The 288,358-nt window shown below is 39.7% G+C and overlaps 4 protein-coding genes and 1 long non-coding RNA gene across 10 annotated transcripts; 1 reads left to right on the top strand and 4 right to left on the bottom strand.

Moving 5' to 3' along the window:
• Positions 1-8,315: 8,315 nt before the first annotated feature.
• LOC127531316 (sterile alpha motif domain-containing protein 3-like) lies at positions 8,316-11,049 on the bottom strand. The gene is made up of 4 exons (XM_051940361.1): positions 10,404-11,049; positions 10,152-10,307; positions 9,550-9,639; positions 8,316-8,723 (listed from the first exon to the last, which is right to left on the bottom strand). Exons 1-4 carry the CDS (start codon positions 10,980-10,982, stop codon positions 8,433-8,435), a joined length of 1,116 nt encoding a protein of 371 aa, XP_051796321.1. The 5' UTR covers positions 10,983-11,049; the 3' UTR covers positions 8,316-8,432.
• Positions 11,050-11,126: 77 nt separating this feature from the next.
• On the bottom strand, positions 11,127-15,121 carry LOC127531317 (uncharacterized). Its single transcript, XR_007938386.1, has 4 exons — positions 15,052-15,121; positions 13,845-13,901; positions 12,823-12,915; positions 11,127-11,479 (listed from the first exon to the last, which is right to left on the bottom strand). It is a non-coding gene; the product is annotated as an uncharacterized LOC127531317 (long non-coding RNA).
• Positions 15,122-16,150: 1,029 nt separating this feature from the next.
• On the bottom strand, positions 16,151-23,469 carry LOC110965781 (carbonic anhydrase 1). Its single transcript, XM_022214935.2, has 7 exons — positions 23,223-23,469; positions 22,749-22,946; positions 21,156-21,274; positions 20,281-20,373; positions 20,135-20,197; positions 19,889-20,044; positions 16,151-17,731 (listed from the first exon to the last, which is right to left on the bottom strand). Exons 1-7 carry the CDS (start codon positions 23,254-23,256, stop codon positions 17,612-17,614), a joined length of 783 nt encoding a protein of 260 aa, XP_022070627.1. The 5' UTR covers positions 23,257-23,469; the 3' UTR covers positions 16,151-17,611.
• A 2,167-nt stretch (positions 23,470-25,636) lies between these two features.
• Positions 25,637-30,607, top strand: rbis (ribosomal biogenesis factor). Its single transcript, XM_022214943.2, has 5 exons — positions 25,637-25,717; positions 27,942-28,306; positions 29,627-29,742; positions 29,858-29,974; positions 30,071-30,607. The coding sequence occupies exons 2-5, from the start codon at positions 27,964-27,966 to the stop codon at positions 30,137-30,139; spliced, it is 645 nt and encodes a 214-aa protein (XP_022070635.1). The 5' UTR covers positions 25,637-25,717; positions 27,942-27,963; the 3' UTR covers positions 30,140-30,607.
• A 40,485-nt stretch (positions 30,608-71,092) lies between these two features.
• Positions 71,093-185,331, bottom strand: LOC110965782 (RNA-binding Raly-like protein). 6 transcript variants are annotated; one of them, XM_051940193.1, is made up of 10 exons: positions 184,317-185,330; positions 184,120-184,222; positions 136,646-136,919; positions 91,038-91,113; positions 89,864-89,911; positions 86,493-86,674; positions 80,448-80,564; positions 79,664-79,833; positions 77,873-77,911; positions 71,093-74,595 (listed from the first exon to the last, which is right to left on the bottom strand). In XM_051940193.1, the coding sequence occupies exons 3-9, from the start codon at positions 136,899-136,901 to the stop codon at positions 77,879-77,881; spliced, it is 882 nt and encodes a 293-aa protein (XP_051796153.1). In that variant the 5' UTR covers positions 136,902-136,919; positions 184,120-184,222; positions 184,317-185,330; the 3' UTR covers positions 71,093-74,595; positions 77,873-77,878. The 6 variants fall into 6 exon arrangements, with proteins under 6 accessions (XP_051796153.1, XP_051796154.1, XP_051796151.1 ...); XM_051940194.1 differs by lacking the exon at positions 184,120-184,222 and having other exon boundaries at positions 184,317-185,331; XM_051940191.1 differs by having other exon boundaries at positions 184,120-185,330.
• Positions 185,332-288,358: the final 103,027 nt, after the last annotated feature.

Raw genomic sequence — 288,358 nt, 5'->3', positions numbered from 1 at the left:
ATAATGCACACACCAGTCAGGATCGAGCTCTTTCTGTCTTTCTGTTACACAACTGTGAGGACCAGATGGTAGTGAAGAAATGTGTCAAAGATTATTTTGGCAATGCAGATTTCTTTATAGCTCAATTCAAGGATAGCGTCCATTGGAAGCCAACAGGAACAGTTCTGGGCTTCTGCATTCAAGCCAAGAACTCATAAATCACTCACAGAATATGATTGATTCAGTCCATCTGCATTGGAAAATGAAACAGAGTTGTTTGATTTTCAGAGTATAAAAAAGAGGGCTGGAACACACTGATGAATTCACAGACTCCGATGAAGGCACATAGTAGAGCTGAAACATCAGTCTGTCTGTACTATAAAGGCTGTGAGTTAAGCAGTGTGCTCCAGCCAATCATTTTTGTACTCTGAAAAGTTGCTGTTCTTGAGCTCAGAAGCACCTGCTTCTGCTGCAGTTTGCTAAAAGATGCACAAAGAACCCTGCCTCTACTAGAACTGCATGATTATTTCATTATATCACATTAATTCTTGCAGGGAGCCAATAGGAACTGAGCTAGCTGGGCCAATGGAAGACTAAGTTGCAGATCCACTCCACCAGCTCGAGTAAGTAGAAGGCTTAAGCGGTACAAATCACGTAAGCATGCATGACATCCGAGTAGCTCATGGAGGAACTTTGGTGGCTCATTCTTTCAAAGACACCATCTTGTAGTCTGGTTTCCAGTTCTCCTTAATCAGTTCTTACTCTGTTGTTGCATGTTCACTTCCCTGTTTGTAGGAAGTAGTGTAAACAAAGACAAAATTAGCAATATTCAAAATAGCAGCCCAACTGATTGCACTGCTTTACAAAAACAAGATAAGACAAGGAATTGTGTTCAAGCTGCAAAATATGAGCACATTTTTATAAAGCCGAAGTAAACGATCATTTGGTTTCATCTGTCTCTTCTTTGTGTTTGCTGCATCATTTTTGCTTGTTTACAGCATCAGTACGGCGACTCTTATCCAGACACACTATGAGTCATGTGGGGCATCACTGCCACAAACTTGAGTGTCTGAGGAAGTTGAGTTTTTCTTCTCAGACATGTGGGCACAGTGGGTTTCACACTGAATGTGCGAATGGAGATAACTTTCTTGTTAAATGGCATTTGCCCTCATTCTCACGGTTTATGGGGAAGATGGAAAGACTAAAGTGAATTCTGCATTTGAATCTCATCATTGTCGCTCTAATTATTAGCTAGCTACTAAATCTGGCAGTTTTGCTTATGTATTTTGAGAATACAATTGTGCTTGTTAATTGCATCTTAATGAAAAAGAAAGTTCAGATCAGCTATACCATCTGATAGATTGTGCTTGTAAGCCATAAAATTACTGCTATGTTCATATGTCACTGAAAACTCACTGCTTCTGTGTGGTCATGTTATGGTTAATGGTTCACCAGGTTCTGACAGAAAGTTAATAAGTAAAACTTTTACAGCCTATAGGCTCCGCTTCATATGCTGAATAATTTCGAAATAAGCACCCTTGAGATTCTTTCCCAAGCTGTGTACAGGCCGAATGAGAAATACATCATATCTGATGCTGCAGGGGGTGTGGCTGTCTTTGGCTCCATCCAGACGTCTGGCACCATATGTTGGTTCCCTGATAACATGTGACTACTGATAACATACTGTATGCTCCTTCTGAGGAAACTACAAGAGGGCAAAATGAATGTTTAAGACTGCAAGAAAGTGCTGAATGTGTTTCCTGTTGCTTAAATTTATTCATTTACTTGCATTATCGTGATGCGTATCTGGCTTTTTAACTATTCTGTGTCGTTGGATACCATAAATACAAATTAATCATCGAAGAAACAGCTGTCAGAATATTCTGCCCACATGGTCCATTCAGGAGCTCATCTGGAGATTTCTTCCAAAACTTCATCTCCAGATGGAGTTTTTTCTTTCACACAGCTTAAGGCAGAATGGACCCGACGTCCTTGAGGTCTTCTGAGAATTGGAAGTTTGAACATCGATGCAATTCTGTCTGACCAAACTCCATTTACAGAGGAAGTTCATGTGATACAATCAAGAGCTCTAAAGAGAAAATGTGGTGAAATCAATAAAATGAGATCTCAAATATTTTTCATTTGTATGATAAATTTCATTTGCGTCATTCCATTTCAAATCACTACATTTTTAGAACAGTTTTTGTCTGTAACTCGCCAGCAATTTGTCAACAAGCTGGACTGTATATTTACAGTAACTGCCAGAGAGTTTACATTCAGTCATCTCTTCCAATCAGTATAATAGATGAGGTAATTGTTCCAAAAACATGCCCATATTAAAAAAGCATTATGTTCTTCCTTCCAGCAATATTTTAGTTTTATGGTACAACTTGTCATACCTGCTCAGTTAGTTTTGCAAGCTCACTAAAAATACCTTTTTTGTTTAAATTTCTGTGACCACATACATTATGTTTAAAGGTATTCTATATTGTTGCTGCGTGCCTTCTTGTTTTGTGCTGGATCCTTTGTGGAATCTTATGGGGAGACGATTTGTGCTGACAGATCCCAATCCAGCCAAGCATTTGAGGGATGCTTAGGAACGAGTTTGATACATGGAGGCCCCGCCCTGAATCCCATAGGATCCACTCCCTGTGCTCCAGCACAAGACACAACAAGACGCCCCTGAGAGCCCTATGTTTGTGGCCTGATGGCTCAGAGCTGCTTGGGCGGCACAAAGAGGAGCAAGACAATATCAGGCAGGTGGATTTAATGTTGAGGCTGATGTGTGTTCCTGTAGGTGGTGCATGTTTTCATCAAGGTACTGCAGCTAAGTCAGTGATGGAACCATGATAGCAACATGTGTTTCATATTATCAATATGACCCCTCTACACAATCAAAGCAAATATTTATATTCTGCTATGCTTCAGAGCTGCCGCCTTGCACTGGTTGTAAAACAGGTTAGATAATCTGCAGCAGATCCGTGCAGTCGAGCAAAAACTAAACGCCATCCTCCACATCCCCCTCCGCCTGCAGGCCTGCCGGATGTACGAGAGAATACGAAACGACAGCCTCATTGTAGATCTGACAAAACGCCGACACGAGCAAGACCTCCAGGCTGCGAGTCTGCGGGATGTTGATGCAGGCGTGTTTGTCTGTATGTGTGTGTGAATGAGAGAAGGAGCCGGGGGGGCGGTCAGACGCTGAGATGGACAAACAAATCAGCTCTCAAAGTATTCATGGACACCTTCCAAAGTGAGTGCTGTTGAGCTGCCACTACAGCTGTCTCACCAGATGGATGTAACCCTCGCTGCCTCTCCTGGGCAGGTGTTTAGTTAAATTCATCCTCTCAGAGTCTCCAAAGAAAGGAGGCAGCAGCTCAGACAGTTCAGCAGAAAATCCCAGATTTTATTTCCCCCATGTGGCTGTTGGTCATAGCTGAGTCACTAACTGATACAAGGATTGTAGAATTGTTTGTTTTTTAACAGAATGTTGATCATGTGGACTGTTTATTTTCAGCAACATTGTAAATTAGACAAGTAGAATAAAAGAATTTTGATGAAATATCACATTTTAAGCTTCGACTTAGTTAAGTTTTCCAGTAAAACAGCACATCAGAGATTCAACGGCTGTTGGAAAGTGGAATACTTGCAACACTTTCTGTTTTTACAGTTTCTTTTGTAATTTGGGTGATTTTCTTGCAAGATAACATGCTCCTCAAATAAACCAGCGGGTTTTAGGATTCAGAAAGTGAAGCTAAGGCATAAAAAGAGGTGTGTGTAAAGCTTTATTTATGCTTCTGTATTAATGACTCAGACTGCAGCTTCACTTCTATTAACGCTTCCTTAAAAAATATTACTACATAGTAAGGCTGCCGTGACCACAGAGGAACTGATTCCTTCTGGCATCATTCTTTTCCTGCTTATTTCACACACATTTCATCTCCGTCTGACTTCATGTCACTGTGCCACACAGAAGCTCACTTGGGCATAAAGCAAGAAGGCAAGCGAGGAAAATGGCATCACCAAAAGTTATGTAACAGCAGGACTATGTGCTTCCCCTCTGCTGCTTGATGATTTCGTCTGATCTGTTTGTTTGTTTTTTTTAGCAGATAACAGTGATTGCAGTTAATTAACATGCTGCAATACACAGAGGCCTCAGGAAGCTGGTTGGGCTGGTGTTGTTTTCTATCACTGTGTCCCATGTGAGATGTTGAGCCTGCTGACCTGAATTCAGTGTTATTTTAAACTATTTTTATGCTGCTTGGGGTCGTCGTGACAAAAAAGCTCTAACTTCTTTCAGAATAGTGCTTGATTTTGTGAAAAAAGTGCAATATAATGTGTTTCTTATCATCACTAATGGAAACCAGTCTCGTTTCACTTGACATTTCCCTGACCTGCTGCCCTCCACAACAGTTGTCTTATCTGCCCAGGCTCCAAAACCACATACTGACTGTGTCCCAGTGTTGGCAAAGCAAAACACAATGCCTCAGTCATTTGAAGTAAAAACAGACAGAGTAATAGACAGATGATTGCCATCGCACTTCCTCCCCTGTGAGCTCCGGGGCGAGCAGGAGGAGGACTCTTATGCAACCAGACAATCTGTCTGGCACCCACATATCAACACAAACTGATGTACAAATACGCACGAGGTGAGGGAGCAGGTTGAGCAGGTAGAAAAAAGAGGTGTTCATGGATAATGATCACACAAATATTTGTTTCTACAACAGAGTTTATGGGTCATGGGATGCAGAGACATTTACCGTGTGACACAAGAGACCGCATCCGTTTTCTATTTTCATTCCCTGATTAGTGGAATGTGTAAAACAGACGTGGCATGTAAGTAAAGAAGCCCTTTAATAACTGAAAATGGGTGTTTTCAGCTGAACCCGTGCAGAATTTTTAATTTTTGTTGCTGTTTTGCAGCAAAAGATAGAAAAATTTAGTTGTAATCTCTAAAAATACGACGATATTCTCTTTCCATGTTGGCTGTAATCTAAATTAAGATGAAGTGTAGTCAAGCATTGTTTCCTACAAGCATGTCAATAATGGTACGTAAACATAATAAACATCCAGTAAATAAGGGAAACTTGCTCTTACCCTAACGAACCCAGTGCATGTTTGAGAAGCTAATATTTTGGATCACAACAAACCTCTGTTTTCAGCTTGACATTGATTACAGCAGCCTGTTTCCTTCTAATGCTCAGAATGTTCCTTGAGCTGATTACAAATGAACAAAGGTCTGCATTTATGACCGATTAAGCAGCTTTAATTGTGTTAATTCTGAGGTGATTTTCACCTCACTCACGCTGCAGACTAAGTGATCGGATCGTGTGTTATGGTCTCATCAGTTTATGAAGGCATGTGTTGAAGGAGGCCAAACATTCAAATCAGCTCGGCCACATCTGTGCTGCATGATGGCACCCAGCAGGACCTTTCCTCTCGCCCAGCTGTCACAACACTGAAAAAGATGAAAAGATGCGACACCAAAGGCAGCGCTGGTCGGGAAACAAGGAAACAGGAAGCTGTACTGAAATGGCAATGGATGAAAGAGATCAATGCCAGTTATTTAAATAATCCAGCCACAAGGATGGTGAAATGTGTCGCTCTATATATTTAGTTCAGTTAATTTGTGCAGCGAATGCAATCCGAAACATCTGACCCTGTGATTTTAACTTGGCATCCTAAAAGGGAAAGTTACAAGTCTGCTGGTGCTGACACAGATGTTTGTTCTGGGCTTTCTTAAGCCAAATACCACAGGGGCAAAAATGTAAGGCATGGATGAAACAGTGTGTTTTCTTGGTCTGATGTTGGCTGCAATTGTTAGCATGTGTGGTCAGCTAGCGCTCTACCTAAAATAACCTTTGTGCCCTAAGGCCACCGAGTTCATCACTCAGTATGTACAAATCAGCCACAACATTGAAACTAGTGGTGAAGTCGATAACATTGATCATCTCATTAAAATGTTCTGCTGGGGAACCTTGGATTCGCTGTCAACATCCCAATGCCAGACACAACGGGACAACCCAAGAGATCCTATGTCCATGTACCAACGATTAAGAGCTATTTTGGTGGCAAAAGGGGTCCTAAACAATATTTGGAAGGTGTTAAAAGTTGTGGCTGATGAGTGGATTATCCCACTGCATGGAAGCTGTAACTAAATGCAATTATAGAGTTTTGGCCAAAATTAACAGAACTGTCTCGCCTTTTATTCCACTTAGAAAAGTTTCCACTGCCGGAAAACCAGCTGCCATCCAGAAATGATACAGTCTCCCCTTGTGTAAGTTCTCCCTATTACATGTACTGCAAGTCCTCATGCTTCTTAAACCTGGCAAACAAATGAGACTGTTGTTCACTGCTTCACGGATTTGAAACCGTTTTCCCAGCAAATGAAAGAATCCAGGCATCAGTGGTTCAAGCTGTAACATCCATCTGCCATCAGAATGTTTGACCTTGGGACTGCTGGTTATGAAACCTTTCACAGTAACAAAGTAAACAAGCTTTTCCATTCAGGTTTGTGCCAAAGATTTTTTTTCTCTCATTACTATCCAATTTGTAATTGATTCTGACCAGCTGAGTGAGACAAACACTACAGCCGTCGATAGCTCGTATTTGTATCGATATTTTGGAGGACACATGCTACATTGGAGTGGCTGAGGGCCGGCTGGGGACAAGTCCAGCTCTATTCTGAGCCCTGTGCAGTCAAACCAACTTTTCCTGTAAACGACAGACGCACACTCAGTCTTCCACAGAACTCAAGACCAGCTAAAAAAAACCCCAAACTGACAGAGAAGCTTTGCCGATTGAGATCTATTGCATCTTCCTGTCGAGGTGGGTGTGAGGAAGGTGAGAAGTGTTGCTCTCATTTCCAAAGAGGGTGAGATGTCATTGCTGATTAAAATCTTCAGTACACTGAGGTGCTGGCAGCTAGCAGTGGCCCGCACATAGATGATAGATCATCACCCACCATCTCATAGGTGTTTGTGGTCATAATTCTTTATCATTTATTTCAGAAGCTGATGTAGCCTACTGGGGATTTCTGCAGTTTTTTTCCACTTTACTATCTCTAAGTGTGCTCTTAAAATATTTTGCACATTTATCAGTTAGGTAGCAGCTCTAGATCAACAGAAAAATACATTTCCCTCAATATAGAAGATATATTTCTATTTTTTAATAGGACTCTACTACATTTGATTGCTGCTTTGCTGGAAGAAACAGAAATGCTGTTTGCAGCACTTTAACTTGCAATGGAGCAGCTGAAGGGAGGAGCTCAGCATGTTGGAAATAATTTTTTTTATTATTCGACAATATTTCTTACAATTAAATGAGAAGATCAATACCACTCTCATGTGTATGTGAATATGCAATGGTTAGCATAGCTTAGCATAAAGAGTGAGCGCAGCAAAACCACTTTCACAATTTCTAGTCATTTTTTTTCGCTTTGGTTACTTTGCATCTTGAAGTCCCTTAATCTCGATTCAACCCCTAAAAATTCACCACTATATATCAAAAATCACGTTTCGATGTTTTTGTCCCATGAAATGTCTCGTTTAGAATGTGTGGAATCACAAATCCCCCACATTTCTGCACCCTAAAAAATGATGTGCTGGCTCAACATAAAAAAATTGATGTAACTATTTGCATCAATTTTTTTAAGTTGTTTCAACTTAGTCATTAATGTAAATGCCACAAGACTACTCTAGTTAGGCACTCTATTTCTTTAGTACAAACAACATAATTTGCTTTACACCCTAAAACTTTAATTAGGTTGAGCCAACTTAATTTTAATTGTGCAAAAACTACTCCAGCTAGTTATTCTAACTTATTTCTTTACTTTCATTCTATTCAAAAAAGTCAAAGTCATGCAAATTGTTACCTTAATTTTTTTAGTACTACTAACTTATTTTTCTATGTTGGAATAAATAACACATTACAATTCCAGTTATATAATCAATATGTTTATTGAAAAATAACACATAACACATATAACACATATTTCTGTGTGTAATACACTCATTTTGAAAATGTCATACAACCCAAATAAAAAACAAAACAAAATAAATTATAACAAAGTTACTTGCATTTTTGTGCCAAACTTGCAATATGTTTATTGAAAAATAACACATAAAAAAGTGTAAAAAAAAAAAACTCAAAAAGACTTTTGCTTCTGCTTCTCCATAGGTGAAGCGAGCTGAACACTGTTTTCTGTGTGTACTACACTCATTTTGAAAATGTCATATAACCCAAATTTTAAAAAAAACAAAATAAATTATAACAAAGTCACTTGCATTTTTGTGCCAAACTTGCAAAAAGTGCACTATTTTAAGCTACATGCATTTTAAGCTCAATGAACTTAGCTTTACTCCTTCTGTAGGGTATGTAACACAAGGTACTGTAAACAACATTCAACTTTGCAAATAACTCTTTGATGGATAACTTCACCCTTCACATTTATTTTAGAACAGCAGTTTACTTTTCAGTGACATTACCTTTGGGCTTGCTTTGAGATCATCCAGCTCGAGGAATATCTTTTGAAACACTTCAAAGGTATTTTTCAGTTCTTTTGGGTAGCTGAGATTAAGAGCGTATATCAGCCCCATGAGCAAGGCACAGGCCCTGGGTACATCCAGGTCCGCCAGGACTTCTGTTCCCTCAAGAATTATTGTTGCGGTGGCTGGATTAGACACCATGGCACCTCTGGTTACCACAATCTTCATTACATCGTTTGTAATGTCCTCGTCACCATCCTGGTAGGTCAGAACCAAGAAAAATGTTTTAAGTAATCATACTTAAACATGAGACTAACAAAGTAGGGCAGCAATTTAGGATTAATTTCATGATCAATTAATCCAGTGGTTCTCCACCCTGTTCCTCAGGACCCCATGTCCTGCATGTTTTAGATGCTTCCCTGCTCCAACACACCTGATTCAAATGATCAGCTCGTCATCAAGCCTCTGCAGAAGCCTGATAATGAGCTGATCATTTGAATCAGGTGTGTTGGAGCAGGGAAGCATCTAAAACATGCAGGACATGGGGTCCTGAGGAACAGGGTTGAGAACCACTGCTCTAAATGAACAGCAGCTGCATCAAATACTGCAGTCCAGGAGAAAAAAGTGACTCAATTAATCAAATTCTGAACTCAAACTGACAAAGATAAAGCTCTGAACATTTCCAAAATGTATTATTATCATTAAAAAAATACATCTATGGGTCACCTTAAACTTGTACCAAAAATAATAAAAATATTAACTCTGATGGACCTCTCTTTGGCCCATAAAATGTCAGAAAATGTTGAAAAATGTCAATGTTTCTCAGAGTTAAAGATGACATCATCGAATGTCTTGTTTTGTCCACAAACCAAAGATATTCAGTACCGTCATAGAGAATCAAGAAAAACTGAAAATATTTATATTTATGAAGCTGAAATCGGAGAATTTTGACCTTTTTCTAAATGACTACTTAAACCAATTGATTTATCAAAACAACTGACAAGTAATATAGTTATCATTTGATAATTGATTAGTTGATTAACTGTTGCAGTTATAACACAAAGTTCAGTAGTGTCTGATTTACCTGTTCTCTGAAGAGATCCTCCTCCTTTTCCCTAAGGTACACCACCACACCATGGATAGCAGCCTCTCTCCTTGTCTCCACAGACTCATCCTATGAATTAAAAAAAAAAAATGTACAAGTGCTCTTTCAGGAGGATTGGTTTTTGATAATTACACCCAAAAAAGAAAATGACAGAAGGATGAGGTTTATGAAGCCTGAACTGAACCAATTCCAGTGATAATCAAAATAAATACATCATTTCAAAGAGGGGCAATATCTTGAAAAATCAAAGTGGGAAAAAAAACACTGCCTTGTCTCTGTTTTGTTATTCCATATTCATAGTTTCAATATATATTATACTAAGCCCTAAAAAATAATCCGACACATTATTCTCTTAATCTAATGCTGTAAACAGCTACCATGTACAACATCAAAGAGACAATGAACAATCTTTGTGAAATTGCATTTTTAGCAACCTGTAAAATTTAGGTCCATCATTCACTCAAGTTACACCAAACAGCAAAGGACTATGGATAGCCTGAGAAGTAAAAGTTTTGATTAAATAAATATTACTTTTTGAAAAAAAAAGAAGAAGAAATGAAGTACATTTTATTCATTCACACCTCTAGCAGCATGTTACGGATGCGCTGAATCTTCGTTTTTGCAGTCCCCCCCCTTGAGAACAGCAAGGACATCAATTTCGGAGAGTAATGGTCCAGCTTTGCCATAAATGTGGTTTCCAGGGCAACAGTGGTGATCCTTCTGAATTCTTGGTTTATCTGTAAAGAAAAAGGCATAAATAGACACAACATGTTAATGTTTTCAACACTTCAAAAGAATGCTTACTGCAAATTATCTTATGGAAAAATATTGACCTGAGCTGTGTCAAAAAGAGCAGGCCATCTTTCTTTCATGTCATTGACTGCTGGTGCTTGGTTGACAACTTCCTGCCTTCGACTGGAGAATGTCTTTGCCATTTTTTCGCTGATGATCTGGCTGTTGTCCCTCTTCTTTACTTCATTGAGGAGCTCTACTCTTTCACATTCCAAACTTTCTTCTGTTTCTCCGTGCGGGTGAGGGGGTAAATAGTTCACTTCTGACTTTTTTGGCTTTTTAACATTCTTCGCAGGTGCTTTCTCATGTGATCGCTTCTTTCTGAGAGAGTTCACATCAAGTTCAGGGCATCCAAGCCCTCTCAACTTGGTTCTATAGTTTGCCATTTTATATTTTAATCTCTGTTGCCATCCATAGCATCCGTTATATGATCCCGGTTCTCTAAGGCAAGGATGCTTCTGGATTAGTGCCTCAGCAACCTTTGAAATCTGTGCGCTTGTTGGGTAAGCAACATACTGAAAGACACTTTCTGCCAGCCTCTCAAGGATGTCTGGAAGAATTGAGGTAAAGTTGAGTGGAATTCCATTCTTGTTGAATGCTTCATTTCCTGAGGCAAGCATAAGCTCTGTGTCATAGGCAAAGTGAGGTACAGGAAATTCAGTCGGCCACCGCTGTGAACGCTGAACCCCTTCTTCAGGTGATGATAGAATCAGTGTGTCCTGGGACTCAGACGAGCAACTGCTTTGGGAAGGACAGACGGCAGTCACTGCAGCTCTAGTAGAGGTTGCTGAGCTATGAATGGAGGTTTCTGATAGACTATCAAAGGAACTGTCCACTTCAGTTAATTTCAGGGTAAATGCAGGAGGTTCAGCAATGTTAACCACTTTTATTGTGTCCTTGTCCTTGATGTCACTTGTTGAGGTAAGACTGAAATATTCTTCTCCAAAATCAGCATCTCTATAATGCAAATTAAAGTTCCCTTGAAGCCCAAATGTCTCTCTTACAATGGACTCTAGTTCACCCACAGTCCCAGGGAGGCCATCAGGTAAGTCAAGTTTGCGGATATCATGGTCATGAAGAATTATTCGAAGTTTGGCTTGCTGAGACATTGGATCATCTGTAAGAGAAACCACATAATTTTTCTTCATAGAAATATATCATTTCTAACAGGATGGTAGATTTTAGATTATGCATTTTATTTCAGAATTGCCTGGTGGGTAAAGTCAAACAAGTGAAAGGTATTAATGATGACTACACATCAACATTAATGTAACGCTTCTGGGTAACAATACGCTTCCCTGCAACATTGTATGCTGCCATTGGGAAGATGTCTGACAACTCACTTGGCTCAATCACCTTAACACTTCTTGTGCTCTCGAGTTCATAGCTTCTGAGATGTTCAATATACCATGCATTTAAACATTTCACGATGAAGCAAACCTTCCCATTTACAACAGCTATCTGAATCAACTCCACAAAATCTGGAAGACAACCTGTTGCACCATGTGCCAAGATCATTCCAGTGGAGTAACTGGTGCCTCTGCAACACACCGTGGTTGCCATCTGGACGAACGACTCACTGGGAAATTTTATTTGCAGTGCTTTTTTTATGTCTTCCCTCAGCACAGATAAATCCACCACTGACAGTTTTGTTGCCTGGACAGGCTGTGGAACAACTGCACCACCATGTAAATGGTGGGCAACCATTAACTGATGCTTCACTGCAAGAGACAACAGGATGTTTCGGAAACTGTGGGTATGCCTGACCACACGCTTGAAAAAGCTGTGTTTAGCTTCAAAGCGCATAGTCCAAAGAGATACAAGAGGACCAAAAGCCTTTGTTAGCTGTGGGTAGTGCTCTAGAAAATGATGCTTAGGAATAAGCCTTTCCTCTGGAAAAGTATCCAGGAATCTGTGTCGATGCTCAGAAATCTTGCTTTCAAGGAAACAAATAGTCAAGTCTGTGTGCACAGGAGAAAGGACAAGCTCAACTATGTCCTTAAGGTCCAGAAGGACCAGCCACGTTGGTTCACTCTCTGGTATTCTTTCTCCAACTATCAGGGGAAGGAGGCGAAGTAAAGCCCAATTTTCATGAGCATTTCCACCCACAGTTTTTCTTGCAGCAAAAGTCAATGGAACTGCTTGTGGTGCATCAGATTTATCTGCCCATCTGTATGGGAACTCTTTGATCAGTTTATTTAGTTCATCAAGTGTGAAATATTTCTTTTTGATCAAGGCATTGAGGCACAGTGCTAACTCGAAAGGAACAATACCTTCAAAGAGGTCGTGGAGCAAATCAGGTGGGTAGCCAGATAACACGTCAAAATGTTTGAGTCTTTCAGTCAGCGGGCACTGTCTCTTTACCCCATAACAATGACCATGTCCCTCTGCTGTCTGAACATGAGTCTTGTGCTCTTGTACTGTCCTAGGATTAAATGCTCCAGTTTTAACTTCACTTACTTGAAACTGGGATCTTTCTCCAAGACAGAACCTGCACCTGTGTACTTGAGAAGCTCTCCACAAATCCTCCGATAGAGTGGGCACCAAGGTTATCTGCAACAACACAATAAACAGTACCTTTGACTTGAATGCCTAATGAAGGAATGTAAAGTCCTTCTTCTTCAAGACTGGCAAGATCTTTTAGCAATGGCTCAAACACAGCACTATAGCCAAACTTTTTGATATCATCAGCCTTGCAGAGAATGGCAAGGTATATTGATGTTAGTGATGATCTGAGCAATGTTGGCACATTTGCTAAAACCCAATACACAGCAGTAATTTTGTGCTTTTTTCTTGAAGTGCCGAGCGGGTTACACACTTCAAAGTCATCCACATACAGAATGAGAGAAAGAGCTGGATTATTTTCTGATAGCAATGTGTTGTTTTTGAAATGTGTGCCATCCTGAAATGATCTGTACTGACTTACAGAACTGCTGTCAGCTTCACAGCTGTGTGTGAGAAAATCCTGAATTTCTTTTTTCTTCAAAACCTCATGCAAGGACTTTAAAATAGGAACATATTGGAAACTTCTATGCTCCCTGGCACTGAGCATGTACTCTATTGGTTCCACCATAGAAAAATGGTCCTTGAAATATTCTCTTCGTTTGTAAGAGGTGGAAAGAGGGCCATTATGCCCAAGGGCTAACGTAACTGGGTTGCACTGACATAAGTCTGTTACCATCTCTGAGACGATTGAATCGTCAACCTCACAGTTATGCTTTTTTAAACATGACTGCAAAATGTTTTTTAAAATAGGACCTGAAGCTGATGAGGAAATAAAGTGTAGTTCTTCAACTAACTCATCAATACACCGTTGTGGCACATTGAATATGCTTTCCAACTTAAGCAACAGGTGTGCAACATGTTTTTCTATCAAATTAGGCAATTCTCTCATTTCATTATCTTCATGATCTTCACTCGCTGTCCCTTCAGAGTCATTCTCATCCATGGTACTGTCCCCTGCATTTAGAGGATTGACATACCTTTGCACAAGCTCAGGTTTGAAGTCATCAAGAGTGTGAGGAGTGTGTTTCCGGCTCCTATGAGAAGCAAATGTTCCATAAATGTTTGTTTTGAAAGGACAATTTTCAAAAACACAAGTCACAGTCTCCTGTTTCTTTAAATGGCGGCCAATGTGTTCAAAGTACTCTCTTTCTGTGGAAATAGTGTTTAAAGAGCAACATGGACACTTGAATGACAGTACTGTGCACAGTCTTACTGACTCCTGGATCGAGTGACTTCTTGACACATGGGTTCGCAGGCTGCCCCATGTTTTAAATGAGCAATCACAGTCCGAATAAACACAAGGGAGAAATTCTCCCCCGTGGCCATGTCTTAGTCTATAATGCCTCAAGAGACCTGTCTTTGTTGGTGTTTCAAATTTGCAAATTTTACAGCTCCACTTCATTTTAAAAACTAACAAAGGTTCTGCTCAAATTACTTAGACTTAGGTGACAGAGGTGGCTGTAGTACTTAAAACCTATGCCACATGAGCATTACTGTAAACTTTTACTGTTTTTAACTGTGAAAAAATGCTTTCAAAGTGCTGTAAGAACTGGGCAAACAATGAAATATTTTAAGGTTTTTAACTATAGTCTTATCAAAAACTGATGTGATCTTTATGAAATCAAAAGTCAAAAATATGTGTAGGTTTTATTAGTAGTCTTAACTTATCTTAACAAACGCTGAATGAAAAAGACCTTTTTACTCATTGCTATCTAAAAATGATTTTCAAATCAAAGATATTTTCCCAAAGTGACTGTGCTGTTTGTAATTAACACCCAAAATGGCAAAAAATATTTTACATGCCAATGCACCCTTAATGACCATGTCATTAAAAAAGCTTTGCACACGATGACGTTCGCTTCCACTCCCGCATTCTTTGACTGCACTTTGACACAGACTGTTCATGGATCAAGTAACGAACCTAAAACTCACATGAAAATAATTCGAGCTCTGTAACATCAAAAGACGTTGACTTTAAACAACACGGTAAACTACATTCATTTAGACGTCATGTAAAACGGCCCAGCGATGCAGCTTCTGCCGCGGTTAAATTTTCATCACATCAACTCACATCAACGTGTCTTCTGTCTTTGCAGGGCTAAAACAACTGCTACTGAAATTCTATGCAAATTAACAACAATTAACGCGACCCTGCTGCTGTAAAACAAGCAAAATTGTACTTACCAAGCCTTAAAGTTTCACAATTTTACGAACGACGTTTCTTTCTGCTCCTCTGCGTGTCGAGTCTGGTGTGGTCGAAAAACAAAACATGCCCAGGCATGTCATCCCTTGTACCCAGCTTTTTAAGGAAGACTACAAAATTTTTAAGCTGTGCTAACTGATTACACTTCTATGTTAAACTAAGGCAGAAATGTCTGTTCAAAATCAATATATTATTTAGTTAAGACAGTTTCTTGTATTTTCATTTAGAGCAACTTATTAAAATAAGTTATCAACTAATTATAATGTGTTTATGTAGCAAACTTAATTTCTTATGCAGAAAAAGCTGTTAATTTTAAGCTCTACCTACTAACCCCATGAATCATTTCTTAGAGTGTCATTTATTAGTGAGCGTCAAATCTTCCAGTCTTTATCCTAAGCTAAGCTAGCAGACAAACTTAGCGTGTTATTGACCTTTTGACCTGACTCGTCTCAAGAAAAGGACTTTGAATAACACTTAAAACTGCCCCTTCAACAACGGATCACAGTACTCCATCCAGTCCTGCATATTTCACACTCACACCATCTGACTCCACTGTGGCTATTATCACTCATAAATATGTGCTAAGGTGCAGAGGACATTTGATAAAAATCCTTTTTTTGCTGATAATGACATTAGTGACGTTTCAAGCATGTGCATAAGTAGAGTTAGAGCTTTAATCTACCTTTGGGTTAAAGATACAGTCCCCTACCCTTGATATTAACTGTAATCTCACCAGCCTACAGTTCAACTCCATGCAGACTTATGATGGAATACAGTAGTAAAATTAAGTTTCACGATCTGTAAACTAAGGAAATACATGTTAGACTGAAAATATTCTGAAAGAGTATACATAATTCAGTTGTTAGCAGATTAGTTTTTGCATTTCAAATGTGATTGTGTAACAGTGATTCTGGTTGGAGTCACTCAGAGGAATTTACCAGAACAGCTGACTGCCTGCATGCCAGAAATGACTTTAGCCTGACAGACTTACAAAATATATAGAGCTCAGAACAGCAATTATGACAGTAACACATCATAACAGACTGATTTGTATCAAACAAACACAGACAACAAGAGGCATATTTTAGTCATAAAATAGATTTATTTAACTAGTAAAACGTCCACTTCCAAAATAGAATGACAACAACACATGTTCCTGGGACGGCCCTAACAATGATTGGCATAAGGCGATTTTTTTCTTCTTTATTCTGAATTACAATCTGTCTGGAAACATCTCTTTAGTCAGAAATGCATACAGAGGCCTTAAGGACCTCACATGGTCTTCTGTTAATTATTCACCCATGCAGGGTCTGACACCACAATAGCACTATAATCTTGTCTGTTGGCAGGTTTCTTTTTCTTCCACTGGCTTCCCTGGCAGGGTCTGTTTCTTCCTTGGCTTTGTGCATTAGCCACAATGGCATCACTCACAAAAATGACTGTGCGTTTTTAAGCATTAGCACTCGACACACTGAAGTTAAAAAAAAAAAAAAAAAAAGCACATAAAGGGCTTTTTCTCAATTCAAGAAAGGAGGATGATTCTTCTCTATTGCTATAACATCAGGGCTTCAAGAGCAGGAAGAGGTTTTGGTTAGAAAAGCACAATTTAGGAATCACTTAAGACTTATTTTTGCATAAGCTTTCAGGCTAAAAAAAGACAAAATCCATAATATTAATAATAGTCGTAATAATAATTAAAACACGACTTGGGATGACAAACACAATGAAAAACTTGAGAGAATAAGCCACTGTAATGGTGTTCAGCAGCTAGCATTAGCAGTCTGTCATCAGGCATTTTGTTGTTGTACAACTCAGATCAATAAGCAGGTCAGTGCCTATAGGCATCGTCTCTGTATGCTACCGAGTGTGCAATGCCGTGCATGTGTGTGAGCCAGAGGGGGATTTTCTGAGTCAATCGCTTGTGATGGAGGCGGCTGCAGCGTTTCATTAAGCTGCTGTGATGCAGAAGCTGGCAGTCGGTCAGAGATTACAGACAGACTGGCAGCGTGAGTGTCTCTCTGTGTGTCTTTTATTTGCACCTTGCCCTCCTCACAGATGGTGATAGAGTTGCCTCCTGCAAATCACTCGTGCATCCTGCTTCCTGCTAGCTCGAGAGCACCATTTTGACTATAATTCGTCTTCATTTTTCATCCTTGTGGTGGGCGACACACACACGAAAGATAAAAACACACTGGTTTCGAAGAACACTGATAGCAGAGGCAGAATCCTGGTAAATGTGTCGCAGCCACCGTGATGTGTTTGTCTTTTAAAAATAAATTACAACAGGGGTATCTTTGCTGGCTTGTTACACACACAGAAACAGAGACCCAAGCGCTGCTCCGTCTCACGGTTCGACAGCCCAGCACTGAAAAAAGCAATGGGCCATGGGAATTGAATTTCTTCTACAAACTGGACGGAGAGAGATATGTGTGCTTTGTGGCTCACTGCAAGAGAGGTAACTCTGGGTGTCACACTATTGGGAGGGGGGATGGGAGGGAGAGGGCAACAGGGCAGAAAGGGCAATAGAAGGGGGAAGGGTTATTACTTGAAGGAAGCACGGACAGCACGACCCTTGAGCGCCTGGGGAGGGCGGTAGTTGTCCACCATGCAGCATTCAGGTTCGCCGTCAGCGGAGAACAGCAGGCTGCGGAATTTGGCCATCTGTGAAAAGGGAGAAGAAGACGGCGGTGTTAGTCATTCCTGCTGACCTCCTGTGACTGTCACTCACAAAACACATCACTAGGCCCACCGCTGAGTCACTGCTTTGAGTTCAGAGCCTTCCCCTGGGAAATATATCTGCTTTATTGTTACATTTTTTATATAGCACCATGCATGCTCAGTGTGCTTTACATAGCAAGACTAAAACAGCAATAAAATGTTGAAAAAGGGTTAAAAATACTAAAAAAAAAAAAAGAGGGGCAATAATGATTAAAAGTAAGATTTAATCCCCACTGCTTAGTATGTTGCATGTAAACGTGAAATTTGACTTTTTGTAAAGTGCATATTTGCTATGTGAAAGATTGTAGTTACAGCTATCAGCCGTTAGGTTAGCTTAGCATCAAGAGTGGAAACCAAAGGACACATGTTAATTCCCATTGTTGTCATTTGACTATTTGTTAATGGTTACTTGTGCTCATGCAAGAGTTACATTTAAGTATCAATATCTTTATCATGTTGGTATGGAAAATAAGAAGCTACAGAAAGAAGTCATTTAACTTAGCTTAGCATCAAAAGTGGAAACCAAAGGAAGTAGCTAGCTTGGCTGTGTCCAAGGTTAGTTCCCACAGTTGTTGCTTAAAGAGCAAACTGTTTGTAAATGCTTTTTGTTTTCATGCAAAGAATTACATGAAGAGACGAAAACACTATAATGTAGCTACAGCTAGTAGTAGTTAGCTTAGCATCCAGTGTGGAAACCAAAGGAAATAGCTGGCTTGGTTGTATTCAAGGTTAATTCCCATTATTGTTGTTTGACTGAGACATGTAACTTTTGTAAATGCTTATTTGCTTTCTTGCAGAGCCTTACATGAAAAGACAATAGCACTGCAATGTAGCAACAGCTAGCTTAGCTTCACATTCAAAGTGGAAACCAAGAAAAATAGTTAGCTTGGTTGTGCTAACACTTATAAGTCTCAGTAATTAACATTGCATATGTTGTTTTTGTAGAAAAAACTACAAATTATGGGTATTCACTGCCATCTGTCTTTATGCTAAGCTTAAGCTAGCCCCTCTCGGATACAGCTTCATGTTTAGCTTACAGTCATTAGTGTGATATCACTCTTCTTGCTTTGTCCAAAACATATAAGCTGGTTGGAGCTAATCTACCAGCCCCCTTATCTCCATTCTTCACACTAAGCTAAGCTAAGCTAACAGGCTATTGGCAATAGCATCCATTTACCACACAGACAGAGTGGTTTGAATAAGCTCATCTTTTGGTGAGAAAGTGAAGCAACTTTATTTCCCAAAGTGCAAAACTACTCCATTAGGTCATAAAGGCCATGACCAACAGGTCAGTGAGCAGAGGACAGTGTCGTATTCTCAGGATTTCTCATTAACTCTTGCTAACGAGTCAGTTCACAGTAGTTACACTGCTCCGGTCAAATGAGTGCATTGTATTATTGGGTGGAAATAATTCAGCTGGTAGGTTTCACAATTAGCTAAAAAATAATCGTTACCTCATATATCACCAAGTCTAAAGGTTATGTCCACACGTCACATGTTTACCCTTGAGATACCTGCTCACCACCATGAAATAAACATTCGACCAAGCAGTGTTAATTTTCACATGGCATGAACGCTGCAGCCACAAGGACAACCCCAACTGGAGGCTGGTAGTTAAGATTAATGGGTGGTTAGAGGTTGAATATCCATTTCAGTGGTAGCATTAAGTGTCATTGTAGGAGTAAATACAAATACAAGGAGGATTTTACTGCATTTGCTTAATTAAGTGGTTAAAAACGCACACTCACTGCAGCTACATCTCTTCACTTGTGGGTTGAATATTTCCTGTCAACTCTCACACACTCACTGAAACACTGTGGTAAGATGACCTGTATTTGAATGAACTCTTGCTTTCACTCATCCTCATGGTTTGCTAGGTGACTTTCTTTTTTTTTGCATTTTGAAAGTGAAACACCTCGATTGTATTGCGTTTCCTTCACCACAAAGGGTTCTTCTTCTCGTTTCAGCCGCGCACTTAATCTGAACAAATAAGCCCTTGATTCAGACAGAGAGGATTTGCAGATAGGGCTATTCTAGACTGCGGGCATAATGCCAGTCCTTCTGCTGCTGCGACTGAATGGACTCTGTTTGCAGACGCACCTGCGCAGAGCTGACGCTGATTGGCTCCTTGCAGACGATCCAGGTGACGCTCTCCAGCAGAGGGGGTGTGGTCAGAGAGCCATCGTATGTCCAGTAGTCGAGGCAGCCCGGGAGCAGGGTGGCGGGGTCGAAGTTAGCAAAAGAGGTCTGCTTGCCCTGGAAATAACACAAAAAAATTAAAAACAGGCTAATAAAACATCTTGTCATAGGAGAATGGAATAAAATATGGGTGGCACAGAAACATACTTTGGCCCTGATGCTGTCGAAGGCATCAATAACCTTCTGGAGCTTGGCATTTTCATCACCAATCTGACAAACAATAAGAGGCCATGTTAATTTTTAAGTAATGCTTTGATTCATATTGAATATATGCTCCATTTCTAACTGCTCACCTTCAGGAAAACTCCAACAACAGCGAGCCCGTCAGGCTGGCTAGCAGCTTCACCGAAGCTAGGGTATTTGGTGTTCCAGTGCACCAGATGGAGCTAGAAATAAAAAATAGGAACAAATTTGCTATGATTTACTTCCAAAATTATGGAAATCTTGTCATTTCAGGCCCTGCAATGGACTATCAACCTGTCCAGAGTGTCAGCTGGGATAGACTCCAACCTCCTGTGACCCTAATGAGGATTAAGCGGTGTATAGCTAATGGATGGATGGATAGAATTTCTGGATTTTTAGTTCAATTATTTCTATTCAACAATAATATAAAGCAAGCGATAAAGTCATTTGAAATGGTTTTGTTTGAGAAATACAATGTTTTGCTTCATGAAAATAAGAACTAAAAACATAATACTGCACAGTATTGACTTGATGCAACATTTTTTTTAAATAAAAGGCATCGTAAAAATTAGATTCAGGGAAAATCAGCACATATTTACCCTCGTTTCTACTTCTCTACATTACATAGCCTTATTGGCTGAGACAGAATTAAATCAAAAATGCTCCTTTTCTGGCAAAACAACAAATAGCAAGCACAAAAAGACAAAAATGTTCTTATTTTTTGTCAGTTAGTAAGCTGGCAACCCTAATAGGAAACAAAACTAGTTCTGTAACTGGTCCCATCTTTACTCTGATAATCATAGAAGCCATTTTCTGCAGCCATTATGGTTCAACCCAGCCATTCAGATTTTGATTTTGTTTAACAACCCGCGGTTTCAGTCTTATTAAAAACTCTAATTTGCCTTTTCCCTCTTCATTACTGTATGTCAACCTCATTCTGTCCTAAACTGTAGCGGTCTGAGTTTATATAATGACCCATCCCTACCTCTGCAGGGTATTTTTTCCCGGCCACAGTGTGCTCAGAGCCCTTATCATCAGAAGCTCCCCAGTGGAAATGGAACTGCTTGAGCCTGTAGATCCCAGAGATCGGTCCATCTGTCAGAGCTGCAGAACAAAAACAACACACATCCCATCAGGTCTGCGGCCAGACATTTGATTATTCCTTTGGCTGTGTCCTACTTGCAGGAAAATCTATAAAAAAAAAAATCTTCCTGAGCAAAAACCACAAAGAACTGGCCAACAGGAAGATGAAGATGCGGTACACTAATGTCACCGTGGCACACACTGACTTCCTACTACATGGAAGCAGACTCAGTTCCTGTTGTGTAAGCTTTGGCCAGACTGGGTTGCATTCAGTCCGAATAATGTTCAGGTATTGTTAACATCAAACCTCCTTTCAATCTTACATAATGTGTCTATTTGCAGCTTACAAAGTAGCAGATAATCCTGTATGTTGTTCTATTTCTGGTGCAATACTGACACACATACACCGGCCTCTTAAAAGCAGGATATTTGTCTCTCAGTCGTCTGCCTCAAATGATAACAAGGAACGTGAGGTTGTGTGCACCTTAAAGGGATTGTTTTACATCACTAAAAAGGAAGCATTGACATTTTCCACAGCCCACACATGATGTTTGACATGTCCTTCTTTATTTAGAAGGCCAGGGTGGAAAAACAGTGGAAGGAAGAAAACTCATCTAGCTCTGAGCGAAGATGCTTTTGTGTTTTTTTCATTTTGGTGTGTCCACTAGAAAAATAATCCCGGTGAACGTGTCGATTACGTAACCGCATTCTTCATTATCCTATGTGGGAATGAGCTAGGGGACAACCAATCACTATATAGTCCAAAATCCACAAAATCCTTCAGCATAAAAGCAGAATAAATATCCTTTTCGTGTCTTTTTTGGTATTAAAACCTAATCTGAACAGAAATACAAATGAACAAAACAGAGATTTAGTACAAAGGAATCAAATAAGTGTTTTTTTTCAACGGGGCACATGAATAGTGAAGCAATGTATTTGCAGAGTAACCTTTGTCTTTTGTGCTTTTGACCTCGCTGCCAGCAGAAAAAAAAGAGCTGGCGTGGGAAAGGTTTACCAGGGGTTACATTACCAATTCACTTACGATCTTTGTGCTTTTGGGCTGAATGGCACTCCTGCAGCCTACTGATTTTAAAAAAACAACACTATTTACTGAAAAATCTAATAAAAATCTGTGCATCACTAAAGCTCTATAGGCGTCAATGCAACTGGGGCACATGACTCATGCATCTCTATTAATGTAAGCACAATATTAATGTGCTGTAGTCTTAAGCTGGTGATGCATTAAAGCTGAATGCAGCATTTTGGAGCTTACTGCGTCCTGTCAGTCGTCATCAGCACCTCTTTGTTTGGGAATCCAAGAATCTTAAAACTGTATTTTGCAGCTGTAATTAATAATCTAGGAAAATAATATGACCCCCCCCCTACATTAAGATAAAATATATATAAAAAAAACACATCTCCAGTCAGATTCTGGTGCAACCTGAAGCTCTATACAAGCAGCAATGTATGAATACAGTATTAATATCACACTGACTTGAGCTGTTGGTGTCATCTACGAAGGTCACTTGGAAGGAATGTCCGTTGTTGAGGATCTCCAGGCAGGTGGAGGGGTCGTACTTCAGCTTGAGCGGCTTCAGCCCCCCGTCGAAGGATGCATCTCCAGGTACGATGTCAATGGGAGACTGACGGGGTCCATTGGCATTGGGAAAGTTGTCACACCATTTGTCGGGTCCTGGAAATTAATCAGTGATAAGATGGTGATTAGTAGAATATTAGGTCATGTTAATGTTTCATAGCGCATTTTGGGCATGTATGTGTTATTAATAAAACGCGCGTAAAAAAACACCCGAATGCGCAGGATAATCCTAATAAATAAAAAATCTCTGCAGTGACCAGAGGGTGCATTGTCCTTCCATTCATCCAGCACATCTCCCTGCTGTTTTTTTTCTCCCTCTCTTTTTTTTTTAAATGTCACCCACATAACCGTGTGTGCAAATGAGCGCCTCACCGTTGTTCGCTCCGTATCCCCAACCGTGAGACATTGCTACAGTTTGGATCTATGAGTATGCCGAGCTGCAAAAAAAAATCGCCTAAAGCGAGTCGTTTCCCCCCTAGTGCAGAGAAGCCAGTGTCCTCCACCTGACAGCTGCAGAGCTTATATAGGCTCCCCTGTGTGCGGTGCGCCTGTCAGGCTGGTGTTGGCCACATTATGTCCGCGCAGTGACCGGGAGGAGTTTAGATGCGCCGCAACGCTGCAACACTGTGGATCAATGAGGAGCGCTCTCTCTCTCTTTCTCACTCTCACTCACTCCCTATGTCTCTCTCTCTCTCTCTCTGAAGTCTCCATTGACAAGCAGTAAGACGCTGCGTATTCCTCGATCAACGTGATGATGAGCGCGTTTTCATTTAAAGTGTCAGGAAACCCAGTATCAGACTGAAAGCTGCTACATTATACACACATCCGCCTTGTTAATGTGTAATATATTCATGCAAAAGCTGAAAAAAACCCATGCACACAGAGTTATTGCATAACATCACTTGGCACCAGTGTTTCAAGCTGATGAAGGTGTTAGGTTCATTCCAACAGGGGCATTAAATAATTCACTGGATTTTTAGTGTAACAAATCGAACTGTGCACAACAATAGATATCTGTCTTCAATATTTTAGCTCATGGATGTGTCCTCTTCTTCTTGCAAGATTGGAGCCAACAAACAACAGAATCTATTTCATGGAAAGCATGTACATGTAACACACAACAGGGCGGGAGAGTTATCTGACTGCACAGCTCAGCAAGGCAGATGAAAAAACTGAAGGTCTCTTTTGTGCACTATTTTCTGTCAGTGATGCTCACACATGCAGGCAAGGAAATTAAACTGAAAAGGTCCAAATATCTTACATATTCCAGACACAAAGCATATTATAATACGCTTAAATGTGCAAAACTGGCATGAAAAATATTTAAAAGACACTTAAGTCAAAAAATATATATCATGAGTGTGCTTCAAAATGTGGTAAGACAGAAAAAATAGTGGATTCAAAGCATTTCAGACTGAAATAACTAAATGCATTGGTGGATAATGGTTCCATTCTCCCATTTATGATTACAATCAGAATCCCATGTCTTTCACTACAGCAACTGTTGGATTGCATCCTAGTGGCAGCTCCAGCTCACTGAACAATGACATATTGAGGTTATTTAGTAAATCCTAGTCGGTAGTGAACACAGCTGCAGTGGTGTTCTGGTGCCACCTGCTGTCCTTCAGTGAGATTACAAGGCTGATTAAAGAACATGATAATTCCTCCCTATGCAGCTTTAATGTGCAAACAAATTTGCCCAACATTCAGAAACCAAATTAAATAAAATCAGAATACAGTTAGGTGAATATTGCATAGAGAGAATCTCAGCCATTTTCAGATGGTGGACGTTTCCCTAGAGTTAAATTTCAGTAGTACATTGTATGAAAGTATTAAACATTTTCTGACTGTAATTTATTGAACAATTAACTATTATTTTACAAATTTCTCTCCTTTGGGGAATTACAGTTAATCACTTGTGAAATCACAGAGAGAGAAAAACAAACAAAAAATGTGCATGTCATCTGTTAAACAGACCAAAACTGTAAATAACATCTACATTAAAAACCGATTTCATAACAAATGGCAACATTAAAAAAGACAGCGAAATTGCATTATTTTAACTGCATTTAAAAAAATAAACAATTTTCAGATGTCTGCTGTAGTTTGAAAGAAAAATAGGTAAATCATTTCCTAAAGCGTTATTTAACAGATTTTTTTCCCATTTTAAATTTTTTTTTACAGATATCTAGTAAAATGACAGAAAAAAGTAATAACTTACATATTGACAATAAAAACAAAAAACAAGCCCATAAATTGTGTTTTTTCTTTGACAGTATGTGAGCATAAAATGACACTGACTTATTTAAATCAGTGAAAAAATTACAGATATTTATCATTATTTTCTTTTTTCTTACATTTTTATTATTTTTGTTTTTTTTATTTATTTTAAATCTTATTTCAGTACTGCTGCCTGACTTTCACTTAATTGCCATTTTTGCAGTGTAGGCACTACACTTGTTGCCAATATGTGTGACCTTTGCATTTATTACGTCAGTATTTACAAAACTATCCTAACTGTTGTCTTTAGCAGCCCTTTCTGTTGTTGTTTCTACATGTATGTAAGTTTTACAATTGTACTCTAATGCTTCTAAAAGCCTCTAAAACGCCGTAACGTTTCCCTGTACAGGTGTCAGTTTATTCCAGTGTGACCTCTAGCTTCTATTTTTGACAGGGGTAAAAGGTACCAGACAGAGACAACGTGTACACATTGTGTTTTTAAAATATTTGTTACCAGCTGAGACCTTTCACGTTGCCGCTCCGCAGACAAGTGGAAGTCAGCGGCTGTCGCATGCGAATGACGTCACGAATAGAGCACGTTTGTTGTCGCACAGGAGCATTTTTAACGCCGCTCTTCAGATAAAAAGGTCTGCAAATATTTTATTTCTTGTCTTTGAGCTGTACTACTGTTTGTCTGTTTTGTGTAAACTAACACCACTAAGTATAAATATTGAATTTAATTCGAAAATGACAGCTTTGTGAAGCAGGAAGAAAGGTAACTCACAACAACATGCCGATGTTCGTGAGTTGTTTTATCTAATGTTTACCCACAGGAATGCGGGGAGCATTTTGAAAGTCATTTAAACTGTTTTTGATATTTATTCACTGTTAAACCTAGATGCCTTGTTGGAAAACTGGGGCTGTTATGCCAAAAACTGATTCTAGCTGCTAATAAAGCTATATTGTCCCGTTAATTTAGCTGCTTCTGTCAGTCACAATGATTGAGCTATGTTGCAGGTTTCCTCATGGCTCTGCATTGTTTTACCTGCTCTGTGCTCTGGATTGTAACAAATTCAGTCATTTGTACCAGCTGAAATAACTAATTCTATGTCAAATCACCATTAGCCTTCTGCTCCACAATCTCTGATTTGCTTGAATTTCTTTCTGTCATAGACTGCCGATATTGAAAATGGTGTCTGTGGAAGTTTAGATTAATAAATCAATTACTTTCTCTGTTTGAAAATGAACTTTCTCAGTTATATTTTGAGATTTTGTGGCCAACCCCGGTCAAATCTGCTTAACTGGTTATTAAAGTTAAACAGAAATATTTATATTCCCATTTTTGTGACTGAGTATTTCATAATTGATATGTGTTTACAGATGGGACATTTTATGATGGCTTCAACTTTTTCATTCATATTTCAACTCACCCATAAGCAATGATTATTTAATCTGCTTGTCCAGTATTGCAGATTCTGAATCAATGGCAGGATGAGGAATTACGTTAAAAACATATCTTTTGTCTTTAGTAGTTCCTGAGATATTGTCATTCACACATAGCCTCAAATCTCAATGTCCAACAAAAACCTGCTCAAAGTGGGCCAGACATTTTTTATTCAAGAGTTTATCTAGAATTGCACACATCAAGCAAAATTTTAAAAGAGATCTTTATAAAAATGCATGTTTTATGCTATAAATATTTCTGTTAAATCTGGTCTGCAGAAATGAGTGAAGGGATGACCCTTTTAAAGGAACAATTCAGCCCTCGTAATGTAGTTATCCACCTGATAAAAAGTGATTGCAGCCCTTACAACGTAAATGAAATGTTAATAGTGTATTCAAAATATGTGATTTCCTTTGTAAGGGTTATATTTAGGATCATTGCCATATGGTGACTGAAAAAGTGATGATATTTTTATTTTACATATATAAAATCCTTCTATTAGTTATGATTTAAGAGTATTTTCCACCTGTGAACAAGAATATTAGACATACCAAACACAGTCTAAACTTATTTAACATGTCTAATAATGCTATAAACTGCAAACATTTCTGTAGTCATAATTATTTGGCGACAAAACAATTCAATGAGACATATCTTTGCTATCAAAGACATAAAGTTATGTGTATTGCGCATTGTGCAAAATAAAAAAGCAACTGCTGATTTACTTTTTCAAAAAAAAAGAAGAAATCATTTAAAATCCATCCCTCTTAGATTGTCTTATTGCTGTCCTCATCCTTGAATGCAGCATACTGGAAACAACAAATAACTTATTTTCATCTGTGTTTTTATAGATATAGGCTAGCAATTTTCTTTCAAGTAAAACACACAACATTAACTCTTGCATGTATAAATTCTTGTCACTGCAGTAACTCTTTTTTCATTATGTTCATTTTGCCAGGGGTTTATCTGAAGAGGAATCTATAACAGTTTAAGTTTCAGGCAGTTATTCTGCAATCAGCATTGCAAGGAGTTTCCCATCACTCATCACTATTATCATTAGGAGAACTAGTAATAGTGCCAGTTTTATTGGTACCACACTGGTGGAAAAGAACATAAAAAATGTGAAGAAAAACCTTTGGGATTGGCTACAGAAGTGAATCTGTATCCAAAAAGACTGCCATCGGCTTCTCACAGCAAAAACTGAAAGGCACTGCTACATCTACAAAACAAGTTAATTAATACAGTGACCCTTTAGGCTCATTACATGTAGAACGAACTGTTTCAAGCATTTTTTTGTTTACATTTTATAATTATGGCCTACAGCTCAAAAGTTTTTTTTTTTATAGAACGTGTCAAGGTATGGGAGTATTTAAATTTGAGTAAATTACTGTTTAAACAGTGTAAATTCCGTGTATCTCTCGGTCTAGTTCAGCACACGCCACTGCCATCATGGGGAGAGCTGCTGACTTGACAGCCGAGCAGAAGAAGATCATCGAGACTCTCCACAAGGAGGGTCAGCCACACAAGGTCATCTCTAAAAAGGCCGGATGTTCACAGAGCTCCGTGTCGAAGCACATTAATGGAAAGCTGAGTGGACGAGACAAGTGTGGCAGGAAAAGATGCACGACCAACAGGGATGACCGCAGCCTCGAGAGGATTTTAAAGGAATGTCCGTTCAAGAACTTGGAAGAGCTGCACAAAGAGTGGACAGAGACTGGTGTCACTGCGTCAAGAGCCACAGCGCACAGACGGATTCAGGAGAAGGGCTACTACTGCCACTTTCGTAGTACAGGTGCATCTCAGAAAACCAGAATTTCATGGAAAAAGTTCATTTTTCCCTGTAATTTAATTTGAAAAGGTTGCAGTGCATCTCAGAAAATTAAAATATTGTGAAAAAGTTCAATATTTTTCTTCAGGGTTTTGAGAATGTGAATATATTCTAGACTCACTACACGTAAAATCAAATATTTCAAGCATTTTTATTTTTGGTAATCATTGCCCAGAGCTCAACTTTTTTAAAGAGGTGTTGGAATACAGAAATACTGTGTTTACCTTGGTCTAGATTAGTACACATAGGTATCAAGACAGTTGAATTAATAGTTGTACAGAAGAAATAAACCTAAAAGTGTGGTAGGAAAAGATGCACAAACAACAAGGACTGTCGAGAAAAGTCCATTCAAAACTCAGGAAAGCTTCACGAAAAGTGGACTGAGCCTGGTTTCAGTACGGCAAGACAAACCAAACAAAGATGTCTTCAAGAAAAGGGCTACAGCTGTTGCATTCCTCATATCAAGACACTCCGGATCTGGCTCAGAAAGAACCGCACTGTTGCTTAGTGGTCCAAAGTCGTCGTTTCAGATGAAAGTAAAGATTGCATTTTATTTGGGAGTCAAGGTCCACAAAAAAAGAGCGGAGAGGCACAGAATCCAAGGTGTTTGAAGCCCAGTGTGTCATGTCAACTGACGGCGATGGCCTGCACCGTCTTATTAAGTCCATAATCAATGTAATTTTAGAGCGCTTCATGCTTGCATCTGCTATGAAGCTTTATGGAGATGCCTCTTTCCTTTTCTAGCGAGGTTTAGTGCCTGCCAAAGTGCCAAAGCTACCAGCAAATGCTATGCTGCCCATGGTATTACTGTGCTGGATTGGCCAGCTGAGTCATCTGACCTGAACCCATCCAACGACTCAAGAACACCGACTCAAGAGCACAGACAAGCTAAAGGCTACTATCAAAGACACCTGGGCTTCAATCTCACCTCGACCGCGCCACAGACTGATCGGCTCCACGCCACAACGCACTGATGGAGTATTTCAAAGAGCCCCAACCAAGTATCGAGTGTATAAACAAACAGATTTTTGAGAAGCTGGACATTTGGGTTGATTTTACTTGAGTTCAAATTTTAATGAGCTATAAGCCATATTTAACAAAATTATAACAAAAAAAGGCTTGAAATATTTCACTGTATGTGTAGTGACTATAGGGCAGATGAAATATATTTCCATCTTTTAAATTAAATTATGAAATGAACTAACTTTGCCACTATTTTTTTATGTGTTTAGTTTTTTTAGGTGTTGCTAATCACGTCTCTGCTTCTTGGTGTTCTCTCCCCAGGTGACATGGCGAAGAATAAACAAAAAGCAAAAAAACAGAAGAGCGTCTTTCAAGTGGCAAGCAAGCACTCGAAGAGCAAGAACAAAGCGAAGCCCGTCACAACGGCGCTCAAACACGTAAGATCTCTTTTCGTCTCTTTCTCCCCTCCGAACTTTTGCACATGCATTATGCATTCCTGCCTTATATGCAGCGCCTGTTGCACCCGCTATAGCATAATTTATGGCTTCACAGATCAAGGCAGGGAAAAAGGAGAAGGTGGAGAGCCTGAATCAAATCTTCACCGAAGTCCAGAGGGATGTTACGAGCGTTTCCAAGTCTGTTGCTCCCAAACCAAAGAAACAAACACAGGTAGAGAAGGAAATGGTGAACATTTATGACTCTTTTCATCATTTAACATTTAGCTTTCTTGATGTAATTAATAATATGTATATTTTGGCTTGATAGGTTGCCAAAGAGCCACCAAAGGAAGCTGTAAATGTAGATAACGCTGCTCAACTCTTCTCTCAGCTATAATGGACCACCAACAAGGACCATCATGAACACTTACTCCTCACATCTGTCATCATTTCATGTCAAAATGGAAGCCGCAAAAATCACAAGAAGCTGCAGTGTAATAGCATGATGGTAAAACCCAATGTGTACCTCAGAATTTCTGTATAGTCTGTGCAGAAAAAAAATCTAATAATTGACAGTTGCACTGTCAGTTGTGATATTGTCTCAGAAAAGATAGAATATTTAGTATTTTTATTGATGGATATTCTGTTGTGTAAAAATGTGTGCTCCAACTAATTATTGTTTTCATCACTGATTAATCTGCTTCTTATTTTCTTTATCAATAGAGATTTTTTTTCTTTATAAAATGTGAAACGATTTGGAAAAATGGATGAAATCTTTTTTTTTTTTGGTCTTTAAATCCAAATCTGTCACAAAAGATGAACTAAAATATGCAGGAATGATTAAACAGTGAACAAATCAAAACTCGACAGTCTGATGTGTTTTCCTTTCATTATTAAATCTGATATGAGGGCCTTCTTCATAATTCTGAAACTGCGACATTTTCAAACGAATTACACAATCAGGTCGTGCCCTCTTTGAATTTTGTTTTGGATGCCAGTTCAAGGTTTTCACACCTTTCTTCATGCCTTTGATGCGTCTGATTTAGTGCAAATGAATCCACAAAGGAGAACATCGTGACTGTTGTTCGTAAAGATGAAGGAGTTTTGGTACCTATGGTCCTCATTTGAAACATGAAAAAGTAGCAGTTTCCTTTGTTAAATGCTGATATTTCTGTAGAAATAGTGTTAGAACAGACAAACACCCGGTCAAACATACAACATGTAAGGGAAACGGGGTTTATTTTCTGTAGCATGCAGCTCATATGAGTGTATTTTGTGCCGTTGGACTGCATTATGTTGTCAGGTGTTCTTGATCTTTCATCTTCCCCGTGTATGAACAAGCTCTGTTTCAGGGCGTCACGCTGTCATTTCTATGAGAAGGGCACCTGAAGATGAAGTATAGATTTTTTGGGCTCCATCTGGGAGCTGTTATCGGTATTCTGCTGCCGCTGCATCCCGCTGGACGGGCTTGACATCAGAGGTCACGGGTGTACCAGTGTCCGGCTGATTGCTTGTCTCCGTGGCGACCTCTGACAGAGTTAGTTGGTCAATAAATCCGGAGCAAGGTGAAAAGCACGAGTGAGACTGGTAAACAGCGCTGACATAAATAAGCCAACAGATGAGGCTGTCGAGGTGGAGATGACTTGACAGAAATGTTTGCCTGACTGATGGCTTTAATCCACTGCAGTGAAGACGGATCATGTTAAGCAGAGCAGGTGGAAGGAGACGCTTAAAGCTGCAGTAACAATGCTTTGGGCACATGGGGGCAGCAGAAACAACACTGATGTATGAACACTTTAAAAGCTGGTATGATGAGGGTTGTTAGCAGTTGTTTATTTGCACATCAGACAGACACACAGCAACATTATAATTCATTTTGATTCATGTTTGTGTCCTTTTAATGAATGCAAGTCCAATATTTACTCTTTTTATGTCTGTTTTTGGTCTTTCAGTACTTTTTTTGTCTCAGTTCTACAACAAAGCATTGGATTGGATTGCACTGATCAAGGTTTAAATGTTTCAAAATGGCCAAATTTCAATTATCAGTGGTCTAAATAGGACTTCAAGACAACTTGTAATGCAAAGAACAACATGGAATGAGGTCACTCCAAGTATTTTTATTTGAGCATAAAGGAAACGGGACATGACAACAATACAAATATCAATTCCATTTTTAATTTCTTTTAAACTGTCTGATCCATATCAAATAAATACCAACAAAATATTCACAATATGCATTTTCACCATATTTAAAGTAATAAAAAAAGGACTAAATCTCCAATAGTTAACAAAATAAAAGCACTGTTCATTAGTGCATAGACCAACGTATTAAACTCTGCTTATAAGAGGCATAATAGCACAATCCTGTATGATAATTTGTTATTAATAGAAAATGATGAATGTCATTTTAACATATATTTCTGTTTGACATTTATAGCTTTTTCTATAAGAGGTAGCCCATCATCTACCCTATCTTACTTGATCAATCTGACAGGAAAACAAGTTCAAAATGTACATAGACGTATACACTACCGTTCAAAAGTTTGATGTCACCCAGGCAATTTCATGTTTCCCAGGAAAAGTCACACTTTTATTCATGTGCTAACATAATTGGACAAGAGTTTTCTAATCATCAGTGAGCCTTTCAACACCATTAGCTAACACAATGTAGCATTAGAACACAGGAGTGATGGTTGCTGGAAATGTTCCTCTGTACCCCTATGGAGATATTCTATTAAAAATCAGCCGTTTCCGGCTAGAATAGTCATTTACCACATTAACAATGTCTACACTACACTTCTGATTAATTTAATGTTATCTTCATTGGGAAATAAAGCTTCTCTTTCAAAAATAACATTTTTGAACAGTAATGTATGCATCACGTGATAGAAATGTTGTGTTGTTTGACCAGTTTCAGAGTTTTATTCCAATTTGCTCTTGAAATCCACATTTCCGCTGGGATCAGAATAATCCAGATTCCTCTGGATCACAGGTATCCCAATCCTGCTAAAAAGGCTTTGAAGGACACATTCTGAAGGTGTGATCCAGATCAAAAGCAAGACAGGATAACATGAGCTGATCTGATTTCAGGATGCAGATTTTTCTTTGATCCAATCCCCAAATCTGATCAAATTACCTCCTAACAACCGAGTACGGAGGGAAGTGTCTGTTTAGCTGCTCTATGCCAGACTATGTCCTCAGTTCTAGCTGGTTTTAGGGGCTTTTTGCTAAAAATAGCTGCCTGCCTCTTCTCAACAATAAAGCTAGTGAGACTAAAACATCAAAGTTGCAAGTGAGGAAACCAAAACAATCAAGTGAAAGATGTTAAATCTCCACATAAACCTGAGACACAGTAGAGTTGACGATAGTGGCTATGATAAACCCATTTCATACAGTATTCTAATCCTATTGGCTGTAAAAGAGCAGATATGCTGAGAACTTCCTTTTTAGCACATTCGCAAAAAAAATGACAGCGGGATCTCGGGAAAACTCGGCAAACAACAAACAGATAACGTTTGCTCTGAAATCCATTCAATTGATGCCTTCGGGGCAGCGAAACATTTATTTCCAATACAGAGGAAAGGCTTTTCGGTTGGAGACGACTGGCGAGGAGAGCGTGGCAGATGCAGTGTTAAGGTGTCAGCCTGCGAGCAGGTGCTTCCCACTGCGATCCAGATGGCTGCACCAGAGCACAGTCGATGGGGTTGCACCACCACACACCCTGGGGACACAAATATCACGCCGGCACATGCACACATTGGATTTTTAATGTAATCTGCATGAGCTGGCGGGGGGTGGTTGGATCTGTGGGTGAGAGGACGAAGGCGTGTTATTGTGTTTGTGATGTTTTCTTGCTGCTAGTCATGCACAAAAATAACACAGAGTTCTCAAACTTACTCTCTTGGTCCAACTTAAACACCATCAAGTATATATATCTGTCTCACTAAGCCTCACGCCAAGGAGATCTAGACAGACGGTGCTAATGATGCTATATTTTATGGTTAAAAGTAAGTAAGAGGATTGCTTTGCACATTTATTGTGTCGGGAAAAACTCCCAGAGATGTTTGATTGAGGCCCATTAGTCGGCTGCTTAATTGAAAGTAATAAAAGGCGACGTTTCAGACAAGCGCCAGAGCTGGAAATGTCCACAAGATGGTGCTCTGGATGGGCTTATCAATATGCATGGTGACAAGTGGGGGAAGTGGATCTGTAGGTGTGTGTCTGAGTGTGAGTTGGGGACACTGAGAAAGAGAAAGAGAGAAGTGTTGGGCCTGCTGAATGCCAATAAGAAGCTGAAGGCCTATTTGCAGTATGTCATTCTCGCCACACAGCTGGGTTTTTCACCCTGACAGGACGAGAAGCAAAAGGTTACAGCACCTGCACTTCTCCCTGTGACAGAAATAAGAATCGCCGTGTTTGTCTGTGCAGAAGAAAGGCAGACATACACACAATATGCGAGTGTGTGTCTTGCTTGCGTTTGCTTATGCGGATTCGCTTTTTTCACAGCCATTTCTGGGCGGCTGTCGCAAGTGTTTCAAAAGCAGCGATGGAGATGCTTTCTGCTCTTGATTTCTTATGATTCCTCTTTTTAAAAAATAAAAAATAATAAAAATGGACGCTGTTGGTGTCGAGGACATGCGGAACATCATTAGCGTCTAAATGTCCAAATGAAATATGCTTTTAAATCATTTGTCAAAGGAGAACGGTGAGCTATTCAAGGGAAAACACTCTTGACTTTGACTAAAAGCCATGCGAATATAAATTTGCTAGAATTATGGCAATTGAAAGGTCAAAATGCCATTCAAATTAAAGCATCCGTCATGAAAATAAATCTAAAATACATCTCTACGTGGGCATGAAGAAGTTTAATGGGGTAAAAATCTCCAGACTCAGCTTGAAATACGAAGACATTAGTGTGCATTTACTGTCTTTTGAAGCACATTTTGACTTGTCAGTGATAAACAGCCCTCCCTTTGCTTGGTTGTTCGAACCGCCCTTAATGTCTTTTAAGGCATTTTGCCAGCAAGTTAGACAGCCAAGATTCAAATTATGATTAAAGTTTGCTCTTCAGACCAAGGTTTCTTCAAAGAAACCAAAAAAATTCTCCTCACGCTCTCATGCCTGCAGACTTATCTCATGTGAAACTGTATATTTAGCTTCAATCTTCAGCGTTGAAGTTGGGGATTTTTTTTGGCGGCGATTGTGCCCTCGGTGTGATTTGCCGTTTGATCGAGAGTCAGCGCCTCCAAAGGTAAGATAAAAGCCATGCCCCAGCTATGATAAGGCTACCAAAGAGCCAGAATTGTAATTTTATTCATGTTGTATCTTCGCTTGATCAGGAGAGAAGAAACGAACAGATAGATTTACTGATATATGGTGTGATTTCCCAGATTCTGACCCCAATCCTCAGCCAGATCCCGCCTTTGAAATGGAACATCTGGCCAACATCGCCTTGCTTATATCTGCAGGAGTAGTTCTTGTATTCTAGTTTTGCAAGGAATGTATGAGGCTTTTGAAAATCAGTTTGGAACAGTTGAGCTCTAATTTTAATTGAAGCATTCACTTGTGTTATTTGGGACACCTGGGGTACATTTGAAAAGTCTTGATTAAGAGGCCTCCACCGCTGAGTTAATCAAAGTATTTAAGTAGTGGCTTTGATTAAGATGGTCCGAGCACTCATAAAAGACAGATTATTTACTGCTAAGTCCTCCCTCATGCTTAGAAACAGAAAAATCTATTGGAATTCTGCAAATCCCTTCCTCCAGAAATATATAAAGAACAAAGTCTTTGCATCAAGGTCAGGGAAGAAAGGGAATTTTTAAGACTTTACAGATCCAACCCCAATGCCTGGCTGGTCTTTGAGTGCAAAAACGTCAACCTTAGAAATGTTCTTTGCCAAAATAAACAAACTAAACAAATATGTCGAGATTTACTGCTTTAAGTTTGTTGATGCTGAATTGGATGTAGTTTGCATGCGAGAATATATCGACGTGTTTATACCTGGGGCTAAACTGTTGAAAAGAATCTGCTCTGTGCTGAAATACAGTCATTTTAAAACATTGATAAGACTTTATGTTACACTCAAAGTAAAGTGTAAGCTTTATACAGGTTCACCTTCATAAATTTAGACCTGGATTACGACTGATCAAATTCTCTTTCATTCCTGCTTTTCTGTTCTCGTGCAACTGTAAATCTTGCTACATGCTTGAATGATTGATTGGACGACCACTCATTTAATGTGGTCTTGATCTCAGACCGAAATGAGAAAACAAGTTGTTTCTTGGAGGCAGACACTTTATTATACTATATTTGCACTTTCATTCATCTGTATTTATGCACATTTTCAATTTGCACATAAAAATGAGACTGAAAATGCTTAAAGTGTTGCAAAAAAAAACAAGTTGTGATTGCGTTACATTTCAGAGGTATAGCAGACAAAAACTGGAATATTCCTGGATGAAACGAATAGAAATGACACTTTCCATCATGTTTTGTGCATTTATTTCCATTTTTGACATTTGTCTGGCAATTCGATAACTTAATCTGCTACAGTTTATTGGCACCCAGCTGGAGAATTAGAGCCACCAGATGCTTCTGCCGATGGGTTTAAGTGGATGGAACTGCATCATTTGATTTAAATTTCTGCTACAAGGAACCTTGACTTGAGTTCTGTTAAAAAACAGAAAAAAATGTTAATGCATGCTGAGTGAGTCATGTGGCTCATGTTTCTATATATACACATTATAGAAAAAAAATGACCCTTTGACGTGCTGTAGAAACAACATTTGTAAGTTTTCTTCTTTTAAAGCTGTTCAGCAATGGGTCACGGTCAGTTTAATTAGCCTTCTTTTCATAAGACTTTACACACAAAAGATTATTTCATATCCAAGTAACAACACATTTCCACAAAGTAATGACAAAGAACACTCAAGGCAAATCAGTGAAAATGTTATAGAAAAACATAAGTCAGTGGATGGATACAAGAAAATTTCCTCATCACAGAATATCCCTTAGAGGACAGTTAAATGCATCGTTAGAAAGTGGAAGTAATATGGCACATGGTAAATTCACCTAGAGGAAGCCGTCCTTATAAATGCTGTGACTTCAAGAAAGAGACTAGTGAAGGAGGCCACCAAGACACCAATGACTCCTCTGATGGAGTTACAAGCTTAAGCAACTGTTGTCTGTTCTTCACAAGTCAGAGTAAGAAAGAGAAAGCCAATGTTGACAAAAGCACATCTTAAAATTTGAAGAAATTTGACTGGCCACAAGACTAGATACTACATTAGGCAGAAATCAAACACTCCACATCATCACAAACTCATCATCCCCAACGTGAAGCACGGTGGTGGCAGCATCATGAAGCATGGTGGTGGCAGCATCATGAAGCATGGTGGTGGCAGCATTATAAGTGAAGCATGGTGGTGGCAGCATCATGAAGCATGGTGGTGGCAGCATCATGGTGTGAAGCATGGTGGTGGCAGCATCATGATGTGAAGCACGGTGGTGGCAGCATCATGAAGCATGGTGGTGGCAGCATCATGAAGCATGGTGGTGGCAGCATCATGATGCGAAGCATGGTGGTGGCAGCATCATGATGTGAAGCATGGTGGTGGCAGCATCATGAAGCATGGTGGTGGCAGTATCATAATTTGTGGATGCTTTAGCAGGCCCTGGAACGCTTGTTGAGGCTGACTATAAAATGAATGCAGCGAAGTATGGGAAAATCCTGAAGCACAGCCTGATGCGGTTTGCAAGAGAACTGTGACTTGGGAGAAGATTTGTCATGATGACCCAAAGCACACAACCAAAACTGCACAGAGATGGTTTAAAAAAAAAACAACACCAAAGTGAATGTTCTTATTTTACATTTTATATTTGTAATCCATTGACATTACGCTGCAGAAATCTGTTCACATTTTGACTTAAGAGTTTTTGTTTTTGGCAAATCCTTGTCATAAAAAGCCTAATTAAATTGACCCTGATTAAATGTTGGAAAGCAATAAAATGAAAAACTGCCAATGCAACACTGCATATGTAAAACGAATCAATATGCAGCCACGCTAGGCACCTAAACACCTGTAAATCACCGAGGCTTAATGAGAAATTACTCCCAAATGATACAAATGTTTAAAAAAATGTGCACCGGGCATTCAAAAATCCCAAACTTGAAAGTAGGTTTTTGCCACTACCTGAGAGACCGACCACTAGAAGCTTAAGTACATACCTTGGCTGTGTCCGAAATGGCATACTAACGTACTACTCATACTAAGTGTGACGTCAAAATAAGTATGTAGTGCGTTCACATTAGATAGTATGAAAAGACTGAGTACGCGAGGAATACCCGGATGTATACTATATCCGGAAAATTTTTAAGTATGCGCGGTGACCACACTAGTCATACTCAACCGCCCCATAATGCTTTGCGAGCTATCCAGCGAAATGCAAGCCTCCGCGGGATATGTGGCCGGACCGAGGCGATTATTATTTTATTTTATGTGGTTAAGTAGTTATCCTAATCACCCCACAGATTTGAGAAATAGGCGTTTTCTGACCAACGTTTTAAATTTGTCAGACGCCTCACAACGCGCTACTGAATGCTAGCAGCTAGTTGCAGCAGCTCGCTTTGCATACAGAACAAGTAGCAGCTACCTCCAGTAGCCTGCAGCTACAATTGAAACGATTCGCATAATCTGGCTAATAACTGCATAAGGAGTGCCAGCTTGAAATTGCCACATTAATTATGCGACTGTTTGTTAGCGTAAAATCGACCTGAAGCCGGCATTCAGCCGAGATATTTGATAGCCGTACTTCCGGTTTTTGTCGTCGGAGGTTTGAAATGCATTATGGGAAATGTAGTAGTATACTACAGTGTGAAGGTTGGCATTCTAATCATACTTATAGTACGTAGTATACAGTATATACTCATTGAGAATGTAGTACGTTAGTATGCGATTTTGGACACAGCCCTTGATTCTCTGCCAAGTCAACTCCATGCCACAAGACTGTATCTCGATCACAACCAAATGCCAAAACAAACAAACCCGAGCCACTGCAGCTCTATTTTCCATCTGCAACAAACCACCAGAGCGTCAAGCGACTGCAAGCTGTTTGGCTCATAGGGAATGAAATAGGCTTTACACTTGAGAGAACACGGCACACAGAGTTGCTTTTTTAATAGGATCCCGGGCACGTCGCTGGAGTCGCCAGCGAGGTCCCACCTGCAGCCACCGTAAGGCCGGTTGGTGGCTGACGAGAGGGAGGATGAGGGGAACACGGCTCAGAGGAGATCTCGAGAAAGAAGTGCCTGCTTTGCTTGTCAGTGGAGTGGAGAGGGGAGAGAGCTTTCTGGTACACCTGTCAGACGCATGAACAAAGTACATCTGTTCATCCCCTCCTCCTTCGTCAGATGTCACCGTCTAAAAACACTGCACACTTATTTCTGGCTGCCTCTGTCACGCCGTCTCTTTGTTTTATGCACGCACAAGAGCACACACGCTCATGCATATACAGACAAAGTGATGCAAAATGCGTTCGGAGCAGAAAAATACCACAATGCAAGCACAGTCTGTAAAATACAATTATAGAGTTTGGCCAGCCGTCAAAAGGCTCCAGTTGAAAACACAATCGTAAAAACGGGGATAGAGGGAGGAGACACAGGCAGCATATTGTATACACACTCTGAAAATCAAGCTTTAGTTTGCCCATTTAACATACATACATACACTCAACAAAAATATAAACGCAACACTTTTGTTTTTGCTCCCATTTTTTATGAGATGAACTCAAAGATCTAAAACTTTTTCCACATACACAATATCACCATTTCTCTCAAATATTGTTCACAAATCTGTCTAAATCTGTGATAGTGAGCACTTCTTTGCTGAGATAATCCATCCCACCTCACAGGTGTGCCATATCAAGATGCTGATTAGACACCACGATTAGTGCACAGGTGTGCCTTAGACTGCCTGCTCTGAAAGGTGCAGTTTTGTTTATATTTTTGTTGAGTGTACATGCTAGAAGTCTCACATGTCCCCAGAATATACATCTTTGAATGATTCATCTCCAAAATACAGTAAAGATGGTTTATTTCACACTGACTATGTAAGCCCTGGTTTTATTTTTGTTCTAAACAGGCTTTAATAACGTGTAACACACACTTTTATTCATGTACGAACATAATTGCACAACAGTTTTCTAATCATCAGTTAGCTTTTCAACACCATTAGCTAACTCAATGTAGCATTAGGAGTGATGGTTGCTGGAAATGTTCCTCTGTACCCCTATGGAGATATTCTATTAAAAATCAGCCGTTTCCATCTAGAATAGTCATTTACCACATTAACAATGTCTCGACTGCATTTCTGATTCATTTATTTGTTCTCTTCATTGAAAAAAAACTACTTTCCTTTCAAAAATAAGGACATTTCTAAGTCACCTCAAACTTCTGAACAGCAGTGTATTAGCATGAAGGAAGCAGAAATGTTTCAAAAACACACTTTCAGGAACCAGTTCTGTCATCTTCCCTTTTGTAGCTTTCATTGTCTTCATAATCAATTCCCAGCTCGAACATATACAGCTAAATTACTCCAATATTACAACTTGCCCTTTTGTAGTGCAGTTTTACATTGTCTGAGTCGAGTCATAGATGAGCTGATGTGGCATTTTAAGACAGCAAGGGATCACTTCCATTTATAAAGCTTTTAAATGTCTGACTTTGATGTACAGAAATCTGTGTTTAGGGGTTAAATCATCATTCAGAGACGCTTTAAAGATGATAAATACAAACGCTATGCCTGTGTCATATCTAGCCAAAAGGGTAAGAATGCTTTTCATACATGTGATATTTTCCCTAATCACTGTAAAAGTCAAATCAAAATGTTTCTTTTTGTGTAGTTGGATCATTTTTGTCGGTCTCTAACAGCTTTGATCTACAGAAAGGTCAAGAAAACACATTTTACTGATATATCAAGGGCAGAATTCTGAAAGAAGCTATAACACACTGATTCAAAGCAGTATTTTTTTTTTTTTTTAAATGAAGGACTATTTCGCATGATTGCTCCAAGAATAAAAGGTGATCCAGGTTGTTTTACTTTTATCTGCTAAAAAACATTAGACAACCAGTATATTGACACTGATTTGCAAAACAGTGAGCCAACTTTTCTTCAGCAGTTGTGTTCAGCTGTATTGGCCCTCAGAATAATCAGGCATATAATCACTGACCCTGAAGGTGGGTTTGTGCTAGAAATCTTTTTAGGAGACTATTATCAGACAATAGATGAGGGCTGGGATTCAGGTTTGCACTCAAGGGCTCAGGGACACTGCAGTCTGGATTTTACTGGCTCTACATACAGAGGATTGGATTAATCAAAAGAGCAGACCCCAAGTATGTCTTTGTCCAAATCATTGTCTGTTTTTCTAAAGTAAAACGTAGATAGGTTTTGAGTTATGGGGAGGAGCACTTCTGTTCTAATGTTTGGGAGTGCAAATCCTTGTATCGTTTCCTCGCCAGCTGCTGGCTGATGCAGACAGATTGGCCGCTTCTTGGCTGCAAAAGTGGATTCAGTTCCTCCAACTCCTACAAGGTTAGGTCTTCAAAGACAACTCAGAGACAACTGATTTATTGGACACTCCTGGTCCATTGTTTCACAGTCCAATTTCTCTCAATTAGTTCCTGATAAAATGGATTATTCCTTCCATTTAGTGAAGTTACTTAAAGGTCCCTTTTTAAATTGTTGAAAGTCTCACACATCCCCAGAATGTATCTTTCAATTATCCAGCTCAAAATACTGCAAAATGGTCCATTCCACCGCGATAGTATAACCCCTGGGTTTAGCCTTCTTTTAAACCAGGTCGTCCTGTGTTTGCAGCTTTAAATACAGCTGAGCTTCTACTGGCCACACCCACTTCAGGAAGAAGACTCTCTCTGTATTTGGCATTGACAGCTTAGGGAAATATTGTATGTTTTTCTCCGAGAAACCATTTTACATTGGAATTCCGCAAAATTCAGAGCACAGCAGTTGATTTCAGCTCATGTATCTGGTGAGCTTCTTCAATGAAATTGGAGTTTTAAAATCAATATTAAAGTGATACAGAGCAACATCCTGAGAAAATGTTCTAGTATGACTGCTGGTTAACATGTATTTTCAAAGGGCTGTGTTTTAGTCACTACTGTATGCTCATTCCACTGACAACAGAAACAAGAAAGTATGTAAATGAAAACAGCTTTAAAGGGGATCTGGATGTGCTAAAATGCAATAGATTAGCACAAAGAGAGCAGAAGAGAGCAGAAGAGAAGCAATCTGACGTACACCGACTCAGTTTGGGTTTCACTGAAGCACAACAGGACACTTAAAAACTCAACAACTCATCAATTCTGTCTTATTCTTTGAAATCTGATTTAAAGTTTCCCCCATCTTTTAATGTTTCTCAGCTTTACAGTTTCCACAGAGCTCTGACCTGTGGACATATGATTACAGCTAAAGGTAACATAAGCCACTTTAGCTATTGAAGCTCTAGGCCTTTCTTTGTTCTTTCGGGTGCTGTATGATCTCACTTGAAATCTGGTTTTGGCCTGGTTTGCAGCAGATGAATGTGTTTCTGTCTGGTGGATTATGAAAGCTGGCTAGCCTGCTAACCCAGTTTGGCTAATGATCGGCTTGTAAAAGTAGGCTTGGACTGAAAATTTTCTCATTGTTGTGGTGACATTGCAATCAAAAATTAAAACAGCCCACTGAGTGTTCTGTTTCTTAGATGCAGTGAGTGCATAAAGACTGTCGTGTTCACTCTTTCAACCGACGGCACAACATTCGCTTTGCTTTGCTTGTGCAAATGTGAGACACAAGCACTTTTTACATGAAAGTAAACTTTGCAGGCTGCCAGGTAGCTCCCCAGTGGGCAGTGAGAGAACAAGAATATGCCAAGCTTTAGTTCAAACTATCAGTTCCTCAGTTGGAACATAGCAGCTCAGTGAAATTAGTCCTGGCTTGTAAAGCTGGGAGGCTATCTAGTTGTGGAAGGGGACTTAGGAAATGGCAGGAGTAAATGTCTTCTTATCCCAACAGCTTTTACTTTGCACTATAACTGCCTAATGCAATAAAAATGGATTTTCACTGCATGAAACCTTTAAAAACAACCCAGGCCACACTGCAACTCTCTACCACAAGTGCTTATATTCTTTGGAAAAAGCAGCACTCTTAAAAAGGACCAGCTTCATGTAGATCAAGCTCTCCCTTGTGCCTGTTGTTCTGGCTGCCTTTAGAGAGGAGGGCACCAACGAGTTCATCTCAGTAATTGAGTCCAAATAGCTGGCAGCTGGGCAGGAAGGCTGATTTCCACTCCCACATCTCACCTGGGCATGCTTTATGTTTCCTGCATGCACACATAGCTGGCCTCCTAATAAAGACAAATGCATGCAATATTAAAAAGGGAAACAAAAATAAAACCAAACCCAGTTCCCTTGATCCTCCGCGTGCCATATTTCACAACAATTGCATATGCAGCTGTGTGAATCTCGCAGCTTATGAGGTGTCGTGCCAGCATATTACAGGACCTCAGAGAGCGTAATGGTTTTAGCTGTGCTTGTGTGGAGAAAAGGTGCATGTACGAGGTGGTGCAAGTGCACACCTCACGCAGGTTTTAGACAGACGTGCGCTGCTTTTAAACTCCAAAGAAAACAGATCTCCTGACAAAACTGTAGTATGGAGTCTTAAAAAGCTAATTAAATGACCCTGAAAACCTACTTAGTCAGGAAGTTTCCGAGTGGTGAAGTTCTCCATGAAAACATTATTTTCTACTGCTGTTGCATTTTTGTTTCTGTGCTTTGGAATGAGTGCGGTTCAGCTGCTTCTACCCTCTGCTGAATTATTTTCAGCTGCGTACGAACCAAAACTGATCGCAGTTTTTTTGCTCGTGTTGGCGCCACTGTCAGTTCAATCTGATCAAACCAAGCCTGATTAAGCAGAATAACTCAAAAATTAAGAGTGTTTTGCCCCCAGACTGTAACTTTAATTGTTGCTCATCAACTTTAAAGCAACACATTTTTGAAAAATTATAAACACGGGTGTATTTTTTTTTTTTAATGGGAAAAACAACATCTTAAGGCTAAATACACGTGAGACTAACTCGACAGTGAAATGTTATTGGTGTTTGTTTCCTCACACAGCTCTCATGATACACCAGGGAACGTCGTTTCATCGCTTGAATTTCAAAGTCGGTTGCAGCGTGCACTTAGACTAAGTGGCATGCCAGAAATCTTTTATTTCAAATGGAATCCTCTTCACTAGCTGTGCCGCAAAACTGCTGTGCTCCATTTAGGGTTTAATTTAGTTTTAACAGTTTTCAGGTTGCTGAAGAACTTCTGGTCAGCGTGTTGAATTCCAAGCTGATCTGCAAAAAAAACCCTACAGGCGTAAAACAAAGTAGCGCTGCTGCTTTTCCTTTGAACGAATGCCATCGAGTTTCCTCCGAGCACAGCGAGTCCCAGCTGTTGGAGCTTTTTCTCTTGCAGACGCCGAGTAGCTATAGCAGTATGCACAAATGTAAATAAGCATGTGAATGTGGAGGCGCTGAATAGCAGTGTATTTGCTTAGAAAACCTCCCTGAATGTACGGAGAAAAGAAATTCTTTATCTCTTCACCGCTCTCCTCCAGGTTTGTGTTTACACTGATATGAAGTCAACAGAAAAGTCTCTCTTGTGTTGCTCCACTCAGCCTCTCTTTTTACTGATTAAGTCTGACTTCAAATCACCCCCAACTGGTCAGCAGCGCTTAGGTAGAAATTGAAAACCAACCTCTTTAAATTTACATTTTAAGCAGCCGACGGTGCCAAATTTACAAGCAAACCAGCAGTTAGGGGGATGATAGAGAAGTTGTACAGAAGACAAGGACAAGTGAAATGTTATTCCTACATTTCCATAACAAGGCAGGAACATTTTCTGTGTGAGCAGAGGAGGGCAATAAGGGAGCTACTTCTGTGAATCCGGAGAGAAAAGGACGAACGTGGCGAGCTTGTTGATGGGAGGAAATGTCAGTGGTAAGAAAAGGGGATTCCGCCATCCAGACCGAGGTGAGCAGGTCAGTAGACCGTGGGGTTTTAAGGAGGTGGAGGAGCTGAGGCTCTTCGGGAGCTGTGAGGAAAATTGCCCAAAGAAGAGGGAGCACGAATAGACAGTAGCCTGGAGGTGAGGCAGTACAGCTCCAGGCTTGTTATTCTCTTCGTCGTATTTTGTCTCAGTGTCTTGAAACAGAAATTCGATCATTACCAATGCAAAAATAGAAGTGGAAAGATGAAAATGCAAGAATTTGGAGGCAGTGTTGCTCCTTTCCCTTCCTACAAATGGTTAATTCAACATGGATGATGAATAAATTAGAATTTTCTTACCCTGTTGTCTGTGGTAGCTGCTGCTGTGGAGCTAAGAAATGTCTGCTCTTACTATTTGTGGTCCGTAGCATTAGACAGAGATGAACCACAAAACACAGTTTTTAAATGGGGTCGTTTCGTGTCAAATCAGTGAAGGCGGTTCCTCGACCATCTCAGAATCTCTTGAAAATTTGGAGGAATGATCTTTGGCATCTGGAACTGACATCTGTCCATTTTTAGGTTGAAATTCCAACATTTTCATAATTTGAAATACCTCAGGAGTTGGAACTTGAATGAGATGCCACATTCAGATGTCCATATCTCAGTCTTCAGATGCTGGCAAACAAGCTTCAGTTTTGTGCTTAAAACCTCTCAGATTCATGATTTGTTCAAAAATAAAGTGGATTTTCAAAAAAAAAGAAAAAAATCTAGTACATAGGATCTATTCTATCAATGTTACTGTGGGAATACCCTCTGAATGACATGACCAATGCTTAGAAAGCTTTCATATTATCGTAGAAATGGGAACTATGGCCAGAAAAAAATGTCATTAATTTCCCAATGGCCAGATGAACATCTTAAATCATGGTTAGGATGATGAAATTTAGGATAGTAAGAGATGGAAATAATCTACTTGTGTGCAACGTTTCAATGCCCTTCCATGCGCAAATATTAGCAGGAAGATCCAATGATGATTTACTGAAAACCTGTATCACCCCTGTTAAAAAAGTAATTGCCCCATAAGTCCAGTAATTGGTTTTCCACCGTTGGCAGCAACAACTGCAGTTAAACATTTGTGATCAGGCTTTCACATCACCACTGAAGAATTTCGATCCACTCTTCCCTGCAGGATAGTTTAAATTCATACATTAGATGGTTTTTGAACAAGAACTGATTTTTTTAGGGTCTTACCACAGCATCCCAATGTAAAAACAGTATTTTGTGATTTCCAGGGTTACGTTTGTCTTATATTAAATTAATTTGATGATCTGCAACATTCAATTCTGACAAATTCTAGAAAATATAAGATTTGTGTTGCAGTAATTTGCCTGTGTGCATTTTTAGTTAGTATGCACAAAGACTATTTTTTTAGGCAATGACAAAATGCTGGTCCAGATGAAGATAGTTTTCCTTTTTTAATGATCCATATGTGTGTGGATGCAGCCTTACAGGTGGATGCTGGTCAGTCTATATGCAACTACAGCAGCACAGAAACACATGCTTGTATCCTGTGCACACAAACACATCCAGTTTCTGAGCTCTAATTCCACCTCTCGCTAACTTTTGGAACAAAGAAATACTTTTCTTTCTCTTCCCTGAATTTAAATGAAACTTACTGGCTCAGTAGGTTCAAACTGTGTTTGACAGATAGACGCTGTAGCTTCATATCTGTAGCTCCTGTAATTGGTTTTTATTGGTTATTATAACATTGTACTATTTAAAATAATTGCTTGGATCGCAGTGCAAACAACAGTGCAACAGTCCAGAAAATGCTGCTACAATCACGAACACTTGATGTTTTAGTCAAAAGAAAGAGACAAACAATGACACTATTCATTAAAATGTTCATAGTGTTTTGAGTTGTTTTTTTGCTATTATTTGAAGGTGAACAGAAGTGACAGAAAATGAGCAGAGAGAGGGGTAACAAAGGTCCTCAGTTGGTATCACACCAGGGATGTTTTGATCACAGTATGCATTCTTAAAAGATTCATTCTTAGGCCATTTTTTCCCTTTATTTATAACAGCAGCTGAAGAGATGGGAAAGCAGGTGATGACATGCAGCAAAGGCCCACAAGCTGGAACCAAGCCCGGGCTGCTGCAGTAGGGACTGAAGCTCTGGTACAATCCACCAACTGCATTTTAAGTACAAACTGTCTATAAAGATGGATGAACCAGCTGTGACATCAGCCATAGGTTTTAGGAAAAACTCTTTTGAAGCTCAGTGTGGTGGCTCTGACTGTTGCCCTCTTAGCAGTACCTGACTCCTCCTGACTCTAATCCAAAAATGATGAACTAGAGTGGAGCTGAGGAGGGACATGGACTGTCCTTGAGACTGACTTATCAATCAAAACAGCCACGTCCTAAATCCTGCATAATTTTAAGCCTTGATATAATTTAAATTGATCTCTTATATAAAAATTCATCCCTTGTACAGCTGCCATGAATGAGGAAATTAGCTATAAAGACAAATCCATTTTTGTACCTGGCTGTACATTTGTTTATTTCTGCTTCAAGTTGCTTATTTTAACATGGGGATCTATGGGAATTGCCTTCGCCCGAGTCAGCTGGGATAGGCTCCAGCACCCCCCGCGACCCTAATGAGGATAAAGCTGTGCATAGATAATGGATGGATGGATGGATGGATGGTCTATGGGAATTGGCTCACTTTTAGAACCAGCCTCAAGTGGTCAAACGAGGAACTGCAGGCCCGGAGGTTGGTCCTTGTTATTAGGCCACAATGGCACCCCAGTTCCATGTTCTAGTAAAACTGTAGCTAATCTGATGAATCTCTGTTTGCTTACAGCTTCTCTAATTCTTTACCGCCTGTCTAGTCTGACACACCAGATACAGACTTTAGACAGAATTCTGCTATTTCCACTGCACATTTCATCCAGCTCTCTGCATGTTTCCATTTTCATAAACCCCATTTGCTTTGGGAAGCAACAACAATATCTGAGGGGCAATCTACACAGTGAAACTGGTAAGTTTTACATTTGGGTCGTGCATATGACAGGCCTGTTTGGTTCCTTTGGTGAATTAGAAATTTTATTATTAAAGCTGGAATCCCTGAGTGCAAAACTCTGCATCACCATTTTTGCAGGGGCACCATCACTCTGTCTTGAGCCAAGCACCAGCCAAGACAATTGGGATTGTTTTAAAGAAATACAAACAACCCAGAACATTTTCCTACTAAACCAGAATGGTAATGAGGTGCAACCAGACCATTCTCCAGCTGTTGTGGAGATAACTCTGACTAAGTAAGACCCCAGACCTATATTTAGTGACTATACAGTGTTCAGAATAGTCACAAATGCTCTGATTAGTGGGACTAACCAATAAGTAGCACTACAAAGATAATACCCGGTTTGTTATAGTACAAACTCAGGAGTTCCATTTATTCCAGTGGCTGCAAAGATGTTGGAATGGAATGGCTTTTTCTTTCACTTTTTAAAAAATTCCACACGTTCCATAAGAAAATAAGAAGTTGTCAAGAGGGCAGAGGAAAGAAAGAAGTCTCTGTGAAGAGACTGCATGTTTGTGCAGCATCTCTGGTTACCCAAGCTCCAAGTGAATTACTAATGCACCAAATAAACACTGCCACTGTAAACTATTCTCACTTTATTTCTGAAATAACGATCCATTACATTTTATATCAATGCGTTTCTGGACAGTATCTGCCTGCTATAGGCGGCGTGTGAAAGTGTTTATATTTACTGCTGGGTAGGTCTGTTCGCTTAAAAAAACTTCTGGTACACTGGATGAGTTTCTTTTTATGTTATCAGAAGCTGCAGCATTGTTTGTATGGAATAAATAGAAGAGGAGCAGATATATAAAACGGCAAAAAGTCTGCTTTCATCGATAGAAAAACAGAGGGAAGATTGCACAATATTGCGCAGCATTTGATTGACAGGCAATACCTGGAAAAAGGATTGCTTTGGAACCAAGTTGTCACCAAAATAACATTCTAAAATAGGAATCTTGCTTCTTAAAGGGTTTACGGCTTAAAGCTGAAATGATTTTTTAGCACATATGCTGCTACCACCGTTTTACAGAAGTGCCAGATCAAGTCTGACACTCGTACACTGAGTGGTAAATCTGTGTTGGATGAATGCCTCGATGAGTGAGATTTTAAATCCTGTCTTTCTGCGTGGTGTTTAGGCCCCTTCAGACCTTGCAGATAAGAGGGGGAAGTTTTCAAGCGCATTGCAAGCAGATAGAAGATGATGACAGCAGGGCTCACCTCACCCCAGGGAGGCGAGTAGCCCAGAGGTGTTGTGAAGAAATGGATTTCTGGAACGTGGCTGTGCACCGAGAGAGACCAAAATGGAGGAAAGTGCAGGCACACAGTGATAAACATCACACGGCAAAATGGGGGGCACGGGTGAAAGTCTGAAGGGAGGGAGGAGATAAGGTTGGAGAAAGTTTCAGATCAATACTTGCTATCAACACTGAGAAAAAGAAGGAGTTCTACACCAGGAAAGATAAAACATTCATACACATTTACGCTGCATGAACCAAATGTATAAACAATATGCACACGTCAGGGATGTAAGACATTACAGATCCCTTAGTCTACAACAGTTATCTAATTCATCTTCATGTTATCAGGGCTGCCAACTTATGACCAGACCTTAGAGTAAGATTTGGTTTGTTTGGGATGCTTACGGGGCTCTGGGCTCTCCACCAGAAAATTTTGAAAATTACTGATCCTATTTTCTGCATTCTGGTGTAATTTAAGAGCATTTTGCCTGTTAAAATCTTATTATAGAGATAACTTTAAGGGATAGTAAATAAACAAACAAACATTGAGCTTAAACAAAATCAGAAAAAACAGAGCAAGGGCAGGCAGTATTGAAAATGGTTCTTCATGTAAAATATGGTTGAAAGTTCTGTGGCTGGATGAGCACAACACATTTCAGTATTTTCCATAAATATCTGCAGAACTGAAATAACTCCAGCAACCACTTTGTAACATTTGTCTTGGAGGATTTTAATGCACACTTAACAGCTTCAAGTTGACCACATCAGCCAACTAAACAAAAAAAAGTGAAACATCTTCAAAGCTTCTTCAAATCCAAATGAATTACAATCAAAAGATCAAACTAACGTCATTGCTGCATTCAGGTGCAGTCGGACAACGAAGCTGTGTTCAGGAGCATCGGAAATAGGAGTATCAGTTGTGTAAATTCCCAATGAAAATTGTGTGTGTGTGTGGGGGGGGCACGGGGTGGCCAATCAGATAACGGGGACCACTGCCCCCCCACTCCCCGGGAAGATCTTCCACTGCCCGGGCAGCTTTCAAACACTGTCTCACACTCAGAGACAGCCAGCCTGACAGCTGCACAATGACTGGGCAGCATGTAGGACGGAAAATGCGAACTGGATTTCCCCAAAGGTTACATATTCCCATAACAGCAAAGTGGCATTTTTTTTATTTTTTATGTGATATTTGGAGTGTGGCGTGAGAGCGTGTGAAGGGACTGAGTTGCCTCTGTCTCACGGCCAAAGCGTGAGAGTTGGCAGCCCCGTGTTATAAAGAGCTTCTGCCAGTCTGTGGAATAAATTTAGCCTTCTCAATTACATTTGGAGGAAACATATTTTCTGCTTTGTTAGATTTGCTTGTGACAAATCACAAATACTTTTCAAATCAACATATCTTAGATTAACCAAGCGTATCTTGCATGTGATGGGGCTCTGCTAGAAAAATGGAAGAGTTGCCTCAAGTATGTTGTGAAAAAGTCAGATTTTAACCCAAACCATGCTATTTTCCTCATTATTGACCACATATTTGGTGCCTAAACCTAATTAAACAGCAAAGGAAAACCAAAATTAAGCAATCAATAATGTCATCGGTGAACGTCTTGCTGCTGATTTATGACTACACCTTTACACAGTTCTGGTTCTCTTCAAATGAAAGCCTTTCCTGCTAAGTTCCAACCATAATACTGTGTGAGATTAAAAGCTAAAATACAAAATTAATTTCTTTCAGAATAGTTTAGTTGGATATGAGCATAACTTTTGGGAGACCAATTTGTAATTTGTATGCGATTAAAAGCAACATTCACGCTCATTTGTATTCACTTTCGGTCTTTCAAACTCTGCTTTGGTCTCCTCCACCAACTTCTGAAGGGAAAATCTAGACCACAACCTTAGTCAACAGCAAAGGAAAACCAAAATTAAGCAATAAGGGAAAACTCTAAGAATATTGGCCTTACATTGGACGTAAACCCTCATCTCATGGGCAAAAATCCTGCTGCTGACATATGACTAGGTCCCTACGTAGACGTCATGTTCAAAAACAAAGTTACATTTCTTTGGAACCATAAGTGGCAATGCAATATAGTTGTTTAGAATTTTTGAGAGACAAGGCTGTAAGATGAAATAAAAAGCAAAATAAGGGCTGATATCGATTCCCTTTCAGTTCTTCAAACTCTGCTTTGGTCTCCTCCACCAACTCCTGAAGGAAAAAAGCTGGCACTTTATCATTAACACGAGTTTCTCACTTTGTCTATCAGCCATTTGGCACTCAGCAGGCAGTGTACATCGGGTTAGGCAAGGTTATTTTGTCAGAAACAACTCCTTGCTGTGGCCAAAAAGGATGTGTCGGTGGTTTCAACTATATAAGACTAGCTTGATAATCACCACAGGAAAGTCACCAAATGATACTCAACTTCTTTTCCCAGGAAAATGGACCATTAACATGATCCAAGATGGATTCTTCCTGCACAGATGCATAGTAAAGATAAAGCATTCAGGGAATATGTTTAAATGGCTTTAAAGTTGCCACATTCATGGATAAACATAGCAACTCTGACAAACATTCTGCCATACAATTACAACTTTCAGATGTGCAACCCCCATTAACCTCACACATTGCAACAATAACAGCCTGAGCGAGAATGACAGCAAAAAGATGCGCCGCATATCCAGCTAAATTAGTTATCAAAGTTATCAAGGCACAAAGTGCTTAAATTGAACACTAATAAGTAGAAAAATGGCTCAATTCATCTCTAACTTCTGCACAAGCTTAATGAATCAATTAGGGAATTAAACAGAAGCCAAAACTGCAGCGGAGGCAGAGCTCATGCAATTAACCTACGCAACGAGCGTAAGTTAATTCAACAAGCGGACCGTTTCGGTCGTAGGAGAACCAGAGGAGTGTAAAACTCTACACCTTGTGGTTCAGAGGAATCTTCTCTCCGAGCTCAAGATCCACCAGGAAAACAAGTCTAATTATCCAAACAACATCCACCTGCTTCAGCTGGAAGACGGCAGAGCTAATTCCCAACAAGTCGAAGGAGCAGCTGAACACAACGATGCAGCATGGAACACGTGTACACCCCTTATCAAATAAATGGATTTTCTTTAACTTAAAGGCGGAATGTAAAGAAGGAATTATAGCATTCAGCTTCAGTGCTCTTTTCATCAATTTAGGGTCAGATCCCTCCGCAGTTTGATAGAAAGGAGGCTTCTGGGAACATAATGTGTGCATGAAGAGGGAAAACTGTGCAACTGCAAGACGTTTTCTGTTTAATTTCTCATGAACGATGGTTTCTCAGTCTCAGAAGAAATGTGACTGCAAGTGCCTGTCTGAAACTCAGCATTTGATATTCAGGACTAGTTCTTCAGTTTCCAAATGTATGTGCTTGATTAAAGGCAATATACTTCAACGGACATCTGAATATTGGATTAAATTTGAAATATTACAGTATAACCTGTTGCATTTCAAAGTAAAATGTAAAAATAAGAAGTCTGCTGTGTGATTTGAGTGAAGTTACCCAACAGACTTCACTTTACCTTCATGTTCATTGTAAATTTTTAGCATAACTCAAGACATTTAAACATCTATAGCAGAGTTTTTTGTGACGAACAGAAAAAATCAGTTTATCTGCAAAAAAGTTTTACAAAGTAACATAGCTTGATCCACAATTGTGACACATTATTGAACTTATTCTTTATGCTGCATTCCTTGTTCAGTTCTGTTGTTGTGCAACACTGAAGTATTTGACTCCCTGTAATAGTGGCAGATTTTTCAGGTGTCTATAGCTGGGTTTCCATTACAGTTTTTCGCAAAATAAAAGCGATATTTCTAAAATTTCGACAAAGTATATTTGCGCTTTGAACGTGTTTCCATTGAAGGTTGTTCTGGGCAGAAGCATCGCAACTCTCGTACAATATCATCCCGCGATATTTCGATGTCGAACCCTTTCTCCCTCATTTCCACTTCTGTCTCCTTATAACACTCTGCATTCCTCTGCTGTTTGCTGTCTAGTATGGCAGTGATGTTTTTCTCAAGAATAATGGCAAGAAAAATCTCGGTCTCCTCTTCTGTCCACACGTACCGCGCCATGTTTACTCCGAGAGAACTGGTCATGTGACCAAGTGTTTACATTGTGCTTTTGCGATATTTTTCAATATCGAAACGTCTGAAAAACCACCTCACGAGAGCGTAAAAACTTTTTAGCGATATTGTAGTCCTTTTTCGAAATTCAGGTGTTTCCATTACCATTTTTTTTATTGTGCTATTTACATTTTGCGCATATCTAAGGGTAATGGAAACGCAGCTACTGCTGGCATTGTTATTGAACTCATTTCACAATACTGTTGAATTCTGCTGCAGAAAAACCTTTGCTTGCATTATAAATTAACTGTATTTTTCCCTTCAACATTGTGACTGAAATGCTGATATTGAATTAGCATGCTTTTGACTCGCTCTCTCAAGAAAGTGTTCCTCAGCAGTGAGTAGATATTGATCAACTCTCCACTGGAATCCACAGGACATCTAATAGGGAATCCATTAACTTCACAGCAAAGATGATTCATTATTTAACTAAGTTTCACAGCGGATGTGCAACAATAAGAAGACGGACCTCTGCTGATACTACTCTCCAGGCTTTCGTCCTGCCTCTCCATCTCACAGCGGTCCGTCTGTGGTGTCCAGATCCACAGCAGAAGGTTTTTTTCCTTTTTTTTTTTTCAGCCCATACAGTACAAGACTCATCAATGCACGCTCACTGTATTTCCACAATTCTGCTCTCGGAAGGCAGTCTAAGTAATGAACTGTGCGAAAACCCATCTGTGTTCCGTTTTCAATTTGGCACATCTGCAACGCTATTAATGATCGCGCAGGCACATTTGTATTCAACGCGGCTTCTTTTCACAGCAGACTACATATTGATATGTGCAATCACAAGATTGGATTTGGGGTAAAGTTGAGTGTGGCATAATATCTTCATGAACAGGACATTTAGAAGTCATTTTTTAAAAACATTGGAACGTCTGAAAAACAATGAAATCATTAGGTCTGAAATCAAAAATGTGTTCTAAATAGCTTCATTCATTAACAGAGAAAAATGCCTGAAGCGCTGCAGTCGGTATCATTAAAAATATGCAGGATAGATGGTGTAAAACGTCTGCAGAAACGAGGCCTTTTGTGCATTTAAAGCAGCAATGTGGTTTTACCGGGATGTGGTGACGAATCTGGCAGTTTTTGGTGGCGAAACTGACAAAATAAACAGCACCACATACAGAAATTCAGTTCAACAGTGAAGTGGAGGAAAAGCGCTGGATGCAGAAGTGTAAAAAGTAATCAAAATAGCAGTAATGCTGGCATACCAATAAAAACCTCATTAAAACACAAAATAAAACATGACTCTGAGTTGAGAAAATGATCCAAAGTCGACTGCCTGACATTGATTTGTTTATTTCCAGCTGGATCAAATTATTCCATATTGCTAAATTTGATCTTTAATGATGGCAGAAAATCAATTCTTCATGCAAAGAAGGACAAAAAACAAACAAACAAAAAAATCCCCAACATAATCCAAATTTTGTTTATGCCTTTCAGAGCAACAGAGTTGTTCTATTTACTTTTCACTTGGGAAAGGTTATGCAAAATTTAATTAAAATCTAATTGGCAAAAAACCTTAAAGCAGCAGTTCTTTCTTCATTTTGCGGTGGGTTTATTTGTATTTTAGGGGGCGGCATGCAAACTACAAACACAACACTGAGACTTTAAGTTGTTGTGATGAATTTTTTTAGCCCACAGCTGCCTACTTTTGAACGTCCAAGCAAAACAAACCAACATGAGCATGAGTTTCTGACCGCCTAATGAAAATAAGTTCACTATTCACTTCAAGTTTAGATCTATTTTGTTCTCCAGTTGACTTGAATTAATGTCCTTTCTGTAGCGAGTTAGCTGAATGCTAATATCTAAAATTGTGACCAGTGCAGCTTTAAAATGGCTGTAAAATAGCACCAAATGTGTTCAGAAAAGCCCACCCTCAATTTGGAGAAACGCTCGTTCTGTTTTTCAAATAGACATCTCATTTTCGCACCGATCTTGTCAATTGATTTTTCCACAAGGTTTGCGAGCGCGACGCCACGTAGCTGGGAGATAAAAACAAACCCCATTACGCCCCTCGACACCGCAAAGCAGGTGCAGATGCATTTGTTTTGAAATCGGGACTCATAATGTGAGTATTTGACCCGCAGTATTCAGTAATTCCAGCTACAGAGGCTTTTAATCCCATCTCATTTTAAAACGTCCTCTTTTCCATCAAAGACAAAGCTGTCAAATCATGCAGACGGCCCCAAACTGATCGTGCCGCATGCCTTAATTTTAAAAAAAAGTAATTAAATCACACCAGTGTGCCAGCCATCAGACTTGTAGGCCTCCTCCCGGATCCCTCCTCCCTCGTTGGATCCTCCCCAGCTCACCCCATCGCCATCCCATAAAGTCCTCCACATTACCCTGAGCAGCTGTTTGGCAAAATGAAATTATGCATGGAGATATCATTTAAATTCACCAGCCACCCTCAGTGCAAGTCATGATTTATTGATACTTCGGCGCAGACATTAATATTGTCATTATGATTAAGGCTCATCTGACTCAGTTTATGATCGGCAGCCGTTCTGATGTCTCTGTTATCTGCCCTTCACTTTGCAGGGGAGGTTAATCTTGTGTCGGGGGCCGCAGCCATTGTCGGGCATTCGGAGTTTGTACAGTAGGGTTTCCCTTGTTATGTGTAACCTTTTCGAAAAGGTTGCACCGTTTCATTTGACATTTCAGAAACAGCCCATTTGCTTTGACAGACTCACCATCACTGAGTAAGTTCTTTCTTTGACATGCTGCAAAAACCAAGATCATGAGGACACTGTGTGGACTGGCAGTTTTTCAAAAGCAGGTATTTCATTCTGCGGTATTTGATAAATAATGTCCTTTCATGGTTAAATACTGCATTTCTAGACTTTACTAGACACTATAGCAGTTGGTTATTAAATTAATAATAATCTCAAGGTGACAAAAAAAAAGGAATTTCAATGAATGTGTTTTTGCTTTCCCCTCAATACGCCTATTGACATTTTTATTTTCATCTTCCCTGCTAAGTGTTCTGTGAGGCTACATCTGTGCACTTAGCACCGTTTCTCAATGACAGCTTTTTACATACGCTTTCTAATTGGGCTCTTTTGAATGCTGATGTTTTCCTTTTTAAAAAAAAAAAAAAAAAAAAAGCTTATGTACAGCCTTGTTGGAGAATAACATCTTTTAAATGAATCCCTTTTCGTCCCACAAAATGATGTGTATATGTTGATCACAGAGAAAGGCAGTTGGAAACATGGACAACATCCACACTGTTTTGGGAAAAGATACACTAATTAATGTTGTTATGTCAAAAATATAGATTTTTAAATTACATTTTGCTTTAAGAATATATACAATGTGTGCAAATTATCAAGTCTTTTTATCTTCTTAGACTTGCAACATGTTTTAATGCCGTTAAGCTTCATATTTTGGACAGATCTGAGAGTTTTGCTTCTCTCTCATCAGTAAATCATTGTGTACTGCCTGTTCAGTACCAAACAGAAGACATAATTCAGCATTAAGAGTCAAATATGTTCTTCAACAGTTAGTGGAGACCAAAATAGAGCAAAAATGAGAGTAATTGCTGGACTTACAACCATCAAATGGCCAAACCTGAAACTGCAAATAACAATAAGCGCTATAAACAGCCTGGGGTTATATATGTTTGCCATTCAAAATAAATAAATAATGTGTCTGGTTTATTTCAGCTTACTTCATGCATACAAGTAGTCGTGATTCCTCCTCCAATTTCTCATCAAAAGAGTTGGAAAATGTAAAGTTAGCTCTACATATTGAGCCTGTCGTGACTTCCATTGATCTCTACACTTTAATGGGACATAAGCTAGGTTGAACTAAACCAGAATCACCCCTAAAAAGACAAAAATATATAAATTTTGTGCTTTTGGCTTGTTTTGCTGCTCTCTATTAGTAAGAAAGCGTATCTATAGCTACACATGACACTTCTTCATAACATGATTTGTATTCACAGGCTTTAACTACAGCAGTTAAAAAACTATACATGTATTGTGTTCTGAATAACAAATAAGACAGAAGTACAAAAAAAAAAACTGTACCTGAGGTAATGTGGCTGGTAATACAAACACACCATGCACTTTTCCATAATAGACTTCATAATTGACTCGCATTGAATTAACCAGAGAGAGAGGAAAAAAAATCATATTTTAATAGTGAAATGAAATTGAGATTTGATGTTGTTATCCAGCATCATTAGATCTATCAAATAAACACGGCCTAATTCCATTTCATGGTGCTGTATCTGAGACGTTAATAAAATACCAATCACATATCTAGATGAGATTATATCTCGTCTCATTACCAATAATCAGAGGTTTGCGGTTGTAACTTGGGAGTTTCTTAGACTGCAGTAACATGTTAAAGGCTAAAAATTTTGCAACCTTTTCTGCTTAAAGATTCAAGCACATCTTTATCTCTGCTGCTTTACTACCACAACTTTTATTCCTTATTATCTGAATGTCCCAATAACTCTCTTAAAGACCTCCACTTGATCCAAAATGCTGCAGCCAGAGTACTGGCAGGAAGTAGCACGAGAGATCACATTAGCTTCTCTTCACTGGCTCCCTCCAGAGTAAAATTTAAAATCTTCCTCCCCATATACAAAGTCCTTAACGACCAAGCTCCATCATATCCTAAAGACCTTATTGTACCACATTATCCCAGTGGAGCACTGCACTCACAGACTTACTGGTGGTTCCTGGAGTTCACAAACGCAAAATGAGAGGCAAACCTTCAACGATGAGGCTTTTTTTTTTTTTTTTGCTGTGGAACCAGCTGTCAGTTTGGGTTCAGGAGGCAGATATCCTCTTTACTTTTAAGATTAGGCTTAAAACTTTCCTTTATCACAAAGCGTATAGTAGGGACTGCCTCAGATGACCTTGAAACATCCTGTACTTATCCTGCTATAGGCGTAGACTGCTGGGGGACTTCCCATGATGCACTGAGCACCTCTCTTCTACTTTCTTTTCTTTTGCTGTCCATATATATATCTGCAACCATTGAAATTCACTAACTTTGAGTTTTTTCTCTTATATTTTGTTGTTTTTCTGCAGGAATCTTTGTCTCTGGAGCTACATGTTCCTGATCTACTGACCTCACCAACCTCCCCAGTGTTTGCTTTGATCGTTTTCTCTTTGCTATCCTTCATTTTACCCTTTAGCCTCACCCCAACTGGTTGAGGCAGATGTCTGCTCTTCCTGACCCGGGTTCTGCCGGAAGTTTCCTCCCGTTAAGCATCTTCTTTTCACTGTTGCCACAGGGCAGCTCAAAGGGAATCTGCAGATTTATTGGGTTTCTTTCTATAATATAACACTGTTCATGGCCATACAATGTAAAGTATCCCGAGATGACTTATGTTAAGAACTGGTGCTACATGAATAAAACAGAACGGAGTTGAATTTGATGCTGTCAGACTCGACAGGCCCTCGTGCTACTTCAAAAAGTAAGAAAGAAAAAGCTTGTGTCATGTGAAATCTCTGTTCGCGCAGTCACATGCCCCAACTTGTCCAATAGCGAGATCTGAGGCGAAGGAAAACAATAGCTTTGAGTTCAGAGGGATTTTTGAAAATCAATCGCCTCTTATTCAAACCAGTGAAAGCCAGAAGGCGCGGATGAAAACTCTCTCCGAGAAAAGAGCAATCAAAGCGGCTGTTGTTCTCTCTCTGGGTCACAGTAGGGAGATTTTCCTTTCTTCTGCCTCCTTATACAATGCCGCAGCCTCATTCCTGCCTCAGCGACTGCTCCAACGTTCCACTCTGGCAGTATTGATTGCATCAAGTCCCTGCAAATGACTGAACGGAATAACCTTCATCTCTGCACGCATTTCCTTTTCAACTGATGGCAGAAACACAGAGGCTGTGGGTAACGTCGGGCCAAGGAAACGAGGCAGGAGGATTGTGGATTCCTGCTCCACTGATCATGTGCATTGACTGCCAGGCGGACAGTAACCTCAGAAAATCATCCCCTCTCCCATCAACCTTGGTTTGGCCCGGCTAGCCACAGCTTGCACAGAATCAATCAGCATTGAGATATGGCCAGCCGTCACGGCGGTGACCAATTTTGGCATGCAAGGCTCTCCCTTAATAGACAAAAAGACGGAGATCAATAGCCAATTTAGCCTTGGAATGAGGCTAGAATGGATCAAGGAAAACTCATTTTATTCTCCTCTTTTTGTCCCGGTGAAGTCGGGATAAGTATGACAAACATCCACGACCTGTACAGTAAAGAAACGAATCCTTCATTGGCCTGTAAATGACTAACCTTGGCGCTGCAGACGAGATTGTAAGATTACTTCTTTGTTGTCTGAAGTTTTAGTAAGATATGCTGTTTAATGTGCTGAGAAAAAGCCATGCAGGCTTTAATGCATATTGTTTGTATGTATGAGTTCCATATTTTCTCCTTTTCCCTTCACGAAGAGTAAATAAACTGAGTGGTAGAGAGTAACTAAACACATTTATTCGAGTGCTGTGCTGAAGTACAATGTTTATGTGCACATTTCTGCCCATTTAATGCTACTCTATACTTCTCTATGGAAATACTCACATTGCCTCAATGAATCCCATTGTTCTGACATTTACACTTACTTTTCAGCATTTTTAATGGATCTAAGATAAGCCTATAGAATAAAACACATTGGTAAAGATTAAATTGATGGTTTCATTTTTATTTTTTTTTATTTTACTGATTTAACCCCACTGTAAAGAAAAATCCTGCAAACCCTGCAAAGTTTTCCTGTAGAAACTTAAAAAAAAAAAAAACTAACAGCATATAATCTCCAAATTGATATTATTGATGGCAGATTTAAACAAATAAATTTTACTTTTACAGTCACATATTGTAAAAAAAAAATTCTGGTTTTTGATGTGGATTTTACAGTTTTTGTGGACAGTTATATTAATAACTTTTTTTTTACTGTGATTTTATAAATAAATATAACCTTTGATTTTATTTTCAAAAAAGTAAAATCCTTAATATAATCATTAAAAAATGATGGAAAATATTTGTGAAAATATATTCTTTTTTTCTGATTTAAATGGAGTAACAACACTCCAACAATAGTGCAATTTCACAGTAAATCAACTTTAAAGAACAAATTACCATTTGTAAAAATACACATCTTTGATGTGGGTGTAATCTTTAGGGATATCCTTTGAAACTAATGCATTTCTGTGAATTTATTAGTTATTATCTGTAATTTAACAAAAAACAGGAAAATCTGTAAAATAACAGCCAAAAACTCATGTGCTTTTTCCCCCTTGTAAATAATGGAAAGTATCTATCAAGAAATCCTATTTTTTATTGATTTAAGTACAGTGACAATAGTGTCATTTCATGGTCAAACAACAAATGACCATTTGCAAAAATATACATGTTTGATGTAGATATTATTTACTGTTTTGGCCTGTTTTTTTTTTAAAGATAAACATGAAAATGAATGCTCTTTTTCATGTGATTTAACCGGCAATTATCTTATCATATTTCAGAAAACAGGTGGAGTCTGTAAACTGTTCAGAAAAATTACTCTTAAAAAATTCATTTTTAAGATTGCCCTTCTGAAAGCAAGCAGCTGGTTATGGCCCCCTGTCAAGTCTCAGATGTTTATGACTTTTAGCATCTAATGGCCTGAAAAGTCAGCAGGAACAGAGCAAGGCGAGAGCAGATCATCTTTTCAGATAGCGGGAACAGACGTTTTCAGACAGTCTCTCCTGAAGGGCCGTCGTAAATACAAATAGGGACAGGAATAGTCGTGTAACGAATGAAAAGGGAGCTTGAGAGAGAAGTTCAAACCATGCTTAGGTTATCATCTCTGCACAGCTGGCCAGTCGCTGTGTGAAGTGGGGGAAGGTCGCCAAAGCTGTTGGACGCCATCCTCCACTCACTTCTGATGGAATATACTGATTTCACCTCTACTGCGGCGCTACTACCATTTCTCAGATGGTTTTATTCACCCAATTATTTGGAAGAAAGCTCTCACTTCCCCTCATATTTGTATATTTGCCTTTACATAGGGAGGGCTGTATACTTTAACTTTTAATAGGCTACTTTTTGGTGTTATTACAATCAGAAGTTTAAAAGCTGAACTGTTACACCTTTTTTTTGTACTAACATGCAGTAATTAAGTGTTCAATCCACAGCCATCACTCCCCCTCTTCGCAAACACCGTCATTTACCTTCCTCACCTTATTTTAAAGTTTTGTCACAATGTGAATAATAATTACGACAGTTGGGACTAAAATGACAATAATTTGTGGTTGTGCATGAATGGACAGCGGCCTCTTGAGAATGTAATTGGAGCCGGAGCGGATTCAGTCACGAAACCTGAAGGGTTCCTTTTCTACCCATTCACCGCTCGTAATTATAATGTGACAATTCTCTCTCTACTATGCTGTAATTTCCCCATTGAGATGCATAATAACTCGCCTCCATTAGCTGCCCTGTCTCCGGCGAGAGTTATCAGGTGGCGATGCTGCTCATATGCAGTGTTATCAGCGGGAGATACCGGTGGCCTGCAGGCCCCGGCAGTGTTCACGCCGCCGTCCTCGGGCTGTCCTCCAGCCTCCTCGGCCTCACCGCAGAACAAAAGAGAGGATTCAATTATGAAGTGACACCTTGAGGCATGTAACAAAAAGCATGCTGCTTCAAAAGAGATCACTCAAAATGCATCCTCTCTCTTTTTCTCCTGCCTGCCTCACCCGCCTCACTCACAAGTCAGGCGTTTCCTGATGTGTTCCTCCAAAGGAAAAATAAAAAGCATCAAACACGAGATGAATGCGCCTCGTCTACAGTATTGGGACTCCCAAGGTCACGGTGCCCCCATATGTGACTGAGAACTTTTTCTTTGGATTAAACAGTTTTATTGATTCAGAGCAATTAGTGCAGAACTGAAAGGATAGCTCAGCCCACACAGCAGCATAGGTAATGAGGATTACTCCCTTCTTGTTTCCAGCGGTCTGATCTTCCACTGCATGGGGAGACAGGCTTCATGCTCCCTCCACTTTTTGTGTTACGCTGCCACTTTATTGAAGTTTCTCGTCAAAATCTATGTCGCTAAACAGTGGTGGCAGAAATCACGGCACCATAGAATGTGGCCATTTAATATAGATGTACCCACAAACAAAATGACCTTGCTCTGAGCACAGGCGAGCGTTATGAATGTGTACATTATGTATGGATACCGAATTGTGTGGAATTGATGGGACTCGGAAACACCCACAACTTAATCAGTTGTTCCATGTATTATCTCTGACAGATAAGTCCCGATGGATTTGTAGTAGGATTGCAATCATGTGATCGTCAGCAGGCAGCTGACGTAGTGTTCACTTGTTGTCATAGTTACAGTGATGCTGTGTCACTATCTTGCAATAATACAGAAATCTTTAACAAATCCGTGGACCCAGGCTATAACCTTTTTCACAGTTGAATGGTTTTGTTCTTTTGCTGCACTTTTATCTTGGAAAAATAAGGACTGAAAACACATTGTAAAGTAATTTTCCAGTTAGCAACTTGCTTGTAAGGCTACTTCAGCATTTAACAGCTAAAGAGCCACATTTTTATATATATTTTTTGCAGAAGACATTTGAGATGTATAGTGCATGGTTGGAAACATGACTCAAAATTAAGCTGATATTACCCCATATCCGCTGCATGTGCAAATAACCAACAAACCAACAATGCTATGCAGTGATATTATGCAATTTTGGCTATGACTGCCCCCTTGAGACCAAAAGGTAGATACTGTAGAACTGAAAATATGTTCACATACAGGAAGATAAACTAGCAGATGGGCCAGCCATAAAGTAAACATTCAACATTAATTCAGTGTGATCTTCATTGTTCAGGCTTTAATTGGATTTTTTTTGTCTAGCAAATATCCCTGAAGTCATTTCATTTTTTAATGAGGGTCAAATTATGAGTAGCTGTTTGGCAACAGCTTCAATATTTTCTGTATCTCATTGTATAATCTTGCAACAATCGGTGACTAAAACCAAAGAAAATATAAGAGGAAAAAATAAATTTCTAAGGCTGCAAGGATAAATGAGTGACTCATATGATGATGAATTCCAGTTAGTTTTCTTTTACAGAAGCAATGCACTGAGATACAAAGAGGTCAGATCATATTTGCTTACATTAAAACTGGAAAATTGCATTAGGAAAGAGGAAATTAAAGGTACCTATTAGATTTTTTTAACCATTAGTAGCACTATGGAGAACTGCTTTCTTGTGCAATTGGCATCTAGTTGTTGTTTTCATACTGTTTTAATGGCCTACAATTGTAGCAAAATGCCATAAAAAAAACCCATAAAAGTTAAGACTGATAGCAAGTAAACACAATCAATACATGATTGTTTATATAATAAAATGCTTTTATGTGTTACTTTATGTGTTCAAATGAGGAAGGAGATGAAAAAAAGTACTTTAATAAGCCAAACAACTTTTTTGTGCTTACAAGAAAATGCTAATGCTAAGCTAAAGGTATATATGGTTTTCTTCAAACAGCCTCAAAAAATGGTAAGAGTGCATTTAACATCAAATAACTCCTTACGAAAATCTAGTATTTGATCTCTAAAAGAAGAACTAATTTGCCAACCGTATAAAAGCAGTCAGACTGATTCTGGGTAAGTATTTCCAACTAAAGTCATCCTACTCTCTGTTTTCTGCTCCTTTACTTTATATTCTCTGGCTGTGATCATCATTTATTTTCTTAGAGTTCCTGAGTCCTCTTACCTTCAATTTCTGCACCGGGATCAATAACATTTCTGCTTTTCATCTTTGTCCTTTTGATTTAATTTCTGCTGAATCTCCAAACCCGGCACATGAAGAGCATTTTCTTTCCGACAGCTGTCTTTACCCTTGGATTTAGCCGAACTAACCGTTAGGAATCAACCCGCTCTGCGCTCGGCCTTCGCTATACATCAGCTCTTCATGTTTTGAATCTTAAATTACCTCGTGATTGATTTCATCTGAAGAACCTGATGACTTTTGCATCTCAGGCCCGGAGAGAGAATGATTGTTCTTCCCTGCTCCTGAATCAATGTAATATCATCCGAGGGGCTTAAAATTGGAATGGCAATAAAACAATTTAAGAAGATGTACCGTAGCATGCAGATGTTCTCATTCTTCATCCCAGAGGAAGCGGAAGTAAAATCATTCAAAATATTACGTGGCAGTTAGAAATCAGGGTGAAGATAAGGGATAAACTTTATAAACTAGTAAAAAAAGAAACAGACTTGTATCCAACACGAGGCGCTAAAGGCTAGCTAGGCTACCTCCCTACCCTCTAACTGAACTTAATGACTTTGCAACACCTCATCCGTCACTGCTGTCACAACTTCTACTGATTTCACTGAAGCCTCTGCAGAGTTGAAAATTGGGACACTTCATTCTGCTTTTGCAGCCTGACATATTATTGGCAGCACATGCAGATTCATTTAAATATTTTTCAAATCAAACCTTGGCGAAAAAAAAAGCTCATCATGCCCCCCTAAGCTAATATAATATAAATGTTAATTAAGATTCGTGCAGCGAGCTGGGGAATATTTGCAGTAAAGCGACCGCTCTCCGACTTTTCAGACGGAATACAGTATTAAGAGGGTTTTATACTGTACATATATTCTCTCCACTTTAACTGCCTGTTTATATAAAAAACGAGAATATTCTGTCGGGTTTTCGCCCGAGCGCTGCTAGTAATGTGCTTCTGGATGTGCCGCGCTATCATTTAGCACAAATGATGTTTACTTTCCATCACGCTAATCCGTGTAGCGGCTATTGTTGGGTTAATTTGAAAGATGCAAATCTGTGTGCAAACTCCACGAAAAGAGCCCCAGAGTCCAACTGATCGCATCATTTTCCTCCCCGAATGCGGAGAGACAAGTTGAAATTAGTCAAAGCGAATCTGTCTACAGCTGTAAACACAGGCCAGTTGATGACTCTGGGCCAGATTTTTGAGTTATAAATTTGTTTAGATTATCAAAAAAAGCCCCACACATTTCCAGGGATGTCTGCCCTTCCAAATCAATGCATCAGGCAACTGTCCAGCAGCAGCAGCACTATTCATTTTAATCTATTTTTTTTATTTTTGCAGCTGTGACAGCCAAAAAAACCAACAAAAAACATTCAATACTGCAGAAGTAAGAGCTCCAGTGGAATAAAAATACTTCATTTCATGCTATCATGGCTGGATATCTGTCTTTTCTTCCCCCCTTCTTTGCTTCACAAGCTTCTGCCATTTCAGTATAAATGAATACACTCCAGTGCATTAAGCAGGGGTGAAAAGTTTCCTCATATATAGGTTAAACGGGAACAGCTGCGTGCAGTCGCGCCGACCACTGCCGGTGCGTCGGGCTAATTGTGTGTGGCATTGAAGTTGGCCCTCATTAACCCTCCTGCGTTACCTTTTACTGTGGATAAATGGAAGGCTTTAAATCGGCCATCTGTTGCCGCCCGGCTACCTTTTCAGAGTCGCTTACAGAGTGGAAGTGACACACCGAAAACCTCTCAAGGACATTAGTCGAACAAGAAAGGAAGTTCTAATCAGACACTCAAACCCCCAAGAGCTCGGGCTGGTTGAACTGTTACCATCTTTTAAGTCACTATAGACGCTGGTTTATGAAGAGCTTCAATGCCAGCCAGCAGATTCTGTTCCTTTTTTTTTAATGCTGCTTCTGCTGGCTTCCTCAATTTTATTACAGCAGCAGATGTTGATTTTATGTTTTGCAAAAGCGCCTTATGTTTTCATTTTCCAGATTTTTTTATTAATTGCAAAGGCGCCCCCTGAGAGTGGAGTCGATTTCGGCAGCGTGCGTCTCAAACAGCGATGAAAAATGATTTCTAGGGGCACACACTGTCAAATATAACTGTCCTTGTGAGCCAAAAAGAAAAATCCATCCAACTGTGAAAAGGCTGCTGTGCAGAACAGAGACATTTCACATTGTTTTCATCCCAGCTGTGACATTTTACATTTGGAAGATGAGCCACACGATAATGTCAGTCGGCTGTCTGTGCAGCCCCGGCTGGCTTTTGCCGAGTCACAGAGTGCAGACCTTAAAAAATGAAGGCCAAAGCGGGGTCATGATCAGCCTTAAAATCACGTTTCATGTTCCCAAGTGAAGCCCAAGAAGTGGAGTGTTTGTTTGTCTGAGTGTGATGAGTTTGGAGGCAACAACACGATTAGAGGGCAAGAGTTCAAGTCTCTGCTCGAGTGTCCTTACGCATGACACCAGCTCCAGTCTATGTTTTCTCTTTTTCTTGCCATTTTTCTAGTTAGAAAAGATGCAAGCTCAGACACACACATACACTAGTATACACACTATCGTTCAAAGGTTTGAAGGCACCAAGGTAATTTCAGGTTTTCCATGAAAACTCACACTTTTATTCATTTGCTAACATAATTGCACAAGGGTTTTCTAATCATCAGTTATCCATTCAACACCATCAGCTAACACAGGAGTGATGGTTGCTGGAAATGTTCCTCTGTACCCCTATGGAGATACTCCATTAAACATCAGCTGTTTCCAGCTTTTCATTTAGCACAATAATGTCTAGACTGTATTTCTGATTAATATAATGTTTAAAAAAAATCCTTTCTTTTAAAAATGAGGACATTTCTAAGTGACCCCAAATGTTTGATTGGTAGTATCTATACAGTGGTGGAAAAAAGTTTTCAGACACCTCATGCATTTGTGAAATATTGCATTAAGAATCATTCTTAGGTCCTCAAGTGTAATTTCTTTTAGTACAGTCACAGCCTAAATCCTAAAAAAGCCAATAAAAACTTAAAATTGATTGTTTCCATAAAAATACATAAGACATTTTGAGCATTGGGCCATTTTGATACCAGTGATCCACTAACGGAGGTTAAGCTTTTTATTAAAAGACAATTTTTGTTGCCGTGCTTCATGTCTATGTAAAGCCAGCACACCTGAAAGTTCTTCAGAGACAAAAATAGACAGGAAACACGCCTGAAGATACAGATTCTGTTACAACCTGGCTTCAAAGCTGTAACCAAAACCCCAGAGACAACTACTGTATGGTGGCCGAAGCAAAGGTTTGTTAGAGAGCAAATAACCCACAGCGCCTTAAAGGCCAAACAAACAAAACCAGAAACGGGTAGCTGGAACTCCAAGGCAAACAGCTCCTGTCAACAAACCACCCTGGACTGGAAGGGAGGGTGATTAAATGCAGTTGGACACTGATTGCAGGTGTGGCTCTGTCAGCTGACGACCCTCAGCTCCTGATCAGGCACACCTGGTGTTGATGTGGAGGGTTGTCTCAGTTCTAAGCCAGGAAGAGCAGAAATACAGACGAACCAACAGTTTGGAAGACAAACCCAGATCTGGGCGTCTAAGGGTTTCTTCAGCTAGAAATGACCGCATCCTGATCTGCATGTAGAGGGAAAACTGCTGAATGACATCACATGAGCTTCAGCAGCAGTGGTCAGACCAAACTGGTGTCCAGTGTTCCACCCACATCTTACATGGCCGACTTTTAGATTATAGCTTAAGGTTCTACAAGGTCATTGAGAAGCCTCTGATCAATGAGAGACAGAGGTTAGCCCAGTGTTGTTGGACCCAAGCACACAAGAGCTGAACAGCCAGGAAGTGGAAGAAGATTCTGTGGTCAGATGAGTCCAGTTTCCAGCTTTATCTGACCAAGCATTATCTCCAGCATGTACAGTACCTACTGCCAAGCATGGTGGAGGCAGTATCATGGTTTGGGGATGCATGAGTGCTGCTGGTGTTGGTCATCTCACGGTGTCTGATGGCACATTGAGCTCTGCCAAGTATTGTGCCGTTCCCAAATTCACATGCTCTCTTTGCAAGTGCTCTGTTCCGTCGAGGTCAAAACTGGATGCTTCAACCAGATAATGCTCCTTCAACACATCCAGGACCAGCAGAACTTGGCAGCAGGAGCACAGTAATGTAGATCTTAGAGTGGCCAGCTCAATCCCCAGACATTAGCCCCACTGAAAATCTGTGTTGGATTAGCAAAAGGTCTGTTTCAAAGTGTAAACCAAAGAATTTAGAAGAATTAAAAGCAGTCATTCAAGAAGAATAGGACTAGATTAGCCCTCAGTGTGAAATGCTCGTGGGGAACATGGCAGCCAGGATTAGAGCTCTACTGCTGCTCATGGCTAGCCTAGCCGCGCTAGACAACCCACGGCAACGAATTTAATTCTCTGCCAGGGTGGGTCTAGTTACCCTCCATAAGGCTCGAGGCTGGATTCTCCTAAAACTGGCCGGACCAATCACCATGAAGTGTAGAGTCAGAAGGTGGGCGTAACGAAGTGACGACAGAGGCGTGACTATTCTGACAGAAACAACCGGCGCACAATAAACAGTTATCTTTCGACTCGGCTTTGCCCACAGCCCTTAAAGATTTGAAGCTAAAATTCAACTTGAAAGATAAACAAAGGACGACACTGAAGTGTTTCATTGAGAAGAAAGACGTATTTGGACTTATGCCGACGGGATATGGCAAATCCTTAATACACCAGTTGGCTCCGCGGCTCCGCTGGTTGGGAAGCTAATGGGACTTAGCCACAATCCGCCGGTGCTCTCAGAACTACGTCAGCGTTGCGTTGATTGGTTGTATACCTACCCAATTGCTGCAGAGGGATTTGATAGACAACCTTTTAGCCCGCCTCCCTCCCTGTCGAGCTTCCCTAGACCCTTGTGCCGTCAGAAACACGGGTTTAGCATGGCTAGGCTAGCTCATGGCAGGACTTGATGGTTTATTTATTTTTTGTTCAGTTTTGAAAACATTCTGTTATTTGTTGACTTTGATTCCAACAATGTTGAGAACTGACATACTGAAACTGTAAAGCATTTATTATTTTTAGTTTTTCTTGTCAGCAATAAACAAAAAAATATTCTTTGTTTGTGTCTGTCTATTGCAGCCACACCTTCTGAAACACAAAAAGATTTTTCCACTAACATTTTATAATATTTGAGATTGTGTAAAATTCTAAGGGTGTCAGAAAACTTTTTTCCACCACCGTACATGTATACACAGATGTGAAGCTCAGCATATAAGTTCATTTTAATGGGATTCAGTGGAAACCAGGAGCCACATAACAGAGTGCGCAAGTGTCCTCGAACATAGCAGCGACTCCTCAGTCGCTCTGAAAGCACTTTTCTATGTGAACTGACCCTGAACTCAAACCGACTTGAAAAGGCTGTTACACAGACCAATACATCTCCCATCTTTGCACCTCAGTTCACCAGAATGACTTTTCCCACCGTCTTGTAAACATGATTTCTACATGTCTGCTGGTTGCTCATTTGTTGCCAATATTTCACCCATTATCATTTTTTTTTGTGCCTGTTTTGGGGTAAAAAGTTCAGTTTATTTATCCAAAAAAAACTCATTTTCAACTTTGTGACACTCCAGGAACACTTCATTCTACTGGGAATACATTGTTTTGAGCTGGGCAGAGGCTCACAGTAAAGGTAGAATATGTGATTCTGTAGCATTATTAGATATTCAGCATGTGCCATGTCCTTTTCCTTGCACAAATATGCCAAAGCTTAAACATGCACTGGATGCAGTGGCAAAGTGTTTGTGTTTTCACTATTTGGAGAACCAATGCTGAGTATAGTGAATCCAACAAAAAAATGTATTGGAGTTATATTGTTGATTCTATTTTGTACTTAAAACTAAGGTGAGAACAGAGATGGTTTAGCAAAACTACAGTAATTTAACCAGGTGTTTCTTTAACTCTGTTATGTTCTGTGGTGTGTGTAAGTAGGATTGTGTTTCCCTTCTCTTTTTGCCTGTTTCTAGGCTACACCAGGTGGGAGTGGCTAGGTGCATCTGTGGCTCCTTATCAATCAGGATGGTTAAATGGGGAGGAAAGCGTGATCATCGGTGCCAGTGGGCCAGATCAGCTGCCAGAGTGTGGAGTTGCTGTTTCCTCATGCTCTGCTTAAGACTGAGGGTCTATTTACTGAGGGGCTGCGTGTTGGATTTGTGAAGCCTGTTTTGTGTTGAGCTATTGTTGCTCCTTTGTAGCAAATAAATTGCTCTCTGTTGAGGTTACACCCAGTCTCCCCTGCCTCTGTATATATTCTTTCTTACTACTTGTTACTCCCCTCATCCCCCAGTTCACAGGACGCAACAAACTCGAAATCATGAATTCAGCCGTTAAACAATCTGCTTGTTCAGATTTCATTTACTCATTTTTAACAGTGCAAATGCTCCAAATGTTGCACTAATTTCCACCAGTCTGTCTGCATCAGTTATGTGAGAAATTTCTATCATCAGGCGGTTCAAGGGGAGCGTAAATTGTGGTTCTGCTTTTGAGTCAGAGTGTGCCAAATTTCACAAACTATGAACTCCAGGAACTAAAACTTCAGGTCAGATTTTGACTTTGACACAGTCTCACGCAAAGTTAAACTGACCTCCTGCCACAGCTGGACACGCGGTTATGGTTGATTTTCATTAATCAGAAGCTCCCAGCTGAATGTACACAGTGATACTTAATTGGCAACCAGGAAGACTGGTGCCATTAGTGAAACGCAGGATGACATTACGGTGTCCAGTTTTCTGCTGACTGACGTTAATTTGACATGCATTCAAACACTGCGCTGTGTAACTTGTTAAAGTGTCACTTTGACGGCGGCGTGCGCTGCATAATCAACCATAAATCACCATTAAAGGAGAGAGTCTGAATAGGAGGAAGACACATGGCAGTGACTGGAGGAGGATGAATTTTTAAAAGGCACGTCTTAATGATGCACCAAATATTTACATGCAACCCATCTGTATGTATTATCACGTCTGCAATTATACACAGAACTTCACACCCTTCAGTTCATGTTTATTTGTAAAATAAATCGCTGCTCATTGAAACATTTGATGAGCCCAATATATGACACAAACAGTTTTATTGACGGATAAGAACACAAATAGTTATCTACAATGACAATGAGTTTTCTAGCCTTACAACAGTTGGAATATATTGTTGGTTTTTTTTTGTACATAAACTGAAAATACAAAGTTACAGTAAACATGCCTTTTGATAAAAATATCTTTACAAAAAATGTACATTTCTATACAACAGTTGCCAGTTACACGTCTCTACAAGTCCAACGATTCTGGTTTAAACCTGCAACGATTCCGACAAACTGCCAGTATATTGTTTTGAGTGTTATTTTCCAAACTTAACAAAATTCATCCTTCTAGCCTACTGGAAATAAACAAGACTATTTACAGGGCGAATGAAAAGCCAGTGTCGAGCCAGAACTGCTTAAAGTGACCCAGATAATATACGACAGTTAAAAGCAATGAGTTTTTTGTTTTTTGTGTGTAATCTTTTTTTTTTTTTGCAAAATATTTGACACATCACCATACGGTTCATTAAATAACAGGCTAACAGCAAAGTAAAATTAAATAAAAACAAAAAGATAAACATGTAGCAAAGCCATTTCCTTTAAACATGTTTCTGGATACAAAAATAGTGCTAAATGTTACACATTGTCATCATTCACCAGACACTGATTTTTGAATGAGCTGCAGGACAGTCTTTTATTTTTATTTATGGATTTTTTCAGGCAGTGCTGCCAAGATTGCCTGGCGTGGTCATGAAAGTAACTTTTCCTTCATATTTTTTTTTAATAGAAACGTTCAGTTTAAAAGGTCAGTTCACCCAAATCACACAAGAAAATATTCTTCATCATTTTAGGAGGCAAAGCTTGATGCACATTGATCATTTATTGGTTGTGTTTAAAGTAAAGTTTGATTATTAGCAATCAAGGAGGACAAGACTATTGTTTAACTTATATGCATTTACAAGAAAATGAACATTTTCTGTGACAGAATTTAGAATAATGCAAATTATACCACAAAATTTTGTTGGATCAGCCTTTTTTCCTCATTTATATCTTGCATATGTCTCATTTAAAGAGCATTTATCGATATTTAACCCTCATCTTTGACAGATGAGTTCAGCTCAGTTTGATTCAAAAATCAATCAAATGCTCGAGACTACACATAAAAAGTAGAGACTGCATCACAGCTTAATTAATCCACTGTTTTAATTGGAAATAAATCATTCCAATAATTGCAAAAATGCTGAATAACACATCTGATTATTGGCCCGGACATTAATCAGTCAACCCCTTGTTCAAAGCAACAGTCACAGTACTTACATTACAGTATTAATAAGTTCCACTGAACCACAATTTTACCCAAGGTCACAGAAAACTGCAGAGACATCTGTGTGGAATTCTCACCATAATTAAGCCATTGTTTCTGAAAAGAAAAAGGCTCCCATTGAATTTGCAATTTTTCATGTTTCAAGCACCACAAATGAAATCCCCGTTACCTTGATTGCGCTGCGGCGGCTACAAGCCTCGGGGGTAGATATGTGAAAAAGCGTGTGGACATAAAACCACAGCTATCTGCTTAATGAGAAACCTCCTGCAGGTAACAGATATGCGTTTTTCTAGTAATTTGGGTGAAACAACCCATTAAACCATCATCCCGTAATTCAACTTTCACACATATCAGGACTGAGCAGTGCGACTACAGCAGTGATTTGATTCCAGGTGGCTTTTAAACCGTGCTAAAGGCTAACAGTACCCAGGTGTGTTAACTGATTAGTCAGTAGCACCAATTAGACTGACAAAGGAATGTCTGTCCTGCACAAATTAATGCTGCAGATCAGAATTCAGATCATAATAGTGTAGTTTCACCTCAATTCACAGCTTATATAATAAACCAAACATGAAAAATTATCTAATTTGATAGAAATGCAACTGTTTAACCTCATTTTTTTGGGGGGGATTTAACCCGATAACAGAGCAACTCCTACTCTTTGAAAACTGCCCAAACAACATTCAGCTGTTTTGAGCGGTGCTTTACTGTAATGGAATCTCAGCTCAAGCGTATCTCGGCGAAACGAACGCCGCCGAGCAATCAGCTGAGACACCTGGTTCCCGACAGCCACGTCCTGAAACGGCGTTCATCGTTTGAAATAACTTTACAGTGGTTCCATCTGATCGGTGGGGGAGAGAAAAAAAAAAAAAAGAAAAGCAGCAAACATGGTTGGAATAATTAACAGCAGAATGCGCTAGCATCCAATCACTGGTGACATAATTCAATTTGCAGCAATTTAGTTATAATCTGGTTAATTATAATTGCTCAGCTGAAGCTCAGGCTGCTTCATTTTTTACTTTTTTTTGTATGGTAGCAGTTCCAGATGCCTGCAATTTAACTGATAAATGGGAACTGCAGCATGCAAAAATTTACTTTACTGTTTTGTCCACTCAACTAGTGAACAAATCATCCACTGCTGCCTTGTACAGCTTCATCCTGAGCAGTTTTAATGTTTGCACTTTGTCAAAACAATCTCATTTAAGTTGACTTTAATGCAGCATCAGCCTCTCGGTCATGTTAGACTATGCCGAAAATTTAAGTGTTCCAAATCGCAAGACCTCATTCCGAGATGATATCAAAGCTTGTCGGTGAATAATTTAAAATAATCCAACTAGTTCTAAAGGGGGAAAAGAACCCTACATGGAGTTGAATGCAGAAGGAGATGGTGGAGGAGGAAGGCGTTGGCCCCTGAACAGCAGCCGTCCATGTTGGGATGCACAGGCTGAGCAGGGAGGAGAGCACTGAGACGTTAGGGCACTGCTCCCTGGCAGGAGGCCTGTGCCAGTGTTGGCTTTCTACCACAGGAAGCCCTTTCTGCTTCTGAATCTTGGCAGGAGTTGGAATATATGATGGAACAGCCCCACAGGGCATTTGTGTGATAAATGGATAAAGCTGGATAAAGTTTTGCTCATAGCTATTGGCTTATGTATGAGTCAAATCCGAACCAGACGGCAGCGATGTTTCATTCATTTGCTGTATATCACGCTGCGGCCGGCAGATTGTTCCGACTGTCAGTTATTCATTTGATATTTGAGCGAAGAAGAAACATAAAACTCATCGAAGAAACAGTTTTGTCAAATTACAGCGCAAGCACATTTCATAAAAGCAGCAACGATTGATCAACAAGTCACCGTCTTTCACCATAATTCCATTTACAAATCAAAATAAAAGCCTTTATTTCCATTTTCCCCTTGGTATTTTTTATTTTTTTTAAGGAACAGAATCAGTGTCATGATGCTGTCGGCTTCTTGCGATGTAATATAGGTTGCACATGAAGTAAACTCAGGCCGGTGTATTAAAATGAATATTTTCTTTAGAGAGCACATCACATTTGATTTGTGCTGCACAACCGGGCATCTAAATGTGATCCGGCATCTCTTGAACACAACTTACAGTCCTGAATGAGTGTCTTGATCCCTCCGAGAGCCTTTTCTGTCTCTTGAAGGTGATGATGAATTCTAATACCACCGACCAGGAGTGTCTGCTTCCACGCCCTGGAGAGAGAAAACTTATGAAAACACTTTAAAGGACTGTGTCTCCTCCTCAAACATGGTGACTGTTTATAATGCTGTAAATCTGATGAGGATTAGGCTGACTTTTAAAGCTTGTCCGTTTTGAATGGCCTCAGAAATATCTCGGGGAGTGCAGAAATATTTTTTCTGCTAGCTGGAGCTGCCTCTCTAATCCTTCTGGACATGACTTATTGAGGTTCTTCTCACTGTGATTTTCTATCCTTGGTAGGCCTGCAAGCAAAACATTCACACATTCTCCACAACCTCAAGTGGGATTTTCAGGTTTTTAAATGTATGTGCTGTGAGGAGGTTTTGTGAATTTGCCACTGATAGAATTTGAAAAAGGGCCGACATATGGAAAGGAAATGGGAAACTCAAGTGTAACTTGTGGTTTCTTAAGAGGTGGATAGAACTGGGACACCAGCTGCCTGGAAAAGCAGAAGGGGCTGTGCTGTTAGTGGTGAACATTAGCAATGGTACATAAAGAAACTTTGCAGGAATGTTCATGTTGTCCACAAAAAACTACTAATGATGAGACGTTTATCTGATTTATGGGGTAAATGCGTCCACAATGCCAGAAGAAGTGGCAACAAACCATGAAAACATGCAGGCCACCTGATACTACGCGAGGCTAATGCTAACACAGCAATAGAGCTGCAGATGTCAGCATTATTTTCAATTGGGCTTTTGTATATTCGGTTGATAGTGCAGGATTAATGGCTGTCAAGCAACCAAATCTTGTATTAGTTTGGGAAAATTCATGAAATACAGTTTAAGGTCTGTAAACACAAAGCTAAAGTTAGCTGAGATTAGCGTCATTGGTTGCACTGGTATGGACGATGTTTTCCATTTGTACATTGTAATCATGGCCGTTTTTTTTTTTTGGTCCGTTCCCATTTTCCATCACAAATTGGTCATTTCTTAGCACATTATTTAAATGACTGTAAACAGGAATGAAAATGTGGGCAGATATTTTGCATATTGAGCTGATTCTGTTTCAGAGTCATGATTTGGGCCTTAAAGCTACTAAAAGGTGGCTCCTATTTGGCTGTATCACTGCTTTTTGGCAGTTTACTGCTGCCTGGCACTGATTCACAGCAGGGAGGAAAGCTGCTCTGGTGGCCATGACAGGCTTCTTGGACAATGTTGATGCTCTGACAGCAAAAGCTTTGTTTCCAGTCATGTTTTGGCTGCACTTTTTGCACGAAATGCAATGCATAATGTTGGCTGTTCTACCACACCTTCCAAAGGTTAAGAATTACTAGTGTTGGTGGGTGGCGAGGCGCGACCGATGTGCATACAGAGACATTTTAGAGGGTTAGACAGTTGCTTTGTGTAACTACAATTTACAGATGTCCCCTAAATGTGTCACATGCAGACTATTGGTAGATGCCATATTACTAACGTTCCAACTTAGGGAAGCCTCTAGTCCCCATTCAGTTGCTGCAGCACAATTCAGAAAAGTGTGTGACCAAAAATAAGCTTGGAAAGAGGGAAATAACACACTCTAGAGTCAGATGAATCTCCTAAAACAGAGTGATTTTATCTGGACAGGCAACACATCTACAGAGACAGACAAACCTGCTAAAAATCAAGCGCACCAGTGTAGCCAATGAAAATGTTGGTCAGACTCTGGAACACCTAAAAGTATCTCTAATCATCACTAATTAACGTGCTATTTGTTCTAATGTGTACAAAAACTAATTGCAACAACGACAAGTCTCTAGTGATGTACTGGCATTTTCACAGTGACATTAAGAGACTACAGACGTAATTATTTCCTGGTATGACTTGCGGATGTATTAACAAGAACTGGATTCTAGACTTAAAGACGGTGCCCAGTCATTTCAGTAAACCTGTTGCACGAGCCAAAAACATGTGAATGCTTCCCAGTTTGCTTTTGCGTTGTACGGCCACCTGCACATGTGCATTGGTGAGTCCCTGATGGCATCTGTCCACAGACTTTACATTGACATTACACCGAGCAAATGAAAACTGATTTTTTTTTTTAAGTACTTGAAAAGTTTGCGAATATAAAAACTTCCACGGGTTACAAATTCACAGGTGTTGCTGTTTTTTTGTTAGCAATACTGCGAGTGACCACTTAGAAAATATGGCAGTAAAACTGGGCTACATGCCATCTCCAGGTCTCTTAATACATCCATCCATGACATTAACAGATATGCAATGCTTTTTTCACCATCCTCTCAACATTTTAGAGCTGTAACCATGGCAACTGTACACATCAAAGATGGGACAGCTGTAGCCTCAGATGGTATCACACAAAAATGAAAACTTCATTAAGTGGACTAAGCCACTAACTCAAATAAATTAAAGATTTATGCAGCATATAGAGCCCTCAGAGGTAGCACTTTCTGCTAAGTATCCCAAAATGCAATGTAATGCATTAATTAATTATAGATGTCAGGAGCTATGCGCCAAGACAATTATTTTCTAGTGTCTCAAATCTGAATTATTGCTCCCTATAAGAGAGTTAACTACTGAATTTATATTACACAGAAAGAGGTTAATTAGAGTGATTTAGGGCACAGCTTCAAATTGAACCGGACAGAAAGAGTCTGTCTTTAGTTTCTGTTGACCGCAACTGTGCTATAAACCATCAAATGGGTCAAATTTGACCAAAATTAATTAATATTTCCTTCAAATGACTCAAACTAAGAGCTAAATTAGGTACCATAATTAACAGAGCTTTGCAACCTCTGAGGATTTGAGATTCCATTTCCTCGTCCAGCAGCAAAACTGTACCAGAGCTTACTCAATGTTGCATCAACAGTCTGCGACTCCTCCAACGCCGCCAAGCGCCCCCCCCCCCGCCGCTAGGAAGAGCTAGCCAGCGCCAAGCCAACTGATGATGTGTCTGCATCATTACCCACATCTTGAGAGGCAACAGGCAGCAAACTCTTTACCTTTAGGCCTCGCCATTCATTGCCTCTTCCGCACAACTCAATTAGATGAATGTTGTTTATGGGCAGTTCTGGCCCATTGGAATGCCATTATTGCTCCCTCTGTCGAATTTGGTATTAGCCGCCCTTCAGTGATGCTGGTCTTCCAAATGTCATGGAGTTTATGACTTAGGAGTTAATTAACGAATGTTTGCAGATACTGAAGATGCAGTTGAGTAGCTCCAGTTTTTAAGGACAAGGAGATCCCCCCCCCAGTAACTTTTTACAGCCTTGTAGAACAACGTCACAGCTACTGTAATGGACGCTTGGTTTGGTCGGAAATCCGAAATTCTTACCTGATCTCAGTTGTCGATATCCGATACGTGGTTTTCTATCTGAAACAGGAGAACGTATAGGAGGAAAGTTAAAATCACAGATATGATATGGGCTTTTTAACTGCGGGTTGCATTTAATCTTTCTTTAAAGGTTGATGGCTGAAATACGCTCAATGAGAGCAGCTGTGCCAACGCCGCCCAACGCCCTTTGTGCTACATTATCGCAAGCGGTGATCAATGTGACCTTCAGGAAACAAATAAATCTCTTCCACCGCGTCTCTGAAAAATAATCTCCTCCATTAGCGAGGGCACAAAGCTTTCATCAAGGATAGCGTGGCCGTTCTCACCTACTTAATGGTTAATAAATATAGCATAATAAAGAAAGCATGGCCAGTGCACGGCCATGGTGCCTGGCTGAATGCAGATGAAGCTTTCATGTCACTGTGAGGGGCTCTATAGTTCAATTTACTGTTTTGAAAGCTGGATAATGTTGAAGCTCTAGCAGTGTTTTAAAGGCATTCAGACAACTGTCATTAAACTAAAATATTATTTCATGTTAAAAGGTCAGTCATTTGAAAGCCCCACCGTGGCAAAAACAGTAATTTAATCTTTTAGCTTAAATGCACCATTGGCATTTAGCTTTTCAAAGTAAAGGATGGAGAAAAAACACATCCTACAATAAAAAAAACGCATCCATTTTTCATTTTATTTTGTGTTTAGACAGTCTTCAACAGACAGAAATCGTTTTTTGAGCTGCAGTCCATTTTTCCATTGAAATCACTGGTGTAATAAATGTGCATCTAAGCCACAGTTGACTGAGATCAACTGTCTGATTGAATACAATCAATATGAGCTTTGTGGGAACCATCATGTCAGTAGAAAGACCGATGAACCCTGTTCCTAGGGTGAAATTAGAGTTGAAATGATTGGTCGATGAATTTCCTTGGTTACAGTTTCTCCATTGTGAGAGAATACAGTTTTCAGTAGAGGTTTTGGACTATTGATGATCACTTTGGACACTAGGAAATTATAAACCTCAGCGATTCATTTAGTTGATAAATCACAGATTGAACAAGGATTGACGAGTGAAGTTGCTGCTTAATTCATTAATCTCTTTGTAATCTCTGAATGCTGTTATTTGTTCAGCAGGGAAAAGCAATATGTGCACTCGAGCAGAAGAATTTTAACTGAAAATTGTCGATGTCTGTCCCTTGAAGTCTGAATTGGAACTTCAGAGCTGCCAAGATGAGACAAAAAACATAAAAATAAGCAGTCCTGGAAAGCACTGCCTTGATTTTTAGGTAGTTGGTTAAAGAAAACAAGCAATTCACAGAAAGCACACTGAGAATTTCATATGTTTTACACTAAATGATGATTTTTAACTGAATCTCATTGACAGACCAGCTTTTGTTGGCTGCTTTCTGACTGACCTTGTGAAAGAAAACCTCTCTACTGCTCTATATCCACCACTTCATGGCTGGATCCACACCAGTTCACGCCAAGTCCGATCTTAAACGCTCTCCTATGTGTCTTGAGGCCGCCGCTTTAATTATAGCCCAGTAAGTTTGTGTATGTGTGTGGGCCCGAGAAGAGCCTCGCTTCCACTGTTTCGGCCGGGGTCGACAGGGAGAAACTGTCAGTCCGGGCGCCCTCACCATTCACTCATGTGAAACCCCACTCTCTCAGATCTGTGGCCATGAATAATTCTGGAAAATTAGCTTTCAGAAGGCGAAGACTGTCTGCCCACTTGAGATCTCCCAAAGTGCCTCGCACTCTCCCTCCCTGTCAGCCCCTGTCAGCGGCTCCTCTCACCAGATGGTGGCTGCCCTCCTCGTCGAAGTCGTCCTCGCCTCCGTCAGTCATCTCGCCCGCCTCCACGTCCAGCGCCCCCTCACCGGCCTCCTCCCCGGAGTTTTCTGCCGTCTCCGACACTGACTCCTCATGCAGGGAGTCGCAGTTGTCCTCGTACTTTCTCTGAGCCTCTGAGGGGGGAGAAAAGAGGGCACGGAGAATGAAGTGTGATCAGAGTGTAGTTTTCTTTGGCAAAGTTTACTAGGCTGCCTTTTTCTGTTTCAAAAGTTGTGCAGACACATTAAAAACTGCTGGTCTCTAGAGGCCGTGCTGCTCTTCACTGTCAAGTAGACTGAAGTGGTTTGTCCTTAAAGAGTGACTTGCACTCTATATGCACTTTTTAAATGCATTTCTAAACCGTTATCTCTCCATTTTAACCTCTGTAGCTGTCTACAGCAGCTGGTAATTCAGCTGTCATGCATGTAAAACAGAAAATGCTCCAGAATTTCAACACACTTTGGGGAATAACTGTGCATTTGTGCCATGCAGCCAAAATGACCTTCACAGTGGGCTGCACTCCGAGGTCGTCCTGCAGCGTAGGGCATCTATAAAGACCTCTCCTACAAACTGAGCCAGCGTGGTGTTGACACCTGTCTGCCGTTATGACGGAGAGCTCCGCCGCTCTTATCTCCCACAATGTCACCAAGACTTATGGCCAGCGTGAGCTCCTAATTTCCCTCCCTCAGTGCTTCCTTTTTCCCCTATTCGTCCCCATCTAGCTCAGACCTCACCGCCCGTCTCTCACCAGATTCGACTCTCTGCTGCTTCTCAATCTTCTCCAGGCGTCCCAGCAAAGAGTCGATCTTCATCTTGATCTGAGTGAGCTCCCGTTTGATCGTCTGAAGCTGGTCCGTCTTCACTGCTGAGGCACAGAAAAGGCAGAAAAGAGTCGTCTTCACTGACGGCTGCTTTAAGCTCGTCCTAATTTTGCTCATTTTAATGGAGCACAGATTGTCTGCTGTCATCGCAGTTTTGAGCTTTTGGAAATCACAGCATCACTCTGAGTCACACTTTCCTCAGGGAAGAACATCTTTATCTGGCCAACTGAAAAGTTACCCAGCTAAAACTGTGGACCTGCTGCTTTCAATTTGAAGATTAGTGCACGGCTTACGCCCACCATGCTGTGCAGTGCTGCTCAAGTTTTACTCAGTGGTGCCAAATATCTGCACAAACTGTGTGCTATCTGTCTGTGTGTGCTGACATTAGAAGATTCTGTAAAGCATGGGGATATATATATATATATATATATATATATATATTTTAACACCTTAAGATAGTATCTGCTTGCTTGAGTGCATATAGTAAACTTGCTCACACTTACTGAAAATTGATCTTTCCCTGCTGTTGCTGTTGGACATTAAAAGCATTCAACCGGTGGATTTTATTAGGAAACTGCCACATGAAATAGGGTGTATTTGTATCTGTGCTGTTAGCTGATAAACCGGTAGCTCTTCTGCTGTATTTCTGATAAAGTAGTTTCCCAAGGAGTGAGAAGAACTCCAAGATGTCCAGTGTCAACTGAACATGCACCATGTCCAAGTATAAATGAACATTTATTTAAAAACTGCTTCTCTTCTGGAAAAAACTTACTGAAAAATAGCCACTTGTGATAAATTCACCAATAAACAACTGCTATTAAATCAATTCAAAATACATTAAAAAAGGCGAATGTGGGATAACATTGGTCGATTTGTTAGAATGCAGTGTCCCGGAATGGGTCGAGGAATACGACCAAGAGTCCTAAGTGTTGTTCCAGCCTCTAAAACCCCTAAAATTCAGTCTAATCAATCCATTTACGAAGTGCACAAAGTTCTTTTTCCATGCATTAACAGGTCAAAGCTGCAGAAGTAGGAAATGCACAACATCACATCTGGTTTTAATGTTGTAAACTTTTCACGAAAGCAGAACACTGCCGATTTGTCACATAGAACATAACTAAAATCTAAACGACAAATTTAAACTGCTTGTAAAAACCTATGTAACTCAGAGTAATGTTAAATTAACCATATTCATGTATTACAGCAGTTATTTTCGAATTCATGAGTGAGATCCTGAAAATTTCATGCACAGAAACCTGCAGATCCTTTGCAATTTCACAAACTGTTACGGCAAAAATTTGACTTTAAGTAGCCATGACAGTTTGTGACCAGTGGCTTGTACAAAACATATTATGTTTAAGGATCAACTGATATGGGTTTTTTGGGGGCTGATGCCAAACACTGGTCATCAAGATAGGCCGATAACTGATATCTGGTTGTTTGCCTGCTGTAGTTTGGTCTGCTGTTCATTTCTTTTTCCCCGAATCTTTCACTATTCTCAAATCAAATCTATTCTATTCTATCACTTTCATTGCCCACTAAGCTCCACTTCTTAAAGCATTATTAATTACTGTTTTCCAGACTCTGTTTCAAGTTAATCTGTGGCTGTCCGCTAACTTAGCCGCTAGCTGTTAGCTTAGAATTAGCCACTGTGAGAGTAGCTCATTTGTGGTGATGACTTGTGGTTCTTGCTCAGTTTTGAAGAGTATAGAGTGACAACAGACGGAGAGAGGAACCTGCAAGAGACCTGAAATAGCACATCTGATATATCAAAAATGGGCCAATAAAAATACTGATACCAATAACCAGAAATACATCAGCCACGATAATCTGTCTATACCTAATGATGCAGTATTTTTGTGTGTTCTGTTAAAGGGCAAAAATAAAATCTGATGATCAATACCTCTGTATTAAAACAACTGCAAAACCCCTCAAAATATCAGTGTCTTTCAGTCCTACGTTTGCATTTCCTACACTCACACTTGATCACTGCCCGACTAACAGACATAAGAGATAGTCGGCTCAATTTTCTCTCTCACAGCTTCTGTTTACCACCTTATGAATAATTGCTCTTCTCCTCCTGCTTTGCTTTGGCTCTCAGTGTTCACTCTACAATGCATTTCTGAGGTTGGGCTGAATGCAACACAACTGTATCATGTCAAAGTGTCAACCTTAATATGTCGCATCAAAATAATAGCTGCTGAAAATAACAAAAAAAAAAAAACCCAGATTCATATGAAGGACGTCACCATTAATTCAATCGGGTCCGTCTCACGGCTGCTGAAATGAGGGTGTACTCCTTAGCAGCTTGAACTGAGCAGATTAAAGAATTTAGACCATAAAGTAATAAGATAATCTTATTCCTTAACCCTCGGCAGCTGAAATGTGTCATCTTTCGAGAGGAAAGGGGAAGAACAGACAGCAGAAGTTGAGAAGAAAACATAAAATTCTCTTTGACACCTATCAGATTCTGTCAGCGCTGGCAAGAGGATGGATGAGCGTTCGGTAAACAAACCCACGAGTTCCTGTAAAGCTTCAGCTGGAAAAAAATCAGAGACGGGAGACATGCAGAAAAATCAAAACACTACTTGTCTGGTATCATGTCTGCATGTGGCTCTTTGAGTGAGTTTCTTTGATGTATATTTACACCCACACCACATCACATCACAATGCGGAGCCCCTCCAATGTCTGCGCGCCACTTTGTATGATCCAAACCGATGCATAAAACATACACATCTACATTTAGAGAAGATGTCAGTACGTGATAAAAAAAAATACTGACATATTACTTTGCAGTGAGCTACATTCCCCAAAAGGACATTTTAATCATTCACCAGAATTCGTGCTGAAAAACAGCACAACAGCTGGCCCCAGTAGGATCCGATGCATGATATTTGCCAATGCATGACTTCTTTAAAGTGGAGCAGGATGATTAATGTGACCATGGGAAAGAGAGGAAAAAGCGGCACATAATGGCACACGGAAGGCAATGCATTGGTAATATGGGTGCAGAAATCCCCAAGATCTACTCTGGTGTTGTTTTGCAAAGCAGCCATCAAGCTCAAATCCACAGGCAGGCAGAAAATCGACCTTTCTGGACGGGATAAAAGCGCTAACACATTGGATGCACAATCGTATCTGGATAGGGGACACACTGGAGTGTCACTATCTCTTTCTCTGTATCACCTGCCTCCATTTGTACAAACCAACATCCAAGAATAGACACACATATACGCTCACTTCCCCATGCCAACATTATCTGAGCTCGCTATGGGCAGCTTACTAGTCGTCCTTTGATGATAAGAAAGTGTGGAACAGTTTCTAATTTATCGGGGCCTCCAGGCCTTTTTCCTTTTGTGCTATCAGCTGCATAAGCTGCAGAGAGAAAACATACACACCCTAATCCAACATCGCTTCATCAACATAGCATCTTTAGATAGCCCCAGTTAAAGGAAAAGGGTTGAAAAAGGCTATTGTTATTTAATAAGCATTAGGGAAGATTTAGGGAATGAGTAATGAGGCTAATTTTAGGACTTCGTGATGAACCACGGACATTTTGTCTTGGGGATAGTGAGGATCTCTTGACTCACTGGTCTATGAAGATTAAAGTGGACAAAGAGTTTTGGGGCTGGTGGTGCCGATGTCAGACTCTTCCAGTCATTGAAAAGTTACCAGTTTGGACATAAGAACGCTGCAGGGATTTTGTTTTTTACCGCACAAATATTTTTGCCTGCTTTGCAAAACATACGTATTTGTATTTTCATTAAATACCCTAATCCTTCACCTTCAATGCTGTGAAACTGTACATTTAGTACTATATACGACTCATCTTGCAGTATACACCATTTGTCGTTTAAAAATTCAACCACATATTTATGTGTTTTCAATAAAACTGCCTTCAGCTCGCCAGTTCACACTCCTACGCGGAGCTAAATGCGGGTTGAGAGAGAGGTTTGCTAAATTATTTAGCGAGGTATTCGGTTAAACCCGCACCTAACTTTGACAAACTATTCAAAGCTTCACAATTCTAGCTGCGCTCATCATTTCAAAATCCCAATCTCACTGTAAAAGCAGTTTCTTACATTGTGTAAGATCTACGTACAAACAGAATAGGGAGCGGAGCGAAGCATTTGTTATTTATAATCCCAGCAAATGGTAAAAAGTGGGAAAATATCTTGCTTTGTCTGACCGACTGTCTAAAACACCAAGATTTTAGCTTGTCATTACAAAAGAGCAGGAAAGCAGAAGAAAATCTAACTTGAGCAGCTGGATACTGTGAAATCTACTATAAAAACATCAATCTGATTCATTTTCTGTTGATCAGATAACCAAATAATCAATGACAAGCTGAGGAGTAATAACGTTATTTGAAAGGAGATTGGTAGAGATGAAATATATTTTCCGTTTATTTTAGGTTTTTACAGTTGAGTGAAAGAAAGGAAGGAATGTCAGCCGTGAAATTTGACAATGAACTGTGAACCCTGTTTAGAATCCAACATGCATTCAAGAAATAGCTCTTAAAGCTACTTAAAGACACCTGAATCTATCAGAGAACTTTCTATGTCACTTGTATAGCACCTTGTCCCCCAAAAAACAGTCGTCTTTCACTGAGAAACATCCAACCAATCGTGGTAGAGCACTGCCTCAAGCATGGTGTCGTGAAACCATGCTCATAAATTGTCGGAAAAACACCTTTTAAACCTTATTTTGGGGCAAATTCACCAAAAACAAGCATTTTTTGTGAGATCTGACTGGTAATTTTAGACATGCGGTTGTAGCCTGCCCGTTGAAATGACAGTCTTTGCTCTGTTCCTTTTCATATAAATAGGGGTCTTCTCTAAGGGCTGCTGAATGGCAAGACATGCTCAGATACTGTGACTCATTCCCCAAAAAATCCGTGTAGCAGTTTCAGCCTTTTATTAATTGACTTAGCCAGCCCAAAAAAGTTAAAGCACTTCAACTGACAGTCTCAGAAGGTTTAGTGTGAAAACCCACATGTATCCATCTTCATGACCCTTGCATTTGATTGTTGTTTTGTTTTGCTTTTTTACCTCCCGAAAGTGAATTACAACCTACCCAAGTGGCCCAAACTGCCCACACTAACCCACCCTGTTGTTTGGACAAACTAACCTTATTTTGCTGCTCAATCTATCAAGGCCAAAGTCTATACAAACAGTGATTTTTCATGGTCCTGGCAGGGGCAAATTAGACTCCCGAACATACAGCCTCACTGCTTAGACAGAGAAGAGAATTCATTGACTCTGTCCAAAAAGAGGATGGGCTTTTTTTTTTTTCTTTTTCTCACCGCCTTTCTGTGTAATACCAACTGCAGCTGGGTCCTCCTGACAGACCCCACCAAGCTGCTCGCGCTGATAACACTGGCCTAGACAGGCAACAATGAAACAAACACTGTAACCAATTACACAGGCTACGGATAGAGACTAACATTTAGGAAAACACAGCTGACCACAGCTCCACAGAGATCTCCCACCCCCCAGCCGAATCGCACATTAATTACATTTAGGACGCTATAATGCATCACCGGCTAATCAGAGGACCAAATGAGATCCAGATGGATGCCGGGCGACAGGAATAGCGCTGTTTGCTGAATGGGTGCAGCTCGGAAAGCTCGGATTATATTTGTGTTTGCGATTTAGTGTTTTGCTCTACATTACAGTGTGGCTTGTTCTGAGCTGCTGGAGTGAATTAAATAGCTTTTTATAGTGGCGCGGTGCAAGTAGCACAGCCGAATTATGCCGCCGTCGCCTTTTTCTCTCATGGTTTTGGAGATTTGCATTAAGCCTTCGGTTTTTCAAGGGAAAAAAAAGGGGGGGACAGAATGCCATTAGCGTAATTAGGCCGTGTTCTTTTGCGAAATAAATATAAAAATAAAAATAAATCTAATAAAAGTCAAATCAGAGCACTCCGGTGTAAACACAAGGCAAGTAAAAAAGCACCTTCTTGTACGTACGTTTGACCCCGGAGGAGGAGGATGATGTGGGAGGTCTGGAGGAGGAAGAGGAGGAAGAGGAGGAGGTTTTCATGGGGAAGGAGGTCTTCCCGCGGCGGGAGGAAGGAGTGAGCACCCTGGAGCGCTTCAGGGGGATCACAGCTCTGGGTGGGGGGGCCACTCTGCCATGGTAGTCAAAGAGCCTAAAGAGAAGAAAAACCTCGAATATCACACTTCACTTCTTGCACATCTTTCTATAATTCACCGCCATTTATAAGAGGCCCTGGAGCATTGAAAAAAAGTCCATCTACTGGAGGTAAAAGGTTTTTCACTTTATCTCACTATTGCCTCTTTCTAAAGCCTGTTCCCGGTATTGTATTTCAAGACAGATTTGCTGCGGATTCATCTCGCTTCTTCCTCTCAAACGGCACACATAAAACAAAGGGCGGACACTTTGGTTTGTATTTAGTATCCTTCTTTCTACACGGCTATCGAGGTCATTACATGCGTGAAAATAATCCCTTCATATATCCGCTAAAAGGGAGGAGGATGAAGAGAAGAAGGCGCTAAATGTCAAACGATGGCGTCTGCTTTGACTGTTGTGTGTTGTGTGGGCTCTCAACAAGTTTGACATTTAGAAAAATAGAAAAATGTCTCCGCAGATGAGCACTCTGATCACTGGCGGACAAATGAGAGAGAAAACAAGTGTTCCTCCATCAGCACGTTCGTGATGCACGCTCGATCTGTCCAGCCCGTTTTGACAAGTTGACTTCTTCAAGGTACCTCTGCGGGAAGGTTACGGAATTAAATCTGACAAGCGAGACTCTTAATGAGGGCGAGTCAATCAAAATCTTCTCTATTGACCAGTCACTGAACCCTTTCCCTGAGCAGATACTGTCTGCTCGCAGCTTAGCAATTATTATTACAGCAGAACAGGCCCGGAAAGCTTCGCATTTGTGTTGACACGGTGAGCGTGAGGTTGCAGTAAGAACAATATTCTGCATTTTAGCCTTTTACAAATGTAAAGCACAGGAGGAAAAGCATAACCAAGGGATTAAACAGTGGTTTGTGCTCGAATAAAACCCCAAAACATCAGCATGTTCAGCTTAGTCACTACAGTAGCAACAATTTTAAATAGAAATCTGGAAAAATAAAGCAAAAAAATCTAAAATAAAAGTGATTCTACCTACATGTTATTGTTTTTAAGCTGTTATCACTGCAGCATTCTGCACCGAAATCTACCGCCAATTCCCAAAACTTTGTATGTAGGCTGTTGTGCAGACTGTGGAAGTATAAATAGAGGGAATCCAAACACTGGCATGAAGTCACTCCAGTGTATTTTGAGATAAAAAATAGAACTTAAACAGTTCAGTTAAATTTACCTTCACTTTAACTTTTATTCACTTATAACAAAACCGAATGAGAAGGTGCATCCGTTGGCAAACAGTGTTTATCAGTGATTGTTTGTTTATGCCCATTTAAAGCTCCTGCTCACTGAACACAGACAGACGAGACAGATTTCAGCGTTTTACTGACTCTCCTTGGGGAAAATGTTAAAGCATCTACCCCAGAAGTCACCAGATTTATCACTAGGCACTTTATTGACATATAAATTTTAAATAAGGTGCGAAAAGTGCCTTAAAAGTTCCCAAACCTGGCATGAAAATCGCTGCACCCAGGGCCAAGCAGCAGAGCATTACCTAACTACATTAGTTTGTGGGGTTACAACCAGTTCATGCTGTTTCCCGACTGTGAGGAAAATGGTCCTGGAATCAGTTTAGGGTAAAGTTAGCAGCTCTGTGCTGCCATTTATTGGATTTAAGTTTACACTTCAGAAATCACTGCCAGGGGTGTCCTGTCAGGTTCTCCTCATCCCACACCTTCATCTCTTGTAATAATTTAGAAATCAAAGCAACTGTGTCACCCAAAGAGCCAGACAAGTTAGAAGAAAATTATTGAATCTTGAAGTTTTTCTTGTCTTATTTACAAAACTAGTGAAGGATACAGAAGTTCATAATTTTAATTTTCTTGAGTTAATTTAGTAAAAATGTTTATAGGTCAATATATAATTGAGGGACTTTTGAAGTCCATGGGATAGATCTTGCATACATTTTTATTAAAAGTAAAAAAGATGCTTTTATGTTCATTATGATCATGTTTTTATAAATTCCATAATTATTTATTAAGAAAACAATCACTTATTAAAAGAAATGACTGGATATCACTAAAATGTCAACTAACTAAACGTCTGAATTGAATAACAACCACCTTCTAATTAGCTAAACTATAATAAAATAAGCTTATTAAAAATAGTTTGATTGTGTTCTTTGTATCAAGTTGAGATAATTATGACATATTTCTTTTTTGGCAACATATCAAATTTTCTATGGAAAATAACAAATTATATCGGTGTCTGACAAATCCCTTTCAACTAAGTTACCCATTACAAAAACACTTCTCAAGGAAGTGTGTTAACTCCAGATCACATGACCTGCTCCACATGATGTCATTTCCTCCTGAAGAAAAGACTGGAAGACTCCAAGGCTTTCTGAGTTATTTAATATAAATTAATGTGCGAGTCAATGTGGATTTATTGCATGCCAATAGGTTTACTACAATATATTTATAAATAACTTTAAATTTCAATTGTACTCAATTGTATAGATAATATTTAGAAGAATCTTTCTGTACAAATACCATGTGGTGTTTGGTTATAGGCGGCCATGTTTATTTTAGGCCTGAAAGCAGCAAAAAATGTGACCTATGATACAAAAACTCCTGCAATTACAGTGTTTACAGAGTTGTGTCAACAAATCACATAATAAAATCATTTTGAAATACACTGCATATTACATATTTAAATAGTTGTTTGCATTTATAGTTATCTCAGTCCGATCCTTTCATGATTCTGATTGGTCACGGTGGTCACATGAGAATCAGAATGAGGAAGTGTTGTTGTTATTACGAGGCTGGACAGTAAAATTACAGTGCTGAAGCTTTTCACCTCCTTAGAAAAGTGATCCAACCACCACACATTAAACCCACACATTACACTATGATTAATTAAGCCTGCAATGCAACAGAAGAACAATGTTTCTTTTTTTTCTACAACATGGACAAAGAACTGGTCTGAAACAATGGCTAGTTTTAGTCTGTAACATATGAGCCTTAACGTATTTATTTGGCCTACTGATTGAAGTATTTTAGACAACAATAGGAATTTAAATACTAAATCTGCCACCGTTCACTATGCGGTGTGAGAACGCTCAACAGGTGTTACAACACTAACTAATGTGGGCAGGCCCTCACTAACAGACAATAGTTTCCTTAAATACCTAATCTGACTGCATAAAACCAACTCAATAATGTGCACAAATGTGAAGGATACATACCTGCTGTAGAAGTCATCCCTGTAGTACTCGTAATCAAATTCATATCCACTATGAAAGAGACAGAAGGGGGAGGAGAGGGAGACGAGAGGAGACGGGGAGGAAGAGATAAGGAAGGGGGATGGATTGTATTAAAAGGAGCCATTTTAGATCTGTCAAAAGTAAGCGGATCAAACTCAAGCTGCTTTGACTTGAACGGACACGGTCTAGTTTATGCCTAAAGCTCATCGCAGGTTAAGCAGCAGCGAGCCTTCGCCACACTGGCATGCACAGATCAACAAGGATCAACAAAAAAGTTTTGGAGGGCAAATACAGTCAGAAAATGAAAGGAAGGAGGGGAGGGAAAAAAAAAAGAGAAAAACATCTTTTCTTAGACCCGAGAGAGGAAAATCAATGCTGCACGCTCAGGACGGCAACTGATTTAGAATTCAGGGAGACGAATAAAATAAAGAGAAGAGGCGAAAAGAAGGGGCTGTTCTGAAATGCTGCCGTTCTCAGAGGAATTTTAATTAGGATTAATGTATTACTATTTCAATTTAGAAGAGTATGGTGTTGGTTTTTTTGCCTCTCCTGTTCTTCTTTCATGATTACCATATTACATCCTGCACGTTTCCAGCTGCAGCTATAAAATGCAAATGAGGTTTTATAATAACACAATGCACAAAGCAATAAATTAGTAAAGTGAGATGTGTAATGAAACAAACCAACAATTGAGAAAGGAGTAAATTGGCGGTAATATAAACTTTGCCAATGGACGGCCGTTGAGAGGACACAGGAAAGTGTCCCGGTGAATAAGAAAGCACATCTAGACCTCTGTCACATTAAGACTGCAGTAAACAAGCGCTGCTTTGATCTGTTTGTGACCAGGAGCTGTGTACAGGCCCGAAAATCAGGGTCATGCTTAATGAAGCTTATACAACAGCATCTCCTTTGAGCTTTCCAGTCTTGGGCTGAATAAACTCCAGTCAACACATGGAAATGAATTTAAAAAAAAGAATTAAAAACTCAATTAGAAATTCAAGGTTTAAAAAAGAAAAAAAAAACACATGCATAATAGGAAATCTCATACTATGAATATTACGGTGCATTTACATCAGCAGCAGCAGGTATGTGGAAGATGGTTAATATTTATGAGCTGCACCTCTGCATGTATAGCAGAAAAAAGGGCAAATTTTACCTGTAAACAGCTGAGAGCGGCCGTTTGGAGCCGGCTTTAGGCCTGTAGGGCTTCGGCTCACCGGCCATGTTTATGTCTGTAAGAACACAGAGAAAAACAAATCGCTTGTCAGTCACGACATTGATAAACGCTTCATCAATAATGCAACAGAAAAGATCTCCGGGTGACACTTTATTCAGCAGTATATAAAAACTCTAGATGGGATAAAACACAGTATAATTCGCTACAATGTAGTTGTAAGCATCTGCTGTAATTGAAATACCCAACTCTGACCACCGGCAGGTTTAAAAGGCACGTTAGTTTTTAATAAATCACCCAAACTGCACCATTTATCAGAGGCAGAAACTGAACAAATTAGAGATGTCTCAATCAGGTTTTTTTTTGGCCCCAGTCTAATTTAAGACTTTTATCATTTAGTATGTGCTGTAATGAGTGGTAATCTGATGCTATTTTCCAAATAATAAACACTGTATTTCATTTTAGCTCTAGAACCTGATTGCACCACCAGATGTTTAATACTGTAGCAACCAGAGGAGGCAAACAGATCTGTGTTAGATAGCATTGTGGGAGTTTAGCTGGTAAAGGGGCACCATGACTAAGTCTCCTGTGACACTTAATGACTTCCAGCGAGCATAAATATGCTGGGATCAAGTAGGACAGCTGCAGTTCCTGTGGCATATGCTCTTATGGACTTTACTATGCACCCATGGCCTTAAACAACAATATTAGTTCAGGATAAATATCCAGTGTGATGAATTTAAATGAAAAAGAACTGATAATTGATTGATAATGCTGGTTTTTATTCAAATTTATGAGCTTTGGTGACAAAGTGTGAACAAAGGCAAGCAAAGAACTGGGTTCAGGCTCATGCCGATTTTAATCGAGATTGTCGCAAAACAAAAATACATAAATCGTTCTATTTTACACTTTACAATTGGCAATGAGCTACACATCCGATGGTGCATCTGACAACTTAACCAAACATAAGCTTAAAATCTTGATGTACTCACAATTACGATATTCTACATTTCATGTAAAAGTTTGTCAAAAATAAAATATTTTAAAACAGCAACACAAGTCTGTGAAAAAGACTGATAGAATGCACCTTAACAGATCAGATCAACACAGGGTCAATGGCTTTTCTGTCACTACAGACACCTAATTTACTTGTTTTTTTTAAATGAATCCCTACGAGAAACATTTGACAACTGCTCAACCTGTAATTCTACAGCATTCAGCTGTGATTAAATACCACAATTACATACAAGTTACACAAGATTCAAATCTTTAGGGCCTCTGTTTGCTTCCATATAGGAAAGCAAAACTATGTTAACTTTAACATCAGAATCAGCCGGTAAAAGCTTTAAAATAAAAAGCTTTGGCACGTTTTACATATGAGTTGAAGTATTTTTCCGTCTAGGGAATGTGTACATTTGAAAAGCAATGTTCTTCCAATCTGCCACTGTGTTATCGTGATAGGAGTAGGTAGAATAATATGCTAATTTTTACACAGGAGAGACTTGATTTATACAGTTATGTGGACAAAATATGTACATTTACCGCTACTGGCAGTGGAATTGGTCTCAGATGAGTTTCAAAATAAAGTATTTTATATTGAGCCTCTCTACTTTCATACAAAATGTTACACCAATGTAAACATACAGAATAGAAATGCATTTAATGAAATATTGAGTAAATCCTTATTGTAATTATAAACTGCATATTTTCTCCTGCTGTATTAGGAAATTACTTATTGTACTTATTTTATTATTTAGTCATTTATGCATTCATAAACACCCTCCACAACAAGAAAGTAGTTTATAATTAGTAGCTAATAAATGTTTTTGTAACCGTATTCTAAGAATTCATGTTCATGTGTGAAATTACATGTGAGTAGACTTAAATTACACACTATTATCAGCTTTTCTTATCTGTTTATGCACCAGCTGTGGATGATTCAGTGATTTATTTTCAACAAATACATTTAGAAATGCCTAAAAATGTCCCTTTATCTGCTCACAACTGCATTACAGTAATTGGAACAGAGAGGTTAAGAAAGTGTTACCAATGTAACTCCATTATGAATACATGAATATCCACTACTTTATATTATAATACGATATGAGGGGCATCACAGGAATTCAGTCAACCCCAGTGCTTCCTGCTGTGCAGCGTAGCCTAAATTACGGTAAAAGCCAAAAACTGTGCCACTGAAAGCCAAACAACTTTCCTTCTTCAAAAAATTCCTCACACAGAGCGACGGTTCATGATGGCAGTGATGGCGCCGCATGCAGTTCAAAGCGGCGCCGGAACGCAAGGAAGCAGAAAAGTACTACTTCATAATAAAGAGTAAAATAACGATTCAAGCTGTTCGGGAACTCTGTCCTATTTCCGACGCAAAAACTGAACTTTCCAGGCGACATTTCAGAAAGCAGAAGACAAAGCTGCACTACTGTAGGACACATTCTCTAAAGTCGAGGTGCACTGCCAGAGCCAATTTTCTACAGGCAAGACTGGAGACCTTGCTACGGTGCACTGGAAAGATTACAAAATGAAATTCTTCTTTCAAGGCAGGGGAGAATCCTTGAAAACATAAAAACAACAACAAAAAAGAATAAGCATATAAAGAAAAACTCAAACAAAAGCTGGATGCTGGGAGAGCTTTGATTTATAGCCGGCTGTTGGTTTCACTGTATATATATAAAAAAAGTTACCATCAGGTGCAGAGTTTTGTGTTCCAGCCAGTCAGTGATGCAGAATTTTTCATATCGCTATCTGTGCTTTGCCAAGGGTGTTGCAAGGTCCTCGTATTTTGTGCAGTCTGAGTGGCTTCTGGGAGAGAAGCCAGTTGGTCAAAATCAGCACCAAAGTATAGCACTAGAAAGGAAAACAGTCCAGTAACTTTACGGCTGCAGACATGAGGCTGCATTCCTGAGGTCAGAATCGCACTTTTAACTGAGATTTAGTTCAAAGAGTAGCTTCCTCAGCCTTGTCTAAGGTCATTTAGAAGCAATGCGATATTATTCTAATCAAAATGAATAAACAACACGAGGGAGGTTGAAGGAAATGGATCACTGGAGGCAAAAAATAAAAGAATTTTCCACATAGTCTGACGAAACCCAGTACAAAATCCCATCATCTCCTTTTTTAATATTGCAGCGGCACACTAGAAAAGCCATTTCATAACTGGCAGGATACAAGTTTAAGACCAGGAGACAATATACCAATCAACAAGGTGCCCTTGAGAGAATAAACCCAGCCCTCCTTCCCTCTAAATAAGCGCCTCGGGTAAGTGCCTGGTAGGTGCACAGATCACTTTAAAGGCACTTTCTGACAAATTGTTGTTTCTCGCCATGTTCTCGCTATGATTCCGTCCCTTCCAGCTACACACATCTGCTTTAATAATTCATGCATCCCCATCGCCTTCACCACCACCGACACCAAACAAAGTGGAAGCACCCTCAATCCCCGGGAGTGGAATCGCAATGGGGTGAAAATAAGCTGCTGGCAAACTCTTAGCTCCTTCTCCCAGTGGCTACTCTCATGAGAAATAGGATTAAACCCTGGTCTGTTTGTATACTACCTACTTAGACATGCTAAAACACTGAGGTGTTTTATTTCTTCCTCCACACAGAGCTGCATGAGCAAATGAGTGTGTGCATACTTGACAGAGGATGTTGGGACTGACAATGCTGCTGACTTAGGAGATAATTACGGTTTTGCTCATTAACCTGATGGTTTACCCACACAGATATCAGGATCGAACCTTTAATTAGTCCACAGCAGCCAGACTAAATATAATTGGCATCCAAAAACCTAAAAAAAAAGTCCCTCACATCCTCTAATTTTATGAAGCACATTTTATAACCAATATGGTTTATACACAGGGCAGTCAGAACCTTGCTGTGCTGCTCTGGCAGGAGGCTGGAAGAGCCTTTAGCTCACTTTGACGGAAGCTGTCAGGAAGTCTGGTTCAAGAGTTGAGGCTGTTGGAGCAATCAACACCACATTTTCAGCCTGGTGAGACTTGGCTCGGCTCAGAGCTAAAAACGATTAGGTGTTCAATCAACTGGAAACTGACATAAAGGCTTGACTGAAGATTAATGGGCTCACATTTTAAATCATCGATTATATGTTTAAGTCACTTTTTAAAGGGTAAAGGCTAAACCTCTGCTGTTACCAGCCTCTTAAATGCGAGTATATTCTCAGTTTTACACCACTGTAACTCTAACACCCCTATATTTTGGGCTATTAGTGGAATAAAAAACAAAAATAGGTTGGCACTACTACACATTATTCAGACGTTTTCAGATGTAACAATGAAGAAAATGGTTATCTAGCTGTCAGTAGTTGTAACTCTATTAAAGCTTTAAAATATGATACCCATGTAAAAGTGTGATCAGGTCCAGGATATTCCCTCCTGTCTATTACCTAATTAGTAGATAATCTAAACAGGGGTCAGACTCAATACATATATAAATGGTAGATGCAATGAAAAATGGTGCATCTGCTGTTTGCTGCTTTTTGAATTTTAATACATGCCCGCTGAAATGGGTCACCTCCTATATAAAGAACTGTGGAAAACCCTGCAGTTTCTCAGCTCTCTCATTTTTGGTTGTTACATTTCTTAAAAAGGGAAATAGCATGTTATATATAATACATTTACAAGGGCAAAACACATTATCTTGCTACAGACTAATGTTCAGTTGTTCCTGGCATTCATGACGCCCTCAGTTTGACATCTACCACCCACCTAAACATTATTTCAGACCAAGCACACACGTAAGATGGCAAAAGCAGTCCTCTATAGCAGCAATTCCCGACCACCGGGCCGCGAAACGGTACAGGGCTGCATAGAAAGAATAAAAAACTTCAATTTTTCATTTAATTTCCAGCAGAGTTCTATTTACTAGATCGTCTTCCGTCACTTCCATCTGTGCTTGTTTCCTGCAGTTGACTCATTAAATGAAGCCGTCAATCTAACCACTGCCAAAATTAATAACAAGAAAATGTCTCTGGAGAGCTTCTTTGAAAAGAGGGAGAGGCTCAGACAGACAGAAGAAAAAGTAAATACATATTTAGCAGTAAAAAGTAATTCTATTTGTTTAGGACACTTTAAAAAATATATATACAGATTTTAGGGCTATATTGTGCATCCAATATCCAGATATATCTGGATGCCCTACAGCACCACCAAAAGGCAAAAAATGCTCAGGAAATGTTAGAGGAACATGACCAAGAGCTGAATGTGCAGTTGAAATTATATTAAAATGCAAAAGTACTTCGCATTTTTGGTCAAAGGTATTGAGTAACCACATTTCACAGTTCCTGCAGCTTCGGTACATCCACCTTTAAAAAAAACAACTATTTCAGCAGGGGACCCCATGAACAGCATTAAAGTATGTATGTTTTCATACTTCCTCACTTCTATTTGTGTGAAGTGGGCCTGAGAGCAACTAATTGCCATCCATGCTGCTCAGGATCATTTCTGATTGCACTTTCAGCAGAACACTTTGTGTCTGTGCAGCACTAAAAACTCATTTCGGTCTATGACTGACATGTTCTCTGCACTGGGGACCAAAACCTTCATTTTTTGTCAGTTATAGTTCTGGTTTTTTCCCCATTGGCTTCTACTGTCGGCCAGCTTTCTTGCTCAATCCGAGGCAGCTGGGGATGGAGGTGGAGCTGTCCGTGGTGCTGAACGAGTTACAAAGTATTGTTGGAGTTGTGTTGCACCGCTCGGTCTCGGCAGAGAATGAAACAATGAAAAAAAAGAGAAGGGCTCGACCTCGCTGCTGTGTGAATGTACACATGATGCAATTTGAATTTTTGCGGCACCGAAATGATTTATAGATACGCTCGCCTCCGACTTCCAATCTCTCAGAGAGGGAGGAGGGTGTCTGTTTGTCTGTAGATACTGAAACAAGCAACAACCCTGCGTATAAAATAAATATTTAAGGCAACGGTGTTATTGGTCGTGGAATCGTGAGAGAAACAAGGTTCTGGAGGTAAACTCAGGTGGAAAGTCAGGGGCACGAAGTCTAAGTAATCACTGAAGACAGACCTGTGTTCCACTGTCAAGAAAACAAGCATCCGTGACTCCCTGAGGAAGCTGCCCGTGTGTTTTATTTGTCTCATTTGCTACCTTACATCTCTGTCTCCCCCAGACTCCTCTTGCTCATGCCTACTGTTCTGCCCTCGGCCTCACCCTATCCCTCAATGTCTCTCCCTCTGTCTACATCCCCCCTCCTCTCCCTCCATCACCTTCCCTTTCCCTCGCACAAGACGATATCGAACCCACCTCACCATTCGTCACTCCATCTCACGTCCCATTTTTCTTTCCCGTGTCTCTGCGTGCCGAGGAAGCTCATTATGAGACATTTCAGTGCCGAGCATCACCTGTGGGGCCTTTCTCTATTTGACACCTGTGCTGCCAACGAGAGCTTTGCAAGTCTTATTTCTCTCCCCTCCCCTCCTTTCATTAGCGAGGGATGAATAACAGCAGAACGATGGAAGAAGAGGCTTTGAATAAATCAGAGCCATAAACTGAGCCATATGGCAACATATTGCACGGGAATCACTGGAAATGAGAAAGTACTCCTGTGAAAATTGACAGGATCCAAAAAAACATTAAGTCGTGTGAGGACGCGGGGAACAGGAGGACACCCTTACAGTCCTGGAAGGAATATGAATGAGCTACTGGACTGGGCACAAAATCTGCCGGTCCTGTTGAAGCCACAACAAATCAGACTCTGCTTTCTCGCTCTCTATTTCCTCCTGAAAGAGACAGTCCACCCTCTCTATTCCTTCTTCAAACAGGGAGGGGGAAAAAAACCCAGCTAATAGCCCGAGGCTTCAGAGGAAGAGCTAACAGGCACGGGGAGCCGGGGTCAGCACAAGGTCAGGAAGAAAGACAGATTGTGCCTCGGTGAGCCAACAAACCTTTTTGTATTAGTGGGGGGAGAGTATCAGAAGATTGGCAGATTCCTGAAAATCTATTTCTTCTGCCAGAACTCTGCACTATCGGGATAATGAATCACTCAGCTCTCAATAGCTCATTTTGCAAAGGGCTTTCTTTAAAATGCATGGATAAAGACTATTGTCTCAACATCAATCAGCATAATCAGCCCTAATTCCCATAAACTAACATTTAAACTATACTACTCATCAAAATTACACCCTCAATGATATTTACAGCCAGAGCAGAAATTTGGTGAAAGCTCCTTCAGCCAAAATATTACAGTGACTCAACCCCTCGCTCTGAATTACACTCACTGCATGGCCAAAAACGCACCAGAAGGAGCAATTTGCATGTCAAACTACGTTGTATTTATACCAAATTTCTCCTCACCAGTCACAGAAACCGCAGCAACCAAAACACAGCTGATTTTGTTGGTTTTCTTTTGCAGCAAATGACCTGTTTGGACACCTGCTGCGGTGGAGCACAGAAGCTGTAATTGAAGGAAACAACGATTGATGAGTCAGTTATTACATCTGTGGGCCTGAAAGTAAACGCCGGAGATTCAGACTTTTCTTTAAAGACATCAAACTCCTCGCAAACTTAACATTTACTTACTTCTGTAGCTTTTTCTGGACTAGATATGATGCGTGTCTGAAAGAATATCTTGACAGAGACAATATTTTTGGCATAACTGGGCCTTAAAAGAACATTTTCCAATGCTGTTGATGTGCAATGCAGCTACAAAGTGGGCATCCAGAGTTAAGTAAAGCTCTTGTTCATGTTACATGTTAGTTGGAGGACGTCCAGGACTTCAGCTGGCATCAAAGTGTGCCAACAGAACCACTGGTACAAACGATTAGAGCTCTATTAGACAGAAAAACAAAACAGAGATTTGTTGATACAGATTTAAAGGTTTAAGCTTGTGCACAAGAGGAAAGCATCTCCCAAGGTACATTCACTTAAAAAGCATCCAATAATTAAGATTAAAATGCTGCTAATGACAAGCACGAGCTAATGATTCCACTTTTAAGAGGAAGACTAAGAGATTATAGCCATGCTGCGGCGTTGTCGTGCTTAATGTTGAGCTAAATGGCGATGCCAGGCTCACAATGACAATGATTACATGCTTCGTTGCCATCGTAGTCGCGTTAGCATGCTATCAGTGGCTAATTGGCACCCAAAAAAAGCACAGATGAGGCTGATCCTTGAACATGAACTAAATTAGAATGATGGCATCATAAACAGATTACAGTTGATCTCGGGTGAGGCGTGTAATGTTGCTCCAAACGTCACATCACAGACGCATAAATGCATTCCCTTCACCGCCTGCATTTATGCGAAAACATGGAAGAATCAGAGAACATTTATTCTGAAACACTGTTGTACCGTTGCTCACAGAGGCAACGATACCTTTGACAGGTGCAGGCCTTTTTTCGTCAGCACTGGGTGATTTTGGACTCTCAAAAAATGAATTATGAGCTCATACAGCTACTGAATCTTTGGTGGGAAATGTAATTATCCCTGCCACGGACACACGGACACACACACACACACACACACACACACACACACACACACACACACACACACACACACACACACACACACACACACACACACACACAGCATTGTGATCTCAGTCAGCAGAAGCCAGAAGGAGAAAGGAGGAAGGAGTCTAATATTATTATTATTAGCATTATTAATATTATAAGTAAGCTGTGAGACACTAGGTAATGTTAACTAGGTCATTTTGTCTGATGAAGTTTGTATTCTTGTTCTCAATCAGCTTCCAAATAAATTGCCAAGAACACAAATGTTTTGAATATGCAGAATGTTCAGAATATCAACACAAACAATCATACAAGCCTTTTAAATCCAGAAATGTACATTTACATGACAGGTAGCACATTTAAAGAGATGACTTTGCCCAAATAAAAGGCACAAAAAAGGACAGAAGAGCAAATCCTGCCTATATGTGCGTTGACTCAGCAGGGATGATACAAAATGAGAAGAGTAGATATACAGGAGAATAAATATTTGAAGGCAATACAAAGCACCTGAGGGCTTCTCTGCGCTACATTCCATTAGATTTTGAGTTGCCACCTGGTGTCTGAATTCTGTGCTTTTCTCTTTTTAGACAAACAAAGATGTCTGAACCATAAATCGATGCAGAAAATGGGGAAAAAAATGGCACCAAAAAAATTCACCAGAATGCAAGAAATTAAATGTTTGTCACCCAATAAGAGCTTCATCCAGGCAGAAATCAGGGAAAATATCCTCTGGGAACCATGAATGACTGCAAGTAAGAGTTGGTACACATAGACATTTCACTGAAGATATAAAAATTTGACCAGCTGGTGATGCCAGTAGAAACTGACCCTCTGGAAACACCCAATAAGACCCATATCTATGCACAAATCAAAGGATCATCAGCATCAATACAAGACTCCATGCCAATAATATTTAATTAATAGATGTTGCACTGAACATATAGGAAAGCAGTCATCAATAGGTGACCAAATTTATTAGGCTTCATCCTCTAGAGACAGGAGTCTTTACAAAATGTAATGCCATTTCAGCATTAGTTGCTGACAGGCTTTCAGTAGAATCGTAGTCGAGCACTGACACACCAGCATTACCATTTACAGAGCACCGATGTGACAAAAATACATTACAATCTGCAGCTTTCAATTCACTGTGGGCTGCATGAATTTTCTGTGTTTTGGCACCAACCGCTGTGGCAAAGTATTTCGAGTGTGCGAGGGCACCGATTTGGAGACTTTTCCATAGCAACAGTGACCAAGGCTCACGGGTACTTGTATTTGGAGCAGCCAAACTAATGTGAATGACAAGATTCCTCAGAGGCAAAGCTCAAATAATGATATGAAAATGACAGCAGGGACATAAACCCGCAGTATTGCGATATTATCCATCACCCACAGTACAAATTTCACTTTATGCTTTGTCATTCTGCCCTCAGGATCAAGTCTGCGATATTAAATTTATCCGGCTGTGTCTAACCTACCACCCTGCTGCCATCAAGGCATGAAAAGCCCTTTTCTCCTCTGTATTGCCTAAAAAGCTTTGGTGTCGCCGTTTTGAGTCATTTTGCACATCTGCAGTGCAGCTGATTGACTGCAATAAACTCCCATTCAGTAGGTATCAGCGAGGACCTTCAAGGAATGAGAAATGTGCTCTTTTCTTTAAAAAAAAAAAAATGAGAAAAGAATTCCCCACAGAAGAGGCCCGACGGTTCTTCATCACATTTGTCACTTCTTCTCCTTGCGTACTTTCATTTCGCTCTCGTCGTCTTGCGAAAACCGCCAACTGTCTATTTGATGAGATAAACATAAAATGCCGAGGCGAGAAAGAGGAAGAGCGAGAGAGCAGGACGCATTGGGAGCTGCCGATCATCTCCTCGCGGAACGAGAAACTCCGGCGCATATCTTCCCCAATGACTTAATTAATTGAACAAAGTAACTAATCTTGCAAATTGTTCCTCGGCAGGAGCGACATGAGCAAAGACAAAGAGCGTGAAGGGGGCTGAATAAGGCAGGTGATGGACGTGCAGAGGGGACAGGTAGGGGGTGTGGGCGAATTCATCGCTGCACCAGATTTAGTTTGGCTGCCTTTGACAAGAACTCCTCGCTGAATTGCAAACCTGGACCGGTTTGCGAGGACGGCAGGGGGTCTGAAATGAGGAATTTGCTGCATCGAATACTTAAAACGGCACATCATGACCTGCAGGCGAGAGGCCCTGGCTGGCGTGTGCACCGAAAAACTGCAGATGTTGCTTTCATCTCTGCTTTTCTTTTCAAGGATTATTAATAATGCTAGAGGTAGAAACTGACAACTTAATTGACACATTTCCACAACCAAACATCCTCAATATAATCTGACAGTTTTGGATTTTCACAAAAAGACCTTCATTCAGAATCAAACCTCACATTTTCATTCACAAAATCTTATATTCGGTGCCGTCCTTCAGGGTCACGAGTCATCACTAACCTCCTGCTCTATCAACGCCGAGGACATGTTAAGAACTGGGAGGGAAAGCAGCTTGTTTAACGACACCTCTCGACGACAGGCGGGCTGCCATTGTGGAAGGGTGTTGTCTAATTACAGGGGAAGAAAAAGAGTGACGAGGAGACGGAGCGGCTATCTGCATATCAAAGGTTCTGTTCGAGGAACCTTTGAAGATCAGACATCAAACGGGGCTATTCAGGAAAACCAGGAATCAAAGTTCAAGGTGAGGTAATGTGGGGCGCTACATTTCACTGCTTGGATTCCAAATTGCAGTTGACAAAGTGCATTCTTTCACATTGTATTAGGTTAAAATTTAACACTTACTCTCACATGCCACGAAAGAATAAAGCGTTTTCTTTCTCTACTATCTGAAAAAGCTTGTTTTTTTTGATGGAACTGTGCATGAAAGCATTAATATCATAGGGAAAAAAATGCACCAGACGTACCAGATTTACCCACTAGCTAATTTCCATGCATCTACACCTGGTTGCACAGCTTCTAAGGCATTGTGAACAATGTTAAAAATCAATGAGCAGAACGTGCTGAAAGGAAATATTGAATATTAATGCGACTCCAACCGGTCGAGGCAGATGGCCGCCTTCCCTGAGCCTGGTTCTGTCTGTGGTGTACTTTTCCCTCTCTGTTTTATTTATTTCTTTTGGTTCCTTCCCTCTGTGGCCAACTGCTTGCTCACAGGGAATCCAAAGGCAGCTTTGGATTGTTGGGTTCTCTGCTCTCTGTTTAAAATTCATAATGTCTTCACTTCACCGTGTTGAGCCGTTCAAAAGTTTGGGCTCACCCAGACGATTTCATGTTTTCCATGAAAATTCACACTTTTATTCATGCGTTAGCATAACTGCACAAGGGCTTTCTAATCCTCAATTAGCCTTTTAACACCACTAGCTAACACAATGTAGCATTAGAACACAGGAGTGATGGTTGCTGGAAATGTTCCTCTGTACCCCTATGGAGGTATTCTATTAAAAAAAGAATCACCTGTTTCCAGCTAGAATAGTCATTTACCACATTGATAATGATGTAATGTTACCTGCATTGAAAAAAAACTGCTTTTCTTTCAAAAATAAAGACATTTCTAAGTGACCTCAAACCATTGAATGATAATGCATGTTGTGAATCTTCGCTATATAAAGAAAATTGAATTGAATTAATAAAGTGGATTTGCCAAAAGCAGGCGCTCATTCATGTCATGGGATTTTATCCACTATGAACTTCTCAATTCATTCTCCAAGATTTATACTAGTTTTGCGATGAATAAGTACTTCAGACGTGAAATGAAAGCAGAAAACTGCAGTTACTTTAGGCATGTTTGTCACTGACGATAGATAACTATTTGGTTCTGAACTGCTGGTTAAATAAAACAAGAAATTTGCAGATGTCATCTTGGCCTCTGGGAGAGGATCACGGCCATCGTTTATTTTTCACGACATTTTATAAACAGAACAAATAAATAATGAATGAAGAGCAGATTAATCGATGGCTGCACCCTCGACATGAAGAAAAAATAAAACTATCGTTACGTTGATTCAGCTATGCTCTGTGCATCACCATTTTCACTTAGAAGTGTATTTCAAAAATACGAATGAAATTAAAATTCCAAGCCACTCATTCATGAAATTGTACAAAGTCTGAATCGTCACAGCTTTCAAGGTGACACAAGCTTGTGTATTTTTGAAGCTACAAATATCATTTTTCCCCCCTCAAGACAACATGGTAGTATCCTAGAAGGGAGAAGTGAAGAATTCAGTACATAACAACAGAGTATTTCAAAGTTGAATGCTTTTCTAACACACAGAATAAGCAAATGTTTAGCCTCATATAGACACCCTAAAGAATAAATAAATGATTATTTTTTCTGCAAAATTGCTATTTTTTTCACAACTAAAAAGCAAAGAATCTTAAAAATCCTGTGAATCTGCGATTGGTTGCTGACAAAGTTCTGTAAAAATGCTCACTAACATGGTTTCAGCTCTATTTCTGCGTTGTATGAATTTTTTACTACCTCCACTCTCTTGTGCCAGTGCCTCCACAATCACAGTCCACTTCCTTTCCACTCTACAATACACATCAGTGTTCACTAAACACCCATTTTATTACATACGACTGGAAAACATCTCTGTGAACATCCCATTACAAACGGAAGCATCTCTTCCTCTGCAGACGCTCGAGTGTGACTTTCAGCCTGCTGCCCTGCCTCGGTGCTTCTCTTTCTGCAGCTGCACGTCCCAAAGTCCTGGGGAGGATGAGCTCATAATCCCCCAGCCCCCTTCGGGCACCGGCAGAACAGATAAAGGCATGGCATTGGTTTGAGATCACATCCCTCTGTGTGACCTGTAAACCCAGCGAGCCGTCTCACACAAGTCAACAACGATGCACTTCAAAAAGCGGACGATTCGGGCCGCTGGACAGATGAGCACGGCGCGACGAGGGAGCTCAGCGGTGGAGCGGAGCGAGACATGAAAACAAACACCGGGCGTTTAGTTGTGAACGCACGAACAAGTGTTTCCTCGGAGAAACGGCGACGACAGCCGTTGATAATCAGGTTATCAGCGCTGACTTTCCTAACGGACTGGAAATAGGCTTTGAACCGAGAACAGAAATCTTTGGCTTGCTTTAAAATTCCCACTCAAGACAGCTCATTTTAAATGGGAAAAAAAAGAGAATCACTGATTGGGGGGGGGGGGGGGGGGGGGATTGACAGGCGTATTGGTGGCCTACATGCATGGAAATGTGATGTAATTCTGCACTCGCCTTTCAAAACCCATGTCACTCATCCCTGCGTATAGTTGCATGAGCGAGGCAAGTGTTGTAGGAAGAGAGAAAGTGTGAGACGCTACAAGTCCCCTAATTATTTCAGTGTGCTTGCCATGACACTTGACAGACAGTAATTTCACTATTCGTCAGACCAGCTGCAGCCGTATCCGTCGACTGTGCACATTAGAGCCAATATTAACACCCGCCTTTCACCAAAGCCTGTTGCTCTAAATATTCGGCTTCTTCACACTAAAAACAAACATAAAAAAAGCCATTCTGCAGCATGTTCCATCCTCCTGCACACAAAGATGTGGATAATAAGATGTCATTTACTGGTGAGTGTTGGTGTTTTCGCTGTAACGTCAGCGCTCGGTACATGTGCAGAAGTGTCACTGAATGCTTGTCTTTCTGTCACGCTGATTGGCGCCTCTCCTGGCGACAGTCCAAGCAGCCTTTGCTCGACTAAACGCGAGGCGGTTGTTGCCGGTGGGAGAGACGAGGACTCTTGGGGAGCGACATCTTGTGACAACTCTGTCACTTTATTTCATCATCGATAGGGGAGTCTCATTAGGTCCTCTCTGACAGATAAAATCGCATTTCCCGGAGAGAGTGGAGGGTGACACGGCTGCTTGTCCGTACAGAAAAAAACAAAAATAGCGTGGAGGCACAGCTGTTGAATTTTTAAACTGTTGCAACTACATCTTAGGTAGCAACTAAAGTATCTGGAACGGATTATATTCTGTAATTGCTTGTGATTTATTCAAGAGAAGCAGAGCGGCAGACTCCAACAGCTCCACCAAGGATTGTGTTGCGCATGATTTGTATTCCTTCCCATGGACATGCAAACTGAAAATTCTGGGCAAAATGGAGCTAAGCTGAAAAGGAGTCTATTCTGGAAGGCAGAAAAACTCTCCCTCGTGCGCACACACAAACACAGCTGCCCTTGACACATGGCTTGAAATACATGGAGGGCATCTGACAGAAGATGTAACAGCCTGCCGTGCTCTTTCCCCCTCCTTCCACCATCAGCGACGCAGCACGACATACGGCCCAAAAGTAACATCTGCAGACACATTCGTCCGTCATGCGCTGCAGCCTTCAATCATGGCAAGGAATGGCAACTGAGGCAACATCTCGGGGCAAGACACAAGGGGAAAGGAGGTTTCTTTGTGGGATCAATCTTCATTTCCATGTATTAGGCCTCAAAGTTTACCTGTTCCCTCAAGCAACATTCGCTACGCATACATAAAAGCACCTTCAAAAGCACTGCAGCGTATGTAACAGGGACAATGAGCAGGTACAACTGCCCACCAAGTCTCGTATCGTCAGACCATTCCACAGCAAAGAATGGTCTGACTGCACCTCAGTATCATGCTGTTAAAGAGGGAAAAACACACTTGAAACCAATTACAATCTAACTGGGCGGAGGTAAGTGAACCACATAGAGATGGTGTCCTCTCAGAATAGCGGGAATGTTTTGGTGGAACATTTGCATACAAGAAGGCCAGAACTGTCATTAAAATAGCACAGAAAAAAAATTAGCAATGCTGGGTTACCTCATAAATAAGTCCTCGGCAAAACTTAACGTTTTTAGTGTGGTAGGTTGTTAGCCTTAAGGGATGAAGGAGATTTAGATGTTTTGGGATTTTGGTAAGAGGGACAAAGCGGAAGGGGAACAAAATTGCTTAAAAATGTGCAGCTAATATGTCCTGCAATCTGGTTTTCTACGCGCTATAAAAAGGATAAAATGAGTCGATTCTGAGTTCTACATTTGACCAATTATCCGTCTGGCGGTTTATTGTATCCAATATTCATCACTTTTCCAATTGTCCGGATAGTTTAAAATTCTTCTTGAACTATTTCCGGATAAAATAAATGTATTTTAAAATGTGCTACTACCTCTCTTTTGTTTGTAGTCAACATTCTTTGGTCTCGAGCAAAGTCTTGCCCACAGCACTATCTGACTGTTTCAGTGTCATGAGCTATAGCCTACGCAGTTAGAGTCTTTTTGTTCTAAAGGAAATTTCAGCAACGTTTTCAGCAAGAGGTTTTGCTTTAGTCCTCAGAATGTTCCTCTTACAGTCCTCGTAAAGTACTCTAGAGGCGCTGTACAAATGTTCTTCTTAAAATATTCGCTGAATGTTGCATTGCTTTCCCTGTTGTCACGCAACGCTGTGGGAATGTTTCATGGAAGAATGTTCTACAATGCGTTTCCCTCAACATCTGCAAAACATCCTCACAATGAGGCCTCGATCACACTTTGAAAACGTTTTTTGAATGCTGGTTTGAAAATGATTTTCTTTTGTTGCCATGTAACATAATCAGAAAACATCCTTCAAACATTATCTGAACATTCCAATTAAAACACAAGGCCTTGATGGACATTTAACGTCATGGGAACTTTATTTGAAATGAGAAATAATTTAAACTGTTCTTTGAGCATTAGTTTAAAATGTTCTATTTAAAACATTATTAGAACTTGTAGGTAATATTAACCAATGTTGTGGGAACGTTCTCTGCTTGCTGAAGGACAGATGTGGGAAAATCCTGTTTAATTTAACATTTCAATGGAATTTTGTGTTGGGGTTTGTCTTGTCTACACATCAGTAGAAAGATTTTCGGTTTTACAGCAAATTTCTTGATCAATTGGCATCAGTCTGAAAAAGCACTGAAATAAACCACTTCGGTCGACACCTGCTCTGTCCAGACATTATGACAGAGATGAATAGGCTGGAGAGGACGCCGACAGAAGAAGATAAAGGAAAGAAAAAGAGAGTGCGGCCGAACAAAAGGCTGGCCAAGAGTAAATCTCAGAGAGCTGCGTGAAATAAAATGCAGCAATACAGACACCGAGCTGGCCTTCTCGCTGACGGACTAGTCAGTCATAATAACCGGCTTATTATGTCTCATGTTGTTATTGATGCCTGAGCTGTCATGTCGGTGGTTTTACAAATTCATGCTGTCCTTCTTCAGTGACAATCATGCGCTTGGCCTCATGCTATGATGCTCCTTCACAGGTTTACATCTACGAGAGCAAACCGGAAATAGAACATCACCATGTAATGTGCAATAACTGAGAAAAAAAATGGAGTTAGACATTATCTCCGGATTGTTCAGCCCTAGTTAGCAAGGTAGCTAGCATCTCAGTGGAAAGAGATTGCATCTGTTAACAATGGCTTCTACTATCTGTTGAAACTGTGTGGGAATTACATTTCTTTCCCACTTCTACTTGTGGCTACGATTAAAAAAAGCTAACTCTTCTGTTTCTGCTAACAGTAAAATCGCCTGTTTGTACTTTGATGATGATTTTGCGTTTTCTTGTAGGCCTTTTGCTGTTTCAACTTTGAGACGAGCAGAATTTATTGTGCAAGAATCTTGCAGTTACCACTTGTGGCCAAGGGGGCACTGTTGCTACAGTTTGGCAAAAACGACTTACTGTTGCTTTAAATATTTTGCCTGCAAATCCAGACTTACGAGGAAGAAGCTGAGGGGTTTTCTTTTCCAAATTCAATTAATAACAATAAGCGACATGATTAAAACCCTCACAGACACTTTCTTTTAATAAAGCAGGAAGAACAAATGCATAATTTCCCAATGAAAAGGGGTGACTTTTGCACATCTTTACTTGATTAATACACGAGCACTGACAAAAGCTTTCACATTTACTACTTACAGAGTACGTTTCAAAGTCACAGCTGCTGCCAAGAAATAAATAATAAATCGCTATAGTCTCCAACTAACTCCAAAGTTCCACCTACACAAACGTCTTCACAGTTACATGTCACTCACACATCATCCCATGCTGAATCTGCAGTTATGCTTGCTCTAAAAAAATAAACCCACACCAATGGATCTGCAAAAAAAAAAGAAAGAAGCACAACACACCTTGAAGGAGCTTATTTCTATTCATCAGTGCATCACAGCATTTTTTTTAAAGTCTTTGAGCCTCGTTTTTTGAGGTTCTGCAGAAGTGTCTGCAAGTATAGAGACTGCATATGTGGTTTTCTCATTTTAGGATCATCAGGTTTTCTGTTTATCGTCCACCAAAACTCCAAAGTAAAACATTCTACAGAAACATCTCATGAAGCTACATGTAAAAAGGCTACATCTCCACCAGGAACTGTCTCAGGTTTTCTATCTTACATCCACTCCCATCCAGTAGCACAGTAAAACCCTCCATTCTGTAGTCCATAGCTGCTGGCAGTCTCTCACCGTCTCTTTGGCCTAATAGCTGGCAGACGAAGTTCAGAACAAGCTTCTAAAGAAGCTCTTCACCAATATCGTCCTCTGCACAGATCTACATGCTCTTCTACTCTTTTTGTTGGGGAGCATCTGGGCTCCTTTCCCTCTCGTGCTGCCTCTATACGAGCCGGCTGTAAATCCACAAACTCGTGCAGCTGGATCTATTTCCAGCCCATGCAGTGCACAATTTAGATTTCTTTTGTCGAAGAGAGAAAAACACCAACTTCTCTTTTTCTAAAGCGAGCACAAAGCAGCACCTTTAAACCCTTTATCTCTCTCTACAGAGACAGGCAGCGGAGTCATGGCACACCTTGTGGAATATTGTGACAAGGGCAGGTGCCAACTGGTAATTTGCAAACCACTGATTTTACACATCTTACTTCCTCGTGACAGCTCTCCAATTTCTTGACTGTGGCAGAAATGCTCTGCATATGCACAGAGTGTGGTATCAGCGCTTGAAATATCATTCGCTTTAGGACAGGATTTATAATACCATTCCTGACATACTATTATAGGGCTGCTCCTGTTAAGATAGTCTATAAAAATGACATTTTTTGGGCCCATAGCACAAATATATTCACTTTACCATCACATTAGATGCACAAACCTGTCAATTTATCACAATTTTGAAGCTTAATCTTCATAATTACCGACATTTTGGCTTAAAAAAACACAAAAAAATGAAGATAGTTTAACATTTCTTATACCTCAAATGTTATATTTGAGGCATAACATTGTTATACCTCAAATATTTGCCTCTGTCACCTCATGAATACAGTAATTAAAGGACAATGTGAATTCACTGCAGAGATATTTGAATATGTAAAGCACCAGTAGGGCAAGTTTCACATAAAAAATGCACTTTTCTTCTTCTTCTTTTTTTCTTTTTAGAGGACAACTGGTGTTTATTGCAACTCCTAAAGGAATAAAACTGTAATGTGAGCTGAACCCAATTTTTCGTTATAAGTCAAACACAAATCATGATAATGTATGCCAACTTGAGCAGAATGAATATATTACAAGAGACAACAGAGCAGGTGCGGGGATGGCTTTTTCAGAACTAACAGCTTAATGGAAAAAATAAAATAAAAGAAGGAAAAAATTCCAACCAGTGCGCAGCAGGTGACTCGGGTTCCCATTAGTTGAGCATCATAAGATTCATAATAAAACAACACGCAAGGAAATGTATGATAAAAGCTCACAGACAAACATTTAACCTTAAAATTGTGTAATGAAAACGCAAATTACTGCTACTTAAATAGGCCCCGATTGCATTCTGCATGAATCACGACTTAGAATTTGCAAGTTGGTATTTTTATGCAAAGCGCAGGACGACATCTGCATAAAGAAAAGAGAGGGGGAAAAATGTCCTCGGTGGATCATGAAGCCCCTTAAAAAATGCTGCTGCTGCTGTGCAAACTTACATCGATGGTTGCGACGCTTCCTCTTGTACATGGTCATAATGTATGGGTCCAGCTTTGCGCTCTTTTTGCGGACACTTACAGGCGACAGGGAGCGTCAAAAAAAACCTCCGGCGTGCTGCTGAGACTTTCTGACTGGGAATAAATTAGACCCTCAGACGGAGAATTGGAGGCACTTCTTGAGAGAGGACCGTACCAAAGCTAGAGTCTGGAGAGGGGGGTGCATGGGGGGGCAGTCTCGTCCAAACGCAGCAGCAGCAGGAGCAGAGCCAATCACAATGCGAGGAAATTAGGCGGAAACAACCGGAGAATAGAAGGAAAATAAATATAAATTCATCAGAAAAAAGCGTGGAGGCTAATTCTGATCATATCTACCTTCCTTTTTGTTTGGACTCACCCCAGCAAGCATGGGATGTTCACACAACATCACCTGCAAGTTCTCATAATGTTTAAAAAAAAAAATAAAGGATGTTTGAAGGGTGTTCCTCATTTCAAAATAAAGAAGTTAAAAGCCAGTTAAGACATGATATAAAATTGGAATCGAAACACAAAGCTCTATTGAAATGCTTTTGCTCATTTGTGAAAAGTATTTCAGAATAAAAGAGGATTTTTAAAAAACATTTTTTCCATCAGTGTTGAAACCAAACAAGCAGGAAATATTCCCACAACATTGGTTAATATTATATACAAGTTCTCATAATGTTTTAAAGAAACTAATAATCAAAGGATGTTTAGAGGTTGTTCCTAATTTCAAAATGAAGAGGTTGAAAGTCAGTTAAGACAAAATGCTTAATTGGATTTTTTTTTATTGTTAATGTATCCAGCTTTGCTTTATTGAAATGTTTTTATTCATCTATGAACAATATTTCAAAATAAGAGGATTTTTCAACATTTGTCCTTCAGTGTTGATACCCAACAAGCAGGAAATGGTCCCACAACATTGGTTAATATTACATACAAGTTCCAATTATGATTTCAAGAAAACATTTTAAATTTCAAAGGACATTTCTCGCTTCAGCTCATGTTCCTATGAGGTTAAAAGATAGATCATGTTTGAAAGATATCAGAATATAGTAGAAAAGACAAACATTTGTGCACCAACATTTAAAAAATGCTTTTAAGATGCTATTACGGTCTTAAATGTTTTCTTTTTATTGTGTTTATCTTTCTTTGTTTCTTTCTTTTTTATAGAACGCCCCTGTAATGTGATGCATTAACAATGATGGAACATTTTTCCTGCAATATCCAGAAGATGCTTGTGTTGATGTTTTTAACATCGTAGAACATTCTTCCATAAAATGTTGCCCAGATGTTACATATAAAAGAAGAACTCTCTCAGACAAACATTCAGAAAATGTTAACAAGGTGTTCTCAAGGTCTTTGAGGATTTCTTAATTTTCTTTCCTTTCTTTTCTTTTTTAATGGAACATTGCTGTATTGTGATATATTACCAAGAGTAGAGCATTTTGCCATCAATATTCTGAGGATGCTTTAAAAATGTTACAGCTATTAAGAGTACACATTACAGAACATTCGACCAGAAAATGTCTCACAAGTCAACATTTACAAGCCAAAACCTGAATGTTTTTAAAAATTCTATTCTTTCATAGCTGCATACACATCATTATCAGCCAATTATGTGTCTGTTTATTGGAAAAGAATATTCATTAAATACAAAAAGAGCCTCTTTCAAGAGGAACCTCTTCAGACAGTCGGTCCCGGAGAGCATCAAAGGGTTTTCAGGTTGTTGATGAGCAGATTCAGACTATTGATCTCCACTTTTGTAGAAGCTGACCTGCTTTGATAGCACTGGGTTGGTGATGGGTTTTTGTGATACTAAAGAGAAATACGACACAAATCTGCAGGATAACGGTGCAGTGCTTTCTGGAGGATGTGTGCTGGATACAGATAACAGGTGGGAAATGTATTAGTGGTTAAATATCGCAAATTTGTACCATAAGAATAACAATATATAGCAGGAATTTGAGCATTTTTACAACATGGCAAGGTTTAAAATCAGCTACAACTAACAAAGATTTTTATTAATCTGTTGATTATTTTATCCAATAATCAATTAGATGTCCTTAAACCTCTTGTTTTGTCCACCAGGATTAAATAAACCAGATAATATTTCAGTTAAAAGGTTGGAACCAAAGGATTTGGAATTGTTTTTTCTTTTACAAAAAGTACTCAAATTAATTAATTGATTATCAGAATAATTGACAATTAATCGTTGCAGGTCTGTTAAAGGGTGAATTTGCTTAATTTAAGTCTAATAAAACTAAGATTGAATGTAATGTCTAGTAAGTATATTATTTGCTCTGTTAGCTGGATGTATTAGCATGCAAACATTTCCTAATTAGCAGCGAATACTAAATACAGCTGTTTCTTTACAACATTATGTCATATAACAAAGTTTGGGACACATTCAGATGTTGACCTAATAATGGTTCCACCTGGGGGGGATAAGAACACGTGTACCAAATGTCATTGCAAACTGTTGGCCAGTTGACATTATTTTCTCAAAAAAAACAGAAATGTCACCCCAATAGTGGCACTGCAGGGTAAAGTTAGTTGACCACTAGTACGGTTCATCCTCTGGGGCACCATATGTGCACATTTTCAATCCATAGATATTTCATTCTGGACCAAACTGGTGAAGTGAGCTGATTAACAGCATGCTAGAATACAAAATGAGTTGGCACCGTGTCCTCCAAGAGTATTTTTCTCGCTTACTATTCTTCAGAAACGCTTCAAATTTATTTAGACTTCCTGCTGGGAATCATTTAATTGGCATTCATTCACAGTAGGTGCCATTTCCAACTCTGAAAAAAAGACCAAAACGCTCCTGTGTGTGACCTTCATCGTGACAAACGCCTCCTCATTCAAGCACTGAAACATCCGTTTTAAACCACAAGAAGGTGTTTCCTCTCAGCAGCTAACCAGAACTCTTCGCTGTAATGCTCCATCTGATTATTTTTCCTCTTTTTGGTGCGCATACAGTGACACTGGCATAAAAATAATATTCCACTCTCTCTGCAACCTCTGGGCATACTTGAGAAAAGGTGCATCTCATCTTACTTGCAAAGGGGATCGTGTTGCTAAGGAGACAAGGATATGGAAGCAGGATGGATGTTGATTTTGTGCGATTTATTCCACTATATTACATTATTGTTGTGTGGGTTGAATAACAACTCCTTTTCTGTCTTTTTTTTTGGCCCGAGATGAATTGTGCGGTGGAAACAAACAACTCCGGAAGCCGAGTGCATTGGAAGTAGCAGGGATTCAATCAATACCGGCCTCCACCGAAACCGCTGCTGCTCTCACATGCTACAGAATGACAAATGGTCTTCTTTATAGTTTTACTTTTAAAACTTGGGAAAGATGGAATTCCTCAAAGTGAATTTCTTCTTGTGTGTGAAAATGGCCAAATCGAATAAATCAATACAGAGGAGAGGATTACGGATTCAAGCGCAGGGCTGTAGGTCAAAGTCATTCGTTGAAAACAGAAACCTCTAGCGGTGTGGAAACTTTCTCACATTGTGCTCATTGCATTTTAAAGAGTGTTTTTGTGGATGAAAACAAGCACCAAAGAGGGTTATAAGCGCGCTACGTTGAATAGCAACCAGGGATGAGGCAAAAGTGTACAAGAAAGTGTAGCAGGGACATCTGCTGTTCATGATGGATTAATACAACAAACAGCCAGAATACAATAGGAACCATGTGGCAGAAAATCACCACAATCGATACTTTTTAGTCTGTATTCATGTCATTTTCACATTGAATCACTCTAGATCACTCATTTGATATTTATTTTTAGCTTTTTGATAAAAATCTATTATAATATTTAAGAAATATGTTTGTTTTAAATTAAATTCTCACATGTAAAACAGGCTTTTACAGTGGTTTGGTTAGTGGAAAGAGCATAACTTGTTTTCTCATGTTTCCAGCTGGATTATTGCTGTCATTAAAATAAAAAAAAGAAAAGAAATTATGCTAATCACAAAGCTAGTTCCCTAATTTAGTACATTTTGTAAATATTTTATTAAAGATAGGTTATATTTAAGAAATATGCACATTTTAAATGAAATTTTCATATGTAAAAGAGGCTTTTGCAGCTATTTGGTGAATAAAAAAAGGCCAAACTCCATTTGTCATTATGTTTCCAGTTGGATTCTTGAAGCCAGTTTGATTAAAAATCGATTTAACAAAGCTAGATCACTTATCTATTACATACTTTTATACTTTTCATGAAAAAGTAGATTATTATATTTACAAAGCAGGTGTATTTTACTTTAAATTCCCATATGTAAAACAGGTTTTTGCAGCCATTTGGTTAGTAAAAAAAAAAAAAGGGCATAACTCCATTTCTCAGGATGTTTCCAGATCGATTCTTGCAGTCAGGTTGGTAAAAAGATATATGAAATTCTAAGTAACCACGCTCATTCCTTCATTTAATACATATGCTTTTGCATTTAGCATTTTTATTAAAAATATGTTATCATATTTAGGAAATATGTATATTTTGAATGAAATTAGCATAAATAAAACTGGATTTTGCAGCTATTTGGTAAGTGGAAAGGTCATTCATTCGTTTCTCAGGGTGTCTGCAGCTTGATTGTTCCGTTTAAGTTGGGAAAACGAGGGTTTATACTGATTAACAAGGCTGGATGTCTTGAAGCAAACTAATACAATTACCTTCCAGCTAATTTCTTTGGTTCTACGGCATATTTTGGTCCCTAAAAGTCATTTTCAAAAGGACACAGTGGAGCATTTAGCAGCTAAAGAATCAGATGCTTCTTGCAGATTAAAACCTTCACTAGAGAACCGAATATTGGACTTACATTCATCTCATGACCAGAAACATGACTGCAAATGGATACTAATGACGGTTTGCTGCTTGCAATAAGTTTGTGCTATTCGGGGTAATTGGTTAAACCTTGATTTTGGATCCAAGCATTGCACTGTTCCCAATATTTTTTGTTTAAGAAAGGACAAAAACCTCCATATTCGCATCTTCCCAGAGGGCCACAGTGCTGCCAAACCTCCACGGTGATCCATCTCTGCTGATATTAAATCACAGCCACTGTTATTTCCCTTGCCATGCTGCACCGAGGGGCTGATTAAAAAAAAACACTTAAACTAATTCCATAACAGGTGGGGGAAGTTTTTCTGGGGGAAGACTGATACAATTACCAGCAACTGAGACCTGAGATGTGGCAAGAAGAATGCATCATGCATTACCCCCTTTATAAGACACAAAGAGCTCCGTTGCATATGTACATGCATCAAGCTAATCTAAAGTGCTCTGCATTCTCTGCCAAATCTCGACTGGCATTTGAAACACACAGCCTGTTAACAAATGACCCTCATTTATGGCTGAGATGGAGGGAGGCGGAGGACGCCCAGGGGGGAGATTTTCTACATGATGGATATAAATCTGCTCAAGCCATCACATCTCATTGGCCCATGACTTACAGCCCCTCTTAGCTCATTAGACAGCCACTGCTTTTGGCACTGAGTAATTGCAAACGTATCTAGTGTGTCAACTGCTGCAACTGCTTGGCCGTCTATGACAGCAAATTATGTCTGTGTGCTAATACTGAGCTTACAGTGTGTTACTATGCTAACACTACTACGGTTAGCTTGTCTGTGAAGCATTTGGTAACATGGATTTTTACGGAAAGTTGCAAAAATAAAGATTATAATCAGTATTAGTCCAATGTCAGGTGTAGCTAATGGATGAATGTGTGATTATTATTACTGCAAAGCCTGAACAGCTCATTTGTTTGGATTTTGTCCAGTTCAGGAAACCCGTGTCAAGCTTAAGGCCCTGCAAAATACAAAGAAAAACAAGAATACACACCAATAACAGCACAGATAAACTCCCTCAGGCTGTTTTTTTTTTTGTACGTTCATGATGAAATGACACATTTTTGCCTTGCTAAGAGTGTTGCTTTGTATACATTTCGAGACTTCCTCACTTTCCTTCTGCAAATTCGCGCATACAGATTAGCCTCCTTTACTCAAAGGGCCACTGTGCTCAGAGGGGGATTTTAAATACGCGAGGATTAATACAGAATTATTGGCAGCGAGATATCCTTAGCGAAACTGATAGCACAAGCTTTTGCAAGGAGAAAGCAGGCATCCGATGACGCACGTGTTGCACAAAGTTACTCTGTTTTAAAACCTCTGCAAGCAAAAGAAAACTACAGGAAACGTCTCAGCTGGTTTTCAACGAGAGCGTCTCTTTGCTTCAAGTGCCAAAATCTGGGAAGGAAAATTGCACACTCTAGTGGAGAGCAAACAGCACGACGACTGGATGGTTGCAGAATTAAAAGGGACATCTACCTCTGAGCTAAAAATACATGTCGTCTCCGTATTGTGTGTGCCTTTGTGTGTCTTCTGTGGCTCGACATCAGACAGACAGACCGCAGTAACGATATCATACAGACAACTGCAAACAGATCTGATGAGAGCAGCCGTGGTGATTTCACATGCATGAGTGCAAGTTTTCCTATCCGGCTGATTAAACCCTGCATTTAAATAAAGCTGCCTCGGATGCTGCGTCTCACAGTAATTAGCGTCAGTGGGCCCACTCGGAGAATTTGTTGCTGAATGTTTTGCTGTAATTTTCAATTTGAGGAGATATCTGTCTACGCTGCTGTCTGAAATCAAAGGACTGGTATGACATAAATTCTGGGGGAGGATTTAGCTTTGTTATAATTTGCTTTGTGTTTTTATTTTCAAGGAATCATGAATTATTCATTTATGGGTGCATTGTTCTTTCCTCCTGAACGGTCAGCGGATTCTATCTCATCACGCTCTGAACATATGAATTTATAACTTTGCAGTCTGAGGAGATAATTGTCTGGGTCTAAAGTCACACCATGAATAGTGCAGTTTAAAATCTGTGCAGATTTTGAAGTTTATTTTGGGCACAACGCCATTTTTATCCATCCATTTACAATTTTTCCTTTCAATTTCGCATCATGAGATTAGAATCTGGGAAAAACGTGGCTGCTGGGTTGATTCAGAAATTTCATAAATTGGTGGAGTCCCCGGCTAGAGACACATCTTTGAACTTGCTGTTTGAAGACAGTTGGATCAGATCACACAAAAATCAAAAGCATGTAGAAACGCATTTAGAGAAAAACCCGAAGGCCTCTTGCTGTGAGGTCACACCAGCGTCTGACAGATCAATATCTCAAAAATAAGACACGAAAATGATCCCATGAAACCAGTTTGCTGCTAAATGTTTTCGAAAATATCATCTGCAGTGACATCTTTTTAATGAGCTGATCTGTCCTTGACCAAGCCTCTGAATTCCAAAATTCGATACCTTTTTTTGTTTGAAATTGAGGGATTATTTTTAAAAGCTTTTCTCCAGCAAAAGCGTTTCACTGTACCTTCATTTAATCAAACATAGATTAATCTTTTCATACACTACACATGATTTACATTTATCTAGCCCGCATCCTCTCAAGTAAAACCATATTTGCTTTTCATTTAGACTCTCATCTGCATTATCCCCTTTCTTTCTGCCTCCTTCCTTCCTCCTATTTCCATCACTCACTCAGTTTTGTCTTTTCTTCTGCTTCTCTTTCTCTCTCCATCTGTCAGGGTCAGCAGAGTGCAAAGAATCACATTAAGAAGTATTCAAATGTTGAACTAGTCGCAATTGGTATTCATACAAGCATTAAAGGCTGCCAAATCTAATTCGGCTCTGACGCTATCGGTGCCACGGCCGCTCACCCAGCCAGCGGAGATAATACAAACCACACAGGGTGTCGAGGGTTAGAAAAATCCAATACACAGACAATAACGTCTCCTGGATGTAATGGAGCCACAGCTGACTGAACCGGTGCCCACTGAACGATTTTAACCAAAGAGGGAGAAGAGGAGGAAGCTGATGGATTTCACCTCATTTTTTATTCTACCTGCTGCATCTGAGATTAACAAGGCCGTAAATTCTTTGACATGAGTTGCAAAGTGGCACTTGCAAAGAATGGAGCGATTAATGTCCCAGGGATGATGAATGGCAGATTGTCAGGTTTGCTTTTTAGTAGAGATCTTCACGAGACAAAGAGGACTTCAGAAGTATTGTTCTGACTGCTAGATTAAAGATCTACATCTGTGACGACTCAGAAGGCTGAATGTTAACACCATTGTTCACGCATCCGTTGTCACTCACAAGATCTGCTTTAAATAATCTAACAAGACAGTTTCAGTGCAAAAAAACATGTCGACTGCAAACTGCAAGCACACAGCAGCAAACAGCAGATTTTTGGACTTTTCAAGACTTTTTCTCACCAAAAATTGCACATTTCATCCATCAAAATGTATCCACAGGTTTGTAAATAGGCAACACTTCTGCAAAACAGCTGACTTTTACAGCTACAATACTAAACTGCATGTAATCAGAATAAAAATATTTCACAATTCAATATTCAATATTTTCGTAACAGGGACATAATTGCAATTAAAAACTTTTCTTTTGTCAGCGTACATGTACCAAGTACAGTATATTAACCACGTACAAAGAGAAACCGCCACAAGAATTCAAATACGGTTAATTTTTTGTTGTTGTTCTTTCTCTTTTGTACATGAGATGTAGTTTGATTACTGAGAAAAAAGTTAATCTGTAGCTGATCTGCTCAAGCATCTTCTGGTGTCTCTTAATAGAAGAGAAGGAAATCACACAAACAATTAAAATAAAAATCAGCTATGATTGCATAGAACCCTTTCTTTTTTAAAAAATAAAGTATGAAATCACTGGTGATATTTGCATTTGAAAAAACGTTTTTGGCTTTTCTTTTGAATTACTTTTACTAAAAACATGGGAATGATTTCACCCGCATCGAGATGAAAAGCAGTGACTAAATTATGTCAGTTATACAGCAATTACTATTTCAAAGTTTGCCAGGGCTAGCTAGCTAGCATTAGCTACCATAAGGAGAACAGCTATGATTTAAGTTTTCCTTTATGGCCTAAGAGTTTAACATTTTACTTGTCTGATGTTTTTACATTGTTCTGAGATTAGAAAGTTTTATTGTAACCTAATTATAACTTTCAAATCAACTTTTAACTCTGAAACAGGCTTTTGAATAGCTCCAACATCAATCTCTCAAATATCCTTAGGGTAATTAAATCTGATCCTTCAACAGCACTAATAGAAGAGTTAAGAGTCTTGAGTTTCCAATAACTCTTAAAACTCTGACCTTTCTATGACAGAAACACTGAAACACATGTATCTCTGTCACAAAACATAATCACGCATTTTGGTTCTTTCGTGAATGCATTGTAGATCTTGTTGGAAATACAATAAGAGCCACTGGAAACTCAAGGCTGTCATGATATACGTGGTCTTCTTATGTGTACGTACACGTTTGTTCACTACTGTATGAGTGTTTATTAGTGTATTTGTTGACAAATACAACCAGTCCTGTGAGAGCTCATTAGTGGATGACAATAGAGTTAAACTGCTTTAAGTGTAGAAAGTGACAAATAATACTAGTCAATAAACATCTGTGTACATCTACACTATTAACCATTTAATAACCCTTTATATACTGATAAAACAGTAAATAGAGGATCCTAAAAAAAAGGGCTTAGCTGCAAAATTATAACTTATTTGGTATAAACAAGAGAGAAGCATACAGTTACCACTGTACACACCTTGACATACAAAAATACACTTTTGATTAGCTAACGTTTTTTTAAATGCTGCCTGGAACTCATAATGCCATCACAGAAATACAAAAATTTAAACATGAATAGATGTGACATAAGCAATTAGTCTCCAAGCTATACTCTAACTGATTGTATTACACATTTAAATGAAATTCTATGTACTTACTAGTTGGCAGCAACACTCGGTCCCTTCAGCAGGCTTTTAATCTAATGTGCGTCAAATCTAAATCCAGTTTCGCACGTGATTTCTGAAAGCCCACTAATGAGCACATTAAGCCTGTATTCTGTAACTACTTTCCTTTCACAAAAAGGCAGCTTATAAAATTGAAACAATGAATTCATTTAGTAAATGGGCATTTAAAGGGGAAAAGCTGAAAGATGGGCAACATTTAATAGTGTACATAAATGTGTGGCAGGTGTTTGCTTCTTAATGGATGTGAGGAACTCGTGGTAATAGCTGCTGGGAGCCACAGTGTGGTGCTCAGTGACCACACAGTGAAAACGTTCCAGACACCTCCTCCTGTTTCCAAGCTCTCCATGTACTCCACATATGAGCAGATGAGACTGACGCTGTCTTGACCCATCATTTCCAGCTAAATTAACACTTGATGAATTTCCCCTTTTGTTGTAACAAGTGCTCGTCTCGGCCCGAGACTCAAATTTCGACTGACAGCACGGCTCCCACAACTCAGAGTAATGAAGGCAGCCCATCTCCCCGTGTTAGATGAGGAGCATAAATACAGACACAGCTCATTAATAATTCTGTCACACAGGTAGGCTAGAGAGAAAACGGGGACACACTTTACAGCCGCAGTTCCAGAAATGATCAGCTGCAAGGGCCCACTTAGATAATGTTTGCATTCTGTTCCCTTAAAACTAAGAGGCTTAGGTCCTTAACACGAATATATTAGACAAAGCTTCTGCACAGGAATCCTGCTTTTAGTGACTCTTATCTGTCCATCATGCATTATATATAAATTCTACTCATCTTGTTTAAGCATCCTGTGCATAATCTCCTTTCACCATATATTACATTCGCGTTCTTATATAATCAGTAGTTTTTCAACTTGTTTGCCACTTCTTCCTCGTCCAGCATTGCTACAGGCTACTAATGACGTGTGAACAAACTACAAGGAGTTGTCAAGGTCAGGATCACTCTTCAAACCAGCTGCTATCTACTGAAAACAGCCCCCATCCCCACCCCCAGCCCCCATGCGTGCAAAGCTTGCGTTTGTCAATTTCTCCTCAGAGACGCAGCGCAAACATCTGTGCGTTCTGCTTCCTCTCCCTCAGCAGATGCAAGTCCGGTCATCTTGTCAGTGTGTGCCTATTAATAAGTACGTCTTGCGTTGCAAAATACCCAACTCTTAGCGAGTTTCAGTGAGCGAGCAGGCAGTTCTTAATCAAATCTACCGCGATTATGCAAAATATTCTAGACACTTTTCCCACAAAGAGGTCAATTCAGGTAGAAGTCATTATCCCTCAACTGATTTCCTTAATTAAATCCATACCAGCCGCAAAGGAGGAGCAGAGGCTGATAAAGGAGAAGGAGCTGAGTTTGAGAAAAGACTTTCAAGCTTCTGAGATAAGTAAGATTGTGCAAAAAAAAAAGGGCTGCAAAAAAAAAAAAAATCACTATGATGTGCCAGATGTTTGACTTAATCACTGTATGTCCAATTAGACACATGCTTTTGAGTGGATCCTTTGTCAGGAGCAAATCTGTGCACCCCTCAGTTGCGGATTAATCCCTGGAGCTGCTCCCCTGCTCCCCAAAATAGCACAGGCTCGAGGTCTAAGAAGGCCAAGTGGCCAGTTTTGTCATGCACCACTGCTCTAAACATCGCTTCAAGTACCTTGGGATGGTTATGGCCTGACTGTACGCTGTGACTGGATGGTGTCAGAGAGGTTACTCCAGCTAATGCAAAGTGTTGACTGCAATAAAACTCGAGGTAGTTGACCGTCTTCGTGCTCGGAGTGACCTTTACCGGACAGTGGAGCCCCAGAGCTGGGTCTTCCAGCTGCGAGCGAGGATTCCACTCTAACAACTGGACGCCATGAGTCACAAACCCCTCAGCTTTTGCAGCGTAATTAGGATGAAGGAAAGGAAGGGTGGAAGCCGCTGCCGTGAGGGAGCGGCGAGATGGAGGAGGGAACAAATGAAGTCAAAATAAGGAAATGCGAGGAGTTGGGGTGGGGGGAGTAAACACACACGAGAGAGCAAGATATTGCTCGGAGCGAGGTTATGGGCCGTTTTTTTAATGTTATTTTGTTTGCACTGTCCATCTTCATTCAGGAGGCAAAGTCACCCAGCGAGTCTGTCACAGTGATTCTTAAATCAAGCACCAAGCAGGGGGAGTCAGAGAGGTTACGCTGCAAGCTCGGGTCCACAGAAAACGCTCCAGGGTCGCAGTAATTATCACTGCATGTGTAATCACAAGTCACGAACCATTACTCACACAATACGTCACCTTTTATCGCCCGGGTTTCTCTTTTGTTGCTCAGCCCGAGGTGCACGGCGACAATTGCGGCATGAATTAAGAGACAGACATGACTGACTGGATCAATTATTATGAAGTGTTAAAGGGCAGATTTTCCATTCCGAGGGTCTGTGGCGGGGAAAAGTCGGCCTGTTTAGCGCCGCAGTGGACTCTTAAAGCAAGACTGCACACCTGCCACAAACACACTGCTTTCTTATTGAAGTATTATCTCCCAGCATGCACAAGCAGAGCATCTGTAAGAACACTAATCCCGCACAAAAAGCTCATTATTCTTGATACACATTGCCAGCACTCTTACAGATAAAGTCAGCCTCTTCAGCTAATGTGCTTATGCCAAATATGTTATCTAATCACAAGCAACACGCATGCCGACTGTATGATATTTTATTCAGTGAAAGCCCAGCGCTCAGTTTCATCCAGTGATTCACTCACTCAAACCCGTCCCGCTTGCATCAAGCATGCCCCGAATGTGAACCTAAACTCTCAACAGTCCACAGTCCTCTTTGATTATGCAGGGAGAACAATTATCCAACTCTGTTCTTCTTCATTGGTCCAAAGCTGCTCCCACTTGCTGTCTCCCCTCTCTCTCTTTATCAGTCGATGGATGTAATATTAATGAACACATCCAGGATGCTTGTTAGGCTCCAAGTAAATCCTGTTTCTCACTGTCCACGCTGCTCATTTCCGACTGGGTCCCCCCATAGGGCTACTTACTAACTAACTGCTATCAGCTGGAAGGTGGAACATGAGCTTCAGGGATCTTCAGTGAGCTAAAGGAATGAAGTGAAGCTTCAGAATCTGAGCTGGAAGATATGCAGACTGGAATGAAAATTGATGTGTCCTCTACTGACTCACGTCAACATCGACTTCAGACTTCCCCTCAATGCCAGTGTTCATTCATTGATGATGGTTGTACTTTCTCGTTGGTGTTTTTTCTGTTCTTTTTCTCCGTCCTTATTACTCCACTGAAGCCCCAAATCCCACCAGTGGGCTTGAAAGACATGCTGTTTATTTTTTCATCTATTTTTTATATTCAATTTATGAGAGCCAGAAACTGTAAAAACAAAAAGAATTGTTGCTTTTTCAACTTTCCAGCAACTACTCACCTATGATACACAGTTCTTTTAGGTAACTTAACATTAAATATTCACAACAGTGATATTAGATCAAAATTAATTTATCAGATTTTGTAAGAAACTGAAAATTCCCTTAGTGACTCAGCTGCCACCAACTGTCACATGACAAAAACTTCTTGGCTGAACTGGAGTTTGTGTACAGTTCCATACATAGGAAAATGTATAATGTATGTTTTTTTATGTTTCAGATACCCTAGAAGATGTGTTTGACGCTGTCTTCGGGGGGCACTTGGAGGCCATGGTGTATCAGGTGATGATACGAGACATAAAGCATCTCAAGGAACATATCACCAACGTCATTACAAGCAGAACTTCAGCTGTGCTCATGCAAGTTCATCAGCAGTGGGAAAACACGTATTAATATGTGTTTTCAAAACAATGGTAAGCATATACTAGAGCACATTACATATATAAAAATGGTTATCCAACATAAAATGCTTATTTTTCCTATGCATGGAAACTTATGGCCCACTCTGTATATGCAGATCAGAAAGGAGACAAGTATAGGAATTAAGAAATCAGCCATCACAGACCACTGCAGAAGACAAAATCATGTTATGGACTGGGACGGGGGGAGGATTATCACTTCGGAGACTAATAAGCAGAGACGATGGATCAGGGAAGCCATTGAGATCAGGAAGCGGGCGGGCCACACCATGAACCGGGACGAGGGGGCCTACATCCTCTCGTACACTTGGGACACCATCCTCCGGAGACCACCGGACGGCGGGAGGCGTGGTCAGTTTTTACAGATTTTGACAGATCTGTCAAGCTGACCTCGTGATAAAAAGGACACGTCACCAAACGTCACATGACGCTCTGAGGAAGACAGCAGGAGCTGTCGAAACATGTCAGCAAGGTAACAAACTTTTCTGAATTGTCGGTTTAAAGAAGTTAACAGTTTCATATAGTATATATCGACAAAATGAACTTAATACAACTAAGTATAGGAACACATGTACAAACGTAAGTAGTAACGTATTTATCACATGTAGATGGCAACACCTGTTGACACTTGGAAAAATGTTGCATATGTAAATGAAAAGTCTTTAAAAATGGTTTTAAAATACATTTTTGAGTTCTCTCTACTTCTACTCATTGTTGTGCTGTTTCTATAGAAGTGCAGGGCTTTATATTGAAGTGGCAAATGAGCCATCAGTGAGTAAAAATATAAAAGGAACAACCAACCAACCAACCAGCCAAGCAACCAAGCGACCAGACAAAAAAACCCAAGCGACCAACCAAACAAGCAAGCAAGCAAGCAAGCAAGCAAGCAAGCACAAAACCCAGAAACTGATTGGGATTCAGAGAGTTTAAAACATATAACAACATATTTCATAGCTTTTTTTTATGGCACTGGCTCTTTTATGCATCAAAAAACTTCAAAAATGAAGGAAGAGATTGCAAAGCTAACAAGACGACATGGTCATCAATATCCCCCGCCACATGTGATGTCTATGAGTCTATATCCAAAATAGTGATCAAGGGCCATAACTCTGTTAAATATTATCGCACAGGTCTCATTTTCGAACTTGATCAAGGTGTCCATGGTGTGAAGCTACACACTAAATTTCGTAATCCTAGCTGTAACAGTTTCCGAGAAAAGCTGTCCCCTTCATGTCGGACGGAAGCACGGACGGACAGACGGAGGCCAAACCTATATCCCCCTTTTCCATTTCGTGAAGGCGGGGGATAATAAAAACAAAACAAAATAAAATATAGATTCTGTGCATTTTTAGATAATTGATACATATTCTACAGTCAGCATTGTACTAGGCTGGTGGTTTACCTTACTTCATGCGCTTTAATGAACTGGCTTGTCTACGTGGGTCATAGCAACACTCACATCGGCAAATTTTGGTCCTAAGCTTTCTGACGGACTCTTGAAACTTTCTGTCTGATATCTGAGATCCTGTCTCAAAATGTGATCCACATTTGATTCACAAGAAAAAAACACTCTGTCACAATGATTACCTTTCATATGTAACAGCCCAAAATTGTCCACTGTACTCCAAATATTCTAAAATACCAATATATCACCTGAATTTGGCCAGCTATGCAACCAACCAAGCAACCAAGCAACCAACCAACCAACCCCAGAAACTGTTTGGGGTTCAGAGAGTACAAACATCATGACATATTTCATATTTTGTATGTTATATGAGCTATGCATAAACAAATATACATTACTTTAACTTGTGAAAAAGTCAATCACATGCAAAGAAACATTCCATATGATGTTCTATGTGTTTATTGTTTTATATTTTGTGAAAAAAAGTTATATAATGTACAACCAGAACTATCACAATCAAAGTACGGACACCTGCAGACAACACATGTAGAAACACTGAAATATCTTAGTGCCTGACTTGCACATATGAACACACACCTGCCCACACACAAACATGCACACGAAGCTTCCTGGAGCCCACTGAGCCCTGCGCTGCGACTCTGACGCACAGCTCAGTGCTTCTCTGCCTTCTGAACCCAGGTTTCTAATCAGAGAATTAGCTGCAGTTTCCCCTGCCAAAATCCACACAGTAATCCATCTCACTTTGTCCACACTGTGGCTCAAGCCCCACTAAAGCATTTGTCAGTATGTATGAAAGAGAGAAAGGGATAGACAGAGAGACAGAAAGAGATCCTGGCAGCTGGGGGAAATGTGGTTTCCTGGCTTCTTGGGTGGCTTTAATAAAGCCTATTAAGTGCACAATGACAAAACTTCAAATTTCTTCCATATTGTTTCCACAAAAGAAACACGTTCTTATACGCCGCATACATTATGGCTGAGATAAATCCTTGACTTCACCATATTGTTGCCGTTATTATAGGACTGCCAGTCTGTTTGCTGCTCTGTACCTGCTGTTATGGATGCTTTTGTCGAGCGCTGGGTCAGGCTAACTGTGCATTCAATGTCCGGCCCAGTCTCTCAGAGCGTGATTAATGAGGGAGGAGACGGACGGCTAGGGTGCATTCTAATCACCCGCAAGGACAACGAAAGATATGGAAAGGAAGACAGAGAGGGACCGAGTGAAGAGAGGAAAGAAACAGATTATGTATTGATATTACAATTTGTGCCGAGTGTTTTGCTCACATTAAAACGCAGCACAAACCTGAATTCACCCACACATACAGACGCACACATGCTCAGACACACTGAATATTCTTACAGCCTCCGAAGCGAACACAGGGACATGAAAGACACAGAGAGGGCCTTATGGGGTTAGCTTTGGCAAGGCTTAGTCCAGTGGATCAGGAGGAATTGGCCCATCTCGTTGCATACTGCCAATGCCCAAAGGGCCTCTCGCTCATGCTTCTAAACCTGGCTCTCAAAATAAAGTTAGTGAACTGTGCAGTTATTGTAGACATAGTTGGAATTATCTATGCTAATTTCAAAGCGAGAGGGAGCCCGTGAATACTAATAGTGAATGATGGAAAGAATTACAGCAGCCAGGTGGAGAAGACGCAGGAGGATCGGTTTGGATAGACATTAAAGAAACCCCCCCATCCACCCCTCCCACCTCCTGGATATTCACTTACAATGTTAAGCCTGGGATATTGGCTGCATTCAAGGAGTCGCGCGTAGTTTGGATGGGAGCGTTGCAATTTGCTTTTCATTTACGAGTTCCCTTCTTTTTCCAGATTGCCTTTGAACCTCTCTCGCTAAATGGAGAACCGCGAGAAAAGCTTTTGCACTTTGCACGCATTTCGATGCATATAGGCTGGAAATAATCTGACGGGTTCATTTCATGTCACAATGTGTGAGACGGGCATAATGGAGTCGTACTCGCAGTCTAAGTCAGACCGTGTTGTATCAGTGTTTAGGCTGTGTGATGAATGAGTGCTGCTCTTTAGTGCTACAAAGTAAATAGGGGAAAACAAGACTGAGTTAGCAAACACACAAGCTGTCCTATCAGCCTGCAGGCATGCTAATATGCTTGTATTGACGATGTTGACATGCTAATGTTCATTATCTTCTGATTGTCTTTGTTTAGTGTATTATCATGGCAAAACACTATCATTTAAAAGTTTGGAGTCACCAAGGCAATTTCATGCTTTCCATGAAAATTTACACATTTATTCTGTGCTAACATAATTAGAGGAGAGTTTTCTATCATCAGTTAGCCTTTCAACACCATTAGCTAACACAATGTAGCATTAGAACACAGGAGTGATGGTTGCTGAAAATGTTCCTCTGTACCCTTCGTAGATATTCCATTAAAATCAGCCGTTTCCAGCTAGAATAGTCATTTATCACATTGTCTAGACAGTATTTCTGATTAATTTATGCTATCTTGATTGAAAAAACTGTTTTTCTTTCAAAAATAAGGACGTTTCTAAGTGACCCCGAATTTTAAATGGTAGCGTAAATCTTAATGTTTTAAGTTAATTCGCACTAATTACATAGTAAAGATAAGGCTGCTGGAAATATAGATAAGCATGTACCACTTTTTTTTTATATATATTATGATACCACAAGAGAAATCAGGTGTTACTCAAAATAATAAGATGCATACATCTGTGCAAAATTTCATGGCAACTGATCTAAATCAAAAAGCTGAATAGATTGACCAACTTTGCCACCTTCCAGGCTTCTCTGCTCATATTATACATTCTCTTAGTTCTTGTCTTTGACAATGTGCCCAAAGCTAAACAAGCTCTGGATATAGCGCTGGCTCTTTTATGCATCCAAGAACTTCAAAAATTGAGGAAGAGATTGGAAAGCTTGGAAAACAGGCAACATAAAATGCAGATTTTGTGCATTTGAGATAATTGGTGCATTTTTAACGTCAGCACTATGCTAGACCACTAGTTTACCTTACATCATGCACTTTAAGGAGTTTGTTTGTCTATGTGGGTCACAGCACACACATAAACAGATGTTGGTCCTGAGTTTTTAAACTTCCCGTCTTATGTCTGAGATATTGCATCATAGTATGATCCCTCTTTGATTTGCAAGAAAAATATTCAGTCCGTCACAATGACCAACTTTCATATGCAGCAACTCAAAATCGCCCACTGTACATCAGATATTCTAAAAGACCAATACATCACTGTATTTGCACAGTTTTCTGTAAGAGTAAGAAAATATATAAACTCTCAGGTCAAAATGCATCCAGAAAAACAACAAATGCCTCCAGAGGGTTTCTTTGTGGCCACACTTTAAGCACTACTCTCTGCACATTCTCCTTCTCCCAGTATAGTTTACTTTCTGTGTCCTGTGCTGCTTGCTATGCATCATGTTGGCCCAAAATGACGATTGATTGCAGTGCCACTGCCTTTGTAATCCGCTTAGGATGGATTTTGCATCTAAATCACTTTATTATTTATGTGCCTAACTCTTGCCAATGCCATTTGGAGGCAGTATGATTGGTGATCCATCACACATTATCCTTCACTGTGGTCATTAATATTGTAATGGGATGGACCTTCACCATGAAACTTCCAGGTGGAAGAGAATGCAGATCTCTTCAGGGAGGGTCAGGCTACTCAAATAGGAGTCAACAGAAGAAAGATTATCAGGTGTACTCGCTACCAGACAGACTCTCCAGAGATGTTGTTAGTTTTGCCCTCTCTCTGCTATCAGCCTCTCTCTGACATTCTACTTCTCTCCTCTGCTCCCAGTTTGCACAGCAGCTAGTATCTTCATACATGGCCTCTCGTCGAAAAACATAGGCTGTTGTTCTTTCATTGTCCTTTTCCATCAGGGCCTTCAATCACCACCTGCCAATCATGTGCATCTGTTGCCTCCAGGCAGACAAACACGAGCCCACTGTGCCACATCAGGACATAGTTGAAACAAGCACCTCTGCAGAGGAGAGAAACAAATATATAAAGAAGAAAGCAGATCTGCATAGTACCATGTAAGGGCAAAAGTGATATGCACCGCAAAGATTGGATGTGAATCATCAAAGGAGTCTTACGACGATCAACTTTTCATAAAGTCTCTGAAGTTTCAAAAGCCTGGGTTTGATTTTAACTGACTGCAGTGAATGTTAAAAACAGCATATGGGTTATATACTGTCAGTGTGCTGTATAGATATGGGAATTCAGCCTCCACATGGTGCAAACTGCAGGGGAGCAGAAGGTAACCGATCTCTTTAAAGCTCCCTTGAAAAACACGATTTGGAAAAATTTTGGAGGTACTAAAAAATAAGGGGTTTTTTTTTTTTGCCATGCATTTCTTATTTCCTGCATCTTTATCTTCATGAAGACTCATGCGTAAAATTGGGCTGTTATTGATGTATGATTCATGCATGGGAGTGATTCATCACTAATTCACTTTAAAAAGATACAGCCGTGTGTGCGTGCTACTCTTTCCATCGTCATCTGAGCATGGCAGCCGATATCAAAAGGCATTCTTTGTTTTATTGGCCAGATACAACATCTTTAAAGGACTTCTCTTCTTTGCCTTTGCCTAACAGAAAATAAAACAATTGTTGTACATATTTTCTATCTTGCAGCAGCAGCGTGTTACTATTAATATTGAAACAAACAATGTCTCTCCTTGCCACGATCCACGTCATTGTTGGTGCTGAAAGATGCACAGTAGTGGCTACCTCTCGCCATCCTGTTCTTATTATTCACATACATATTAATAAGAAGAATGCTAAATAATAGCTAAATGAAGCGCTTGCGAATGCTGTATCTGTCATTTCTGACCAAGCCATCATGAAAAAACAGTGAGCTTCCTGCAAGGTACATTTGGCATCTACAGGATCTGGAGGCTCAAGGAAAAGCTGGGACATCTGAGGGCAAAAAAATCTGTCACTCATTGTCCCCATTGCAGGCCCGCTGGGTCCACTGAAGAGCGAGGTTATAGAGGTACAGCGCATAGATCTCAGCGGATGAAGCAGGGAACTGCTTGAATGCATTTGAGGTTCATGCATGCCAGCAATCATCATGTCAGTGTGTCACAAGGAATTCCCCCAGTTAGCTTGTAGCCAGAGGGAAGGTAACGTACAACAGCGGAGTGAGACGGAGAGATATATCTGAACTTAATGCGCCTTGTGCCACAATGGAGCAGGTGATCTAAGACGCAACTCATTCTAATGTGGCTGTAAGTGACTTTTATTGACGTTGTAGACACATTTAAAACTACAGTAGTTTGAGGGGAAAAGAAGCAGAGTGAAGTTTTGTGTGTTTCAGCACCATTTAGAGAGAGACTCAGTTATTGTGCGTCACCTTGGGAAAGTAACACATAGGTGCACTTGCAAGTGCTGTAATCAAACGCTAACAACAGTTGAAATGACTTTTTGTAATGTGAAGAGGCCACTAATATTGACATCCCCACAGCTAATTATCACTTTACTCTGCAGTTTCACCACAGAGTGCTTTAGCACCTTTTAACTCTTTATTTATTTTACTCATTAAGGGCCCACAACTAGTTTTTCCCAATATCTGCACTTCTTAGCAACAGGAGGTCACTTGGTAAAGTATTTGTGTCAGTATTTGGTAAAAGCCACTATAAACTACCCATTGACCACCAAAAAACACAGTTAGCAGCTGGCTGGTGAAACAGCATGGGAGAAGTCTGCCACTAGTGAGCTACACAATCCCCTCAGGAGCAAGTAGAGAGCAAAAACGGAGCAAAAAGAGAAATGACTCTTGGACATAAATGTATAAGGTGAGCAACAATAACGTGTATTAATACTTCACGAAAAAAAATACACTTTATTACTTTGCAGTGATGACTGAGAAACTAGATTGGTTTTAGTGTTTTAGCATCACAGAGACAAAAACAAAGAAATCTGTTTACTCTGAGATGGACAATTATGCACATACTAAAGCCAGTTTTTCAAATTTGTTGCCTGCTTTTGCTTTGTTAGTTTAAGCTATTATGTCATCATACAATTCACACAGAAATGGAAAACATAATTACAGTCACCAACATTGAAAGTAATTTTCAATATTATTGACATGCCTCCAGAAAAACCTAGAGTCTCCAGTCTGTGGAGAAGAACACTGCATGGTAAAACGCTCCATTCAGTCAACAATTGTATTGTGGAAAAACTGCTATAACTCTTATGATCTTAAAAGTCACCTTGATGGCTACTGGCAAGTTTTATTCTATTGCAATATAAGAGAAAAGCAGAATTTATTTGCATCTTTCAACAGAAGCTATTTGTAGTATGATTGTGAAACTGCTTTTTCATTGGCTCATTTCAAATGGTCTGACAGGTTTAACATATGGAATTTTCCATCCATGTGAGAAACTCTACTTCTATATTCCATACATTTACAAATGAGCTGGTTAAGACTGGAAATCTATTCCTCATAAGAGACTGAGGTCTCCATTTCTGACCCTACTTATGCAACACACGCTACAATTACTCAGAGCAGCGGTAAACTTTACCCTGATTTTTTTCCCTCTGAAAAATGAGCAAACACAAGCAATTGATTATGCATATATGATTAACCTATGAGGTTACAACTGAGAATGTTTTCATCATCATTTGATTGCACATGTAGGTTCATTTCAGAGATCTATCCACCAATAATTACTTTTAAATTAACTGGAACGCTGATAGACGTGTGTATGTCAAATAAAAATGCTTAATTTTTTGAGAGTTTGGTATCAACTGACACTATTATTCCACATAGGAATAATCTATTTGGGCAAATGAGACATTTCCATGAGAACAATAAAATACATAATATAAAGACAAACATTTTGCTTTTTCATAAAGTCTCTACTTTTCATTAGGACCAAAATATGCACTTCTATACAGGTTTCTGTACTTACTTCTATATTGCTAAGTATCGAATGTTTCAACACCACAGACAGAGAGACAACAAAGGGCAAATCCTTCACATCTGCTCTCACTCAATATTCAACATCTGCGCTCATGTGAAGTGCTTTTTGAGAAATTTCTTCATGGTCGTAACTCTGAATTGCACAGAGATGCAGCACGCTGCTCGGAATAGCAACACACATACTGTTATTTAGTAATGATTGCTGTGCTCAGAATCCTAGATATGATCTCATGAACTCCCATTCATATTTGATAGGGTAATGGAGCATCCATTTTTCATTCAGTGGCGAGGGGAAGAAGGTGCTGTGTTATTATAGATTTTTTTTCATTCGTTCATCAGCTGTCATCCTCACACACACACTCATACAGTGGCAGTCTCATATTCAATGGTGACAGTGGGCTATGACCGTTGACCCTTAGTGTATCACTGAGTAAACACATTACTCATCACCAATGTGTCGGAGCAATTGGAGTGGATCTGTGCAGCTCAAGTGTTGCGTGATTATTCCACTGACCTCGTTTGAAAGCATGCTTTTGCCTCCACAACAACATGTTTGCTTCTTCTTCATATGAGGAGGTGATAATCACAGCAAACATAGTCAGTGATGGCTGAAATATCTCCTTAAACATTGCTGTTCCTTCAGCCGCACGGCAATATTAGCTTAGCTCTGAAACTGACGTGCAATCAACTTGCAGGCAATAACACTTTAATGAAACGTTTTTGAACAGGAAGCCAGATCCTTCGCGGAGGTCATCCCTCAACTGCAAATCATTACGTGGCTGATTCATTTCTCCGCCATGCTAATATAAAAAAGCATCAGCTTGTGGAGGATGAAACTGAGGGTGGCCTTAATTGTCAATTAAGGATATATTTCGCAGTCCGACTCCTGCCACACGACTTGTCGATTGAGTGATAGCAGCGAGGGCAGGGTTGTGTCACTTCGAGGTCAGTGTGAAATGAACTACAGAGTAATGAAAATACTTTCTATGATGTTTGCTTTCTGAACCAAAAGAAAGCAATCACACATGAAGAGAGTCACAAATAAATGCCTAGAACTCTTATTATGTATAGCGCAGAATGCTCGGCGATGGCTTTGCCTCAGTCTGGTGATGGACCCGGTTGTGTTTTTCTGCACGTTCACTGATTGCGACATCCGAATATCAAACTAATGAACTACTTCAAGAACAAAAGCACATTAGCCTTCCATTAATCAGACAACGAGAGATCTTCATTACTTGCTATTGATGCTTTGTGTTGACGGAGGAATTGTAAGATGCAAAAAAATGCAAATTTTCGCTACATTTATGGAAAGCTCCAATCACGAAATCAGTTTTTAGAGGGAGCAACTCACGTGGTAAGTGTGCAGATGTGATTTGCAACAACCTGCCAAACAAACGGGCTTCATAAACAGCAAAAAATCACAATAGGAAAATCAACTGGAAGAACCACTTAGATTAGACAGCAGAGTCAGGTCAGATGTGAGTGATATATGCTGTGTAGGAAGATAAAAGGAAAAGAAATAACCTCTCCTGTTGATGCAGCAGAGACACAGCAACCTTTACATCTCCTCTGTATTTTCTCTCTGTTAATATTCAGTTTTTGTTTTGCTCTTTAATTAGTTCATTACAGTCTATTGGACATTATTATCATTGAGCAATGCCCTTAAAGTGAGCTTGTTTATTTTAGCTGTGTTAATTACTGCAACCCTGACCCCAAAACCTGCCTTGAGGATGCAATGCAGTGGTGTGCATGAAGATCATGTCAGGCTGAAATGCCCATGAAGGCTCTTTAGTCAGAACAAGACCTTGACAGAACCAAAATCCCAGACTTCACTGGCATCATAATGACAAACAACTCCAAACTAACTGAAGCAAAGTAAACTCAAAACCGCTGCACAATACGCTCCACTGTCCACCTGAAGGCTTTAATGGTGAAGCTATTACCATCACTATAACACAGTCTTTGCTTGATGAGCTGGGTGTATCCTTGTGAGAGGTGATAAAATCTAGAATCTAGATGCCAAATACTGACTCTGCACATATTCTAGATTATAATAATTTATCCCAGTTTCTGACTCAGTCTTCACTATACAGTGTTGTTATTGATAATCAAATACTAACATGTGCAATTGTGTAACATACTGCTACCAAATGATATTAGAACTCTATATTCCATGGTTGAAACACCAAACATGTTGAAGTACGATGCACTTGAACCTCCACCACAATGACAATCTACACCCAAGGGGTGAAAAAGAGGCTATGGAGTAACCCAAAAAAATGAAACAACAACAAAACATGCAGTTTCTCAAATGTCCACTTGAGGGCTGATTCCAAAAGTGAGTCAGTCATCGTAGCCCACCATGTTAAAATGCTCGACTATGCAGCAGAAATAAACATGTTAACAGCCTGCTACAACAAACAATTTTGGTCTCTATTGCTCATTTCCTCTTTAATGACAACTATACAGGGGTGGATGTTTATAACTTATCTGTTGAGATTGTTAAGGATGTAGCAGCATATAGTAACATCACAGGAGGTTGGATCATCCAGAGATGTTTGCATGGCTGCCTTAGCTCAACTCACACTCCACCACTTTGCTATTTTTGGATTAACTGTTAAGAGAAATTAGGCATTGCCAAGATAATGACACTGAGTTCCAAATGTCACAGGTGAAGTCGCGGAGGGTCCATCCATCTTATTACACAGTCTAGACCTGTACCCCGTTTCCATCTTGCTCCCTTTAGGAGGGAAGGTTTTATTGTCACACCTCAGCCCTTGCTGAGTTTGGTGTTTCCCTATGGGCTGTGATGAGATCAGAAAATGGAATATAAACATCAACCCTGTATATATTCTTGCAAATATCCACATCCATTTCCTTATTTATGATTTCTATCATGCAGTGCGCTCTTGGATAATCCTGTGTTGCTTCAATCTCCTCCCCAGCGCCCACTAGTGGGCTCTGAGCATGTAGTTCTTTTAGGGAAAGTTATCATCTGCCACTGTACAAACGTAACTGGGTGGTCTTGGTGCATCCATCTATTGAGCAACACAGATGCCAGGTATCAGCTCAGTAATGTTCTGCATTGACACAGTAATTCATTCCTGTAAGGTTATTAATTCTATCATCCAGTAATATTTGCACTCTAAACTCAGCAGTGAACCCAGACTCCTGTTAAAAACAGCATACCTGCTGCACAGACTTTAATCAAAAGGTCTCCCGTCTATATGTAGTGCAGTCTATTCAGAATCATTTGAAAATAATGTCTCAGAGCAGTCTAGGAATGTGCACTGCTGCATCTTTATTTCTATGATTCACAAAATATTTAAAGTCCAAGACCGCGACCTTCACTCACAAAACTGAATCTACATTCACAGTTAAATAGTAGTTTTGTTTGCTCCTGGGTGAAAAGTCGGGACATACAAGCCTGTATAAGCAGGAATTTTCACACTGCTTTTCGAAATTTCCTCAAATTGTCTAGAAAGTTACCTTGTGACTCACATCTTCCAGTCTCTCAAATATTTGCCTCCCAGCCCTGAGTAAGAAAACTGTGAATATGATAAAAAAAAAAACCTTGCACAGTCAACATCTCCAAAAACAACCCACTACAAAGTGCACACACATTAGAAAATCAATGCTTGCACAGCATATTGCAGCTCCATCCCATGCCACTTAACATATTCTTTTCTGCTTTAAATAGTATGTCACAAGAACTTTGACACACTTTTTGCAAGTTGCTGCTTAGTAAATGTTCAAATCAGACAGTGCTTACATCCACTAGTGGATCAGTTAACGGATTCAGCAGGGATTTTCTCCAAAAACAGCGTGACAACAAACACAGACACTTCAGCATTTAGGAGCCAAGGGAGGTTCTAAACTAAAAGTCTGAGAAAATGCCCGAGGCGTTTTGTGTTCCCAAGAGAGACAATCCATTCCTGCAGCACAGATCAGGCTTAACGAAACATTCTGTATTTCAAGGGGAAAGTTTTCATGAAGTGCAGTATAGACTGTATCTCACTGACCCTTCATAACTTCCTGATGACATCTGCAATGCAAGCAAAACAGAAATAGCTCGCGAAAAGACAAAGCAAAGAAGACTCACCAAGAGGCTGTCCGGCGATGATTCGGGCATTTTCTCCCGCCACAGCCGCCCGGGCGTTTCTTTCGTTCACATACTGTACAAAGGCGTAGCCCTTGTGCACGGAACAGCCCACTATCTTGCCATACTTGGAGAAGATGACTTCTATGTCGGTCTTCTTGACGATGGCTGTGTTGAGATTGCCGATGAAGACTCTGGAGTTGAGGGAACGAGGGTCATTCTTGTTGGTCACGTTGCTGGTCTGGGTTTTACCAGTCATTCTCCTCCAGTTGCCCTCCTGGGACACAGACAGAGGAGGGAGGGGAGGGGAAGAGCTTTAGAGGCTGGACAGGCCAACTCCAGCTAATTCTGCTCCTAAAGAAAACACTAAGTAACATTAGACTGATAAATACAAGGTTATGGAATAAATAATCATATGAATTAGTAAAGAAAACCCAGTGGACCATTAAATTTGAAAGAATTTCTTCTGAAGTGCCACTCAGGTCTTTCCTGACTTTATAATTAAAATTTACCAGTGCCATTTTTAAGTCATAATGCCACTTTTCATGACAGTGAAGTTGACTCACCATCTACCTGCCAGCAGACAAAGTGGTGCCTGCTGGTTAGAGGAAACAGCAGAAAAACAATGTGTGCTTTTTTAAAGTTTCTTTTTCTGAGAAAACATCTCAGTGCTGCCGTGGAGACAATCAGTGACGGAGGTAGACAGTTTTTGTCAGGGTCGCCAGGCTAAGACTATTCCTCACACCGAGGTGGCACAGAAATTGGTATCTACTTTTTCTTTTTTTTTTTTTTTCTGTATTGCAAATTGATGTGGACCAATGCAATTGCCCGGTCAACTACTGACTAATTTTGAGCTAATTAGAATGCATGATTGCGCTAGAAATTAGCACATTTAGCCAGATAAATTCTGTCAGCTATAGTAACAACAATGCCTGAGTAATTTTGAGGAGCTGTAAACGCGGTGGCTCTGTCCATGGTACAATTAACCAATTACCCGTTGCTCTTCTCTTATGCTAACTTTGAGCTAACTAGCTTGTTAGTATGTGCAGAAATGCCCCTTTAGCACAACTTTGCTAGTTACCTCTTCTTAGCTAAAGCATCCGCAACAGTACCTATGTAATTTTGAATATAGGAGCTAGCTGCTACTGTAAACAATCACAGTACAGAAACCACCTAATTTTTCTTATATTTTCTCTTTAGAGCTTAAAAGGTTGAACATGCTAAGTTCTTTTCCAGGTAACTAGTTGTGCTGCTTTGTGAGCTTGACTTAGCTTTTAATCTCAGAGTTAACCTGGCAGCTTGGTACTGTAAAGATGCTTCTCAGATCAAGACACAACTTGGAAAAGAAACACTTTTTCTGGCAGCGGTGTTATTATGAACTAAAATGTGGAATAAAATTAAAATGACAAATGAAATTAAATATGATCATAAACTTTTGAGGAGGGCACTGTGACATAGAAATACCAAATCAGAATTTAAAAAATGACTTCATGTTCACTCTTTGTATATGATTATTCATTTCATCCTGTATTTATTCAATATTTAACACATTTGGGCTGCATAGAACACAATATTTGCACTCAGAGTCTAATTCAATCCATTTATTTACACACTTTCTGTTCATGAAGGCTTGTTGTTTTTGAAGCCTTGCCACTAACGTAATGAAATGTAATGTACAAGGTCACTGGCCAGTCAACTGATTACCTAAGCCACATTTTGCATGGTTGAAATGCTGCCACTGGATGGCTCGGGGGAGCATTAGAAGGAGCAACAATATGTGAATGTCACAGCAGTTTTCCTCTGCTTTGTCACAAACCGAGTACAGTAGCAGCAAGTGGGAAAGCCCTGCTATCTCAATACCCATATTGTTGCATCCCTAATGCTTTGTGTGCCATTTCACTGATCGCAGAATGTGTAGGCTGTAATTCATGTTACAGTTTTATTCAGACTTTTTATTTTGTTTTCCTTGTGCTGTCAAGTTATCAGAGTACATTAGCTTTTGTAGGCCTCCCCTGCAATTATTTCTAAGTGACCTTTTCATGGCTCGAATGCTGGTTTTTATCAAAAAATGATTGGCTGCAGGATCACAGAAATGATGCCTATCCGAGGAAAGGATGCACTATTGAACAATTATGGTTTTATATTTAATAACAGTTATCAGACGCAGATATATTTCCCACTCATTGCTTTGATTTGCTTTTAAATGCACACACACGTTTTTATTTTTATAGCTGTAGAAATCCTGGTTTTTAGTCAGTTTATGTTCCAAAAGGGATTACACTTACTGCACTAAATACTGTGAAATATTGTGAAGAAAACACAGAATATTCAATATTTGCCTGAGCTGAGTCTCTGTCCCTGACACACGGTGATAACAACTATTCAGCTTTGAGTCGAAGAACCTGAATAATGGATCCCCTCCTCAGTAAATAGGATTAGTAACCAAGGTAACGCTGATGTTGTTGGAATACCGTGTGCTCACTCACACATTTTCTCACTGGCAGTTTTTTTTGTCCCTTTTATCCGACATAATTTTTCATTGCAAGAGGCTGCAGATTCCAACAGCTCAGCCACTTTGACACTGCGTCGCCTCAGTCTCTTCACAATTACATAATGCAGTTTTATTGTGAAGTGCTATCCTATAATGGGTTTGTTCAACTAATTACGCGGCACGGGATTACGTTGAAAATACAGTGAGGGGATGTAATTCGCAAACTGAATTATGACTGCATTGTGTAGCGAGGCTGCTCCCTCTGAACCTGTATGAAGTAAGAAGCTGCCCAGTCATCCAGGAAACTAGAGCAGAGGAATGTTTGCAGCCGAGATATTCTCCGTCATGAGGCATCCGTTACACCTGAGTCTGAGGTCACACGAAACATTCTGATGCTCATTCAGTCATTCCCCTTAGAAACACGAGCTTTCAGCGTTACATCAGCAAGAGGCTAAGGCTATTTGCTTCACTGCTGACTATTCAACACCCACTACGGCCGCGTGACAATTCATGTTTACAGTGCTGCATCAGTGCATGTGGGTGTGTGGGAATAAACTGCTGCTCGCCATCTCTCAAGTGGCCTTGACATTTATCAGCAGCAGACACTGAAAATTAATGCGGTGCGGGGATGCAGACATACATGTGCTAACTCAAACGAGCTCTGCGGTGACCACCTAACGGCAGTTTAAACCCCCAACCTGACACCCGTCCCATATTGATGTTCATGGACAGGTCACGGAGAACATGACAAATCAGTAGAGAAGCTCTAGATTGCCTCCCGTGTCTGATAAATCAAGGGTGGGTAGTGGTCATGGAGCCATTTTACTGCTTCTTACGGTTATATTTCATGTTGTCGGCTCTGTTGTTTTCTTTAGAACGGGACACTAATTTATTCCATCAGTGCGTTTTCCTGCTGACCTTGCCTTTCCGTATATTTACAACTTCCATTAAGCTACTCATGCTATGAGGTGATAGCGTCATGAGGAGAAACACAGGGGAAAAGCGGCGCAAGATGCGTTGTAATTGGAATTGTTCGACATTTGGTATTGAAAGAAGCGCAAAGAAAAGGAGCTTCATACCAGAAATGTAGTCTGCAAACTGCTTTCAGAGGGAAAAAAAAGATGACCTAGTGTTCAAAGCCCGCTCCTTAAAAAAATGATTACAGCTCCTGCCGTGGTGCCTTTTGTCAGTTAAGAGCAGAAGACAGATAAGTCTTCATTTTCACTTTCATGCCGGCGTGGTTGTGTCAGAATAGGTGTCACATTGTTCAAAAGGTGGATGTCTCCTTGGTGGAATGAAACAGTTTGCTGTTCTGGCGTTACAGAGCGGAGAAACGAGAATCACAATCTCATGCCAATATTAGAGGAGCATGAATAAGGCCTTGCGGTTGACATGTGTGTGTCTGCTGGATTGCAGCTGAAAGGAAAAAGAAAGGATTCAGTGCACAAGTACTGAGTCCTCCCTTGCTTTGTAATGCATTGCGCCTCGGCAGACAGGCCCTTAAAAGGTTGTTGTTTGGGTCTGGCCACCTGCCTGATTTATAGACTTTTTTTTTCTTTCCATGGAGGGAGGGAACTCATTGAATTGATTCCTTTTGTAATTTCCCACCACTCCACCACTGTACATTTCTCTTCGCCATGCCTCAGCCACTCTGCCCTGATTGTTGCCTAGGCAGCTTGACGGGCTGAGGAAAGGCTGGAGGAGCTGCTCACTGAAACAGAACAGAGAAAGGTAACCTGATACACCTTTTCCAATGGTGTTGCTGCCATGTACTGCAGAGTCGGAATAATTGCTTTTGTGGATTCCTTCCATTTATATCTTGTCTTAAAATGTGTCCGTCTGCCTGTGAAAGCAGTGGCAACAACTGAGGGGAGAAAAAAAATCCCTCCTTTATTTGTAAATCAATGCTTCTGTTCGTATTATAGGCTGCAGAGCATCTCGGTGGTGCAGCCAGCCGTAAATTAGTGCGCTTTTGTGTATTGTGGTCAGAGGAAACTATTCTGAACCACAAAAATGAGCTGCAGGCACAACATTGTGTCTGATCTGAAGGTAAAAGAACAGCTGAGTGAGATTTAATTGAATATAAGGCCATAAACAAATTAAATGTCATACAGGACGCTTCACCTTTCTATCTGCATCTTGACAAATGACTCCAGTCTCCAAGATAGAGCGACATAAACCTAATTTTCTCCACATTTTCATTCAGCTGCTGCCCTTTTGGCTTCATGAGTGAAGGTACACATTGCTGGGCTGAAATTCAACTCGACAGCTACAGCAAAGAGGGCCTATAAAAAGGGGGGGAGGAGGAGCAAGTTTAATTTCGCCAGCTGAGGGTGCGTAAAGTGCTGTAAATGTGAAATAAATTTCAGTCAATGGGACATTTACACAACCTTGCTATTTATGACTATCTCAAGTCATTACAGGGTGATTTTTCCTCAGAATAATAGTTGCGTAGAGTGAGAAAGCAACATCTCTCAAGGTAATAGTTACTCATCAAGAGGCAGAAAGGGCTTTGGATTAACTTTACTGTGTGAAACAAGAATGAAAAAGGAAAGAAAAGTGTTAGTACCATCGCCAAAATGTGGATTTTGGAGTTGGTGGTGACCAAACTGGAGACTAAATATTAGAAAATGCTAATGCTACTCTGCAAATGGGCCAACATGTTGTCAACTTTATAAGGTATAGTGTTCATTAGAGCTTCATAAAGAGGCTAAAAAGAGAGTCTGCATCCATTCATTCTTTGGCTACCATTGAAAAAGCAATTACAATTCAGTTGCGTGTTGTATTTTCAGTTGGCTCATCATGCAAAAGGTGGAAAGATTAAGCATTTCCATTCACAGGAGCTCAAGGTTTACTCCCTTACTGCACTCACTGCTGCTCAGTGGTGTTAAATGCAAGAAATGACAGTGTTAAACAGAACAACAGAATTAAAGCAGACTAGCACAACTTTTGCTGCATCCATTCATCCACTGGCTACCATACAAAAACTCTAATATTTACACTTCAGTCACCTATCATATTTTTGAACGGGACATTATAATCAAAGGTGAAAATAATTATCTTTAGGTCAGTAAACATTCCTGTGCTTTCCCGTTGTGACACATAGTCACACATCAGCTGTTCAGTTTTTGTGTTAACTCCATTTTTAAACTAAAATGCAGATATTAGCACTCCATATCTTGTTATCCCGCATGTTGTCTTGATATGTGTACAGGGCTGCAGCTCCTACAGACACAAATGAGTTTACGGCTACATATTAGCACAACAAAACAACGTGTAGTAACAGAATGAGGATAAAAAGCTTGTATATCGGGTGACACGTCAGCAGATAGGCTACCCGTTGCAACAAAGTATCAAACACAGGCCTAAATAAATAACTTCCTAAATGCGGGATAACAAGATATGGACTAGAACAGCTAAGAAAAGACACTCATTTTAGGAACATCACGTAGGTACGGCCCGTACACATATTATTGCAGGTTGTAGAGAGGGTGCGCTTGATTTGCTTACCCAGCTGTCCAGGAATGATATTAATAGTATTAGTTAGTATTTCATGGGCACGTTATACCTATTTCATGGCCACAAATTAGTATTTCGAGCGCACGTTGTATCTACTTCGTGGGAATGAAGTAGCATTTTGTGCGAACGAAGTAGTATTTCGTGGAAACTGAGTAGCATTTCGTGGGAACGAAGTAGCATTTCGTGGAAACGAAGTAGTATTTCGTGGGAACTGAGTAGCATTTCGTGGGAACGAGGTAGCATTTCGTGGGAACGAGGTAGCATTTCGTGGGAACGCATAGCATTTCGTGCGCACGTTATAGCTATATCGTGGCCACAATTTATTTATTTTTTTACCATGTCATGAGAGGGGCTCCGTAGAAATGTACATATTAGCTATACCACGTCTTTTTTCTATCTTATTTATAAAAAGACTAAAATATCATTAGTTTGTAGAGTTGATACCAACACAGCTACTGCAAAATCTAAATCTAAGACTCCTGGTGCATCCATTCATCCACTGACTACCATGGAAAAATCTTTAATTAATAGTGACAATTCAGTCACACATATTTTTGGTTGGGACACTATACAAAAAGATGAAAACATTGATGCCTTTATAATCACATGAACTCCAAGAGAGCAAGGAACAACTGTACAGTCTAGATAATCTGTCTTGGAATAAACCCAAGCAGGCTATGTTAAAAAAAAAAGCAAGCTGTACCTACCAGTTGTCCTTTATATATCCTTAAGAATTCCTTTTTTACTTGGTTGGTTATCATCCTGGGAGAAAGACTATATCCCATATACCTCATACGTCTTATCTAACTTCAATACTGCAGCCTTTCACAGCGGGCCCTTTCCTCTTTACCTGCAGCAAACCTCATTTCACTACAAATAGTGTCTATATGCTTTGCAGCTCCAGCCATTTTTGCTCCCTCCGAACTCTGTTCCTAGAAAACTCATCGACTATTAGAAAGCCCGGAGCGATGGTACAATTAGCTAACATGCAAATGGAGCCATTTCTCAGTTGGCCCTCATTCACCTGCACCGGGGAGCCCGTTAATATGCAATGCTAGAAAAGTCCTTTAGCAAGACACTGGATGATGCGCAAGTAGGAATTTCTTATTGTGCAGAAGTGGGGGAAGGGGCTGCTGTTTGCGACGGACGAGGGAACACTTCAGCTGCAATGACAAGATTTAATTTCTTTCGGTGGTGGTATACAGCTGCACAGAGTTGAAACTAATCTGGTCAAAGCTGTCCAGCGCAGAATAGATCAATCTCTGTCTGCTCTTAATCCAATTTGATTGGTAAGGACGGCACCGGGGTGATATAAAACCCACTCTGCATGATTGTTTTGAAAGCTTCCTCTCTACTATGGAACTTAGCTCCATGGGACATTTAAAAGCTCTCTATCCTTCAGTGCGGCTGGATATTCTCATTGCCTCAATGCGGGCAAACAGACAAACAGCATCAAAAACCAACATCGTGGCATTTAGTGTGGAAATCCTTCTCTTTAGCAGCAAAACAAACAGTTTACACTGCTTGTAACACTTTAATACTCCGGGTCAGGCGGCACTGGCTTCATATCAGGGGTCACTACAACAATTACATCATGTTTTAGAGCAGTTATCAGATGTTTGAATAGAAATAATTATGTGTGAGGCAGTAAACAGTCCTGTGTTTACCCGTTTACATGCTAATTGCGTTTGTACTCATGCACCAGCTTTTCAGCTTTAGTGCCAATAGCATTAACTCCTATTTAAAAACTGAAATCATGTTAGCTATGCTATGTCTTATTTCTATCCAGCCGTTTTTAGTGAAATAAAGAAAACAAAACAGTCGCTTTGTAGAGTTAATACCAACATGCACACTTACTAATTCTATAACTGCAACTGCAACTACCGTAAAACTAGCTCTAAGACCCACATTATCATACTTTGCCTGTCGGTATGACAAAAAAAAGATCTATATATCATGTTTCAAACTGCAAACAGCAGATTGCACACCAACAATATATCAATTTAAACGCCTTCCTGTTAAACTTGCAATGATTTATTGTCAACTTGTTGAGGTGGACAACAAACTGTAAACATATCACGAGCAAATAGTGACCTTTTTCCACTTTCACCCCTGTTATGGAGCAAGATTCATTTCAAATCATGTTTCTCCATATTCTATCCATCTATTGAATTTTATTACTACTTAATTCACCTTTCAGCTCTGTTTGCACCAAATTTGAAGAAAATGTCGGCCTTTTCAGCTGCGAAATATTCCAATATGTTCACCTTTCAGCTGTTAACTTTGTGTCTGTGAGGCTGAAGAGGTGGCGTACAGTAGATTTTTATAGGCTTTTCTCTCACTAGAAACGGACGCCTGCTGCAGCCAAAACTGACCCCGTGAGAGAGGTGAGAGTGAAAACCAAAACAGTAAAGTTGCGGGCCATAAAACCTGCAACTGGAAGATGACATAAAGTTCAGCAGAGCCGAGGGAATCTGCAGCGTCGGACAATAATTCCCTGTGGGTTCATCACTGCGGGCGGCCGCCATATGATCCATTGTTAATATAAAAATGTTGATTGTGGCTGCTATAAACCAAAGAACACCGAAAGAACTGCAAACACAACAGAGCGTGCTGGCTTTCTGTGGACTTCTGCTCACAGTTGGGAAAAGACTATATTTCACTTGAGCACGAGTAGAAAAAAAGCATTTAATTAAATTGCTACCCACACTAGTGACTAAGTTCTGTCTTTTGGTTGTTTTTGATGATTATTACTTTGAAATTTTTTCATGCGTAATCGTGATATGACCAGCAAAATTTCCATAAGGACAAATTAGGACAATTGCAGTATGACATAAATACAACCAAAGTGTTAAAATATGCTGCACTGTTGTAAAGGTGTGCTTTGATTTGGTGGATCTAACATATTTGGCCGTTGACCGTTCTGCTCTCCTCATTAAATCTGGATGTGTCATCATTAGCGCTCCAAGTTGCAGCTGCAGCGGGGACAAATTTTTAATGGGGGCAAATTAGCATTTGTTAACATCTACTTTGCAGGAGTGGTAAAACAAAGTCCCAACTCTTCATTAGGAGCATTAATCCACACTTTAAAAAGTGTGACTGTGATGAAAACACCGACTGCAGCCTGGGCTTTGCTATCTTGAACAGTCGCAGCCAAACAGCGAGAAGGGGGCATTTCATTTAATCTTGTTCTCGGCTGCCTACAATTAACAGTTTGCAGAAGGGTATTTCTTATTTATGGGCGCCCCTGTGAACTGCGCTGTGCTCAATAGCCTGCATTGTAAGAGGATGACAGGCAATTTTTTGGCTTCAAAGGCTTGGCAACAGCTCAGTGGAATTTAAATGACCTTAAAATTCACAGGTTTCTTTTATGGAATTATTATGCAGAAAAGCAGGGGATATTATCTGTATAATGTCATCAAAATAAGTTACTTTTTTTCCACATTTCCTGCTCTTTGCTCTCATTGTGGGCATATATATGCATATAAATGTGCTGCAGCGTGCTTGTGTCAAACTCGGAGAGGTTACAGGAAAGATATATTTGGCATCGCCTCTTCTCTGGTGGCGTCGCACAGAGCGGCTGGTCGGCCATCTGTAGTCTTGCTGTGACCTATGTGTCAGCAGAGGCCACGTCCGGCAGCAGCTGCCCTTGCCTGTAGCACCGCCTGGCGCTCAAACTGTTTCACGAGAAGATGCTCGCCTGCCACTTCCTCAGATTTGCGTGCACGTTTCTGCTGCTGGTGCAGCGGGAGTGTGACGGCTTGGATGCGCTGCGAGGCCAAGTCCTGTGCAGCTGGCCCCACCATACGTTCGCACCGCAAGAAACGCAATCAATCAAGTCACTGGGAATTCATTAATTTCATCTTGAGGTAAGCAGCCAGAGAAACTGGGCCTAGACGTGGAGAGTTGGCCAAGAAAATGTTGGCCGTGGCTCGCCTTTATGTGGCCATCAGGCTTCAATGGGCAGGTTTTCCCTCTTTGCCGTTTCCAATGTCAATTTCATTTTTATTCATAATCACTTTGCCTGCCAAGTGCAAAATGGATGCAAAGTTTATTCTAGTCATTCATCGCTCTCCACACGACAGGAATAAATATTTCATAGCTATTATATGGCCCCAAGGGTACGTCTGCTTTTTGAAATCAAAGTTTCTCGAACCACCTGTTGGTCAAATGAGGGAACTTAAATGAGAAAATGAGGAAACACAATGTCGTATTGTTCCCTCTCCTGTAGCTCTCCTAAAGAAGCTAATCACAGAAAACAGCGTCGACAGTTCAACGTGAACAGACCTGTAGGATATGTAGCTGAAGACATCGGTTTGAAATACCCCTCAGATGGACTTTGATGATACAAATCTCCATCATGTTATGTTTATGCCTGTGACTGTTCTCTCCTCATATTGCCGGGCTAAATGTTCAAAGGTAGCAGAAACTTTGTGTAACACATTGACGAGATAGGAAGTGCAAAAAAAAAAAAAAAAAAACCCTTCGCATCGCAAACTTCAAAGAATCCCCAACACTTCAAAAGCTTCTTCATGGTTCAGTGACTAATCTTCAAAGTCGTGCCAAGGATTGAACTGATAGTGCCGCCGTGTATAGCAGGTACAAACATCCTTGTCAGTGCCACTGAGGTGTAAGGTGGAGAGAAAAGGCAAGAGGAGATAAAACCGAAAGCTAATTGAGACAAAGTCTGTCCCTCGCCTGTGTGAAATACAAAGCCCCTGGCTGAAGACATTTGGTAATTACAACTGCCAGAGAACCAATCAGTCAAATGAATACCCCCATTAGAGGTTGAAGCCAGACATTAAGGTAAATTGGGGAATTATTGGTGATCCTGGAGGTTCATCCCAGTCACTGTGAAGCTTACAGTAGCTCCATCTTACCCACAATGCTGCTTTGTGAAATCTCAAGAAATTATCTGGAGAAAAATGACCTTGAATGTTTTGTCTTCAGAGAAATATTTATTATGTGCTTTGTACGATTTCTGCACCTGCTAAATCTATATTCTCCTACTAATCGACATCGGATGTTTCCTTCGACCAGCTCCTTACAAAGTGACTTTAATTGTTGTCTAATGGCTCTGTATTTTATCTGGTAGAATGGTGGAGATAATAACATCTTTTCTGCAGTCTGTGTTAATGGCGAGGAGGAAGCTTTGTCTCCCAAAAATTACACTCCTATACAGCTGAACTGCATTTTCAATTATTTTAAGGGAAACATATTTTCTCCTGGGTTTGTTTTTCTTGTCACACATACATTTCTAATCAACATATGTCTCCCGTTTATTGCATTTGCTTTCCATCTGTTTTTCCTTTTCAGCCAACCAATCACACTAGATTGGGTGGAAGTCCTCCTAGTCACACATATAATGAAGAAGAAGCTTTAAACATGTTGTGAAAGGGCCATATTTTAACCCATACCATGATATTTACCGAAACCTAACAAGGCAGCAAGTGAAAATTAAACTTATAAATAAAAATAAATGCCCCACATTGAACATGAACCTCAGTATCCTGTGTTGGACTTGTTCCAGCACCTTCCTCCTTTGACAGTGGAAAACACAAGTTGTTTTTGTTCAAGAGCACAAAAAACATCATTCTCTTTTACAACTGGCCTTGTGCAAGATCATTCTACTTGATAAATGCCACTTTGGCTAAATTTGATTAGCATAAATACGTCTGAATTCAACTTAAAGTTGCAATGTAAGGTTATATCACAGACTAGAACGCAACATCTTTAGCGTTGTTTGTTGTGTTAGAAAAGAAATATGAAGAAGAAAAATTGTCAAACCTTTAACTAAACTCGCATGCCACGATGATGAAATAAATAGAATATTAGTTTTACACAAAGTTTCATTTATTTTCAAAGACAAAGAAATGTTTTTTTCCTCGATTTTGAAGAAATACAGGCTGTCAATACAGAGCTTCTTTGAAAAGACTAAATCAGTCATGCGTCTCATTTGTGAAAGATTCAAAAAAACGTCTTTAATCCCACAGATCCTCTCAAATCACTTGGATGTGGCACTTCAGAACAAATTTGTCCATATGAGTGGATCTTGCATGAGACACATTGTCCATTTAATAACACAAAATGTGGGTTTCACATCCAATAAGGGCTAAATGATTAATTGCATTTGGTAAGACAATCAAGATTGTTGTGCTGTATTCTGTTTCACAATAATGCTCTTATTTTCTCCTCTGACAGAATTCCAGTGCACCCTTTTCCAATTCAATATGGTTTCTTCCCTATAACTGAACTGTTCACCCTCTAACAGGGAACATGAGCTGAGGTTGGACCGTCACAATCCAGGTTAGCGATACTGAACATGTGCTGTTCCAACAGTAATCCTGCTTGGTCCAAGAGGAGCCGTGCATTCAGACATTTGGTGCATATGTTTGGCCCAGGAGCCAACGACTGCATCGCTGCCATCTGTGGGATGAAGACAGAATGGCTCTAATTCAGAAATCCTGCCTCGATGCGATGATACTGTAGAACTTCTGTTGGTTTTGGATAGTCGGCTCTGGCCACTGTGGGGGTACAATGGTCGTCCCTGACATATCTCATGTTGCATATTTGTGAAAAACCTGCTGCTAAATCATCTGTAGATGGCTTGATTAATCCCTTTTTAGTTAACATTTGCCTGTTGGTTTATCTAGCAGCAAGATTATGTTAAAAAAAATGCAACTTGGTGGAGAAACTGTGCATAAGTAAAGGAAGCAACCACTGATGTTTGGTGGGGAGCACTTTCGTTGAATTATGTTTAAAATCCAAGGAAATCCACTGCGTTTTTTTAAAGGTTCTATAAATGCATGACATTTTCAAAGTGAATGAGTGATTATGTTAAACAGCTGTGATTTAAGCATTGAAAAAGTAGTTATAAATAAGACTTCTGCTACCCTATGCTCGGTACTTTCATGTCTTTTTCCCCCTGAGTCGGTCAGAAGTTTCCCCACATTATGAATCCAATATCCAGGACTCTAAGAACTAATGACAATCAAAGCTGCTGTACAGGAAGACAGTTATTGATTGCAAAAGTGTTTTTTTTAATGAAATGTCCTCATCTGAATCAAGAGTCCAAGGCCAGATTGTGTTGCATAGTGTACAGATTCTAAAGCCCTGTGAAGCTGCTTGAAATACTGGGCTGTAGGAATTAAAGTGGCTACTGTTGAAAAAAACTGAATAAAATGAATTGTACAAAAAAGGAGCTTTTATATGAAGGAAATCATCCTCATTTAATGAAACTTGCAGTTCAGTGTGCAGATGGCTCTGGAGAAATCGCTCTACAGCAGAACAATATGCACTCTAATACATTAATGTTTCCTTCTTTTTATAGTTGTCACCCTGAACCCAAATCTTCCCTCCAAACACAAGCAAACAGACAATATGACCCATGCAGAAAGAAAACATGTAGACAATTAGCTCAGAAAGTCTGCTGCACTCTTGTTTGATCCCCTCTTCAGGCTTATAAGTTGGAGAAATATCGAGGTTTGTGTAAATCAAACAATTCTTCGCAGGCACTGGTGAAATCAAGACAAAAACAGAACTCGCCAGGTGTTCAATCCAATTGATCCCTCTCAGCTCAAAATGTGCATATCAAAGTAGACTCTTGTAGGGAAGGGCCTCTTGTAGTGGCGGGCATAGCTCCCCAAAAATCAAAGGAGACTTAGCAGTTTCCTGCATTTAACGGCTGAATCTCAATAACCCAGGAGTCCCAAAAGTGCCCCGTCACTGTTACTACTGCGAACAATTCAGATTCCCACCAACGCATGTTGGGAATTTTAGCACAAAGCATGGCTCTGTCTAACATGAGAAAATGAAAACCCCCATACACAAATGACATGTCTTACAGGGGGGAAATTGAATCTTCTACAGCTACATTTAATTGGCTTGCTGCATGTGGTTTCTCCATTAAAAATGGCTCCCACCCTCTCCATCTGTAAATAGACACTTCATCACGCCCCCTCGATTCATTTCCCTTTAATTGCACGGCATTTGTAGTATAACAGTAAAGTACAATTAAAACAGTCTCAATATTTGCTGACAGGCATAGTCTTGCCAGCTTTGTATTTAAATAACTCAGAGTTAAGAGGAAGTGCAGGGACAATGAGGTAAGCTTGATGAAGGGGCTGATACCTTGATGACTCTTTTTAGTGTGTCTCGCAAATGGGCAATGCAAACACGACTGCGGCAGGTAGTAATTGCAATTAATTGGTCGGCTTCTCAAATAGACAAATCACAGCTCAATTATCCTAACCGGTAACTGAAAGCACAGATGCAGATTTTTAAAACATTTGCTACTTGCGAGCCCAAGGGAACCCTCAGGGGCCTCCCTGGGCAATGAAGCCGTCATTGTGGTTCATGAAGTGTAGCAGTTTCTTTTCTCTCCTCGCCCTGGCATATTTCCATTTATCAGGTCTACTGATGCGCAGTGTAAGAGCCCCAGACTTCAGCAAAAATGGATCAGAGTGCGAGGCTTGTCAAAAAAAAGGGGGGATACGCATTGAAAATACACAAACATGAATAAATGCTCAAATGTCGATGCATTCAAATGAACACACAAAGAAAATGAGCGTACACATGCATGAAGTCAGTCCCGCACTCACCCTTGTGCACAAAAAGACATAAAAGCGATGGAGAACCTCACACGGCAGGTCGATCACAATCCTTGAAGTACAAGTTTTGACAGTTTGACAGCACATGCCGTCTTTTGTGTAGCAGAAGAGGCTTATGGAGTCTGTCTGCTGCCCTCAACACTTCTTCTCCTCTTGGAGTAATAACATAAAATACACGCACCATATGGCTTTATGCATAACGCTGAGGAGCTTGAACAACTTCCATGCGCCAAAACAAACAGTTATATAAAAATAACATGCTTTTGAAGGGGTTCTTTTCAAAATAAGACATCAATCACATGGAGGAAAAAAAAAATGACACCTCCTCTCTCAGACTGATCGCTGTCACAAAAGCGGCTCAGATGTTGCTAACAAAGCTTTTAAAAGTCGTATCTGAGACTTTATTTATATCCGAGCAGAGTATCGTTTCCGTTTTGGAAATAATAACTAAATTTAAAAAAGGATTTAAAGCACCTGGAATGACTGAGAGCTTTCAGATCCTTTTAGCGCCACACTGGATGACATGTAAGCCCTTAAAGCGCTGTGCAAAAGCCAGACCACATAATGACATACTCGCTGTGGATGAATGCTCACATCCTCTTAAGAGCAATACATGAACTCAAACGCTCAAATGGCAGACGTTCTTATGAGGGGAATATTGCTTTGAGGGTGAAGGGCCACCTTTAAATGGAAACACCACTGGGGCTGTTTTCCAGCAAAGACGACTGTCATCCGTCGACGTGACAACAACTATTTCTCATTCCGGGAAGAAAATCCACTTCTACATTCCCCATTCCAAGCAAAGCGTCGCCTTAAATGACTCCTTCGGTAAAGTATCACTAAATAATAAAAAAAAAATCAGTGCTCACTAGTGAAAAATGGTGACACATGAAATCTTATCCGTGAGGATTAGCGTCTCTATATCCATCAAACACCTAAATAACTTAGGGTGAAGTGAACTGCTAAACCTTTGATCCTCCTCCTCCTCCTCGTCTCTGCCTGCCTCTCATGCCTTATCTCATCATCCATTTCCTCCCTTGTTTGTTGCTGTGAGTGGCACCTCGCACTCAGCCTTATACAATATCTGTCAGATGGCATTATTAATGCCGATAAAGCGCCGGATGAATCGTCACGCGAATAAGTCACTGTAGTGGAGGAGGTCACACAATGATCAAAGACTCGTAGGGAAGTGGTTGGCGTTTTTTTTTCGCCCAGCAACACCAAACCCCAGGGAATTTAAAATACATAGATAAACAGCTTTTTCATGGAAGGGTGAATCCTGTTAATTTGTGATGCTGTTGGAGTAATAACAAGTATAAGACAATAATAAGGCTCCCATGTGGCTTCTCCTTTTTTTTTTTTTTTTGCTATGTTCACAATCCTGTAATCAGCATAAAATGAATCACCCCTAAAAATCTAATTCCAGCTTATCACGTGCTATTATTTGCCCGCTTGCAAAGTTGTGGATTTACTTTAATAAAACTATAAACACCGTCATGTGATAATCACTGTGCGCTGATTCCTCTGCTTTGCCTTGCAGAGTTGAAGAGGATTAAGCCCGGGTTCCCTTAGCTAACCCAATAATATGTATGACAGAGCTGCAGGCGGCTTAGTGTTTACTGCTTCACATCTCTCCGAGGAGCTCCAAGTACAGCATAGACGGGCCCGATGTTTTTCTCTCTGTCACCTCTGCTCCTTCTCTCTAAATCACGACTGATACCTACTGCACTGCACCCCTCCTTCAGTCTTTACGTTATAACAGCTCCATCTGACTGCAGCTCTTTTCAGTTTTGCCTCATAGACTGGATTAAACAGAGCCTGAGTGTAAGAAATAAAAAGAAATGCAGTTATTGACAGAACCTGTCGACCGGCAAAAAGTGTTGCGGCCCATTTTTTAAATAATAAGATTTGAGATGTAAACAGTATTGTGGCTGAGTAATCAATGAGCAATGTAGCTCACTGAAAACACCACCAACATACTGTAAAAGCTCATGAAGAACCCTTTTGTTTTTAAATATTCCAACCGTATAGCACGACAGCCATCCAGCAGTACACGATTCTGGGATCTTAAGTGTCTGTATTAAAGCTAAAGGCAACTTTTAATTGCGCAGTGCTGCGAGGTATTCCCAGAGGGTTCACACTGTTCCACAGATTGACACTTCGGCAGCGGCAATGTGCAAAGAAATGAATCAATGTGCCAACAAATGCAACAAAGAAGCCGACAAGCTTGAATGCAAACAATGCGGGATTAAAATATAAAATTCGGATGTTTCAGAACGTGCTTTGCAAACGTTGTCAGGAATGAAATGCCTTCAAACTGCTCATCAGGCCTTTAGATGATTGGGGATGGAGCAGTTTTTCAGCCATGAAACGACACTACCAATCATACTATGACATGTATTCATTTGGAATCGTGTTTCTAGTCCAATTTACTCTTCTTTTAGCCCTGTTTAAGTCTCCCAAGGGAAATGTCCGGCTCCTTAGTTACTAAATGCTCCACTATGTTCACTAGCCAACCCTGTCTTTGCAAAATTACGTTCCCATACAGCTAAATTGCATTCTGAATTGTTTTCAGGCAAGCATACACTCACAGATACATTTCTAACCAACATCTATTTTTATTGTTGCTCCTTTTCAGCCAAACTAATCATTTATTAGTTGAGGTGGGCACTGTCATCCATTTATAACCCAGAAAATGGAGGAGAAGCTTCAAACTTGCCGTGAACGGGTCATATTTTAACCCAAATTGTGCTGTTTTACAAAATCTAAGCACATATTTTGACACCTAAAGCTAAGAATAGCAGCTCCACGTGAACTCCAGTCTCCTGGGTATAAGTCTTGTGGCTAAATTTCCTTCAAAACATAATTGAGAATGCAGTTTAGTTATATAGGGAACATAATTTTCTTGAGACAGGGTTGCATCTGTTCATTGTTTGCTCCCAAGCAGGTGATTCTGTGAGTGTTTTCTTGGCTGGAAATGACACCAGAGAGCGATGAGTCAAATCTAAATAGAAAATTTGCAAGAAACTGAGAGAAAATAAGGGAATTCATAGAATCTAAATATTGATTCGAGCTGATTTATTTATCTTTATAGCTAATAATATTGATAAAATTGATATTCAGGTTGTTCATGCGCTCCATGGTTTTAAAATACAACTCATTTTTTTATTCCTCTCTGGCTTGTGAAGGGTTTTGATTGTTGCCTGCCTTCCAAGTTAGTCATCAGAAGTCCTTGGCTACATGACATACATTTTCAAGTCTATCACTCATGACAGCAGCAAAGTGACAGCACACACAAACTGCAACTGAGAGATTTCTCCTTTCCCGTGGCAAAAATACGATCCTTTCTAACGAGCGCTAAGAAAAAAAGATGAAGAAATATGGTTTGCACTTTGTCAAATTCTGATTCACAGTGCAACAAATCTGACTTTGTCAACAGCGATTGTAAATACGTCTGATTCGGGCTTACCTGAGATACTGGCATTATGTTTGTCAAACAAACAGCACAAGTGGAGAGAACATGACAGGTACTTGGGGAGATGCTTTAGCGAGGTTAAAGCTCGGAGGCACGTAGCGAGATTGTCCAAAAACAAGGCTGAGAAGTTACAAAAACAGGAGTGCATTGTTGTGCGGCTTTTTGACACCGCTGTCAGTTCGGATTACATCCTCCAAGATACGAACAGTCATCCAAAACAAAACTCTCTTATGAGCAGCAATTTTTTGGCAGGAAGCGTGCCATCTTCACGAATAATAAAAACGTTTCAATCAATTTGAATGTCTGTGTTTTGGTGATGAAGCCACTAAATCTAACACGGCGGTAAGTGAAGTGTTTTTGCTGGAGACTTTTTTTTTTTTTTTTTTTTTGCTGGAGTATCTTGCTGAAGCCACTTGTTAGCGGTGGATCTTGCTTATGAACATTTTAATGACAAAGATGACATTATTAAATATGCAGAAGACATGTAATAACTTTCTCCTCCTACTAATGATTCCTCCAGGTGCATATTGATGAAAGCCTATTTGGGTGTAGTAGACAGGCCATGAAAGCAAATACGATTAAAAATGCTCAAATGTCACTTTCAGAATAGCATTAACATAACAAAAAAAAGTGTTTTTCTTTTTCCATGAATAGCTTAGTTTGCCCACTTTGGATTGGGAAGGTGATTTTTCACACCCTGGAGAAAACTTGATATGAGGCTAAATTAGCATCTCCAGACAGTCCGATGCATAGCCACCGATAAATTTCCCAGCAATGACACTTGGCCTCATATTGCAGCTTTCTGCTGGCTTAGAACAGTCACAATTAATTTCTTAAATGTCCGCAGTGATCTAGCCAATCATTACATTACTGCATTACTGAAAGAGTGCTTAAATGTCTTCAAATTCTTTTCCCTAAAGTAACTTTAATGCTGATGAATCATCTAAAACTGCACTCTGATAGTATCATATATTCTCGATTATCTTGCTCCAGCTTCCCATTATAGCGATAGGATATTTATACTGAGTGAAATGTTTAAACCCAAGACTCCATGTCTTTATGGCTGCATGAGTTGATAGTACAGATAAAAAGATCTGCACCTTTACCCTTAATTCATCCTGATGTTTTTGACATCTTTGGGATTTCTACTCCAGCTCACATTAACAATCTGTGGTATTAAAGCATTTTTGGCTCCCTGGAAAGGGTTTGCAGCATCAATGGGCAAGACACTCTACGTCTGAGATAAATTTGATGTATTATGTTCCCAATAAAAATGCTTAAATGTTTAGTATTTATAGTGCTATCGGGTTCACTTGTTACACTTGATATCACGCTAACATTGGCTAAAAACCGTTAAAACAAGGTGCAGAGCTGCTGTTTATGGGACTTATGCTGGTATTGTTGGGTCAGAAGTTGACAATGCAACATTCTGTTAAAAACCTTGACTCTTAACATTCATATGAATACTAGTTTGACATGTAACCTCTTCCTAATATTATTGCAGGCCAAGGACAACCAGCCATTGGCAGCAGCACTTCTAGGAAACAGTGGCCCTCTATATCGGTACGTAGCACCCCAAGACAAAGCAAAAATTCCTTGGGAATGGCTTGAGGAACACAACCAGGAGCCTTAAATGTTGACCTGGCCTCCACTTTCCCCCAGAATGACTGAGTAGGATGCACCGGAGTAAGCCCAACCCAAAGAAGCCCCCAAAGGATCTTCTACCAACGTCTTGATGTCAGACACCACAGGGCCAATTCAGAGGTCTTGTAGTCTCACTTTGTTAGCCTCTTCTGTATAAGATAATGGTTTGGCTGCACCACAGCACTGCTCTGCTACGGTGGGAAAACACTTGCTTGTATTTCTTTAAGCCAATCACAGTTGTCGAGGGTTTGGCTAAGTCTGTCTGCATGATCGAAACACCTCTGCAAATTTGATTCATTTTGCTTCATTTTTATTTCATTCTTTGTGCTGTCGTTTGTTGCCCGGAGGTTGCCGTTGTTGTATCTTGTGGCAAAATATAACAGATAGTGGAAGGGGGTGAAAATGCTGAATGAGATAATCAGCCTGTAAACTACATCCGGTGAGTCAGACTAGAGGTCCCATGTCCACTTCCACTGCCTAAAGCTATTCTAGTAGCACAAGGGAAGCCCATGCTGTATTTTATGGGTTTAATATTACGGCTGGTTGGTGCATAGTGGACGATACGGACAGTTTTTGAACAACTGGGGCTACAACTGAACTGTGCAATGCTAAATGTATAGAATCTACTGTGTTCACTGTAAACACTCAAACAAGAAAATGACTCTACTCACATAATTTCCAACAATAAGATTCTTAAGGGAGCTTATTTGTAGGCAATCCACCTAGTCTAACAACATGTCATTCATCAATATGGGTTCATAGAGTAGGCTCAGGTAGAGATAACTCACTCATCCGTGTAATAAGATGTAAAAACAAACAAACCACTAGACGCTTTGATGTGAAACAGAAAACATATGTTCATCTAAATGGCTTCTTATGATGTCAGGTGGGAAATCTTCTGAATGTTTTCCTAAAGAATCCACAACTCCTGCTCGGCTTCTGCATGTGACGTCACGTTCCCAGGTCGTGTCCCGGTCCCTGAGACTAGACCAACAGGAGTGTTGGAAAAAAGCCAAGGTATTGATTTTATGGCAGTTGTGAGAGTTGTAACAGAGTTGTAAACAGCAGACTACTGTTGCAGCACCCATTCACCCTCCGGCTTGACATCGCATAGCACTTTGTCCTCTTTCTCTAGAACGTTTTCATTGTAATTGTTGCGAGTGTGTTCTTTTTTTCCCCCCCTCTTATACTTTAAATTGGTGCACGGAGTCCAGATTTGATAGATTCAACTTCTCTCTGGAACGAATTGCTTAACTACAGAAGCAGTGTCGTTTAAATAATGAGCCCTTTGGTTTAAAAACCACCAAAATCCACTTACTTACCTTATATGCTTCAAAAACAACCCCGCCAATCAGAGATATGACTTAAGAACATGTAGTTTCTGCTTTCCGTGATATTAAATTGTATCTATTGGTCTTCCCTGTCAACAATGTTTCAGCCAGGCTTTCCACAGCTTGCATGAGCTTCTGTTTTTCACTTTAGTTTTTCAGTTTTCCCTAAATGATGTCTTGCAATGGAGGGTTTGGATTGCATCCAGGTTGTGCTAAAACCAGGAAGCCTGTATTTGTGTGGGTTTTCGAAACACCTGTGTCAAGACTGTCCTCTTCTTTCAAGCACATCCAAACCACCAGCTCTGATAATCATGTAAACATTACGTTCTATGCATGATTAGAAACATGGCTCGTATCTGGGCATATCTGGCGGGCATATAAGCACACTTAATTTCAGTCAGAGTGCTCTTATTAGCTCAGAAATGTGCATCAATTAAGCATAATGTGGCCTTTTAAACCTGGAGTACAGATAAAGCTTTCATTCTCAGGCTGCATGTAGCTTCACATGACAACAAATGTATAAATATCTTTAAAATATAGTCTCTGAATGTAAACACATCTGTGATTTATGACATAAGGATGTGCTGTTCGAGCATTTGCACTAAGCACATGTCACATCTTGTAGCAGCAGTTCATAGCCTGCTACTGTGGTATGAAACAAAATTTCATTTTTAGGGGTCATGACATCTTATTTTTTGATTTGTGCTCGTTGCAAAGCTGGCAACATGCCAGGTTTTCTTAAGCGTGAAACAATATACCAAAGCGGGCGTTGTTGACCCTTATCGAACAACTGAACCTGTTCTTCTGATACTTTTAATTTAAATGGCTTAGAATGAAATCCCCTGTTCGCAGGCATGTTTTGGAAAAAAAAAAACACCTCCATTGTGATGTTCGGTGCATCACAAACAAAAAGGAAAACTCAACACTCAGCTGAATTTTCTCGCTAGTGTCCAAAGGGGATATGTTCATCAACATCCAACTGTGTCTCCAGATGCCACATTCTTTATCCTTATGCCTGTAATCAATACGAGTGCTGAAGTATGCCGGTTTGTGCCGCTGGGTCATGTTTACTATGCAGTGTATATAGCAGACACAAATCTCCAGTTGCTGGCGTAAAGAATTCTCTTTGAACAACACAGAGCAGGCAGAAACTGATGCTGCAGCCGGTCTGCAGTTCAGTGTTTCTGTAAGTATTTCAATTGTCCCGTGTTCTCACATCGCTGGTAATGGTGGAGCAACACAAGCTGTGGGATCACATGAAAACGTCACAGTGACTATTTTACTGTTGGTAAAGTGTTTTAAGTTTGTTTTTTGTGGGTTTTGACTGCGTGTGTGTCCCTTCTCACACTTCATGTCTTGATTCAGGCATACGGGGAGCTTTGTCAGCGCTCAAACATCACCTATCCGAGCTGTAACTGTACTGCGTATATGCTGCTGCATTGGTGGTGCATGTGCCAATGTAGTCTCACATAGATAGCCATAAGTATGACATGCAGGTAACAGAAGAGGAGGAGAAAGTTGCACTGAATGTGCACTAGAAATGGCAGATTTATACTTGAAATCTCCATTCACTGAGTCAGAATTGTGCCAATAAACAGCTGCATCTTGCAATATTTAAATTATTCAGTTACACAGTAGAATATGTACATGTACACAAATAATTCTTTCATTTTCATTGTGGATAAATGTCAGTGCAGAAGCTTCAAGGAAAGGAAGTTTAAAGACTGACTGATATTATGCCGGGAAGTGCCTTTCACCTTCAAAGCTTCCAGTATTTGTACTGCATTTAGGACATTTGTGATTTTGGGTTACATGAGAGGATTACCAACAAGCAACTCAGATGATGCTAGAGGCACAAGTTTATTCAAAAAAGATCTGTCTGGAAACACAAAGTACTGCATGACACACTCACTTTGTGTAAATCAATATTCTTTAAGGTGAGGACATGCTTTTAAAGGTGGGTTTAGGTTAAAGTTGTAGTTAGGGGGTGTGCCATGCTGTCTGCAGTGTGACTCTTTTGAGTTAGCTTAGCATAAAGTCTGGAAGCAGGGGGAACATGCAGGTTTGGCTCTGTCCAAAACGCACCTAGTTACACATCTAAATCTCATCCTTAGATAACCCTTAAAACCTGACTGACACATTTTGTACCGGAATCTACATCCCTTCTTCTCATCTGAATTGCACACAAAGTATTAGTTGCAGCATTGAGGAGCACATGCCTAATAAACCTGCAAGACTTGACGTTTGTAATGATGCTAGTTGTTCATCTGTGTGACAAAGAGCTTTTGAGGAAAATAATTCGGAATTTGCATTCGAATTCAGGTTTGATCTACCCCTAAACATCACGTAAACACCTAACTCATTGTGCAAGAAACAGTGAAAGTGGAGCTTTATAATCACGCTGTCACATATTTGTACATGAAATACTGAAATAATCCTGCAATAGAGACAGATCAGAAAATTTACATCTCTACTAATTTCTTCATTTGTTTTCACACCCCTGCTTCTCGGTTAAATAAATCATAGAAATGTACCAACTTTCAAAATAAACAGCAGAAATTATACGTTAAATGACACTAGCTTTTTCCTTGTATAAGAATAGCTGTGCTTTGAAATGACAGAAAATTTCTGTATTATCTCAGACATTGGATTAACATGACATCCTCCCTTGTAAATAACCACAAATTTATGTTTGCTTTTGTTGCAATGACCCAAAAATGTCACACCGTCATGGTTCTGATATCCTCAGATTCAAGACAATCTCATTTACACAAGTAGAAAATATATCTCTACTGCCAGTATTTTATGGTGAAATATATGTACAAACATAATGTAAAATGCAATATTCTGTTTCCGTAATAAAAGTGTATCATACCAAGTGATGGAATATTTAAATAGCCTAAATTCTTCTGGGTTGATGTGCTTTATTAACCCTTCTATTGACCAGCATTAGAACGCCAAAGTAAAGGTGGTGAAAGGACCCTGAAAACAGCCTGAATAGGGTTAACTCACTGGTCTAATCTGATGAAACCATTAATCTGCACTGAAAGTAAAGTGTAGAATGAGTTGTGGTTTCACAAGGATTTAGTTTCCTTGCTGGACTCTTGCCAGGCAAGCAAAAGAAGCTCTGGGAAGTCATTTCACCCAGCTGCTGATCACCAAGAAATCGATGCAGCATGTAACTCCCCTGCCACAATTTATCATTTTCACATCTTAGCGGTACACTGATAAACAAGTATGATTAGCAGCCGGGTCAGGCGAGCTGTGTGCCTCTTCTTGAAGGTTTTTATGCAAAACTAACTGACTCCTGACTCCAGCTTCATACTGAATGCAAATACACAAAAGTCTCCTTATTTAATTCTCTGCAATGATGCAAATGGACATATTCATCAAGATGCTAGAAACGCTGCCATTTTACTGTTTGTTCTGAATCACATATCTTCAGTAGACGCTTGAGAGGAATCTGTGTTCGAAGTGAAAGAGATCTCGACCTCACTTGACACGGAATTGGCTCCGTGGCGAAGAACTTGGAACAAAATTTACACAAATTTCCTAAAGAGTCAAGAGTCAGGGCAGAAAAGCCACAAATGTCAGCAGTGAAAGAAGTCATTAGGATTGTATAACAGCCAGAGCAACACTCCACTGCAGAGCTAATGTAGTCTTTTTCTGCTGTAGGACAGTGGAAATCTTCCAGTCTTTTCTAAATCCATGATAGGAGCTCATGAAATATTTATGGATCCGAGCAAACAACAGGATATGTAATTATCATCAAACACAAGAGTACACAACGGCTGCAATCAAGTCACTTCTGTCTCTCTGTCAGTCAACCCAGGGAAAGGTTAAGTTCTCCTCCTACTCCACTAATTTCTGCTGACCTTTCCAGGTTGACGTCTCTAACCCAGTAAAATTTCTCCGAATTTTCTCGACACTTATTAAGTCACTCAAAATACAATCAGCGCCAGGACTGTCTAAAAACAAAACAGGCTCCTGGTGGATTGTGCATGCATCACTCCATCAGTCCTGCACAGAAAACAGCAAAAAAAGAGGGGCTCTTAACATATTCCTCTAAAAAGTGTTGCCTGGATAAGACGATGACACATCCTGACACGTTACTATGACACTGGCAAAGATCCAGAGCAGGAGACGAGACTTGAAAGCACAACAAGGCCATGAAAAACCATCTTGAGAGTCTACGTGGGGTATTTCTGTTGCTTTAAATGTGTTGATTTCCCATGCGAGGGAGCGTGATTCAGCTTGAAAATGTTTTGCTTTTTTTTTTTTTTCCTCCCACCACCCCTCCTCGCTTAGGAGGCTGTTTGTCGGGGAAATGAGGGATCGCTCTAGTTACAAATGTGGGCTGCAGAATTGCCACATCTGATCAGAACTGTAAAATATGCATCAGTGCGCGTACGATGAATGCTTGTTTTAGGGTTTTCTTTTTAAGCTATTTTGGGAAGCCGGGTGATGCTGCATATGCATCTGCAATAAGTGAGGTCTGAGACTGGAAGTTATATAACAGAGTAAAGCTTTCATGTGGAGCATAAACATGGTTGGGAGGTCTAGGTGTTGATTGGACTTAGAGATGTTGAGGGGAAATCTCAGATTATTTGATTCCATATGTCCCTCCACTGCGAGTCAGTGCAACATATAGACTACTGTAATATCCTCAACTGGCTTGAATAGCGAATTCAAAACTTTATTCACCGTTATTCTCTTTCAGCAGCACTCCTATATAATAATTTTTATCGTGACATGAAATATCCAGTTGCTTTTTTCAGTGGACGTGCTGCCGAATGCTGATTGGCCGCCACAAATCTGTGCAAGTTGAAAGAGAATCAGCAGTCCAGCCTGCAAAAATGTACAAAAGGCTCCCCAAATACATCCCACAGTTTACCTTCATTAATATGCACATTTGTGCTCAAATTCTGCTGCAATCCAATATTCTATTTTATGGGCAGCACTGCACAATATGAAGTCAAAGCAGTTGGTTCCCCCCTCGAGCTACATCATCTAATTGTTAGAATTTCTGCAAGCAGCAGGGTAAAGATCCATAGGTCATATGTCTTTCTGTGAAGCCTAAACCTATCATGCATGACAATTTAAGATATTAAAATATGATAAATTATATATATATAATGATAAAAAGGGTATTTTAAAGCGATAACTACACATTAAGTGCACATTTTGTTGTGAAAATATCTGTAATTATACAAGATATCTCTAATTCAACAATAGAATTTTGGTAAATTATTTCTTTTTCAGTTATTTGTCAGTAATTGTCTTATTTATATATATATATACAGATTTAAACATGAATTTGATGGTTTAATTTATTAATATAGATATAAAAAGGAAATATTTGTGAAATTGAAATGTTATTTTACATTACACAAGTAAATTCTGTCTATTTTTCATAATTTTATTGACATTTATGTGCATGTTAAACAAAAAATTTAAAATTATGTAATTACACTGAGCTTTAAATAAGAGAAGAGTGGAATAATAAAGGATTTAGACTGTATCTTGAGAATAGCGGGAAGAACATTTATTTTACCTATTTTACATATTATTGTGCTCTTCTGCTAATTATATACCTATATAAAAACAAATATGTTTGGAAAAAAAGCAAGGAATAATAATGAAGAAAAAATATTTTAAGTTTTGAGGCTGCGAACTTCACCTCTTGGTGTCTGGAAGGCAGGACCAACCCCAGCATCCCTTCTTGGACCTGCTCTTGGCTATATTGCACTGCCCTGGGTAAAACTGCTGTCTATTAAGTAGACACACACAGCACTCAGAAAACATGATGATCCTCCAGCAGATCTTAAGTGTTCCTTCAGCTTTCTCCAGCCTGAAATACCTCTTCATTTAAGAGCCTTTCCGCTTATTTTCATGTCCATATCATAACAGAATTGGTCACAAAAGAAAATTAAAAAGAATTCCTCTTTTCAATGTCTCTTGACACTGTCTCATTGCCAGTGAAACTTTTTTCACTTCACTGCACTCTTGTCAAAGCCTTAGGAATATTTTTTCTTGTTCTGGAACATGTCAGCACGTCCTACTGGGACTAATATGCAGAAAGTTGTGTTATAAACCTCCTTTTGGGAAAAATCCCTTATTTACAAATAACCAACGATGGTGAGCCTAGCTGTTTTATGCTAAGCTAAGCTAACCATCTGTGGCTGTTAGAAAATCCCTTATTCACCAATAACCAAAGATGGTGAGTCTAGCTGTGTTATGCTAAGCTAAACTAACCATCATTGGCTATAAAAAAAAATCCTATATTCACCTGTAACCAAAGATGGTTAACTTAGCCGTTTCATGCCAAACTAAGCTAATCATCTTAGGTATTAGAAAATCCCTTATTCACCAATAACCAGAAATAGTTAGGTTAGCTAGCTTGCCTCTGTCTAAATGGGATTTTAAAGCTCAGATTTGACACAGTTCTATTTGTTGAATTTACAAGTTTTAAAGGTGCTAGTTATTAGATTTTGTCACCTTTGGGTAAAGTCAAGTGGACTATATCAGCCTGCCCTTATACTAAGCTAAGCTAACAACTGTTGACAGAAGCTTAGCAGACATAAGAGTGGTGTCAGGGTTCTCATCCACCTTTCAGAAAGGAAGTTAATACATTTCCAAGTGCCTGATAGCAGATCTGGTTTGAAGCTTCCAGTCACTTACTTGAAGAAGTGTGATTATCTGAATGCCAAATAGACTCTCTGAAAAGCTTTTATAAATGCACATGTATTATCTGTATCTTTGAAGACTTACTTTAAAAACGATGAAATGCAGCCTACTCCAAACATTTTGTCCATACACATTCTAAGACAAATTTTACTGTATTGCAGTTTTGCATCTTCATGGTCACACTTTCTGCTCCTTATCCAAACTATAAGCAGCAGCTTTCTATTCGCAGACAGCTTGGAGATGTCTCATAGTGCCACTGAACTGACACTAATTAAAACAACTTCACTAGCGTTGTTGGGTGTTGTTAAGTGCTTTCTCCCTCTAAGAGGCTGCAGTCAGTGAGGTGACCTTCTCCACTTCCTCCCACTTACTGGACAGGAGCATGTATGAAGCACAACTTGTTAGATGCGAATCAAATCACACTGTGGTAACACATTTATCCAGACTTTACATACTGTATATATACACCCACCAAGAACTGTATTAGGAGCAGTTGTATACCTGCTTATTCATGCAATGATAATCTAATCAGCCGGTCCTGTCATGCAGCATCAGTGCAATGCACAACATTTTGCAGATACAAGTCAGGAGTTTTAGTAGAAAATTTTTGTTTTTTAACAACAAGAGTCACTAGAATTTACTCAGAGTGTTGCAAAAAAAAAAAAAAAAAAAAGCCCACCAGTGAGCGAGCATCAGTTCTGCAGATGGAAACCCCTCGCTGGTGAGCAAGGTCAGAGGAGAATGACAAGATGGGTTGAAGCTGATGGAAAAGGTCACGGTACCCAAGATAACCACTATTTACAACTGTGCAGAAAAGCATCTCTGAATGTGTCCAGTGTTGAAGTGCATTCCGCACAACAACAGAAAACCATACTGGATTTCTACTCCTAACAGAAATCTGACTCTGCAGCAGGCACCGGCTCTCCAAAACTGGACATTTGGAGATTGGAAAAATGCAGTCCAGTGTGGGGAATCTGTATTGGCATCGACAGCATGATGCATTGATCCAACCTGCTCTGTGTCAACACTGGGTGATGTAATGGTGAAGGGAATGCTTTCTTGGCACACTTTGGGCCCCTTAATACCAATCAGTCATGGATTGAATGGCCTGTCTGTGTGCTGTTGCTGACCGTGTGCTTGCCTCAGTTTACTATCTTCACATTTATACCTTGAGCTTTGATGTCACAGAGTTAAACTGGTCTCAAGCTGGTTTCATGAACACGACAGTTCAGCAACCTCTGAATCCAGTCGGTGAGATTTTATGGAATGTCTGCAGAAATCATGTGACAAATATCAATGTAGATCAGAATCTCAAGAGAATATTTTCTTGTGGAATACATGCCTCAAAGAACTGAAGCATCTTTGAGAGCAAAAGCGAGACTCTACCCAGTAGGGTGCATCTATTGTGCGTATACTGTATACACATTGCCTCTCATTATTACCACAGTAGCTGTAAGTAACATGACAGGTTAATGAATTAGCCTTGCAGTGTAGTGCAGCTGTTTTTGCTTGCGCTATTGGATGTTTAACGCCGATGCTATCTTTGGTAGAAAATGCATTAAAGAGTCAAAAAAAAAAAAGAAGAGATTATAGAAGCACAATAGACTCCCACTAATTAGACCGCGCGCTCTTTAAACACTGAGGTGATCAATTTGAGAATGGACACGGCATTTCCTTTAACTGTTATGCCCTGTCATTAACTTTTGTCTCTCCTCTTTGCTTTTTGTGTCACTAAGAAGGAGATTTTAGATCCTTTTGTAAGTAGAAGTACAAAAAACACACTGGTAAAATGTGTCCTGCATTGAAAATCTTACTTAAGTTTAGATGTATAATAGACTACAGTAGCATAGAGGATGTTTATTGTCAATTTCTCTATATATCCAGGACATACAGAGGAAATGAAAGTACTTTTCTCTCACACCTTTGCATTAGTGCCATATATTAAAAAAGGGTCAAAACACAGTATAAGTAAATTAGAGTAAATCAAATATATAAAAGTCAACCTATGAACTGGCAGTAGTGCAATATAGCAGCAGCTTATTGAAGTATTAAAAGCAGGAAAATGCATTTAAAGTACTGCTGGCAGGCTATGATTTAATATATCATTAGTTCACTACGCTGAGACTTTTTTTTTTTTCTATTTTGTGCATGACTAAGTAATTTTTATTTCATCATGGACTAATCTGCTCATTATTTTCTCAATTAATCCATTGGTTCTTTGGTCTGCACAAATTGCAATGCCTTCAGAAGTATCCACAAGCTCAATTTCCAATTAACTACACCTGCTAAAGAATTGCAATTGAGCAAAATGCAATATATATAAAAGTTTAAGGTAGCTTATCATCAAGAAAAGACTTAAAATTCATACTCTGGTGTCTGAGTCCATGCAGTTAGCTCCATTTCACCTCTTATGTTGGCAAAATTTGTGTCAAAATCAAAGAGTGGCAAGTCTGGGTCCTTCACAAAAAGAAAAAAAAAAAAGAGGGAATCAGCTTAGATTAGACAGTGGATGCCAGGGAGCAACTGACACAAGCAGAGAGAGACGGAGATGGCTTCTTATGTGCTTGCATAGAAATGGATTGAGTTAAATCGATTGCTGCCTTATCCATCTGCCATAACAGCTGGTGATGCTCTGATATATGAGAAAGTAAGATAGCAGCCCGAAGGCCCCTTTCTCTGAGAGCTAACTTTATGTTCTCACAGCAAACTAACAATTTGCAGTGCATCTATATACGCGACTTATATTGATTAATTGCTCCGGCTCACCAAAAAACATCCCCCATATGTTGCTATTTAGATTCCTCTCATAGTTTACTGTTGTGGTAAATTCATTATATACAATGCAGTTAAACACTTTGTCATCTGTGGTGAAGAGATTTTTTCTCTTCCCCCCCCCTCCATGAATGGGACCTAAAATAAACCCAGATCTGGCAGGTCAATCACTTTGCTCTCTTCTCATTGTTTAACACGGTCAGGAGGATGTTGCTGGATGTGAGTCTTATCTGTGGATGTTCCGCCGTCCTGAGCTGCCGAATCGGAGCGAACACGGAAGAAGTGGCTTGGCAGCAGATAAAGCAGAAGAGACAGACAGCTAAATAATCGGCCTGCAAAGACCTGGCACCGGAATGTAATTACTGAATGAATGGACAAAGCATCTGTCTTTCGGGAGGCTTCAGGTGAGATTTTGTGACGATGGCGAGTGAAGAAACACTGTGGGGGAGGAGGGAAGTGATAATGAGGATGATGTGTTGGGAAAGCTGAGGAAAGGAAGGGCATAAGAGATGCAGGGCACCTCTGTGGACATGTCCTTTCACACACTCTCACCAGCATCTTAGTCTGAGATACTGTAGCAAACATTGGCTGCACAAAATGTGTTTGGCATATTTCACACTACACACGTGAAAGATGAGCTGTTTCTCTATTAAAGAAAGCAAAGAATTCAATATTCCTATTTTGCTGTTGAATAAAAATGCCGAAAACAAAACAGAAACAACGGTTACTTCGCCTGTCGAGGTTCCCTTTTCAGCAAAGTTGGAGCGTTCTTTGAAACAGCAATCTTTTATTTCACACAAAAGCAAATAAACAATAGCGTCTCAGTTGTTTTTGTTGGCTGTCTAGCACATTTAGTTGTCGCTAGTTACATTTAATACATAAGCATTGACTATGCAGCTGCAGGACTTGGTCTCAAGCTGACTTTTTACAGCTCAAAGTTAATCTATTTTAGAAATAAACCCTTAAGAATGCTTTAATATTCACAATGGCCACATAAATGATAGAATTCTACATATTTTATTGTTTGGTTGTTGATTTACAGGGCTGCACAGTGGGTTGGTGGTTAGCGGTTAGCACTTTCGCCTCGCAGCTAGAAGATCCCCGGTTTCCGTCCCAGGATCTTTCTGCATAGAATTTGCATGTTCTGTGTGCATGTGTGGGTTTTCTCCGGGTATTCTGGCTTTCTCCCACAGTCCAAAAATATGCTGAGGTTAATTGGTGATTCTAAATTGTATGAATGTGAGTGTGATTGTTTCTCTGTATAAGTAGCCCTGCCATGGACTGGTGACCTGTCCGGGGTGTCCCCTGCCTTCACCTTGGGTCAGCTGGGAAGGCTCCAACTCCTACAACCCCAATGACGATCAAGCAGTGTGTACATAATGGATGGATGCATGTTGATTTACCCCCCAAAATTCCTCCATATTTAACAAAATTAGACTTTTTTTCCCCCAATGAAAACAATCTCCTGCGGCTTTAGATGTAACTCTACACCATTACATCCTCTAGAACAGGGGTCGGCAAGTAGATGTGGCTTCGGGACAAAATGTTTGTAAACAATCGAACAGCGGGCCAACCTGCGAGGGGGTGCGGAGCGGGGGGCGCGGGGCGATACCGCGAGCAGCGGAGCTTCTACAGCTGATCGCTGCTGCTTGGGACACACGTCTCAATTCTGATCACAAATGTATTAAAAATGACTCCTGAGACACACACACGTTTTGCACCCACTGTTGCTCAGTGAAATCTGGCTGGTACAACCGTGTCCGACCAGTAGCGCAAACGTGGAAATGCCCGGCAGCAGCCGACCACGCGAGTTTCGTGTTGCGGTGACGGACTGGCTTAGCTCCATGCCAAATCAAATTTTCAAAATCATCTGGCGGGCCAGATATTATTCCTGACGGGCCAGTTTTAGCCCACGGGCCGCCAGTTGCCGACCACTGCTCTAGAATATGAAAATCTATCAAGCCTTTGCTTCTACCTCCACCTAAACCTGCTTAGTTTTTCCAGCTGGAGCACACCAGCTCACCAATGACTCTGCTGTAAAACCATTCAACAGAAAGTTGTAATATTGGAGTAATTCAGTCAGACATGCTGCAACCGGAAGCCAATTTGAAAGAAAAATAATGACAAAAAAAGTCCCATTTTGCAAGTTGACAGGGCTCGTGTGTTTGATTTGCTAAGTCTGAAGCCCCAGACGGCTAAATTTGTGTTTCTGAGACTGTCATCAGTGCACTGCAGCTTCAAGGTGAAAATGCTCAGCCATGGTGTTGACTGCTTATTAAAGCAGTTTTAAAAAAAACACCATATGGACGTGTTAACAAGGTACAAAACTTGTTTCCACAGTTGGGGAAATGTAAAGACCGAGGCTTTATGTCCTCTGCAAATAGTTGACATCCTCACCAGCTGTTATAATGCACATAAAGGACTTGAAAATAAGCAGTAAAGTTATTGTACTGCAGGTTAGAGTCACATTATGCAGCATATTTTAACACTTTCTTCACTTTTAGAAAAAAGTATGTGTAAATGTAACTAAAATATCACATTTGATTGGGTTTGCTGGGGTGTGAATTTTCCCAAATCAAATATAGTGCCCTCTTGGCTCCTATATGGATGTTCCAGTCCTGAACAAGGAGTTTTAAAACAATATTAGTGATTTTTCAAGAAAAAATGTGGCTGATAATTTGATTTTTAGCCGTTAGAGGAAACATGAGAACACTGTTGTTGAGTATAAACTACAGCATTTAGTCAGACATTCTAACAGCTGTAGCCTATGCTAGACCACATTAACACGTGTTAAGTTTGCTGCTGTGTCTTTTAAAACCTTTAAAAGCTTTTGTCTTAGTCGAGCTCCATGTGCACCACTTCACCTTGTAAGGAAATCCAAAGCTTGACAGTCCTGCCATGCCTCGTTATTGTTACCACCTCCTGCACTGTTTGGAGGAGCAGTTTGCCAAAGAGTCACCTGATGTTTTAAAGGTCTACATGCAAAAAGTGGGGTGCGAACTACAGGGGAGCCGGAAGAAGCTTGTCTCCTCTTAATAAGGCATGAGCTTTTTGAAATTTTAAGAGGAGTCTCTAAAATATTGACAATGTGCTATTTTTCTACATGTTCGTCATCTTGGTTCATGCGTAAAATTAGGCTGGTATCGATGTTCGACTTACGCATGACGGCTCATAAATTCACCGTCATCCTTCACAATAGCATCAACGTCAACTCAAAGATCAGAACAGAACAAACCAAACTCTCTGCAGGGCTGAAAACAGACATCAACGACTACTTTTTATCCATTCTCCCGCTCTTACAATTCATTTTATTATTTGTAAATGTCATCTCTGTCGTGTCTGCCCATGCTATAAACTAAAAATTAGTCAGGGTGTAGTTCAAATACTAGTAATAAGTTGGAAATTCAAAAACCCACAGCTGTTTTTTGCTCTAGCTGCCATTATAACATGAATTTTCAGGCAAAAAAAGGATATTTGTCTTACAGTCCCGCTTCAGAATTCAATAGAGATGTCGAAGTGAACTACTTAGCTGAGCGAGTGAGTGTCGCTCGTGTGTTTTCTGTATACGGTGTGCACTCTGCAGCTGGTTATGAACTCTCTTAAGTGGTTTGTTTTGTATCAGAAAGGTGAAAGAGTCCTCGGCTTTCATCTAACGCCATTCAGCTCCACGGCGCTGAATGGCGTTCTTGAGATACTTCCAAAATCCAAACAGACTGTCATCTCGGCAAACACACATTCTGACCCGTAAACCTTGAAAAATAATAACAGCCCAGGTTGAAATTCCTCTCAGTCTTTTGGCGCGTTTCAGTCGCTCTGATTTTCTAAAGGTGCTATTTGAATCCTTACTACTGCTGCTGCTGCTTCACACATTTGCATCCTATATTGCTTTCATTCTCTTATCCCAGAATTAATTGGAAAGTGAAATTGCTTTTCAAATTGTTTCAACTTGCATCGACTGACCTAATTAGTTCAATGATTACTCTCGCCGGGAAGAGATCCCTGCCTAAATGATGTGACTAATTTGAATGAATATTTCAAACCCATGTCTGCAATTAATGCCATTTACATATGTAATGTGTCTGCTTGATTACTTAATTATGTTTGTATTCCCCCGATGATGTCACTGACAGGTGTCTTTTAGAATATAGTAAAATAAGTTGAAACTCAAGCAGATGTCCCCCTTCATTCGACTTGTATGAGATGCTGCACTGCATGCAGAAACTCTGGCTCTACCTGCATTACTGAGCTGTCGAGCTCCTGGTGCTTGCGACGGCTTTACATCTACCCCTGACAAATGTATTCACTGTCATCCGCTGACTCGTCGGAGACTGACAGAAATGGATTTTCTTTGCAGTTAGCTCCCCATGGCTCGGGAAAAAAAAAGGAAAGAAGAAATGAGATCAAATAATGTAAACAGAAAGTCTTTCCTACACTTTAGTTAACAGGTCATAGACAGCTTAGACAGATTTTGAAGGAAGTGGCCCTAAAAGGTTATATAATTGTTTTGGTTTTCAACTTACTATTGTGATTGACAGATTGAAAAGCAATCTTATTCTTAAGTCTTAGCCCTTTAGCATTCAAATTTAAAAAAAGCTGCTGTTCCAGTACAGTTTTATCTGACTTTTTTTGACAACAAGGTTGATTTGAAATGAAATTACTCATGCATTTGAGGCTAAATTAGAAGTTCTATTTTCCGCTGGGAGCAACAGTAGTCTGAAATCAATACTTGTGTTCATTTTGGACAACATGCTCATTTGTTTCTTGCAGAGAATGTGATGAAAAGATCGATGCCACTCGTATCTGGGTGCGAAATATGAGGCTATACCCAGCAGCTTGTTAGCTTAGCTTAGCAAAAATCTACTGCAGCTGAACTATTCCTGCTCAAAACCCTCAGTACCTGGGTTCTGTATAGATGAGGCAAAGAAATGTTGCATTTTTATGCTTTTGAAGTGCTAATAGTTGAGATTTGTTACCTGTGAAATAGGCCTAAGCTAACTGTCTGCTCGTTATTAGTGTTATATTTGATGAATGTGTGTAAGAAACTGCTATGATTTTAGCATCTTGTCCAGAAACAACGTATATTTCATAAAACTTTGACGAATTCCTCAAAAACGTCTATGTTCCCGCAGTACATGGCAGCACTGATTGACAGGGCTACGTTAGAAAACTGGCAAAGCTGCTGTTTTGGGACCTCAGACTTTCAGCCCTTCTTTCCACAGCAGGCCTCCACATTGCTGCCTGACTGTCGCAGCTGCCAGAGACTGGTGTCCTCACCGAGCCACATGTCTCACACACGGCTCGTTCCCGTGTGCTGCTGCTATCATTTCTTCATTGAATTCATTAGTTTTTTTTCTCTCTCAACGCAGAGTTTTTCCTGTCTCTGTTTAATAAGAAAGAGACAGAGAAATAAATAAACAAGAGGCGGGAAGAAGTGAGACAATATCATTCTGGCCTTTGTAGCCGTCTGAGATCGCCCGCTCTGTGTTTTAACGAAAACTCAACAAAGTCGAGGAAAGGCAGGAGGCCTCACTGGTGGGCTTTGTCTGGCCCGGCTGATGAATAAATGAATAGAAACATTTGCTGTTTATGGCAGCGGTTCCAAGTCTGAGGAGTTTATCAGGCAGGAAGGAAACGAAGAGAAAAAGACATTTATGATACACAAAATTAAACCTAAGATTGGGGCATTTTTTGAACCATTGTTGACCTCTTTAAGCTTCTAACTTGCAATAAATAAACTGAAAAAAAATCAGTCTGCGGATGACTTAAGCCTTCATTATACTCCCTTGTGGATGCACATTTGGGAAGCTGCAGACACCACAGATGCATCGTTGTTATTATACCATTTTTTAGTGCACAGGAGTCTGTCTGCAGGGCTACATTCCCTGCTTGCACAATTGGATATGTATGTATTCTGTACATGCACACTATTACCAAGCATGTGCACCATCGGCCTTGTATTGTAGTTGACCAGTTTGTGGCTGCAGAGGAATCCATGCATACTCTTGCAGACTTGGGGAGATGATAAAATTTACATCCTGCAGACTGTAGTGGACCTTTGCATAATCGCATTATGGAACGTATTATTGATATTACTGATCAAGATGAGTGGATATTGCTTTGCTTGAAGGGAAGCACTAGTTTATGGGACATGCAAACACGAAGTAAAACAATATTGATGCCATTTTATATGTGCTCCTTCTGAACTCTTCTGTAAACCCACACTAGCCATCCAGACTAGGTGAATTCATAACTAAGTAAAGCTAAACTCCTCTAATAATGCTATATCAAAGTGAAACAACATCTTAAAAATGTATAGTTTCTTTTAGATACGCTAAAAGCTCCACATCCTTCTCTGATGACGACTGCAGGCTCGTAATGTTTATTACAGAAAATGGATGGAAACTAAAGGCTAAAATAGCTGCCGGTATTACAGGGAACACACAGCAATGTGCTCCTTTATTTCCTCTTATGTCAGAACCTGGAGAAAAAAATCAATATAAAGAACGAAGCCTTATTTACACACACCACCTGATAGACTGTGGCTCGCTGCAAGATGTCAACAAGCTATTAATGTTGCAGGAGACGATTGCTTTTTTTTTTGGCTAAGTGGGCAATTAAATGATGGGAGTCCTATTTTTACCCACAAACCCACTGGTGAGTAGGACTACATTTTAGAAAGGCAGATGTTTTTTGCCCTTTGTTTTTTTCTTTTTCTTTTTCCAGATTTCACTGAGCGGGACTCTGAGCCCGAGTGCAATCAGGCAGACATTTGCCATTCTTAACCTTAATCCGACGAGCACGCATTTCAGTGCAGGATGCATAATTGCAGGGACATGTGCACACACACACAAACACACCACTGGGATTACCGCATATGGGTGGGGCTCACTTTGTGTCACATGCAGATAAAACCAAAAGCTAAGACGGCAATTTAGCGCAATAAATAAAAGAAAAAAAATTCCGCTTCACTTTCCCTGTTGCTCCAACTTAGCGAGTAAAAAGTTCTGCAATAACAAAACAACATTTAAATGTGAGTCAAAAAAGAAAAAAAAAGCCCAAAGTCTCTCCATATGCTGTAGTCAGTTAAGGATCCTCTGACAGACTCAATCAAACTTTGAATGTGGAGCAGAATACATTCTCACCATCACCAACAGTTCTCCCTCCGCTACCCCCGACTGAACCGTTTGTTGAGAGAAACATAAAAGGTTTGCTCGGTGGACATGTTCTTGCCCTCAGGGGTACACAAACTCAATAGCTAGCTAGCTAGCTAGCCGTCTCTTCTTGAGTGCACCTGTGCTTTCCTAGTGGCAGACACGGAAAATTGAGGTCATGATCCTCGTGAGTATGTGAGTCAAGATGCCTCTGCGTTGAAATATCTCTCTCTCTCTCTCTCCTCCGATTCAGTTTATCTCCTTCAAATATCTGGGAAATTTCTGCATACCTTCCATCAACTTCTCTATATATGCATATTTCCAGCTTCTTTTGCATAATTTACAACCATCCCACGCTGCATATCTGATTCTCTGTGTGTGCTTCTTATTTGCCGGAGTTTATAGATATACATCAGAATTTACATCTATATACATTACTGTTGAAAAGTTTGGGGTCACTTGGAAATGTTATTTTTGAAAGAAAAGCAGCTTTTTTTCAGTGAAGATAACATTAAATTAATCAGAAATACAGTCTAGACATTGTTATCCCCTTGACGCCTATTGTCGCAAATTCGCAACATCCCACTTTCATTCAGACTGCAGCAAAGATAGCATATCTATTCCCCCCGATGCCAGTTTGTGCATATTCAGTACGTACCTCGGAACCTTTTGCAAGCACTGGTTTCTCATAGAATCAGTCGGAGTGGGACCTAGTTATTTTATATCTGTTATTATTATTATAATATATCTGTTCTATGTGTAACAGACATATCTCCACTCATTTTAGCATCAGCTGGAAAGCAGGTTTTTTTTATTTAACTGTAAATAAATTCAGGCGTCAAGGGGTTAACATGCTAAATGACTATTCTAACTGGAAACAGCTGATTTTTAATGGAATATCTCCATAGGGGTACAGAGGAACATTTCCAGCAACCATCACTCCTGTGTTCTAATGCTACATTGTGTTAGCTAATGGTGTTGAAAGGCTCATTGATGATTAGATGTGCAATTATATTAGCATATGAATAAAAGTGTGAGTTTTCATGGAAAACATGAAATGACCCCAAACTTCGAATGGTATAGTGTGCGAGTGTGTGTGTGTGCATTTCACTAATGAGGGGAACTTTTAAGGCTTAAAACAAACAAGAATCACCAGAAATCCAATTAGAGTGCATTAGCAAATAGTCTGGTTAATAACATGAATGAGACATGTCATCTTTGTTTCTGACAAATGCACAAAACATTTAATAAATGTATTATTGTTTGTAGAATGCATTGCCAAGCGAGCACATTTAATCACTTTCCAATTAAATCATTAACTCGGCCTACATGCAGTAAAGTGCTTTGAATACTCTCCAAATTCGCTTCAATTTCCTGTGTTAAACTAAGCACTGGGCAAGAGTTTAATGTAAATACACCTGATTCACCAAACTAAATCACTTTAAAAACACTGTGCTGTGCAGGGTTATGCCCATTCAAATTGCAATCTGTGAATAAAGTTAAGATTTGCAGTCTCACCTACAGAAAAAACTTGATATTTGAGTCCGAACACCTTCACAGCAGCAGCGAGGGAGCAGTCCATCCAGACAAAACAACATACTTTTACTTTTCCTCACCTTTTGACGTCCTTTTGTATGAAGTGATCACAGACTGTTTTAGCTGGCGAATATAAATTTGTGTGCAGACATGTTGCGACTCTATTTCTGGATATGAACTTCAAAGATTTCAATCCTCTGACTCCTGTTTTGAACTTCTTCCGTTCCTCGCCAGTGTACTCCAGGGGCATGTAAAAGGCCCCCCGAGCGCCTCTCGACACTCAGACTGAAAGAAATGTCAAGTTTTTGTGTTGTTTTGTGCATCATCATGTGTTTGTTTTATTTGTTTTTGCTGCTATTTTGTCTTCCTCTGATGTCATTCTGCGTCCTCTTTGTAGTCATTTCAGGCTATTTTGTAGCCGTTTTGTGTTTATTTGTAGTCGATTAGCATTTCTTTTTTGGAGTCATTTTGTGTTTATCTGGTTCTCTTCGACCATTTTGTCTCTTGGTAGACTGTTTGCATCTCCTGGTGATCATTTTATGTCCCAATGTGGTTGTTTTGTGTCTCTTTGTTGTCATTTTGTTCTACCATGTGGCTGATTTGTGTTTCTTTGTAGTCGACTAGCATTTCTTTGTTGTCATTTCGTCTCTTTTTAAAGTCATGTTGTGTTCCTTAGATTAATTTGTATCACTTTTTTGTAGTCTGATGCATCTTCTCATAATCATTCTGTGTTTTCTGTGGTTATTTTGCGTCTCGTTGTATTCATCTTGTGCTTTAACCTGGCTGCTTTGTGTTTCTCTGTCATCAGTTGCCATTTCTTCATTGAGTTTTTGGAGTCATTTTGTGTTTATCTGGTTATTTTCTATCATTTCATCTCTTTGTAGTCTGCTTGCATCTCCTCATAATCATTTCGTATTATAATGTAGTTATTTTATGTCTCTTTGTGGTTGTTTTGTGTGTCTTTTTTCTTATTTGGGCTGTAACCTTGTGTTTCTTTGTTGTCAGTTACCATTTCTTTGTTGATTTTTTTGGAGTTATTTTGTGTTTATTTGGTTATTTTGCATCATTTTGCCTTTTTGTAGTCAATTAGTATCTCCTCATAATCAGTTTGTGTCTTCATGTAGTTGCTTTGTGTCCCTTTGTATTCATTTTGTGCTTTATGTGGCTGTTTTGTGTTGCTTAGTTGTCAGTCAGCTTTTGTTTGTTTTCATTTTGAGCCTTGGAGTCATTTATTGTTCCTTTGTTTATTTTCGTCCCTATAGTCTGATTGCATCTCCTCATAAACATTTTGCATCTTAATGTGTTTGTTTTGTGTGTCTTTGTTGTAATTTTTTTTAACTTTGTAGTCAATTAGCATTTCTTTTTTGAAATTTTGTCACTTTTTCAGTTACTTTGCATTTCTCTTGTTGTCTCTTTGTATGCCTGTTTTTCCTCACAATCATTTTGTGTCCGTTTGTGGTTGCTTTATGCTTTTCTGGTGGTTTTGAATCATTTTGCCTCTTCGTAGTCTGTTTACACCGCCTCTTAATCATTTTATGCCTCGTTTAATGTCTTTTTGTGGTAGTTTTGTATCTCTCTATCATCATTTTTCACCTCATTTTGTTTTTTGTAACTCTTTTAGATTGCTTTGCATCTCATGGTAGTTGTTCACAGTTTCTTTTAGTCATCTGGCATTTTTGTAGTTGTTTTCTTTCTACTTTGCAGTCATTTATACGCCTATTGACATTTTAAGGCATTTGGACTCATTAGCAGAGCTGCAGCTATCGATTATTTTAGTAATGGAGTATTCTATTGATTATTCTGGTGATTCATTGAGTAATCTGATTCCGTGCTAGGCATGTGCGTTACAGCATGAAAAGCGGAAATGAGCGTGCTGTGAAACAGAAACAACCATCCTGGTGAAACATCAGCAGCGCATTGTACATGTGTAGTATAGTACAGGGGTGCTTAACTTAAACTCTAAGCCATGGGAACCCCAAATGTATTTAGCTGGTGATGCAGAAGTGACATATAGATGTTTTATGTTTGGTCCATTTAAACTGCTGGTACTGCAGCTGATAGAACACAATTAAGAAATCTGATCAGTTTTAGTATTAATTAATTAATTTTTTTACAGAGAATATTCAATCAGTAACATTAGTTTCACTTTGATTTGGCCACAAATCCAAGTGATTTCCTTGATTATGAGACGGTGTCAGACCTACATGCACTTCAATACAATATTATGTCTGAATATATGAAGTTTGATAGCTGTCTGTGATCAATAATCAGCTGCATTAATCGGTAAAATAAATACATTATGCACATTTAACAGTTTTCCACCAGCATTCCTGTTTTGCATAGTTTCCAGTAGCAGGTTTTTACCATCATGCATTTTTATGTTCCTCACTGTTCTCCATTAAAACAACCTGTTCTTGATCACTTCATTTGAGTGCAGAAAACGAGTGAAGTGGTCGTTAAACGCTCCTGTTTGGGTGACAAATTTAAAGCAGAAAATCTGAGTCAACAAAGAAAGCTGATATCCACCTTCATACCTGTTATCTCCGACTGAGGTTCTAGTTTTTGTCGAGCCGACTAACACAAAGAAAGCCTGGATATGTTGCAGTGTCTTCACAGCTCAGATCTCTGATCAGCTAAATGCTGTAAACACGAGAAAAAGCTGCGCCGGTTAAATAGAAGCGTCTCGTCAAATTTAAAATCCTCCAAGGTCTGGGTCTGTATAGGATGAAGTCAGGGTCAGGGCTAGTTAGTGACTTGGGGTCTAGTATGTAATGGATTAAACGAAGCCACGATTCAGAGAATTTTGCCTCTTGGAATTTTAGTAATCAAACTACTCGAATAATCATTTCAGCCCTACTCATTTTACCGACTTTCCAGGAAGAAATCTAGCTTCAGTCACAAATCCTGACCTGTGGCCCCCCTCAGCCCCCGGACCTGCCCTCTGAAGGCCTGTTCAGCAGTTCTACAGCTCACTACACTGCATCATGCCTGTTGAGGTTGTGGCGTTCAGTACGTCAATACATCCACAAACTGGTCACAGGCAGGTGAGAGACAGCTGAGGCCAGCAGGACGACGGCAGAGAACAGCTGATTCCTGCAGAACCAGCTTGGAGCTGACCCAGATGAGGACTCTCCACTGTAATCGGGGTCCCTGAGGTAATCTAGGCAGGACATTATCTGCTTCGCTGCTTCTCTGCAGCATCTGGACGGCTCCGCCACCTGCTCTGGAAGGCTTCATGCCACTCTGCTGCCTCGTTTTATTTCCGATTTGTTTGTTTATTTTTCTCTCGCGGACTCGGCAAACATCACACAGCCACTTAGACGTACCGGATATGTGCCTTAGAAACACGGATCAAGTTGTCCACATTGTTTGTACCTGTGTCTCCTCACCGAAACCAGTGTTCTGCTGCTCTTACACACTACGAGTGCCTTGAATTAATTGCTGCGAGCAAAACTCCACTGCTTATACAGCTGCAAACAAAAATTATCTCTCCAATTAGATGCTTCCAAGGCATGATGTTCCTGCATGTATTATCCCAGTGCCCTGGTCATTTCTAAATTGCCAGTAGTACTTGCGTTTGCATTTTAATGTTACAGTAATGAAGTCTTATACGATGCCTTTGGCAAACTAGAACGTTTTTGTGTCTTATTATGCAATCAGATTTTAACCTCTACAAATTGACCTGTAAGACCAGACCTTGCTCTGTGTTATTTTCATGTTTTATCTCTTTTTTTGTTGCCGCTTTAATTATTTTCAAGTGGAATTTGTTTCATGCACTTACTACTACTGGCTCTGCTTTGTTTCTGTGTTTCAAGGAGGTAAAGACGACATTCCATCCTGGTGGCCATGAAAAGCGTGCTTTTAGATCAGCTTGCCTTTTCACATGGCACACTACTCATTTTAATAGAGAGCAGAATCAGGTTAGCAGAAGTGTTGAAGAGGATGCTGCGCACTCAGTGGAATTTAAATAAATGCACACACAAATCAGAAAAGAAAGGAAGAAAAACCGCACTACAGAATCAGCTTTCTAAGGTCAGGAACTGCAAAATCTTAATTTTCCTCCATTTCTCTCTTCTGCTTCGCCTCCACTAATATATGTGTGGATTTGTGTGCATGTGAATATTATATTCATGCTGTTTTATGGAGCAACATTGTTGTTTTCTGCCAAGACATTTCAGCCATATTTCCATAATTCTATATATACCCGACAGGGAAAGACAGGCGCGAGCAGAAAGCTGGCGAATCATCTTTAGCTCGGTCATCTTCCTGCCTGAAGGCTAAACTTTAATGATGATGTTTGGCAGGCTGATGTGAAAAACATGTATTAATATGCCAAAAAGTTAAGTGTGATGAAACAAGCTTGTGTATCCACAATGAGAGTCGGCATTTTCTAAAATTACAGTTTAATTACCAGGGTTTGGGGGGGTTGCTGCTGCAGAAAACGCCACGATGTGAATTTTGATTCAGTTCCCACCAGGAAAACAATGCATATTTGAATCTGCAGCAGTGATCCCGAATCTATATGTAATCTAAAAACTAATTTTCAGTGTTTTGATCCCATGTGATGCTGCTGCTGCTGCTGCTGGGTGGAATTTAACTTTACAGTGTGAATTAGAAAATTGTTGTTTGTCACACAGATGTGCCCTGGAAGCTATGAGGATGGCGGATCAATAACTGCACACTCAGCTGACAATAAAAAACTATGCAAAACTCACTTTCCTGGAGTGAAAAATAAGTAAAGAGACATGTAAAGTCTGAGTTAGATCTTCTTTTGTAAGGTTTAGTTACTGCTAATCGCACAGAATGAGCCTGATTTCCTGCTAAATATAGCAAAAAAGTAATTCCTCTGTGAATTAGTTTGCTCTCAATAAGGGAAGAGAAGTAACTGCTGCTTAACTGGGCATTTTTAAACTGCACTGATGCTACTGTGAATTGCTTCTTTTACACAAACATACGCACACACAGCCTTGTTTTCTATATTTAAACAAAAGGTCGAAGGAAAGAATAATGATTCCTCAAAAACCACTGTTTCCTGTTTATGCCATCAGTAGCATCTTTACAAGTGTAAAGACAGAAACACACACAAAAAAACATAGATATTAATGAAATATATGGTAACTGATACAAAAGATTCTAAAATTACCATCAGGCCTGTGCATGTCTTGTTTCAGTGATGCACTGTAGCTCCAATGGTTCCCATAATAGACACTGGAAAGTCACTCAGCCTGACCCTATTATTCAGATCTGGGTTTAATTGGTGAGAATATGAAGCGTGAGATCTCCTCACTTATCAAATTAACAGCTCAGAAAAGGACAATAGTTAACGCTCAGCTGAACGAGTCAGGCCAAAGGTAAGCTGTTTATCTGGTAAAGAGGGCAGCAAGAAGAGGAGAAGGCCTCATTGAGGGAAATAAACCACAATGTAAACACCGTTTGATACTCCACGTCTTATAGACATGGGTTTGGTTGTAAAACTGCTAAAATGCAGATGAAAGACGCTCTGAGGAAGTACTGATACGCTCCTGTAGGTTGCTTTTGTTGCTGTGTGGTTACAAAAGTGAAGATTTAGAAACTTTTTTTGCTCAGATTTAGCCTTTCAGAAAGCACCAAAGCTGCCTTTTCTTCTTGATTTAGGGATTTAGTCACTATTCTTGGGTGAAAACAGCTTGCCACCGTACATTATTTTACTCTAAAAAGATTCATTTATCGTTAATATTGTGCTTAAAAGAACATGAAGATAATGCAGTAATGCATACAGCTCCTTGTGAAGGTATCACTTGTTAAGAAAGCTAAGTACGACTTTAAGTAGGTATAACATGTTAAAAATGCTGTAATTTACATTTTTTCTGTAATACTATTATACTTTCATGTATTGATATAAACATTTTCAGTGGTAAAATGCAGATAAACGGCATCCAACCCCTTTAATATGAGCAAAGATTGCCAGAAATCAGTGGATTCCAATTAAAAAACAATGCTAAATACGAGTGTAAACTTTAGGCTGACTCTGCAACAAGCATGAATGCAGCTGATCGTAAAAAGCTGTTTACACTGAAACCTTCATCTACTTTATGGAACAATGAAAAAAAGCAGCCCATAAACCCGGTAAATCTCCACCGCTGCTTCTTACGCATCTTAAAACTTGCAGCCACGCACGCGCACCATCCCATAGCTAAAAGCACGCGCTCGGTGCATACAGCCGCGTGATGTTTTATTCATGCCAGCAGAGGTAATATCCACACATGAACTCTCATACTCTCCTCCCTCCGTAAGAGCTCTGGCATGGCCCAGATAACGGCAAAACCTGCCTGGAGGGGAGACACAACACTGCGGGACGTAATAGAAGCTATCATAATGCTTAGCAGGAGAGATGTCCAGGAGCTCACACTGTGGCGGCGCGGCAGAAACACCTCTCGAGCAGACATGTCGATGTGTGGTGATGCGACGATTTGGGGCTTGAGAGGCAACAAATGGATTGATTTGAGAAGAAAAAGAGGAAGGATTACAACGCACAAAGGGGGACGCCAGTGAAGGTGTTGCTTTTGTGAAAAGAAAAGCAAAACTAACACAGCCAGAAATGTGTGTCAAAGCTCTGGTTTGATCGAATTAAGCAAATGTTTGTGCGGAGGAACATGTGTCGCCTTGAAGAAGCTGCTGAGAATATAATCACTAAAAACGCTTCGGTTTCAGGCTGAAACTGAAAGGCCTTGAAATGAAACTCTTTCTTTCAACTCGTGACTTAGTGTCAGACTTAAATGTGTTTAAATATTCATGGCTGAAGCAGTTTTGTAGCAGAGTTGCAGGGGGAAATCTAATCAAATCAGAGCAGAAATGACACATCTGCACCAGAAATAGTCAGATTGGGTTCTTGCGCCGCTTTTTTTGCGACAGATTCACAGTTTCACACCTCTATTGTGGCTTAAACCTGCTCAGTGACATCTGAAGCTGCCACACAACGGCTGAACTCCACACACTGTTTCCAAATTGTCTCACAAATTGGAAACCATTAAAACCTCGGCGTGGCTCTTTATCTACATCTGCTTTATGGCCTGCATGGATTGAACGGAGGGGAATCGATACGTGCTAAAATGTCTCATCTTAATTGCTCTAATCAGTTTGCCTTATTAGAAATGAGAAGTTTACCCACCGAGTTGTGCTGCTTTCACTATCGCAGATGTACTGTTGGCAGCCTGTTTAATGACACCGGGACTTAACGGTCTATCCTCAGACTTAATGGTCCACTCTCATATGTTTTATAGGCCGACAATATTGCACTGACAAAATCTGTGTTCTATTAAACTGCGTACACGTGGATCGAGATGAAGCAAAGCGATGAACTCCAGCTTTTTTTGGGAATGGAAAGCTGAAGAAGGAGGTTTGTAGATTCTTCTACAGACTCATCTCTTCAAGGACTTGCAGAAAGTCCACACAAACACACAGCAAATGACTCCACTAACTGGTAGCAATCCGTGCCCTTTTTCCCCAACACTGCATGATGCCTATTTAGTCCTGTTTGCATTTCCTGCAGCACACCAGTAATCTGAAGTTAAACCTGCCTCTTGAAGGATTAAATCACTCTAAGTCCTCTTTTAGTCCTGTCAGTGGCTCTACGCATTTCCTGCAATATCAGATTTGACAAATCCGAGAGTATTTAAATGCATCACGGCCCACGAAAGCCGATTGGAGTTTTGTCCAGCAGTAAGGAGGGCACTTAAGGTGTACATGACACACTGCAATGGAAGCTGGAAATATTTTCTCCTTTAACTTGGTAGCCAGAAGAAGAAAAAAACCCTGCCTGCTGCAGCAAAGATAATTGTTATTCCTGCTCCTCCACATATGGATGGAGTTTCAATAGTTTATCAGTGGGAGATCATCACAGTGGGTACAGTGCATCCTTCCCAGGGAGCTGCATGGAGCTACTTACATTCATTCCTTCAGCGTGGAAGCCTTGGAGATTGTTGAACTTACAAAAAAAAAAAACAACAACAAAGGAAACATTGTGATCAAAACGACCTGATTTCCAATCCTCGTTGTTGAATTGTTGACCAGGACACTTGATTTCTTTTCCTTTTTTTCATATATACATACAGATCGATCACAGCAGGTAACCTTCAGGTAACATTGATAAAATAAGCCTTTCTGTCTCTAATGAGCAAATGTAGCCAGCCTTATAAAATAACACGTCAGCCACAGGTGCATATTTCTGTCACCTCATTCTTTATTGCAAACACAGAAACTTATCCACTCATGTATTTTATATACCTGCAAGAGGGAAAATGTCTGTTCATCCTCGTTGAAATAGAAAACAAAAACGCATTTTGAACTCCCCCAAGAATCAAAACTCCCCTCGTCCACCCAGCATCATCTAGTAAAAAAAATCACATCCAAAAATACTTGACACTGCCACCAGCAAAAGTATAATGAAATCGGAAAAAGAGAGAAACACAAAAACAACAAACCTGTGAGCTCGGCTGCAAGAAAAGTAGCACGTTAAAACGTCAGCGGGCTTTAAAAATGAATCCCTTCTGCTTTGTGTTTTTTTGTTCTCGTTCAATAAAGAAAAGAAGAGCAAAGTAAAAGCAAGGAGGGGTTTGATCGGTGAGATTCACCGAGACATCAAAATCACAAAACTCGAAGGCAAACAAACAACACTGCAAAATGCAAACCAAAGCATAGCAACAGCAAAAGTCGACAGAAACAAAAAAAAAAAATAAAAATGTTTTCCAAAACCACCCAGTGAATGTTTGCAAAAATCTCAACGACTGACAAAAGCTGCTTGGTTTCGACCCTCGAAACAAAACTGCAAGCAAGTAAAGGCTTTCTCAAGACCGATAACGCACCCGTTCACCCTCTTGGCACTCTCCATCAGAATAACTGCATGCTAAAAACTTGAAGCCTGGATGTGGAAAAACGCTCAAAACCACCATGTCAAACGCTCAAATTTCAAACCACCAGCAAAAGGAGGAAAAATAAAAAAGGGGGGCAATTAAAAAGACAAAAAATGCTTACAAAAAAGCCATTGGAAATGTACTCACCGAGCGGGAGTAAAATGTTGCAATAAAAATGTGATATGGCTCAAAATACAGTATGGCGGTGCGAGCCGAAATGCTGTGCCTTTTCTCTAGATCTCTGCCTCCAGTTCTGTCATGTGACTGATTCAGCCCCGACTTCCAGCAATGAGAGACCAGTGTTGAACAGCTGATGCTGAATGCTCTCCTAACGGCTTAGCTCTCTCCAAAAGTAAAAAGAGGTAGTCCTTATCATCCCACAGTTATGACTGAGCTGGTAGTGTGAATTTTTGGGGGGATTTTTTTCCCTTCCTTCCTTCCTTTCTTTTTTTCCGCCTCTCTCCTGTTTTAAAGATGCAGAGCTCACGCCGCCACGGCAGCATACAGGCATGCTTTGATTTCATTCACCGGCTTCTACATATACGGCATCCTTCCTCCTGTTCTCCTATGAGGGATGGAGGCTCGTGTGCTTTTTTTTCTTACATGGTAGAAGAAGAAAAAAACGACACGACCGCATTAGAAGAACGCGGATCTCTGTCCGTGGTGCTGAAATGCAGCCCATAATAGCCTTACGTGCAGTCGTGGCTGTCCGTGGTGCTGAAATCTGGACAGTGCTGAAACACAACGTGCCTCGGAGAAGAATAAGCACCCTCGTCCACGAAACTTGCCCAATTAGGAACAAACAGTGCCACCAATAGCCGTGTCCCTATTTACGTACTAGTTCTGTTTAATAATGCATGTTTATGTATGGATATATGTCATGCGTTTGACTCTAATGAGTTGGTTAAAGACACCATCATCCATTATGTATAACTCAAAGGGGGATTTGGGGATAATTACTTTACAGTATGGAACAGAGATGCAGCTATGCTATTAATTAAGGCTATGTGATTATACCTGAGAAATGCTGCAATGACAGCACAGCTTGGTATGGTGCTGATAATGTAGGTTTGTATATTTATTTTATATAATTATGTATGTTCTATGCAAGTTTTTTGAAAGAAATGGGAGAAAATGGTGGCAAAACAGCACTTTGAACACAATTTCCTCCTTTTTTTTTAATCCTTAATGAAGTCAAATAGAAAATCACTGCAGTAAAACCTGTATGCAGTTATTGTATAATATGGAACAGATACTCTATTATATTTTTAAGAACAGGTGGGCTAGTCCTGGCTATGCAATTGGATTATTGTATTATTTGTGTTAAAAATGTATGTCGTATTTATGTATGTTACATGCATGTTTGTTGGGGGAAAAATGGAGAAGATTATGGCAAAACAGCACTGTGAACACTCCCTTTTCCTCTTCCGTCCTTGATATTTTCAAATACAAAGGAAATTGCTATGGTGACGCTTATATACAGTTATTGTGTAATACACAATAAAGATACACAGTGTTTCTATTGTATATTATACAGTAACAATGAGATACTACAACATGCTAGCTAGCCCTGCCCTTGTAACTCAACCTGAGAAACACTGAATTTCAGAACAAGCAAACAACACTACAACGTGGACAAGCAGCCCAGTCTATGGTGATGCTGATAATGTATGTTTATATTGGAAAGAAATGGGAGAAAACTGTGACAAAACAGCATTGTAAACACCCCCTTCCTCGAGTTTTCACCCCGAGCAAGTCCAAAGAGAAATTCAATCAATATAATACAGCCTGTGAACACATATGTAATAGTAAGAAACAAATAAACAACTCTACTTTTGTTAGCATGCTTGCTAACCTTGGTATTGCACTTGAATGTAAGAAAAGCTGCATTTCAAGGCAAACAACATCATAACATAGTCAATCGCTTTCATTGAGGAAATTGTGGCAAAACAGCATTGTAAACACCCCCTTTCCTGTTTTCTTCCTGCTCATAGAAATGTTTATAGTACAGCCTGTGCAGAACTATTCAATCGTATAGAAAAAAGACACAACTATACTTTTAATACCACATTGGCTATCCATGTAATTGAACCTGAGAAATGCTGCATTTTTACAACATGGACGCTCATCACCCGATAGCACTGTTGGATTTACAAACCATACCAGCAACAGCTGTTACCCCTGTTTACATACTTCACAATATTTGTGTTTAATAATGTATGTTTATATGTTTGTTTTGAATATTTATGTAGGCTATACGCATGTTTATTTTAAAGCGTTGTTTAAAGATGATTACTAGAGAACTGAGAAAATTGTATCAAAATGGCATTGCGAACACCCATTTTTCTTTAAGAAAGGCCATCAGTATAGTAGAACCTGTGTGGAGCTGCTGAATGTTGTGCAACAGTTACACAACTATACTTTTAATACGATCTTAGCTAGCCCTGGCTGTGTAATTGAAGCTATGAAATGCTGCAGTACAACCTGATCAACCCATGGTGCTGAAAGAGCATACAAGTTACATACAGCCATGGCCATAAGTTTGGACACAAGTACCATGACGCTTGTGAATCTTAGAAAATACCACACAATTGTCACTTACAATACAGTACACAACTCCTGAGAGCTATATTAAGTTTCATATTTTAAAAAACATCAAAAGAGTTTGGTGTCATTTTGTTATTCTTTCCAAATTCGGTTGTGAAAGTACGAGCCTGTCCTCAAACCAAAAACGACCACATAGGTCGTCTGTACACGCCCGTATTACGACCCAGTGTTATGTTTTGACTATGCGACCTCTGGCGGTTGAGTAAATATCGACACTCTGGAGTCGCAGGTGAAACGTCATCATGAACAAACTTTTATCTAACACTATCCCTGTCCCTATCCCTAACCCTAACCTTAACCATAACCCTAAAAACGTGTTGGGAAAGTGAGAAAAAAGCCGTTTTGCGACGGAAAAGCCGTTTCGCGAATTAAATCCCGTAATGCGTTCGTTTTCCCCGTAGGGGCGCAAACGTTCATACGACCGCATAGGTCGTATTCCGGTGCACGGTGCAAACGACCGATGCGGTCGTATGAATTGGAGGACAGGTTGCATTTTTTTTGTTATTTTCTTCTAATATTATGTTTTGGGAACAAAGTTGTTCCAATTGTTGGAATTTATTGATAATATTATATCCCTTGTTGATTTGTTGACTAATTAAACTGGTGCTGTCAAAAAATATTAGTTATGTTCTGTCATAGACATTAAAACAGACATACTGTTTTCATGCTGTGTCCAAACTTATGGCCATGGCTGTACTATTTTAGTTCAGTGATGTCTGTTTATATATCTATGTATGTTATACACGTGTGTTTTAAAGTCTTTTCTGAAGACATTATTTTTTCATGATGTTTCACTAGAAAATAATTAGAAAAAACAGCATTGTGAACATCCATTTCCTCTTTTTCTTCCGACTTCCTCCTTTTCATGTGAGAAAGGCAATTATTATCCTGCAGCCTGTATACAATTACTGCATCGTATACAATAGAGACAACTATACTTTTACTGCCACACTGGTTTAGCCCTGGTAATGTAATTTAACCTGAAAGCACGCTGCGCTTTCAGGATAATCAAACAACAGCACAACCAGCCCAGCCCATGATGATGAAACAGAACTGTGTGCTTCAGAGCAAGTAGTACCGACAAGAGCTCTGTCGCAATTACATACGACATTTTGATTGCGTTTAATAATGTATGTTTCTATGTATGTCTAGCATATTTATGCATGTGTGTTTTAAAGTGTTGTTTAAAGAGATTATCTTCTCTTGAAAACACAGCATTGTGAACACCCCCTACCTCACTTCTCTTCCTTTACAATACCAAACAGTAACGCAATTAGTGAAGTACAATCTCCACACTAGTATATAACTATACTTAGAATATCACACAGTCCTGCTCTGCAACTAAGACTGAGAAATGTCCAGGACAAACAAACAACCATAGAACATACGTCCATGGTTGTGAAAGTGAGGCGATGCAGAACACTGAAGCCAAACAAAGTCAATGTTTGGTTCTAAAGCTTAGTGAAAGGACAAACAACGCTGTCATAGTGTTGACAACATATAGCCACACTGCTAAAACTCTGAAAATGAGGGAATAAAACACAGCATTATGTCCTAAATAGATGTCATATTCTCCATTTACCACTAAGGATGTTTCGAAACGGGTACAGGACTGCATAATGTGAAAGATGACACCATCACACAAACAACTTCAAACACTAACCACAATAATAAATAGATCTGTGTTGAGGACCAAGGATTGTATACTACTTTATTCTCAACAAAAAGCAGGACAGCTCATAGTAGATATCCAAATATCACCATAAAATGCAGAACACAGGATGATGTGGACTGTATTTATTTATTGAATTTGTTTTGGAATGAGTTTTGTGGCATTTTATGCCTTTAATTCATAGAGACAGAGGAAAAAGACAGAAAAGATAGGAATTGAAATTGGCCCCAGTCGGGAATCGAACCAGGGACATGCAGAATAATTTGTACCGCTACACTCCCAATAATGTGCAGCTATCTTTCCAGTATGCTGCTTTTGATAGAACAATTTCAGTGCTGTGAAACTGGGGCTGTATATATAGGACAAGATAAGTATGGATAATCATTCCATTAGATTTCTTTATCATGATCCTTTTTGATGTCATTTTTGCAAAATAACACTACAAAGCACAGTAAGTAGTGACCAATTTTAACTTGAATATCACTCCCTGTCTTCTATTACCTACCCTCCTTATTTAACCATCTCTTCTTGTTGGCACAAAATGGTGACTCCTGATTGAACTATGGAGTATCTCTTATATGTAATAAAGGCAGTGAATGGGTGGGTCTTTTTTTTTTTTTTTTCCTGAGAGTGATTTGGGATACAGCAGTGTTCTTAATATAGCTCATCTCTGTCCATGGTCCTGAAACTGAGTGAGTGTAGCACATTTGGGGCAAACAAGTGTATCAGAGCTGTCCATGGTGCTGAAACTGGGTTGCTTTGATGCGTGTAAACACTTGCTGTGGAGGTATGATACTGAAAGAGACACTGCACAGATTCATTTACTATGCTATTTTTTATTTACATATGTCTTTTTTTTTACGCCAAGAAGCCATCCAGAGGAGCCTTGTGATAGATTTTAGTGCCGTTTTGGATTCCTCCCGCAAACGCCCACTCGTTCTCTCCCTCTCTCCTCTCATTTGTTAAATAAATACACCTGAGAAATGTAGGTTATTGCTGATTGCACTAGACAGGAAAGTAATAATGTGTTATTGATGCATTAGTGTCTGACTGCAGTTGTCAGACAAAATTCAGCACAAGTTCACGTAACACACAGCGCTGGAGACAACTGTCACCATTCATTCATCATTACTGTGTTGGTGCACTGCTTCCACCTTAAGCACTGTCTAATTTAATTCTCTGTTCAGATCACATCAAAGCCTTTGGGAGGCACGGCGTAAAATGCTTTACGGTCTCTAAAGAATACATCGGTCGTCCAGGAACGACAATCAAAACTTTCCTTGGAGCAAATTCCAGTACCGTTATCGCCGTTTACCTCTTCTTGCGTTTAGCCATCAGAGCTAGTTAAGCTGCTTTAGCAACACACTGTACTTGCACTGCAGCTTTTTCTTTTTTTCTTTTTTATCTCATCCCGAGTGGTTTGTCAACAGTGTCGCAACGCGTTGGCCGTCACGGCCGTAAACCGAACGTGACGGTTAGCGTGTTGCCGTGCAGGACATGTCAAGGCGTAATTACCGATGCCTGAGGAGGGGGTGCTCGTGACCTAACTCGCTGTCAATGAGGTGATTCAGGAAAGATTTAAGTATTGGATTGTAAATAGATAGAGATGGAGGATTCCAACACGTGGGCAGAGGAGAGGTGACAAAGAAAATGATGCAATTAAACCACAGCCAGCCTAATTCCTCCTAATCCAATACCACACTCTATAATAAACTATGACTAATGCATGACATCATTATTGGCGTTAATAGCAGTCATTAGGCTTGAGGAATGTGCCTTTCTCTGCCGCAGAACTTTTCACGCCTGCTGCGGATGAAACACAAGTAAATAAAGGATGAATCTTGTACTCAACATGATTTATACATAAGTGACCATAAGCACTGGAGACGCCAGTGATGTTTATTGTGATGCACCGTCGCGTTTCTGGGCCTGTGATGTTATCAGCCTTGCAGCCCGGTGCAGGTCAGGGAGGGACTCGGGGGGTTAATGATCCTCATGAATATCTGAAATAAGAAATATCAATCATATCAGCGTTTTGACATGGTGGGTGGATGATCAGCAGGCCAAGCACGACCAAACACGCCACACAAACGCGCTTTTTCTATACGATCCCGACTCCAAACTGGATCTCCGTGTATTTGAAAATGGTAGTTTGCATATTAAATAAGATATGAAGCTAAACAGAATCATAATTTATTGGCCAGAATGAAGTCCCGATTAGTAAAGTACAGTGCAAGGACCACACATTGCCTCTGGCCATAAACACCCAATCAGATGCAGGTCTCAAAACATCAGGGCTTTTGGGCTTTTGGGTTCCTCTCGAGGTACGTTAATCGATATTTTCCAGTACATTATTTATGGGATGTGGGCAACACGCAGCAGCAAGAAAAAGAAAGTTTTGATTTTCATTCCGGTATACAGCCACGACTTTTGATAGGAAATTATTATGGACCAATATCCACATCCCATGTTGGTAATAAATTCCAGGATGCCCCCTGTGGATACGTCTCAAGAAGAAAATATAACACTGCACCACATTTTTTTCTCACTCCCTGTCTGACATTTCCTGTTGAATAGGATGAACTTTCTATAATGCACTCACAGCCAAGCATATCCCTCAAGCAGCTGATGTCCACTTCAGCGGCGTCGCACAGGACACTTTGGCAATACAGAAACAAACTATGGACTGGATTAATTCCCTTTATTCAAGCAATGGAAAAGGGGGAGGATTTGTATTCTTTAATTACCATTTTGTCAAGGAGTCTGCAGAAATTGAGGGGGATATTTTAATCAAAAATAAATGGAGTGTGCACACATAACTGTAAGGGGATTTAATGCTCATTACAATAAATGGGCTACATTTACAAATCTAGAGCTCGAGGTGCAAGGATTATATCAAATAATTCAAAATATACTTGGAAGCCTTTTTGCATTCCCGGTGTTTGCTAATATCAGCACAGGAATATAGGTTTAGTGAAATCATTACAGGAAAAGGCTATTTTTTTCTCAGCATTATGCATATTTTAAAGGCAGGAAATGTGTTTGTGTGTGTGCGTTAGCTGGGTGCACAAAATGAACTGAATGCATCCCACATGTGTCTATGTAGCACCTTGATATTCATTCTTCTTTGTCCATGTCAGCGGCTGCGCTCCGGCCAAGCCGACTGACCCACATCATCCCACCGGGACAAAAGGCGAAAGGCTTTGACAGGAATAGTAGTAACCCTTCACAGAATCCTCGTGTTTGACACTTTGACATCCACGCTTTGGCTTTTTGTACCATCTGAGACCAGCCATTCAGGTTTTAAAAGCCACCGTAGAAGGTTTAATTCAGTTAATTATGAGAGATAAATGGCTTTGATTTGCAATAATCTTTACGCTTTTAATGGAATCTGACACAAATGACAGTCTTTTTTTTTTACCATTCAGTAGATTCACATTCAGTAATTACGTCTCTATCTCTGGTTTTCGTTGTTACTGGTGGGGTACACATCCATGCATAGAAATTAAAAAGAAAAGGCAGTGTATTTGTGATTACTTACAATTTCGCAACGACAGCAATTGTACATTCAACACGTGCATAAAAGAATGCGAGTTTTTCATTTTTCTAATTGGCAAATCGTCCGGATAACAGCTAGCTGCAAGTTATTTGTTTGGCTTCATCAGCTGCTCTTTCGCTATTTTTCTGACAAATTCGATGTTCGAGGAATGTTTCCAGTTACCTAGGTAACCACAGATGCTGTCAAAAACAAAGGGAAGCTAAAATCTGAATAATCACAACTTTAAAAAAATGTATTTTGTGCGATCAACCTTAATTTTTTTTCAATATTTTTAAATCAGAAATAATTTATTGATCCCTGAGGTGAAATTGATTTTAGTTGCTCACATTCAAACTCTTAGAAATATAAGCAGTAGAAACCTATTCAGGGGGTCCTTGACTTATATCGGAGTTCCGTTCCTAGAGTGTGATGTAAGTCGATTTTCACCAAAAGTCAAAACTCAGGCGAAAATGTAAACAAAGCCGTCATGTGCGTCACGATATGATATGATTTCATGCATGTATGAGTCATTGTACAAGAAGATAACAGAATTTTGTAACAGCTTGATATTGTACTATGTTTATTATTCAGTTTGAGATTTACCAAATGTCAGTGAACCTGCCATGCTTAGTTGTGTGTTTAGTGAGAAAGAGAGATAGGAACAGCGTTTTTTTCTGGAGCTATGTTATTGGTTTTTATAGTTATTTTGGCGCTGGCTACCGCTCATAGTAGCCTGCATGAAGGTTCAATAAATGATCAGAGAACGGGATAAAGTCGCACTCATTCATCACAGAGGGTCGCTACAATATGTTGCACTGTTTTACAACTTGACCAATGTTCAGTGTTTCACCCTGTTCTTGAGCGTTTTATTACATCTAATTTCATTTCCATGTATGTCTATTCATCGATTCAGTCATCAACCAATGTTTATTTGAACTGAAAAACCTATTGTGTCATCTATTGCTATTTGACAAAAATGTGATTAACCACAATTAATTCATCTCAAGGCCTCTCATTAATTAGATTAATTCTTTACATCGAGTCAAACCACTGGTATAAAATGAGAATGCTAGCATGCAGTGTAATGAATAATAACACAACATAGTGAACGTTTTGTCTCCCCCTACAGGCAGTCAGTGTAATTACACAAACACTGCATGGCGCATGCTTAAGACGTATATCATTGCTATTGCCATTGCTATTTCAGACTATTTTCTTTAAATGTTGAGCTTCTATTGCAGCTAAAACATCAGAAATCATCCTGTTGCGCCTCCTATGTATTTCAGTTGCTCCCCTCTCCAGGTCTGGCAACCCGATAACCACCAGTTGATGTAAATTGCATCAGCGTGGGAACGCTGCCACCTTCGCCGGATTTCAAACTTTGGTATTCTGTGAAAACACAGAGAGATTTACCTGGCTTTGATAGGCTTAATTAGTCCTGTGTGAACTCATTTGGCGAGGACGAGCGCACCGGCTGCTTCCATCACACTCTGCATTTCATTTTAAACTTTCTGCCAACAGGTTTAAATGCACTACAGCACAAAAAAACAGAAAGAGGCCACTGGTGACAAAGGGTTTTTCTATCTTTCAGAGCCTGCACACAAAGAGACTGCGCTCTCTCTCTGAGCAATATAATATTTAATGGGATTGTCATTAGTATGCAGATACTACAAAGGACTTTGTCGACTCTATCAGAGAGAGAAGCAAAGTGAAATTTGAGAGCTGCATTATTCTTCATGGGACAGCATGTTCCGCTATCTTTATTCGTCGGTCTAACCTTCAGCTGTGGCTTTTGAGACCCACTGCTTATAGTCTCATGATAAAAGAAACTCATTATCACAAGAGGATGTTCATTTTATAACAAGATACTTCTTTATTTTATTATGTGTTGTAGCTCGAGCGAGGCGGTAATAAAGCAGATGTTGGAATCGGTGCAGGGTTGAAATTAGACAAAGTGTCGTTTTGACTTTCACTTGTACATCAGGAAACACTTTCATCTAACAGAGATATCGGCATTTGGAGATATGAAACATAAGCGCTAAATATGTAATCCTTAATCCTTTCCTTAAGTCAGGTAAATAGAGGAAAGCGTTTTATGTGGAACTTGGCAGTGGTAATATTAAAAAATGTAGATGAATAAGAATCTCTTAGGACATACTTTCAGTTTAATTTCATTTGTATTATACTGTGCAAGCACAAGATAATATTATGTGACATTAAACCTGACATTCTGAAGGTCACATTTAATATACCACCTACCTCTAACTGCAAACTAACTGAGAAAAGTACACTTACTGTGGAAACTGTGACCTCATAGCTGTGTTTGAAAAACTTCACTCAGAGTTTAATGTTCGATCTACTGCCAAAACACATGTCGTCGAAGTGTTTTAGGTTTTCTTTTTAAATCTCCAGTTTTACACATCATAGTATGTTGACTGCATTTGTGAGGAAAAGAAAGACAGTGTAAAGCCTTTTGTAGCTCCAGAGTGTGAAATCTTGTGCGGGTTGCTGCTGAAGACTACAAGTTTCAAAGTGAAAATAGACCTCTTCAGCCCACTTTTCATCTCTGCTTGATGCTACCAACTGCAAGCTACATTAGGTGCAGCTATTTCCTGAGAAAAAACAGATTTGTGGACAAATGTAGAATGGCTTAGTAGGCTCAAGGCTTTTGTCTGTTACGAAAAAAAGTGAAATAGTGCAGACTCTCCTGAATCACATTTGATATCTGGACACAGGATGCGATTTTGTACGCATTTCTTTTGTAGAGAAAAATAAAAGAAATGTATGATTTAAAGGTGGAGTCAGAGATTCTGGAGAAAGATAGTTGATCGTTAGGTAGTTAACATATTTAAGTAGTTAGCATGCGCCAGATTGATAATTCCTTTCATTCCTACTGCCTTCTTTTCTGCACCTGACAACCTACAGTATTGAAAAATAAAGCCGAAGCACAGTTCCTCAAATGACCACTTGAGGCATGCTCTGAAAGCAAGTCATAGAGTGCCTGTATAACAGAGTGGCGACAACTGGGGATTTGACGCCATTTTGTTTCCATTCACTGTGCCACGCACTAATGCACCCGTGACTGTGTGTGTACTCGCTTAGCGCGCTATGTGTTTTATTTGGATTTTTACATTCTAAGCTTTCGAGTCATCGTTCAAAAGTAAAAAAGGATGATTATTGATTCAATAATAACGATTTTTTTTTACAATTTAGAGGACACAGGAACTCTACTGGAGCCTATCCCAAATATGGGACGCGCAGCGCGAGGTGCACATTCACGAAAACTAGCTATTTGTGGATTGTTTACTGATTTCAAGACATGTTTTGGACAAAATATTTTACTGGCTTGTTTTGTCTAGATGTCCAAGGTTGGATTATGGCCGTTTTTTGTGGAATATTTTCATCTGTGACTAGTTATGAGCCTTCAAAGGTGAGTTGTGCTGTTTACGTTATTTGTTGTTTGTTGGACAAATGTGTTTATATTACCCGCTGTGGTAATCACATCTGAAAGTGGTTTATATCAGTGGATTCATGAGAATCTAAGCTTTCCATGGGTGTATAATTTTTCTATCATTGAGTTTGCAGCTTCGGTCAATTTTGCAAAATACGTTTGCACATCTCAAGACGGCTTGAATACCAGCCGCTGAAGTTTGACAGGTTACGGTACCCAACAGTCACCAGTAACACATCTCCATGCATGAAAATGGTCAAAGTCAAAATAACCACAACTGCCTAAAATCACATCAAACTTTTCTATCTGTCATTCACCCATACATCATAACATGAAAGTACATACATGGGACTAACCTGGCACAAAAACGATGATGAAGTCGGTTTCCATCCCACTCTCCGGACTTTATTTTCCCACAGTTTCCATCTTTCAGGATCACTGGGAAACCTAAACATGTGGAATCTCTTCTCTGACCGATTTGTGCACCCAAAGGCACAACAGCCCGTCATTTTTCAGGGAATTTAGGAAGCGTTGGAAGACCTGGAATTACTCTCTGCGGTGTAAACAACGTTAACAGGAAAACCCGGCGTTCATGAATAGGAAACAAAATGGTGCCCATAGATTACGTGACCAAAATTTTTGGACCCGTCATGTCGCCACTCTGTTATACAGGCACTCTACCAAGTCAGTCCCCATAGACCCCCATGTTAAAATATCCAAGTCTACAGCAGATATAAACACTGAAAATCTAAAAGGTGGAATGAAATATTTCAGGAAACTTGTTTATATTTAGCTAGTTTGCATATTTAGCAAATTAACATGTTCCAGATTTAGTATTCTGCTCACTCCCACTGACATCTTTTTCCATAAACACCCAACTCCAGTAGCAAAAAAACAAAGCCTGCGCACTACATGTTGCAGTTCCTCAAAAAGCCACTAGAGGCTGGCTCCAAAGCACGTCAACTCCCATAGACTCCCATGTTAAAATGTCCAACTTTACCGCAGAAACAAACATGTCAACAGCGTGGTACTAAAACAGTTTTGGACTGATTTCTCCATTTAACAGTAAGGAGAGGGATTTTCATATATCTCACCTTTTAAAACTGGATAACCACTTAAATCCAACTCAGCACAGCCACACTCCAGATGATAATATTAAGCTTATGCAAATTGTTTTCATTTTATGGGATGATTTCCATTTATTTATCTTTACATTTAATGATTGCCATTGCTTGATGTCTGAGATAGCTAACTGATAGTTATCACAGATATCCTGTACCGCGATTAATATTCCTTTTGAGAAACCAAGCCCCTGTTACAGACGCCTCTGTGGACTGCATTTGGTTGTTTGTCTCTTTACTCATTTGCTCTCTTCCTATATGTGTACTGAAGTTGAATAGTCAAAGTGGCTCTCATCTAAATAATAGTCAACGCTCGCTTTAATTCACATGCAAACCAAAGCACACTCCTCTGTGTTGTCTGGCTGCGAAATAAAACCCCAATTACAGGCGTTCTGTATTCACTCATGCTGCGTTTTCCTTCCCCTTCGAGTAATACTCAAGCTGATGTGTTGTCAAGAGAGGTAAACAAAAGTATGAATTGACAGGTCAAAGGTTCAGACGTTCACAGGCAGTCAAACAGCCATGGAGACAGACATGCAGATGCAAACGGGAGCACTGAACTTGAGTTTGCAAATTTCCAGATGGCTCGCAGTGCCGCCTTACAAAGCATCTTCCAATTAAGTTTTGCGAAAACGGAGTCTTGAGGAAAACGTTGCCCTCTGCATTGAATTAATTGCACTCAGTCGATGACAAGGAGCCGGAGAAAGACAAGGAAAAAATATAAAGAATAGCTCATGTCATTACATCCTGATGAACAAAATAATTGGCTTTGAAAAGGGAGGTAAACAGTGTCACAGCTCCATCTCAGCTGAAAGACAAAACATATAAGCAAAGGAGAGGGAGAGGAGAGAAGATGAAGAGGTTTCTGTGGAAGGATGCGCACACATATGATGTACTTACCTTGTTAACAGCTGTCACATTAATTGCCACATCGCGCTGGGACATTTCCATTTCTGTGCGACCGCCACGGGCGCCCAAAGAGACCGAGGCAGGATGACCTTTTCACCACAAAGTGGCGGGGCTCTCCTGGCCACCACACGGCCAGGAGCATCGCAGGAGTGACACAAGGTTCATTGTGATGTGTCCTGCATGTACCCTTTTGATAATTAATTTACATCGGTACATGAGAGTTAATTTATTTCCATGCGGCGTTATTGCTTTTCCGCCACTCTTTTTCCTCCGTGACGTTTTTCTGCAAAGCGCATCAGAGCATATGGCCCACATATGATACAGGTACTTGAGATTTCCAATCATGGACATCTCATTTGAGGCTTTTTTCTGACGATTATAAACCATTTCACTACTTTGTTCAATCACAGCAGCATGAAATTGGTCCAACTGTGAATGTAGGGACTAATTTGCATTTGGCTAAAATGATATGAGGTAACTGGAGTTTAATGTGTTTTTGAAATGTCTTTACCTGCTGCAAAGTTGTTCTCCAGATTTCCCCAGATTAATGAGGACACACTCAAAATGCCAAAGTATTTTCAAAGTCAGAGTTACACAGTGCTGTTTTCTCGAACAAAACATATAATTACATTCACTGCTATTTACCAAAAGCAAGCAATAGAACAATTTCTGCCCAAATGTACAGTAGTTTAGTAGGTTTTATCCGGAGAGAAGAATGTGTAGAGTAAAAAAGCTCCAGACTCTGCTGTATCAAATTTGATATATTTATTTTTTAACTGTCCATTGGGAAACCACAAATTTGTAGGTGTTGCTCTTCAATATGCAGAATTTTCCCCCAATTTTTCCTCCCAGATTGTTTGGAGAGTAGAGAAAAAAATGTCCAATTTAAAGGGAAATTCAGAAATTCAGTAAAAAACGGCTTGTTGGTATTTATCTGGATAGCCGGTTAGGTCGTTAGTATATGTCAACTGTACCATCCATCTCACTCCCAATGTCTCTTTTTCCACAATCGGCAACCTTCAGTGCTGAGAAATAAAGTCAACACACCTCAAACTGTAGTTTCAGTCACTGGAGGCTTACTCGAAAAGTAAGTCAATCCCTGTAGACCTCTACGTTAAAACAACCAAATTTACAGCAGAAATAAATATGTTTACCGAATGGTACAAAATAATTTTGGTCTCTGTGGCTAATTTCCCTCTTTAACTGCAAGGAAAGTGAGTTGTTATCAACTCATCTGTTTATATTGGAGTTAATCTGACACGTTTCCCCCCCATTTTTCTCCGAGATTGTTTGCAGAAAAATGAAACGTCAAAAATTTCTAAAGAAGTTTGTTGATATTTAGCTAGTTAGCATATTTACATAGCTAGTATATGTCAGATGCATCATCCCTCTCACTCCCACTGCCTGTTTTTCCATAATCGGCAACCTCCCATGATAAAAAATGAAACACCCTAAAAAATGCAGTTCCTCAAACAGCCACTAGATGCTGGCTTCAAAAACAAGTCAATGTCCATAGACCTCCATGTTAAAATGTCCACCTTTAGAGCAAAAATAAACATATTTACAACCTCATATGATAATCTGATTTGGTTTCTGTACCTAATTTCCCTCTTTAATTCTTAGGAGAGTGAAGCACTGCGTACATTGCTGAGAGTGAATACAAATCCTGATTGTAGGTTCTTTATTAGAAAACAACTTTTGTTAAAAGTTTGAACCATCAGCCACCATGCTATTTTTCATGGCACACTGGCACCACTTGTGGAACGGTAGCACAGTAAAACACCAATTGTAGAAATGTCACCCACATGCACATTCATAGAACTGCTCCGTAGTGCAAATAGAGGTCAAAAGCTCTGCATGGTGCCTTTTAAAAGCCCCAAAAACCTATTTTCTGGATCAACTTCTTACTCTGAGCAGTGGGGTCCCCACATGAGCACTCATAGTGATTTCTCATGAGAGGTTTCTGTAATTTATTTATTTATTTCTTTGCACTTTCCAGCGGTTTGTCACATATTTCCAGTCATTTTAAAAGCTTGAATCATAATCAATCCTGGTAATTGCAAACCAGATGGTGGAAAGTTTTCTGACTATTTAGACTATTTTTTGGGGGAATTAATTGCTGCTTATTAAGGTATGAATATTTAACGTTACAGAGACGGATTTTAAACCACTTGCTCAGACATGTGTCTAGTAAAAATGTGAGTTTCCTGCTAAATACATACAGTAATGCATTCCAAAGAGCAATTCACGGATTCAACTTTTCGATGAGAAAATAAGGTAAACGCCACTCGTATTGATGGACATGATTGCTGCTCCTCTCCCTTTTTCGCTCTTTTCTGAGTGCCTTTAATAGCAAAGGAGCTGCTAGGTACGACTGAACACACTCGGCAAAGTGAGATTATGTAATGGCCATGCGGTGTCATTATTTGTCAGCAGTGGATGTGAAGGGAGAAAAAAAAAAATCACCTGAAATTGTCAATTTGTCCTCAGGATTTTCAAGGCTGTTTGTGCAATGTACAGCGAATGATTTGGTATTCAGGTGCTGTGTGTTTCCTCATTTCTATGTCTGCCTCCAAGAGAAGAAAAAAAAAACCCACCTGGGATGTCTGTGATTTTGATATATTAAGGACCTCTGCATAAGTCTTTGTCACCTGTGACGCCTGTTTGTGGCTGAAAAGGGAAATTTAACGTGGCTGGAAACAGGATTGTGCTCCGGCTTGTCCAGCATTTAACTGTGAAACTACACCGGCTGGTTTTAGCCACGAGGCTCCTGTCACACAATTTAAAAAATATACTGTACGTGCTGTGGAGTGCCGTAGTTTATTACTAGCCATAAACCTGTTGTGACATCCAACTGTTTCTGTCATGCACTGGCCAAATTTAGGCGAAGAATTTAAGTAGTCCTTTCTCTCTACATTTACTTTATTCCCCGTTTTTGACACGGAATCAACCAATTTTATTCACGGCTAATGGCGGCTTGTTAGTTGCTCTAATCCTCACTTTATATGCAAGCGGTAAAATAATAATAACAGCAGCTTAATTAAAAAGCTTTCAGAGACAACAGCCTTCTGCTTGTCTTGTTAAACCGAGTTAAGTTGAAAGTTGAGTTTTCTTAAGCTACAGTCAATGCTGATGAATGAAGTCGTCGTGGTATCTATCATAGCCAAAACACACGGAAGAAACATTGCTTCATTAGACTGCTTACTCTTAATTTCACAGCTGAGTGGAGCGACACTGAAGTCCTTTTTTGTTCTTTCCAGGATTAATTTAAAGTGTACCTGTCTCGCTCTGCATCTATATGTTGGACAATATAGCTGACATGGAAGCTACAGAGTACTTGCTTTGTTGTTTGGGGATAGTTTTGGCATTAGTTCCATAAAGCAAAGCCAAAATAAAGTTATTATACATATCTGCAAAGAGAAGTCAGCTCAACTGTCATCTACAGGCAGTAACCTGAAAACAGATGGAATCACTGAGAATTGGACTAAAAAAAATGCACATTCTAATGTTTATATTTTCTCTTTTATTGATATAAATATTTACTATGTATCTCATGTATAAAATAATACTCTGACATGGTACCACAAAGTGACCTTGCTCTGAGCACAGGGCAGCATTGTGCTTGTGTACTTTATGTACAGATACCGAATCACATGACCTAAATATGTGGCAGGAAGTGATGGGACTTGGAAACAATTGTTCTTTGAAAGATTTCCAACAGATAAGTCTTGATACGTCCACAACAGTCGATTTGTAGTAGGATCGCAATCATGTGATCATCAACAGGCAACTGACTTAGCATTCACTTGTAGTCACAGTGACACGATCTCGCAATGATACAGAAATCTTTAACAAATCCGTGGGTCCATTCTACAAGTCACATCACTGCCAAAATCTAATCAATTGGTCCTTGTGTCATTTCTGACTTTCCTTGAAAATTTCATCCAAATCCGTTGGTCTGTTTTTGAGTTATGTTGCGCACAGACAAACAGACGGAAGGACAAACGATCGTCACATAACTCCGTCGTGTTCCTTGGCGGAGTAATAAAAGAGAAAATAAAAGATTAGAAAGCACATCTTAGTCCAGATCTATGAATGATTGTCTGTTTTCTGGTTACTTGACCTGTTTTCAGGTAACAGACTTTATTATATTTACCATGTCGGAGTGTTTTACTCATAAGATGCATAGTAAATAATTCTAAAGTCTTGCATAGTAAATATAATAAAATCTGTCATCTGAAAGCAGGTAAAGTAACCTGAACACAAGCAGAATCACAGAGAGTTGGACTGAAAAAAGCACATTCTAATCTTTATATTTTCTCTTTAATAATATAACACTCTGACATGGTAAATATAATAAAGTCTGTCACCTGAAAACAGGTCAGGTAAACTGAAAACAGACAGAATCCTGAAAAAATGCACAGTCTAACCTTCATATTTTTCTTTTATCGACATATTTATAAAATGCAGCAAATTATTCTAACACTCCAACATGTCATATAATGCTTAAAAAAGCCTGGAAGCTACCTGCAATGCGTAATAGAGCACGATATGTATCGTGGTATTATTTATTAATAGTGTAATTGATGCTGTGAAAGTGTCAGTGCTCTAGTCAGCATAAAGACTCAATACTTAGACTGATGTAGAGAATTATAATGACATCAGTTTTTAGACTCACTAAGTCAAGGTGACATGTAAGGTTAAGCTAATCAATGTTGCAAACCTGATAAATACGGTGGATAATAACGCCTGCAGCGATTGGCCTCATTTTCAGAGCTAATTTAAGAGAAATATCGGCGAACACTCAGTCACAGTGTCAGTACATGTTAGGTGGGCGCACATTTTTAACCAGGAGTCAGGTTTTATTTCATATTTGGCATTTTAGGGTTTTCGTGTGTTTATTTTTGATATTGCAACATTTTGGGGGCATTCGAGATTACATACATGTAAATAGCAAACCAATAAAGCGCTAAATGTAGGGAGATGCTGGGGTTTGTTTGTGTGTCTCCGGGCTCATTTTCTAGACTACATGCTCTCTTGCTTCAGCTAAACCAGAGGGTTTGGAGGTACAGGTGCGTCTGGAAGAAGGGCTCCCAGCGGCCGTTGCAGAAACCACTAAAACCCTTCTTAATCAGATTCTGCAGAAGCCGATAGCGAGGGCAAACAAAAAAAGAAAAGCCTCCCAATGGCCAGTAGTAGCTTGGAAGCCATGCAGGTCTCCCTTATACACATCCTGCAGAAAAGCAGAGGGCAAGAGAGTGTGAGGGTGTTTGCCCGCTATTGTTCCTTCCCATGGAACCTCTCAGTGGTGGTGAATGGCTTTCTGATGCCGTTGGCGAGTGAGGCCTGCAGCTAGCTGAGCAGCTTCCAGCCTCAGCTGTCTGCCATGGACGTCTTGGCGTTAAAATGCAAAGCCCAGGGTGCTGCAGGTTTTTTTTTTTGTTTTGTTTTTTGTTTTTTTTGCTATAAGGCCACTTGGACTCGCAGGATCAGTACAGACATGATTCTGATTTCACAACCTGGAGTCGATGTTGTAATATCACAAGTGCAGTAAAGAGTGAGAAAAAGGAAAGTAAAATATGACATATGTTGCAAATGTTGAAGAACAAAAAAACACAAATACAGGTTAGATGCATAATATTTTAAGAATAAAATTATGAAAGCTTGTTGAATTTGAGGCAAACCTGGAAGCATCCTTTTGTGTATTTTCAGCCTGCAGGCATGCTAATATGCTTGTATTGACGATGCTAACATGCTAATCTTCCATATCTTCTTATTATTTTGTTTTGTGTATTAGCAAGGCAAATGAACTACATACACTACAAAAGTTTAAGGGTCACCCAGCCAATTTCATGTTTTCCATGTAAACTCACACTTTTATTCATGTGCTAACATAATTGCACAAGGGTTTTCTAATCATCAATGAGCCTTTCAACACCATTAGCTAACACAATGTAGCATTAGAACACAGGAGTGATGGTTGCTGGAAATGTTCCTCTGTACTCCTATGGAGATATTCCATTAAAAATCAGCCATTTCCAGCTAGAATAGTCATTTACCACGTTAACAATGTCTGGACTGGATTTCTGATTCATTTAATGTTATCTTCACTGAAAAAAATGCTTTTCTTTCAAAAATAAGTGACCCTAAACTTTTGCTAAATGTGTAAATATATGTATAAAGTATGTGGCGGTATGTTGTGTCTTTAATTTCTATGTAGACTACTAAATAATCTTGTGGCCTTGGACAAAAATCATTTTCGATTTGGCTCGGGGAAGTGAAAGTCTTGCAGATTTTCAAAAACCCATTTAAATAGTATTCAGGCTATATTTTTCATAAGTGTCCACAGTGTGTTGTGGAATATCAAAAAAATAAATGAATAAATAAATAAACATCTGCTGCCTCAGATTCCAGAAAATTTTAAGTGCGTGTGTTGAAGTAGCTTTTCATGACTTATTACTCATTCTTTTAAAGGGGAGTTCATTTTTGGCGCTAAGGCATATGGAGAAATTTCTGAGCAACAGTTCAGAAAAATTTGAATCAAAATGAATCCTTGAAACTGCAATCCAGATGGAGGAAAGTTTAGGAGTATTCAGACTTCCTTTTGACACTAACTGTTGCTGATTTAGTCATAAATATTTAACATTACAAGGACAGATTTGAAACTACTTTTTCACATTTTATTAGCACCATATCTGAAAAAGAACTTAGCAACGCTAGTGCATTCCAAAAAATTATTCGTGGAGAAGAGAAGATGAAAGCTGCACATATTGATGGGCATGAATTAGTTAAAGGCCTCGTCACACCATGGCTTTTCACTAAAACGCCACATGGAAGACTTTAATTACACTATTGCATGGGAAACCAAATGAATCAGCATGCATCTTATTTACTTTTAACACAGACTCTTACTAGAATGTCTTGCAGAGCTAAGTTTTAAAGCTCAGGTCGCCCACCTGAGCAGTTCTACAGAATCATTAAAAACTTCTTCAAGGCTGCATGTTTTATTTTTTGCTGTTTTTCGGAGCAATTTATCTGAGTCAAGTTTAAAAAATGATGAATTATTCATGCAATTATTCATCATAAATGGAATTAATACACCAACGCTACCTCAGGCTCTTCTATTGACACAGTTGGGAGGGAAAAAAAATGAAACAAAACTAAATTTTAACTAAAATTAATTCAAGCATATAACTTGCAATTAATGGTGGTTGTCTTAATGAACAAAAGGCTCATTTGTCACTGGTTACAACCAAGTTACTGCTCATCTTTACAGGCTCACAGTCGGGAAATGTAGATGCACAGGTCCTTGGAAAATGTTAAGGCCAGGAAATGTTTTCAAGATAAATGCGTTTCCTTCACTTTTTTGCCATTTCTATTTCTGCATGCTGCCGAGACAGACATCTCAGGGACAAATTCAAGCACAGCCAAACAAAACAGAATGTATATTTCAACAGGAAGGGTTTCAACAAGTACAGTGTGATTCTTCCTTCTTCTTCTTTAGCCTGACTGACTGCAACAGAAAACAATTATCCCAGATATCTCAAAGACAAATCCTGACCCGCTCGCAGTGTTTACACATAACTAGCTTCTGATCGTTTTTTATTATAAGCACCAGAATGAAGTGGCAAATGCTGACTGTGTCTGTTTTCCTACTTGTTTCCTCACATAAACAGCCGGTTGTGACAAGAACGGTGCTCATTCTCAACAGGGATTTGTAGCCTATATGCTAACGACTTGAATATTAATTATGTTTCCAAACCATGTGCCTCACACAAGAGGCTTAGTCTGCATCTAATTAGCGCTTTCAGCTTAATTCTCAAGCCACTTGGAAGGAGTCAGGTTTTGTTTTAAAATTAAATCGGCACAAATGGGAGGAGTAAAGAAAACTCGGGGAAAAAGAGGTTTAAATTCAAACCTGCACAAGAAAACCAACATCGGTGTAACATTATGCGCTAAGAAAGTGTTGTTAATTTATTTATTACATCCACAGGTATAGCATCATTTTCTGTTGGAGAATGTTTGTCCCACTAGTGAACTCAGTGGCAACATTACAGCCTTCGTATGTCGGATTCATGGAATGGATGAGCTTTAAAAGCATCAAAAAATGCAATGAAAGCATGAAAAATATGAGATTTTCTCAGTTTGGCCACATCCTAAATTCATGGCAACACATCTGTGTGCTTTTATGTGTCCTTCCAGACGAGAAATATTAGCAGTATTAGTATTTTTCTTCAGGCTATGTGCATCTAACCCTCCAAAAAGATCCTCTGATACAGTAATACTCTAATGCTCTTTAGCTAATTATTTATTTCACCCTGATTTCTCCCCATCTAAACATGCTATTCTAAGGTTAAAAAACATCCTGTGCACTGAGAGCTACACTCACTTTTAGATAAGAGTGTAATAAGCAACTTAAATGTTACACAAATTATTTTAGATCTTCATAAATCTTGAACAAAACAACTTCTTGCAGTTTACTGTGCAGCTTAAAAAGCAACACTATAGTCGTACTATGCAGCAACAATTCCAGATATTGTGTCTCAGCATCAATAAATGTTTCCAAACAACAATTCATTTCTTTCCCCAGATCCATCTGGATACATTTTACCACATTACTGTGAAAGCCTTGTACCCACACAACACAAAAGACACATAGAAAAAGGGAAGTGGCCCTCTTAAGAGCTTTTATTACACTAGCCAAATGGAAAGCTTTATTGAATCTGTAGTATTAGAGATATAACATCTACTCTTGGTGCTCACGCTTTACGTATCAAACAAACCCACACACACACTGCTAGTGAAAAGTTTTAGAGCACCCCAATTTTTCAATTTTTTTTCAACTGAAATTCAAGTAGTTCAATTCCAATGCATAGCTTGAAATGGTACAAAGGTAAGTGGTGAATTGCCGGAGGTTAAAAAATAAGGTAAGGCTACCCAAAACTATAAAAATAATGTAGAATAATACGACAAAGCCTTCTTCAGGGAACAAGAAATGGGTTAACAACTTGAAGCAGTTCTGCAGCAATGGAGGTTGATCAAGTCTTGAAAGTTGGTGCTACCAAATCCTATAGATCTCCCCACTTTTCTTGATTACTTCCAATCCCCTCTGTCTGCATAAAAATAGTGTTGAAACACACCGTGGCATCATACCCTCGAGTGCATTATTTGAGCAGTATTGTACTGCAGAAAGTAGTGTGTAGCGAAAAAAAAAGGCGAGGAAAAGGCAATTAACAATAGAAGAGAGACGGACCATCATAACACTTAAAAATGTAGGTCTTTCCGTCAGAGAAATTACAAAGAAAGTCAAGGTATGATTGAGTACAGTTTTCGTCAAAACATAAGTCCACGCTATGCCAGAACTACTTTAGGAAAAAAGAACAAGATGGTAAGCTTGAGAACATGGAGTGGCAGCACAGTCTCCAGACCTAAACCCCATGGAGCTGGTTTGAGATGACAAGTGGCACACATTTATGGGAACTTCTGCAACAAAATTAGGAAGAACTTTCTGAAGAATATTTGATTTTCAATGTGGAAAGAATGCCACGAGTGTGTTCAGCTGCTATATCTGCCAAAGGTGGCTACTTTGATAAGTCAAAAGTTTAGAAAAAAATTTGGTTTCTGAATTGATTTTTTTAAAACCTCATTTGTTTATTTGTCCTATGCTTTCATTTCAGAGTACAATGACACATTAACATGCATAATTTCCAATAAAAAAATGGAAAAATTGGAGTGCTCTGAAACTTTTGACCTGTAGTGTCACATCCACATTCTAATAAAGCTCATTAGTAATGAGTCCTGTATCTCATTTTCTTGCTGTGCTGAGGGACCCGACGCAATCTTCACTTCTGTTAATTAGTTTGTTTAAGGTCACTTTTTTGACACTTCTATTCCAAGCAGCCAGCTAAGCTTGTTATAAAAAATAAATTAATTTAATTAAACTAAAAACAAAACCTTCATAATCCTATCTTTACCACATCATATAACTTGCAGCCTGAGGAAAACATGAGAGTCTGCTAGTGATACTTAGTTGTTAGATGGGCTATAAAAATGTATATTTTTTTGAGCATCACAAATTATAGAAGGATATTAACACTGGCTGAAAACTGTATTCTATTTCAAAGATTTTTACACTCTTGTAACATCTTGGGAAAGTATGATAATTATGGGGGGAAGTTAACTAATTTTATGCATTCAAGACTATCTTAATACATTCTCAAGTGTTCAAAGTGCAAAAATTTGAACCTTAATCTTGGCTTGAATTGCAGCTTGTCCTTTAATTTGGCAAATCGCAGGCAAAGAGACTGGCATTTACAAAGCAGAGAAGATGTAGGAGTTTTTGGGGAAAGCATCCTCTGCTACATGGATTTTGCTAATTAATTAAAAAAAAATACTTCTGTTCTTTAATCTGTGTTAAAGCCCCTTAAAGTTTGAGTAATTGTATATATGTAAGAAAATTAATATCCATCTTTTTTTGTTTAAACATAGGTAAGATACAGATTTTTTGTATTTTTTTTCTTTTAAAACAGTTTTGAAGAATAAAGATACAGTTGTGTGTCATCAGCATATAACAACACATGATCCTAAAATTGGGTTTGCAAAGGGGATCAGGAATTGAAACTTGAGGACCATCATGTCTATCATCTCAGAAATATTTCTGAATTACAATTTATTTTCAAGCTTTGATCACACCTTCAACAGCTGTTTTACCTGCGTGAATCAAAAAACTATCGACTCCTGAGTGTACAGAACTCAACTACCAGGCTTTTCAGCAGAATCAAAGGGTTTTGATCACATCCCTTCGTTTCAGCCGGTCTACTCTGGTTTCCGGTATGTATCTTTTAAAGTACTTCCTGGACTTTTTCTGAGCTATGCCCTCATTCTAGGCTCATTGGAGTCTTTGAGCAGTTTTTTTGTCTTGTTCTGGAACAATCTGAGGAAATCAGGTCGGCCATGTCAGTACCTTTCTTTAATTCTCTTCCTAAACATGCTTTTACTAGACAGACTTTCATTTTCTTTGAAGTGCATCTCATTCTCTTCAAAAGAAATAAAAAAAAAAACTCTCTACCTTATTCTGTAATTGGTTTGCACACAAAAGATTTCTTCCGTCTACTTTTCGAACCTCGTGTTCTTATGATTTCCCCATTTTGCTTTCTGTCCATGTGAAGCACTTTGTAGAAAGTGCACTGTCCTTTCATCAGCTCTACCAACTCATTTTAGGGTATTTTTGTCTGATGAAACAGTGAACAGCATCAAATGTTTCCAAGCAACGTTTTAGTTTTTTCTCCAACCTGTCCAGACTTATCTGGATATGTTTTACCACATTTCTAAAAAAACCTGTACCCAGACATTACGAAGAGACGGACAACCAAACTAAAATGGTTCATTAAATCATTAGAACGAGGTATAAACTCACTGACATAGGTTGAGTTTTCAATATGATGCTGTATTGCAATGTTAGATTAAACTTCATCAGGGTTGCATAATGAAATATTTCCATTCGACCCCCGTCAGCTCCCTACAATAATTATCAGCATTTAAACTACCCTTGGGTCCTGTCAGGGGTGTTCAGAGTGGAGCCTCCATGGATGAGGCTTTTTTGTCCATCTTATTTCTGTCCTTGTGAAGCACTTTTAGCCCGACCAATTTTGGAAAAGCGCTCGATCCATCCATTAGTTGTACCTGCTTCACCCTGCTGAGGAAAAAGAACATTCCTGCACACATTGGGTGATAGTTGAGGTACACTCTGGATAGATTTGTAGTCCATCACAGGAGCAACACATAAAGGGTAATTCCATTTCACATGATCAAATTTATATTATTTTGCTTGTAAAAAAAAAAGAAAAAAAAAAAGATGCATTGCAGCCCTACATAAAAACAATCCTAATGGTTATCGGAGGGTAGGGAAGTCTTATTCTAAAACCTGACGCTGACCATCTGGTCCATAACAGGACAGACATAATTTCTCCTTGACCATCTCAGATTTGCCAGAATTTTTCAAAGCATAAAATATGGAAATTCGTGAAGACAACTGTGAAATTTTGTCTTGATTTATCAAACACTTCTCAAGATGGAGGAGAAAAAAAGCCAGTCGACCCACTTTCAGAATGTTTTTTTTTGCACATATTTGAGGCTATGTTTGAACATTAATATCTCAGTAACTAATAAAGATAAAAGCTCGACATTTTTAACTGTTGTTTCTCATCATTCTCCTGACTTAGAATAAAGCAGAAGTAGATCAAATAGATTCTCATTCTGTCTAACGTGAAATATGAAAAGAAATTAAAACAGTCATGAAAAGTCCAATCTTTGTGCAAACATTAGAAAAAAACAAAAACTAAAATCACCACAACAGAATCACAGTTTTTTTTATTTTATTTTTTTTACAGCCAAACATATCCAATAAATTTCAACATGCTGACTCATGTTGACTCAATAGGCTTCTTACATGTATTATTATTATTATTACATTTATTGTTGCTATTATCATCTCTGAATCTACTTGATATATCATTTTCACAAACACCATTACAAATATATGAATATCTATAGTTTTAAGTGAAAAAAGAACAAAAAAAGACATGTAAAACCAGAGATGGTTGAGCAGAAGGACCCTGTTTATTTAAGAAGAAAGAACGCAAAAGAAGCAGATACATATTGCTAGCCACTGCACCACTGTACTGCCCCAAAGTGCTCTATAAATCAACGTTATTAGTATTATTAATGTCATCAGATTGTCAGGAAATTCCTTCTCATGTAGTTGAGATACATTTCCTGTATCCTAAACAAAATCGGGACAACATGGCTTCACTCAAGATGAAATAAAAATAGATTTAATTAAAAATTTTAAAAGGCCGCCACACCTCTTGATGCAACAAATGCGAACAGCTAATTTATACGATACGCATGACTTAAAGTCTAATAGCATCAAACAAACCCATCCATTTCACAAATCCACCCATCATCCACTTCTTCTAACACAACTCCACAACAACCCAGATCCTACTTTTGACACAAGATGTGTGACCCACATATCAACACGAGTCAAAATAATTGGTATATATCTTTGTGACTGTTGATTCAAAGGGCTTTAGGGTATCACAGTACAGAAATCATCAAGGGAAAACATCCAGAAAATACAAAAGAACTTGAAGGTGAAGGGATGCATCCTGATGAAGCCACGTCGAGCGTTTCACCTCAACGAGACTTCATGGCTGCTCCTTCCATCGATATATGGATTATTAATAATGTGCTCGCTCATTGCATATTTAACAATCTGTCATCACAACAGTTGACCTTTCTCAATGTAATTGAAACTGATTTCCTTCCACCCTTTTTTCCTTCTCGAGTCTCGCTCTCGTGTTAGTTTGCATTCCTTGTCGCGCTGCCTCCTGACACATACGTTACTATTTGCTTTCCCCCCCTGCTGTGCTTTGCTTGTTTCTCATGCGATGATGAAAGGAACGTGCTGAACTCAGTGCAAACCTACTTTCATTTCCATTCGCTTTATTTTCTGTAAAAATCGAAGCTATTTGAAAAGTCAGTGGCTCGTTAGCAGGTTTCTGACAGAACAGTGGAATCTCTACATATGTCAGTGGATGATGATAAGTTGTTTGCCTTTTTAAAGATTCCTTTTGGGTCATTTTTTTGCCCTTGTTTTTGACAGGGACTCTTTAAAGACAGACAACACATACATGCATAGATAAAACTGCAGGCACAACATGTTCTTTAAGCCATCTTGTCTAAGTTAACAAGATAGTTTGTGAAAATACAATCCAGAGGTTATATCATATCCATCCATATCCAGGTTTAAAAACTTAAGATTGAGCGTTTTATCAAAATGCCGCCAAGAAAGTGATTCGGTTCATTTCTGCATACCTAAATTTGAGCTCAGTGAGGAATGTTAGATGACAACTACAGAATACAAGTCTGTTAATATGAGGGTTTTTTGTACATATTTGCATTGTGATTGATACATGGACACAGATACTCTATTAATACATGAATCCAAATAACACATATCATTTAAAAGGCCTTTATTGAGTATGAAGAGTGTAAAATTTGATCACACAATATATAAAAGTATGGCGAAAGCTGGTGGGAGCTGGTCGGTAACATGATGAGGAAAGTGTAGTTTGAGCAAACAGAGGATTCACATGGAGAAAATTGTATAGATTTGTATTAGCTGAGTGTAAGTGCCCTAGTTTTCTTTACAATTTTTGTGAAACAGTAGCATGTCAGCATTGAGATCATCTCATATAGGGGGCTTTAAAGTTTTAATTTATATATTAACCTCAATTGAATGGAATAAAATGTAATGCAAAGTCACCTAACACCAAATTACATGAATGCCACTTATTGCTCTGTTAAGCTGCTTATCATTTTAGATTTTGTTGAGTTGGATTTTTATGTAGTGATTGTTTTATTAAGTTGTGTGCAGGAATAAATCTTAAAATAAGTTAAGTATTACCACAACTTAATTCATACAATTACTGCCTTGGGGTTGTCTACCAGCTAGTCAAGTTATAATTTACATCAGTGTCTGGTAAGACTCACATAAAACATGTGGTAAAGTGGATAAGTTCAGAGAGAAACACAAAATAGAGTCATGTTCCTTGTATTTGTTTCCATCTTTATCCAATACATGCGATTCTGATCTAACAAAGTTGTATCCGTGCAGCAGATAGTGTGTTCGATGTGGATGTTGCTGCACAAAAGCTATAAATTTTACAAAAACGCAGTTGCTTCACAGCCAGGCAGCACAGAAGATCAAGGTGAACGGTTTCAAAGTGAAGCTGAACTTTGGCCTTTCGAACAAAAATTGTTGTCACTTCATTGTATCCCATTTGACATCTGCGTGACATTTTGTCATTATTCGTGTACGAAGTCTTGACTCAAGGCTAAAAAAATGTGTTTCTGAGAGGTCATTTTTTAATAGTTTCATCCTGAAGTCCAAGTAAATTGCAAAAAAAAGTGAAAACGTTTGCTCCAAGTATTGAAAAGATGTTAATAAAAACAGGACAAATAGACATTTTTAACCAAATCTGTTGAAATGGCTGCCATATTTTGCACAGTTGTGGTGGGTTCAAGAAATCAAATAGAAATGATAAAACTGACATTTCTTGTCAATGTCAGTTACATTTTGAAGCAACACTGGCATTTATTTCTAAGTAAACAGTTCAAAAGTAGAAACCTTGTTAAGTTTAACCAAATAATTGAATTTTCCTGCTGTCTCTTTGAAGATAATTGCAGAACATTAAGGGATTGTTACATAGAAAACGTATTAATATTAATTCCTGGCTCAACATTCTGAATTTCAAAGCTTTACTTTCACTCTACCCCAACAAAATCATACCACAGTAGTTTGTTTTTTCTTTTGTTGCAACTGAAAAACACAGGATTTAATTACGTTGAAAAGCAGTAAATCACACACATATTTTCTATCAGCACCTACTTTACTATGTCGAGGTAAATTCATTCCATTTTGAGGTATTGTGCGATTCCATTCTGGCAAAAATCCACAGCCCGACTTTCCATATTTTGACATTCATGCATTGCAGCCCCCCGCAGGACCCATTTGGTGCACGGTGATTATCTGCATCGAGCTTTACCTCCTTTTATATTTCAATTTGTACTCAGATTTTAACAAATTGTTTCCCCCAACACCTCCTCCTGAGATACAACACTGTCATTTAATGCAGCACGATGCACAAAATCTCTCTGCGTGCTTGTTTCTCGATGGCGTTTCTGTGATTATGAGAAATTAGAGGGAAGATAATGATAGTTTTGTGGCTTTTGTGAAGTGACAATCGGCAGTGGATTTGTATGGGAAAATTCCCCCAATTGTTCTCCAACTTTTTACTTTGCCTGTCATATTGAGAGAAAAACAGCGCAGAGGGTTTGATTCAGTGTCAAGAGTAGGAGAAATAAAGCGTCTATTATGGTTTAACGTAAATATGTGAAGCAAACTGGACGATTTCATTGAAAGAACTCCCGTTTACTGCGCATTTTCTTTGATTTCCGGCTTTGTGCTCATGCTAACAGGATCCATTCATGTGGATTAAAAAAGGAACCCAAACACAATATCTGAATGCGTGTGGAACAATGTCTTCTCTGAGGTTTGATTCAGCGGAGGCGGCGAAACTTGAAAAGGAAACTTTTTTTCTCCCAAGGACAAAAAGGAAACACTTAAGATGAGTGAGCCGAGGCGACGTAGCCCATAAACATGTTTCAATGAGAAGATGTGTAATTAATTCATCTTTTCTCAGTCCCATTGCCTGTCAGCCTTCCCCGTGGCACGCCGAGCCTTTATTATTTTGCAATTAATGACAACTTGCTATCAATCACAAAGAGTTTCTTAACTCTCAGCTGCTTGATTATAAACTGCTCATCTTCCCATCTGCAACAGTGAGTAATTACCTACGATCAGCTCGGGGAGTTCACGACAAATGAAGGTTAGCAAATGAGGACTTTTAAAGTATCTCATCTAAAAGAGATTAATAACGAGTTGACAAGTCATGTACGAGGACAACAGTGAGATGTTTATGTGGCGGGGGGGAAGAAAAAGAGAAAAGAAACAAATTGCAATGGTGCCAAAGTAAGTGTAAAGGTTTCGACGATTATCATCAGAGTTCCAGGCGAAAGGAAGACGGACCGAGTGGAAGAGGCAAGTGAAGAGAGATTTTTCTATGAAGGCCTCGGAGGACTGAAAACCCTGATAAGGCTTCTAGCCGTATAAGTCGGTGCCAGGACTTGTACTATGGTGAAAATTGAATCATAACAGACAAGAAAAGATAAGCTAAGAAAATAATCACGCTTTTATTCTTGCAACGGCGACATGACAAAAGCATCGGTCTCACCAGTGCAGCCATTAAGACTTAAAACGGCGCACAAATTAGAGTCTAAACAGGCGCTTAGTTCAATTAGGAAATGCAGAACACGAAATTAATGGGATTAAGCTAAGCAAAGGCGACTACTGTTTGAACAGTTATGAGAAAAACTGTGCTCTCTTCAAACGCCTCTCAGATCCGACTGTTGTGTTTACAACGAGTCGATTTGGAAAGTGCGTTGATCTCGGAGAGTTACGAGCGATTTCTGAGCAACTTTCCATCGAGTTGTGGACTTTAAACAGCCTGTTAACATCAGTGGCATGCATTTGAAAAGAAACCAGGCGGAATGACAGACTTAGAGTTTTCAGTCAAAGTCGGTTTGTTGAGTGAAGTGTGTCAGAAAACTGCAGAGGACTTCTAAAGCGGCTGTCACACTGTTTATTTTAAGGATATTATTGTACATTCGAGATTTCTAGACTGATGCCTAATGGAGCCTCCAGGGGTGATAATATATGGCTTATATGGCTTGAAATCACAAAATGACACCAACTTATGCATTAAATTGCATTTTATATGTTTCGACTGTCACACAGATCAACGCTTTTATCCATTTTTCAAGAGTTTCTATAATTTGAAACAGTAATAAATAAAGTGGCAGCTTGAAAAATATCACAATTAAGTGCAAATTATATTCCCCTGCCATTTGCCCAATATTTCAATGTAAAAAGGGACAGAATATCTTTACAAAAAGACTCCCAACAAGCCTGAAATAATGCTTTGTGGTTATATTTTGCAGAATGACCAGGGCCAGCTGTATTAATGTCAATCGATTGCTTTATGAAGAGAAACAACTGCATTAAGTACATTGGAGGAAAATTACTTGGCATTGCTCCCAAAAAATTACAGTAGATCTGAAAAGAAAATAATAAAATACAGAAATATATGGCTTACTAATATTGCTGATGTGCATATATATAAAAGCGATGGATTTATAAGCGTAATAATGTGAGGTTTATGCATCAGCTGCCCAGACTCAAGAGGCCCTTGTCAATTGTGGCTTTGCAGGGATAAATGACTGCTATAGGAAGAAAAAGCAAGGAAAAATGTCTGACAGTGTGATGATACTAAGTAGAATGAAAGCAGAGACAGGAACTGTGAAGTATCCGTCTGGCTTTCACCACATAGCTGGTGACTCAGCACTGGCCAGCAGTGGATTTCAATAAATCAAAAAGCTAACTGGACTCATGGGGTGGCCATGGCTGAGTGTTTCTCATTACAGCTGGGAAAGTCAACAGGGACCGGAGTGACAGTTTGGAGAGGGGCCAGGGAATAATCTTCACACGTTTGAGGCTGTAAGCAACTTTACTGCAGATTCCTTACTTTACTTGTTTTTCCACAATGCATCAACTCTCCCCTTTGATTTGTCTCCGCAGTGAAACCTGCCTCGGATTTACTGTCCATAACAGACTGAGACTTACGGCAACTGTAGCACGGACCAAGAGCTTTGGCCAAGAACGCTGCACAAATTCTGCTTTAATCACAAAAACTACATGCTGCTCGTTTGATTTACTCATTATTGAAAGAAAATACATCTAAGAACATAAAGTGATGCTAACAGAGGCTCAACTGACTGACTTACTCCAAAGAAGCTTGGATAATAATTTCTCTCCTTCAGGTTAACCTTCCAAACCCCTAGCAGTTTCTGGGTGTTTATAGGCTCCTGTCACATTTTTACTCATTGCAGGTTCAGTTTTCACTGCAATATAAAGTCCTCCACCTCTATGAAAACAACACAACCATGGCTAGAAGGAGAAAGAACTCAAAATATCTTCTGTTCAGTATGATATAATGCAAAAACCCAGAATAAACATGTACAACATTTTTTCCAGCTACCTACAGGTGTTAATAATGAAAATACATTTTATTTGTAAGTGCCTTTCTGGACGCTCAAGGACACTTTACAGTAAAAACAAATACAATATTCTGTCCGAGCATTACATTGAGGGTAACGAGTAGACAGACAGTGAACAAAAGAGCAGAAGAAAAAAAGGACTCCGTCGCTTTACTCCACGTTGAGTGCATTTTTACTGAAGTTCCTTTGCAAACAATTTCCTCTTATTTTTCTTTCATTTTGTAAAACTGTAGCACACAAAAGGTACATAGCATGTCAATAAACTGCAAACATATTGGTTAAGTTTCCACAGTTGACAACTCAAATACTTTCCTACACAAAATAATCATTAACATCAGTCGTACACAATCAAGAAAACAACATTCATCAACATTCAGCTAACCACTCGCTTGTGTTAGCATTAGCGCTTTAGCCCGCTAGCATTAGCGTTAGCTCGCGATTAGCATAATTTTCTGAGACAGTATAACATAACAAATGCAAAACAAACACAGCTGAAACAGCCCTCATACTGTACTTACTGATGGATCTACTCCAAGGGTCTTAGAACATGACTCTGATGAGGAGCGCAGCCTGTGTGTGCACGTGTGTGAGCCTGGAGATGAACTTAGGTATGTGTGTGGAAAACGAACGGCCCTGACCAGGCTTAAAGGAACAGTACACCAAAAACACATTCTTACAAAACTAACATTACTCACTGACAGGAGTCAGAGCAAACAAAACAAACAAAAACAAAACCCTACAAAAAGATAAAAAAACAAAACATAAAGATAAAAAGCATACACAAGGAAAGAGAAAGAGGCAGCTAGAGCAAATAAATAGTCCTGAACAGATGGGTTTTGAATTTGGATTTGAAGAGAGACAGTTCCAATAGTTGGGAAAAAAGTGGTGGTTCCATATACTATAGATATTTTACAACGTACATTTCGAATTGCTTCTAGACTCGTCTCCTCTCTGTATTGTGTAAAAACACATCCTGCAATTCAGCTGAAGAGTCTTTCAGAGAACCAATCAAACGGTTTATGTTTGGCATTTTTTAAAGCGACACATCGTTAGCCTAATAGCATAATTGCCTAAGTCATTTTTTGGCCTTCATGACTTAGGCAACTATGCTATTAGGCTAACGACATGAAAAATAAAGTAATTTAGATGGAATACTGCAAATTTTAGGCTTTGCTTTGGGGAAGTTTGATGAAAAAGTGGCACACCATACGTGCAGACTTCAAAGACCATCAGAAAGTTGACAAAAAAAAATCTGTTTTAAGGGTTTCTGGCTCTGAAAAATTGTGCGATTTTGGTCATTTTTCAAAAGAATATGTTTTTCAAGTCTTCCAGCACGTTGGGGGTTCAGATAGTTAGCCAACTAACTGCAACCCTTTCAAGATGAAAATGCCCAACAATTTTCACAGTAATTTATGATTTGGAGGAAATATCATTGCCGGTGTAATGTTTGCTAGCAATCTTTTGAAAGATGAGGTTGGGGTTGATGGTTGGGAGTAGAAGGCTCCGTCTTTTAACATCACAGACAAGGGTTCAAACAGTTAATGTGCACCATCTAATGCTTCAAGCAAAATTGACTTTCAATAATAAAAGGTACATTAATTGATTTTTTGGGCCCTTTGGGAATAAACCACTATCTGTTATTAAAATTATACAGAGAACGCAATTGCCTTTTTTTAAACATATCCGGCAGCCATGGGACAACATTAGCATTCATTTTTGACAGTGAGTGTTATTGGCCAGTTGATGAATGTAAATTCACCGTTTCAGCTCTGTTTTAATCTCCAGCAGTCCTGTTGACAGGTATACTGGGAGGATTTATCAGTTTCTTTTTTTTTCTTGCTGAAAACAGCTGCCTGCTGCAGCTAGAGATGAGGCTGATTAGAGCAAAGATATATATATATATATATATATATATATATATATATATATATATATACACACACACACATAAATAAAGATGTTCTAATGCTAAGTATCACTGAAGGAAACAGCAGAGATAAATTATAATTCATCGCCATAAACAACCACTCTTACATGACATTTAATAATTTGATTTATTGCAAATATACCAAGTATTGAACACCATGGCCTTTCACTTATCACTGCAAATTACTGCCCGTCTTCTAAACGTATAGGAAATACTGTGGTAATGACAAATAAGTATTGACAAATGATTTGTATATACATTCAGTTTCAACATCTTGTACTGGGAATGAGTCTCTCACAGATTCACTGAATGCAATTATTTCCTCGTTGTGTTGCTAAAATCCCAAGGCTGGCAGTATATCATACCATACCGAATGCATTTGCGGGGCTTTAATTAGTTTTTCTAATGAGAAATTTTGGGGGGAGACAAAAACAAGAAAGAGTTATGGTAGTGAAACATAGATGCCTGAACAGCAGGTGCTGAACACTGTACAGCATCACTGCAATGTCTCGTTTTTATTCTTCCCCTCCCCTTCAGTAATGGTCATAAGTGGGACAGGCTGGGTGTTAAAGGTGGTCCCTGGTTCCCCAGTGAGTGTCAAACTCCTCTCAGTCTCCTTGAGCAAGACACTAAACCCTTAATTGCTCTGTGGCTCTGTGCTTCCTGGCCGGCTCTCTGGTGACAGCCATACATATGCATTTCGCACTATGAAGTCTTCTATATGCTTTAGGGATATGTTCAGAACAAATGCAGCCTACCTGTTTTTTCTTAACATAGTAAGCTTATCCTTAAATAGAAAAGGGACTAGATGAGACTAACACAGTTCAACAGAAGCAAAAAAAAAAAAAAAAAAAAACAACAGTGGGGGGAATGATGGTTCTACCAACATAGATATATATGCATTTTGCTTCTAGAGTGTTTCCTCACTGCTTTGCGCAACTACACATCCTGCAGTTCAACCAAAAAACTCATCATCATCATGTGTCTCTTGTTTGCATCTAAGTCACTAATTGCTTCTACTTTGTGCCAAGAAAGGCATATTCCTTCTTTATTTTTTGGCTTTTTTTTTCATAACTGCACATGGAAATTCTAGTAATTTTGATGAAATTTTTCAATTTTCAGCTTGAATGTGGTGAAGTCCTCTTAAAAAGTGGCTCTGATTAAGTGAGGGCTATCAGAAATGTGAAAAACTAATCTTCTTTTAAGCATTAATTCACTAATTTTAAGCTCTGAACTGTCATTTTGGCATATTTTCAAAAGGATACAATGCTTTTCAAGCCTGCCAGCACGTTGGGCGTTCAGACAGTTAGCTAACTAAGATGAGATGAATAGACATGAGCAAGCAGTGGGCGTTATTATTACAAACCTATTTCAACAGGCTTTGCTTAATGGTTTAATAGTGACTTGTACGATGCAACATTTGGTAAAAGTACTTAAAGGAATACCGTCATGCATTATAGCCCTGACAAAATGCATTTCTCAACTCAAGTAAACGCGGAAGAAGCTGTGAATCCCGTTGGAGGAAGCAAACAAAATTACAAGCTCTACTTACACAGGCAAACATAATTAACGGGCACCGAATCTGACAGTGCACCTGTTATAGTCCTAAAAACCCCATCCTGCCTGAGGAGTAAATCTGCTGCGGATCTTCCTTCCCTGTAATGATGCTGCCATTCAACAAAGAAACGGCAAAAAATAAAATAAAATAAAATTGCGAAACCGTTTCATTGTCTCAGTTTTGTGTAAAATAGAAGCAATTTCCTGTAAATGTTTCCAAACAGACACCACAGTGCAGATGCCCGATATCGTGCCTTTAGCTCGGTGCGGCTCCACTGAATTCTGCCCTCGGCGCTCATGGACCTGCGTCCGAAGTGGCGGCTGTGTCTGCGTGTGCGCGCTCACACGTGTGTGTCTGTGTGCATGTGTCCACACTTGACTATAATGAGCTCTGCAAATCTTCCGGACTGCTCTAATAGCTGCATTCTAAGCCATACCCCTGGGCTAAAGGGTCGCGTCGCGTCGGTGGGAGCCGAGGCGAGCACCAGCGCCTGCAGCCTGCAGCCAAGCCATCCATCAGCACAGCTTAGGCCATCACTACTGCTCAGCACCATGGCAGAGGCACAGGCTGACACACACTCTGCCCTGGCTGGGAATACAGAGACAAATTGCACTTATACAGTACATGTTGAGTTTCATTATCTAAGAGCGGCGAGAAAAGAGGCAGAGCTGGGAACGAATGCACGAACACGGCCTGCTGCATTATGTTCTGACATTTCAATATGCTCCAAAAATAGCTGCAATTACTTATCTCCCTTTAGATTAATAGATGCTTTTATTGCTGGTTACTCATTCCATTAGCAGTTTATACATCCAGAGGAGAGGTTTAATTTTGGGAAAAGATTTGAAATGAAAAAGATTCTATCAATATTTAACCTATACGATGGAGAGGTGGTAAAAAAGGAAGAGTCCGGAGGTTGTGTGTAGTACAATCCGTATCAGTGTGGCTGTGAAAATGCCAAGCTCATTACCATCAAACTGGCCCAGCTTGATGAAAACTAAGCCGTGATTTCAGAAGCAGCTGATATGAGAGAAGGGGGATTAACAGGCTGTCGGCGCGCTAGAGGAGAAGTCAGAGTCCCGCGAAGCTGTCTGTGGCATCAAAGTTCATCTTTATTGAAGAATCTAATGAGAGGATTTGCAAGTACAGCAGCTAATAAATCACACATGATCAATGTAGCAGATACAAAGTTGTTTTCGATTTTCTCATAACAAAGAAAGTATCTGACTCTTGAGTCGCAAAGCCTCAAATTAGAAATACTCGATCTCCACTTTTCTAAAATCTATTTTCAAATTTCAGACAAGTTCATACTTTCATTGATCAGAATCACTGGCCCATAAATAGCGCAGCCACTGGTGATTAATCGGAGTTATTACAAAGCTACAAGTTTTCAGTGTAAAATGTGAAAGACTTGATTAGGAGGATCATTAAAGAGCGGCAAAACTAGAAAGACGAATGCTGTATTTAATGCAAGTTTTAGCAGGAGGAAGATTCCGCTCCCTGTAGCAGATACGGTATCGGATGTGAAAAGACAGTGGAAGGCAATTAAAGAAGAACAGGCTTTTACTTCCAATATCATTCAGCATTTTTATGTGTGGCTTGTTAAATAATGTGGTCAATTCACATTGCATAGCCCGAGAGGTAACAAAAGCGCAGCACCACGGGCGAGAGCAGCAGCCTGCGCGGATCAAAATACTTAATCCTTCAGAAATAATCAGATAAATCTTCACATAGAATTATTTCTCTTCTCCGAGCGTGCCTGAGTAATCCTTCACTGTGACAGCAGGAAGATGGGAGCAATGGCCATCGATTGTAGCAGTGATTGTAAGGAGGCACTGGATTGAGTCAAACAATCACCCGCAATTACATTGATTGGATGAATCTCCAATGGAGCACCGAGGCTAAACAAAGAGGAAGCAGTTGGAGACCGGGGAGGACAGAGTGAGGCGATGAATGATTCACTGTGTATTCTGCACCTGTAATTTAGTTTGACAAGCTGATGAGACTGCACTGCGAGCTACGCTGAATGCTAATACGCCTCATGCGCACTGTAGCCCTGACCACATATTAGAAAACAGTCTTACCACATAATTTGCTGGAAAAAATTGTAAAAGTCGGAAATAAACGGAGATTGCACATGAAGCGAGACGTCTTTTGATGAAGACAGGAGCTGGCCTCACCCTGCGTGGGTTTAATTAGACATCAAGAAATTTGAACAAGCACACATTATCAGCCTTTCCATGTGTGAGAAAGATGAAAAAAACAAGTGTGACAGCTTACGTGCAGATGAAAATGACCTATTCCTATTCATCAGCAAAATAATTCCATGTCTGTGTCCTATCTTCCCTATACCTGTTCATCTGTCGCATCCGTGCCAACGTGTTTTTCCGTCCAGAAATCACATCCTACCACCCTTCTCCAAGACCGACATGACTGTCCTCGCCTTAGTTTGTTTCATTCCTTTCCCATATGTATAAATCCCGCCATCTGGACGGAGGACGGGCTCAGCGTTTTATGCCAGTTGTAGAGGACAGACATCCAGCATCTTAAGACTGTTTGAGCTGGTGTGTGTTCAAAAGTGGATGAACTGGTTGAGCCATTTCACAAATCTTTATCACCCCACAAGCACTTTTGAATTTTAGGAAGCATATAATGCGATTTTCAAAAGGCTAAATAGTTATTTTTTTGTTTATTTTACGATAACTTATGGCATATAGGAAGAAAACATTATAAAAAATATAATATGGCAGAAAAGAGTGGAGGTGTAAATTAGTTTCCTTTAAATACATTTACTTCCATTCTTTACCTGAACTTCCATCTCTTATTGAAGCTTTACAATCAGAAAAAAGAACAATGTGCCAAACGTTCATGTATTCTTACCTCATTAGCATTTTTATCAGTCACTGACCCACCGCATAACTGGCTAAAATGCCAAATGTCACTGGCAGCAGTTTGTTTAAGATAAAGCTAATGAATTTTAATTCTCTATATAAATTGACCGGAGGCCAAATGAAGCTTTGGGCTTTTGTTTGTCTAATGTGTTTTCTGTGAGTCACCATCTGTACTTGGTTTAAGGCTGACTGTTAGCAAACAAAACATGGATTCCCAATTAAATCTTCAGCATGTTAAGTGTATCGACTTAATAGTTCAGGACCTCCAGTAACTGAAGCAACTAACTTCTTAAATCAAGGTTAAAGTATGATGAAAGACAACATCCATTTAATATTTCAGTTCTATGCAAGATGTGATATTCTTCTTTCATCTCTGCAGCTGCATTTTCAGAGGTTTCAAAGTTTTAGTGAGGCACTATATATCTTCAAACCATGAATTATTAACTGATTCATGATTTTTACTTTCCCTAAAACAAAGTAACATCACATCATAGTCAGTGATGTCTGAAAAAAATAACAGTAGTCAATAATGAGTTTCATAAAGACTTTTTTGGACTGTTCTGGCATCCAGACATGTTGTCTGAGGTCAGATGATCAGTCTGATCAGTGGTAAACATGTGCCAAGGCCAGAAGCAAAACTTTGGGGTCTAATTTTCCTTTTTTGTTTTTCCCCGTGGCTGTCTGCTCTGCCTCCTCTCCGTTTTCTGACTCGTCGGATTGAACTTTTAAGTCAGAGGGAGGGATGTGTGGAGCCCACATGGTGGCCTGGTCTTTAAATTAGAAAGTAAAAAGCTGTTTGTGTTTATTGGGGGAGCAACTGTTTCCCTTAGATTTAAAATGATATTTAAAAAAACAAAAACAAAACCTAATTCATAACATTTGTAAACTTTGCTTCCAGTTTCCAAGCAAAGCAGATGGAGCTGGCTCATTTTAGAAGCATCTACAATTACTGCAAGTGTACAATCGATGCCCATAACAACAGCCGGCAGCACCAAGTCTGGCTGGCAAAGCCACGAGCTCACGCCTCATCAATTCCCATGGAGTGGCAGCAAGGATGAAGAAGGAGATCAACCACCCTCATACATTACACCTTTTTATTCTTCATTATTCTGATCAGTAAATTTGCAGCCTTTGTTTCGACTGAAGGGTTATTTTTCACTAAAGTCGATCCAACAAAAGCTGCATTTGTTATCAAATTGTACAGGAAAATCCACCGACACATAATTTCATATGAAACGCAACAACACTTAATAGGGTGAGTCCAATCTTCTTGTCAAGGTGATTGCTGCCTTTTGCAATATTTTTGTGAGACTTTTGTTAAACTTCAGGTGCAAGTAAAAGCCGTTGCCATGCAGTTTGTGTAGTGACTTTCCTTACCAATTTATCATTAAGAATACAGTGGATTAGATGTCAAGCACACCTCTTTTAACCCATTTCTGACACATGCTATATACATTTTTGGAAACTCTTTAGTTGGGATAACTACATTTTTACCATTACACCAAACAATATGAGCCATTACAATCAAAAGCCCACTATAATTAGCTTGTTAGCTAACATGTGGGTATAGATTGTATATAAAAGATGGACATAGCCTAAAAAATTAGGTCAGTGCAGAAAAGACATCAACATTACTTCCAAGAGCCAGCAGATGGCGACTCCTCTGGTTGCAAAAAGAAGTCAAATTGCATAGAAGTATAAGAGAAAACAACACTTTCTTGCTTCATCTTTCATCACATTAAACATTCACGCACAGAGTTTACGGTCTCAATCACGAGTTTTAAGTCTCTTTCAGTACAGTATGATGTTCATTTTGTAAATTATGGGGCCATTTAGAGTAAGATAGACAGTAAAGGTGTGATTGACGGGTCACTATGGTACCGCCTCGGCTTCATCGACTTCAGAATGGTAGCTCACAAGCCATTTGTTGACATCACAGTTGCATCTTTTGCTTCCAGTCTATGGATTTTTTGCACTAAGCAGCCTTGTGCGATGACTAAGAAAGACAAGTGATATTTGTTGCAAATGAGAAAAACAATGTTAGCATATATTTACTGAGCAAAAAAGACTTTGTGTACTGGTTTTTATATTTGAATATGGATCAATTCTGGCAAGTTACTAGGTCCTAATGACTCATGCAGTGTGTATGCTAAACTACTCACCTTTGAGAAGAGCAGTGAGAATTCCTGTGGAAGTTCTTTTGTTCATGAGCAGAATGAATTATGAGCTAAAGTGCATCTGATTTAATACCGTTATGCTCACTGATGCAGCACTTCAGATAAAATGAGGAATTTAACAATGAGAGCCACTGTGCTCTTCACTTGTTGAAAATAACTGCAGAGAATATATATATATTTCGAATCACGATACCCACCCAACTCAAAAATATTTAAATTTATTATGAGGGTTGCTGTGTTCGAAGATATTGTATAATATATTAGAAATTCTCTGTATGTCCTTCAGCAAATATATGCAGAGAGTTACATTTGCAATTTTAAATCATACTCAAAACAAAATCTGCAGTCAAGTCCGCTGGAAATTTAAATAGACAAAAAAATAACCTTATTGCTCTATAATAAAGCTCCAAACAGCACAGTTTAGTGCTTGAATGGAAATATCTTGTTCCTTTTGAGATGGCGGGTGGTGACACACAAGAGTTCAACAGCCCTTCGTTAAAATGGCATGTTTCATCATGTAACTTTTGTCATATTAAATATCACAGGAAGGAACCTCCTTAGGAGTAATTAAGCTGAGGCACCATGTCAACCACTGCAGAAAGATAATTAATCATCAAACCTACAATATTTTTTGCAAGATATTTCCAGTGTGAATACAAACTAAATGTCGCTAAAATTGGTTCACAAAAAAAAAAAAAAAAAAAAAAAAAAAAAAAGGTAATGCAGCAAAAGTGGCAAAACTTCAATAACATCCTGAATTTTAAAGGATATCACCAATTAACCACCAGGTCTGGTCATCCTCCACTCTACACTTTCCTCATGAATATACTTGACCCATATCCTTTTGGAATAAATTGTTTGTGCTAATGAATGTGACCTGGACTCCTTAGCTGTGACGGCCCTGAGCAGTCTGTTTCCCATAGAGGAGCTCTCACAGCTCTATTAGAAAAAGAAAAATCCACTTTTATTAAGTTTGAAGGTACAGTCGGGACCAAAGTTTCCATACACTTGTAAAGACCATGTATATGAGGGCAGTCTTCAGTTTCCAACGACCAAAAGCTTGGTCGCTTGGTTTCCAGTTTGAACAGCAACCAAGAGCACCTAGCTGAGATGACAAAACCGAAATGTTAGCATTTCTGCAAGTATATTTTTGACCAAGTAGATTTTGTCGTATTTCCAGAGGACCTTTAATAAATCTATGATAGAGTTTTAGGAGTCGTTGGAATTTCAAGACTGCTGAATGATACATATGGTTTTTACAAGTGTATGGAAACTGTTATTCACAACTGTATGTCTTTCAGTTTATATGCAGGATCAGTTTGCTGATCAGGAATTTTGATCAGACCACCACAACAAAAGCATTTGTTGTAATTAGCAATTATTTCATTCCGTTCACTATTGGCTCCACTGCAGACCTGACATATGGGAGAGGATTTGTGGATAGAGCTGTGCATCCTATAAGGATGACTAAATGTAAATATAAATGCAAATTTAATGAATTGCATTATCCTCTGGCAAATGCATCCATTTGGTTCTGTTTAAAGAACCATATTGCAGCAATTATGTGTGTTCCTCATCTCATTTTGTTTGTCTCTTTAGATAAACACCAATGCCACCCATCTATACTGGGATAGATAATCTTTGGGTTATTTTGTAGGTCTAGAAAGGTAAAAAAGAAATCTCTATGTAGCATTCTTAGTGTAGTTGTCATTGTGTACCGACTTGGGTATTCTGTCACTGTAAAAAACAATCTTCCTTGGCTGACTGCTTGTGTAAACTTTTACTGCAGATGGAAATAGCAGGTGAGTTCATAGTGTCCGCAGTGTGAGAATAACTAGGCAATTTCGAAGAAAATGTCAGAACAGACAAAACAAAAGATAGATTAAGCAGACAAAACAAAAGACAGAAAAGAAAGAAAATCCTCTTAGACTAATTTTGGTAGCAATCTCGGTAGACGTGGACAGATCGTAGAGTGCATGTCTGGTCGGGGCTAAAAGCTGAAAAAGCAGCAGCACTTCGTTTATTTCGCACCAAGAAACCAAAAGAGCAAAAGCTCGAGGAACTCCACTACACCAGTGGTTGACAAGATTGTCAGTTCCACGTTTGTAGAACAACCAGTGAGTAGTTGAGCTAGAGTTTCCCTTTGATTAAATATGATCTCGAAGCTATCAAGATGAAAGCTTGGAGGGTTTGTAGAATGTTTTTTTTTTATCCTGCACCAACATAGATTTCGTCACAGAGCGGTTCATTCAAGGATGACATCCAAGATCTGAAAAGCAGAAATGAAGAAAAATAAAAGCCTACTGCCTGCCAAATTTCTGGGAAAACCTGTTTACCAGTTGTTTTGATCTCCCTCTGACATCCAATCACAATAAAGTATGGACAGAAAAATAGCCTGTTTCATAAAGGAGAATGTACTCTTCCTGAAATTGAATTCTGCGGGTTACTTTTGCTGAAAATAGAATCATGATTAAGAAGACGAGGCCAAAACTTGCCGCCACGCTGCTTTCACTGGGTAATTTGCCATTAATGAGTACAATTTTACAGGGTAATCTTGTTGTTGAGTTGAATGAGGAAATCACCAATCAGTCTAAAGACCTATTATTCTGGTTAAATTATGGACAGTCAAGCGCTGCAGAAAACCGCTGTAAAGTTAAAGTAACAGGCAAGTTTGTTATTGTGATGGTCGATGCAGCAGTGATGGAAATCAGTCGAGTCGGGTCATTTTGCTGGAAAAACAAGGAAGCTGAGATATTTTACTCGCTGATGTTGACCTACATTTTACTGGGCAACTGGCTTGTTGTCTGCCCAGCTGCAGGGAAGGACCTCATAGTGAGAATTCCCTGTAATGTAACTTTAAACCTATGCAATATTTATTTATCGAGGGGCTCAGGCTTCTAGAATTTCACATTAAGTCCAGTCTGTGACTCTCTCTTTCACTGCTAGTGATCTTTTTCTTTTTCTTTTTTTTTTTAAGATGCTGTCAGCATTTTTCCCCTTGTTGGTTGCTGAAACTGATATTCAATAAAGAGCTTCACTTTTCTCAGGAAATTAGACTTTTTTTTACCAACATGTGGCACAAAAAGTGCAAAACAACTTGCAGTGTTAGAACTTTTATATGTGAAAGGCTTCATAGGCAACGGTGGCCAATATCTGAGCGAATTATGTTCTGTAATGGCATTATGACACCGAGGGGCATCGTTTATACCTGTGAGTACTTCTTTCTGGTGTACTGGAGAGTGTGTACTCTTTATCTCTGGTTTCATCCACCAGCTCCTGAAAAGTTGTTCTTTGTCTGATATTTAACGATGTATGGATGCTGCAAACATGGCACAAACCATAAACTTGATGCCCAGCAAGATTAACTGCAACATTTTATGCAACCCCGACTCAGAACTTAACATTCTTTGAGATGCATTCCCATTCACGGTGTAGAAAATGTCTCCAATTTGCAAAAAGAAACAATTTGCATCCCATCAGGGACCATTACTCGTACAATCGAGCTGAATTTTCACCCAGTCTTTGGTAAAGATCAGGCATCACTTCGGAAAATGTCATGCTTTAGTGAATACTTTAACAATAATAAGTACATATTAGAAGCTTGGTCAAGTTCACCCACTAAAAGTATAATGGTTAAAATCCCACACTTTCACTGCATGATTCAAGCTTTTCCTCTGTTTTTTAGGATACCAGGGCTGCGGCATCTAATAAGATTGTTTGACTGAAAAGGAGCGGCAGTAAAGCAATAGATAAAATAGCAAAGATATGCTGATTTGAAATGTGTTTGTGATACAATACAGCAGAAAATAAGTTTCTAACAAAATGCAGTTGAGAATGCACTTTAGTTGTATAGAAACGTCATTCTGTGGAGAGTGGAATCATTTCCGTTACAGGCAGGTATAGGAGTGTATGTCAGCATATTGTGGAGCTTTAAGTTTCAGAGGAAACACAAGTTCTTGAAATAGGTGGCCTTTCTTGGCGAACACCTGCTGTGACAGTTCATGCTTCCACACTGACAACCTGAAATTTCGCTGTGCCGATCACTCGGCAGCTTCATCTTAAAATGTCAGTGTAGGTGGCCGCCTCTCTCCACGTGGACCGGCAGAAGAGACAAATTCAAGACTGCGCTTGAAACGTCTTCACCGACTTCTGACGCCAGTTTGCACAGCAATAATAAAAAAAAAACCCATCTGAATTGCAAATTGTTTTTGCCCTTTCCAGTGAACGTGTATTTTAATTTTATGATTTTCCTGATTTAATACCCCCACTATGAATATTTCAGCGGGAGATTTAAGTGTCTCCATGTGGGCATGTTGTCAAAGGCACTGGTACAACAGAAATCTAATATGAATGAGAGCTGATGTGAATAAGGGAAGAGCGAGGCCTCTGTGCAGCCTACATAATCCAGTAGTCCCAGAAGTTGCTCTGGGCTGAAAGAGGTATAGATCAGCATAGGGTTGTTAAATCAATTAGTCAGAGTCTGGCCTAATAATTGCAATATAACCGGATAATTTCCAGCCCAGAGAGCTTTCTCTGCTCCCTCATTGGCTTTGTCATACCTACAGGTATTTTGAAAGAGCCCGACTCTCAAAAGGGAGAGAAGCGAGCAGACATGTCGTCGGCGCTGTAACATCAGGGCCAGTCTGTTAGGGCTGTCTCTCTCTGTCACAGTCTCAGCCACTTCTCTGTTATCTGTACTGAACACATGTCCACCCGTGCTATTACACACTGACTGCTAATGGAGCATAAGACTGAGGTGGACCTCCCATTCACTGTGGCTCTCACCGACTCCGATGCTATTCTGTGCTGCACAGGAGACACAAACACGCGCAGCTTCTAGAAAAATCACACATTTTCCATGAATTATAAAAGCATTCTGTTTTCCTTTTTCAAAACTATGACAAAGCACACTTATTTTACTGGCAAAAAGATTTCCACAGAGATGGACAACAGGCCGCTTTGCTGGAGGCAAAATAGCTGTAATAGAAATGGTAATGTCCTCCCTCTATCTGATCACGTTCGGTTTGAGATGCATTCTCCGGGTGGCAATTTGAGTTATGGCGCTTTCCTGTTTCCGTCCTCTCTGTCTTTCCGACTGCTTCTAATAACACACTGGGATGCTGAGAGGGGACTGTTTAGAGCCTGACGGAAAAGCAGCTCAATGAATTTGATGTCACTCTCTGATCTTTCAGGCCCGGCACGCATCCTTATGCACCCACACATCTCGCACCTCACGCACACATGGGAGAGCACATTTATTTTCCTCTAATCCTTTCATGGCGCCGTGGGGCTGGAGTGTGTCCCAGTTTGTATTGGGCAGAATCAGAGAAATGCTCCAAACAGGTTTTGAGAACATAAGAGGGCTCACAGAGATAAACAGATACATTTTAGGAAAAAATCTTCATCTGTTACCACATTAATGCACTTTTAATTCATTATTTTCCCTTAAAAGTGGAGTATTCGATTGTAATCCTTTGTAAAATTCAGCCAATGTCTCATCCCAGTGTGCTGCCTGTCCACTCCAGCATTTATGCACAATCCTAGTTTTGCAAATACCTTATGAATCCTTACACATTTTCTGGAGGATAAGGTGAAATCTGAGGATTTAAAAAAACACCGAACCTACTTCATTTTTGCAGTGGATGGTTTTCGTGCAGCAGTAGAAGCCTCCAGTCTTCCCAGTGGGAAATATTGTGCAAGAAGCCAGGTAAAGCTCCAACAGGCCATGCTTCTTTATTCAAACACTGACCAAAACTATCAAACTCTGCCAGGCTTCTCCACACAGCAACAGGTTGCCTCCAGCGCTGGATCTCTGTCCATCAGGGTGAGGGTGAAGTCTACAGCAGATTCTGTGGTTCTCCCGGCAGGTAAAAACAATCCAAACAACTCAGTCTTGTGAGTTTTTAGACTAGGTTTGCATGTTGATGATTTATACAATGTATGTTTTGCTTCAGGAATGAAAATGGAAGACCCACCTCCACTCCACGGCAGCTATTTGGTTATCTGGATCGTTGCCATGGCAATGTCCCTCCATGAATTTGGCTCTCTGAAGGAGCTCTGAGTGAACGGTTGCGATTGTTTGGCTCTTGAGTTCAAAAAAAACTTCGCAGAATTGGCTTACACCACCTTTCAGTATTTTAAAGTTGTTAAAATCACAATCAAAATGAGCTTAGGCCTCACTATCTGACAGTATCAACTTGTTCCAGCTTTTTCATTGAATTCATGATGTTTGGTCGGAGAGAAATACTGAAAGTAAAGCTCTTACTGGGTGCTACTTTTCTCAGCTTTAAAAACGGATTCATATTTTTTTCAAAGGAACACCATCTTCCCTTGGATTCAAGCCCAAAACTTTATGAACCTGCCATCAGCTTGAAATATTCCAGATGTCTTGTGCATCATTTCATACACATCAACAATATTCAGTCTGACATATTTGCTATCTTTGCTATCTTTGATCTGTGCTTGGAGTTCTGATTTCTTTTGGGCGGGTTTGGGCACATGGCGTAGTTTTGAAATGACCAAAACAAAGTGCCAGTCAGATTTATGTTAAATCCAGCATGTCACTGTAATGTAGGAGGAAGCTGGAAGCACCGAGAAGTCATGACGGCTCCACATAACTTTCCTCCCACAGCTGTATATCGTGCAGAAGCAAGCTAATTCAAATGTCATGCTACAGTCAAAACCTGTAGCATCAGCAGCTGTCTCTACGATTTAAAGGTGTTGCCAAATGGGCCAAATCTTGGGTTATGCCATGTTCAGTGTTTCCAGTCAGATCAGACTCAACAATAAAACCAGCTGCTCAATATTGTGTAGCTCCCTCTTGTGCCACCAGAACAGCTCTGACCTGTCAGGGCATGGACACAGGACCTCTGGGGGCCCTGTGTGGTATCTGGCACCGGGATGTTGGCAGCTCATCCCTTGTGGTGGGGCCTCTGTGGATCAGGTTTGCTGTGGCGCATCCTGCAGACGCCCGATCAGATTGGGATCTGGGGAGTTTAAAGGCCGGGTCAACGCCTTGGGCTATTTGTCAAGTTCCTCAATTCATTCCTGAGCAGTTTTTCCACAGCGTGGCAGAGCGGATTATCCTGCTGGGGGCTGCCTCTGCTGTCGGGCAGAGCTGAGTCTACAGCAATCCTTAGGTGGGTGGTACATGTGACAGTAACAGTCAGAAATTAAAGGACCCGAGGTTTTCCCGGCAGAACATTTGAAGATCAGTGTCATTCACTTCACCTGTCAATGGTTTTAAAGCTGCGGTGGATTGGTGAATGCTTTGACAGCAGGCACTGGGGTTTAGTCATGCATGTGTTTGATATTCATAACCCACTAAAACTATTTGGTTAGAGAAAGATTGTGGGTTGACATTAACATTTTATTGACTTTAAATATTTAACCTCGACCTTTCCCTACACTTAGGCAAATGCTTCAAGTGCTTCCATCCGCATGTCAGTAAATGTTGTACAGATACGTTAGTTTTTTTTTTTTTTTTAAATCTCTTTGTTAAAGTGACAGTATAATGTGAAATCATAATCTTCTTGTTGGAAATTATTTGCTTGAAAAACTTCTAAGACTTTATTAAATGCGGAAGGACAATGAAAAGAAATATCAGAAGTTGTAGCTCATGCAAGAAGTCTACATTCAGCATTCTATAATAACAAAGAGAACTAAAAGTAGCTTTAACCAGAAGGGCAAAGCAGCAGTAAAATCTAGTATGCAACAGTAAAAAACAGAATGCAAAACAGTATGGTTACATTAAGTATATGGATACAATAGCTGTGGATATAGTCCAGCTCTAAAATATCAAACAACACCTTAAGACAAGCTTTCAAACAACAGGCTGCTATATGTGCAACACAAAACAAGGCAGGTGGAAGATTTGAAATCCATCAGACTCCAAGAAAGAACCCAAAGTCTATTCCAGAAAGTAATTTTAACAAATTCAAAGTTCATGAACCCCGATATGGTTAAGTCAAGCTCCAGAACAGCTGAGTTACTGCAATCATTTCACTTTGCGGGCTTTTTTTTTTTTTTTTTTACTAAGCACATGCATGACAGCTATAAAAAAAAAAGACCAAATGTCCACAAAAGGTCGTCGTACTTCATTCCGACCTCGAGTTCAAAGTTCGAATACAAGCCCATGGCGAGCATGAGAACATTCTCAGACAAAAAGACAACAAAATATGGACAATTGGCATGGGTGAGTGATGCTGACCGACTTATTTTGAGAATATAACTGCAATAGTCTATCCATTTAACTACGCTCTCTTATAAACTTGACACGGCTCTCCTAAACTGTGGATGCATGCTGATGACATATTCTAATGCATTTATCTTTGCCGTGAATTACTTTCTTCTGTAGACTGTTTCTTTTGAATTCCACATTTTTTGGACATTTCATTTTCCAAAATCCTAGTTCTTGAAGCCTGCAGTTACTACAGTTTCTCTCCTTTTTAGCACTGGCAAAACCAATCATTGCTGGTTGACTGTTGCCAGTGAGTGCAGATACTAGATTTAAAACTCTGGCAACTGTGACGCATCGACAAAATGGCCGTGATAGGTCGAATCACCATTGTCTCATCATTTATCCAATTAGAATTCATTTATTAATTTTGTCTTGCATTGTAGTTTTAATATGACAAGTGAAAAGGTGGAGGAATGGTGTTGAAATTTCTCTTTGTTCTTGAAGTTTTGTTCTCATGGAAAACTATTTCAATAGGCGTGGATGCAAGGGATGCTGTTCCTACTACAGACAGTTGCTTTCCTAATGTGTTCTGCGTCATCAATATTATACTCCCACTGGCAAAACAAAATGAAGAGGATTTGGTCTGATCTGAGGGGACGTCCACAGCGTGTAATATTGGAGATATAAGGCCGGAGAACGTTGTTCGGAAATGATGGAGTGTGACGAAAAAATGGTAACAGTCGATTCGGCAGTCATCAGGGAATGATAGCACATCTAATCAGGGTCTCACAATCTTAAATCCTGAGGCTACGCGAATTAATTCGGCTTCGGCATCGATCGGGTAAGTGAGGAAATGACACCCCATGTCTGCCAGATGCTTCACGCTCAGCAGGAGGGAGGAGATAAGAAGAAATTCTGGGTTTGTTAAAGAAAAACCTGCCAGCGAGCAAGGTTAGGTTCATGGATTCAGTTGCCATGTTAACTGACCTCGAGTTTGAGTTTCCTCTATTTTCCCCCCACCATCACATCAGGGTTAACAAACTCAGAGTTTTCACTGAGCCTGTTTTCTGGAAGGCACCCCGGGTGGGCAGACGAAGCAGAAGAAATGCCGGAAGAGGACAGAAAAACAACGGAACGGCGGAATGCAATAACAGCAGGCAACAAAGGGACAACCTGGCAAAGTGTGACTGGTGGACCGATGGTGTCTATTCACTGATGGACTAATGAGCAGAGAGGGAACAGGTGAGCAGAGGAGGAGGCGATGAAGGTGAAGCAGCAGCAGGGAAAGCAGAGCACATGGGAGTGGTCGGGTCTGAAGAGGTAAAGCAGAAAATAGCAGCAGATTCAGGCAGGAAGAATGAAATGTGAACACTGTGACAAAACCCCTGCACGCGGTGTCAATGCTGTTTTGTGCCATTGCTAAACCTTGTAAATATACTGACAATAAAAGGAGCATTCTGACATAAACGTGGGCAGAATTTTAAAATGAGAACATTGGATTCTGAAGGTTCTAATTACTTGCTTTTGTAAGGTTGTAATGTTTAATTTTCGGCTTATTCTCTGGAGGTTGCCATTGTAGTTTCCTCTGATTGTGTATATATTCTGGTTGCTTTCCCACTGTTTCCCCATTATGTGAGCCATGTGTGGGATACTGCTCACTGTTTTCTCTTTTCTATGTGCTTAATTATTATGTGGGTGCGTACACTTGTATATTTATTCTGATCCTCCAGGGCTTTTCTCTGATTCCCACTACCTCATGAGCGGATTGAAAACACCTTCTTCCTCTTATTGCCTCTCTTCTGATTGGTCAGTGAGTCTCCAATCGGCTATTTCAGTCTCTTGACTTACCACATCTGTAAATTGTGAACAGGGTTCATGAGGTGTTGCATTTTTCTTACCCTTCTCATGAGAAACGATGTCATTTTCAGGCCTTTTTATATCTGAATACGATCCTGTAAGTTCCACTGAATGGCTGCTAATCACGGCAAATAAAAAAATGGATATGGGAAAAGAAGTGATAAATGTGTGCCATCGCATTTATCACAGTTTCAAAATGATTGTCTGTGCCAGAGAGATCCCTCAGGCCAATTGCACTAAACAAAAAGGCAGTGAGGAGAAAGAAGACTCAAGTGGATGACAGTGACCAATGAGCACCGCTGTACCCTCAGGCTGAACCCTGAGCCCATTTAATCTGGTGTTCCTCACTTTCTTATCACTCCGCAGGATGGGCTCAGCACGCGCTCAGAGATCTAGTAAACCACATCAAAAAGTCCATGTTTCACACAAACTTTCCAATAGTTGTCAGACTGCTGGAAAAGACAAAGTGTTCTGGATTTATGTAGCATTTCTGGAGGGTTTTGAGTGTAAATCCAGAGTAAATGATCAGCCTGGGCGTGAAACACCACCTGCTGTGACTGGAAAACAAGCATAGCTGCTCTGACCTCTAATTAGTCGACTCCGCCAGGGGGATTCAGAGAAAATATGCCGTTTGGTGGATCGGAGGAAGGCCCCATCCTTCAGAACAATGAATGTGCTGAAGAAAATCAATCGCTGTTGCAACAAATTTCTCAACATTACTATTAGCTACATCCACATTATCTTCAGGCTGAACAACAAAGCTTGTACAATATTTATATTGATGTATGATACAAGTTTTTGGACGAGAGATTTTGAGCTTCGGGGTGTTTTTTTTCCCCCACCGTTTTCCGTGTCGGGAAATTCAGCTCGGCTGCAGCAGAACAAAGCTCAAGTTTTTCAGAGAAGCCTGAAGAATTTTAACATTTCAGGTGTTCTGATGGAAGAAAATCAAATCTCATGAATCCTAACAAGAGCCAACATATGAAGGAAAACATGGAACAAGGTCATGAATTAATACTCTGGTGAGAAAACCTCTGAACTGCAGCCCACTTCTAAGATGTTTTCAGTGATTTTTAGATATAATTTGGCGCTGTGGTCATTGTGAGTTGATTTTAAGGGTAGAAAAAGCAGCTCGGCCAATCAGAGCTTTGTCGACAGGATAATGGGGACGTCATCTGTTAGAAAAATAGCAGCTTAAATGTGGCCACTGCATTATGGACAAGCTTGGATGAGCCTGATGCAGCTTTACAAGGAGCTATAAAGCAACATACTGGAATAACATGTCCTAAAACTGATGTATGTTGTCCAAAAAACGTTTTTTAAAAAAAGCTACAATGAGTATTTTTATATCACCAATCTGGTGTGACTAGTATGTTGAAAAGGGTCACTTCATCCAACTCTTTCATCTCAGGACTTTACAGTTTTGGCTTCTTATCACTGCTCTCAACAGTGTTCTTTTCAGTCATAAAAGGCTGCTGTTTTCAATGAAAAAGCTTAACCAACTATTCAAGACCTTCCTGACACTAAACAACAGAAAGACAAGTAATTAGCAGTTACAGTGGAGCATTTAGCAGCTCAAGAGCCAGATTTTTTTCTTAGGAGTTGGTGGAGACCAAAAAACGGAGCTAAAAGAAGGATGAACAGAAATGTGACTAGTCTTACTCCAATTAGCTAAAAAGGTTTTCATGTCAGCTTTAAAGGTAATAGTGTATCTGTGCTGTATTTTTAAGTAAAGATGATCTTTACGGGTCTGACAACGTAGTGTTGCAGCAGCAGATTTGATTGTGAGGAACATCAGTAAAAAATATAAATGAAACAATATACATAATAGACATTCTTTCACATGTACATAATCAGACATTGCGCAGAAAAAAATTCCTCTGAATGTGGAATTTACCATTATTGCTCATATACTTATGTATATAGCACAAATTCTTCCATAAATACTGCCATAAGAAATACTGAAATTGTAGAGATTTTTTCTATATTGCACAACTCATCCATAAGTAGAAAATTCAAAATAATATTCTTGTATATGTAGAAAAACTACCTTGTTTTAGTGCTGTAATATGGTCAAAGAAAGTCATCAGTGCAGGTTTAGAGCAACTGTCAGGACAGCACTAATGATCAGTTAGGTTGCAGTAGCACTTCCAATTTGCTTAAATACAACCAGAGATGATTTGCTGTAGTGCAGCAATTGCAAATTATGAGATAACTGGCCAATCAGCTGCCCCTTTTCCTGATCTTTCTGAAATGCACCATAAACAAACCAATGAGCCATGACCGGGCATCAGAAAAGCAGGATCGGTTTCTGAATCAAACCCTTTGCACGCGTCTTGTCCGTCATGAAACATCTGCAAACGACGCCTTCTGATCTCTTCTCTCGCCCATTCTTTGGCAGTATAAATACAACTTCAGTGGAACAATTTCAACATGTACCAGTGACTCAGAGAAAATTCTCCAGGGACGGAGGAAGAATAATTACCACTTCTATTCCGGGGTGAACAGCAAAGCGGTCGTTCAGGAATCCTCAAGTGGCTCACCAGTGCTGAGAGCCAACATGCTCGAGCTTTAAATGCGATAAGGCAGCAATTGATTTGCATGATCCACTTATGATGTTCAAACTCGCTGCATTCGGAAACTCGAGTCAGTTTGGAAGTGAAATGAATGAATTTTCTTTTCTCTGTAGCAAAATTAATCAGCCCCATCAGTCTTGCTGTGTGACAATATTAAGAAAAGAAAATGGAAAAGAGGATTTTTCACTGAATCGGTTATTGTTAACCAAGAACAACCTAAGCATACATCTCCTTTGCATACAGATCCATCACAGATTGATTTTAAGTGTCGACACTCTCTTGCAGGCTTGTTTCCACGAATAGAACATTTTAATCATATTGATTAAGCAGATGGATATTTGTTCTCAGGCCTTCATGACTGTCCCAGACAGTTGTCCCGTTTGAATAAATTCATCAGATCAAAGCTGCGCCGATGGGAATAGCGCATGCATCAGCCATAGATTCGCTTTCTCCTTGGGGAGGGGAAGGACCCATTAGTCAAGAAAATGATTTGATCACTTCTGTCAATGACAGAACTGTGAACAAGCTCATTGCATCACTGAGCAGCATGAGGGGCATTAGCCTCAATCACATTCCCTTTTCTTCAGAGCTTTCAAGTTTACTTTGTAGTCCAAGAATAGCAGCTCTTGTAGCAAAGCGTTAGCAGCTGATGTTTCAGTCCTACATTGTTCCTCAACGGGTTCGAGCTCAGAATCTTGCACATTGGTACATTTCCGTGGCTAAGAATTAACATTTCTGCTATTATAGAGACAAAAATGTCGCCACTGGAAGTTACATAACTGGAACCCAATGAAGCAGAACTACAATCTGTCTTTTCTGTGATATGTGACATCATTTGACTCATAAAAATGAACCAAAAAGGCTCAACAAGACACAAGCGCAGGTTTCATGTCAACCTTAACCTTAAAGCTGACCTAGTAAAATCTCCAGTGTAATTCATCCAGCAGTGGTGAAATGAGGGACTTCTCATGTACACGTCCGCTGTTTGGCTTGTTGTCGCAGTCCCCCGTGTTATTTCCAGGTCAGAAGCCACATTCTCGTTTTTTTAAGGCCCTGTTTGAAAATGAAAACTCCGAGCACTGCCCCAAACACCTTCCGAGGCGCTGTTCAGAAATTCAGAGCACCAGCGGCAGCCTCGCTCTCACAGCATTCAGAGCCAAGCAGTTTCTCCGAGTGAATAGTCGGTGTCATTTTCAGTAAATGCTGGTCAAAGATGTTGCGGCTAAATGGAATAGTCGCCGTTTGGTCTTCTTCCAATGCTGTGAATGTTTGACATTCGACTTCTCCAGTATCAGCTATGCTCACAGAAATTGCTTTCATTTGCTGCATACTGCTCACTTAACTGGGTTTATAGTGCACGTCGAGACCCGAGCAGCCTCAAAGAACTGTTTGGGGTAAATACTCTGATTGGCTCTTGACACAAATCAGATGAGATGGCTGAAACTAATAAGATATAATGTGTTACTTAGCAGGCTTTGGAAGTCCAAATAGCTTGATTTTGTTACCTTTGGATAGATCCCAACCCCCCAACCATGTGCACAAACTGCCGTCACTCACTCGCCACGACTGACCTTATCTCCAGGACGGATTCGCACAATCAAGGACAAGAAATTGGTGCACCATTAACATGGCCCCGGCTCCAAATCAATAGCGGAATATGCTTTTATGATAGAGCCCCCGGATGATTTAGTGTTCCCGTAAATGCGCTTTCAGTGATATTGCTCAAAGAGCTCAACGAAATTTAGTGCGGCAAGACGTTCCAAATGAATTGTCTATCAAAAGAAATCACTTAAGGGTTTCGAGCCACAATGAAGATCTGGGCTGACACGCGCAGGTGATGAGGGGCATCTATCAGAGCATTCCTTGTTGCAGTCCCTGGGAGGTGACTTATTGTCGTATTATTTGAAACTGGGAACCAGCGCATCAGGACTACAAATCTTCTGTGGCAGTTTGAATTCTATTCCACCAATGAAGTGTGTTAAATATTAAGACCTCATACATACTGATTTTTTTTTTTGTTTCTTTGGCTGAAAATCAGTTATGTGTGCAATATCGCCATATTGCACGATTTCAAACCTAATACGCTTCAGCTAATGTCGCAGTTTAAATAATGGAGTTTTCTCTTCTATGCATGTAACTGTGGCAGAAACAAGGAAAAAAACGTGGGGCGGTGTAAAAAGGAGAGACTATAATAACTAATGATGTATACCATTAAATATAAGAACACAGATGAACTATTAGCACCTTTTTGCCACTAAACTTTATTGTCTAATCCTCATACTCCCTGCGGCTCTGTAGCTCCAAAAGTTTATTAGGTGTGGTGTGTTGCCGTCTGACCTCGGCTGAACTCGTGGCAGTCGGCCATCAAAACCTCCGCTCTCCACTCGTCTCCCCTTTCATCTTTCTCACCTATCTCTCCTGCAGCCTGGTCAAAGATTATCGCCGCAAGCAAGGGGCACCGGAACGTAAACCAGCACAGCAGGAAAATGAAGGTTGAGTACAATCTGTGCAGGAGTGGATGCGGGGGATATGCGACTATATTGGTGTTTCATATGCATTAGCAGCCTATCGTATTAAAAGTCAGTCCAGATCCTCTAGCTTGGAGAGAAATCTGTCCTCTCACTTTTCTATAGCTCGGCACCCTATAACGTCCTCTGCAGGACCTGCACACAGGGAGGAAGAAGATTTGAGCCGTTGGGAGCCGGTGATTTCCCCCTCAATGAGAACATGACTAAGAATAATAGCGCCCAGTGATGCGCTGCGGCTGTCTGCACTATTGTGCACAACAACATTGATTAGATTACTTCCCTGACTAATGGCTACTTCCCCTCCCTTAGAGGAGAAAGTGAATCTCTATCTGATAGCCAGTCTTCCATTCAGCCTTGGCTCTATCCACTTCTTTATCTACAGTGCATCCATCTTAGCTGACACGGAAAAGGAGAAATCATTAAAACTTTATTTGATATCCTCATTTTTTTGTCACGGATTCAGCACAATATGAGTATGAACAAGACACAGTGACCGTGATTCTGTACCTGTAAAAGAGAATCAGCTGCAATATTAACTATGCAGCTGGAGAGTAGGCTGGAAATACAGTGCTGTGTGCCCTTTCTATAATGGTTTTAAATGCTCACATGAGATCAGTATTCCCGGCACAGGCTGAAGAGTTTCAATCTCGGTGCACTCCAACCTTTATTTTCCATTCCCGAGTTTCTTTTCGCCGCACTGTAACCCTGATTATATTTCCACAGACATCTTCCAGCACTTCTAGTTAGCACTTCAATTGCAATTCCTCACCTCTCATCTAGCCCGAGTACTGAATTTTAACATCGTGCATTAACAAACCTTGAAAATATTAAGTAACAACAAAGGGGAAAAGAAGATGAAAGATTTTGAAGAGTGAGGTCAAATACTTAACTCAAATTAAAGTCATGATTCCAGATGGGTGGACGTTAAGATCTGTGAGGTAGAGATGCTAACACCGATATGCTAACATGCTCACCATGATGGTGCGTTCGTGCTCGTGTTACGCTGATATCTTGATCATGTTCACTGCCCTAATTTAACCTGTGAATAGACTGATTCGGCCTGGCCAATTATCTTGACCGATATCTGGCATTTTTCCGATAATCAGTATTGGTATTTTTATTGACCAGTTATTGATAAATTAAATGTGCTACTTCAGGTCTGATGCAGGCTCCTCTCTCTGTCTGTTGTCACTCTATGGTCTCAGAGTCAGGAATATTTTAACTGTAATAATGTATAATGTAATAATAACCATGATGCTTTAAGATATGGACCTTAGTGGGCAGGAAAAGTGATGGAACAATGAATGATTTTAAAAAAGAGAGAGAGAAACAACAGACTGAACTGCAGGAGATAAACTGATCAACGTCAGTTGATCCCACATAAACAGAGGAGAGTGTCCCAACTTTATCACTATCATTTCTATTTTACATATTCAGTTATTGTCTCCCTTATTATTAAAGAGGCATCATTATGAATGACAGGTTTCCTGCCATCACATGCTGTTAAAAGGTTACATCTTATGTATATTGGTTTCAAATATTGGTTATCAGCCTTTCTTGATCACCAGTAATATCATCAGTATTGGTCATTAAAAATCCATATCAGTCAGTCCCTTGTTAGCATGCTAACATTTGCAATTTGTCCCTAAATGCAAATTCTGTCAGAGACCGATGTCAGTAATCTCTCAGTTCAGACATTATCAGCCTGTTAAAGTGACATTATCATCACATCATTCCAAGTGCCACTTGGCTCAGGACGCATTTTATCGTAAGTTATCACCGATAAACACAAGGTAACCACAAAAACACAGTGATCTGTTGCGAGTAACGTGTAATCTGCAGTCGAGCCGTCTCCTTGGAAATGTGATGAGCATAGCAACCAGGTGATGATCTGAACCAAGCAGTTTTGGTACTTAAACCACTAACTGAAAACACGAGTAAACACAAAATGAAATACAGTGAGTGAAAGCTAAATTCAAAACAAGACTAAAAGGATCAAATGAAACTATACCTATAGTCTAAGACTGGACTCAAGTCAGCTGGGTCACCACCACTCCCTTCTGTCTCTTAATATGGACCTCTGTTCCTCTTTGTTATTGCTAAATTGCATCTCCACTGCTATTAAATGTCATCATAATAACTAACTGAGCCTACTAGCAAATGAGGATCACTGCTGGTACATATGTAGGTGAATCATCCATTATTTAATGGATTGATAACATCAAAAAACAGGTGCAACCATTTTGGACTTGAGGCAAAGCCATAAGGGATTGTCAAACTAGTCAAAATTCTTTCAGGCAAGAACAGTAACGTCTGTACCACATGTCAAAACAAGACAAGAGGTTTGATTGAGAATCTCTGTGATTTTTCACATAGAAACAAAACTTGTTGGTGTTTCCCAGTAAAGAAAGTTTCCTACAGTTATGCTGATTCATTCTTCAAAATACACTGCAATCCATCCAGTACTTGTTGATTCAGTCTACCAAAAAAACAACATGTTTTTGGAGCATCAACCTCACTGAAAAGAGGAAATCTCAGGGGGATCGCCACAGTCAGTCGGCCTTCATCCTCCAAGGTGCATGAATATAACATTTAGTGGCAGTCCATGCAATGGTTGGCAAGTATTTCAGCCTGGACCAAAGTGATGGACTGACTGATTCTCATTGCCAAACCAATGGTGTAGCTAAAAATTTATGGACTGCGAGAAAACCTTGTAGTTTTGGCAGCACCAGCCCCTCTGATGTGCACACATTGCTAATCATCTGGAACAAGCTTTGAAGCCATGTACTGTCTGGGAGTCAACAACATTTGGTAATTACAAGGGGATAGGAATCCTAATTGTTACACAAATAAAGCATACACAGTCAGGACATTTACCCCTCGGGGCAGGAATTTGTTTCCCCCTTGACAGATTACTTCCTATTTGTCTATTCTCTTCTGTAATCTCAGTCGTCGCTGTGCCACGGCTCGCATCGACAAATAAGCATTACAGTGTTTGCACACACAAAAACTTTGTCCAAACACACATGGCTCCCCTCAGCAACAACAGATGCATGTTTTTCTCCTCCGCAAACCGACGCCGTTTCAACCAGACTACGAGCTGACACACACAGTCAGTGAGGTGAGATGGCGGGAAGCCTCAGAAATCTGGGAATCGTTGATCAAAATCCAACCAGGTATTGACAGCGCGTGGACAGTTTTAAGGTCTGCTTTAGATTTGAAACACTCATCCACACAATCATCGCCTGTAACAGCCGTCTGGGGTTCTAATTTTCGCTCCATTATGAATGAGTTGGTTGCTTGATGAGAGACATCTGTCTCAGTTCCAATGCATTATCACCAGCAGCCTGTTGGTAGAGTGGACAGACAGTATTGGTTTGGCAGGAAATACACAGGAAAATGCCCCGAGAAAATGAGCCTGTATACTGTATGAGTCTATCTGACCACCATCTGCCATCGCCCAGAATAGCAGGCCATGTGTGTGTGTGTGTGTGTGTGTGTGTGTGTGTGTGTGTGTGTGTGTGTGTGTGTGTGTGTGTGTGCGCATTCCTGTGTAAATGCTTGGTGTTTCCATCGGATGTTTGCTCAGTTAATCAATAGCAGTGATGCTGTACTCAGATGACATATAGTCCAAGCATCCCTATCTCCTCACCCTAATCAGATTAACACTGAATACCATCTATGTACACACCAGCCTCCTGGCCAGGATTTGGGGCTCTGCGCCGCCACCAGTCTCACCAACAGAAGGACAGCAAGAACACTGTCTGAAAATTGCCAGTCTATTGGGAGCTTTGTCAAAATAACACCAGATTTTGTTGATAAGAAAGCAATTTCAGCACCTTTTAAGTCTTCAATTTGTGTTCTCTGCGAGTCAAACAAAGTGCGCACGGTCCAGATTACAATTCTCCAGAACGCAGGTGCCCGTACAAACTTAATCTGGATTCAAGAAATGCACAAACAAGCGTCGGAGATTATATTCAAACTGGCACACAGCTGAATGCAAACATTAGCGGCAATCATGAAAGCCATTTCTTGGATGATTTCTATCAGCAGGGTAGTGGCATCAGCACGGAGCGGTGTTTCCGATGGCTAAGAGAAAACACTTGCTCTCGTCTACATTTGGAATTGTTTCACATTTCTATCCCTGCCTCCTCATCCATGTAATACCATTCTCTCATAATCAGTTGAGGATTTAATTTCACAGAAAGAATTCAAAACAAATGGCTCCAGCAGCCGTTTGCCACTCACCATATTCATCCATCTCCTTGTTATTGAAAATCATTCTGCGATGCCTCCCTGTTCTCCATAAATCCATTTAATTTACTGAACTGGTTCCTCAGAGCTTCTTTTTTTTTTTTTTTTTTTTGTCTTTTTCCACTTTCTTGTCTCTTTGACATTTAGTCCCAAAACCAAGTGTTCATTCTGAGAGGAAACAATATCAAATCAATCAAAGCTCTGCCGGTGTCAGTCTCTTCACCTGGATGTGATTTTAGCTGTCATCTTGTTCCAGATTCTTCTCAAAAGCCCTCCAAAGGGAAACACCTCTTCTCGACAGGTGGACAAAAGTCAACACAGATGAGCTGTGCACAATCAAAAAGTCTTGACAATGCAGACCATCGCTTGAAGGAGTGGAAACATGCATAGTCTTGTCTTTTTTTTTGTTTGGGGTTCTTAGAAATCCATCTGACTTCTGCCTTTATGTGTGTGAGACGATTTTTATATCTTGAGACTAGTTTCCATCATTAATTCCACTTTATATTAACCTTGTAGTGAATAGGTAGGTCATCTACATCTCCATTAAGATTTCATGTACAATCATGATGTATATGTGAAACTGGAATTAAATAAAGATCGTTTTTCAAGCATTTCACCTTTACCACCACGTGAATGTGAGTGGCACAGAATTACACGACTGCGACGCATTTCTGAGAAAGTTCATTTTCCACAGATAAGTGCCTCTTTCTCAGTTTAATCACACATCAAGAGTTAGCGATGACTTTTTCCTCGCTCTTCCACATTAATTATGGATTCTCGGGTAATTTTCATTAATTACAGAAATGCCTGCAGTTAATCATCATTATTCTCGTTGGGTATTTGGGTTAGTTTCTGTATTCAAAGGTCGAGGAACTCGCGCATGTTGATAAGAAATCAGCACACTGATCGCTACGACACTGTGGGCATGAATAGGAAACTGGTTTTCGGAGAAGAAAAGTACCCCGTGGCAATTGAGATGACTATTAATTTGACCTCTCTGCAATAATGTCTCTGTGTGTGTAAAAATGTGTGTGTCGGAGCTGATTCACAGCAGTGCTTTGCCAATATTTCCTGGCGGTAACATTCTTAGATGAGCAGGCCGGGGTGCTGTACAGTCAAAAAAGGGCATTTTACATAGGCTACAGTGACATTTCTGCACAACATCACTTTTATTCAAGTTTTCGAGCATTGGAGATCATTGTTTCAAAACGCTCTGTTTTTATGCAAAAATACAGTACCAAAATAAAGTCTCTAATTATAGTAATAAATTATCTCTAAGGAAAAAATGGCAAAAATTTGGTGAAGGCTGAACAATAGATTTAAAATTCTGAAAAACTGATGCCGGTAAATCGAGTTTGGTGACATTTCCTCATCACTCCTGTCCAGCCACATGGTTTTATAATGTCTAATAGAGGCACCGTCCTCCCATAAAAATGACCCCATGTCACCTGGGCATACAGGTCATTAACAACCAGTCAGGCTTCACTGTGACAGGAACCTCTAATGGCCACAGCAATTATAGTGGGAGCAATGAGGACATGAGGGAGGAGGTCAGGGTGGATGGAAGGTTGACAAAACATTAGACTTTCAAATAGGAATCATTCGCCTCCTTTTTCCAACTTACTGCCAACTTGTCTTTTAATTACAACCATAACCACATTATCAACATTTTTAACCATGATCTTGAAGACTCAGAAACCTGATGTTTCCCCCTTAACCTAACAAAGATGTTTTTCTCTTTAACAACATCAAACCGAAGCGAAACACATCTGTAGTATATTATACTCTTTTACGTCACAGCTAGAGTGGCAAAAGCAACATACATTTTTTTTTTTTAGTTTGAATGACTTGTTGCTTTAATAATACTCCATCTTGTACTCTGCATGAGCAGTTTTACAAACCATTTGTATGCGTGTGTTAATTATGTCTGCAATGTCACACGTGAATTTCGCTGTTTTGTAACAAATGGTGAATAAACTGGCAATAGGACTCTAAAGAAAGAATCAAGATATAAAGAAAAACAAAAAGCCTTGCAAAACAAAGGTAACGTCAAGGTCCAGGAAAACTCCCTGAGAATAAAAACATCAGGGAACGATACACAAGGGAAAAAAGGCAGAAATACTAGGCGCTAGGTGAAAACACGAACTGGCACTTAGAGAGTGGAACACACAGACTTATGTCTTGTTCACACTGCCTGCCCAAATCAGTTTTTAGGCACATCCAAAGTGTATCCATACTATTTTATGACAGTCTGGGTAGCATCAAATAGATAGCGATGCATCTGAAATTTGGACGATCTGGTTGGTCAGATTTGATTTCAAATTGTCTTTTGTGTCACTCAGAGTGCAATATACCAATATATCAGTGTCAAATCTAGAATGACAGATGCGCTGGCCACAATTCATGCTGCTACGAGCCGAGTGATACGGAGGACAGCGCGTTAATGAACAGTCAGTGGACAGGAACTAAAATTAACAATTAAAAATGAGGCACAGAACAACACAAATGGGACACAAAATGGTGCAAATGGGATTCAAAATGACACTAGCGAGGTACAAAAGAAAAATGTGCCTCATTGACACAATGAGGTGCAAAAGAAAAAGACATAATACTGAAAGACACAAAATTCCAAAAATGAGACGTACAATGAAACAATTCAACACAAACAAGACACAAAATGACAGAAAGGAGCCAAACGTGTTCCACAAAGACATAACGGCATAAGATGTGAGTTGCAGAAATCATTAATCTAACCATTTTTCTCTTTTCTAGCTCCTGTGGGAATCCAAAGGTGTTCCCAGGCCAGATGAGATATGTAATCCTTGCAGCGACGTTTGGGTCGACCTTGTTTCATTTTGATTCACTTTCAAAAGTTATAGTACTTGCTCAGACTCTCAGATCTGCATGTCTGTGACAGTTTGGATTGACATAATGCACTTTCTAAAGCCATGTTAACAGAGGTAGAACATATGGGCTAATGGAGTAATCATTCATTTAACCATTTTCTTGCTCCTCCTGTGGGGAACTCCAAGATGTTCCCAGGCCAGATGAGATATGTAACTCTGCAGCAAGTTTTTATCCGAGTTGGGGTCTCCTACTTGTTGGATGTTCCCCAGAAAACCTCCAAATCCAGGAATCACCTCAGCCAGCTTTCAGGAGCAAAAACTCTACTTTGAGCTTCCTTCGAATGTTCAAGACACGAAACGACACTTAAATGACACACAGAATTATAGTTACAGTTAATGCTGTAACTGTAAATGTTGAAGGGGGGGCAGACTTAAGGACAGACAAAGATGCACAGGCAGCAAGGTCACCAGTGCACAGTGGCCTTGTTGTTCCTATTGCCTACATTGTTACCATAGCAACTGACTCAGGTTGATGATGTCTGAATGCACAAATCTGATGTGATCTCTTGCAAATTCACCAGTGTGGACAGTTTGTTCTTAAGAGCTGACTCAAGAACCAAATCTCATTCCTGCAGTCTGAACGAAGTTGAAATACGCAATAGAGGGACAGATGATAAGCGACTGGTGTAACCAATATGGAATGGGTGTGGGCAAGTGCCTGAAGTACGAGGAGAGATGAGTATTTTGATATAAAACAAAGAACAAAGAAGGAATGACAAGAAGCAATGCAAAAGCTGACTTAAGGAGAAGGGCAGGATGTCACGTGTTAAAAGGAAATACACAATGAGAATATAAACAATAGAAATTTGCATGAGCTCATCAGTATCTTCCTATAAAAATCAATGAATTGATAAAAAAAACACATACATAATTGCACTATTAGTGAAAACATGCAGCTGGCTTTACTATAATTTTGTGGCAAGTGGCTTGACAACACATGAATCTATGCATTTTCTGTTGAGCTGTACATCAATCAAAGTTTGATTTATTACATCTAAACCTGTCAGTTGTGACAGACTCAAACCGTCAGTGTTGTAAGCTTTAAAAAAAAAAACTTCCTGTGATTGCTAGAAGCTTTGTTTTTTTTCTATCCCACGCAAGGTCAGTCAAACATTTATTTTTATTTATTTGATTCTTGCAAAAAATAATCTCTTAAGAAGCCTATTGTTCCGCTCTGCCCTGAGAATCCTCTCCTGCAGCTAATAACATTTTAGTAGACAAATATCAGCATTTTCTCAGTTTATAAAGGTAATAAAAAGCATTTGCTCTCACTGCTGAGACTGATTTCTTTTATTGTAATGCATGTGAAAATGGTAAAGAAAACAGCTCATACAGTAGTACAAATACAGCTCTCTGTCTGTGTTTAACATCTCCGGCTTTCAGATACAAACATTTGCAAAGAGGAACAAAAATGGCTCGTGTCAATAAGCGTCAACTGTACAATAGTACACTCTGGCATCTCCTGCTCTATTGTTCTGCCGCACTAATCCCAGGCTCGGTTTATGGCTGCAAATACATCCCACTTTCCCTGTAATTAGCATATTTGATTATGCAAAAGAAATTCTCTTGACTTTGCCAGGCTTCCTGAGAGCTTCTATTAATTTCCACCAATGAGGAATGCTCCGATCACAATTAAACGATAAATGACTGAAGTGTTGCATATGGAAATCGTACTCTGCCTTGTTCCGATGCACGCCTTTTTTTTTTCTTTCTTTTTTTTGTCTTTAATGAATAGCTGTGAATTAGCATGAAAGGTCACATCCACACCGGGTCGAGGATTGGCACTCTACATTGCATGGTGATTGCTGCTTTACATAAATCATGTAGTCCTTCAAACTGTGTTGAGACAAAACAATTTTCCCCTCTAAATGATTTCCCCAGTAAACAAAGTTTTCCTCGCAGCTTGCTGAGCTGCATCGCGAGGATTTGTTTATCAGTCTCATCATGTCTCGGGCTGACACTCTAATGCTAATTAGCACTATTTTAAAAGCTAAAACTCTCTGTATTTGTGCTCGGCGTTGCCAAATAGTTGTGAAGTCCTGTTTCCACGGTTCATGAGGTGAAAGCAGAATGAAGATGTAGAACTAGTTGGATTGAGTTTTTTTTTTTGATCAGCAAACATAAAATCCCAAAAACGAACATAATGAGATAAATCTTTTAAAGATCCTCCTGCGCTCTCTTGAGGTCAGCGATGTGTGCTGGTATTCAATCAAAGGTTAATGGTGTCTAGTGAACCTGATGCAGATTAAAGGAGGAGATGCGTCTCCACTCAGACGTTCATAAAAATCAATTAAAGAGACAATTTTCTTTAACTCAAGTGAAAAATACCTGCTGCTACATGTTTAAAAAAGAAAAGCAAGGAAAAAAAAAAGCACCCAAGAGCTTTCTGAATCAACTTTAAGACAGCCAGTTTCATAAAACGATCATTTAAACACCTACAGTAGTTGTATTAGATGTAGACGGTTTCATTTTTTTTCCACTTTCTAAAGCTGCAAAATCCTCAGATTCTCAAAGCTGCATCTCTGTCACAGTTTGACATAATGAAAAGACATAATTAAACGTATCTCATATGGCAGAATACAGCACAACATGGTTATTATTTTATAGAAACAGAGATTTCAGTTGTACATCAATTCTAAAGCTCATTTGTTTGTGTGTGGTTCAGCCAGAGGTTGGGGTAATCCCTCAGTAGGCCAGCAACTGATCTTCCATTACACGTTGTATTGAGCAGCCTGCAGGGAGGAAATACAGTTGCTTGTCCCCCCCAAGACAGCCTTTTGTGCTTTGAACGCTTCTTTTGTGGTTTTATTGGAAAAGCGCGCAAAGCAGAACTATCTCACCGTTGTGCAAGAAATGTTCTCCATTGTTTCATTAATCAGCAGCCTGTAATCTGTGTTTGTTATTCAAGGCCGGCGAGTTACAAATGAGAGGGCAGCTGTAGGCAAAAGTGGGAGAAAAAACAAGATGCAAAGATAGGAGCCTACAGGTGAAACACAAAAACCAGACAACTGCTCCTGAAGTGAGATTTTAGAGGAACAGCGTGAAAAGAGCTGAAGGGGAAATGAGGAGAGTACTGAAGCTGCATTTTCAAGTAACCTGTAGGAATGCATTTGTGTTGACGTCTTTATGTTTAAGCATTAACCTTTAATGATTACAACAGTTACTTTACCTTTAAGGGTAGGTTCCTAATTTTGTCTACCATTTTAAAAGAGATATATGATACTGGTTGGAGTAATCATTATTCTAACCATTTTCCTCATTTTCTATCTTCTCCTGGAGGAAAATCACAAGGTGTTTCCAGGTCAGATGAGATATGCAATCTCTGCAGCCAATTCTAGATCTACCTCGTTTCATGTTGATTCGATGTGTAACGCTGAAGCACTTGCTCAGACTGTCAGATCTGCATTTTTGTCACAATTTGGAGTGACATAATAAAGCACCTTTTAAAGCTTTACCTTAAAGGGTATGTTCCTAATTTTGTCTGCCATGTTAAAAGGGATACAAGATACAAGTTGGAGTAATCATTTCTCCAATGATTATCCTCATATTGTAGTTCATGGTGGGGGAATCCCAAGGTGTTCCCAGGCCAGATGAGATATGTAATCCCTACAGCAAGTTCTAGATCTACCCTGGGGTCTCCTACCTGTTGGATGTCCCTCAGAATACCTCCAAGTGGGTCAAGGAATCCCCTCAACTGACTCGTTTCAATGTGAAAGAGCAGCCCTTTAACCCTCAAGCTGTAACTTTAAGCAAGATGTTTTGCTTTGTGTACAATTCACAATTTCATTCTTTCAGGCACTACCCCAAGTTCATGACCAAAGATGACGGTTGGAACAAAGACCAGCTTCTTAATTTGAGAGCTTTACTTTCTGGTTCAGTTCCCTTTTCAACACAGCAGTCTAATGCAACGTCCACAATGCTGCTGAAGCTGCCACATTCCATCCATCTAGCTCACATTCCACATTTTCCTGCCATTTGTGAACAAGATTGAGATACTTAACCTCCTTTGCTTGAGGTAGCAACTCACACTTAAACCAAAGTGGTAAATCCACCAGATTTCTCCAGTGAAACATCCCTTGTGTGTATACCCTCTATGAGAAGATACTTTTGTAGACACACCAACTCTAAAGTCTTTACTCTGTGTAAATATGCACTCCATGTTGAAGGTAAAGTTGCATGTTTAGCTAAATTAGGAAAAGATTTTCCACTGTTACTGTGTTTTCAGTCTTAAATTCTCTTTTAATGGTTCCTCAAGCTGTGTTTCCTTGCTGAGGTGTGGCAAAAGGATGTGTCTCAGTCATCATTTTTTGGTTTGTTAGCACCACAAAACACAGACAATAAAGCCATTACTATCTTCCAGGAATACGATATCCACTCTGCTCAGCACATTTTGAAAACTCCCCCATTGGCTCGAGCTGATGGGTGCAAAATGCGTTTTGCATTAAATGATGACTGTGGATTTTGTTCCCCTCTAGAATGGAATCACTACACTGACATTATAGACAGTAGAGATGTACGATGATATCGGTACGTCACTGGTATCGACCAAAGAAATTAAAATGAAACACTGGCATCGACCAAGTCTAAGAGGTCAGAAAATAGTTTGAAAATGTTACATTCAAAATAAATGTGTTCTTTTACATACAAGTTGAAGTAGTTTCTTTTCTTTGCCTGGCGAATGTGTACATTTGAAACTTGCATTTTATGTCTGCAGGGGGCTGTCAAATAGACTGGGTTTAATAATATGTTCATTCCACTACAGAAGACGGCTGATGTTCTGTGCAATCAGGTGGAAAAAATACTTGCATATATCAGTAACAGCATCTGCAATCAGCTGAAATGAGTCGGAAAATATCTATTTAGATCCAATGTCATGCATTCCTAGTATGATTACAATTAGTTCCTTTTGCAATAGTCTTTAAGCTTTTAAAAATACAAGAACCTAACCTTTAACCGGGAGGTTTAGGTCTCCAACTAAACCTCTATTTAAATTTTTACCTTGAGCACAGATAAAAATTTTCCAGATTTGTGTGTTATAAATTGCTAATTTGTTTTGTTTGTTAGGATTAATCCAGGACATCTTACTGAGATCAACAGGAAAAACCTATTAAAAACCTAAAGGATTCAACAAGCAGACACATAAGCACACTAAATAACTGCAAATATTATTTAAAAATGTTGTAAATGCCATCAGAGCGGCATTAAGTCTTTCCCTAAATGTATTTTGCTTGAGTGCATATGAATGAAATCCCTTTCCCTGCCACTCAGCCATATATTAATTTTCTCCATTTTCTGTATTTCTAAATCTTCTCTCACTGTGTTCTTTCCTAGAAGGGCATTTTGTATAATTAGGAAACACTCTATATCAATTTATGGAAAGTAGATGCTCTCAAAACGTCACTGGACTGCTTCTTCAACCCATATTACCACTGCTAAGACTGGGTTTGGTGTAGCGCTCACAGGCTGGGCAGTCTTTGACAGCAAACCACTTGAAATTACTTAATTATTAACATGACAAAGGCTATTTTTGTTGAATGAATGGCCGCTCAATATTTAATTTATTTCCTGATTGAACCCAGAAAGCAGGAATTTTTGTAACAGTCATTCGAACAGGTTGACTGAAACATTACAGAACTTGGAGTTATGCATGTGATCTAACATGGCATACAATGTAATGTTGGCTAATAGAATTGGACAGAACATAAAGCAGGGATGAAACTGCAGTGTGGTCCCCGTTAATAAAAATCCAGCAGCTAAATTGAAAACGATGGCGAAGGTGACAGAGAGAGAGAGCACTCGGTGAGCATTTTGCAAACGATGAGAGCGCATTACAAGTGCAGAAGTAAAGGCCGTTATGTAAAACAAGCTCATTTGGGCATAAAAACCGAAAACAACCTGTGCATCCACAAAATCTCTCCCCCTCATTCATACTCTGCTTTCTGGAACACGTCCAGACAAAAGAGGGAGTTTCTGTTTAAAACCTGCGAATAAAGCCACAGTGCCAGTTGCAGGCGGAGGAGAACGACAGCATTTTGGCTCGTGCCTTGTGCCATAAAATACGTTCAATTACCGCGAATGTACTTTAGTCTGTGGCTTAATATTTAAATTTAATGGATCAGGACCCTAGCATGGATTTAAAGTTGATCAACATCTTTGTTTCTCTCGCTCAGACAAGCCTTTATGCTGTTATTTAAACATGATTTAACTATTGTTCATTCACTTAACTGAATTAAAGAGGAAACAACCGGCTGACCACCACTGTTGCTAAAATTGAAATGGGAAGGTTCAATAAAGCATAAATATTCTCTCCAGTTTGGCCACCATTACCTCCAAGAGATTCACTTCAGCTTTTCCATCTTTCACTTACGAGCTTCATTTGACCCCCGCCAGAGTCCAGATTCCGGGGGGTAATTCTTTCCCGTCTCTCCTCTTCACGAGCCTCTATTTCAGTTTTGACTTCTAGCACTATTGAGCAATTTAAGGGTGGGTCTCTATTTTATTTATTTCGCATCCTTTGTCTGCCTCATGGTGCAGATGATGCACAACAAAACCTACATCTTGCAATAAGAAGTTTTTTCCGCTAATAAACATCTCCATAAGGATTACCAAATTCCACATTTGTTTTAAGCTATTTGAGGGGAGTTCTGCAGCTTCATGTGACAGCTACCAGCGTAAAAATAGATGTAGAAACATGTGTAGAATGAACAGCCTCAGAGTACTGCACTCTCTGAGTGCTTTTCTAGTTTAAGATGGAGTGACCTGAATCTAAACCACCAAGACAGCCAAACATCTCCTGTTTTCTTGTTAATTTCAATATATTTTTTCATTGCATTTTCTTTTCATTACCATTTATCCAACTAAATTTACTGCTTCCAAGCTGATGACACTCCCTGGAGCGAGAGAGGAGTCTGCGGTATTGATAACGCACAACAGCCTGGAGATATTAGAAAATGAGCGGCGCCCTCAGATGAACCCAATCTGGTCACAGGAACCCTGAAACCTGAGGGAGGTTTCAGCTGCACAGCTACAACATTCTGCGGCTTCTGTCTAGGATCACTGTGTGTCTAACAGCAGTGATGGGATTTCCTTTTTAATTTTCACATAAATGTAGGAGGCAAAAAAAACCATTTCTTTAATTCATAACCTGCAACAGTAATTTCTAAAAAGCTGCAAAGGCTGAATTAATTCTGCAGCTCCCTTTGTGTAATTGTTTGAAACTCGAGGCTATTTATAAAGTATCCCATGCAGCTCTTCTCTGCTGGAAGCTTCGTTTTTACGCAGCAGAGTATTACAACTCAAAAAAAAAAAGAAGTATTGATTCCTGAAAGCTTAAACAGCTTTGTACAAGCTCCTCAATCCAGGATCAGACTGCAACAACTGTGAGTTGTCAAAAAGTTGCCTCCATTTAATAAAACACCTCTGCTACGGGAAACGGGAGATATTCTGAACTTTTGGAAACATGTTTGGAGATTAAAATCCAAATCTAGCGGTTGGCAGTATCATGTTTGTCTGTTTGTATACGGTGTGTCTTGTAAGCAGGATTTTTATTTACCTTATTTGGTAGCTTAGAGGAATTGGAGCTGCGTTTCCTGAAGCAAGAGGTAGATTTTAAACATGTTTTGGTCCATTTATAACAAAACCTCACAAAGATGGTTATGATAGCAGTCCATCAACTGAAGAAACAACCCAAAATCACATCTATCAGGCAGCATTCACTACACAGTTTTGCTCAGGAATGCTGCAGTTTAAAAATGGAATTTTCAAAAATCACCGGAAAGCTAGGGCCAAAATCAATGCTACAAATGTTAAGCAAGAATACATGACAATAAAAATGAATGTGGAAGCAGGGAGTAGGAAGAGTAAAAGCAAAACATTCCCTCATGAACGATCATTTCACCACTAAACTAGTAAATTCTAGCTGAGTGAAGTCGGCAACTGCAGCAACGAGCATGAAAAACTCCCCTGTTTGCTTCCTTTAAATGAGCGTCATTTAATTAACCCCCAAGTTCTCGGTAATGTTTTTAAATACGACACTAACGCTGCCGGTCGGAGATCCTCGAGGAGGAAATTCCACAGCTGGGAGGCACAAACGGCACCGACCCAATCATCTCTGGTCACAAGACAAAACTCAGTTAGAGCCAGAAGGTTCAGAGCTTCAAAAAGTTAATTGTTTTACATGGAAATGTGCTCACATGCTGATAACCTGATTTTACACAAACCACCACAAATAAAGCCAAGCTGTGGATTATTTGAACCAACTTAAACACTGTGATTCCGGAGAGACACTGTTGATATTTGGCTAGTTTATGCTGCACTCTCAAAACAACCCAACTTAATTAAATGGATAATTGCAAAATAAACGTTTTACTTCACTGATTTTAGTTAAAAGTTGCAAACATTTTTTTTTATGGACTGGGGGGACAAAATAATGTTGCATTCAATTAATATTGTTTGGAATTTAAGCTCAAATTTCTAAATTTGCAAATTTAAAACAAAATTCAAGTTTGGCCTGCAGATGCATACATTTCAACTTACTGTGTCTTTTACATATAAATTCCACTAAAGCAATGAATTTAGTAATATTTTCAGTTGTGATGCAACCAATTATGGCCTCCTGCACTGAGTTTAGGCTCCATCTGCTAACATGTAGCTAATGCTAATCATAACTAGCGGTGGAATTTGTCCCCCATATCCTTGAGTTTGGGAATCGATAAAAATGATCACATTTCATTTTAAAAATTTGCCCAACTAGAGATCAGAGAGCTCAGTACTCCACCAAGGCTGCTCAGCTGTTTAATTTCTGACGGATAAGTCCCAATAAGTTTGCAGCAGTGGATTTGTAGGAGGATCGCAATCATGTGATCATTAGCAGGCAGCTGATGATGTGTTCATTTGTTGTCATGGTTACAATGACGTCATGACGCCATCTCACAATGATACAGAAATCCTTAAATCCATGCATCCAGACTATAAGCTGCATCACTGTCAGAATCTAATCAGTTGGTCCTTGTGTCATTTCTGACCTTCCCTGAAAATTTCATCATAATGTTGCGCACAGATAAACAGACAAACGTACGCCGATCTTCACATAACTGCATTTCTTGGTGGATTAAGAACGCACAATTTTGTTGGTGAACTGAGTAAAAATGAACTAATTAGCAATTAAAAGCTACGTGAAGTAAAACACAAAAATGTCCCAAAAAATAACAATAACATCAACTAAAATTGAATCAAGTTAAACTTTTAAACAGTTGTCAAATTAAAAAGTTGTGTTGATGTTTCTGGTAATGAAGCATATAACACACAAACAATCCTATTAAATAATATGAGGAAAACTAGCTAATTTAGACTATTCAACTTCAAAACTTGTGTTAATCATAAAAATCATTCAGTAAGAGGTAATTAAAAATAATTCAGCTAATTCCCTTGACTGGTTGTGGCTTGTTGGTTGAACATAACTTCAATAGAAGTTGTCTCAACTCAACATAAAAACATAACACTTTTTCACTCATTCTTTGAGCCCAAACATTGTTTGTTTGGAGTGTAGCATCATATTTAGATAGCTAGCATGTGCCACATTTGCTGCATTTTTCTCTTATTTCCCCTCCACATCCCTTTCCGTGTGCATTGCTTTGTTTGTTCCCATTTTACAGAACCAGGGCTTCAGCACACACACAAAACAGACAAGTGAGAGACCATGAGGAAGATTGTGAATCCCCTCACATGAGTTGGGAGCCTCAGCATCTTGAACCGCACAGAAAGCCTTTACCTATACACTGAATGACAGGAGAGAGGCGATCTAAACAAACCTGAAGCAGCATCACATCACTCGCAGGGAGACAAGCATTCACATTCATAGCTTGGAGTCACTTAGGGTCCTCAGAATTGCATGTCTGCAGCCGAGTCTGGGAGGAAACTGGAGCATGGGGCTGACATGGAGAATATGCAATCTCCACATGAAAGCACCATGGCGACAAGCGCTAGTCCTTCTTGATGCGAGGTGACAGTCCAACCACTTAGCCACTGTGATGCCCACATAGATCTGGGTTGCACGGCCTGATGTCTCCCCCTTTATCCCCTGTCACTTCATTTATCATTCTTTTAATATCTGAATTAGACTGCTGCCAGAGGATTTCTTAATTTGCTTTATGACACATGAGGCGCTCATTTTAGGGCTCAACTTATTGGAAATGCTATTAAAATTGATCAGATGACATATCTTAAGAGGACAAAACACCATCATTTATTTGTCTGCGGTGTTTGGTATGTGAATACATTTAATAAATAATAACAAAAACAAAACAGAGAACAAGAGGAATCGCTTCTGTATTGTGGAATGACTTGCACATAATTCTTGTGAAACCCCTCAAGGTAAGAAAAAATTTTAAAAAAATCTGAGCCGGATAATTTTTCGGAAAAAAAAAAAAAAAAAAAAAGGGCCATCTTGAGAAGTTGTAAAGTTGATTCTCTAATGCTCAGAAGTAATAATAAAGCAAAAGAGGAGGCACACAGAACAGACTGCAGGCTCCGGAATAAAAAGGAAATGAAGCTCGGCGAGAGAAGAAAGAGGATGTGACAAAAAAAAGAGAGAGAGAGAGAAAAAAACATGAGACGGGGGTAGAAAGAAAGGGGGTACTGAGGCAGTAGGCGATCCTGACAAGTGAGAATCCCGCCTGATCACAAGAGCTGCACCGAGATCAGATGCTGAAGTCAGCGCATTTGAAGCAGCCATGGGAATAAATTTTTCTCCGAAGCAAGTCGAGATGGAGAGGAGGGGGGAAAAAAAAAAAAAAAAAGAGGAAAGGAAGAGATGGAGAGAGAAGAACTCTGCTCATCGCCCGCTGGTTCCACTGGGGGGAGGAAACATGATGAATCTCAGGGATTACTCTAAAGATGAGCGAGAATGGAAAAAACTAAACAAAACAAAGAGTAGCATGGAGAGAGGACAGCTAACAAGTTATATCATATTCAACTAAAACTGTGCGGCCTGTTTGTGGGAGAATGAAGCTCTTGGGATGTTTCATGAGGCAGGATAGCCAGTTGCTTGATTGCTTTTTCAGGCCACACACACTCATCTGCACTCTAAGTACATTTACTACATCATAAAATGGCACTAGTCAGTACTCAAGAACAACTTTTGGGTACTTGTACTTGACTGAAGTATTGTTATGCTGCTCTAAACCTCCGAAATTGTACTTTTACCTTGCTTTTTATGACCTCAGATCAGACGAGACGGAGGAAAAGAAACTAACAAGCGAGGCTCAATTCTGGGGGATGAATCCATTAATGTCCTCACTTCTCGATAAATACATCATGCACTGACAGTGATGCATTTTGCAAGTCATGCAAATGTAATTTTCAAACAACTGATGCAGTGTTAGTCACATGACATTACAGATAAATATATATTTAGGCCCCGAATTGAGCCGTTTTGTTAAAAATCCGGTCTTTTGCTGTAATTTAAAGTAATAATATGACTTATTCCTCCTGGCACTGAACACAGCATTTCTCAAAACATTCGGCTGCATGATCAAATCCTCTTTTATCATAAAAGCAAAAAATGCTCCAGCCGGTGATGTGTGGAGACCATGCCTGTCAACACTGCCACAGTATTCCTCTGGGTGACCCAAATGGCCGAGTCGCCCTGGGGGAAGGAGACAATTAAATAAACTGCCCTTTTTATGTACAGAGGAGTCCAACAGCAGATTCTGCAGCCTCCTCGGGGTATCACAAAAATCATTAAGCAGGGTATTTGAGCAGCTGAATCAAATGCAAATACTGTGAAGTGCTGCAGAGAGTTTGTCAAAAAAAAAAAAAAAAAAAAAAGGTACTTGTCCTCCTTGTAGCTGTGGAGCAAAGCAGGAGACCCAATTCTATGCTCCTTCAGCAGAAAATTACTACATTACAGCTTACATACTGGCAATATTGCAAGTCAGATAGCGTAATGGTTGGATTAAAGGTTGAATTATGTGGTTCACTAGAAGCAGGACCTACAATAAGTTCACATCATGATAGGTAGTTTGTAGGAAGGTGTGCGGTTGCTCAAAGTAAATGGAAGACTGTGGATGAAATAGGAGGAAAACGGAGGTGTTCTTCTGGTGTTTATTATGGTTCAGTGTGTTTTTTTTTGTGGTCGCTGCAGAGCACCTATACACAACATGTACTAGCACTTTGACACACTGGTTGACCTCTGCAAAGACTTTCTGCAGGAGTAGTAACCATGGCATCACTTTGTTTGCGGCTCAGTCAGAAATCTTTGCGGCACACAAACAGATCAGCCAGAGAAGCCAAATCCACATTACTGGTGGATATACAGGATGAAACTCTGAACTGACAGATAAAACCATCAAACTACCTCATCTAATTTCATGAAATGTTTATTTTCGCACTGCCACATTTCCAAAATGTCATGTTTAAATATACAAATGACGCAATATCCGTCTAAATGTGCACTAACTTACATTTCAGGAGCAGAAATCTGAACATTTGTTGACGCCGGATATAAAATTCTTGTTATTTTGTTGTCATATCGGAGTCAAAGGTTTATACAAAAGGGATTTTGGATCTCCTTTTATCACTCCATAGCTGAGAAATACTTTCATAAGCTCAGAGAGAGAGGAAAAAAAACATGTTTTTTGGAATAAAATGTTATGAATGATATAAAAACAAAGCCCTCAGTAGAATATAGATAAGAATGAAAGTTTGGCACTTCTGAAATGGAGATTTATGGCTAAGAATAAATAGAAACAAAACAACATTTTGAGAAAGGGACCTTTAAAGATAAGTATTATAAAATTCTGTGCAAGTTTTTAACTAACAGACAGCACCGTGACAGTTCCCCAGCTGATTGCTTACATGAAGTTTTCTGAAATGAAAGCTTTAATATGAAAACGAGATAATATCAGATTAATTAATTAACTTGCATACTTTTGCAATAGCCAAAGTGTAGTTAAACAAACATCTAAATCCATTTTGGACCTTTTCCCAAAAGAAGTCATGTTATAGAAGTAAAATAGCCCAAAATTTCACAATTGACCAGAGTCATGTATTACAAACCAACTTCTACATGCAGGATATGTTTTTGTTGTTTGGTTTCACACAACCGTACAACTGTTGTAAATCAGAAATGGAATCTGCTTGGCACCAAACACGGTCAGCTCAAGAGCTACATGTTTGCAACAAGAACAAGCCATGATCCTAATCCTAAATAAAGACTTTAAAAATCTCATACAAACTACAAGCTACACAGCTGCTGCAGCCAAAGCCAGTAAGGAAAAACCTGCAGACTGTGAGACTCCAGTAAGCTAACAGGCGCATCACTGCTCCATCATTAAAACAAACGCAGATCTGACTACAAATACAAATGCGCATTCCACTGGATTAATTGTTGCAGATGTATTCTGATAGCGTGTCTCACCATTTGTTCTTTCAGCTGCAGCCCTGGCAGTGTTAAAGTGTCCTGGGAGCAAGCAGAGAACAAATACAAAACCTTGATTCAAAGCGATAAGTAGGCTTACTGCAAATCTTATAAAGTCAAAAAGTACAAGGCTTTAGTGATTTAATCAATCCCCGTTTTATTATTATAGTCTAGCTGCTAGAAATCCCATAGAACAATTGTTTTTGAAATTGTTTTGCAGCCAATAGAAAACACAAATACTGGACTTTTCTCCACTAAGAATCTCTTTTATGCTCATCAGGTAAGACGTAAGATTTCTAAGGTCTAAAAACTCTACTTCCTCTCTAACCATCCATCCATTGAGCTTTTTCCAAGAGAGAATTGATCAGTCAGTAGGTGGTTGATAAGTCATTTCAAACAGAACTTGCTCCAGATCAGGTTAGGTGTGCAGCATGAGCTACCGTGGCCATTCAGTTTGGTTTTTTTTTAAAATTAATTTTGATTTAAATAGCACCAATTCCCAACATTTGTCAATGCACAGTACTTCACATAACACACAAGGGAGAAACATTACAAATTTTAAATAGAAAAACCCAACATAGCCAAAGTTTCCTGTGGATTCCTTTTGAGCAAGCACTTGGCAACTATGGGAAAAAACGAAAAATCGCCTCTTTAATGGGAAGGACAAAAAGAAAACACTCAGACAGAACCAGGCACAAGGAGGGTGGCCATCTGACTGGACTGGTTAGGTTAGAATGGTCATGCACCCTAACAAAAAGTGCGAACTAAACTAACTAATCAGTCAAAAATGTTTCTTCCTGTAGTGTCTCCCTTTAATGTTTTTTAACCCTCAGATGCGTAAGTTGGTCAAAAATGACCCAGTGAGGTCATTGTCCTCATCATTCAATTTAAATTTTTAAGTTCCCTTTTATACTTTGAAAGAAAGTGTTGATATTTATATTATTACCCCAAGCTCTTTATCACTGATAATATCAAACAAGAGGTGATGAAGTGCACAGACTTGGAGGAACGGAGAGCAGCAACAGCTAGAGGAAAAGAGTGGAGAAATGTCAACAAAATGGATGTTGACATTATTCTATTGCTGTTCTGTGTGATATTCTTCTTTTTCAGTGATCAAAATGTTCAAAATCCACCATAAAGTGAAAAATAAACATGAAATCTTTCTCGTGTGGACAAAAAAATTATACAAACAATAATACTAAAGTATTTGTCTCAACCAAAATGACAAAAATGGCATAAAAACACACGAAAGAGTGTAGGGTCCAATCACCTGGTTAATTTACTTCAATTAAAGCCTCAATGCAAGTAAGATCACCAGATCAACTTCATGTTTACATGCCGATTTCAGTAAGAAGGTATAGCCAAGGTGGAACACAACATCTGCATCTGCATGTGTGTGGGATATTTAAATATGCTCTCAACAGACTTACAAGCAGCAAAGATGTCAGTAAATAGCAGGTTAGCAGAACATATCAATTTGACACAGATGCACAATGATTCCAAAGACAGCCATGTCATATGTTCCTTCACGGTTTACCTTCCACGAGGAGACAAGCTAGCAAGGCGACTTAAGGTTTTCCTACTGATGCCTCTGTCTGTGTCTCACTTGACTGGTCACATGACTACCTGCATGTCTCGCAGGTCTGTCGCGAGTCTCCCCTCAGACATGCCTGACAACAGAACATACAAACAACCCCTCTGGACATGCCATGCTGCTGAATTTCTTCCCTTGAACTGCTGTTTGTTTTGTGTTCGCACGTCTGCCAGCTTCGGCTCATTTCCATATAGAGATCTGATTACGTTGCAGGCAGAATGGAGAGAACGAGAATGCTTATTAATGTCAGATTTACATGCAAAGATAAGTCGGTGATCACATCAAGGTAACAAGATAGAAACCGCACGTTAATGCCAGATGTAAATTACACACACAATTGTAATCATATTATTACAGTGGTGGATGTATGTTCGATATGGTAAGAAGAGAGACTAGCAGGGATTCAGCTGCAGAATATCAGCAGAGTAACACTCCTGATCAACTTCGCTACAGTTTGGCTATACTTTCCCCCCCGGATGTCGAGCCAAAGTGTTTTAACACCCTGCCATTATAAGTCAAACTGTAGCGAACATTGGTCTCCAACAGTAAATGTCAAGGGCAGAGGCAAAGTCAGAGGGATGAGCCTATATACTGTAAAAGAAGCCATTTGTCACTGTTCTGCATCCCATTACAGAGACTCTAATTTATAGCCGCAGCGCAGCACCATACAAAAAATAAATAAATAAATAAAATCATCTATCACCTAATACAGGCCAGATAATCTCCACAAAAGCTGCCATGCAACCCTCCTCCAGTCCCGCTTTGCATTTTTGGAAGCATCCTCAGGACTTAGAGCGGAAAATACCGTTACGTTTCAGATTTGAATCAACGGCTTGCTAACATCACAACAGATTAACGTCCTTCTTCTCTTTGCTCACCTGCAGGAACGTTTTACACTCACTGAATCAGATAAACTACTTTTTCTTCCCGCCTGACAGATTTATGTAAGAATCCCTGCAGATGGGAAGCCAAAATGTAACAAATTGGATAATATACGCCCTTCCATTTCATCCGCCGTTGCTGGAGTGGCCTCTGATTCCTGCAGCGTTACTTATGCGACACTGTAGTGCTCTATATTTAGTACATCTTGATCAATGCTCGATGATAGAGCCATTTTCTGGCTGCAGGCATTAGTGCAGCCATTAAAGTTTCTCTGATGCAGCACTTTCGGTATAAGTGGACAATTTTGCTGACTTTCCCATGCAGGTCGATGATAAATTGGATTCTAAGTAAACAGTGATGAAGCACCTTAAGCAGTCGGTATTGGCAGTCATAAACCGTGCTCTATATCCCAGTGATTCCTAATCATCAGTGACAAATATACTTAGGAGCACCTTCGGGGCACCTTTGACAGAGGCATTGTGTGCGCCCAAGATGAAACCGTCTCCCTGTGGTGGATCAGCCTGCATGCTAGCCTGACCTTCCCGCACCTTCTTGCCTTCCGTTGCCGTTTTTGGACTGTATTTCCACGGCAATCCACTCATCTGACAGTATCTTCAAGCCCTTTCATAATAATCTTTAATAAGGACGACCTTTGATGCCACAGACAGCTTCACTGGGCTGTCTGATTTCTCCTCAGCATGCCGACAGGCTAGTAATCCTCCCCTCTTATCTCAGCTCCCTCTGATATCAAGGCTTAGTTTTCTTCAGGCTGTGGCTGCTCTTAGTAATGAAGTTGGCTTTTTTTTTCCTTCCTCACTCCGGCACATTGACAGTCAGAGTTAGGATTGATTGTCAAACCATTAAAAGGAAATTTCTGTTTTGATGACATGATACTGTTTCACTCAGTAGTGACAAATTGCGTTAACCCTCTCCAGAAGAGGAGGGGGGGACACAGTCAGAGGCGGTTCTGCAGAGCTGTCATTTCACCAGAGAAGGCAATTGTGTTGGCAAGTGTACCCACAGATATTGCAGTGTTCGAGCATTCGCCGCGTCGCTTTTCTAAGAAGAATATCAGGCCATTTCAGCGGAATGCCTCCTGTTGGGTAATAAAACTTAACATGTACAAGAGCTATATGTCCCCGAATTTCCCGTCAGGGCAGTACGTGTCAGCCTGTGTGCCACAGTGCTGAGCAGTGGAAACCGCCTAAGCCGAGCTGATAGATGGTTGAGCTGCAGGCATCTAGGACTGCCAAGCATCAGCGCTCAGCTCATAGACTCTCATGCTCACAGCCCTGGGATACACCAAAGAGGAGAGCTATTGGAGCACTATCGGTATTCTCGGAGATTATAATGTCTTTACAAGCTCGCGCCATTGAGAATTGTACTTGCAGATACGCACTTGTAGAAGGTTTAAAATGAAAACGTATGCAGCCGTGTTTAAGTACAGTACCAGTGGGGGGAGACAGACAGGTAACGTATTAATATTCCCGTCATGGCTGTCACAGACAGTCGCAGTTGCGGGGGTCTCACTACTGAGCCAACATAATACCCCCGTGTCCAGCAATAGTCTTACGAGCGGGCATTAGTCTTGGCTCATTTAGGACGCCATAATCTGGAGGGCACATGCGTTTGACATGGCAGAAATTAAGAAAAGAAATGACGAGTTGGTGCAGAAAGAGTAGTCAACACTTTAGAGTTTCCACGGGGCAACAAGGTGACAAACCCAGGCAAGTAGAGGGGAAAAAAAAAATCTGGCAAGTCATTTCAAGGCCGTTCCTGGTAATCAGCACCCACAGCTGTTTGCTCCAGAGAAGACACCAAGTGTCACTAACAGCCAGCCAGCGCCATATGTGTCAGCTATTAGTGCTCAGTGTTTTAATTACTGTACAGATCAGCACTGTTTCCATACTGGGGTGGGAAATGTGAAAACACAAACGCCTCTAACAGATGGAGGCGTTTGGTCAAGGCGGATGGAGCTCACTGATCCAGTTTTCCGGGTTTAACCTTTCAGTACGTCTTGCAGCACTCGGGGCTCAAAGCAAAGCATATCTTTAGATTTTCACCTGATGAAAATTTCAAGCTTTTTCCAAAAGGAGCTTCTGAAATATGAAAATTTTCTGGTTTCTTTCCTCCTCATCATTTCACCTCGCTACATTTTTCAACATTTTCTGTCATTTCAAGAACCAACCAATAAACCGATTAGCCTAGAAAATGGTCAAAAGATGAATCGACAGTGAAAATAATCATTGGTCACAGTTCTATTATGGTCTGGCACATCAGAAAACAACCCTGTGTTGCCATATAATCACAGACGTGAGACTGTGCTCAATGCGAATGCTTTTTTTTGCCATTGCACAAGTACAACTAAATTGGATAGGTAGCCTCTTACAGCACAAAGAGTGTATCTAAAAATAAAAAAATCAATATGAGGCATACGAAAAGTGCAAAGGATCTATTTGCAGAGAATCAAATAATACCACTGCAAAATTTATACTTGGAAGAGTAAAATAAAATAAGAAAAAAACATCAAAAGGGGTTCCATTCAAACATAAATTCAAATTGAGTGCAATCCGGCTGTCCTCCGCCCCCCCCATAGTGAAAGTAGGACCCGAAGGAGAAATCTTTGATGTTCCTGAAGCTGTCATATACTAGATCGTACGTTCCTATCTTCAGATGGACCAACCCCAGTCTCATCGTTTCCGCTTCTATTGTGTGATAAGAATTCCTTTTGAACTGTGACAAATTTGAACTGCTATCTCTGTGTTTTATCTCCATCTGATACTACTTTCCCTGTCTTTCTTCACCTCGCCAGTAGCTCTTCCTCTCCCTCCTCATGTCCCGGTCAGAAAAAGGATGGACTCGCCCTGATCTAACGAGATCCCTCCTTCGCTGATGTGATCATTGCATCATAAACGTGTGTCATTCATCATTTCATTTAATGCATTTGAACACACCACCCAATCTGATACCACAGAAAAGTGAGCCATTTATGTACTTCCTGTTCCTATGGGGGCCACATAGTCATCAGTGCTTATTATTCCGTATGAGCCAACAGCATCACTACTGAATGCTAACTACAGGCCAATAAGAAAAGCAGCAACAAACGCAAACCAATCAGCATTCTCTCTCTATTTATTACTTGTTGCAGTCGAATCCATGGATTCTGTGCCCCGTCTACCTGATAACATCTATTTTCATGGCCTCATCCCTTCTTCTATTGTGCTACTGTTACTCTCTCACTCTACCTATTTTCTCTCTTAAATATTGTATCTGTTAGCATAGTTGCTTTTTCTACTCCACATAGGTGGCCAAAGTTTTACTAAAGCATCAAATACAGTATGTATACCTTAGTAATGGGTTAAGATTTAGATATTATATCCAGACAGTTGACGTATTTCAGTAAAAATCGACATAAACTGACACCAGAAAAGCTTCAGTGAAGATTCTCCAAGCCTCTTGAAACATTCCGGATGGATGAAACACCAATATTCCAGAAAATACTCCCTCGTTACCTGTTTTGGCGACAATACAGAATGCTATCCGTCACGCCATTCCAAACTCTGTCACAGCGTTCAGTTGGGTTGAGATTTGGAGACTGCAAAGGGCATAACATATGATTCACATCATTTTCATACTCGTCAAACTGTTCAGTGACCCCTAATGCCCCATGGATGAGGCCCATTGTCGTCCTGGAAGAAACCATTCCCATCAGGACAGAAATGTTTTATGAAATGATAAAGGTTATCACTCAGAACAACTCTATTGATTTGCTGCGACCTCTCTCTCTCTCTCTCTCAGGGGACAAGCGGGCTCAAACCATGCCAACAAAATGCCTCCCACAGTACAACAGAAGGCCACTTTCCACTGCTGGAACTTGTGGGTCATTTTAGGGCATTCTGAAGTCTTTGTAGGTGTTCCAACTGAGTGTTTTCTGTGGAGAAAAAAGTGTCTGTACTGCAATTTGACTGGCCCTGAAACACTGGTGTGTTTCAGTGCTGATTGGTTAACAGAAGACAAACATAATTTTTCTGCCCACTTGATGTCTTTACCACATAATGTCTTCTTTTGTCAGACATCATCGACAACAAACCTCCATTGTTCTACTTCCTCCGTTCTCATAGAAACAAGTTTATGCAGAAGTTATTCAAGGTACTTCACATGCAGATTTAGAAACCCCCAAAAACTAAATGAAATAAAATGTGTATTCAAGATTTAGGTAATGCGTTAAATTACTCAGAAACAGTACAGACAAGTTGGACAAAGTGCCCAAAGACCAACTAAAGCAGCTAAAAATAGACGAGAAAAATAAAAGCATGTAGGAGCGAGAAAAGTATAAAATCAGGTGGAAAAGAAATTAGGTACCATTAAGTGAATAAGTGGAAAGGTGCAGACACGTTTACTTAAAAATAGTAGACAGAGGAACAATCTCCAGCTTTAAAAAGATGTCATGTGGCGAGAGAACTGGAGTTAAGTTCTGTAATTACTTTGTTGTGCTGCACTCAGGGTTAATGTCATGGCAAGCGCTATAGGATCCTACACTGGAAATGGACATACTTACGACATATGACATACTTTGTTGATCCCACAGTGGGAAATGCGCACCATTACAGCAGCTCAAAAGACAGGGGTATAAGGGCAGTTCAAGATTTTATTATCTACACAGTGCAAAAATAGCAGGGAAACATTACATACAAAAAGATGAAATTTCAAGAACATAATATACAAAAGATGAGATTGTAACAAAAGATGCAGTTGTAACAAAACGACTGCATTTAAGTTACAGTAGAATGTGAATGTTAAGAGAAAACGCCATTATCTAAACAACACTTAATCCTCATTAGGGTCGCGGGAGGCTGGGGCCTATCCCAGCTGACTTAGAGTGAAGGCAGGGGACACCCTGGACAGATCACCAGTCTATCACAGGGTCAGACAGAGAAACTGTCACACTCACATTCATACCTATGGACAATTTAGAATCATCACTTAACCTCTGCATGTTTTTGGACTGTGAGAGGAAGATGAAGAACCCAGAGAAAACCTATGCATGCACAGGTAAAACATGCAAACTCCATGCAGAAAGATCCCAGACCCAGGCTGGGACATAAACTGGGGATCATCTAGCTACAAGACGACAGTGCTATCCACCGAGACACTGTGTAGCCCTGCAGCAGTAAATGTAGTAGATAAAATAATAATAACATACATTAATTAGTTACATGTGTGTGTGTCTCTCTCTTTTTTATTTTTACTTTCACTCATGTTGATGTCTCTTCGGTATTTTTCCACTCCATATAGCCAGCAAGCTACCATCAGATGCCAACAATGACGAGCCCTGTAAACAGCATGGTTCCTCTCTCTTTCTTTATAGCGTTCACAGAAAATCTGCTTCTTGAAAGACACACAGAGGACCCAAACTGTACTTGAACGATGATCTTCAAGGGCTTTAATGCACAATCAAAATAAAGGAAGCAACTGATCTGAGGCTATTTTTATTCCTACTTTTGTAAATATATATATATATATAAATATATTTTTTAAATCCAAGGCTGTTTGGTGCCGTCGTCTCGAACACTCAGGCCAAACGACACCACCGACCTAAAGCCACCAAAAATAATTGAACTAAAACAATCCCCCAAAATAATCTGCGCTTGGCTCCCTGTCTAGAGAGTGAAATATTGCATGGTGTCTTTTCTCTTGCTCCCTTCCTGCCAATTGAAGCAATGCCAACCTGTAATTCTCTTCTCTCCTCCAGATCCCCACACTGACATCAAGTGAAACAAGTCCATCCCTCCTGCCTCCGGAGGCAAGCTGCCAAATAGTTCCATTAGCATGCCTCTGGAGGAGCTAGGCCAGGCAATAACGTTGCTCATTCCCAGCAAGTCAGATGGGAAAGTGCTACTGCAACAAGGCACCACGGAGAGTCACTTTAGCAGCACGATTCAATTGCAAAAAGGTGCGAACAAGTGATACACAGCTACATACAGATGAGACCATTGTAAAAGTTCCACTTTTAATACAATCTCTCCGAACTACTTCTGCCCTTTTGACTCTAGCCCCCCGAGACAAACTCAGAGAGAGAGGGGAGAAAAAAAACTTCAGTTTTCCGAATTGCCTGATAACAAGTCAGGTGTTAGAGTTTTGTGTTGGAATTTGCTGATTTGATACAAGAATGAATTGAGTGAAGCATTAATATATGTTTGAGGCTGAATTCAAATGTGAAGATGTGCTGGATTTCCTCCCAATGCATCATCTAAAATGCGGGAAATGGTAGAATTGGAAAGGATTCAAACACATTTGTTGAATGTAACTGCCATGAGCATGGTCTTTTGGAACTGGCATGATGTATGCACGTGTTAGCGACAAACACATGACCCCTTTTAAAGCATGAATATGTAATTTTTCAAAAAGACCCTCTTATGGATTCACATTTGGACGTGCTTACACCTGACCAACGCATGTTTCATTGCATTTCCAGTAGCACAGTCAACCTCATTCCTTCAACAACACAGCTGAGCAGCAGAATTTAGGCCATTTCCAACCACTCTAAATACAGTTTTTACTCGCTCATCATATGCCAATGTGACTTTTTAAAAGTGATAATAAAAAAAGATATAATTACAGATCTCAGCTGCAAGTTAATGTCACAAAAATGTCACATATCCTATTCAGATTCACCGGGGATCCTCTTCCGAAACTTATCTGTCAGGTATTTCTACCAGACTTAAGTCTTCCAGGACTAGCCTAGTTGTTTTCCAGCTTCTCCTTTTCAGGTTTTTCATGATGAATGTGCACACTGGTGGGCCAAAGCACGCTCCTGCTACCAAACTGAAGAAGCACTTGAAGCACATGCTTTCGACATGCAGCATTAACGCCCACACTGCATGTGGATTACATCTCAGAGGAATTTGTTAGCACTGATGAGGAGTCTGGAGAACTCAGTTCTGACAGGAACTTTACAGAAACATCTCAAACTCTGGAAAAATTCAGTGGAGTGGCTGCTGTTATACTTTGTAACTACAGTATTAATGCTGCTGAGAAAGAACAAAAGGCATATATTGAAGGAATTGCACACATTGGATTATATTTTTGCACTCGGTTGATGGAATTGCATTACAAATGCTGCACTTCCACTTACTCAGTAAGTTCAAAACATGCATCCTATATTTGTAAAAATAGAGCGTAACTGTATCTAGACTGTATATAAAATGGGGACATAATCTCAGCTTGTTAAAAGTGAAGTGAAAGCAGAAGTGCCTTAAACCTGCATTCTTTCTAATGGCCACCAGGGCGGCGACTGAGCTGGTTTCAAAAAGAAATGAGATTGAATGGAAGTCGATGTGAAAACAACCCTACTTGTTGCTTTAATCTGTGAGCTCAGTAAGCATTTTCCTGCTGAGTTTTTGGTTTCAGACACTAGTTTCAAGCCGCTTTCAATACAATAGGATGCTTTTTTTAAATAAACAATAGTTAAATCTAGACTCAGATTTTCAGTCAGTTCCATCCTTTGCTTGTCACATCTGGTTTCCAAAGAGCAAAACAGCAACTATCAAATAATATATGCAAGTAGGGTGTCCACAAACAAATGCATGGTTGCTGCTGTACATCCATTTTTACATAGGGTCCATCTGAAAACAGAATCCAAAAATGGTTTAGTATCTTAGTTAAGGGAAATAAACAACACTTGCAGCTCTACGTTAATCATATCGGGACAGAAAAAAAAGAGTTTTTGCTGTAGTAGTTTGTTTTTATGATTGTTTACCATAATAAAATAGTAAATATTACAATCTATAAATGCATACTGATGACAGCACTGCCAACATGCTCCACTGAAGGACAAGATGGATGGATAGCTTAGATAGATTGGATAGATAAGATAAATATCCAGCGTAGAGTTGTGTTGACATTGCAGTCACATTTCGTCTCTTCCCGAAGGCGAACCTCAGAGGACAGAATGACACATTAGCTGCTCTCTCATCTCCACACCTGCATTTTCATTAGCAGCAAACTGTGTCTGCTGGTGCATGCCTTTAAACCATTTTTTGCATACATTTAAATGAGAAAATGCTTTTTTTGTGTTCGGGGGAACAAAAGAAGCAAAGCAGGGAGCGAAGGTAGGTGCGGAGGTGGTGGTGGAGTCCTTTTGAGGCCTGCTGAGAATCTCATCTAATACAACAGCAAAACACATTAGGCTGTATGCATCACTGGCGCTGCTGCGTTGATGAGTGGTAACATGGACGTACAGCATGAGAACAAATCAAAAACCCCTAATGTTTTATGTACCGTAAGCCGCATGCCAGCGAGAGAAGAGAGATAAAGGAAAAAGGCAGCGTTTGAATTTATTTCACTCTCAAAAGTTTGATTCCAAGGCAGGTCTCAGTGTGTGTGCCGTCATCCAAAAACGTTGTGTAACACTCTCGTTTTGCAAGGACATGCGGCATTGTCTGAGTGTGCTTTAAAGTGGACACCAATGATGTACATATCTCACCATTTGACTGCAGATAAAGCACAGGTTGAAGACAGATGTCTAATATTAGCCCAGGAAGGCTCTCGACTCCCTGATGACAGAAGGACGGATGAACCTCTTCTCAGTCCTTGACACCTTATTTAAATGTCGAAGAGGAACATCACTGAACATTAGCTTTAAGCTATTTCTTTGCTATGCTCTATTGCTCCATCAATCTGTCACTCAAACAGTCACAGTGTGAGACAAAAGAGTCGGTTTCGGTTCCCAGTGTACTGCCATGCGAGTGTAGAGCTGTATAGAAAATGGATTTGAAAATGCTGTGACTGGGAAAGCCATTTCTAAGATATTGATAAATATGTTAACCGTAAGTGGAATGTTGAAAAAGAAAAACATCATACAGTGAGATTGTGTGATAGGTCTCCCATTTACTGTCAGTCAAATGAACACAGAAGACAGGCGGCGTCGACTCTTCAGCTGTGCCCCAATTGCATACTAATCCAAGTGGAGATGTATGAGTGAGCATGTGTTGTGTACATGTGGGGAAAAAGATTACCAAAGCAAATATGCATGAGTGAGTATGTTGCGTGTTCACATGGGAAAAAAATGACTAAGGTTTTTTTTTTTTTTTTAATGTCACATTGGTTATAGAATATGGTGCTGACAGACAGTGTGATTACAACCACTCAGAAAGATGTAGAAAGAAATTAACAATACAACAGTGTCAGCAGCACCTCAGAAAACAATCAAATCAAAGTAATAAATCATCAAATGCTTTGCCACGTTGAAAACTGAAAAGCTATTGTTACTAAATTGATTTCTATTGGCACAATCAATACGATTGATTCATTTTAGAATCCCTGTTAGCATACTATGCTATTGTTTGTGTTGGAGACAGCACTTTGCAATCACAAATACTGAAAATTGTGCTTACACTAGTAACTCTACATAGTTAGACAGCTGCAGATAAGTCAACTTAAAATGTGAAATAAAAAATGAAATTACCCTAAGATAAAGGGGAATTTTAAGCAGTGTGGTGCTTTTGTCTCTCCCTTCTGGCAGTAAGAGTAATTACACAAACACTGTTGATTTTTATTTGGATTTTTATTCGGATTTTGTTTCTATTTTTTTTCCTGTAGCCTACACCATAATCCATCACTAGGTTTGCTCCCCTCTTCAGTATGAGCAAATCAATCATTGCACGTTTCTGTGGAACTTTGATATCACTGCATCAGTGCAGGAATGTCAGCACAGAAACTGGATTTAAAACTTGAAATGCCAAAGTGCAAAATATTATGTAATGGACTTTGTTTTTAGATGTAAAAATCTCACAGTCCAGTCTTAAATGTAACACATTAACAACTAAGATAGTGCATGTATTAATAATGCTGTAAGCAATACAATGGGGAAAAAATACACTACGATAAAACTACAATGAAAATTTCTATTCAAAAATGTGTCTAGTCAATCTATAAATAGTTTATGGTCAATTGTCCATCTGAGTCAAGTGCAACGGAATAGACAAACTTCTGAAATAATCAATTTGTCCACACAGGTTGTAGAACAGCTTCCATTTTCGTGCCCAACATTTAACCCAAAGCTTATTTTTACTCTATACGTGTATTTTTTTTCCCCAATCTTATGCACATACCAACAGTCAATGTGTATACGGAAACATAGGCAACCTATGCTGCTTTATTCCAATAACAAACAACTCTAGAGCAAGTTCTTGTTAACTAACAACAAAACAAACATCACTGCTCTCAGTTTTCAGTAAATGCCACAAAAAGCCCTGTTGTTGTGTTTGTTTGTAGTATTTATAATGGGGCAAGAGAAGAAGTCGAGTCATTTTTGTTATTGAGCCACAGGGTCTGCATGAGGAGGAGATTTGTTCTGGTTTTAAATGGACTAGTGACATAACCTGACCCTGTTGATCATCACTGTAAGCTTGATGACGAAGGCCCTCTAACTCTAACAAAGTAATGTGATCTTTACCAAACCCAACCAAATATTTACCAGCCTTATTGCATCAAAAAGAAAAGGTAAGTTATATATTTTAACAATTGTTTTCAACAGCTTATTTGAAGCAAAACTCATCAGACTAACTCTCCAAATGCATTTCTATAGATTGTGTCAGAGGGCAAGAACAAGTGACCTATACAGTCTAGGCTGAAGAACTGTAAACACCATTAAGGATAATTTAAGTGCAGAAACATTTCATTAGTAGATATATACAAGCAGGTTAATTTACATATTGTTTCATAAGTGCTGTCTAGTGCTGGCATTGGTTGTTCATCTTTCAAAATCAGCCTCAGCAGCACACTGGCATCCATTCAGAAGCAGCTCTGCACACAACAACACATCAACCACTCACACTAAATCTTGCACTGAAACTGGTGAGTCTGTTTGGTCCTGTAATTTCTCCACTGCATCACAACAGTGTAATTAAGTTACAGTGAGTCTAATAAAACGAATGGAAAGACGTTTCATATAGTCTGAGATAGGCTTATCTCAGACAGCAGCAGGGGAATAATTGTTGCATTTTGCAAGGTGCAGGGTGAACGTAAAGCAACCAGAAAATCATCCACATTATTTTCTCTTCGGGAAAGGTTACACAAGGGCACAGATCCACTCTGTTGTCCAGAATTCCTCTCCAGTCCATGTCACAAAAGTTAAAGCTCTCCAAGAAGTGACTGAATTACCAGTAGACTTGTGAATAATGCAGGTGGGATGTCAGTAACATGGGGTGGAGAGGGGTTTTCTGCTGAGAACAGCAGGTGCCTTTCATCATCATGACACTAGAAACAAGTGAAACACAGCAGGGTGTTTGTTCAGCACAAAGATAAATAAAGCACATAAGAATGCATGCACGCATGTGGATGCCGTGTGCGTGTGTGTGAGTCTGAGTGTGGGTGCTTCGGAGTGAGAAAAACAGAGGAAAAAGAATCACATCCTCAGGGAAATTACCTCCAGAATGTGGTATTGAGTGCACTTTACTGATGGAAACAGAAGCATTTTTGAGTGCCGTGCCCAGCAGTGGAATTGAAGGGCAAATTGTTTTGGTGGTGTGCAAATGAGTTCAAAATAGCAAAAGTAAAGAAACTTGTAACCCAAGATACTGTGCTTTCACACCCGTTAATAAACAGAAGCTGCTGCACTCAGAAGAAAACTGACTAAACTCTTACATCTCCCGAATCATACTGAAAAAGCCCGGTTGCTGTGTTCATCTGTAGTATTTATAATGGGGTAAAAGAAGACATCAGGTGGTATTGTGATGGAGCCACAAAGTCTGCATCAGGAGGAGATGGGGGTAGATGGATGGGTCAACAAAACACTAGATTTAACACGCAAGACTGATGTTCCTGTCTTGTTTAAAGTTGGAGGTTAACCTTAACCCCATAATTACCACTGTAACCTTGGCAACTAAGATCCTCTAACCTGAGTAGAGAAATATGAGCTTTCCTAAACCCCCAAAATGTTAATTTTGTGCTTCAGCCCAACCAAATTTACAACAAATTTACCAACCTTGTTCTATCTAAAAGGGGTTACTTAGTAGCAGACTGATCTTTATCATTCACAGATGTAAGAAAACAGAATCACATCTCAAAACATTAATGTCCTTTTTGAAACTACTAGCTACAACCATTTCTCCCAAACAGTACATGTTTGAGTACTCGCTCTCTCATTTCCTGCTATCGGAAGACCTTGGACTTTAAATGGACTGAGCAATGGTGGGGCACAAGAAAGAAACACTAAACAAACACATAGAAAGTTGTTGCTAAGTAACCAAATACCATAAAAAAGCCCTTTGCTATGTTTTGCTGTAGTATTTTCAATGGAGCAAAAGAAGAAGTCAGGTGATTTTGTTATTCAGCCATATAGTCTGCATAGGGACAAGATGGGGTGGATGGATGGGTCAACAAAACACTGGAATTTAAGTGTAAGACAGCTGTTACTTTCCTGTTTAAAACTGAAGGTTAACCCCATAATTGAAGATGATGTAACCTTTCCCAAACCCCCCAAAATGTTGATTTTGTGCCCAAACACACCAATCATTTACCTTGTTACATCTAATAAAGGTTAGTTATGTATTTGGCAGTGTCTTGTTACCCAAGACTATTGTGTTTTCACATCTGTTAATAAACACAAGCTGCAGAAAGTGGCTGAACTTTTTCATCCACAAGAAAACAGAATCATACTTCGAGCCATCAGTGTCCTTTTTGAAACCGTTTCTACTTGGGCTGCGTGTTGATGTTAAATAACTGTTTGCTCACGTCACATACAGAACATGTGTGAGTATTCTCTCTCATCTGCTATTGGGGGACCTGGCACATCTAATGAACTGAGCAACGGTGGGGCACAAGAGAGGGATGCATGAAGCTGAAAAGCATTGGCATTCCCCTTTAAGGATCCATTTTAACTTTTAATCACCCCTGAAATTCCCTTTGATATGTGTTACTGAGAGGAGAGGGAGAGGAGATGAGACAACGCGGGCTTTCAACAGCCTGTACTGTATGATGATGCCTGATGTAGATAGCTCTTCTGTCTAATTACCTAAACTTCAGCTGCGATTTCCTTTGAAGACGACAGCCTGGCAGGCATGATCAGACTGTGACCGTGGGCTAACTCACTCCAACATTCCCCGCATGCGCTCAGGACTGTCGGTTAAAAAAAAAAAAAAAAAAAAAGCTCCAGGAGATTTCAGCCACGATTTGTCATTTCTATGGTAATTTAAAGCTTAAGTTTGGGGATTGAGCTCTTTGAAGCCTGCATTTGAGAAGGGGACACATCATCATAAGCAACACAATTTATATGATCAAAAAGTGCTTTAAAAACAGCGAATGTAATCCGGATAGAGTGCTGTTGTCGCAGATGTTTTGTTTTGCCTTTGTGCTCCCCGAAGATGCTTATAAAAACCAATTAGCTGTAAAAATTGCAGTACTTTCTTTTTTTTCAGACAAGTGTCTCCAGGAATATATCCACACAAAGAGGCAGGAAGTTGGAGGTTAAAAAAGTAGTTGAAGTAGAACAATCTTGTTCCCCTCAAGCGGAAATCAAGTTTTTCACCCTGTTAACGTGTCCATATGATGTTTTTTTGTAAATATAATTGAAGACACATCATACACCAACATGGCGGAGAGTGTCCATATCATTCTTCCAGTTTCCAATTTGAGTGGGAAGCATTCAATAAAAAAAAAAAAAATAGAGGCAGGTGCTTCATAGATGTGCGCATTCTAGTAGAAGCAACAGCGAACAGTGACGTCTAGCTGTTTTTAAGACACAAATAGGCTACTTTCTTGGGGGAAAAGCATTTGAAAATACATAATTTTGCTAATACACAATTTTGGAAGTTTAAACATTGATTGCAAAGGGACCTTAAAAAGATCTAATATCAACTGTCTGGTTGAGTGATGAGGCTTTAAATTGAGTTTTTTTGTTGCTAGTTTGTTAGTTTTGCGAATTATATCTCAGTTAAAATGAAACAACACCTTTGTTGAATGTACCGTGTGAATTTTGCTAAACTTTGAAACTTGCCGCTGCTGTTGGAAGATGAGCCAACAATATTTCTTTTAGTTCATCTGTCAAATTACATTATCCCAAAGAGAACCTGCTTTAAATAGCATCAACCTTTAAATATTCATTAGCCTGCTTGTCATTTTCAGTCCCCACTGTTGTGCTTCTGCTGCGTTCTCGCAGCATTTCTGTATTTCTCTTAATTTTCTGGATTCGCAGTGCATTTCTGTATGACAAAACAAAAAAATTGCTTCTCTTTTGTTGCTGTTTTCTGCTGTTTTTTAGCATCCAACAGCCTGGTAAATACAGCTCAGTGGAAAAGCTACTTTGCCTGCTCCAGCATAGTGTGTATAAAATTCCGAGTGCAATTCAAGTTTAAGATGCGAATTTTAACGGTAGCTTTTTGCATCCGAGAGCTTCAGAAAAAAAAAAAAAAAGTTTCCAGTGACAGTAGCATCATTATCACCACAGTGCCTTTAGCACCAGTGCTTACTAATGAGCTAGAAGTCATACAAATGCTAACTTTTTGTCCTCTGCCCTTAAATTTTACAGCTTTCCAATTAAGGCTGGTGTATGTAAACAGCTGCAATAACACACTTGTGGCCTTCGAGCTAAATAAACACATTTAACAGCCACCACGGTCTCCCATTCCCCCCCTTATCGCCTCGCATCTAACATCGAATGAAATATATTTTTATAAAGTCAGATATTGAGCAGATGCTGTTCGGTGATTTATTGAATTATTAGCCTGTATTTGTTACCTCGGCGACAATGAGGAAGCTAAATCAGTCCCGCTTCAATTACCTCGGCTCCTCCACATCGCGTCCCACCTCAATCCCCTGTGGAGTTCTATGCTATGTCTTTATTAATCTCCAGCAAATCAAATCAATGACTCTGCCCTCATATTAGCTGCTCCATCTGTTGCCATGGAAACCTAAAGGCCAGCGAATATTATACAGCGGAAGGGAAAAGGGGACGGCTGCTTGAAGTAAATGGGGGAAGCATTGGCTTTGACACCCAGGAGGGGCATCGGGGGAGGGAAGACAGAGGTTAGAGCTCCTCGTACGTCACATGCACCGTCATCTGGAGAGTGTCACATTAGAGAAAAGGAGGTGAGAAAATCCAGTCAGGAGAGGTAAAAGTCACCGATGCTCCACTGTACATTATCAAGAGCGTGTCTCCACCGCGGCAGCCTGCTCTTATACTCCACTTCTCTTTTGTCTGTTTGTTTCAATGTCAAATATTGTCTTTGTCAGATCCCATTTACTTTAACCCCGACTGAGACTGTGAGAAGAAAACACAAGCAAAACATCCGCTGCTTTTTCCTCAGAAAATTGAAATGTTCCCAAGAGCTCAGTCTAACACTCTGTGTGATATTTACATTCTTTTTTTTGGGTGTTATTGTGAGAGAAAGTTTTAAAAAACAAAAGACGCTAACGGTACAAAAAACCCACAAGCGGTAAAAAAGCCGACACTCTGAAAGTCTTACAGTTAATATAAATACTGGATATGCAAATTTAACCACCTCATTGATGAAGACAGTTCACTAAGAAGCAAATACATTAATGATAAAGTCCAATGTTTGCAATATACTGCTTTCTTATTTGTTCCATTTTGATTACTGAAAAGAAAATCTGCATTTTTAGCTGCTAAACGCTTTGCTACGTTCACCAGCTAGGTGCTAATCCATTTGACACAGGAGTATAAAGAGCCTGAGTGAGGTTTGCTACCTGCTGTGGCTATGAATGAAACATTAAAGTGGCAGGTCTTAAAACCAGAACAATGATTTGAAATACGTTAGAATCCTAGATGGAAACTGCCGAGGAGGGTTGTAATTTTCACTGTGAAAGGCCACCATGAGAGAGCACTTTGACTTTGATTAAACATTGTATTTATTGGTAATCCTAGTAATAAACTGGTGCAGCTTTAAGTTTAGGCATTAGAATTGCTAGAACTGCTGATAATCTAAAACTCCTTGAACTTAGAAGGCATTTCAAGGGAAATTAAAAAGTGAGGAAAGGTAGAGAAAATGATCCTGGGTAAAAAAAAAAAAAATGGTGGAAAAATTCATTTTTTTCGTTTGAAAGTTAAGTGCGCACTCAAATTCAAAGGGATCTTGTGCAGAGTCTGTAAACAAAATGCAGCATCACTGTAGGTTTTAGTGCAACACATCAGTGGGAGGCATAAACTTTAAGGAGGCCATTGATGTAATGTAACTGAGAAGTGATTTGAAAACAATGAGACGACAGTTTTTAGCTTCAAGGCAGCCATTTAAGAGAGGAAGGGCCGTAACTGTGCATAGTTTGGTGTGTTTCAAGACTGGAGTCGCAGCTTTTTGGACAACTTTGTTCACATTTTTGGGAAAGTATACAGTACATGTGGGTTTTGCACAATTGCTCCATTGGAGAAAAAGCAAGAATTTAGCAACATCTGTGTTCTAAATGTGTATTTAGAAAAAAAAAAAATCATTACTGCAAATAACATAAGCTATAAAATGGGGGGGGGGGGGGGGGGAGGGTTGTTGGAGGCTATAGATATTTTGTCTGATAGTTTTATATTGTGCCTCTAGTTCTGCAGATTTTCAGGTCACGTCGTGTGTGTCTTTATTAGAAAATATAACATTGGTAAATTATTCATTTTAATGTTGGCAAAAACTAAAAAATGCCCGAGGCCCTCTAGCAGCCTGTGAGCCAGACAAAAGAATAGAATTAAATATAAATTCAGTTTCATTAAACAGAAATAACTGTACTTAATTGCTTTCTGTTACATAGATACATGCATACACACTCGCAGTTTTGTTAGAATAAAATTTATACCCACAATACTTGGGGAAAAAAAAAAAACAAACTGTACGCCTCAAAGCAACTTTTCTTTGTCATTGCATCAGTTGTGCCTGAGGAAGAAAAAAAGAAGGAGAAAACAGAATGAGCGAAGAAGTTCAGAAAAACACAAAAAGAGAAAAATAGAAGTTTTGTTTTGCAGCTTTTTTCATCAGACAAGAGCGGAAGACTGGGTTGCTGCTTGTGTGCGCAGCTTGTGATATTACCTCCGTCTCCGAGCTGCAGGAACACAGACGTTCGCCTCTTTGAACGGCAACAACAACGGTTTACTGCTGATACGCATGCAGATACTTTGAGTCACAGGAAGGGGGACTCTCTCAGTCTGCTGGGGAGCTACAGTGTTTTTTTATCAGCTAAAAATCTTCCCCATAATATGCCACATAACCCCTCTTGTGCCCGCTTTGATCCAGGGCAATGATCTCACCTTTATCTGAGGCTGTAAATTACATAAACCTGTGATTCTGGAGAGCACAAGACATGATATGTTGTGAGGAAAGCTGCTGTCATCATCTGCCATCCGTCGGCTCATTATGATGTAAGCTTGCAGTCAGATTTTAAAGAAGTCAGCTGATGAAAAAACACAGCGTGGATTGCAAAACTGTAACCGCATCGCATTTTGATTGTGTCTTCAGATAAATGCGCCTGCGGTGTGTGCACATACAGTAAACTATCCGTCAAACTGTCAAGCAAGTGAGCTGAATATGAACCGGAGATGTGTTACCGAGATGATTCGCATGTCGAGAAGCGGTGAAAACAGTACAAAGACCGTTACAGATAACTATGCAAAACAGAGATATCTGCGTTTGGTATCAACTTTTTAAAATTTCAATAACATTTATGTCTCTTGAGGTATCCGTTGGAATTGTTAAGGGACTGCACTGCTCTGTCTGCCTCTGAAAATCTGTTTTCAAGGTTTCCTGAGAGGAGAGTCTGCCTGATGGCGAAACCTCAGTTTCAGGAGGAGATAAAATGCAGATTTTGTCCTGGTCATGGAAGAATAGACCAGACTTGAACAGATGAAATAATAGCCAAGGGACTTTGTTAGCCTCTTTTATATGTGCTTTGTGGATTGGGAAAAGGAAGTGGCAGAAGTGGATGTAGAATCCTCTATTCCCATAGAAAACATGACAACAGTCATGTAAAGTAGCCCCATGAACAAAATTCTTCTCAAAATATAAATGAGAATGCAGTTTAGATGTATAGGAACCTCATTTTGTGGAGACTGGGTTGCACAAAGTATTCTTCCTCATCTACTAGTCAGTTTTTGATGACAGGTTTTGGGAAGAAAATAGAAGAAGGTGAAATTACTTCAATGTGGCAGCTTCATAAATGTGTCAGCAGCTCAATGACCCAACTCAAAATGTTGCTCCTCTGCCTCCTGTAAAGATTCCCCACGGCATCCTGCCTGACTGGGAGGCAACCCGAGGGCAGACCCAGGACACAACACCTCCCAGTCGGCCTGGAAGCACCTCACAATGACAGCTAGCACGCCTGGTTTCCCTCTTTTGTTTTACCTGGATAACTTCTGAATAAGTGGCAAGGATTAATGGTGGAGTGAAATATAGATCACATACCCAAACATTAAAGACGTTAATTCACTTTTGTCAATATTACTACCCTAAATTACTCAACCCCGTCATAAAAGAGAGAGTCCCAGGGGATCCATAAACAGTACATGCACGTGCTAGCGGTGATTTGTGTGGATTCATCAGTTCAGCAGGTACTGGATATAAAATGAGCTCTGTGATTGAGTACCCACTTAGTGGTTTTTACGACAGTGTAGGTTTAAAAAGACAATGGTTTTCATCAGTTGAGTGCCTGTGACTTTTTGACCTCAAAGGGTAACGATACAATTCAAAAATGTATTACTTTAAAGGGAAAATATAGGACTTCTGACTTCAAGCAATTTCTAACAAATAGCAGCCACCTGCTGTAAATGTAGGTGAGACGTTCATCCTCACCAAAAAAGAAAAGGGACATTATTACAAGGAAGAAATTATGGTTTTGATGAGGCATTTTAAGGCGAAAGTGTACACAGCAATGACGAATAAATACAAAAGGAGACAGGCTCTGATTTCACCTGTCCTCATATGAAAAGGAGTCGAAGGCAGTCTGACAGTAATGAGTCTAGTTTGGAGAAAAGGTGATCCATCACTTCTCCTCACTGCACCCACTGAAGGTTACAGTCTGGATGGTTGATTTTTGCTCCACCGGGACACTTTTTAATACGCAAAGTTTCGAGACCAAAGCGGTGCACCTTCTCCTGTCACCAAGTTTCTACCTCGGCTTATCCTCAATTTATTTTGCTTAAGGTGTCTTTTTTTTTTTTTTTTGTCACTCAGCTTTTTAAAACAAGAAGTCAAAGCAGCAACGATGACTTAAATCTTTTTAAGCTGCAAATGGCTTACTTCCATTTTCCCGCTGTGAACAAGTATTCGCAACAACTTGTGGCTCTTAAATCAAGCCGAGCCTCTGCACGTTTAAATCAAAAGGGTTTTCAAAATCGGTCTTCTTTACAGGTGATGAATTGGGAGATTACACCGCCGCAAAAGTGGCCTCGCTGTGGTCCAAATAAACACATGAAAGGAACACAGTTAATCAAATGCGGGAAAAGTGATAAGGAGAGGAAAAATTGCCGGTACCTGACGAAGGAGGGTTTATCTGTGATTATTTGGAATTCAAAGGGAATTCAATTATAAGCTCCTGGAGGATTAATTATCAAATGATTATGCAGTACTTCTATCTGCAGAATATTTTTGGCATGTCTGCTCTAATGTGCTGTAATATTGTGCTTCGGTAATTGTGGCAAAATTAAGACATGCACAGTGTCACAGGTATATGAGCATGAGGTAATCCACTGCCAATTACACAGCGTGTTGTATTTAAATGTAGTAAGTTTTGCAATCATGAGCTGCTCTCGTTGAAGAACCACACAGACTGTGAGAAATTGGCCTTATTCCAAAATGCGATGTATAAATCATAATCCTTCCAAAACACTCCTTACATAGAAAAATAGCACCAGTCACTGATTAATATTAAATATGTAATTTTAAAACTATTGTTACTGATGCAACAAACTGACACATTTACCTGCTTTGCACACAGTCACGAATCGTTGTCCAGTGGTCCCTTTTTTAACCTCCGTCTCTGATAAATTACAATCCTATACAACTAAACTGTTTTGTCATAATTTTGATTTGAAACAGATGCATTTTCCCACTGGAAGGTAAGACTGTGACAGAGTAGGAAAGGCTTTTACTTTGAAAGAGCCACAAAATCTGCATCAGGAAGTATTAGGGGGAGGATAGCAGCATAAGCCAGCAACAGGGCTTTCACCCAGGGTTTGTTTCTTTGTGGAACCATTATTGTTAGACTTAATTTTCACTCAGTTTTGCTGGGCAGGGTTTTCACGAGCAGTTTTGTGAGGCTTTGCAAACAAAGTTTGTTCATTAGGTTCAAGGAAATGTTGTGTTTTTGGTCAACCATGGCCCCTACACAGCATACTTGAAGCTTGCCCTCCATTTTTATTAGCTGCTTATTCCACCCCATCTAGTATATATTTATTGGCTAAAAAGGAGTGACAGTAAAGGAATAAAATAAATGACAGATCTGTTAATTTGAAACATACTTGTGATGTGTCACAAGCAAATAGAATCTGGCTAAAAATACAGTTCTCTTCCTTGTTTAGTTGAATCGAACATAATAGATCAGTCTTGTCTCCCAAAAAAATTAAAAATAAAACTGGGATGCTGTGAGATGATTATTCCTTTAAAAATGCTTGTAATAAGATAAAAGTTGACAAGACAGTATTTTTTTCTTAGCAAGGGTACTGACTGTATTGAAAGCAGGATAAACCCTCAACGGCATCACCCATAGGTTTCCTAAAAAGCGGTTTTAAAGCTCAGTATGGTGACTGTCGCCATCTTAACAGGGCCTGACTCCTCCAAACTAATTGTTTATCCACAAGTGAGTAAAGGGAAGGACTGAGAGTGAAGCTAAGTGGACCATGTGAATGTTAATGGCAACACCCACCTACCATTCAAAATATGTGCAATTTCAGGAATTGATAACATTTAAACAGCCGATACTCCCAGTAGAGCTTTCATAAGCAAGGAAATTAGCTATAGAGACCAAAACTGCTGTTCGTACCATACTGTAAATGTGTTTATTTCCGCTGTAATGTTGGTCATCTCAACATGCGAGTCTATAGGGATTGACTCAGCCTCAAGTGGCCATTCAAGGAAGTGCAGTTTTTGGAACTCAAGTATTTGCTTTCGGGGGTTGCTGCTTGGTCAGAGATCTCCAGCTAAAATGTTCTAAACCCACTGCTTTAGTAGCCTATGATATGATATGTTATTTGTTTTTTGTATTTCAAACAATGATCTGAAAAGTAAATAGAGCTATAAAATACAAGAGTGGAGAAAATTTAGAACATATTTGTAACATAGCCCTTTAAATGTGCGTTCAATAGATGTATAAAGTAGGATGAAATGGAAATTTTCATGTAAAGTAAAAGCGCCTTAGCTTTTTATTTAACTGCAGTACTTCAGTTAATGCACTTAGCTACTCTCCACCACTCCTCACACAAGGCCAGCATTACAATCCTCCTCTCCAGTGAGATTTCGTGCAGAACGTGCTTTGCTTAGACAGAAAGCGAACAATGTTAATGACAGAGCTTCAATTTGTGCTGTTTATACCTAAAGGACTTGATAGCAGGATCCACAATAAAATCTCAGTCAGACTTTGTATTAATGCGATATCATATTTTGCATTGCATACAGCTTAATACAGAGGGGATGCCTTTTACTATTCATACTAATAAGCTGTCGGAAGTTGGTATGGTCCTTTTAAAGAAAATACTGCAGACGCTTCATGTGAAATATTCAACATACTATATAAAACATAAAGTCATATACAAGTTAAGTTGAATGTCTCAAGGCAGATGGTGGATTTATAGGTCAGCGGCAAATATAAATAAGTAGGAGAGGGGTTTATGTTCGGTCCTGTCACCATGTGATTGGCTGTCATGTTCTATACCCTTACCTGTCTGTTCCCTGCAGGGACGGGAAGGACATGTCCTTCTATTTATGTCTGAGCAAAGTCTCTCTGCAAAGGCTAAGAAGACTATAAAACACTTACACAGACGTGCTGCCTCCTGTCGATGGAGCTTTTTGATGGTTTAGTAACACATTCCCTTTCATTTATCAAAACAGATGAAATTTTTAAAAGACATCCAACACAGCAGCCTAGATCAAAATAAAAAAAGCCTCATACCACTGATGGAATATGAAGTTTAAAAAAACCCACTGAATTTCAGCTTTTATCAAGGAGCAGACTTTTTTTTTTAAAGCATCAAATTGACCAAATCAAAGGCTTTTTATTTCCTTGCTTGTTTGTAACTTGTTTATTTGAGGGGGGAAATGCTTTTGTAGCTTCTAACTCCTGCATTTGTTTTGCAGGTTCGTTCATTTGGAGCTTAGGTGCCAACATTAGTGGTTTGATTCCTACGTGAAACCTGCAGACAAACAAACTTTTAAGCAAATATCAAATGTTGACCCCTTGTGTTTGTTGTCTTCTTTATATAATATTTTTGTTCAGCTTCACTGTCAAACATCTTCTTTAGTTGTAATTCAAATTGACTTACTTAGGCTTAATGTATTCATGTGATCTTTTGCTCAATAATTTTATCATGTGAAAGTTGATTTGAATCTTCCTGACACACACATACACTATCTTCACATATTTTCTTGATTTCATGACGTTTCCCTTTGAGGTAGAAGGGGGAGAAAAGATCAGGAAAGGACAAGGGCTGCAATTTTCCATGCTGAGGCCCAGATTGCTGCACTTTCCCTATTGTATAAAATACTCAGTAGCACTCACTTTGCATACCAGGTGTGAAATCCCTGATTATATAGTGAAAATGAAAAACTAGGAGGGCTCTGGCTGCCAGTCACGAAAAACCACTGTTTAAAGGGGAGATGAATGTGTCCATCACTGTGCACTTTCCCCAGGTTTCAATTGACGGTGCATAACCCAAAACTATGCAGGGGAGTATTTTCACTCCCCTCAGAAGCATTATAATTGAGTTGCACATGTTCCAGGGAAGGCTGTGATGGATTTCTTTAAGACCTTTGAAAGCAACGCACAATGGAGTTATGAAACAGCAGCTCAATGGCGAGTGACGTGGAAGGGCTAAATATGCAGGTCCTTTATGTAGAAGCAGCTGAAGATCCTTGGTAACCCAGGCAAAGTGTATACCCTGAATGGCGTGAGGCTTTCATAACCGTTTGTCTGCTTCCATCTTCCACCGCTACTGTAGTCAGAACACACTAGTCTTCCATACAGTATAAGAGAAAGCAAGTGCAGAAATGCTGTAACTGAATATTCCACTACTGACTATTTCCTAGAACATTGTGTGAATTGGGCAGCTGAAAACCTAAATTGTTTAGTAGCAGAAACAGAGAAAACACATGAAAAAAACAGAGTATTGTTGCCATTTTTTCATACAATATGTGGCACACAAACTGCTATTTTTATACATGCTGTGACTCCCAAAAGTTATGTTACACTGCATTCTCAATCACACTTTTTTAAATCAGTTACATTCATTTGTGATGTCTTGATGATACTTTACAAATGAACACGTTTTTTACAGATTATTTTATCAATTTGCCCTCCTTGTTTTCAGCAAACAAATCACAAATTAGATGGGCCGGTAACCTAAAAATGGAGGAAAAGCTTCAAAAACGTGTTGTGAAAATGTCAAATTTAGTCCAAACCGTGCTATTTTCTGAATTGTAACCCCATAATTTTGGTGCCTAAACCTAATTAAGTTTCTAACATGAAGCAAACATTATGAAAATGTCAACCAGAGCATATTTTCACTTAACCTAACCATGTGATTTTGGTGTTAAATCGAACCACACAGTGAGAAAAAAAAATGAGCGAAAATGGAACCCAAGTCTGAGCATAATAGTCCTAGATGGTAGACAAACCTTAGTGTCCTGGATTAAAGTTCCATTAACAATTTATGCCTTCATTCACCTTTCCTACAGTCTTGAATTTGTGAATCCTTCAGACTGGAAGACTATCCCACTCACTCACAGTCTTAACTTTCAACGAGTAAACATGTTTCTTTCAAAATGCAAACAGGAATGCAACTCAGTTCTATAGGGTCGTCCTTTTTTTAGAAACATGGTTGGAACATGGATGGACAGAGATACCCATCAGTATCGACTAACAAAGGCTTAAAATAAGTAAATATTGGCAGCAGTCCAAAATCACATCAGAGTGAATGTTCCAGGAAGACATCAAAGTCATTACAACTGTTGGGACAATAAGCATTTGTGTAAAATTTCATTATAGTCCATCAAGTTGCTGAGTCATTTCACTCAACAAGGGCAGTCCTGGAGGACAAGTCATTTGAATACCAAAGTCAGTGGAGCTTCATGGTGAACCCAAGCGCTGGGCCAGCTGGCCGACCTTCAGACCAACGCTACCATCCACTGAAGCACGCTGCGCTGCTAGCATAACTATGATGCACAGTGTATCAACCATTCACCTCCTGGCCACAAACATGAAGATAAATGGCAGTTTTCTTTGCCACTACTCCCAGTGTTTGTATCTTGCAACGGTTGTCATGATAATTCTGCCAGTTCACTTTCTCATTCATTTGCCTCCTCACTCAAGGACTTTATCTGCTGCTCTCATTATTCGTGTTCGGCTTTGTTACACACAACTGCAGCTGCGTAACGTTCACTTATCAAAGCTTTACAAAATAAAATGCTGTGCTACTCCTCCTGTCCTTCCTCACTTTTCATCAGCTTGAGTAATTTTCTCAAAACTAAAGATTTCAGTGGAAGAAACGCTGTAGCCTTGAACGTACCGACAGCCTGGTCTCAGTCATGATATTCATCCTAATGAGAGACAAGCGCAGGCCGAGGCTTGACTTGACTTGGATTTCCGTCTACATTTTGATGGGCAGCTCGGCAGTCTCATGGACATTCGGAAGCT

Source organism: Acanthochromis polyacanthus, chromosome 20 (genome assembly GCF_021347895.1).
Source record: "Acanthochromis polyacanthus isolate Apoly-LR-REF ecotype Palm Island chromosome 20, KAUST_Apoly_ChrSc, whole genome shotgun sequence".
Taxonomy (NCBI): Eukaryota; Metazoa; Chordata; class Actinopteri; family Pomacentridae; genus Acanthochromis; species Acanthochromis polyacanthus.
Note: the sequence above shows the minus strand (reverse complement) of the source record. Positions and strands in the feature narration are given on the sequence as shown.

What these genes read in the sequence shown, in the direction of transcription:
- rbis (XM_022214943.2), top strand. Translation starts at nt 27,964, where the DNA reads ATGGGGAGAGCTGCTGACTTGACAGCCGAGCAGAAGAAGATCATCGAG. An exon ending in CTGCCACTTTCGTAGTACAG is followed by an intron (nt 28,307 to 29,626) that starts GTGCATCTCAGA and finishes TTCTCTCCCCAG; the next exon opens with GTGACATGGCGAAGAATAAA. An exon ending in AACCAAAGAAACAAACACAG is followed by an intron (nt 29,975 to 30,070) that starts GTAGAGAAGGAA and finishes TTGGCTTGATAG; the next exon opens with GTTGCCAAAGAGCCACCAAA.
- LOC110965782 (XM_051940194.1), bottom strand. Translation starts at nt 136,901, where the DNA reads ATGACTGGTAAAACCCAGACCAGCAACGTGACCAACAAGAATGACCCT. An exon ending in CTCCTCCTCCGGGGTCAAAC is followed by an intron (nt 80,565 to 86,492) that starts GTACGTACAAGA and finishes TCTGTGCCTCAG; the next exon opens with CAGTGAAGACGGACCAGCTT. An exon ending in AGGAGGGCAGCCACCATCTG is followed by an intron (nt 77,912 to 79,663) that starts GTGAGAGGAGCC and finishes CTCCTGTTTCAG; the next exon opens with ATAGAAAACCACGTATCGGA.
- LOC127531316 (XM_051940361.1), bottom strand. Translation starts at nt 10,982, where the DNA reads ATGCTTGCCTCAGGAAATGAAGCATTCAACAAGAATGGAATTCCACTC. An exon ending in TCCGTAACATGCTGCTAGAG is followed by an intron (nt 9,640 to 10,151) that starts GTGTGAATGAAT and finishes TTTAATTCATAG; the next exon opens with GATGAGTCTGTGGAGACAAG. An exon ending in AGGATCTCTTCAGAGAACAG is followed by an intron (nt 8,724 to 9,549) that starts GTAAATCAGACA and finishes CTGACCTACCAG; the next exon opens with GATGGTGACGAGGACATTAC.
- LOC110965781 (XM_022214935.2), bottom strand. Translation starts at nt 23,256, where the DNA reads ATGTCTCACGGTTGGGGATACGGAGCGAACAACG. An exon ending in TCGACAGCATCAGGGCCAAA is followed by an intron (nt 20,045 to 20,134) that starts GTATGTTTCTGT and finishes TGTTATTTCCAG; the next exon opens with GGCAAGCAGACCTCTTTTGC. An exon ending in TCAGCGTCAGCTCTGCGCAG is followed by an intron (nt 17,732 to 19,888) that starts GTGCGTCTGCAA and finishes CCCTTTTCACAG; the next exon opens with ATGGCCAAATTCCGCAGCCT.